Consider the following 288358-nt stretch of genomic DNA (forward strand, 5'->3'; position numbering starts at 1 on the left):
CGTTTCGAGTTGTGACCCATTCAACCATCACCCCCCCTTACCCCCCCTCCTACCCCCCCACCCCCCCGCCCGCCACAAATCTTTCTCGCCCTGACTCGGGATGAACGCCCGAGGGCGTTTGGGGGGTTGGAGGGGGCAGTGATGGGGCAGTGAACAGGGCAGTGACGCACTTTGCCTGGCCGCACCGGCACGTGATGCGGTCACTTACAGGGAGACGCTGCACCCCCCCCCCCCCCGGGGGGGAAGGGGGACGAAGAGGAGGAGGAGGGGGACGAGGAGGAGGAGGAGGGGGACGAGGAGGACGAGGAGGATTTAGAAGTTCCGCTGGCTGAGTGGGCCGCTCGCACTCTCATTCTCGGCGGCTCGCCACTCCCTCCCGAATGCGTAGCGGCCGTTAAAGTTTGTTGTTGTTTGTCGAGTGAAGATTGTGCATGCGTGTGTGTGTGTTGAACTTCTTTCGCACCGTACGTAGCCAACCGTGCGAATCGGAGGTGCAGTGTTGAGTCTATGGGCAGTGGTTAGTATATGGGCAGTGTTGAGTCTATGGAGCAGTGTTGAGTCTATGGGCAGTGTTGAGTCTATGGGCAGTGTTGAGTCTATGGTGCAGTGTTGAGTCTATGGGCAGTGCTGAGTCTATGGGCAGTGTTAAGTCTATGGTGCAGTGTTGAGTCTATGGGCAGTGTTGAGTCTATGGTCAGTGTTGAGTCTATGGGCAGTGTTGAGTCTATGGGCAGTGTTGAGTCTATGGGCAGTGTTGAGTCTATGGGCAGTGTTCAGTCTATGGGCAGTGTTGAGTCTATGGAGCAGTGTTGAGTCTATGGGCAGTGTTGAGTCTATGGTGCAGTGTTGAGTCTATGGGCAGTGCTGAGTCTATGGGCAGTGTTGAGTCTATGGGCAGTGTTGAGTCTATGGGCAGTGCTGAGTCTATGGGCAGTGTTAAGTCTATGGTGCAGTGTTGAGTCTATGGGCAGTGTTGAGTCTATGGTGCAGTGTTGAGTCAATGGAGCAGTGTTGAGTCTATGGTGCAGTGTTGAGTCTATGGGCAGTGCTGAGTCTATGGGCAGTGTAGAGTCTATGGGGCAGTGTTGAGACTATGGGTAGGGTTGAGTGGGGGGGGGAGACTTTGGTGGGGGGGGACTTTGGTGGGGTGGGACTTTGGTGGGGGGGGGGACTTGAGTGGGGGGGGGGACTTTGGTGGGGGGGGGGACTTTGGTGGGGGGGGGGGACTTGAGTGGGGGGGGAGACTTTGGTGGGGGGGGGGACTTGGGTGGGGGACTTGGGTGGGGTGGGGGTGGTGGTGGTCGATTCTTCTCTGGCCGGGTGAGGCCGCGGGTTCGCGGTCCTCCCACCTCCTGGCTCGTGGAGTCGCTAGGCAGGAACGACACCGGTTGTCCCCCCAGCACGGACTCGCACGTGGGAGTCTCTGTGCGGCTCCGCAAGGCGGCTGCGGTTAAAATCGCGTCGCTCCCCTCCTTGGGGGCGGTTCTGCCCCAGGGGAGTCGTGGGCTCCTCCTTCCCCTCCCCGCTTACCCGAGCCTCCTCGTGGGGGATCCTGGCAGCTCGTCCCACGGCTCTCAGCGGTGGCTCATTAAGCGCTAATCTGCTCAAATCCGTCACGCTGATGGCCGCAGCAGCGTCCGCCACTGCTGCTGCTCCTAAGCTCAATGATGAATCCCAGGCTGTTGGAGCTTCGTTTTATCAGCCTGATGATGATGGTGGTGATGGTGGTGGTCGTGGTGATGGTGGTGGTCGTGGTGATGGTGGTGATAGTGATCGTGGTGATATCAGTCGTCGTGATGGTGGTGATGGTGGTGGTCGTGGTGATGGTGGTGATGGTGGTGGTCGTGGTGATGGTGGTCGTGGGGAGCGGTGCTGTAGCGGTGATGCGCTGCGCAACGAACCATGGCGACCCGAGTTCGACGTTTATCCGAACCGGTGCTGCTCGCAGACAGCACTTGCCCCAAGAGTCTGTGCAGGCTACACGGGGGATCTCTGTCTTTGTTTTTTTTTAGTCCTCCCCCCCACACATCCGCACCCCTCCTCAACCCCGTTAGCTGCCCAGGGGGGTCCGAGGGGGGGGGGTGCGAGGGAGGGGTACGGGGGGGTGCGAGGGGGGGGGTACGGAGGGGTGGGTGAACGGGGGGGGGGGTGGTGGGGGGTTATTTCCATCAGGAAAGTGTCCGCACCTTGGGGGGAGTGCGGAGTCACCAATTCGTCTTGGACCTCCATCGCTGAATGAGCCCCATGCGATGCGGTGGGTTTAGTCGGGGTTCAAGCGCAGCCGAGAGGGGGCCGAGAGGGGTCAAGGAAGGGGACCGGGGAGGCGTTGGCTGGGGGGGGGGGTTAGGGGCGGGGTGCGATGCGTCCCAAGGGGAAGGCCCCGACACGGACCCCGCAACTCGCGAGCGAAACCGGTCGGGGGACATTTCTAGCTGTGGCCCGTCCCTTTGGTGTCGCGTGGAGGCGAGGGTCGACCGCGTGTCGCGACACGCGGTCGCGACACGCACGTGGGTCGCGATGCGCGTGGAACGAAGGTGCTGGGGCCCGTGCTTGGTGCGTGCGTGTGAGGTGCGAGTGAGGTGCGTGTGTCTCTGGTGTGTGTGGGTGTGTGAGGTGCGTGTGTGTCTGTGGTGTGTGTGTGTGAGGTGCGTGTGTGTCTCTGGTGCGTGTGAGGTGCGTGTGTGTGTGGTGCGTGTGTGTCTCTGGTGTGTGTGTGCGTGTATGGTGCGTGTGAGGTGCGTGTGTGTCTCTGGTGTATGTGTGAGGTGCGGGTGTGGTGCGTGTGAGGTGCGTGTGTGTCTCTGGTGGGTGTGTGAGGTGCGTGTGTGGTTCGTGTGTGATATGGGGAGCGGTAGTGTAACGGTCAGCGCCCTGCACTACGATTATCTTAACCGGTCACGCCCCCCCCCCTGAGTCGACTCAGCCTGAAATGAGCACCTGGTGCGATGTGTAAACATCGCCACTGGGGAGACAAAGGCGGCCGGGCGCGGTGCTGGCCACCCACCCCCTCGTGTGCCGTGCCGGCCTTCATAGGTGTTGCTCGCTAATAGCACTTGCCCCCACAGTCTGTTACAGGCTACACGGGGGATCTTTGTCTTTGTGGTGGTGGTGGCACTGATGGTGGTGGTGGCGGCACTGGTGGTGATGGTGGTGGTGATGGTGGTGGAGGCCCTGGTGGTGGTGGCACTGGTCGTGGTGGTGGTGTTGATGATGGTGGCCTTGGTGGTGATGGTGGTGGTGATAGTGGCCCTGGTGGTGATGGTGGTGGTGTTGATGGTGTTGATGGTGGTGGTGGTGGCACTGGTCGTGGTGGTGATGGTGGTGATGATGGTGGCACTGGTCGTGGTGGTGGTGATGGTGGTGGTGGCCCTGGTGTTGATGGTGTTGATGGTGGTGGTGGCACTGGTCGTGGTGGTCATGGTGGCGGTGGTGGCCCCGCTCGCCACTCGCCACCTCGCGCTGCTCTCGACGGCGCTGGAGGAATTCCCTCTACCCTCAGCTGTCCTTCACCTCCCCTCGCGTCACGCTCCACTCACCCAGATGCTCCCTGCTTGGCACCGTGCCCCCCCCGCCCCCCTTGCTCCCTGCTCCCCTACCACCTTCTCTCTGCTCCCAACTGTCCAGTGTGCTCCGTGTCACTCGATCTCTGCTGCCTGCCACTTACTTCACCCTCCGCTCCCCTACCACTTGCTCCGATCTCCTTGCCACCTCCTCCGAGCTCCTCACCACCTCCTCCGCTCCCTGCCACCTGCTCCGATCTCCTTGCCACCTCCTCCGAGCTCCTCACCACCTCCTCCGCTCCCTGCCACCTGCTCCGATCTCCTTGCCACCTCCTCCGAGCTCCTCACCACCTCCTCCGCTCCCTACCACTTGCTCCGATCTCCTTGCCACCTCCTCTGAGCTCCTTGCCACCTCCTCTGGTGGTGGGGGGGTGTAGGTGGGGGTGTAGGTGGGGGTGGGGGTAGGTGGGGGTGTAGGTGGGGGAGGGGGGTGTAGGTGGGGGGGGTGTAGGGGGGTGTAGGTGGGGTGTAGGTGGGGGGGGGTGTAGGGGGGGTGTAGGTGGGAGGGGGTGTAGGTGGGGGTGTAGGTGGGGAAGGGGGTGTAGGTGGGGGGTGTAAGGGGGGTGTAGGTGGGGTGGTGTAGGGGGGTGTAGGTGGGGGGGTGTAAGGGGGGGGTGTAGGGGGGGTGTAGGTGGGGGGGTGTAGGGGGGGTGTAGGTGGGGGGTGTAAGGGGGGGTGTGGGGGGGTGTAGGTGGGAGGGGGTGTAGGTGGGGGGGGAGGTGTAGGGGGGTGTAGGTGGAGGGGGTGTAGGTTGGGGGGGGTAGGTGGGGGTGTAGGTGGGGGGGGGGGTGTAGGTGGGGGGGGTGTAGGTGGGGGGGGAGGTGTAGGGGGGGTGTAGGTGGGAGGGGGTGTAGGTGGGGGGGGTAGGTGGGGGTGTAGGTGGGGGGGGGGGGGGTGTAGGTGGTGGAGGGGGTGTAGGTGGTGGGGGTGCGGGTAGGTGGGCACCCTCCCAGAGGTGCCTGCGCCAGCTGCCCCGTCCGTCGTGGGTCCCCACTGCCGCTGCCCGCCGCCCGTCGCCCCGGCAACGGGAACGCGAAGTCGCGTGGCGCCTTTCATCTGTCGCAGGAAACGAAAAAGGTGGGGGGGGGGGGCGCCGAGCGTGGAAATAAAAAAAAACCGCGCGTCCCATTGATAGCAGCGGCAGTCCCCCCCCTCCCCCCCACACTCGACCAACCATCCCCGCCCTCCCTTTTCCAAAGACAAAGGGGTCCCCCCGGCTAGGAAACATTTGACGAACTCTTAGGGGCAGGTGCTGCTTGCGAGCAGCACTTGCCCTATGAAGAAGGCACGGCACGGCACAACTGTGGGTGGGTGGGTGGGCCAACACCGCGCCCGACCGGCCTTGTTATCCCCGAGTGGGAATCGAACTCGGGTCGTTGGGTTCCATGAAATGCGCAACGGGGTCGACACGAAAGACAAAGCTCCCCCGTGTAGCCTGTGACGGACTGTCGGGGCAAGCGCGGTTCGCGAGGGGCAGCAGCAGCTATCAAGGGTTTGGTGGCCAGCGCCACAACCCGGCCGCCTTTGTCTCCCGCGGAGTGCCGATGTTATTTTTTTTTAGATTTGAAGCTTTCGTGACTGCAAGGATCCATACTCTTTGGTTCTATTCGGTAAGTCACGTAAAAGTATAAAACAACAAAAAATATTTTATTTTATTTTTTGTTGTTTTATACTTTTACGTGACTTAACCGAATAAAACCAAAGAGATGTTATTTTTGTTCGCGCTCGCTTGAGGCCGAATTGACCCCTTCGGATGACTGCCCTAACCGCCGCGCCACCGCTCCCCACGAAACTCGACCACGCCACCGCCGACACAGAGACACGGACGAGCAGGCAGGCAAACAATAAGACGAGGCACTCGGGAGAGCCGCTTTCATCCCTGGCTTGACCCCGCTCGCCGCGAGCCAGGCCCTCTCGCCGTCCCTCTCGCCGGCCTTCTCGCCGGCCCTCTCGCCGGCCTTCTCGCCGGCCCTCTCGCCGGCCCTCTCGCCGGCCTTCTCGCCGGCCCTCTCGCTGGCCTTCTCGCCGGCTCTCTCTCCGCCCCTCTCGCCGGCCCTCTCGCCGGCCCTCTCCTCTGCGTTGTGCGCGCCGAGCGCGCGGCGAGTGTTTCTGTAATTATTGGAGCCGAGAGGCGCTTTGCACTTCAAAGGTGGAGCGACAATGGGGAGGAGAGGGGCGAGAGGAGACATCGAGGAACCCGCTCTTAAACACGCATAACATTAGCGGGGAAGGGGGTGGGGGGCAATGATGGGGGGGGGCATGGGGGTAATGAAGGGGGGGCAATAATGGGGGGGTAATGAAGGGGGGGCAATGATGGGGGGGTGATGAAGGGGGGGGTAATGAAGGTGGGGGGGGGGCAATGATTCCGAGTGCTCAGAGTCATTGCACTCCCCCCCCCCCACCGCGAGGGGCTTGTGGTGGGGTGCAGTTGTCGAGGTGTAAGGGGGTAGAGGTGAATAGGTGACTATGTGGTGTGTGTGGTGTGTGTGTGTAGTGTCTGGTGTGTGTGTGTGGTGAGTATGCATAGAGGAATGTCTGGTGTGTGTGGTGTGTGTGTGTGGTGTGTGTTTAGAGATGTGTGTGGTGTGTGTGGTGTGTGTGTTTAGAGGTGTGTGTGGTGTGTATGGTGTGTATGGTGTGTGTGGTGTGTGTGTGTGGTGTGTGTGGTGTGTGTGTGGTGTGAGTGGTGTGTGTGGTGTATGTGTGTGGTGTGTGTGGTGTGTGTGTGTTTAGAGGTGTGTGTGGTGTGTATGGTGTGTATGGTGTGTGTGGTGTGTGTGTTTAGAGGTGTATGTGGTGTGTGTGTGTGGTGTGTGTGTGGTGTGTGTGGCGTGTGTGGTATGTGTTTAGAGGTGTATGTGGTGTGTGTGTGGTGTGTGTGTGTGGTGTGTGTGGCGTGTGTGGTGTGTGTTTAGAGGTGTGTGTGGTGTGTGTGGTGTGTGTGTTTAGAGGTGTGTGTGGTGTGTGGAGTGTGTGGTGTGTGTGGTGTGTGTGGTGTGTGGTATGTGTGTGGTGTGTGTGGTGTGTGTGGCGTGTGTGGTGTGTGTGGCGTGTGTGTGGTGGTGTGTATGATGTGTGTGGTGTGTGTGTTTAGAGGTCTCACTCCGAATCAGTCGAGCGGCAATATCTTTTCATCGGTTGCGTAACGCTGTGTGGAAGCTACCTGGTCTGTCGCTCCGCACTAAGCTTCAGGTCTTCTCGGCCACGGTCATTCCCTCCCTTCTCTACGCTTGCGAAACGTGGACCCCCCTAATGGAACATCTTCGCCGGTTAGAAACATTTAGGCTGGCCTGCCTACAATCCATCCTGGGTTTAACCAGACTGGATTGTGTGAGGAGCTCACAAATCCTTGAAAGATCTGGGCAGGGTCCCATCGGTGAGCTCCTCCGGCAGGCAAGGCTGCGATGGCTGGGTCATGTAGCCCGCATGCCCAGCCACCGCATGCCGAAACAGCTTTTGTTTGGCCGGATTGAGGGGGCTAAGCGGGCGCGGCACGGGCTAGAGAAGAGATGGAGTGATGTGGTACAGGAGGACGTGGAGCTGAGTGGACTTGCCGATGACTGGTACCAGCGGTGTCAAGATCGGCCTCTGTGGAGGAGGCTCGTGAAGGATGCTACTGGGCAGTTGGAGGCAGTCGCCCTCCAACAACAACGGAGGGCGGAGGAGCGACGCTCACAACAGCGAGCGGAGCGCCGGGTGGCTAAAGCACAGCAGGTTGGCACAGTAGGGGGCACAGGTGGTGCATCAGCCAGTCATCTCAGTCAGTCGACCCGTGGCACCTGGGTCTGCCCCGTGACCACCTGCCAGCGGGCGTTCGACACTTCACGTGGCCTCAGGGTGCACATAGCCTGGCACAAGCGTCGTGGTGACGTCACCGCCACTTAGTGGCGAATGGCGGTTGTTGTTGTTGTTGTGGTGTGTGTGGTGTGTGTGGTGTGTGTGTGGTGTGTGTGTGTTTAGAGGTGTGTGTGGCGTGTGGTGTGTATGGTGTGTGTGGTGTGTGTGGTGTGTGTGTGTGTGTGATGTGTGGGTGTTTAGAGGCGTGTTTGGTGTGTGTGTGGGGAGCGGTGGTGTAGCAGTTACCACGCTGCGCTACAAACCCGGTGACGATTAATCTGAACCGGTGCTGGGCCTCCCCTAGGTCGACTCAGCCTCGAATGAGTACCTTGGTGCAGTGTGTAAACATCGCCACTGGGGAGACAAAGGCGGTCGGGCGTGGTGCTGGCCACCCACCCCCTCGTGTGCCGTTCCAGCCGTCATAGGTGCTCGCTAACAGCACTTGCCCCAACAGTCTGTTACAGGCTACACGGGGAACCTTTTAAAAACACACACAATTTGAGGCGTGCGTGGTGTTGTTGTTGCCGGGAACGGTAGTGCAGCGTTCAGCGCCCTGCGCCACGAAACCGGCGACCCGGGTTCGATTCCCGCTCACGGCCAACATCAGTTGACGATGAACTGAACCCTTGGTCGACTGAGCCTCAAACGAGTAACCCTGCACGTCAACACTGTGGGTGAGTGAGTGGGTGGATGAGTAAGTGAGTGTATGGGTGAGTGAGTGGGTGGATGAATGAGTGAGTGTATGGGTGAATGAGTGGGTGAGTGAGTGTGTGGATGAGTGGGTGAGTGAGTGGGTGAGTGGGTGGATGAGTGAGTGTGTGTATGGGTGAGTCAGTGGGTGAGTGTGTGGATGAGTGGGTGAGTGTATGGGTGAGTGTATGGGTGAGTGCATGGGTGAGTGAGTGGATGAGTGGGTGAGTGGGTGGATGAGTGGGTGAGTGTGTGGGTGAGTGTGTGGGTGAGTGAGTGGGTGAGTGAGTGGGTGAGTCGGTGGATGAGTGAGTGTATGAGTGAGTGTATGGGTGAGTGAGTGGGTGGATAAGTGAGTGAATGTATGGGTGAGTGAGTGGGTGAGTGAGTGGGTGAGTGTGTGGGTGAGTGAGAGGGTGGCTGTTGTCCACCCCAACCAAACCCGTGATGGAGCTCGCTCACGGCACTCCCCCCCCCCCAAAAAAAAAAAAACGTTGTGCGAGGCCTACACGGGGATCTTTGTTGTCTTCGTATTCATAGGTCTGTGTGATTTTGCCCCTCTCCCCCCCCAAAAAAAACTCATCCCCTTGACCCCCACCTCCCTCCCCGTGTTCTGATAATCCCACGCGGAGGGACCGACAATCCGGACACGCGAGCGTCCGCGGGGAGCGGCAGCTCTTTTGTAAAAATACAATCGGGGGGGGGGGGGGGCTGTGGGGGGTCGGCTGGAGTCGATGGCTCACGCCCGTGGCTCTGCGTCCGGCCCCGGTTGGGTTACCGCAGGGCTCCTCCTGGCTGCCCCCATCACTGTGTCTCCCTCGCCCCCAGTGACTCACTCCACCCAGTCATTCATCCACCCACTCACTCACTCATCCACCCACTCATTCATCCACCCACTCACTCACCCACTCATTCATCCACCCACTCACTCAACCACCCACTCATTCATCCACCCACTCACTCACTCACCCACTCATTCATCCACCCACTCACTCACCCACCCACTCATTCATCCACCCACTCACTCACTCACTCACCCACTCACTCACTCACTCACCCACCCACACACTCACCCACACACTCACTCACTCACCCACTCACTAACTCACACACTCACTCACCCACACACTCACCCACTCATTTACTCACTCACTCACCCATACACTCACTCACCCACACACTCACCAACACACTCACCTACTCACTCACCCACTCACTCACACACTCACTCATCCACTCACTCACTCATCCATACACTCACTTACTCACCCACTCACTCACTCACCCACTCACTCACCCATACACTCACTCATCCACTCACTCACTTACCCACTCACTCACCCATATACTCACCCACCCACATACTCATCCATTCACACACTCACTTACCCACACACTCACCCACGCACTTACCCACACACTCACTCACCCACTCACTCACACACTCACTTACCCATCTACCCACTTACACACTCACGCACTCACGCACTCACTCACTGACTCACCCACACACTCACCCACACACTCACTCACCCACTCACTAACTCACACACTCATTCACTCACCCACACACTCACCAACACACTCACCTACTCACTCACGCACTCACCCACACACTCACTCATCCACTCACTCACTCACACACTCACCCATACACTCACTCACCCACTCACTCACTCACCCACTCACTCACCCACGCACTCACTCACCCACTCATCCACTTACCCACTCACTCACCCATATACTCACCCACCCACTCACTCATCCATTCACACACTCACTTACCCACACACTCACTCACACACTCACTTACCCATCTACCCACTCACTCACTCACCCACGCACTCACTCACTCATTTACCCACACACTCACTCACGCACTCACTCACTCACCCACTCACACACTCACTTACCCATCTACCCACACACTCACTCACACACTCACTTACCCATGTACCCACTCACTCACCCACGCACTCACTCACTCACTTACCCACACACTCACCCACTCACTCACTCACTCACCCACTCACTCACTCACTTACCCACCCACTCACTCACTCACCCACGCACTCACTCACTCACTTACCCACACACTCACCCACTCACTCACACACACACTTACCCATCTACCCACTCACCCACTCACTCACTCACTTACCCACTCACTCACTCACCCACTCACTCACTCACCAACTCACTCACTCACTTACCCACCCACTCACTCACTCACCCACGCACTCACTCACTCACTTACCCACACACTCACCCACTCACTCACACACACACTTACCCATCTACCCACTCACCCACTCACTCACTCACTTACCCACACACTCACTCACTCACCCACTCACTCACTCACCCACTCACTCACTCACTCACCCACACACTCACTTACCCACACACTCACTCACCCACTCACTCACTCACCCACTCACTCACTTACCCACACACTCACTCACACACTCACTCACCCACACACACTCATCCACCCACGCATTCACCCACTTACCCACTCACTTACTCCCTTCCCGTGGGTGCCGTACCCTGGCTCTGCCAGGAGAAGGCAGTGTACTAATCGCCATGTGTTTCCATCTGTACGGGGATAGAGTGTTGCCCTCTCGCACGAGTAGGTCATCTACAGGTGCTCCGATTTCCTCCTCCCGCACGTAAACACTCATCGTTAATTGAGCTGGTAACACCTTCATATATAGAGGCCCGCAGAACTTGGGCAGTTGTTGTTGGGGCCGGTTCCTCGTCGCGTGGCTACTGCTGCTGCCTCCCTTCTCGGCTGTCGGTGGGGGGGGGGGGGGGGAAGGAGGGTGGGGGGGGAGGAGGGTGGGGGGAAGGAGGGTGGTGGGGGGGACGGAGGGTGGGAGGGGGGGGAAGGTGGGGGGGAAGGAGGGTGGGGTGGGGGACTGACAAGATTCCCACGGGACCCACTGTCCCATCCCGTGACCTTTTGTTCATCAGACATTCCTATGAGACCTTTTGCGATGATGGAGATCATCTGATGATGATGATGATGACGTTCGTACGTGTACACTTCTTTCGCGCCGTACGTAGCCAACCGTGCTATTTGTTGGTGCGCGGGATGGGGGGTAGGACAAGGAACTAAATACAGAAATAAAACTCTGTGGAGGTGGGGATTGTGCAGACGACGGTGATGATGATGTGATGGTGATGTGATGGTGTGATGATGATGTGATGATGATGTGATGATGTGATGATGATGTGATGATGATGTGATGATGATGTGATGATGATGTGATGATGTGATGATGATGTGATGGTGCTGTGATGATGATGATGTGATGATGATGATGGTGATGTGATGATGATGTGATGATGATTATGTGATGGTGCTGTGATGATGATGTGATGATGATGTGATGATGATGTGATGATGATGATGTGATGATGATGTGATTGCGGTTGGCTCTGTTGTGCACGGCCACATTCCCTCAACCCCCTCGAGTCGCCGGGTCAAGAAAATAAGTTCCTTTTGTTGTTGTTGCTGTTGTTGTTGAGGTGGTGGTGCTGGTGGTGATGCTGGTGGTGGTGCTGCTGGTAATGAAGCTGGTGGTGCTGGTGGTGATGCTGGTGGTGCTGGTGGTGATGCTGGTGGTGGTGGTGCTGGTGGTGGTTCTGCTGGTGGTGCTGGTGGTGTTGGTGCTGGGCAGCTGTGGAGAGATTGGAGAGTTTCCCATACCTGGGCAGTGTGCTCATGACCGGCTCCGGTTTAACAGCAGAGGTCTCACTCCGAATCAGTCGGACGGCAATATCTTTTCATCGGCTGCGTAACGCTGTGTGGAAGCTACCTGGTCTGTCGCTCCGCACGAAGCTTCGGGTCTTCTCGGCCACAGTCATTCCCTCCCTTCTCTACGCTTGCGAAACGTGGACACCCCTAATGGAAAATCTTCGCCGGTTAGAAACATTTAGGCTGGCCTGCCTACGATCCATCCTGGGGTTAACCAGGCTGGATTGTGTGAGGAGCTCACAAATCCTTGAAAGATGTGGACAAAGTCCCATCGGTGAGCTCCGCCGGCAGGCAAGGCTGCGTTGGCTGGGTCATGTAGCCCGCATGCCCAGCCAACGCATGTCGAAACAGCGTTTGTTCGGCCGGATCGAGGGGGCTAGACGGGCGCGGCACGGGCTAGAGAAGAGATGGAGTGATGTGGTACAGGAGGACGTGGAGGTGAGTGGACTTGCCGATGACTGGTACCAGCGGTGTCAAGATCGGTCTCTGTGGAGGAGGCTCGTGAAGGACGCTACTGGGCAGTTGGAGGCAGTCGCCCTCCAACAACAACGGAGGGCGGAGGAGCGACGCTCACAACAACGAGCGGAGCGCCGGGTGGCTAAAGCACAGCAGGTTGGCACAGTAGGGGGCACAGGTGGTGCATCAGCAAGTCGTCTCAGTCAGTCGACCCGTGGCACCTGGGTCTGCCCCGTGACCTCCTGCCAGCAGGCGTTCAACACTTCACGTGGCCTCAAGGTGCACATAGCCTGGCACAAGCGTCGTGGTGACGTCACCGTCACTTAGTGGCGAATAACGGTTGTTGTTGTTGTTGGTGGAAGTGCTGGTGGTGCTGCTGGTGGTGCTGGTTGTGGTGTTTGTGCTGGTGGTGCTGGTAGTGCTGGTGGTGCTATTGGTGGTGCTGGTGGTGGTGCTGCTGGTGGTGGTGCTGCTACTGGTGGTGCAGGTAGTGCTGGTGGTGGTGCTGCTGGTGGTGGTGCTGGTGGTGGTGGTGCTGCTACTGGTGGTGGTGCTGCTACTGGTGTTGGTGCTGGTAGTGGTGGTGCTGGTGGTGGTGCTGGTAGTGCTGGTGGTGGTGCTGGTAGTGCTGGTGGTGCTGGTGTTGTTGGTGCTGGTGGTGCTGGTGGTGGTGCTTGTAGTGCTGGTGGTGCTGGTGGTGGTGCTGGTGGTGCTGGTGGTGCTGGTGGTGGTGCTGGTGCTGGTAGTGGTGGTGCTGGTAGTGCTACTGGTGGTGCTGGTGGTGGTGCTGGTAGTGCTGGTGGTGGTGCTGGTGGTGCTGGTGGTGGTGCTGGTAGTGATTGTAGTGGTGGTAGTGGTGGTAGTGGTGGTGCTGGTAGTGCTGGTGGCGGTGCTACTGGCGGTGCTGGTAGTGGTGGTGTTGGTGCTGGTGGTGCTGGTAGTGCTGGTGGTGCTGGTAGTGCTGTTGGTGCTGGTAGTGCTCGTGTGCTACTGGTGGTGCTGGTAGTGCTGGTGGTGGTGCTGGTAGTGCTGGTGGTGGTGGTGCTGGTGGTGGTGCTATTGGTGGTGCTGGTAGTGCTGGTGGTGGTGCTGGTGGTGCTGGTGCTACTGGTGGTGCTGGTGGTGTTGGTGATGGGGCAGTTGTGGAGAGAGTGGAGAGTTTCCCATACCTGGGCAGTGTGCTTATGACCGGCTCCAGTTTAACAGCAGAGGTCTCACTCCGAATCAGTCGAGCGGCAATATCTTTTTATCGGTTGCGTAACGCTGTGTGGAAGCTATCTGGTCTGTCGCTCCGCACTAAGCTTCAGGTCTTCTCGGCCACGGTCATTCCCTCCCTTCTCTACGCTTGCGAAACGTGGACTCCCTTAATGGAGCATCTTCGCCGGTTGGAAACATTTAGGCTGGCCTGCCTACGATCCATCCTGGGGTTAACCAGGCTGGATTGTGTGAGGAGCTCACAAATCCTTGAAAGATGTGGACAAAGTCCCATTGGTGAGCTCCGCCGGCGGGCAAGGCTGCGTTGGCTGGGTCATGTAGCCCGCATGCCCAGCCAACGCATGTCGAAACACCGTTTGTTCGGCCGGATCGAGGGGGCTAGACGGGCGCGGCACGGGCTAGAGAAGAGATGGAGTGATGTGGTACAGGAGGACGTGGAGCTGAGTGGACTTGCCGATGACTGGTACCAGCGGTGTCAAGATCGGCCTCTGTGGAGGAGGCTCGTGAAGGACGCTACTGGGCAGTTGGAGGCAGTCGCCCTCCAACAACAACGGAGGGCGGAGGAGCGACGCTCACAACAACGAGCGGAGCGCCGGGTGGCTAAAGCACAGCAGGTTGGCACAGTAGGGGGCACAGGTGGTGCATCAGCAAGTCGTCTCAGTCAGTCGACCCGTGGCACTTGGGTCTGCCCCGTGACCTCCTGCCAGCAGGCGTTCAACACTTCACGTGGCCTCAAGGTGCACATAGCCTGGCACAAGCGTCGTGGTGACGTCACCGTCACTTAGTGGCGAATAACGGTTGTTGTTGTTGTTGGTGGAAGTGCTGGTGGTGGTGCTGGTGGTGCTGGTTGTGGTGTTTGTGCTGGTGGTGCTGGTAGTGCTGGTGGTGCTATTGGTGGTGCTGGTGGTGGTGCTGCTGGTGGTGGTGCTGCTACTGGTGGTGCAGGTAGTGCTGGTGGTGGTGCTGCTGGTGGTGGTGCTGGTGGTGGTGGTGCTGCTACTGGTGGTGGTGCTGCTACTGGTGTTGGTGCTGGTAGTGGTGGTGCTGGTAGTGCTGGTGGTGCTGGTAGTGCTGGTGGTGCTGGTGTTGTTGGTGCTGGTGGTGCTGGTGGTGGTGCTTGTAGTGCTGGTGGTGCTGGTGGTGGTGCTGGTGGTGCTGGTGGTGCTGGTGGTGGTGCTGGTAGTGGTGGTGCTGGTGGTGCTACTGGTGGTGCTGGTGGTGGTGCTGGTAGTGCTGGTGGTGGTGCTGGTGGTGCTGGTGGTGGTGCTGGTAGTGATTGTAGTGGTGGTAGTGGTGGTAGTGGTGGTGCTGGTAGTGCTGGTGGCGGTGCTACTGGCGGTGCTGGTAGTGGTGGTGTTGGTGCTGGTGGTGCTGGTAGTGCTGGTGGTGCTGGTAGTGCTGTTGGTGCTGGTAGTGCTCGTGTGCTACTGGTGGTGCTGGTAGTGCTGGTGGTGGTGCTGGTAGTGCTGGTGGTGGTGGTGCTGGTGGTGGTGCTATTGGTGGTGCTGGTAGTGCTGGTGGTGGTGGTAGTGCTGGTGGTGCTGGTGCTACTGGTGGTGCTGGTGGTGTTGGTGATGGGGCAGTTGTGGAGAGAGTGGAGAGTTTCCCATACCTGGGCAGTGTGCTTATGACCGGCTCCAGTTTAACAGCAGAGGTCTCACTCCGAATCAGTCGAGCGGCAATATCTTTTTATCGGTTGCGTAACGCTGTGTGGAAGCTATCTGGTCTGTCGCTCCGCACTAAGCTTCAGGTCTTCTCGGCCACGGTCATTCCCTCCCTTCTCTACGCTTGCGAAACGTGGACTCCCTTAATGGAGCATCTTCGCCGGTTGGAAACATTTAGGCTGGCCTGCCTACGATCCATCCTGGGGTTAACCAGGCTGGATTGTGTGAGGAGCTCACAAATCCTTGAAAGATGTGGACAAAGTCCCATCGGTGAGCTCCGCCGGCGGGCAAGGCTGCGTTGGCTGGGTCATGTAGCCCGCATGCCCAGCCAACGCATGTCGAAACACCGTTTGTTCGGCCGGATCGAGGGGGCTAGACGGGCGCGGCACGGGCTAGAGAAGAGATAGAGTGATGTGGTACAGGAGGACGTGGAGCTGAGTGGACTTGCCGATGACTGGTACCAGCGGTGTCAAGATCGGCCTCTGTGGAGGAGGCTCGTGAAGGACGCTACTGGGCAGTTGGAAGCAGTCGCCCTCCAACAACATCGGAGGGCGGAGGAGCGACGCTCACAACAACGAGCGGAGCGCCGGGTGGCTACAGCACAGCAGGTTGGCACAGTAGGGGGCACAGGTGGTGCATCAGCCAGTCATCTCAGTCATCTCAGTCAGTCGACCCGTGGCACCTGAGTCTGCCCCGTGACCTCCTGCCAGCGGGCGTTCGACACTTCACGTGGCCTCAGGGTGCACATAGCCTGGCACAAGCGTCGTGGTGACGTCACCGCCACTTAGTGGCGAATGGCGGTTGTTGGTGGTGCTGGTGGTGGTGGTGCTGGTGGTGCTGGTGTTGGTGGTGGTGCTGGTGGTGCTGCTGCAGCGGGCGAAGGCCCTCGTCGACTCTGCTTCGGCCCGGGACTGTGCTGAGCGCGTGACGCCGTGCGGCCCTTGAGCTCGTCAGCTCGCGAGCGATGTTCATATTTATAGTTGCCTTATCGTGGCCCGTGCCACGGGGGGCGAGAGGGGCACAGTCGTCACGGGGGCCCAGCGGTGGTGGTGCTGACAGCGCGTCCCTGACACCTCGCGCCGTCACCGCCACGGCGACTTCGTTCCTCCGCCATCGCCAACGGCGACTTCGTTCCTCCGCCATCGCCATAGCAACCCGTCATTTCACCACCGCCATCGCCATAGCAACCCATCATTTCACCACCGCCGCCGCCATGGCAACCCCCTCATTCCCCAATGCGGGGGAGGGGGGGGGGTCCCACGTGCACTCCGAGCGTGGATTTTTGGTGGCCTACCGAGCGGGCAGAATCCACGGAGGGGCAGAGGAGGCTCCCTGCCGCTGCCACCCCTCCCCTGCCCCTCGCCACGCCGATCCCCTGAGCGGCGTCACCACGAGCGCCGCTTGACACCTGTCGGAGGAACCCTCCGACACCGTCGGAACGGTGCCGTCGAGGTTCCTATGGGGTGTCCGCGTGACCTCGAGCCACGCCGGCCCCCGGCACACACCGAGGAGGAGGTGTGTGACCGCGAGTTCGCGACGCGGACGACGACCGGGGCCGAGGGACTCGGCAGGTGGTGATGTTGGAGGTGGGGGTGGTGGTGGTGGAGCAAGTGGTGGGGGGCCACGGTGGCTAAGAGATGTTGACTACCTCGCCTGGTATACGGGGGTCGTGGATTCTTTTCCCAACCCTGACGATGCCTGCTGCTGCTGTATATTTGGAGTCTGCGTCTCTCTCTCTCTCTCTCCGTGGTCGCGTGGATTTTTCTCCACATTTAGAAACGTGCGTTTAGAGTATTTGGCTGCTTTTAATTTCCACATGATAAGCCACTTCGTTGGGCTATCATTTGTTGCCATGTGGCTTCTGAAAACGATCTACACAGCTCAGTGGGGCTTACCTGGTTGAAAAAAAAAAGTTTAGTTTTGGTGATGACGGAGGGAGTGTTGCTGGTGACGGAGGCGGTGTTTTTGGGAGCGCGGTTGAGGTGTCAGAAGTGACGATGGTAGAAATGCGTTGGGAGGCAGCGGTGGAGGCGGTGGTGAAAGATGGTGGTGGAGTTGGTGGTGGTGAAGGTGGTGGAGTTGGTGGTGGTGGAGTTGGTGGTGGTGGAGTTTGAAGTGGAGTTGGTGGTGGTGGATTTGGTGGTGGTGGAGTTGATGGTGGTGGAGTTGGAGGTGGAATTGGTGGTGGTGGAGTTGATGGTGGTGGAGTTGGAATTGGTGGTGGTGGAGTTGGAGTTGGTGGTGGTGGATTTGCTAATGGAGGTTGAGTTAGTGGTGGTGGTGGAGACTGAGGATTTGGCAGATATGACGATGATGGTGGTATACGTGGTGGAAGAGTTGGCGGTGGTGCAGGCAGTGGCTGAGAGAGTGGTATTCGTGGTGGTAGAAGAGGAGGTCGTGGTCGAGTTGGTGGAGGTTGGGGTATCGGGGGAGGTGGTGGAATTGGAGATAGAGGAAGTGGTGGTGGTGGCTGTTTTGGTGGCGCTGTCCGTGAGCCGAGATGTCACCCCGCTATCGCCACTGCGGGCGCCACTCTCCCTCCCCCTCGCCCCATCTCCCCCCTCTCCCCCTCTCTCTCCCCCTCTCCGTGTCCACAACAACGCAAGGGGTCATCGTCGACCTCACGTCCACTCCGGCGCCGGCGATTACGCGACGCGTTCACGCGCGGCGGGGGGGGGAGTCGATCAAGCGCTTCTGTAAGGCGGCAGCACCAGCAGCAGCAGAAGCAGCAGAAGCACCAGGAGTAGCAGCAGCAGCAGAAGCAGCAGGAGCAGCAGGAGCAACAGCAGCAGCACCACCAGGAGCAGCAGCAGCACCAGCGGCAGGACGAGCAGCAGCGGCAGCATGCGCCCGGATGGCATGGGTCCGCGCGTGGGGGTTGCGGTGGCGCTGGCGAGCGTCGTGCTCGTCTTCGGCTTCTTCTTCGCCATGGCCGGCGTGCGCGGCGAGCAGCTGCACGGGGTCCCGCTGCTCCTCGTCGGGGTGCTCGTCATGCTGCCCGGCGCCGTCGTCATCGCCGCGATCCGCCGGACGCGCGGCTGCCGGCATCCGCCCGCGTGGCTGGCGGCGCTGGCGCTGCGCGGTCGAAGGGGGGGCACCGGTGGCACCGCCGCTGCCGGCACCGCCGGCACCGCCGACACCGCCGCCGCCGGATGCCGAGGGCCCAGCGAGAGCGCGGCGGGCGCGGTCGCCGCGACCGGCGGAGCCGCCCCGACTCGCGAGCGGCTCCAGGGGCAGCTGGCACCGCCGAGCGGACTCTGCCCTCCGGATCCCTGCCCTCTGGATCCCTGCCCTCCGGATCCCTGCCCTCTGGATCCCTGCCCTCCGGATCCCTGCCCTCTGGATCCCTGCCCTCCGGATCCCTGCCCTCTGGATCCCTGCCCTCCCAATCGGTGCGAGCTGCGCGAGACGGACGTTTGATGGGCCCACGATACGCTCACACGCGCACCGCGCCAGAACCGCACCGCAACAGCTACAACAGCCAGGCCTGGTGCACTCCGAGGTCACCCCCCCCCCCCCACACACAAACACCACGCCTGGCTGCCTTTGTCTCCCCAATGGCGATGTTTTTACGCACCGCACCAGGTACTCATTTTTGAGACTGAGTCGACCTAGGGGAGGCCCAAGACCGGATTAGATAATCGTCACTGGTGTCAACCGTGAGCGGGAGTCGAACTCGGGTTGCCGGGTTGGTAGCGCAGCGCGCTAACCGCTACACTGCACATAGACACACAGCACCACACACACAGACAGCACCGCACTACACACACAGCACCACACTACACACACACAGCACCACACACACACAGCAACACACACACACACACAGCACCGCACTCACACAGAGCACCGCACACAGACAGAGCACCGAACACACACACACAGCACCGCACACACACACATAGCACCACACAAACAACACCACACAGACAGCGTGCTTACTGGGGTCATGAACTTTACTTCACACAAACGAGGCCATACAGGGAGCTGCGGTGACTCGGGAGCCCGGCGGATTTGTCCACCCCGTGTCGCTGCGCAGGCGAAGGAAAGGGATGATGCGGAGATCGCTGCTGCTGATGCGGCTGATTCTGATGATGATGATGATCACGATCGTGAGAGACAGAGAGAGAGGAACGGAGCGAGCGAGCGAGCGAGCTTGCGGTAACGTCGAGACCCGCGGTGTTGAGCGGCGGTGGCCTGTGAAGTCACCGCCTCCGCACTCGGCTGTCCCACCCCTGCGGGTGCTGGCCGTGTGGGTGGCGGGGTTGTCGCGGCGGGGAGCGATTCTGCTCCGGGTCCACCCCACCGGGGAAACGCCGCTCGCCCCAACGCGCAAGCCGAGGCGCCGTCGACGACCGGCGGGCGATGGAAGCGACAAAACTAACGAACAGACGCGCGCGTTGTTTACGTCCACACACACACATATATATTTGTATATATAGAAATGCGTGCGCATTTCTCGCGTGGGCACGCGGAGGAATGGTCCGGTTGGGTGGTGTCCTCTCTCCCTGCGGCCGCGTCACGCCGTGGGTGTTGGCGTCTCCCTCCCCTCCAGCCACCACGTCACCATATCGCCTTTGCCCTGCGTGGACACGGACGGCCTCAGAGACTCACCCCGGGGGCCACGGCGCTCTCAGCGAGCGCAGCACGCGCCCGCGGAGGCCGCAACGAGCTCACGAGCGGGCCCGGGCGCCTTTGTCTCTCTTCCACTCCCCCCCTCCTCCATCCCCCCCCCACCCTCCGCGCGCCTCGTCGATCCACGGTCGTTCCTCCGAGGCGCACGCGCGGCTCACCTTGATGGTGATGGTGCCACGGCAGGTCAGGAAGTAGCCCCCAATCGTCTCCAGGATGGACCGGGTGTTCAAAGTCACCTGGATCTTCAAGGCTGCAGAAAGGCAAAGGCAAAGACACCCCCCCCCCGCCCACACCGTGTAGCCTGTAACACATTGTAGGGGCAAGTGCTGTTAGCGAGCAACACCTGTGAAGGCCGGAACGGCACACGGGGGGGTGGGTGGCCAGCACCGCGCCCGGCCGCCTTTGTCTCCCCAGCGACGATGTTTACTACGCACCGCTCCGAGTACTCATTTTGAGACTGAGTCGACCTAGGGGAGGCCCAGGACCGGTTCAGATTAATCGCCACCGGTCTCATTCTTTGGAGGAGCGTGGTCTGCCTGTTGGGGCGTTGGCTGTTCTGTTGTCCGGCTCTCTGCGTTGTGTTGCATTGTGTTTCTAAGTTGACCATGTTTTCTCATTCATTCTTACCTGATGACGATTGCTTGTGTTGCAATCGAAACGTCGTATTCTATTATTATTTTATTTTCTACGTGACTTTACCGAAATAACCAAAGAGTTGCGCCACCGGTGGTGTTGGCCGTGAGCGGGAATCGAACCTCGGATCGCCCGGGTTCGTTGCGTAGCGCGATCACCGGTAGGCTATCACTCCCCCACCCCCCACATGCACACACACACACACGCTCACACACACCACACACACACACAACACACACGCTCACACACACCACACACGCTCACACACACCACACACACACCACACACACACGCTCACACACACCACACACACCACACACGCTCACACACACCACACACACCACACACACACCACACACACACGCACACACCACACACACGCTCACACACACCACACACACGCACACACACCACACACACGCACACACACCACACACACCACACACACGCACACACTCCACACACACACACCACACACACCACACGCACACACGCACACCACACACACCACACACACCACACACACCACACACACCACACACACACACGCACACACACCACACACACACCACACACACCCCACACACACCACACACGCTCACACACATCACACACACCACACACACACACACCACACACACACAACACACACGCTCACACACACCACACACACACCACACACACACCACACACACACCACACACACCACACACACCACACACACACCACACACACACGCACACACCACACACACGCTCACACACACCACACACACGCACACACACGCACACACACCACACACACACACACACACCACACACACCACACACACGCACACACACCACACACACACACCACACGCACACACAACACACACGCACACCACACACACCGCACACACCACACACACACCACACACACCACACACACCACACACACACCACACACACCACACACACACACACCACACACGCTCACACGCACCACACACACCACACACACACACCACACACACACGCACACACCACACACACGCACACCACACACACCACACACACCACACACACCACACACACACACACCACACACACCACACACACACGCTCACACACACCACACACACCACACACACACACCACACCACACACACCACACACACCACACACACCACACACACACCACACACACCACACACACGCTCACACACACCACACACACCACACACACACACCACACCACACACACCACACACACCACACACACACACCACACACACCACACACACACCACACACACCACACACACACCACACACACCACACACACACACCACACCACACACACCACACACACCACACACACACCACACACACCACACACACACCACACACACCACACACACACCACACACACCACACACACACACCACACCACACACACCACACACACCACACACACACACCACACACACCACACACACACCACACACACCACACACACACACACGCTCACACACACGCGCACGCCACGCAGAGCCAGTGGTGTGGCCGGCTGCCTCCGCCGAACCTTCGCTGGTGGACTCCATGCGCGACGCGGTGTTCACCGTGTCACCAAACAGGCAGTAGCGCGGCATCTTGGTCCCCACCACGCCCGCCACCACCGAGCCTTGGGGGGGGGGGCACGGAAGGTAAAGGGGGGGCCCCAGAGAGGGAGGTAGTTAACGGTCAGGTTCGCGATTCCGGTTGTCGCTCTGGTGGCGGCGGTTGCGGTTGTTCCGTGGCGAGCGCGTGGCCGTGTCACAGACTCAGGAGGAATCCGATGAGTCTGTGAGGTTCCGGCAAGGGGTTAGGGGTCAGCAAAAGCTGCACCAACGATAAACAATACGGACATCGATATGAGAGCAGCGAGACGGGAGAAAAGCTCAGCGGGTTCCGAAGACGACAATAGGTTTTTGTCCCCTTTGATCTGGCAACAAAACAGCTGTGTTGAGATGTTAAGGAATCATGTGTGCGTTAACCACAATACTTGTGGTCAAAATGCAAACAAAAAACATACTCTGATACGATATGCATTGTCTTTGAAACTGATTGGTCCACACCAGAGACAGCTTTCTTTTGAGCCTCGTCTCAGACGGTGTCAGACCAGAGGTCTAACACCATTCAGCTTCAAAGACAATGCATACATTATAGTTGTTCGTTTGCATTCTGACCACAGGTATTGTGGTCAATGCAGTAACATGATTCCTTGTAAAATGTTTCAGTTTGGTGTTTTCACATCTTAACACAGCTGTTTTGTTGCCAGAAAAAAGGGGGAAAACCTCTTCTCATATTTTGGTACTGGTTAAGGAGGTCCCGTGATAACGGGTTTTCTAATACGCCAATAAATTCTGGCGGTTGTGGATTTGTGCTCGTGGCGACGTTTGTGGCGATTGTGGTGGCGGCCCTGGCCGCGGTTGCGGCCGTGGGGCTTTTGCGGCACCGTCGCGTTCGCGTTTTTGTTCGTTGGCGAGCGGCGGTGACGCTGCGTGTGACGGCGGTGACGCTGCGGCGAGAGAGCCGCCGGCCCCACCGGAGTGAATGCCGGCGCGGATCCGGAGCCGCGTGTGCGGCTGGTGGGGAATGACAAAGGAGCGGCACACGGCCACCAGGTCCAGCGCCAAGTTGGCGATCTCGCTCGCGTGGCGGTTCCCGTTCTCGTGCGGCACCCCCGACACCACCATGTCTGTGGGGGGGGGGGGAGGGTGGCAGGGGGGCGGCGGGCACCGACCGTACCGGCGGCAGGGGAGGGATCGTGAGCACAAAGCCATCGGCAGAAAGATGGTGGTCGCATGCATCGCCCGGCGCTTTGTAGCGTTGGGAAGCCGCCGGGAGCTTGCGAACTGTCGAATCGTCGTCAAGATTGACAAGCGCACTTCTTTGGGACTGCTTTTCGTGTTTAGTTTGTCGACCTTTCCACCCTGGCAACGTGCGGTGCAATAGAAGTTCAAAGCACACGCAGCTAAGATCTCCTGTATGGTCTTCACAGACTTTGGGGGGCAAGTGCTTGTTCGCGAGCAGCACCGACGTATGAAGCCTGGCACGGCACACGAGGGGGTGGGTGGCCAACACCACGCCCGGAATACGCGCTCACACACACACACACCCACACACCCACACACACCCACATACACACACCCCCACACACACCCACACACACACATCCACACACACACACACCCCCACACACACACCCACACACCCACACATCCACACGGATCCATACGCCCCACTGTCCACTCTCCTGAGCCAGGGGTCACGCCTAGCCACGGGTCACGCCTGGCCAGGGGTCACGCCTGGCCAGGGTTCACGCCTAGCCACGGGTCACGCCTAGCTAGGGGTCACGCCTGGCCAGGGGCCACGCCTGGCCAGGGGTCACACCTGGCCAGGGGTCACGCCTAGCCACGGGTCACGCCTAGCTAGGGGTCACACCTGGCCAGGGGTCACACCTGGCCAGGGGTCACGCCTGGCCAGGGGTCACGCCTGGCCATGGGTCACGCCTATCCAGGGGTCACACCTGGCCAGGGGTCACGCCGAGTACTCAGCACCCACGAACGCGACATGGCCACTGCGCTGTGAGAGGGGGGTGGGGGTGGTGTCCTGTGTCGCGTCGCGAGCGCTGGGATGGGAGAGAGTCAGGGTGTGAGTGCGAGTGAGGCCGGGGAGCGTCTCGGGGGGGGGCGGGGGCTCTCGCGTGACACTCACAGGCGTCGCCGATGGTCTCCACCTTGTAGACGTCGTAGCTGTCGATGATGTCGTCGAAGGTGGTGTACAGCTTGTTGAGGAAGTCCACCACCTGGTAGGGCGTGCTGGCACCCGACAGCTGCGTGAAGCCCACGATGTCGCTGGGGCAGAGGAAACGTAGCGCCCGGGGGGGGGGGGGCGGGGGAGGGGGGGGGGCGGCGGGGGAGGGCAGGGGAGGGGGGCCGTGGGGGGGGGGGTCAGAGACGCGTCGGTCCGCTAGCTCACCCCGGGCCCGAGTGATCACCCCGGGCCGGAGTCATCACCCCCAGCCTCACCTGGGCTCACCCAGCCTGCTCCTGGGTGAGCGTGGCCCCACGTGTGCCATGTGTCTGGTGACGCTGCTGCTCTGCGTCGCTGCTCGCTGCGCCGTTGCTCTGTGTTGTTGTTGCTCTGTGTTGTTGTTGCTCTGTGTTGTTGTTGCTCTGTGTTGTTGCTGCTCTGTGTTGTTGTTGCTCTGTGTTGTTGTTGCTCTGTGTTGTTGTTGCTCTGCTTTGTTGCTGCTCTGTGTTGTTGTTGTTGCTCTGTGTTGTTGTTGCTCTGTGTTGTTGTTGCTCTGTGTTGTTGTTGCTCTGTGTTGTTGTTGCTCTGTGTTGTTGTTGCTCTGTGTTGTTGTTGCTCTGCTTTGTTGCTGCTCTGTGTTGTTGTTGTTGCTCTGTGTTGTTGTTGCTCTGTGTTGTTGTTGCTCTGTGTTGTTGTTGCTCTGTGTTGTTGCTGCTCTGTGTTGTTGTTGCTCTGTGTTGTTGTTGCTCTGTGTTGTTGTTGCTCTGCTTTGTTGCTGCTCTGTGTTGTTGTTGTTGTTGCTCTGTGTTGTTGTTGCTCTGTGTTGTTGCTGCTGTGTGTTGTTGTTGCTCTGTGTTGTTGCTGCTCTGTGTTGTTGTTGCTCTGTGTTGTTGTTGCTCTGTGTTGTTGTTGCTCTGTGTTGTTGCTGCTCTGTGTTGTTGTTGCTCTGTGTTGTTGTTGCTCTGTGTTGTTGCTCTGTGTTGTCGCTGCTCTGTGTTGTTGCTCTGTGTTGTTGCTGTGTGTTGTTGCTGCTCTGTGTTGTTGTTGCTCTGTGTTGTTGTTGCTCTGTGTTGTTGCTGCTCTGTGTTGTTGTTGCTCTGTATTGTTGTTGCTCTGTGTTGTTGTTGCTGTGTGTTGTTGCTGCTCTGTGTTGTTGTTGCTCTGTGTTGTTGCTGCTCTGTGTTGTTGTTGCTCTGCTTTGTTGCTGCTCTGTGTTGTTGTTGCTCTGTGTTGTTGTTGCTCTGTGTTGTTGTTGCTCTGTGTTGTTGCTGCTTTGTGTTGTTGCTGCTCTGTGTTGTTGCTGCTCTGTGTTGTTGCTCTGTGTTGCTGCTCTGTGTTGTTGCTGCTCTGTGTTGTTGTTGCTCTGTGTTGTTGCTGCTCTGTGTTGTTGTTGCTCTGCTTTGTTGCTGCTCTGTGTTGTTGTTGCTCTGTGTTGTTGTTGCTCTGTGTTGTTGTTGCTCTGTGTTGTTGCTGCTCTGTGTTGTTGTTGCTCTGTGTTGTTGCTGCTCTGTGTTGTTGTTGCTCTGTGTTGTTGCTGCTCTGTGTTGTTGTTGCTCTGCTTTGTTGTTGCTCTGTGTTGGTGCTCTGTGTTGTTGTTGCTCTGTGTTGTTGTTGCTCTGTGTTGTTGTTGTTCTGTGTTGGTGCTCTGTGTTGTTGTTGCTCTGTGTTGTTGTTGCTCTGTGTTGTTGTTGCTCTGTGTTGTTGCTGCTCTGTGTTGTTGTTGCTCTGTGTTGTTGTTGCTCTGTGTTGTTGCTCTGTGTTGTCGCTGCTTTGTGTTGTTGCTCTGTGTTGTTGCTGTGTGTTGTTGCTGCTCTGTGTTGTTGTTGCTCTGTGTTGTTGTTGCTCTGTGTTGTTGCTGCTCTGTGTTGTTGTTGTTGTTGCTCTGTGTTGTTGTTGCTCTGTGTTGTTGTTGCTGTGTGTTGTTGCTGCTCTGTGTTGTTGTTGCTCTGTGTTGTTGCTGCTCTGTGTTGTTGTTGCTCTGCTTTGTTGCTGCTCTGTGTTGTTGTTGCTCTGTGTTGTTGTTGCTCTGTGTTGTTGTTGCTCTGTGTTGTTGCTGCTCTGTGTTGTTGCTGCTCTGTGTTGTTGCTGCTCTGTGTTGTTGCTCTGTGTTGCTGCTCTGTGTTGTTGCTGCTCTGTGTTGTTGTTGCTCTGTGTTGTTGCTGCTCTGTGTTGTTGTTGCTCTGCTTTGTTGCTGCTCTGTGTTGTTGTTGCTCTGTGTTGTTGTTGCTCTGTGTTGTTGCTGCTCTGTGTTGTTGTTGCTCTGTGTTGTTGCTGCTCTGTGTTGTTGTTGCTCTGTGTTGTTGCTGCTCTGTGTTGTTGTTGCTCTGCTTTGTTGTTGCTCTGTGTTGGTGCTCTGTGTTGTTGTTGCTCTGTGTTGTTGTTGCTCTGTGTTGTTGTTGCTCTGTGTTGGTGCTCTGTGTTGTTGTTGCGCTGTGTTGTTGTTGCTCTGTGTTGGTGCTCTGTGTTGTTGTTGCTCTGTGTTGTTGCTCTGTTGCTCTGTGTTGTTGTTGCTCTGTGTTGTTGCTCTGTTGCTCTGTGTTGTTGTTGCTCTGTGTTGTTGTTGCTCTGTGTTGGTGCTCTGCTGCTCTGTGTTGCTGCTCTGTGTCGCTGCTCCGTGAATCTCGCCACCTGAAGAAGATGGTGGCGCTGGCGTAGCTCTGAGCCTCGGCGACCTTGCCCTGCCGCAGGTCATCGGCAATCTTCCGGGGCAGCATGCCTGGGGGGGGGGGGGGGGGGTGGTGGTGAGGAGGGGTGGTGAGGAGGGGTGGTGAGGAGGGGCGGTGAGGAGGGGCGGTGAGGAGGGGCGGTGAAGAAGGGCGGTGAGAAGGGGCGGTGAGGAGGGGCGGTGAGGAGGTTCGCGCCGTGCGAGGCGAATGAGTTAGAGGTGAGCGGTGAGGGTTGAACGGTGGTCGTTGCGCGGTGAGTGGTGAGCGGTGAGCAGTGGGCGGTGAGCAGTGAGTGAGAGGTGAGCGGTGAGCAGTGGGCGGTGAGCAGTGAGTGGTGAGAGGTGAGCAGTGGGCGGTGAGCGGTGGTCATTGAGAGGTGAGCAGTGGTCGTTGCGCGGTGAGCAGTGGGCGGTGAGCAGCGAGAGGTGAGCGGTGAGAGGTGAGCGGTAGGGGAGGAGTTCACTGTAGAGCAGCCGATCGGTCTTCTGCTTCTCCAGCACCAGGTCCTGAGTCCGCTCGGCCACCACCGACTCCAGGTGCTTGCTGTACCTCTCCATCTACACGCGGAGAGGCGAAGGTCCACCCCCCGCACAGCCTTTCACGGACTGTTGGGTGCAAGTGCCGCGGCTACTGTGGGGGGATTGAGCGGTCGCTCAATAGCCACTAAGTTGAGCAGAAGATCCCCCCTTGCGGTTTGATCTTCCACGACGCTGCCCACGGTCCACCCCCTATACCCGCATCGCCCACTGCGCAAACCATGGCAGCAGCAGCAGCGGCGGATGCGGATGATAGCTGATGATGCACAAATGTAGCGCAGTAGTGCAACGTACAACGAGGCAATGCACCGATCCGCAAGTACGAAGGGGAAATCACGGCGGTGGTCAGTGCCGGATTATCCTCGTAGCACAAGGAGCTACATGTGTAGTAGCTACTACATATGTAGTAGCAGCTACTACTACACATGTAGTAGTAGCTACTACTACATGTGTAGTAGTAGCTACTACCTATGTAGCTACTACTGCACATGTAGTAGTAGCTACTGCACATGTAGTAGTAGCTACTACTACATGTGTAGTAGCTACTACCTATGTAGCTACTACTACATATGTAGCTACTACTACATATACAAATGCTACGGGCCTCGCACTTTTAAGGGCCCCCGCGCTAAACGCTTTCAAGCTATCAATTCCGGTTCGGTGATTCTGCACTTGCTCTATGACTATAGTACTATACCGCCTTCAACTTTTACGAACCACCAGGTGTCTAAGGTTAGCGATTCGTCGTATTATCTGGCTGTATCGTGAATGAAAAAATAAAATTACTTTACTGTGCAAGTAAAAAAATGCGTGTTTTAATATTGATGCTACAGGCCCCGCACTAGCTTAATCCGGCACTGGGCGGCAGCGATGATGGTTATGATGCTGAGACACTATTCCGCTACTCACCAGCATCATCATCATGTCCACGGGGCTCACTTTGTTGGGATTCATCTTGTGTAGCTGCTTCTTGACCTGCTCGAAAGACGGCCTCTGGAGTGGGATCTGTGCCCAGCACTTCTGGATCAGCTGCACGCACACAAGGAGGAGCTCGCCGCCCCGCTTATCCACACGCCACCCCACTCACCCACACAACAACAACCGCCATTCGCCACGAAGTGGCGGTGACGTCACCACGACGCTTGCGCCAGGCCATGTGCACCTTGAGGCCACGTGAAGTGTCGAACGCCCGCCGGCAGGAGGTCACGGGGCAGACCCAGGTGCCACGAGTCGACTGACTGAGATGACCGAGATGACTGGCTGATGCACCACCTGTGCCCCCTACTGTGCCAACTTGCTGTGCTTTAGCCACCCGGCGCTCCGCTCGTTGTTGTGAGCGTCGCTCCTCGGCCCTCTGTTGTTGTTGGAGGGCGACTGCCTCCAACTGCCCAGTAGCATCCTTCACGAGCCTCCTCCACTGAGGCCGATCTTGACACCGCTGGTACCAGTCATCGGCAAGTCCACTCAGCTCCACGTCCTCCTGTACCACGTCACTCCATCTCTTCTCTAGCCCGTGCAGCGCCCGTTTAGCCCCCTCGATCCGGCCGAACAAAAGCTGTTTAGGCATGCGGTAGCTGGGCATTCGGGCTACATGACCCAGCCAACGCAGCCTTGCCTGCCGGAGGAGCTCACCGATGGGACTTTGCCCAGATCTTTCAAGGATTTGTGAGCTCCTCACACAATCCAGCCTGGTTAAACCCAGGATGGATCGTAGGCAGGCCAGCCTAAATGTTTCTAACCGGCGAAGATGTTCCATTAGGGGGGGGTCCACGTTTCGCAAGCATAATGACTGTGGCCGAGAAGACCTGAAGCTTCGTGTGGAGCGACAGACCAGGTACCTTCCACACAGCGTTACGGAACCGATGAAAAGATAATGCCGCTCGACTGATTCGGAGTGAGACCTCTGCTGTTAAACCAGAGCCGGTCATGAGCACACTGCCCAGGTATGGGAAACTCCACTCTCTTCACAACTGCCCTTTCACCGATTGGGAGTTGTGGGGGTGGAGTGTCCGATGATACAATATACCCAGGCAGGTGCTTCGTTTTGGTGGGGCTGATGGTAAGGCCACACCTCTTAGTGGCACATTCCAGTTTCAGCAGCAGCGCCTCCAACTCCTCCTCTGAGTGAGCCGCAATTACCAGGTCGTCGGAATAGATAACGTGGTTGACCAATAGGGAGCCATGCCTTGACCGCACCCGGTTATCGATCAGCGCCCCATTGTATCTGTACAACCCCACTCACCCACGCACCACCCCACTCACCCACACACCACCCCGCTCACCCACACGCCACTCACCCACGCACCACCCCACTCACCCACGCACCACCCCACTCACCCACACACCATTCCACTCACCCACACGCCACCCCACTCACCCACGCACCACCCCACTCACCCACGCACCACCCCACTCACCCACGCACCACCCCACTCACCCACACACCACCCCACTCACCCACACACCACCACACTCACCCACACACCACCCCGCTCACCCACACGCCACCCCACTCACCCACACACCACCCCACTCACCCACACAACAACAACAACCGCCATTCGCCACGAAGTGGCGGTGACGTCACTACGACGTTTGTGCCAGGCCATGTTCACCTTGAGGCCATGTGAAGTGTCGAACGCCCGCCGGCAGGAGGTCACGGGGCAGACCCAGGTGCCACGAGTCGACTGACTGAGATGACCGAGATGACTGGCTGATGCACCACCTGTGCCCCCTACTGTGCCAACTTGCTGTGCTTTATCCACCCGGCGCTCCGCTCGTTGTTGTGAGCGTCGCTCCTCGGCCCTCTGTTGTTGGAGGGCGACTGCCTCCAACTGCCCAGTAGCGTCCATCACGAGCCTCCTCCACTGAGGCCGATCTTGACACCGCTGGTACCAGTCATCGGCAAGTCCACTCAGCTCCACGTCCTCCTGTACCACGTCACTCCATCTCTTCTCTAGCCCGTGCCGCGCCCGTTTAGCCCCCTAGATCCGGCAGAACAAAAGCTGTTTAGGCATGCGGTAGCTGGGCATTCGGGCTACATGACCCAGCCAACGCAGCCTTGCCTGCCGGAGGAGCTCACCGATGGGACTTTGCCCAGATCTTTCAAGGAATTGTGAGCTCCTCACACAATCCAGCCTGGTTAAACCCAGGATGGATCGTAGGCAGGCCAGCCTAAATGTTTCTAACCGGCGAAGATGTTCCATTAGGGGGGGGGGGGGGTCCACGTTTCGCAAGCATAATGACTGTGGCCGAGAAGACCTGAAGCTTCGTGTGGAGCGACAGACCAGGTACCTTCCACACAGCGTTACGCAACCGATGAAAAGATAATGCCGCTCGACTGATTCGGAGTGAGACCTCTGCTGTTAAACCAGAGCCGGTCATGAGCACACTGCCCAGGTATGGGAAACTCCACTCTCTTCACAACTGCCCCTTCACCGATTGGGAGTTGTGGGGGTGGAGTGTCCGATGATACAATATACCCAGGCAGGTGCTTCGTTTTGGTGGGGCTGATGGTAAGGCCACACCTCTTAGTGGCACATTCCAGTTTCAGCAGCAGCGCCTCCAACTCCTCCTCTGAGTGAGCCGCAATTACCAGGTCGTCGGAATAGATAACGTGGTTGACCAATAGGGAGCCATGCCTTGACCGCACTCGGTTATCGATCAGCGCCCCATTGTATCTGTACAACCCCACTCACCCACACACCACCCCACTCACCCACACACCATTCCACTCACCCACACGCCACCCCACTCACCCACGCACCACCCCACTCACCCACACACCACCCCGCTCACCCACACACCACCTCACTCACCCACACACCACCCCGCTCACCCACACACCACCTCACTCACCCACACACCACCCCGCTCACCCACACACCACTCCACTCACCCACACACCACCCCACTCACCCACACACCACCCCGCTCACCCACACACCACCTCACTCACCCACACACCACCCCGCTCACCCACACACCACCCCGCTCACCCACACACCACCCCGCTCACCCACACACCACCTCACTCACCCACACGCCGCCCCGCTCACCCAAACGCCACCCCACTCACCCACACAACACCCCGCTCACCCACACACCACCCCGCTCACCCACACACCACCCCGCTCACCCACACACCACGTCACTCACCCACACGCCGCCCCGCTCACCCAAACGCCACCCCACTCACCCACACACCACCCCGCTCACCCGCTCACCCACACACCACCTCACTCACCCACACACCACCCCGCTCACCCACACACCACCCCGCTCACCCACACACCACCCCGCTCACCCACACACCACCTCACTCACCCACACGCCGCCCCGCTCACCCAAACGCCACCCCACTCACCCACACGCCACTCACCCACACACCACCCCGCTCACCCACACACCACCTCACTCACCCACACACCACCCCGCTCACCCACACCACCTCACTCACCCACACACCACCCTGCTCACCCACACACCACCTCACTCACCCACACACCACCCCGCTCACCCACACCACCTCACTCACCCACACACCACCTCACTCACCCACACACCACCTCACTCACCCACACACCACCTCACTCACTCACCCACACACCAACTCACTCACCCACACACCACCCCGCTCACCCACACACCACCTCACTCACCCACACACCACCCCACTCACCCACGCACCACCCCACTCACCCACGCACCACCCCACTCACCCACACACCACCCCACTCACCCACACACCACCCTGCTCACCCACACACCACCTCACTCACCCACACACCACCCCGCTCACCCACACCACCTCACTCACCCACACACCACCTCACTCACCCACACGCCACCCCGCTCACCCACACACCACCTCACTCACACGCCACCCTGCTCACCCACACACCACCCCTACCTCGCAGTACTCGGTAGGACTAGGACAGTTGGTGTCGGTTTTGCCCGAGAACTGCGGCAGGCTGGGACGCCACGCCGAGTCCACGTTATTCACGTCCATGTCTGGCTGCGCTCACACAGAAGCACGAAGACAAAGATCCCCCGTGTAGCCTGTAACAGACTGTTGGGGCAAGTGCTGTTAGCGAGCAACTATGAAGGCCGGAACGGCACATGAGGGGGTGGGTGACCGACACCGCGCCCGGCCGCCTTTGTCTCCCCGGTGGCGATGTTTACACACCGCACCAGGTACTAATTTGAGGCTGAGTCGACCTCGGGGAGGCCCAGGACCGGTTCAGATAATCGTCACTGTGGTGTTGGTCGTGAGCGGGAATCAAACTCGGGTCGCCGGGTTCGTAGCGCTAACCGCTGCACCACCGCTCCCTACACAGAAGAACGCACACACACACGGACACATACACAGCCAAAGATAAAGGTCCCCCCTGTAGCCAAGTGCTGTGAGCGAGCGCCTATCAAGGTCGGCATGGTGGCGTGGCTTGCACTATGCCCAGCCGCCTTTGTCTCCCCAGTGGCGCTGTTTAATCACAGCACCAGATTCTCGTTTGAGGCTGAATCGACCTAGGGGAGGCCTAAGTCTGGAGGGGTGGTGGGGTGATGGAAGGTTGGGGGGGGTGAAGGGGGAAGTGTAAAGGGGGGATCGGGGGGGTCGGGGGGGGTCGGGGGAGGGGGGGATCGGGGGGGAAGGGGGGATCGGGAGGGGAGGGGGGATCGGGGGAGGGGGGGGATCGGGGGAGGGGGGGGATCGGGGGAGGGGGGGGGATCGGGGGAGGGGGGGATCGGGGGAGGGGGGGGGAATCGGGGGAGGGGGGATGGGGGGATCGGGGGGGGATCGTGGGGGGGGATCGGGGGGGGAATCGTGGGGGGGGAATCGTGGGGGGGGGGATCGGGGGGGGTCGGGGGGGGATCGGGGGAGGATCGGGGGGGGATCGGGGGGGGGGATCGGGGGAGGGGGATCGGGGGGGGGATCGGGGGAGGGGGGATCGGGGGGGGCGATCGGGGGGGGGATCGGGGGGGGATCGGGGGGGGATCGGGGGGGAGATCGGGGGGGGGGATCGGGGGGGGGTCGGGGGAGGGGGGGATCGGGGGGGGATCGGGGGGGGGTCGGGGGAGGGGGGGATCGGGGGGGGATCGGGGGGGGATCGGGGGAGGGGGGGATCGAGGGGGGGGGGTCTCACCGCCGTGGGTTCGCTCCGTGTGGCGATCTCCACCAGGATCACTCCGAAACTGCGAGACACGGGGTGAGCAGCGCGGTGAGCAACTCGGTGAGTGTGCGAGCAACGTGGCCATGGGGGGCGGTGAGCGCACGTCACCTGTAGACGTCCACGGCCGGCGTGAGTTCGCCGTGTCGCAGGAGGCGTCTCTCGGGAGCCATGTAGATGCTTGCCAGGCCCTGCTGGTGCTGCTGCCGCTGCTTCACGGCCTCCTCCTCTGGCCTGTCCTGTGTGCGGAACACCTCCAGCCCATAATCTACAAAGACAAAGGTCCACCCGTGGAGCAGCCTGTAACAGACTGTAGGGGCAAGCGCTGTTAGCGAGCAGCACCTATGAAGGCCGGCACGGCACACGAGGGGGTGGGGTGGCCAGCACCACGCCCGGCCGCCTTTGTCTCCCCAGTGGTCGATGTTTTACACATCGCACCGGGTACTCATTTGAGGCTGGGTCGACCTAGGCGAGCCGCAGGACCGGTTCGGATATTCGTCACCGATGGTTGGCCGTGAGTGGGAATCGAACTCGGGTTGCTGGGTTCCATGAGACACACAACAGGTAGACACGAAAGACAAAGATCCCCCGCGTAGGCTTAGCAGACAGTTGGGGCAAGTGCTCTTGGCGAGCAGCACCTATGAAGGCTGGAGCAGCACACGAGGGGGTGGGAGGACACCACTACTTCCGACCGCCTTTGTATCCCCTGTGGCGATGTCTACACACCGCACCAGGTACTCATTTGAGGCTGAGTCGACCTAGGGGAGGCTCAGGGCCGGTTAGAATATTCGCCACTGTTATTGGTCACAAAGGCAAAGTTTCCCCGTAGAGCCTTCACAGACTATTTGGGCAAGTGCTCTTAGCGAGCACACACACCGACCCTCACCCCCCTCACCAGGGACCCTCACCCCCCTCACCCGGGACGCTCACCCCCCTCACCCGGGACGCTCACCCCCTCACCCGGGACGCTCACCCCCCTCACCCGGGACGCTCACCCCCCTCACCAGGGACCCTCACCCCCCTCACCCGGGACGCTCACCCCCCTCACCCCCCTCACCCGGGACGCTCACCCCCCTCACCGGCGATCTTACAGACCCAGCGGTCGTCGACGAGGCAATTTGTGGGCTTGAGGCGGCCGTGGACGAGGCGGTGCTGATGCAGATAGGACATCCCTCGCACGATGTCCACCGCAAACGACAGCCTTCACCAGTAGCAATATCACAACCACCGTCACCACCATTACCACGGTCACCACCATTACCAACATCAGTACCATCACCACCACCACCACCATCGCCACCATTACCAACATCACCACCACCATGGCCACCATCACCATTATCAACATCACCATCATCACCACCATTACCATCGTCTACATCGCCATTACCAACATCACCATCGCCACCATCACCATACCAACATCACCATTACCAACATCACCACCACCATTGCCACCATGATGTTAAGGACCCATGTGATGTTGAGGGACCTTGTGATGTTGAGGAACCCTGTGATGTTGAAGAACCCTGTGATGTTGAAGAACCCTGTGATGTTGAGAAACCCTGTGATGTTGAAGAACCCTGTGATGTTGAAGAACCCTGTGATGTTGAGAAACCCTGTGATGTTGAGAAACCCTGTGATGTTGAGGAACCCTGTGATGTTGAAGAACCCTGTGATGTTGAGAAACCCTGTGATGTTGAGAAACCCTGTGATGTTGAGGAACCCTGTGATGTTGAGGAACCATGTGATGTTGAGAAACCCTGTGATGTTGAGAAACCCTGTGATGTTGAGGAACCCTGTGATGTTGAAGAACCCTGTGATGTTGAGAAACCCTGTGATGTTGAGAAACCCTGTGATGTTGAGGAACCCTGTGATGTTGAGGAACCATGTGATGTTGAGAAACCCTGTGATGTTGAGAAACCCTGTGATGTTGGGGAACCCTGTGATGTTGAGAAACCCTGTGATGTTGAGAAACCCTGTGATGTTGAGAAACCCTGTGATGTTGAGGAACCCTGTGATGTTGAGGAACCATGTGATGTTGAGAAACCCTGTGATGTTGAGAAACCCTGTGATGTTGGGGAACCCTGTGATGTTGAGAAACCCTGTGATGTTGGGGAACCCTGTGATGTTGAGGAACCTTGTGATGTTGAAGAACCCTGTGATGTTGAGGAACCCTGTGATGTTGAGGAACCCTGTGATATTGAGGACCTGTTGATGTTGAGCAACCCTGTGAGGTTCAGGACCCCACGACGATATCGAGAAGCTCGTGGGCACCTGAATCCCCAGTTGAGCGGGATCTCGTCGTTGAGAAGGACGTCGCGCAGGCTTCCCTTGGGGCAGAACTCGGTGAGCAGGGCCACGCTGCCCTCCTCCACGACGGCACCCACGAAGCGGCACAGGTTCGGGTGCTCCAGCTCCCTGGGGCGACGGTTCGGGGGTCGGGGATCGAGCGGGAGTCACGGCGCTCGGTGAGGGTCGCGTAGACTCCCTCCGCCACCAACTGACACAGCCAACTGGTAACGGTTGTCACGTGAACGAAACGTGACAATTCGTCACTAGTACAGCACACCGGCATGAGAGCCAAGCCCCTCGTGGCCGCCGGGGCCCACCGAAAACCGTACGGCCACGGCGGTGCCGGAGCGTTTAGCCAGGAGGCGGCGGAGCATGCCGAGCCGTTTGACACCGCGGGGAACGTCCGCTTGACACAGGGAGGGCCTGGGCCACTCGCCGACCGCACCACGAGACCGCCCGGGGCAACCGCGGGGAGCTGGCGCGGCCGCACGACCGCACGACAAGCACACAGAGGGCCGACGCAGCCACACAGACTCGCGCAAAGACAAAGATCTTCCGCCCCACCCCCCCCGTGTAACCTTAACAGACTGTTGGGGCAAGTGATGTGAGCCAGGCCGGGACGGTAACACAGGGGGGGGGGGGGTGGTGGGTGGTGGGTGACCAGCACCACCACCCGAACGTCTTTGTCTTCCCCCAGTGGCGACGTTTACTGCACACCGCACTCAAGGGCTCATAGCCGCACACAATCACGGTGAGCTGGGCAGGTCCCCACCTGATTTCCTTGACCTCGCTGCGGATGGTCTTGGTGAGGCTTAGCGTCTTCTTGTTGATTCTCTTCATGGCCACGGTGTTGCCCTGGCTGCGAGGAGAGACACGCGCTGAGGTGGTGAGCACACCGCTCCGTGGGGTGTGTGCGTGTGTGTAGTGTGCGGTGTGTAGCGCAGTGTGTCGTGCGGTGTGTAGTGTGCGGTACGTGCGTAGTGCGGTCTGTCGTGTGTGGCAAGTGTGCGGTGTGTAGTGTGGTGTGCGGTGTGTAGTGCGGTGTTTAGTGCGGTGTGCGGCGTGTAGTGCGGTGTGTAGTGCGGTGTGCGGTGTGTGTAGTGCGGTGTGTAGTGCGGTGTGCGGTGTGTAGTGCGGTGTGCGGTGTGTGTAGTGCAGTGTGCGGTGCGGCGTGCGGTGCTGTACTAGATGACGCCGAGAGTGATGCCGTGGCTCGGCACCACCGCGGATTGGTTGTAGCCGGACCCGGTGCTCTGCACGTCGGTCATGTGACTGGCAGTGGTGTCGCTCGGCGGCGGTGGCTGCCGCATGCTGGCGAGGCTGCCCTCGGGACCGCGCTGCCTGTAGTCTGTGCACACACAAAAAGATCCCCCCCCCCCCCGTGTAGCCTTAACAGACGGTTGGGGCAAGCGCTGTTAGCGAGCAGCATCTATGAAGGCCGGCACGGCGCATGGGGGGAGTGGGTGGCCAGCGACACGCCCGGCCGCCTTTGTCTCCCCCCAATGGAGATGTTTACTACACACCGCACCGGGTACTCATTTGAGGCTGAGTCGACCTAAGGGAGGCCCAGGACCGGTTCAGATAATCGTCACTGGGCGTTGGCCGTGAGCGCGGATCGAACTCGGGTGGCCGGGTTCGTAGCGCAGCGTAGCGCTAACCGCTACACCACCGCTCCCCGCATTGACGTGTACACACGCACGCACGTGTGTACACAACAACGACAGCCGCCATTAAGTGGCGGTGACGTCACAACAGCGTCTGCGCCAGGCTATGTGCACCCCGAGGCCACGTGAGGTGCCGAAGGCTCGCTCCGAGCAGTTACCGGGGGTCAGACCCAGGTGCTGTGGGTTGACCGAGATGGCTGTGCCCCCGCTGGGACAAGGCACAGCGGGGGGGGGGGGGGGGGGGGGGTGTGTGGACGCACCCATCTTGATGTCTTTGGGGCTGACGATCCAGCTCTCGTCCCAGAAGAGCTTGTGCTTCTGATACTCAAACCACTGGGAACACACGGGGTGGGGGGGTCGTCCGGACGTTAACCGTGGCAGCGAGCGGGAGGACGAGCGTGGGCGGTGAGCATAGTGGTGAGCGTGGGCGGTGAGCGTGGGCGGTGAGCGTGGGCGGTGAGCGTGGGCGGTGAGCGTGGGCGGTGAGCGTGGGCGGTGAGCGTGGGCGGTGAGCGTGGGCGGTGAGCGTGGGCGGTGAGCGTGGGCGGTGAGCGTGGGCGGTGAGCGTGGGCGGTGAGCGTGGGCGGTGAGCGTGGGCGGTGAGCGTGGGCGGTGAGCGTGGGCGGTGAGCGTGGGCGGTGAGCGTGGGCGGTGAGCGTGGGCGGTGAGCGTGGGCGGTGAGCGTGGGCGGTGAGCGTGGGCGGTGAGCGTGGGCGGTGAGCGTGGGCGGTGAGCGTGGGCGGTGAGCGTGGGCGGTGAGCGTGGGCGGTGAGCGTGGGCGGTGAGCGTGGGCGGTGAGCGTGGGCGGTGAGCGTGGGCGGTGAGCGTGGGCGGTGAGCGTGGGCGGTGAGCGTGGGCGGTGAGCGTGGGCGGTGAGCGTGGGCGGTGAGCGTGGGCGGTGAGCGTGGGCGGTGAGCGTGGGCGGTGAGCGTGGGCGGTGAGCGTGGGCGGTGAGCGTGGGCGGTGAGCGTGGGCGGTGAGCGTGGGCGGTGAGCGTGGGCGGTGAGCGTGGGCGGTGAGCGTGGGCGGTGAGCGTGGGCGGTGAGCGTGGGCGGTGAGCGTGGGCGGTGAGCGTGGGCGGTGAGCGTGGGCGGTGAGCGTGGGCGGTGAGCGTGGGCGGTGAGCGTGGGCGGTGAGCGTGGGCGGTGAGCGTGGGCGGTGAGCGTGGGCGGTGAGCGTGGGCGGTGAGCGTGGGCGGTGAGCGTGGGCGGTGAGCGTGGGCGGTGAGCGTGGGCGGTGAGCGTGGGCGGTGAGCGTGGGCGGTGAGCGTGGGCGGTGAGCGTGGGCGGTGAGCGTGGGCGGTGAGCGTGGGCGGTGAGCGTGGGCGGTGAGCGTGGGCGGTGAGCGTGGGCGGTGAGCGTGGGCGGTGAGCGTGGGCGGTGAGCGTGGGCGGTGAGCGTGGGCGGTGAGCGTGGGCGGTGAGCGTGGGCGGTGAGCGTGGGCGGTGAGCGTGGGCGGTGAGCGTGGGCGGTGAGCGTGGGCGGTGAGCGTGGGCGGTGAGCGTGGGCGGTGAGCGTGGGCGGTGAGCGTGGGCGGTGAGCGTGGGCGGTGAGCGTGGGCGGTGAGCGTGGGCGGTGAGCGTGGGCGGTGAGCGTGGGCGGTGAGCGTGGGCGGTGAGCGTGGGCGGTGAGCGTGGGCGGTGAGCGTGGGCGGTGAGCGTGGGCGGTGAGCGTGGGCGGTGAGCGTGGGCGGTGAGCGTGGGCGGTGAGCGTGGGCGGTGAGCGTGGGCGGTGAGCGTGGGCGGTGAGCGTGGGCGGTGAGCGTGGGCGGTGAGCGTGGGCGGTGAGCGTGGGCGGTGAGCGTGGGCGGTGAGCGTGGGCGGTGAGCGTGGGCGGTGAGCGTGGGCGGTGAGCGTGGGCGGTGAGCGTGGGCGGTGAGCGTGGGCGGTGAGCGTGGGCGGTGAGCGTGGGCGGTGAGCGTGGGCGGTGAGCGTGGGCGGTGAGCGTGGGCGGTGAGCGTGGGCGGTGAGCGTGGGCGGTGAGCGTGGGCGGTGAGCGTGGGCGGTGAGCGTGGGCGGTGAGCGTGGGCGGTGAGCGTGGGCGGTGAGCGTGGGCGGTGAGCGTGGGCGGTGAGCGTGGGCGGTGAGCGTGGGCGGTGAGCGTGGGCGGTGAGCGTGGGCGGTGAGCGTGGGCGGTGAGCGTGGGCGGTGAGCGTGGGCGGTGAGCGTGGGCGGTGAGCGTGGGCGGTGAGCGTGGGCGGTGAGCGTGGGCGGTGAGCGTGGGCGGTGAGCGTGGGCGGTGAGCGTGGGCGGTGAGCGTGGGCGGTGAGCGTGGGCGGTGAGCGTGGGCGGTGAGCGTGGGCGGTGAGCGTGGGCGGTGAGCGTGGGCGGTGAGCGTGGGCGGTGAGCGTGGGCGGTGAGCGTGGGCGGTGAGCGTGGGCGGTGAGCGTGGGCGGTGAGCGTGGGCGGTGAGCGTGGGCGGTGAGCGTGGGCGGTGAGCGTGGGCGGTGAGCGTGGGCGGTGAGCGTGGGCGGTGAGCGTGGGCGGTGAGCGTGGGCGGTGAGCGTGGGCGGTGAGCGTGGGCGGTGAGCGTGGGCGGTGAGCGTGGGCGGTGAGCGTGGGCGGTGAGCGTGGGCGGTGAGCGTGGGCGGTGAGCGTGGGCGGTGAGCGTGGGCGGTGAGCGTGGGCGGTGAGCGTGGGCGGTGAGCGTGGGCGGTGAGCGTGGGCGGTGAGCGTGGGCGGTGAGCGTGGGCGGTGAGCGTGGGCGGTGAGCGTGGGCGGTGAGCGTGGGCGGTGAGCGTGGGCGGTGAGCGTGGGCGGTGAGCGTGGGCGGTGAGCGTGGGCGGTGAGCGTGGGCGGTGAGCGTGGGCGGTGAGCGTGGGCGGTGAGCGTGGGCGGTGAGCGTGGGCGGTGAGCGTGGGCGGTGAGCGTGGGCGGTGAGCGTGGGCGGTGAGCGTGGGCGGTGAGCGTGGGCGGTGAGCGTGGGCGGTGAGCGTGGGCGGTGAGCGTGGGCGGTGAGCGTGGGCGGTGAGCGTGGGCGGTGAGCGTGGGCGGTGAGCGTGGGCGGTGAGCGTGGGCGGTGAGCGTGGGCGGTGAGCGTGGGCGGTGAGCGTGGGCGGTGAGCGTGGGCGGTGAGCGTGGGCGGTGAGCGTGGGCGGTGAGCGTGGGCGGTGAGCGTGGGCGGTGAGCGTGGGCGGTGAGCGTGGGCGGTGAGCGTGGGCGGTGAGCGTGGGCGGTGAGCGTGGGCGGTGAGCGTGGGCGGTGAGCGTGGGCGGTGAGCGTGGGCGGTGAGCGTGGGCGGTGAGCGTGGGCGGTGAGCGTGGGCGGTGAGCGTGGGCGGTGAGCGTGGGCGGTGAGCGTGGGCGGTGAGCGTGGGCGGTGAGCGTGGGCGGTGAGCGTGGGCGGTGAGCGTGGGCGGTGAGCGTGGGCGGTGAGCGTGGGCGGTGAGCGTGGGCGGTGAGCGTGGGCGGTGAGCGTGGGCGGTGAGCGTGGGCGGTGAGCGTGGGCGGTGAGCGTGGGCGGTGAGCGTGGGCGGTGAGCGTGGGCGGTGAGCGTGGGCGGTGAGCGTGGGCGGTGAGCGTGGGCGGTGAGCGTGGGCGGTGAGCGTGGGCGGTGAGCGTGGGCGGTGAGCGTGGGCGGTGAGCGTGGGCGGTGAGCGTGGGCGGTGAGCGTGGGCGGTGAGCGTGGGCGGTGAGCGTGGGCGGTGAGCGTGGGCGGTGAGCGTGGGCGGTGAGCGTGGGCGGTGAGCGTGGGCGGTGAGCGTGGGCGGTGAGCGTGGGCGGTGAGCGACGCTACCAGCAGGGTGAAGACGAGCATGCTGAAGAAGAGGGAGATGGGCAGGCCGATGGCCACCTTGATGGGGGTGGACATGGGGCAGTCCCCGCAGTCGGCGGGGCAGGTGGAGCACGTCTCGTCCTGCCCGCAGACGCCGTCACCGCACACTGCCAGGGACACATCACGCGGTGACGGGCACCGGCTTAGCCCCGGCACCGGTTCTACCTTGGCACTGGCAGAGTCTACGCTCACCCCAGGGCAGATTCCCTCACGGGAGAGAGATGCAAGCAGCGGAGAGGAGATGCCTCGCCCAAGGCCCCAATGCCTACGGTCCCCAGGGGCTTCTCAGGGCAGGGCCTGAGGCTGAGAAGCTTTGGGCTAAATTCGTGGGGCTGTGATATTTGATGGCGGTAACAATCACATCTCGGGGGGGGGGGGGGGGGGAGGCGCTATCGGGGGTCAGGTCGGGGTCACGTTGGGGTCACGTCGGAGTCGCGTCGGGGTCACATCGGGGTCACGTCGGTGTCGCATCGGGGTCGCGTCGGGGTCACATCGGGGTCACGTCGGAGTCGCGTCGGGGTCGCGTCGGAGTCGCGTCAGGGTCGCGGCGGTGTCACATCGGGGTCGCGTAGGGGTCACCTGTGGCGGGCAGCACGGTGGTCGTGGCCTCGAGTGCCGCCTGCATGTGCCCTACGCGGATGTGCGCGATGAGCGACGTCACACCGACGTGCACCAGCGTCACCTGCGGGGCCGAGCGGCACGGTGTCAGTAACGAGCAGCAGCGGTTCAGAGCACTGTGCAGCCACACCGGAGGCCCGAGTTTGATTCCCGCTCAAGGTCAACATCGGCGACGAAGACCTGAGCCGGCTTTGAGCCTTCCACTTTATTTTAATTAAAGAAACGGAATTCAGGGTGTTTTCTCTGGTAGATATCGACAAAAAAATAAATGCCAAAGATTTAGAGTCTGAAGGGGGGGGGGCAGGTGGAGATGGTGGGGGGGGGGGGCGATCGCCTCCATCATCCCTCCTGCCCCTTGCAACTGCCATTGTTCTGGGTCCCTCAGATCACTCTTACAAATTTGACTATTTTAACCCCTCGAGTTTTCCCGTGGTCGAACGAAATGAACTAAAACTCACCGAGGTCAACTCAGCCTCGAACGAGTGCCTGGTGCGGTGTGTAAAAACATTGCCACTGGGGCGGTTGTGGGTGCAGGCCACACCACCCCCTCGTGTCCCATGCTCGCCTTAATAGATCAACCGCTAACAGCACGTGCCCCAACAGGCAGTGTAGGCTATATGAGAGAATTTTGTCTGTGTGTGTGGGAGTGGAGGGAGCCACTATGGGGAGCGGTGGTGTAGCGGTTTTCACGCTGCGCTACGAACCCGGCGACCCGAGTTCGATTCCCGCTCACGGTCAACACCATGGACGATGATCTGAACCGGTCTTGGGCCTCCACCCAAGGTCGCCTAAAATAAGTAGCTGGTGCGGTGTGTAACCATCGCTACTTAGGTAGACAAAGGCGGCACGGTGTGGTGCTGGCGATCCACCCCCTCGTGTGCCACAGTGCCGGTCTTCATAGGTGCTGTTACTCGCGAACAGCACTTGCTCCAACAGTCTGTTACAGGCTACACGGGTAAAGCCACTCCTTGCCTTGCCGGTCCAGTTCCTCTGGCTCATGGTGCCGGACGAGGAGAGGGTGTGCGTGAAGATCTGCCCATCATCAGGGATCCACGGGCCGCAGATGCCTCCTTTATTCTGCACAAGCCCACAGCGGCACGTGTCCCGCACACAGGGTCACCATCATCATAATCACCACCATCACCAACATCAAATAAGAATAGGCTTTACCCTTCCCGGAAATTAAACGGGAGTTGTTAAGATGTTGCAAGGAATCAAGTTACTGCATTAACCAACCACGGTACTTGTGGTGAACATGCAAACAAAACACACGCTCTGATGATTTTATATGATGCATTGTCTTTGAAACTGATTGGCCTACACCAGAGCCTTCTTTATGGCCCAGTCTCACCAGTGTCAGACCAGAGAACGCCAAAAGGCGAACAGTACACAGACCATGCACGTATCAGAGCATTTGCAGCTCGGGGTTAGCAAGAAGGTTCCATGATTAGCACAGTCAACACAACCGCCACCACCAACATCAACAACCACTCATATTCTTGGTTCTTTCGGTAAAGTCACGTGACTTTACCGAACGTGACTTTACCGAAAGAACCAAGAATATTAATCCCTGCAGTCACGAAAGCTTTAAATCAAAATCAACAACCACTGTCAACACAACCACCACCATCACTAACTCCTTCAACGCCACCAAATCATGGCCTCAACGCAGGGTGGGGGGGAGGGTGGGGGGGTGTGGCTGCTACCTTTGCCACCGCAGACCCAAAACCGGGGCCGTAAATTCTCAGTCAAGCACGAGGTCTCTCGTCGGGGTCCGTGCACTTTACCCCCACAGAGTTCAACAATTACCGGTAGCTGATGTCGGGTACGAAGCAATTCATTACACCCCGAAAACAGATGCCAATTTTCCGGTCAGGTGGCAAACCCTGGCTGGGGCACAGCTAGACTAGCTTAGGCTAGGCTGCAGCAGGCCAGGTGAGGCTTGGCCTGGGCTAGTCAAGGTCAGGCTTGGTTCATTTGAGCTGGGCTGGGGTCAGGGTGAGCCCCGTGGCGAGTCTGTTGCTGCGTGTGGGTTGAGCCCAAGTGAGTCTGGGCTGGGTGAGTCTGGGTTGAGTCGGTGACAACCAAAACTCACCCTTCCTGAGGCCCCTTCCCTTGCCTCCCCCCCCCCGTGACCCCTTCGCACCCCCATGATGTGCACCCCCCCCCACCACCCCCCGAGGAGGCCCCCTGTCTGACCATGAAGGACAAGGGGCACGAGTGGATGTTGGCGTGGTGGATGCAGCAGTTGTCCTCGTTGGCGTCGTTCCAGTTGGAGGGGCACTCCTGGTCGCAGAACTTCATCGCCTCGCTCACGTTGTTGCTGCGAGACACGCGACGACGTGGCGGCGGTGACGGTGCTGCAGGTGGTGGCGGTGGAGACGGTGACGGTCGTGTCGATACTGGTGGTGTAGGTGACGGTGGTGGAGGTGACGGTGGTTGGAGGTTGACGGTGGTGGAGGTGTTGATGGTGGAGATGACGGTGGTGGAGGTGATGATGGTGGAGGTGACGGTGGTGGAGGTGACGGTGGTTGGAAGTTGACGGTGGTGGAGGTGTTGATGGTGGAGGTGACGGTGGTGGAGGTGATGATGGTGGAGGTGACGGTGGTGGAGGTGACGGTGGTTGGAGGTGACGGTGGTGGAGGTGATGATGGTGGAGGTGACGGTGGTGTTCGTGATGATGGTGGAGGTGACGGTGGTGGAGGTGACGGTGGTTGGAGGTGACGGTGGTGGAGGTGATGATGGTGGAGGTGACGGTGTGGAGGTGATGATGGTGGAGGTGACGGTGGTGGAGGTGACGGTGGTTGGAGGTGACGGTGGTGGAGGTGACGATGGTGGAGGTGACGGTGGTGGAGGTGACGGTGGTTGGAGGTGACGGTGGTGGAGGTGATGATGGTGGAGGTGATGGTGGTGGAGGTGATGATGGTGGAGGTGAAGGTGGTGGAGGTGACGGTGGAGATGGTGATGGTTGTGTCAATTCTGGTGGTGTAGGTGACGGTGGTGGAGGTGATGATGGTGGAGGTGATGGTGGTGGAGGTGGCGGTGGTCGAAGTGTATAGGCGCTGGTGGTGTAGGTGTAGATGCTGCTGGTGCACATTCTGGTGGCGTAGGTGACAATGGAGGAGGTGATGATGGTGTAGGTGATGGTTTTGGTGATGGAGGTGTAGGTGATTGTTTAGGTGATGGAGGTGTAGGTGATGGTTACACTTTTTTCGCACTAAAGAGTAGCCAACCGTGCTGTAATGGTGTAAGTGATGTTGGTGTAAGTGATGGTGGCGTAGGTGATGATGTGGGGAGCGGTAGTGTAGCGGGTTAGCGACGCTGCGCTACGAACCCAGCGACCCAAGTTAGATTTCTGCTCACGGCCACCAACACCAGTGACGATGATCTGAACCAGCCCTGGGCCTCCCCTAGGTCGACCCAGCCTCGAATGAGTAACCCTGGTGCGCTGTGTGAACATCATCGCCACTGGGGGAGACAAAGGCGGCTGGGCGTGGTGCTGGCCACCCACCCCCTTGTGTACCGTTCAGGCCTTTATAGGTGCAATGGTAACAGCACTTGCCCCTACAGTCTGTTCAGGCTACACGGGGGATCTTTGACTTTTTTTGGTGGTGGTGGTGGGTTGCTCAGGTGACCTCCTCCTCCTCCTCACCTAATGCGCAGGATGTGGTTCCGCACCGCGTAGTCGTAGAAGTCCGGCGAGGCTGTGACGAGGTAGGTCACCTCGAACTCGTGTCCACTCGCCACGCGCAGCGGTGGCCTCTTCAGCCACGCCATCTCCAGGCCTGACGACGCCACCGCCACCAACAACAACAACAATGACGACGGCAGCCATTCGCCACTCAAGTGGCGGTGAGGTCACCGGGGCGCTTGTGCCGGGCCACGTGGTACTTCCAGCGCCACGTGGAAGCGCCGAACGCGTCGAACGCTTCCACGTGGTAAAGAACCCCCCCCGTGTAGCCTCTAACAGACTGTTGGGGCTAAGTGCTGCTAGCAAGCAGCAGCGCCTATGAAGGCCGGCACTGTGGCACACGACGGGGTGAGGTGGCCAGCACCGCGCCACGCCCGCCTTTGTCTCTCCCCAGTAGCGATGTTTACTACACACCGCACCAGGTACTAATTTTGAGGCTGAGTCGACTTAGGGGAGGCTCAGGACCGATTGAGATCATCATCACCACTGTTGGCCGTGAGCGGAAATCGACGCACTGCGCCCAAAGCTCTCCCCACACACTCTTCACCATCCTCTCCACACGCACAATCGTATCCACACAAAGTACTCTCTCTCTCTCTCAGACACAGCCATGCACACGCAGCCTGTAGAGGTGAGTGTAGAGGTGACATGTTGTATCTCTAGGTGAGTGTAGAGGTGAGTGCAGAGGCGTCGAGGTGGGCGCAGAGGGGACTGGTGTACTATTTGTAGGGCGTGTAAGGGGTTTAGGGCGAGCGAGTCGCGGGCGCCCTCGCCTCCGCAGTCGATCATGTTGAACTCATTGGGCTGTGCCAGCGGCCAGCAGTCGTACTCGAGGTTGTCGAGGTCGTGCCACGCGGCCGCTACTCGGGCCCACAGCAGCAGCAGCAGCGGCAGCGCCTGCAAGGGGTCAAGGGCGGGGCAGGGGTCAAACCCCAGGCCTCGGTGCAGTGCAAGGCCGTAATCTCCATATATATAAAAGGCAAAGTTGTGAATATGTTAGTTTAGTTCCATAGTTTATTTATTTTGTATAGCCCTGTGAGCCATTCGGCTCTTGAATCGGGTGCAACCGCAACAAACAAAAACATGAACAAGAAAACATCTTAAAGTGACTATGTGTGACTGTGCAAACAGAAAATCCAGGAAAAAAACATAAAAATATTCCTCAAATAGCACCGTACACCAACGCTGTGTGCAAAAATCTCAGTGGGATGCAAGTCAAATAACAACAACAACCACAAGACAATTAAGATTAAGGCCATCAGTCTAACTGCGTACTACAATAAACAAAAATATGGCTAAAACAAAAAAACACATTTTCGAAATCACCAAAATAAAAGCCATAAATGCAATGTAACAGTGATCATAGGGACTGTGACCGAATTTTTAACAATAAACTACGTAAATAAATTATAACACCAAAATCTAGAGCCATATTTTAGGCCACTGAATAGCAGTGGCAGCTAGGGGTGTACAACTCCTCTAGAGCAGTTTTGGGTGAAGATCTCATAGGTAGTGATTCAAGTTGCAGTTTATTGGCAATAGCATTCCAGACCCTGGGGGCATCAATAGCAAAGGCCCTTCCTCCGGTATTTGTACGGCAATAGGGAATGTGAAGCTGATAAATGAGCGAAGACCTGAGGTCAAATTTGTTCTTTGAAACAGAGAGGAGATCCAGTAGGTAGTCTGCGGATTTTTTTGTAAGTGCATCGTGAATAAATAAGATCTGGTGCACAAGCCGTCGAACATTAAGAGATGTTAAGTTTGACCCAATGTAGAGATCACAGTGGTGAGTCCTATATGGGCAATTCAATGCAAATCTTAAGGCCGAGTGATAGATGGAATGAAGCTTCTTCAGTATAGTACTTGGGGCTGATTTATACACGATGTCACAGTAGTCAAGTAGAGGCAGTATGGTAGCTTTTATCAATTCCAAACGGAACATTGGGGGGAAGCAGTGCTGGTGTCGATACAGAAAACCAATTTTTATTTTTGTCTTTTTACCAATATAATCAATGTGATCTTCAAAATTAAGTTTTGAATCCAGGATGACCCCAAGATATTTATAGATCTTGACTTGCTCTATTTGATAATTATTCAAGGAATGTAATTGGGGAAAAATAACTTCCTGCTTTAGTCTCGGTGAGAAGCATAGCACCTTGGTTTTCGAGGTATTAAGGACTAGTTTAAGAGAAACTAGCTGATGTTATAGTTTGTTGAAATCACCCTGGACCTTAGCAATCACGTCATCCGGAGAGCAGCCAGCAGTAATCAGTATCGTGTCATCTGCAAAAAGATTTACCCTGGAATGATCCAGGTCAGTGTCTGCTCAAAATGTTTAGCGTACTTCCCGACATGCAACAAACTGGAAATTTGTCATGTGGGTACTTTCCAGACTGTACACCATGCAAAAATGATTAAAATACACTTTTTTTGGGGGGGGGGGAGCTCAATAATGCATATTTTTTTTGCACGGCAAGTGAGCTGTGACGTCACATCTGTCACGTGACCCGCGCACGTGGAAGCGTAACGCGTTGTGGTGTAGTGGTTAGCGCTACGCCGCGCTACGAACCCGGCAACCCGAGTTTGATTCCCGCTCACGGCCACCACCGGTGACGATTATTTCAACCGCTCCTGGGCCTGCCCTAGGTCGACTCAGCCTCAAACGAGTAACTGCTGTGGTGTGTGAACATCGCCACTGGGGAGACAAAGGCGGCCGGGCGTGCTGCTGTCACCCACTCCCTCGTTATAATATGTATTGGTGGGGACGCACCCCCCCCAATATTCAAATATGCTCAAAATGTCTCCCCCAATCTATAAAATAGATTTCTGTTCATATGATTGTGGTTATGGTTGTACTTTATTAATCCATAATCTCTGCCATTACATACAATGAAACAAGAAAAGGTAAAAAATAAAAAACAGAGCAATGTAATACAATAACACTCTTAGACATTATTGTTAAAAAATAATAAAAAGTCCAAACTATGTGTTAGTGAATTTTTTTTTTAATTTTAGGCAGGAAATTTGTTTTCAAATCTAAATTTGAAGTTTTCGTGACTGCAGGGATCCATACCGAAAGAACCAAAGAGTATGTTCGTTTTGATTTAAAGGTTTCGTGACTGCAGTGATTCATATTCTTGGTTCTTTTGGTAAAGTCACGTTGAAGGGAAACAATTAAATAATAAAATATATAAAACAATAAAATTCATCATCAGGTGATAACTGCTTGTGTTGCAGTCGAAACGTCGTGAGAATTGTATTGTTTTATGTATTTTATTATTTTATTGTTTCCCTTCAACGTGACTTTACCGAAAGAACCAAGTATATATATAGTATGTTTGTTTTTAAATTCAGATTATTTTTTCTGGGGGGGCACCCCCAGACGCCCTGGAAGATTTGATCCTCCCCCCCAATGTTGACTCCATGGCTACGGACTTGGTGCAGTGGCACAACAGAGGGTCACGCGTGGACACTTGAAGATGAGCATCTCTGACATTCTGGAGGCGAAGATATTCATCGCAGCAGCAGTAACAACAACAAACAGTCAACAACAAGACATAAATGGTCGACGCTGAAGCCGGCTTGGTTGCAAGCGAGACACCGAGACCTTTAGCTAAAAAGTCTTTGGAGGAAGATTCACCCACCTCAGTGCCTCTGGAGTTGTCAACGATGGGGCTTTTGAGGTGCTGCATAAGAGGTAAGCGAACAGAAGAAGGAGGAGTAGGCCTCTTCTCCAAGATTCCCTTGAGAAAGGTGTTTTAGTTTTTTGTTCAGGAAGGTTGAAAGGGAAGCAGAGACGATTCCAATAATTTTGAAAGTCAAAATCGCCAAATTTGCGGAGCTCCGTTGCAAATACAGGGAGAGACGAGAGATGAGGCAGCGACGAGCTCAGCCTCCCCTCTGATTGCGCAACCCCTCAGTAACTGGATGGAGCGCGGGCAATAAGCGCGTGCCTGTTACTATCTCAGTATGTCACCAATGTGATGTTTGCAGACCCCTTCATTTAATGTCCTCGCCTTCCATACTCCAGGTAACTTATTTCACGTATGTGTATAAAGATATTTAGGCTCGCTGGTCTCGTCATGAAACTGCAATGAAAAAGCACCAGGGGAGGCAGCTATCACATCTGCCTCATTGAGGGGGGACGTGTCTAACACGCCCCCCCCCTCGGTGAGGCCACGCCCCCTCAATGAGGCCACGCCCCCTCAGTGAGGCCACGCCCACCTCAGTGTGTGAATCTGGCTCTGGCACTAGCCAGTGCCTCCCCAGCCATTGACCTCACCGCACGTCACTGCCCTCTGATCTTCCTGAGGGGAGCCCTTTCATGTCCCTCAGGGGACCCGTCTCAAGGTGACTCGGGCAGCTGGCCTGCAAACGGGCTTTGGTGTGCTGCCAGTTGTTGGGACCCGGTGGCTGCCGCTGTGTGGTCTAGCCCAGGGGCACCCCCAGTGGCAGCTGTCTCTCGTGTGGCACAAGGCGACCCGGGGCACCTCTGGTCCACCAACGAGCATCAGTCTGTGTGTAAGGGCGCGCCACGGTGGCTAGGAGATGTTAACCACCTCGCATGGCACGCAGGAGGTCGTGGGTTCGATCCCTACCCTGACGCCAGCCGTATATTTGGACTCTGCGTCTCTCTCTCTCATCATCATCACGGTGGTTAGGAGATGTTAACTACCTCGCCTGGTACGCTCCTGATGACGATTGCTTGTGTTGCGATCGAAATGTCGTGATATTTGTATTCTTTTTTATTCACTTTATTTGCATTTTTATTATTTTATTGTTATTATTTTTTCTTCTATCTACGTGACTTTACCGAAAGAACCATAGAACATAGAGTATCATCACGGTGGCTAGGAGATGTTAACTACCTCGCCTAGTACGCAGGAGGCCTTGGGTTCGATCCCTACCCTGACGCCTGCTGCTGCTGTATATTTTGAGTCTCTCTCCCCGTGGTCGCGTGGATTTTTCTCCGGGTCCTCCGAATTTTCCCCTCCGCGTTTCAGATTCAACATCGCCACGCGTTCAGAGTTATTTGGCTGCCGCTTTAAATGGTCCGCGTGACGATGAGCTCATGATCATTTGTGATCGGCAGGTAGACTTGTGAAGAATAAATATGAAAAAAGTTTTTTTTATATTAATCAGTTTACCGTGGACAGTTAGACCCAAGCCGAAATATAACATATAAAACAGATTGTTTACCAATATTTTTTTCAATTTTTTTATGATAGCATATAGTATTGTCATCAGTATGACATAAGTATACCAAGTTGGCAGTCGATACCACATTGGGAGGTGGATTAAAATTAAGCTGCAAGATTTGAGGATACAACGACAACAGACAGAGTGAATTAATAAAAAGCGTGTAATAAAATAAAAGCTGCAGCAGCTCATTGGGGCCCCTTACCTGGTGTGAAATAAAAAAAACATCGTTTAATTTTTAGTTTAACCCTATTGGGAATTGTGATACAGTGAACGACACGACGCAGACACGCTTGGAGGGCAGTGCCGGATTATCCTCGTAGCACAAGTAGCCACATGTGTAGTAGCTACATGTGTAGTGGCTAAATGTGTTAGAGCTACATGTGTTAGAGCTACAAATGTAGTAGCTACATAGGTAGTAGCTACATGTGTAGTAGCTACATATGTAGTAGCTACATATGTAGTAGCTACATGTGTAGTAGCTACATGTGTAGTAGCTACATGTGTAGTAGCTACGGGCCCCGAACTTTCAAGGACCCCCCCCCGCGCTAAATGCTTTCAAGCTATCAATTCCGGTTCGGTGATTCTGCACTTGCTCTATTACTATAGTACTATACCGCCTTCAACTTTTACGAACGATCGGGTGTTTAAGGTTAGCGCAACGTCGTATTATTTGGCTGTATAGCGAATGAAAAAAAACAATTACTTTCACTATGCAAGTTAAAAATGTGTGTTTTAATGTTTACGTGTTTTAAAAAAAATATGCAGGGCCCCTTGATAACATAATGCTACAGTCCCCGCACGAGCTTCATCTAGCACTGTCACGTTGTATAGGCGTTTAGGGGCCGTCCATAAATGACGTCACGCGATTTTGGACGAGTTTTGACCCCCCCCTTCGTCACACGGCGTCACAAAAAGTCAGACCCCCCCTCAAATATGACGTCACAAAGCTCTGCCCCCCCCCCCCCAAAAAATATATAAAACATGCTTCAAATCGCTTTAAACTATTGTCATTGTAGTGCGTATTTAATGTGGCGCTGCACTCTGATGTTGTAGGAGAAAACATTTATTAAAAAGTATATTTAATTAAGTAGAACGTGTTGTCTATATTTATTTAAAGTTGCGCATTTTGATGTGACGTCACATTTCTCAACCCCCCCCCCACCTCGTCACACATCGTCACAAATGTCTGACCCCCTCCCCCCAGGCGCGTGACGTCATGTATGGACGGCCCCTTATGGAACGCGTGTGTCTGCACGAGGGGAGTTCCGTTCCCGCACACGGCCACCAACACCGGTGACGATTATATCCGGACCGGTTCTGGGCCTCCTCCCCTTGGTCGACTCAGCCTCAAATGTAGTACCCGGTGCGGTGTGCAGTAAAAAGTCGCCACCCCGGGGAGACAAAGGCGGCCGGTGCGTTGCGCTGGTCGCCCACCCCATTCGTGTGCCGTGCCGGCCTTCGTAGGTGTTCGCTCACAGCACTTGCTCCAACAGTCTGTTAAGGCTACACGGGGGATCTTTGTCTTTGGAACAGTAGTGCACCCCGAGTTCAATTCCCGCTCGGCCACCAACACCGATGACGATTCTGTGAACCTGTTCTGGGCCTCCCCCCCCCTAGGTCGACTCAGCCTCAATTGAGTACCTGGTGCGGTGTGTAATAAACATCGCCACTGGGGAGACAAAGGCGGCCGGGGCATGGCGCTAGTCCCCCACCCCGTCCTGTGCCGTGCCGGCCTTTAATAGGAGCTCGCTCACAGCGCTTGCCCCTACAGTCTGTTACAGGCTACACGGGGGGATCTTTGTCTTTGCCCGTGAGATGCAGCGAGAGACGCAGTGAAGAGGCAGAGATGGAGCGAGACGGCAAATGAACACGCAGAGTGTAAGGCGTAGCTCTGGTAGTGGTAGTAGTCGTAGTAGTGGTAGTAGTGGTAATAGTGGTAGTAGTGGTAGTAGTCGTAGTAGTCGTAGTAGTGGTAGTAGTCGTAGTAGTAGTGGTAGTAGTCATAGTGGTAGTAGTCGTAGTAGTAGTAGTGGTAGTAGTCGTAGTATTGGTAGTAGTGGTAGTATTGGTAGTAGTGGTAGTAGTCGTAGTAGTCGTAGGGCTTTTGCGACCAATATTAAACCATAACAGAACTTTGTTGTGGTTAGATCGCGTAAATATAAACATGTGTGTCCTTAAACCCTCCACCACCACCCCCACGACACAGCCAATGAGTAAGGGGTTTGTCACGTAACCAGAACCTGGCCAATTCGTCACTAGTACAGCACTAGTGTATAGTGTTGTGTATAGTGTAGTATGCTAGTACAGCACTAGTATGTAGTGTAGTGTATAGTGTAATATACTAGTACAGCACTAGTGTATAGTGTAGTGTATAGTGTAGTGTATAGTGTAGTGTACTAGTACAGCACTAGTATGTAGTGTATAGTGTAGTGTATAGTGTAGTGTATTGCGTAGTGTATAGTGTAGTGTATAGTGTAGTGTACTAGTACAGCACTAGTATGTAGTGTATATTGTAGTGTATAGTGTAGTATACAGTGTAGTATACTAGTACAGCACTAGTATGTAGTGTATAGTGTAGTGTATAGTGAAGTGTATAGTGTAGTATACTAGTACAGCACTAGTATGTAGTATAGTATATAGTGTAGTGTATAGTGTAGTGTATAGTGTAGTATATACTGTAGTATATAGTGTAGTGTATAGTGTAGTGTATAGTATAGTATACTAGTACAGCACTAGTGTGTAGTGTATAGTGTAGTGTATAGTGTAGTGTATTTTGTAGTGTATAGTGTAGTGTATAGTGTAGTGTACTAGTACAGCACTAGTATGTAGTGTAGTGTATATTGTAGTGTATAGTGTAGTATACAGTGTAGTATACTAGTACAGCACTAATATGTAGTGTATAGTGTAGTGTATAGTGTAGTGTATAGTGTAGTATACTAATACAGCACTAGTATGTAGTATAGTATATAGTGTAGTGTATAGTGTAGTGTATAGTGTAGTATACTAGTACAGCACTAATATGTAGTGTATAGTGTAGTGTATCGTGTAGTGTATAGTGTAGTATACTAGTACACCACTACACCGGTGTGTTGGAGAGCCAAGCCACGACATTCACAATCTGTGTACGACGTTTCGCCAGTAATCACAACTAGCTTTGTCAGGCGACAGCGAAACGTATTCAAGATTGTAAATGTTGTTGTGGCTTGGCTCTCCAACACACCGGTGTAGTGCTGTACTAGTATACTACACTATACACTACACTAGACACTACACTATACACTACACACTAGTGCTGTACTAGTGACGAATTGGCCACGTTTTGTTTACGTGACAACCCTTACTAGTTGGCTGTGTCGGGGTGGTGGCGGCGGGTTTAATCGACACGTCTATATATGTACGCGAACTAACACAACAAACAACCCCTCTGTATTACGGATGACATTGGTCGCGCAAGCCCACCGCGTGTTAATTCGTTACCGCTTCGGTAACTAACCGGTTGTGGTGCCGGAGAGGATAAACCACTCCAGCATTCACAATCGGAGCGCCCGTCACGTTTCGCCCATAATTAACGAACACGTAGATGCGGTTGACGGAAGAAGAGACACCGACACAGGGAGACGTGTGAGATATTATATTTGGCTGCTGCAGAAGGGTCATGGCTCGAAACGTCGCCCATTGTGCACTTTTAAGTTTGTGTTCGTTTAAGGCCGCGGCGTCATTGACGAATGTGTTGCTCCTTGAGCTCCTTCTGCTCGGCTCGTATCGGCTAACGGTGAAGGCGACAAACACGAAGGCCCCCCGCATAGCCTTCAACGTAAATTGTCAGGGCAAAGTGCTGTGAGCGAGCACCTTAGGCCACGCAACACGAGGCGGTGGGTGGCCAATACCACGCCCGACCGCCTTTGTCTCCCCCAGTGGCGATGTTTTTACACATCCAACCGAGTACTCATTTGACGGCTGAGTCGACCTAGTGGGGGGGGGGGGGGGGTGGGGGGCAGGAACCGGTTCAGATAATCGTTATCGGTGTTGGCCGTGAGCGGGAGTCGAACTCGGGTCGCCAGGTTCCTAGCGTAGCGCGCTCACCGCTGCACCGCCCCTCCAAAGACAAAGATCCCCCGTATAGCCTGTACCAGACTGTTGGGGCAAGTGCTGTTAGCGAGCACCTATGACGTCCGGCACGGCACACGATGGGGTGGGTGGGTGGCCAGCACCACGCCCGGCCGCCTTTGTCTCCCGAGTGGTCGATGTTTACGCAGAGGCGAGGTAAACGCAATCCCTACCAATCGTGTTACCCAACAACGGCTTACAAAGACGAACACCCTCCCCCACCACCACCGTGTAGCCATATAGAGGGCTGGGGCTTGGCTCGATCTGAATCGGTCAAACGCAGTGATGGAGTTGCTGCTGCTGCTCTATCTGCCTGCAGAATGAGCCCTGTTGTGTTGAGGTGACCTATTTAAAGACATTAATAGGCGCTCGCTAACAGCGCGTCGTCCCCGCGGTCTGTAACGCCGAAAGCGCTGGGCTGGAGCTGTCACGCGCGCGAGGAGCGGTGGCGGAGTGGTTAGCGCACCGCCACACGAACTCGGCCACGATGATTTCCCGGCCACGGCTGGCAGCCGTGGCGACCGATGTGAGAATGTGTGGGGCCTAAACCTAAAGCGGGCCACCAATCGTAGATATGTGCACGAGCACTTGGTTCGGTGTGCAAGCCGTGAGCACTGGGGTGACAAGGGCGGCTGCTCGTGGTGCTCGCTGCCTCGAGCGCTATGCCGGCCTTAACAGGTGCCTGCAGGGTGGGCTGGTAGGACAAGTCTCTGCGCTGTCTATTGCTGATTTTGCACCCAACAGCACGAGATTTCACTTCGTTAAAGTATTGAAAGGGGACAGACGAACGGACGGACGGACACATTAATCTATTGCAGGCTGGTACGCTCAGTTTACAACTTCGTTCCTACCAGTATAATAGGTGCTCGCTAATAGCACTCCAACAATCTCCACACCTTCATAATCAGCATCGCCTGATGGCGATGGCGGCGATGATGATAATTGGAACGATGGCAGTGATGGTGGTGCCGGTGATTGTAATGTGATGATGGTGGAAATGATTATGATGATGGTATCAACGATGGTGATGGTGCTGTTGGTGACGGTGGTGACGCCACTCACCCACATCACGCCGGGATGTCGCTGCACGTGAAGGGGCCAAGCGGAGTTGCTCAGTGAAGGAGCAGGTGGAGGAGGAGGGTGGAGGAGCCGAGTGAAATAGCCAAGTGGAGGAGCAGGGTGGAGGATTTGAGATCTGAGGCGCAGGGTGGAGGATCTGAGATCTGAGTGGGAGGAGCAGGGTGGAGGAGCAGGATCAAGGATCTGAGATCTGAGTCGGAGGAGCAGGGTGGAGTATCTGAGATCTGAGGAGCAGGGTGGAGGATCTGAGATCTGAGTCGGAGAAGCAGCGTGGAGGAGCAGGGTGGAGTATCTGAGATCTGAGGAGCAGGGTGGAGGATCTGAGATCTGAGTGGGAGGAGCAGGGTGGAGGAGCAGGATCAAGGATCTGAGATCTGAGTCGGAGGAGCAGGGTGGAGGATCTGAGATCTGAGTCGCAGGAGCAGCGTGGAGGAGCCAGGTGGAGGATCTGAGATCTGAGTCGCAGGAGCCGGAGCGCGGCGTGGCGCGCGTGGCTTTATACGCGGGGGTCCCGCGGGGATCGCATCCGGCGGGCGTCCCCAGAGTCACGGGAACGAGGGGGGGGGGGGCAAGCGAGCGGAGAGCGCGAGAGAGAGAGGGAGCGAGCGAGTGGTGCCGTGCTCAAAGCATCTACATCACCGAGAGACACGGGCGCTCAAGAGAGACACACGCGGAGACGGAGAGACAGCATGGTACACACACACACAGAGAGACGGAGATCTAGAGAGCGGTGGAGACACAGCCAAATACGCAGGTAGACGACAGGACAAGAGACACACGGAGTACACTCGGGGGAGCCTTCATTTCTCGCTCGATATTTTCACGGAAACGGCGCTGGCTTGGCTGTGCTTGGGAGTGTGTATTTGCCAGCGTAAGGCACTACCACTAGAACACAAGGTGCGCCTATAAATCATCAATAATCCTCTATGATTGTACCCCGATAGGCGAATAAATTAATGCTACGGGAAGGTTTCTACGCATCTTGGAGAGAAATCGAGGCGAGGTGGAGGCGGGCGTGGTGCTGAAATAACGCCCGGAACTCTGCCCCGGACTATTTCAGCGAAATAAAATGAATCCGTGGGTGTTCAGTGAGCGTGTATATCTCGAGAGATGAGAAGGACGGAGACATGGAGATACGCAGAGAGACGTGGAGACAGCGGCATTGAGTGGTGCAGAGAGACACGAGGGAGGACCCCCAGTGTCCCCCAGGGGGTCCTCCCTCCAGTGGCCCGTGATAGCGGGGTCAGCAGAGAGACACAGAGACACACAGAGACACAGAGAGACACAGAGACACAGAGAGACACAGCGAGACACAGATACACAGAGAGACACAGAGTTACACAGAGAGACAGATAGACACAGAGAGACACAGAGCGACACAGAGCGACACAGAGAGACACAGAGAAACACAGACACAGAGAGACACAGAGAGACACAGAGTTACACAGAGAGACAGATAGACACAGAGAGACACAGAGCGACACAGAGCGACACAGAGAGACACAGAGAAACACAGACACAGAGAGACACAGAGACACAGAGAGACACAGACACAGAAACACAGAGAGACACAGAGACACAGAGAGACAGAGAGACAGAGAGACAGAGAGACACACAGAGAGACAGAGATACACAGAAAGACACAGAGAGACACAGAGACACAGAGAGAGAGACACAGAGAGACACAGAGATACAGAGAGACAGAGAGTCACAGAGAGACAGAGAGACACAGAGAGAGACACACAGAGAGACAGAGATACACAGAAAGACACAGAGAGACAGAGAGACACAGAGAGAGAGACACACAGAGAGACACAGAGAGACACGGGGACACAGAGACACAGAGAGACACAGACAGAAATACAGAGAGACACAGAGACACAGAGAGACACAGAGAGACAGAGAGACACAGAGAGAGACAGAGAGACAGAGATACACAGAAAGACACAGAGAGACAGAGAGACACAGAGAGACAGAGAGAGAGACACAGAGACACAGAGAGACACGGGGGACACAGAGATACAGAGAGACACAGAAACACAGAGACACAGAGACACAGAGAGACAGAGAGACAGAGAGACAGAGAGAGAGGGAGACACAGAGAGACAGAGATACACAGAAAGACACAGAGAGACACAGAGACACAGAGAGACACAGACACGGAAACACAGAGAGACACAGAGACACAGAGAGACAGAGAGAGAGACACACACAGAGAGAGACACACAGAGAGACAGAGATACACAGAGAGACACAGAGAGACACAGAGACACAGAGAGACAGAGAGACAGAGAGAGACACAGAGAGAGAGACACAGAGAGACAGAGATACACAGAAAGACACAGAGAGACACAGAGACACAGAGAGACACAGACACGGAAACACAGAGAGACAGAGACACAGAGATACAGAGAGAGAGAGAGAGACACACAGAGAGAGAGACACAGAGAGACAGAAATACACAGAGAGACAGAGATACACAGAGAGACACAGAGAGACAGAGAGACACAGAGAGACACAGAGAGACACAAAGAGATACGGGGACAGAGGGGGTCCCCGTGTCTCGCGCACTGTTCCCCAGGGGAGCTCCCTAACAGTGGTCCGTGATAACGGGCCAGCAGAGAGACACAGAGAGGAGGAGGTGGAGGAAGTAGTGGAGGAGGAGGTGGTGGAGGAGGTGGAGGAGGTAGTGAAAGTAGAGGAGGTGGAGGAGGAGGAAGTGGAGGAGGTGGAAGAGGAGAAAGAGTAGATGGAGGAGGTGGAGGAGGAGTTGGAGGTGGAGGAGGTGGAGTAGGAGGTGGAAGAGGAGGTGGGGGAGGTGGAGAAGGAGGTGGAGGAGAAGGTGGAGAAGGTGGAGGAGGTGGTGGAAGAGGTGGAGGAGGAGGTGGAGGAGGGAGCAGCAATTTAAGGAACAGATCGAGGAGGGAGCAGGAAGAGGAGGGCACGTGAGGAAGAGGGTGCGGACAAAGAGGAGGGTTAAGGACGATGAGAGAGAGGGAGGAGAGTTGGAGGCAACAGGGGGAGCAGGAAGCAGCAGCGGCGGCGGCAGCAGAAGCAGCAGGGAGCAGGAGAGGGAGGCAGCAGTTGAATGAACAGTCTGACGAGGTAGCGGGAGGTGGGTGGTGCAGGGTGAAGGTGGAGGGAAGGGCAGGAGGGGGAAGAGGGGAGGAGCAGCGATGGGGAAATCTACGGAGAACGAGGCAGGGAGATAAGTGGAGGCGGCCAAGGGTAGGGGGATCGGGTGGAGGGAGCAGTAAGGGGGGGTCAGGGGGGCGAGTGATGAGAAGGGGGGGACGGGGGTAGGTGAGCGGGGTGGGGAGTAGCGGGAGGGAGCGCCTCAGGCTCGGGGCGGTACCTGGACTCTCGCTCCCCCCCCCCCAACACCGCGCGCGCGCTCGGGATGACCGCCCACTCGCGCCGAGACTCCGACACACGCGGAGTGCCGAGTGCCCTGCCCTTCAGCACTCTGAGCCTTGCCCTTCGGTGTTGAGCCCTGCCCTTCACTCTTGAACTCTGCCCTTCGGTATTGAGCCTTGCGCTGCCCTCCAATTAACTTGCCCGTCACCGTTCAGTCTTGCCCTGCATTTCAGTGTGCTGCCCCGTCTTCGAGTGCCCTGCCCTTCGGCGTTGAGCCTTGCCCTGCCCCGTGGCCGAGGCCAGGGTGGCGCTATGGCGTGGGGTTCCCTCCTCGTACTGCTCACGGCGCTCACGGCCACGGGGGCAGGTGAGTGCACACACGGGACACTCACTCGTACATTCCCCAACTCGTACACTTACTCGCTCATACACTCACTCACTCATACACACAGTCACTCGTACACTCACTCACTCATACACACAGTCACTCGTACACTCACTCACTCGTACACTCACTCACACACACACTCACTCATACACTCACTCACTCATACACACACTCATACACTCACTCAAACACTCACTCACTCATATACACACTCATACACTCACTCACTCAAAACTCACTCACTCATACACCCACTCACTCACTCAAACACTCACTCATACACTCACTCATTCACTCACTCATAGACTCACTCACTCATACACTCACTCACTCATACACTCACCAACTTATGCACTCACTCGTACACTCATGCACTCATACACTCACTGACTCAAAAACACACTCATACACTCACTCATACACGCACTCACACACTCACTCATACACTCACTCATACACTCACTCACTCACTCATACACTCACTCACTCATACACTCACCAACTTATGCACTCACTCGTACACTCATGCACTCATACACTCACTGACTCAAAAACACACTCATACACTCACTCATACACGCACTCACACACTCACTCATACACTCACTCATACACTCACTCGTACACTCACTCACTCATACACTCACTCGTACACTCACGCACTCATACACTCACCGACTCAAAAACACACTCATACACTCACTCACACACTCACTCACACACTCACTCACACACTCACTCACACACTCACTCATACACTCACTCACACACATACTCATACACATACTCATACACATACTCATACACTCATCACAAACTCACTCATACACACACTCATACACTCACTCAAACACTCACTCAAACGCTCATACACAAAGATTCTCCTATCGCCTGTAACAGACTGTTGGGGCAAGTGTTGTTAGCGAGCACCTATTAAAGCCAGCACGGCACACGATGGGGTGGGTGACCAGTACACATAGCACCGGGTACTGATTCGAGGCTGCGTCGACCTAGGGGAGGCCCATAACCGGTTCAGACAGTCGTCATCGGTGTTGGTGGCCGTGAGCGGGAATCGAACCCGGGTGGCCGGGTTCGTATCTCAGCGCCCTAACCGCTACACTACCGATCCCCACGCCACCCTTTACACGCACGCGCGTGAACACACTCGCGTGAACACACTCGCACGCACGCACGCGCGTGAACACACACACACGCGCACGCGCGCTGCTGCACAACGAACGCGCCAAAGCGCATGAAGGTACACGCAGAGGCAGGTGCTTGAGGGGTAGCGAGGGGAGGAGGAGGAGGTGGTGAGGGAGAGAGGGAGGGAGAGAAGAAGAGTTGGGGGGTCGTGTTGTCAGCACCACTTGGCGGTCGTCTCTGCCCCCCCCCCCCGTGCTGATGTTTACACAGCGAAGCTGGTACTCCTCATTCAAGGCTGGGTTGACCTAGGAGTGGGGGGAGAGGGTGCCCATGACAGATTGTGATCATGGGATCTCTGTTTTGGTGCGGACCAATCAGTTTCAAAGACAATGCATCGTATCCTACCAGAGCATGTTTTTGTTTGTTTACATGCTCACCACGAGTTCGTGTGATTAATGCAATGACATGATTCCTTTCACAAGGTTGCAGTTCGGCGTGTTAACATCTTAACACAAACTGTTTTATTTTTCGACTTAAAGCTTTCGTGACTGCAGGGATTCATCTTCTTGGTTCTTTCGGCGAAGTCACCACGTAGAAGGGAAATGATAAAATAATAAAAAAATAAAACGTAATAAAATAAAATTCTCACGACGTTTCGGCCACAACACAAGCAGCCGTCATCAGGTGAAGCTCTGTAGCTTTCGGAAAGACAGCGCTCTGCTCCTCCCACCCAGCTTCAAAGACGCTGCCAAGCTTAGCAGTGTTCATTGGAGCGCTGTCGTTCCGACCAGCTCTGTCTCTTCACCTGAGGACGGCTGCTTGTGTTGTGGCCGAAACGTCGTGAGAATGTGTATTTTATTATTGTTTTTTTTTCATTTCCCTTCTACGTGACTTTACCGAAAGAACCAAGAAGACAAACTGTTTTATTGCCAGAAAGGGTAAAACTCTCTTCTTGTATTTGGATGCTGGCAAGGGAGGCCCCGTGATGTGTCTGCTCACCCCTAGCTGACAGTGGCGTTGTCTTTGTGCTGTTCGCCTTTTTTGCGATGTCCTCCGGTCTAACACCGTTTGAGACGAGGCTCTAAAGCAAGCCGTCTCTGGTGTGGACCAATACGTTCCAAAGACAATGCCATCATCATATACTACCAGAGCATTGTAGCTTGTTTGCATGCTCAACACGAGTCTGTGTGGTCGATGCATCGAAAGGATTCCTTGCGGAACGTTTCAGTTCGGAGTGTTAACATCTTAACACAAACTGTTTTATAGCCAGGACGGGTAAAAACCTTTTCTTACACAGATAATGATACTAGTTGGTTCTTTTGCAAAGTCACGTAGGTAGTAGAAAAATAATAGTAGATCACGTGACGTTTCGATCGCAACACAAGCAACCGTCATCAGGTGGGACAACCACAGCAAGAACAAAAAAAACTTCAGCAGTTTTTTCCTTGCTGTGGTTGTCCCACCTGATGACGGTTGTTTGTGTTGCGATCGAAACGTCACGTGATTTGTTTTATTTTTCTACTACCTACGTGTTGACTTTACCGAAAGAACCAAAGAGCATGGATTCCTGCAGTCACGAAAGCTTCGAATCAAGACAGATATTGATCTTGCCGCTTGGTGAGTGATGTTGGCCGTGGCCTGGGAATAGAACTCAGGATGGCCGGGTACGTAGAGCAGCGCGCGGTGCCCATGAACACAGACAAAGATCCCCCGTGTAGCCGTTATCAGGCTGTTAGGGCAAGTGCTGTTAGCGAGCACCTGCGAAGGCCGGCACGGCACACGAGGGGGTGGGTGGGCCAGCACCACGCCCGTCCGCCTTTGTCTCCCCAGTGGCGATGTTTACACACCGTACCGGCTACTCGTTTGAGGCTGAGTCGACCTAGGGGAGACCGCCGCACCGGTTCAGATAATCGTCACTGGTTGTTGGTGGCCGTGAGCGGAAATTGAACTCGGCTCGCCGGGTTCGTACGCCCGCAGATTCACATAAAACACCGACACTGAAAAACAAACACACCTTGCAAACATGTACACACACGCGCGCACTCACGCATACACAATTAAGAATGCACACACACACACAGAAAAAGACAAAGATCCCCCGTCTAGCCTTAAAAAACTGTTAGGGCAAGTGCTGTTAGCGTGCAGCACTTACAGTGACGGAAAAACGTATTTGATCCCCTGCTGATTTTGTACGTTTGCCCACTGACAAAGAAATGATCAGTCTATAATTTTAATAGTAGGTTTATTTTAACAGTGAGAGACAAAATAACAACAAAAAAATCCAGAAAAACGCATGTCAAAAATGTTATAAATTGATTTGCATTTTAATGAGGGTAATAAGTAAGAGCTCTTTGGTCTTGGCCATGGTGGAAAGTTTGGAAACTGATTGATTGATTGCTTCTGTGGACAGGTGTCTTTCATACAGGTAACACGCTGAGATTAGGAGCACTCCCTTTAAGAGTGTGCTCCTAATCGCAGCTCGTTACCTGTATAAAAGACACCTGGGAGCCAGAAATCTTTCTGATTGAGAGGGGGTCAAATACTTATTACCCTCATTAAAATGCAAATCAATTTATAACATTTTTGACATGCGTTTTTCTGGATTTTGTTGTTGTTATTCTGTCTCTCACTGTTCAAATAAACCGACCATTAAAAGATAGACTGATCATTTCTTTGTCAGTGGGCAAACGTCCAATATCAGCAGGGGATCAAATACTTTTTTTCCCTCACTGTATGAAGGCACACAAGGGTGTGGGTGGCCAGCACCACGCCCGACCGCCTTTGTCTCCCCAGTGGCGATGTTTACACACCGCACCAGGTACTCGTTTGAAGCTGAGTCGATCTATGGGGGGGGGGGGGGGGCAGGACCGGTTCAGATAATCGTCACTGTTGTTGGCCGTGAGCGGGAATCGACCTCGGGCGGCCGGGTTCGTAGCGCAGCGTAGCGCTAACCGTGACACCACCACTCCCCACCACAAACACACACACGCACGCACTCACAAACACACACGCACGCACAAATACACACACGCACACACACGTACTCACAAATACACACACGCACGCACAAACACACACACTCACGCACTCACAAACACGCACACGCACGCACATACAAACACACGCACGCACGCATTCACAAACACACACACGTACGCACTCACAAGCACACACTCACAAACAAACACACACGCACGCACAAACACATACACGCACACACGCATTCACAAACCCACACAAACACGCACGCACTCACAAACACACGCACGCACAAACACACACACGCACTCACAAACACACAACACGCACTCACAAGCACACACACGCACTCACAAACACACACGCATTCACAAACACACACACGCACGCATTCACAAACACACACACACACACACGCACTCACAAAAACACATGCGCACACAAACACACAACACGCACCCACAAACACACACTCACAAACACACACGCATTCACAAACACACACACGCACGCATTCATAAACACACACACGCACTCACAAACACACACGCATTCACACACACACGCATTCACAAACACACACACATAAACAACACACACACGCGCATTGCACTCGGCATGCACGCATCCCAGTGTGATGCACGGTGATGGTTATGATCATGATGATGTTGATGATGAGATGGAGATTATTATGGTGATGATGAAGTGATGATTGTTATTATGGAGGGATGATAATCGTGCTGGTTACGGTGACGAGGAAATGTAACAGTTAACAATAATTATTATAACGATGGAGGTGATGATGCCGAGAAAGAGATGATGATGACGATTGTTATGATAATGGAGATGATGATACTGAACAAGAGACAATGACGATAATCCTCGTCGCGATGATGGAGATGATGATGGTTATGATACTGAAAGAGAGAGTGATGATGATGGTGGCGGTGGTGGTTGATGGCCGTGACGGCTCCCCGCAGCCTCCCCCCCTGCAGGCTCCCCGGGCACCCCGGCAGGCCCAGGCCTCCCCGCCGCGGAGCTGCACGGTCCCCTCAGCCTGCCCGCCTGTCTCCCCGCCTGCACGGGTGAGCGACCCCTACGAACCCCCTGCGAACCCCCTACGAACCCCCTGCGAACCCCCTACGAACCCCCTGCGAACCCCCTACCAAGCCCCTGCGAACCCCCTACGAAGCCCCTACGAACCCCCTACGACCCCCCTGCGAACCCCCTACGAACCCCCTGCGAACCCCCTATGAAGCCCCTGCCAACTCCCTGCGAACCCCCTACGAAGCCCCTACAAACCCCCTGCGAACCCCCTACGAAGCCCCTGCGAACCCCCTGCAAAGCCCCTACGAACCCCCTACGAAGCCCTGCGCCTCCACGGGGCCTCGCCCGCTGCTGTCCAGCGCAGGGCGTGGGGGGGGGGGTTGCAGGCGGCGCGCTACGGATATCGAGTGTTGGCACCACCACGACTACCACCACTGAATAAGGGCCATTGCCCGAGACGTCGCCTATTATGTATCTCCTCCTCCCCCCCTCCTCCTCCTTCTTCTCCTTTTAAAGGCCATTGCGTTGTTGACGAACGTGTTGAGTTGTGTTAACTGTCCGTGTGCATCACCGACAACGCAGCAGCAGCAGCACCCAGCGTCACGGGACCGTGGGTTTTAATTTACTGGCACCAAAGCTCTTTAACAGTGGCACCGGCACGCGTGCTACGAGCACCGCTGACACCACCACCACTACCAGCAGCAGCAGCAGCAGCAAGGGCCCCAGAGGGGAACAATTTGCCCCTGACTTCACACATAATAAGTAATATTTAAACAAACTTTTTTTTTAAACACGCTTTAATGAAATGTACTAGTAATGGAAGAACTCCACGACTCCAGGAAGTGGCCCCGAAGCTTGCCACAACGTAAAGGACCGTGAACAATTACACCCAACGTCAGTTGACCGTGGACAATTACACCCAAGCCGAAACATAACGTATAAAAAATAATGTTAAAAATATATATATTTTTATATTTATATGATAGAATATAGTATTGTCATCAGTATGACATAAGCATACCAAGTTTGCAGTCGATACCACATTGGGAAGTGGGTTAAAATTGAGTTACAAGATTTGAGGATACAAAACAACGACGACAACAACGAAAACGACGACAACAACAACAGACAGAGTGAGTTAAATAAAAGCGTGTAACAAAAAATATCCCAACGACGACCGCCCTGTGGATGGTGGAAGGAAGAGGTTGCCCCACGTGGTACCCGCCCCTACTGGGCATCTGTAAAAAAAAGAGCTTTACAGCTCATCGGATTCCTCCAGTATTAATAAACAATTGATTCTGCATTCTGTGCCGCCGGGCCTACGAGGAACCTCTCTGTAGCTAGGCCAACAGCAGCATGGACACAGCCACTAGCAGCAGCCACAGCAAGGAGACAATCACCACCGAAAGGCCATCAACTCTACCACCAGCACCACCAGCACCATGGACAGCAACACCATCGTGGGCAAGCGCCACCACCTCCACCACCACCACCACGAGGAGTGGCACGGCAAAAGCAATGGGCCAATGGCCTTGTCCCTCTAAGGCCACCTGGCCGTGGGCCGCGTTAGTCCGTGGGCGGGCCAAGAGCAGAATTCGCAAGTCCGGAGCACCGCGAAAAGGTGGCGAATATTTAGCGACGCTGGAAGTGTCCTGCTTAGCATTCGGATAGTAAACGCGCGCACTGCGTGATGGTAGTAGCACGTTAAATACGGCCGTCGCCGTGATTATAAATTTGTATTACTATTTAATTTAATCGGCAATTGAAAGACGTTGGTACGACTAAAAATGAGTACCACCATATCAGGCGAGTCCAAGCAAGTCAGGGGGTGTTTCGCTCTGGTCCCATGCACCGCGTCGGGAGTCCTTGCGCAGAGGACGCAAAGGGGTGGGGGGTGCCCTTTTGTGGTGGCTACACCGCACGTGGCTGCCCGACATCCGGTGCTGTGGAGGCGGCAGCGAGGGTCAGTGGATCGTGCGGGGTCGGTGGATCGCAGACGGAAGGCGGGCGGACCGATCCGCCACCTGTTTCCGTCTGTAAAGTAGGGGGGGGGGGGGGGATAGAGCGTTGCTCCCTCGCGCACGGCGTGTGTTTCCTGCGGGCGCTCCGGTCTCCTCCCGCGCGTGTGACAAACACCCGCGTCGTCCACCTTGGCCTCACAGCGTCTTACAAGCACAAACAAAAGAATAGAGCGGCAAGGACCCTCCTGGAAACGGGGCTTGTGGTGATGATGGGGGGGGGAGGGTTGTGTGTGTGTGGGGGGGTCCTTGTGAAGGGGACGCGAAGGGAACCACTAAGAGCCCGGGGTGGTGATGATGATGATGATGATAGTGGTGGTGGTGATGGTGGTGGTTCCCCCCTGCAGGTCCCTCCACGCAGACCCTCCGCGCCGGGACCTCCTTCTCGTACGCCTTCCGCTCCGAGGGGGAGACGCTGCTGGCGGCGGGGGCAGCGGCGCGCGGCGAGGGCAGCGGCGGCTTCCGCCTTGAGGGCAGCGCGCGCGTGCACGTGCTCAGCCGGTGCCACCTGGTGTTGCAGGTACGCACGCGCCTCCGTTGTCCGGTGTGGTAGCGGTCACGGGGTGTGGTGGAGGGAGCGGGGTGTGGTGGAGTGAGCGGGGTGTGGTGGAGGGACCGGGGTATGGTGGAGGGAGCGGGGTGTGGTGGAGGGAGCGGGGTGTGGTGGAGTGAGCGGGGTGTGGTAGAGGGAGCGGGGTGTGGTGGATGTCACGGGGTGTGGTGGAGTGAGCGGGGTGTGGTGGAGGGAGCGGGGTGTGGTGGATGTCACGGGGTGTGGTGGAGGGAGCGGGGTGTGGTGGATGTCACGGGGTGTGGTGGAGGGAGCGGGGTATGGTGGAGGGAGCGGGGTGTGGTGGATGTCACGGGGTGTGGTGGAGTGAGCGGGGTGTGGTGGAGTGAGCGGGGTGTGGTGGAGTGAGCGGGGTGTGGTGGAGTGAGCGTGGTGTGGTGGATGTCACGGGGTGTGGTGGAGGGAGCGGGGTGTGGTGGAGGGAGCGGGGTGTGGTGGATGTCACGGGGTGTGGTGGAGTGAGCGGGGTGTGGTAGAGTGAGCGGGGTGTGGTGGAGTGAGCGGGGTGTGGTGGAGGGAGCGGGGTGTGGTGGAGTGAGCGGGGTGTGGTGGAGTGAGCGGGGTGTGGTGGAGTGAGCGGGGTGTGGTGGAGTGAGCGGGGTGTGGTCGAGTGAGCGGGGTGTGGTGGAGGGAGCGGGGCACCACACCGCAGAGTTGCAAAGATCCCCCGTGTAGCCTGTAATAGACTGTTGGGGCAAGTGCTGTTAGCGCGCAACTGTGAAGGCCCGCACGGCACACACGAGGGGGGTGGGTGGCCAACACCACGCCCGGCCGCCTTTGTCTCCCCCAGTGGCGATGTTTACTGCACACCGCACCCAGGTACTGGTTTTGAGGCTGAGTCGACCTAGGGGAGACCCAGGACCGGTTCAGATTAATCGTCACTGGTGGTGTTGGCCGTGAGCGGGAATCGAACTCGGGTCGCCGGGTTCGTAGCGCAGCGTAGCGCTAACCGCTACACCACCGCTCCCACCCACACAGAAGATAAAGATCTCCCGTATCGCCTCAACAGACTGTTGGTGCAAGTGCTGTAAGAAAGTAGCATCACCTATGAAAGCCGGCACGGCACACACGAGGGGGTGGGTGGCCAACACCACGCCCGGACGCCTTTGTCTCCCCCAGTGGTGATGTTTACACACCGCATTTAGTCCCACGCGTACACACACACGCACGCACACGTGCGCGTGTCGTTACAGCCCTATGGGTCAGGTGTCACTTGTTCACGAGTCGCGACCGTGACCCCGGGGTGTGTGTTCACGTGTCGCGTCTTGGTGTGTCTCCCTTGACCCCACCACCCCTCCCCCCCCCTCGGCGTCTTGCAGTTGCGCGACACGAGGATCTCGTCCCTCGAGGGTCGCCGGGCGGAGCCTCTGCCCGCCTCGGATGAGCTCAGGTAGCCCGCGATGTCCCCGGCAGGGCCGCCAACACCCCCACACCGCAGTCGAAACCCATCGAACCCGTGCCCTCCGCGCGGACCCCCGGGATGGGAGAGCCCTGCCGCTACCCGGCTCCGAGGCTTCCCAGGGAACACAAAAACAAAGACAAAGCTCTCCACCGTGTAGCCTGTAACAGACTGTTGGGGCAAGCGCTGTTAGCGAGCACCCATAAAGGCCGGCACGGCACGCGAGGGGGTGGGTGGCCAGCACCACGCCCGGCCGCCTTTGTCTCTCCAGGGGCGATGTTTACACGTCGCACCGGGTACTAATTTGAGGCTGAGTCGACCTACGAGAGGCCCAGGACCGGTTCAGATTAATCGTCACTGGTGGTGTTGACCGTGAGCGGGACTCGAACCCGGGTCGCCAGGTTCGTAGCGCAGCGTAGCGCTAACCGCTACACCACCGCAACCCAGGGCACGCACGCACACACGCACGCTAGCCCCGCGGGGTCCTTGGAGGGGGTCCTAAGGGGATGTCCGAGGAGCCGCTCCCCGCCAATTGCTCGCCGCTGCGGTGGGAGAGTCGATTCCCACCCCTCACCCCCACTCCCTCCTCACCCTCCTCAACCTCCTCAACCACAACCGCCCAGCCCGGGGCCACGACTGCAGCTGCGGAGAAAATTCCTCCGCTTTACGGGGGGGGGGGGCGAGCTCGGACGCGTTCGGCGCAAGGGGTTCGGGGGGGAGAGTCCACCCCCTCCCCCCACCCTTCGCCTAGCCCCCACCCTCCGCCTAGCCCCCACCCTCCCCCTAGCCCCCACCCTCCGCCTAGCCCCCACCATCCCCCTAGCCCCCACCCTCCGCCTAGCCCCCACCCTCCGCCTAGCCCACACCCTCCCCCTAGCCCCCACCCTCCGCCTAGCCCCCACCATCCCCCTAGCCCCTACCCTCCCCCTTGCCCCCACCCTCCCGCTCCCTCTGCTGCTGCTATCTCTAGGGGACGAACTGCTGCCCTGCCACCGGATTCCACGAGCAACGCTGCACCCTTTCATTATGGCCACTCCACCACCCTCCACCACACCACCACACCACCACTCCACCACACCACCACTCCACCACACCACCACACCACCACAGCCCCCCTCTACTACACCACCACAGCCCCCCCCCTCTACTACACCACCACAGCCCCCCTTTACTACACCACTCCACCACCCTCCACCACTCCACCACCACACCACCACACCACACCACCACAGCCCCCCTCTACTACACCACCACAGCCCCCCCTCTACTACACCACCACAGCCCCCCCCCTCTACTACACCACCACAGCCCCCCCTCTACTACACCACCACAGCCCCCCCCCTCTACTACACCACCACAGCCTCCCCCTCTACTACACCATCACAGCCCCCCCCCTCTACTACACCACCACAGCCCCCCCTCTACTACACCACCACAGCCCCCCCCCCCTACTACACCACCACAGCCCCCCCTCTCTACTACACCACCACAGCCCCCCCTCTACTACACCACCACAGCCCCCCCCCTCTACTACACCACCACAGCCCCCCCCTAATACACCACCACAGCCCCCCCCTCTACTACACCACCACAGCCCCCCCTAATACACCACCACAGCCCCCCCCCCTTTACTACACAACCACAGCCCCCCCCTCTACTACACCACCACAGCCCCCCCCTCTACTACACCACCACAGCCCCCCCCCCTACTATACCACCACAGCCCCCCCTCTCTACTACACCACCACAGCCCCCCCCTCTACTACACCACCACAGCCCCCCCCCCCTACTACACCACCACAGCCCCCCCTAATACACCACCACAGCCCCCCCCTCTACTACACCACCACAGCCCCCCCCCCTCTACTACACCACCACAGCCCCCACTAATACACCACCACAGCCCCCCCCCTTTACTACACCACCACAGCCCCCCCCTCTACCACACCACCACAGCCCCCCCATCTACCACACCACCACAGCCCCCCCCCTCTACTACACCACCACAGCCCCCCTCTACTACAACACCACAGCCCCCCTCTCTAGCACACCACCACAGCCCCCCCCCTACTACACCACCACAGCCCCCCCCTACTACACCACCACAGCCCCCACCTCCCCACACCCCCCGGCTCCACGCGTCCCCAGTGGCCGAGTGTGTGCCGGAGTGAAGTTGACAACCGCGATTCTGCGGCACGGGGATCAGTGAGGAATGGGCGTGAGAGTTGAGTGATGGCTGCTAGGGTGAGTGGGGAGAGGAGGAGGGGGGTGGGGGGCGGGTGAGCGGTGGCGCTCCCCGCTCTCCCCTTGCGGTGGAAGAATGCGCGGCGCTTTCGCTAATTGCCTTGCACCTACGGCACGCGGGGGCTAGCGGGCGGGCGTGAGGGGGGGGGGGGGGCGATCATCCTGGCGGGCGGTGGTGGGGTCGGGTGAGTTGGTGGTGGGGTCGGGTGAGTTGGTGGTGGGGTGGTGGGGGGGGGGAACTTCCGCGGATTTCTGTCGTGAGAGCCAGGCGACCGGGCAGCCTGCGGGTGCCGAGGCCCGGTCCTACATCCCTGTCCCTGCGATCGCGTGGAACCCTCAAGACCCCCGTGGAACCCTCAAGACCCCCCGTGGAACCCTCAAGACCCCCCGTGGAACCCTCAACACCCCCCGTGGAACCCTCAAGACCCCCGTGGAACCCTCAAGACCCCCGTGGAACCCTCAAGACCCCCGTGGAACCCTCAACACCCCCCGTGGAACCCTCAAGACCCCCCGTGGAACCCTCAACACCCCCCGTGGAACTCTCAAGACCCCCCGTGAAACCCTCAAGACCCCCCGTGGAACCCTCAAGACCCCCCGTGGAACTCTCAACACCCAATCGCACCTCCAGGAGTCTGTTGAACTCCCAAACGCTGTGGATTCCTCTCAAGATCCCATGGAACCCCCAATACCCCGTGGGAACATAGACCCGTGTGGAACCTCTAAATCAAGTCACATGGAACTCGGCGGTCACGGCGAGACTGTGTTTGTGTCCGGGATGAAGTCGAGGATGATGATGGGATGATGATGATGAGGTTGGGGATGATGATGATGATTGGGGATGATGATGCTGGGGATCATGATGATGAGGTTGGGGATAATGATGATGATATTGGGGATGATGATGATGTTGCAGATGATATTGTTGGGGATGATTATGTTGGGGATGATGATGTTGAGGATGATGTTGTTGGAGATGATGATGATGATGATGTTAGAGATAATGATGATGTTGGAGATTATGTGAGAGATGATGATGATGATGATGTTGGGGATGATGTTGCGGATGATGATGATGCTGTTGGAGATGATGATGATGTTAGAGATAATGTGGGAGATTATAATGTTGGAGATGATGATGTTGAAGACGATGATGTTGGAGATGATGATGTTGGGGATGATGATGTTAGAGATAATGATGATGTTGAGGATAATGTGAGATATGATGATGTTGGAGATGATGATGTTGAAGACGATGATGATGTTGGAGATAATGTGAGAGATGATGTTGGAGATGATGATGTTGGAGATGATGATGTTGAAGACGGTGAAGACGATGATGGCGTTGGAGATGACGATGATGATGTTGAAGTTTGCGGAGGCCGGATCTCCGCTCGGTGCTGAGACCGCCAGCGACAGAAATCCGTGGAAGTTCGCACCTTGGCTCTGAGCCCAGGAATGCGCCGCTGTCCGCACGGCACCTCGCGCTCCTCCACTGGTCCCGACGCATTCCTGGGCGCAGCTTAACAATAACAACAACCACCACAACGATCATCATCATCATCAGCAACAACAACAAGGATCATCAGCAACAACAACAACAACCACAACGATCATCATCATCGGCAACAAGGATAATCATCAACAACCACAACGATCAGCAACAACAACAAGGATTATCATCAGCAGCAACAACGACAACCACAACAAACATCATCATCAGCAACAAGGATCATCATCAACAACAACAACCACAACGATCGGCAACAACAAGGATCATCATCAGCAGCAACAACAACCACAACAATCATCATCATCATCAACAACAAGGATAATAATCAACAACAACCACAACGATCAGCAACAACAAGGATCATCACCAGCAGCAACAACAACAACAACGATCATCATCAGCAACAAGGATAATCATCAACAACAACAACCACAACGATCAGCAACAACAAGGATCATCACCAGCAGCAACAACAACAACAATCATCATCATTAACAACAAGGATAATCAACAACAACAACCACAACGATCAGCAACAACAACAAGGATCATCACCAGCAGCAACAACAACAACGATCATCAGCAACAAGGATAATCATCAACAACAATAACCACAACGATCAGCAACAACAAGGATCATTACCAGCAGCAACAACAACCACAACGGTCATCATCATCATCAGCAACAAGGATAATCACAACGATCAGCAACAACATCAAGGATCATCACCAGCAGCAACAACAACGATCATCATCATCAACAACAAGGATAATCATCAACAACAACAACCACAACGATCAGTAACAACAACAGGGATCATCACCAGCAGCAACAACAACAATCATCATCAACAACAAGGATAATCAACAACAACCACAACGATCAGCAACAACAACAAGGATCATCACCAGCAGCAACAACAACAACGATCATCATCATCAGCAACAAGGATAATCATCAACAACAACATCCACAACGATCAGCAACAACAAGGATCATTACCAGCAGCAACAACAACAACGGTCATCATCATCATCAGCAATAAGGATAATCATCAACAACAACAACGATCAGCAACAACAAGGATCGTCACCAGCAGCAACAACAACAACGGTCATCACCAGCAGCAGCAACCGCGAGACACGCAACTCCAAGTCGCAACCAGCGACACGGCCAAGACGAGCAGGGTTATGCCGGTTGCGCAACTGCTCGCAACCGGTTGCGCAGACGCCCGCAATCGGATCGCTCGGTCGCGCAACCGATCGCTCGTGCGAGTTGCAGGCGCTATGCCCCGTGCCAGACCTTAACCCCTGACCCCCAGTCACCCACCGCCCCGACCCCTCCCCCGACCCCCCCCTCCGTGACCTCAGGCTCCCGCCCCCCCCCGGGAAGGATCCGCGAGACCCCTGCTCCCCCCCCCCCCTCCAGTGGGAGTTGGAAGAGGGGGGAGCCGCATTCCTCCCATCGCTGGGTCGAGCCCCCGGGCGAGGGGAGAGGGAGGAGAGGGGAGAGAGGGTCAGGAGAGAGGGGGGGGGACAGGAGAGAGAGGGGGGGGACAGGAGAGAGAGAGGGGGGGGGGACAGGAGAGAGAGGGGGGGGGGACAGGAGAGAGAGGGGGGTAGGAGAGATAGGGGGGGCAGGAGAGAGAGTTTTGTTTTTCTCGTTTAGGTCAGGGGTGGGGAACGTCCAGCCCGCGGGCTGTATAAGGCCCCGAAATCATTTGGTCTCTGGCCCTGCAAAGGCAACCGCAGGCGGGACTCGAAATTCAATAAATCTAGGAGCAAACCTGGAAAAGCAGTTGCGAGTAGCAGCAACATCATCAACACCGGCTAACATCCTCACCACGCCTCGCCAAAGAGAAAGCATTTCCAGCCATCGCATTAGGGGTTGAGTTAATGAATTGTTTGACCAAATATAACGGGCTAATGTTTAAGTTGATAATTTTGTTTGGCCCGCGAATGATGTTAAAAATATTCAAATGGCCCTTGGCAGAAAAAATGTTCCCCCCCACCCCCCCCGGATTTAAGTGCACTCGGCCTTCAATGAGCGCCTGGGTGCGGCGTGCGTGTACCGGACGTCGCCACCGGTATTGGCCACACCGCACCACCAATGGGCCTCGCTGGACGAGCACCTGCCCCAGCCAGGCTCCAAGGCTACACGGGGGGGGGGGGACATTTGTTTGCGCCGTCCGTTGTGGTCGGTGCCTTACCCCTTCCTATCAGATGTTTTACACAATCTTCTTTTCACTGATATCTTAGTGGCTATTTATTTAAATATTTGAGCATCTCCCTTTCTCTGGTATTTGTATCTGATAAAGAAAAAAAAGGAGAGTGGATATGAGAGAGAGTGGATAGGAGAAAGAGAGGGGATAGGGGAGAGAGAGAAAGGGGGGGGGGGGAGGAGGGGACAGGACAAAGAGAGGGGGGCAGGAGAGAGAGAGAGTTGATAGGAGAGAGAGTGGACAGGAGAGATTTTTGACTTTCAAACCACTTTCATTGCCGCCAGCAGCAACAAGCACTGGAGGCGATTTTGATACGAAATTCACAATAAACACACGCGTTGTGGCGCTGGATGCGCCGAGACATAACAGAGAGAGAGAGAGTTTGAGGTAGGTGGAGGAGACGGGAGTTAGGAAAGAGGTTGATAGAGCGGAAGGGAGAGAAGCTTGGGGGGAGAGGGGAAAGAGGAGAGAGGTTTGAGAAGAGGGGAGAGCGGAGAGAGAGGGGACAGCTACCTGCCCGGACTCGCCTGACCGCGTGCCCTGAAGGCAGCTGCTCTGGTTCCAGGGTGCGGCGCCGTTACCTCGTTACATCATCGCCTCCTTAGCCCTATAACCTTCATCACCTCGTCACCGTCTTCATCATCATCGTGAACACCACCAACACCATCAGCAGCCATGATCTGTCAACTGCTGAACGAAGGGCACGCGATGGATGTGCATCAGTCCATCTGGCAGCCCTCCGCACACGAGCTGCGTTCCCTTCCGTTGGCTGTCACTCCGTTGTTAGTCTCGGCCATCATCATCATCATCCTTCCGATCAGCACGGTTGGCTACGTACGGTGCGAAAGAGGTTCAACATACAGACATTTTGCAAAGAGCGGATAACGATACCTCTGCTGATCTCGTGAAGGAGTTTAAACCACCAGCACCACCGTCGTCATCGCCGTCGGACAAAGACGCCGGTCACCGCATCGCGCGGTGCTTTCGGATGCGCTTCTGCGGCCGTCTGGAACGCTCTTCCATTCCGATATTAGGAAGCCACTGAGGCTGCGCCGGTTTACATCACCGTCGAGATTGACAAACGAATTTCTTTAGAACTTGCTTCTTGCTATATTCTTGGTTATTTCGGTAAAGTCACGAAGATATGAAATTGAATAACATTATTATTTTTATTTTATACAAATAAAATAATAAATTTGTTTATTTTATAAAAAAAAAATATTATAAATTTTAGTTTATAAAAATAAAATAATAATTATTTCTATTTTATAAAAAAATAATAATATCGTTTTAATTTTATAAACAATAAAATAATTATTACTATTTTTATTTTATAAAAAAATAATATCATTTTTATTTTATAAAAATAAAATCATGTTGTAATTTTTTTATTTAGTTCTCTATCTACGTGACTTTTACCGAAAGGACCATGAATATGAATTCCTGCAGTCACGACAGTTTTAAGTCAAAATGTGCTTCTTGCTGTCGTCGTGTTGAGTGGTGTCGTCCTTGCCCCGCACCTCCGGTTAGCCTCGGTCGTCTACGCACGGTGCGAAAGAAGTTCAAACATGCGCGTGCATTCACTTGAAGGCCGCACACGCACAGTGTTATAATTGACAAAGTTGTTGAGTTTGCTGGACTGAGTTCTCCTCCACAATAGATTTTTTGTTTGTGGGTTAGATCGCGTAAATGTATAAATGTGTCGTTAAAACCCGCCACCACCCGACACAGCCAACTAGTAAGGGATTTGTCACGTAAACAGAACGTGGCCAATTCGTCACTTTTACAGCACTAGTGTGTAGTGTAGTGTGTAGTGTAGTGTATTATAGTGTAGTATACTAGTACAGCACTAGTATGCAGTGTAGTGTATAGTGTAGTATATAGTGTAGTGTAGTATAGTGTAGTATACTAGTACAGCACTAGTATGTAGTGTGTATAGTGTAGTGTACAGTGTAGTGAATAGTGTAGTGTATAGTGTAGTATAGTGTATTATACTAGTACAGCACTACACCGGTGTGTTGTTAATTACGAATTGGCCACGTTCTGTTTACGTGACAACCCCTTACTAGTTGGCTGTGTCGGGTGGTGGCGGGTTTTAGCGACGCATTTATATATTTACGCGATCTAACAAAAAAACCCCTCTATTATGGATATTGGTCGCGAAAGCCAACGTGTTAAATTGAGTTCTCCTCGACTGTATCTCCCCCCACCCCGCCCCCCAGGGCCGAGCTGGAGGCGAACCCCCTTCACTTCTCCCTGCAAGGGGGGCTCATCCCGCGGCTGTGCCCAGCCGTGGGAGAGGAGATTTGGGCCCTGAACGTGAAGCGGGGACTCCTGAGCGCCGTGCAGAACTCCCTCCCTGTGGCCCACGGCTTCCTACAGGACGCCCAAGGCTCCCTCCAGGAGGCCCACGGCTCCCTCCCTGGGGCCCACGGCTTCCTGCCGGAGACAGAGAACTCCCTCCCTGGGGCCCACGGCTCCCTCCAGGGGGCCCACGGCTCCCTCCCTGTGGCCCACGGCTTCCTGCCGGAGACCGATGATTCCCTCCCTGGGCCCCATGGGAACGTGGACGTAGTCGAGGTGAGAATTCGCGGTGCAGCACTGACCCAACAACGCTGCTAACCCAGTGACACCTTCGCTACCCCTAACAAAGACAAAGATCCCCCCCCCACCCCCCGTATAGCCTCAGCAAAATGTTGGGGCAAGTGCCGTTAGCAGCACCTATGAAGGCCGGCACGGCGCACGAGGGGGTGGGTGGCCAGCAACGCGCCCCGGCCGCCTTTATCTCCCGAGTGGCGATGTTTACAAACACCCCCCCCCAACACCAATTAGAAACTTCCCCAACCCCTTCGCCGGGACCCCCCCTGCAGCAGAGGCTCCAGGATGGTGCCACGCTGCCCCCTGCAGGCGACACGCGGTGCGGGTGATGACAGCAACGCGCGCAGCACTCGGAGCAGGAACACACTCCATGACCCGTGTCCCCTCGTGTCTCCCGTGTCCCCTCGTGTCTCCCGTGTCCCCTCGTGTCTCCCGAATCTCCCGTGTCCCCCGAATCTCCCGTGTTCCCCACGTCTCCCCCCGTGTTCCCATGTGTTCCCCTTGTCCCTCGTGTCCCTACGTGTTACCCGTGTCTCACGTGCTCCCCCGTGTCTCCCGTGTCTCACGTGTTCCCCCATGTCTGATGTGTCTCCCCATGTCTTCCGTGTTCTCCGTGTTCCCCACGTGTCCCCACGTGTTCCACGTGTCTCATGTGTCCCACGTATCCCCACGTGTCCCCCCGTGTCCCCCGTGTCCCACGTGTTCCCCCGTGTCTCCCGTGTCTCACGTGTCCCCCCGTGTCCCCCCATGTCCCCCGTGTCCCCCCGTGTCCCCCCGTGTCCCACGTGTTCCCCCGTGTCTCCCGTGGCTCACGTGTCCCCCGTGTCTCACGTGTCCCCCCGTGTCCCCCCATGTCCCCCGTGTCCCCCCGTGTCCCCCCGTGTCCCACGTGTTCCCACGTATCCCCCCGTGTCCCATGTGTTCCCCCGTGTCTCCCGTGTCTCACGTGTCCCCCGTGTCTCACGTGTCCCCACGTGTCCCCCGTGTTCCCCACGTGTCCCCACGTGTTCCCCGTGTCCTCCGGGTTCCCCACGTGTCCCCCGTGTCCCCCCACGTGTTCCAGGAGGACGTGCTGGGCCGATGCAGCACCCAGTACCGCCGCGATGCAGGAGGCGGGCTGCTCAAGAGCAAGGATCTGCGCTCGTGCAAGCATCGAGGCTTCTCCAGCTCCTCGCTGCTCCTCACGGCCCTGCCACACGTGAGCGAGACTGGGACTCCCCTAGGTCGGCTCAGCCGGAAAAATAGCGCGGGTGTGCGTGCGTGTGTGCCTGTGCAAGTGCGTGTGTGTGTGTGGGGGGAGCGGTGGTGTAGCGTTTAGCGCTACGCTGCGCTACGAACCTGGCAACCCGGGTTCGATTCCTGCTCACGGCCAACACCTGGTGACGATTATCTAAACCGGTCTTGGGCCTCCCCTAGGTCGACTCAGCCTCAAATGAGTACCCAGTGCGGTGTGCAAAATATCGCCACTGTGGAGACAAATGCGGTCGGGCGTGGTTGCTGGTCTTCCCACCCCTTCGTGTGCCGTGCCGGCCTTCATCGGTGCTACTCACTGACAGCACTTGCCCCAACAGTCTGTTAAGGCTACACGGGGGGACCTTTGTCTTTGTGGGTGAGATGTGGCAAAAGATGCAGACAAGAGGTGGAGATGGAGCGCGATGGAAAATAATGACGCAGAGTGCATAACGGTGGGCGGGGGGGATCTTTGTCTGTGTGTGGGGATCCCCGTGACAGGACTCGAGCGGCGGGCCTCAGGAGGTCCTGCGGGGCCACGCGCGCTGCTCGCTCTCCTACCCGCCCGGGGCCCCGCTGCCGAACGCCACGTGTGAAGAGGAGCTGCTCTTCACGCCCTTTCATCAGCATCAGCAGCGCGCCCAGGGCGTGCGCACTCGCTCCCGCGTGGCCTTCTCGTTCGACCAGCACGGGCCCACGGAGGAGAGGCCCACCGCAGGTGAGGGTCCCGAACAGGAGAGGGGCCCACGGGTGAGGGTCCCGAACAGGAGAGGGGCCCACAGGTGAGGGTCCCAAACAGGAGAGGCCCACAGGTGAGGGCCCCAAACAGGAGGGGCCCACAGGTGAGGGTCCCAAACAGGAGAGGCCCACCGCAGGTGAAGGCCCCAAACAGGAGAGGCCCACAGGTGAGGGTCCCAAACAGGAGAGGCCCACGGGTGAGGGCCCCAAACAGGAGAGGCCCACAGGTGAGGGCCCCAAACAGGAGAGGCCCACAGGTGAAGGCCCCAAACAGGAGAGGCCCACGGGTGAGGGCCCCAAACAGGAGAGGCCCACAGGTGAAGGCCCCAAACAGGAGAGGCCCACGGGTGAGGGCCCCAAACAGGAGAGGCCCACGGGTGAGGGTCCCAAACAGGAGAGGACCACAGGTGAAGGCCCCAAACAGGAGAGGCCCACAGGTGAGGGCCTCAAACAGGAGAGGCCCACGGGTGAGGGCCCCAAACAGGAGAGGCCCACGGGTGAAGGCCCCAAACAGGAGAGGTCCACAGGTGAAGGCCCGAAACAGGAGAGGCCCACAGGTGAAGGCCCCAAACAGGAGAGGCCCACGGGTGAGGGCCCCAAACAGGAGAGGCCCACGGGTGAAGGCCCCAAACAGGAGAGGCCCACAGGTGAAGGCCCCAAACAGGAGAGGCCCACGGGTGAGGGCCCCAAACAGGAGAGGCCCACGGGTGAAGGCCCCAAACAGGAGAGGCCCACGGGTGAAGGCCCCAAACAGGAGCTGCGCTGACTGAACAGCATGACGGCACCGTGCGGTCAACAGAATGGTCACAACCTCGTTCAGTCGTCACATCGACATCTCATAAGCGCTCATCGGAGGTGTAAAGAGAGACGGTGCGAGAGAGAGAGAGAGAGCTGTGTGAAGAGAGACGGTGAGAGAGAGAGAGAGAGATGTGAGAGAGAGGGAGATGTGTGAAGAGAGAGAGAGCTGTCTGAATAGAGATACGATGTAAGAGAGAGATGTGAGAGAGATGTGTAGAGAGAGAGAGAGCTGTGTGAAGAGAGAAACGATGTAAGAGAGAGAGATGTGTGAAGAGAGAGAGAGATGCGTGAGAGAGAGTGATGTGAGCGCGCTCTGTGCCCCCGCGCGTGCTCGTGCCAGGCGAGGAGCGGGTGCCGCTCGTGCGTGCGACGACGCTGCTCATGGAGAGGAGCCCCGGCGACGACGCCGCCGAGCGGGGATCCAAGTCGGGGGCGCACGGCGCCCTGCGGGTGCTGTGCGCGCCCGACACGGACCCCCTGCAGGTCGGGAGCGAGCGCACGCCAAAGACCCACCCCCTCCCCCACTGCCCCCCCCCCACCTCGTGTAGCAGCCTCAACAGACTGTTGGGGCAAGTGCTGTTGGCGACCACAAACAGCGGCAGCAGCAGCCACCGTTTGCCACTAAGTGGCGGCAATGTCACCGCGGCGCTTGTGTGCCAGGCTAGGGGCGAACGCGAAGGGTGGCGGGTGGTTCGCTGTTGCCACGAGGTCACGGGACAGAGACCCAGGGCGTCATTCAAGAGCCTCCCTCCCATTGGCTCCATACGCGTGAACCCACGTGCACGCACGCGCACAGCCTCACGCGCGTGCAGCCGAAAGATGAATCTGGCAGCATTGGTCCCACGCGCCGCTGTCCGCGGTGCTGATTCTACAGGGGCAGGATGATACTGCCCGGGGTGCACTGATCCCAGGGCAGGATGAAACTGCCCGGGGTGCACTGATCCCAGGGCAGGATGATACTGCCCGGGGTGCACTGATCCCAGGGCAGGATGATACTGCCCGGCGTGTACTGATCCCAGAAAATCCCTGTCCATTAATTTTTTGGGCAGGTTCAAGCGAGCCTGAACTCTGCTGAACTTTGAACGTCGCTGCAGAGGTCGCCTGTAATCAATGCTGCTGATATTGTGCACTCCTAGAAGGCCGTGCGGCGAGCCTGACATTCGGCCGGAGAATATCTGAACCGGTTCCGGGCCTCCCCTAGGTCGACTCAGCCTTGAGATGGGCACCTTGGTACGCAAACATCAGGGCTGGGGAGACAAAGGCGGCCTGTTAAGGCCATACGGGTGTTCTTTGTCTTTTTTACGTGCAACAACAGAGAGGGGGCAGCTGCCCGTGGTGCATGACATCACACCACTGTGATGACATCACACTGCTGTGATGTCATCTATCTCTCCTGCCCAAGCTGCGTGTGCTGCCGCTGTGCACGCGTTCGCTCTTTGTGTGTCGTGCTTTCGCTGCCCAATCACCTTGTTCCCTCTCACCACCACCTGTCCAATCACCTCCTTCGGCTCATTCCCTCTCACCACCACCTGTCCAATTACCTCCTTCATGAAGGCCGGCACACCACGCCTGACCACCTTTGTCCCTCTGCCCAATCCACATCATCATCATCATCCTCATCCTCGTCCTCATAATCGACTGACGCATTTGACCCCAGGCGGCTGCGATCTTCCCGGAGCTGGCGTTCTCCCTGCGCGGCCTGAGTGGCGAGGAGCTGCGGGCCCTGTGGGCATTGGCGCGTCTCTCCTGCCGCGCGTAAGGGTCGCACACTCGCTCGCAGCGAGCGGCACCCATGCAGAGCGGCACGGCGTGCCACCGGGGTTGTGGGTGGCCAACACCACGCCCGCCAAGGCCACCTTTGCATCCCCAGCGCTGATTATTGTTAACACACCGCGCCAGGTACTCATTTTACGGCCGAGTCGATCGAGGGGAGGGATCGAGGACCGGGTTCAATTATTTGTCACGGTCATTGGTCGCGAGCGGGAATCGAACTCGTGTCGCCGGGCTCGTAGCTCGGTGCACTAACCGTTACGCTGAACACGCCCCACCACACACTTATCCACACACTCATTACTACAATTACACGCGGGGACAAAGATCCCCGCGTGTAGCCTACGCGGCCATATTGATGCACGTGCTGTTTGCGAGCAGCGCCTAGGAAGGCCGGCACGGCGCGCGAGCGGCTGTTGTGGCCATCGTCGCGCGACCGGACGCCTTTGTCTCCACAGTGGTAGAGAGCCCGTGCGGGTATTGAGTGTCGTGGCGGTAGTGAGTGGGCGTACGAGTCCGTGAGAGAATCTACGTGCGAGTCCGTGAGAGAGTCTACGAGCGAGTCCGTGAGAGAGTCTACGAGTAAGTCCGTGAGAGAGTCTCCAACGGAGTCCGTGAGAGAGTCTAGGAGTGAGTCCGTGAGAGAGTCTCCAACGGAGTCCGTGAGAGAGTCTCCAACGGAGTCCGTGAGAGAGTCTCCAACGGAGTCCGTGAGAGAGTCTCCAACGGAGTCCGTGAGAGAGTCTATGAGCGAGTCCGTGAGAGGGTCTCCGAGCGAGTCCGTGAGAGTGTCTATGAGCGAGTCCGTGAGAGAGTCTCTGAGTGAGTCCGTGAGAGAGTCTCCAACGGAGTCCGTGAGAGAGTCTCTGAGTGAGTCCGTGAGAGAGTCTCTGAGCGAGTCCGTGAGAGAGTCTCCAATGGAGTCCGTGAGAGAGTCTCCAACGGAGTCCGTGAGAGAGTCTAGGAGTGAGTCCGTGAGAGAGTCTCCAACGGAGTCCGTGAGAGAGTCTCCAACGGAGTCCGTGAGAGAGTCTAGGAGTGAGTCCGCGAGAGAGTCTCCAACGGAGTCCGTGAGAGAGTCTCCGAGCGAGTCCGCGAGCGAGTCTAGGAGTGAGCGAGTCCGTGAGAGAGTCTCCCAGCGAGTCCATGAGAGAGTCTCCAACGGAGTCCGTGAGAGAGTCTCCCAGCGAGTCCGTGAGAGAGTCTCCAACGGAGTCCGTGAGAGAGTCTCTGTGCGAGTCCGCGAGAGAGTCTACGAGTGAGTCCGTGAGAGAGACTCCAACGGAGTCCGTGAGAGAGTCTCCAACGGAGTCCGTAAGAGCGTCTCCAACGGAGTCCGTGAGAGAGTCTCCAACGGAGTCCGTGAGAGAGTCTCCAACGGAGTCCGTGAGAGCGTCTATGAGCGAGTCCGTGAGAGAGTCTCCGAGCGAGTCCGTGAGAGTGTCTATGAGCGAGTCCGTGAGAGAGTCTCCGAGCGAGTCCGTGAGAGAGTCTCCAACGGAGTCCGTGAGAGAGTCTCTGAGTGAGTCCGTGAGAGGGTCTCTGAGCGAGTCCGTGAGAGAGTCTCCAACGGAGTCCGTGAGAGAGTCTCCAACGGAGTCCGTGAGAGAGTCTAGGAGTGAGTCCGTGAGAGAGTCTCCGAGCGAGTCCGTGAGAGTGTCTATGAGCGAGTCCGTGAGAGAGTCTCCGAGCGAGTCCGTGAGAGTGTCTCCAACGGAGTCCGTGAGAGAGTCTCTGAGTGAGTCCGTGAGAGAGTATCTGAGCGAGTCCGTGAGAGGGTCTCCAACGGAGTCCGTGAGAGCGTCTCCAACGGAGTCCGTGAGAGAGTCTAGGAGTGAGTCCGTGAGAGCGTCTCCAACGGAGTCCGTGAGAGGGTCTCCAACGGAGTCCGTGAGAGCGTCTCCCAGCGAGTCCGCGAGAGAGTCTCCAACGAAGTCCGTGAGAGAGTCTCCGAGCGAGTCCGCGAGAGAGTCTACGAGCGAGTCCGTGAGAGAGTCTCCAACGGAGTCCGTGAGAGAGTCTCCAACGGAGTCCGTGAGAGAGTCTCCAACGGAGTCCGTGAGAGAGTCTCCAACGGAGTCCGTGAGAGAGTCTCCAACGGAGTCCGTGAGAGAGTCTAGGAGTGAGTCCGTGAGAGAGTCTCCAACGGAGTCCGTGAGAGAGTCTCTGAGCGAGTCCGTGAGAGTGTCTAAGAGTGAGCGAGTCCATGAGAGAGTCTCCCAGCGAGTCCATGAGAGAGTCTCCAACGGAGTCCGTGAGAGAGTCTCCCAGCGAGTCCGTGAGAGAGTCTCCAACGGAGTCCGTGAGAGAGTCTCTGTGCGAGTCCGTGAGAGAGTCTACGAGTGAGTCCGTGAGAGCGTCTCCAACGGAGTCCGTGAGAGAGTCTACGAGTGAGACCGCGAGAGAGTCTCCGAGTGAGTCCGTGAGAGAGTCTCCGAGTGAGTCCGTGAGAGAGTCTCCAACGGAGTCCGTGAGAGAGTCTCTGAGTGAGTCCGTGAGAGGGTCTCTGAGCGAGTCCGTGAGAGAGTCTCCAACGGAGTCCGTGAGAGAGTCTCCAACGGAGTCCGTGAGAGAGTCTAGGAGTGAGTCCGTGAGAGAGTCTCCGAGCGAGTCCGTGAGAGTGTCTATGAGCGAGTCCGTGAGAGAGTCTCCGAGCGAGTCCGTGAGAGTGTCTCCAACGGAGTCCGTGAGAGAGTCTCTGAGTGAGTCCGTGAGAGAGTCTCTGAGCGAGTCCGTGAGAGGGTCTCCAACGGAGTCCGTGAGAGCGTCTCCAACGGAGTCCGTGAGAGAGTCTAGGAGTGAGTCCGTGAGAGCGTCTCCAACGGAGTCCGTGAGAGGGTCTCCAACGGAGTCCGTGAGAGCGTCTCCCAGCGAGTCCGCGAGAGAGTCTCCAACGGAGTCCGTGAGAGAGTCTCCGAGCGAGTCCGCGAGAGAGTCTACGAGCGAGTCCGTGAGAGAATCTCCAACGGAGTCCGTGAGAGAGTCTCCAACGGAGTCCGTGAGAGAGTCTCCAACGGAGTCCGTGAGAGAGTCTCCAACGGAGTCCGTGAGAGAGTCTCCAACGGAGTCCGTGAGAGAGTCTAGGAGTGAGTCCGTGAGAGGGTCTCCAACGGAGTCCGTGAGAGAGTCTCTGAGCGAGTCCGTGAGAGTGTCTAAGAGTGAGCGAGTCCATGAGAGAGTCTCCCAGCGAGTCCATGAGAGAGTCTCCAACGGAGTCCGTGAGAGAGTCTCCCAGCGAGTCCGTGAGAGAGTCTCCAACGGAGTCCGTGAGAGAGTCTCTGTGCGAGTCCGTGAGAGAGTCTACGAGTGAGTCCGTGAGAGCGTCTCCAACGGAGTCCGTGAGAGAGTCTACGAGTGAGACCGCGAGAGAGTCTCCGAGTGAGTCCGTGAGAGAGTCTCCGAGTGAGTCCGTGAGAGAGTCTCTGAGTGAGTTCGTGAGAGTGTCTCCGAGTGAGTCCGTGAGAGAGTCTCCAAAGGAGTCCGTGAGAGAGTCTCTGAGCGAGTCCGCGAGGGAGTCTCTGAGCGAGTCCTCGAGGGAGTCTAGGAGCGAGCGCATGCGCCGTGCGCGGTGCAGGAACCCGCTGAAGGAGGCTCTGCCCGCGTGCGGCTCTGAGGCGTGCGTGGCGCTCATGGCGTCGGAGCTGGGCTCGGTGAGCGCGGGCGTCGCCCATGGCTGGCTGCGCTCCCTCGCGTTTGTGCCCGAGCCCACGGCCGCGATGATCGTCGCCGTCACGGTAGGAGACGCGGCGCGGGACGCACGAGAAAACACAATACAAGGGGAGACACCACGGGGCACACGCACACATGCACGCGCGCGCACACACGACAGGGCACGCAATACGGGACGTTCGCGGGATGCCCCCCACCACCACCACTACCGATATTCATAATGAAGGTTTTTTGGGTTCGATCGCCGAAGTATAAATGCGTCGAAACCCAACCACCGCCCGACAGCCAACCGGCAAGGGGATTTTGTCACGTTAAACGAAACGCCAAATAGTTCTCTCCTTCGGCCCACCGGTGTGTGTTTGAAGAGTGAATCCACAACATTTACGATCTGAGTAGCACGACGTCTCGTTTTGTAATTGCATCCAGCATCGTCGGGCGATTTTGCCACAACGGTGAAGCCACCCACCTGCTCCTGGTCTTAAGCAGAGCAGCAAGACGACCGATATGAAGCGTCGCGCCGCGTGACGGCGCGGCGCTTCCTCCCGGTGTCCCGGGCCCCCCGCGCCTTACCCCCCACTCCATGCGTGGCGTCGCTCGTGCCCCCCCCTCCCACCGGCAGCCGCTGCTGAAGTCCGAGGCGGGGACAGCGACGTCTGCCGCCGGCTCCCGGGCCGCACTGCTCTCCGTGTCCGCGCTGCTGCACAACTTCTGCACGAAGGCGGCCGTGGGGTGCGGCGGGGAGAGCGCTGTGCGGGCCGCGGTTCACGCCATCGCCCGCCGCCTGGAGCCCGACTGCTCGCCCCGGGGACGCGAGGCCCGGGAACAGGTACAAGGAGGGGCGGGGGGTGGGGGGTAGCCAGCGGGCAGCCAGCGGGCAGCCAAGGGCAGGTACAGAGCCAGGGGCAGCTAGGAGCAGGTCGAGGCGGTCGCCAGGGGCAGCGAGGGGCAGGGTGCTGAGGGTCGCCAGGGATAGCGAGGGGCACGGGAACCGGGGTGTGGGTAGGGCAGGGGTGGGCAGGGAGGGTACAGAAGGGCAGTAAGGCAGGGGTATTGAGGGCAGCGAGGGCAGGGAGGGCAAGACTCGGCTCCAGTTTAGGTTTGGGGGCAAGTTTCACGTGGAGCTGAGCAAGGAGCGGGCGCTGGGAGACGCGGTCACGGCCACGGAGCCCGAAGGGAATTGAGAGTGGCCCGAGGAAGTGAGACCTCTCGTCTCTATTGTCCCCGCGACTCCGTGTCTCTGTATCCCCATGTCCCCCGTGTGCCTCTGCCTGTCCCCGCGTGTCCCCGCGTGTCCCCCACGTGTCCCCCGTGTGTCCCCCGCGTCCGCAGGCGCTGCTGGCCCTCAAGGCGCTGGGCAATGCGGGGCTAGCGGGGGGAGCGACGCTGGCGCCCGTGCTCGCTCGCTGTGCCCGGGCCCGCGGGCCCGGCTCCAGCCTGGAGCTGAGGCTCGCGGCTGTCGACGCGTTCCGGCGGATCCCCTGCGAGGCCGACGTGAGACTCACCACGCTCTCACCCTCACCGCACTCACCACTCCCCACTCACCAGTCACTCACCACACGCGCCACTCCCCACTCACTCACCACACTCACCACTCACTAGCCACACGCGCCACTCCCCACTCACTCACCACACTCACCAGTCACTCACCACCACTCACCAGTCACTCACCACTCACTCACCACCCGCACCACTCACCACACTCACCACACTCACCACACGCCCGCCGCGCTCACCAAGTTCACCGCGCTGACCGCGAGCGGTGGCACCGCCGGTGCGGTCGCGGTGCGTGCAGCGTGGGGCTCTGGTGGAGCTGTACCGAGACGAGCGCGACGAGGCGGAGGTGAGGATCGCCGCGTACCTCCTCGCCATGCACTGCCCCTCGCCCGACGTGCTGCTCACCGTGCGCCTCACCCAGCGCAATGAGAGCTCCCAGCAGGGTACGGTAACTCGCTCGCTCACCGCACTCTCGCTCACCGCACGCTCGCTCACCGCACTCGTTTACCACACGCGCTCACTCGCTCACCCCACTCGTTTACCGCACTCGCTCACCGCACACACTCACAGCACTCGCTCACCACACGCGCTCACCACACGCGCTCACCGCACGCGCTCACCGCACGCGCTCACCACACGCGCTCACCGCACTCGCTCACCGCACGCGCTCACCGCACTCGCTCACCGCACGCGCTCACCGCACGCGCTCACCGCACGCGCTCACCGCACTCGCTCACCGCACGCGCTCACCGCACGCGTTCACCGCACGCGCTCACCGCACACGCTCACCGCACTCGCTCACCGCACGCGCTCACCGCACGCGCTCACCGCAAGCGCTCCACCACGCACACCCACCCGCTCGCCGCACGCACCCACTCACCACATCCCCTCGATCGCTCCTCCATACACTCACCCACTCGCTCTATACACACCACACTCACTCCCCAGGCGTGTGTGTGTGTGTCTGCATGTTCCCCTGTGTGTCCACGCGTGTTCCTCGTCCACGCGTGCACGGGGAACACAAGCGGCCAACGCCGGCGACGATTATCTGAACCGCTCGTCGGCCTCCCCTAGGTCGAGTCGGCCTCAAATGAGCACCTGGTGCGGTGTGTAGTAAACATCGCCGCTAAGAGAGACAAAGGCGGCCGGGCGTGGCGCTGGCCACCCACCCCCCTCGTGTGCCGCGGGGGGTGGGTGGCAGACAGCACTTGCCCCGACGGTCTGTGAAGGCTACACGGCGATGTGTGTGTGTGTGGGGGGGGGGGGTCTTTGCCTTTGTGTTCGCGCGCAGTCGCCTCGTTTGTGTGGAGCCACCTGACGCAGCTGCTGGACTCGACCGACCCGGCGCAGACCGCGCTGCGTCGGCTCCTGGCGGACGCCGGCCTCCCCCCCCCGGGCCCGGACGCCGACCTCAGCCGCTGGCGCTACTCGCGCTACGCGGAGACGACGCTGCGCTCGGGTGCGCCGACACGCGCGCCGTCGCTGCACGCGGGGAGGCACGCGCGCGCGGGCGGGCGGATGCGCACGGGGTGACGCATGGACACTCACACATGCACACAGAGGAACACGTGGAGACGCACCGACGGACACGCTCAGATACGCGCACGTGCACGGGGCGACGCACGGACACACACGCGCACACACACACGGGCACACACACGCACGCACACACACACACACACGCACGCACACACGCACACACACACGGACACACACACGCACGCACACACACACACACGCGCACACACGCACGCACACACACACGCACACACACACGGACACACACACGCACGCACACACACACGGACACACACACGGGGACACGCAGTGCGATACGCGCCACTGTCAGCCGCGCCTTCACGCCCCAACGCATCGTCACGCGGCGCACTCAGACGCGCTGCTGGACCGCTGCTCCTCCTTCCCATGTTAGGAATTCCCCCCCCCCCGGCACCGGAGCCACGAAGCTTTGAAATTATCATCTCGATTGACAAACTCGTTTCTGTCGACCGTGGCACCTTTTTCTAGAGCGTGTTGTTTTTTTTGTTTGCGTGGTTCACCACAAGTTCGTGCGGTTAAAGCAGGCATGTTCCCTTGCGAAAGGTTTGAACACCTTAACACAACAACTGTTTCATTGCCAGAAAGGCTAGAACCTATTCTTATACTGTTCATTTCTTTAGAACTGCGTTTTGTGTTCAGTTTGTTGACCTTCCCCTCGCACCTCCGATTAGCATGGTTGGCTACGTACGGTGCGAAAGAAGTTCAATACACACACACATAGCACGGTTGGCTACGTACGGTGCGAAGGAAGTTCAACATGCACGCTACAATGCGTGTCCCTGCGCCCCTGTGACCTCGGTGCTGTGCGTGCCGTGGTGTGGCGTGGCATGCCGTGGTCTTGCCACACCACATTATGGTGTGGCGTGATGTGGTGTGGGCTGGCGTGGCGTGTTATGGTGTGATGTGGCGTGATGTGGTGTGTTGTTGTCTGGTGTGGCCAAGCGTGGTGTGGTGTGGCGTGATGTGGTGTGGCGTAGCCTGGTGTGGTGTGGCGTAGCCTGGTGTGGTGTGGCGTGGCCTGGTGTGGTCTGGTGTGGCCTAAGTGGTGTGTCGTGATGTGGTGTGGCGTGGTGTGGCCTGGTGTGGCGTGGTGTGGCGTGGTGTGGCGTGATGTTGCGTGGTGTGGCCAAGCGTGGTGTGGTGTGGTGTGGCGTGGTGTGGCGTGGTGTGGCCAAGCGTGGTGTGGCGTGGTGGGGCCAAGCGTGGTGTGGCGTGGCGTGATGTGGTGTGGTGTGGCCTGATTGGTGTGGTGTGTCGTGATGTGGTGTGGCGTGGTGTGGCCTGGTGTGGCCTGGTGTGGCGTGGTGGTCTGTGCAGGCCCCGCTGCCCGGCCGCAGGCGGCGGCCATCCTGCAGCGCTCGCTCGTCTTCTCCCCGGACTCATTCGTGCCGCGGTCGCTGTCGCTGAACCTCACCGTGAACGCCATGGGGCAGTCGCTCAACCTGCTGGAGGTGAGGCCTGGCCCGTGCCTCACCGTTCACGCGGCCCGTGCCTCACCGTTCACGCGGCCCGTGTCTCACCGTTCACGCAACCCGTGCCTCACTGTTCACGCGGCCTGTGTCTCACCATTCAGGCAGCCCGTGCCTCACCGTTCACGCAGCCCGTGCCTCACCGTTCACGCAGCCCGTGCCTCACCGTTCACGCGGCCCGTGCCTCACCGTTCACGCGGCCCGTGTCTCACCGTTCACGCAGCCCGTGCCTCACCGTTCACGCGGCCCGTGCCTCACCGTTCACGCAGCCCGTGCCTCACCACCCACACACAGCCCGTGCCTCACCGCACACCACCCCCTCGTGCGCATTGCCGGCCCTCATCGGTGCTCGTCCACAGCACTTGCCCCCCAAGCGGCTGCGTAGGCCACACGGGGGACCTCTATCTTTGTGTGCGTGCATGCGGAGCAGCTGTCTGGGCGCGTGGAGAACGTGGAGCCCCTGCTGGAGCGTCTCCTCGGGGTGACGAAGCCTCGGGGGGCCGGGCGGCGTGGGCAGCCCCCCACCACCCCGTGGGGGTACTCGCCGAGGGGGTTCCTGCCCGGCCCCGGCCACGGCGCGACGCAGAGGCGAGCGCGGGCGGCGGCGGCGGGGGGGGCGACGGGGGGGGCGCAGTGCGACGCCGCAGTCGACGCGGAGCGCACGCGACGCCTGCACCGCCAGGTAAAGGGGGGGAGGGGGAAGAGGGGGAGGGGTTGGGGGGGCGGCGACCCCTGCGCTGTGACCCCCGCGCTGTGACCCCCGCACTGTGACCCCCGCACTGTGACCCCGCACTGTGACCCCCGCGCTGTGACCCTCGCGCTGTGACCCACGCGCTGTGACCCCCGCACTGTGACCCCCGCGCTGTGACCCCCGCGCAGTGACCCCCGTGCTGTGACCCTGCACTGTGACCCCCGCGCTGTGACCCCCGCACTGTGACCCCCGCGCTGTGACCCCCGCGCTGTGACCCCCGCACTGTGACCCCCGCGCTGTGACCCCCGCGCTGTGACCCTGCACTGTGACCCCTGCGCTGTGACCCCCGCGCTGTGACTCTGCACTGTGACCTCCGCGCTGTGACCCTGCACTGTGACCCCTGCGCTGTGACCCCCGTAATGTGACCCCCGCGCTGTGACCCCCGCACTGTGACCCTGCACTGTGACCCCCGCGCTGTGACCCTGCACTGTGACCCCCGCGCTGTGACCCCTGCGCTGTGACCCCCTAGGGCAGCTCCGTGGCTGCCCTCTATGATGGATATCTGGTTGTTGAGTCACCCCTGTCTGAGTCGCCCCTGGCTAAATCACCCCTGGATCAGTCGTCCCTGGCTGAGTCGCCCCATGGCTGAGTCGCCCCTGGCTGAACCGGCCGTGGCTGAGTCGCCCCTGGTCAAATCACCCCTGGCTGAGTCACCCCTGGTCGAGTCACCCCTGGTCGACCCGTACGCTGCAGGTGTCGGGGCGACGCTCCCAGGAGCTGGCCTGCTCGCTGGCGCTGCGGCTGCTGGGCAGCGAAGTGGCCTTCACCGACTGCGCCGAGTGGTTGCGCAACCCCTCCTTGTCCACCTCCTCCTCGTCCACCTCCTCCTCCTCCTCGTTCGACGTGGTCGGCGCCGCGGTGCGGCTGCTCAAGGTGAGACGCGACGCCGCCCCCCCACCCCCCACCCCCCCCGCCGCCGAGCCAAGGTGCGAGCTCGCCCCCGTTATCCGGACTCAAAGGAACGACGGAAGGAGACGCGGCCGCCTTGAGATCGGCTGAGAAGGCCCGCGACGTCGCCCTTCTTCGGTGCGATGACGCGCGAGCGCACGCGCCCCGTGCCGCTGAAGTCGCCGCGCTCACGCGAAAACCGTCGGCCGTGTGCCGTCCGTGCAGGGGGAGCGCGTGGGCTGGAGCCACCACGCGCTGCTGGCGTCGGAGCGACTTTGGTTGCCCACGTCCATCGGGCTGCCCCTAGGCCTGTCGCTCAACGCCACCTCTGCCGTGGACGTGTCGCTGCAGGGGGCCGTGGGGCCGCGCCACGGGCCCGGCCTCGACTTCAACGCCAAGATCAATCCCGTGTACGACGCGCAACACCACGGCGTGCAACGCGGGGCTTAGGAGATGTTGCCTAACTCGTCTCGTGTGCAGGAGGTCATGGGTTCGATCTCGGCCCTGACGCCTGCTGCTGCTGCATATTTGGAGTATGCGCGTCTCTCTCTCATCATCATCACGGTGGCTAGGAGATGTTAACTACCTCGCCTGGTATACAGGAGGTCGTGGGTTCGAACCTGACACTGACTACGCCTGCTGTGTATTAGGAGCTTGCGTCTCTCTCTCTCTCTCTCCGTGGTCGTGTGGATTTTTCTCCAAGTCCTCCGGCTTTTCCCTCCACATTTAATGTCGACGTCGTAAATTTTCACACGGCGATGATGATAATAAGCCCATTTGGGTGGCGCTTATTATCACAATTTGCGGCCAGGTTCGCTTGCGAAAAGAAGAGCGGCATAGCTTGGCGCTATGGCATGTTCGACTAAGCATGAAACATTACACACCACCACACCACCCGCGCTGCGAGCTATCGCCACGCAATCCATTTCCGAATCACTTTACGCGCGAGCTTCACCCTCTTGAGAGATCCCGCCCAGATGGAACGCATTCCTCGCTAGCGAGGCTGTCCGCGGGCTAGTCGCGTGGTGACCTGCGCCTTGTGCCAACCCCTCCGCTGGCGCTGCGCGGCAAGCAGCGCGCTTGTGCAGGTGAGCGCCCGCGTCGGGCTGGTGGGGCGGCTGGGCTCGGCCGGTCTCGAGTGGGAGGGCGCCGCTCGCTCCGCGCTGCTGGCTCACGTCGGCGTGCGGATCCGGGACGGGCGCAGCGTGCGGCTTCACCTGGACACGCCGGAGCACTCCGTGGACGTCTTCACGCTCAGGTAGGGCACCGCGTGGGCACGGGTGGGGGGGGGGCCGGGAGACAGGGGGCATGGGGGTGTGACATGGGGAGACAAGGGGCATTTGGACACGGGGACACAGGGGCATGGGGACACGGGGACACGGGGGTATGGGGACACGGGGGTATGGGGACACGGGGACACGGGGGTATGGGGACACAGGGGCATGGGGACACGGGGACACAGGGGCATGGGGACACGGGGGCATGGAGACACGGGGACACGGGGGCATGGGGACACGGGGACACGGGGGCATGGAGACACGGGGGCATGGGGACACGGGGGCATGGGGACACGGGGGCATGGGGACACGGGGGCATGGGGACACTGGGCCACAGGGGTATGGGGACACGGGGGCATGGGGACACGGGGGCATGGGGACACGGGGGCATGGGGACACGGGGACACGGGGACACGGGGACACAGAGACACAGGGGCATGGGGACACGGGGGCATGGGGACACGGGGGCATGGGGACACGGGGCCACAGGGGTATGGGGACACGGGGCATGGGGACACGGGGACACGGGGGCATGGGGACACGGGGACACGGGGACACGGGGACACAGGGGCATTTGGACAAGGGGACACAGGGGCATGGGGACACGGGGGCATGGGGACACGGGGCCACAGGGGTATGGGGACACAGGGGCATGGGGGCATGGGGACACGGGAGCATGGGGACACGCGGGCATGGGGACACGGGGGCATGGGGACACGGGGGCATGGGGACACGGGGGTATGGGGACACTGGGCCACAGGGGTATGGGGACACGGGGGCATGGGGACACGGGGGCATGGGGACACGGGGGCATGGGGACACGGGGACACGGGGACACGGGGACACAGAGACACAGGGGCATGGGGACACGGGGGCATGGGGACACGGGGGCATGGGGACACGGGGCCACAGGGGTATGGGGACACGGGGCATGGGGACACGGGGACACGGGGGCATGGGGACACGGGGACACGGGGACACGGGGACACAGGGGCATTTGGACAAGGGGACACAGGGGCATGGGGACACGGGGGCATGGGGACACGGGGCCACAGGGGTATGGGGACACAGGGGCATGGGGGCATGGGGACACGGGAGCATGGGGACACGCGGGCATGGGGACACGGGGGCATGGGGACACGGGGGCATGGGGACACGGGGGTATGGGGACACGGGGGCATGGGGACACGGGGACACGGGGGCATGGGGACACAGGGGCATGGGGACACGGGGGCATGGGGACACAGGGGCATGGAGACACGGGGACGCGGGGACATGAGGACACATGGGCATCGACACACGGAGACACGGGGAGAGAGACATCGTGGGGCATACGAATATGAGGAGACACGGGAGCACATAGGTTGGCGGGGGGTGGTACAGAGACTGTCGGTATCTCGGCTGCGCTGTAAATGTGTCGTGGTTCACGGTTGTGGTTGTGGTGGTTGTGCCGCGTCAGCTCGAAGCTGTACGCGGTGCGTGGGGCGGAGCGGTTACCCATGAAGAGGCTGGCGCGGCGCTCGGCCCCAACGACACCTCACTGCTCCAGCAACGCGCGTGGGTCACAACCACACCTCAACCACACCGCAACCACAACCACACACCACACCGAAACAACACCACAACCACAACCACACCGCACTGCTCCAGCAACGCGCGTGGGTCACAACCACACCTCAACCACACCGCAACCACAACCACACACCACAACCACACCGTAACAACACCACAACCACACCTCAACCAGACCGCAACCACATCGTAACAACACCGCAACAACACCGCAACCAAGCTGCAACAACACCGCGCCCCAACCACACACCACAACCAAACCGCACTGCTCCAGAAACGCACGTGAGTCACACACACACCACAACTACCACAACCACAGCCGCACCATCCAGAAAACATCCACACCACGGCCAAAAAGCGGGCTTACTTCCTTCTCAACGTCCGAGACGTCGTCCCCCCTCCCCCCCCTCTCCCACCCCCCTCTCCCACCCCCCTCTCCCACCCCCCTCTCCCACCGCCTTCTCCCACCCCCCCTCTCCCACCCCCCTCTCCAACCCCCTTCTCCCACCCCCCCGTCTCCCACCTCTCTCTCCCACTCCGCCCTCCCAACCCTCTCCCACCCCCCTCTCCCACCCCCCTCTCCCACCGCCTTCTCCCACCCCCCCTCTCCCACCCCCCTCTCCCACCCCCTTCTCCCACCCCCCCTCTCCCACCCCCCCTCTCCCACCCCCCTCTCCCACCCCCCTCTCCCACCCCCCTCTCCCACTCCCCTCTCCCAACCCCCCTCTCCCACCCCCCTCTCCCCCCCGTCTCCCACCTCTCTCTCCCACTGCCCCCTCCCACCCCGCCCCTCTCTCACCCCCTCCCAATCACAACATCATTTATCCCCCCCCCACGCCACTTTGTCAAACCTTGCCACTGCCTCCCGTCTCACCGTGGCCCCCAAACTCCCCCATCAGTGTCACAGCAGCTGGGCTGGCAGCTCTGCTCGGAGCTCTCCCTGCCGCTCCCGGGCCTGGGCTCCGCCGCGTTCCCGCTGCCCGGCCCGGCCCTCGCCTCCCTGTCGCTGCAGAAGACCGACCCGGGCCTCCGGCAGTACGTGCTGGAGGCCACGTACGACGTCGAGAGGCAGGTGCGTGCCCGCGCGTCCGCGCGTCCCGGTGAGGTCTGCGCTGACGGAGCGGCCGTCGGGCCCCCGGGGGTCGGTGCGGTGCCCTGCGTGCGTGGAGGCCACACGCCGCGTGGCGATTCCGACGACGGTCGTCGTGCTTTCGGCTGTGTCGCCGTGGTTACCGACGACTTCCGTCATCGTTGTAGCCGTGTTCGCCGTGGTTACCGAGGAGCATCGTCGTGGTTTCGGCTGTGTCGCCGTGGTTACCGACGACTTCCGTCATCGTTGTAGCCGTGTCGCCGTGGTTACCGAGGAGCATCGTCGTGCTTTCGGCTGTGTCGCCGTGGTTACCGAGGAGTGGTCGCCGCGGCTGCGGCCGCGTCGCCTGTCGCGATCGCCGCAGGGCGACCTGCCGTGCCCCAAGAAGGCCCTGCTGCACGTCGGCGTGGCGACGCCGGGCTCCCGGGTGAACCGCGACCTCGCTGCCACCGTGGAACTCCGCTGCCAGGAGATGAGCGCCCGCGCCGAGATCGTGCACCCTCACGGCTCCCTGCGAGTGCGCGGTACGGAAGGGGCGGGGGTGGGAGCGGGGGATGGAGGGGATCGGGGGAGGGGGCGGGGAAGGGGGTGCGGGGGGGGAGGGGGGGGTGGTGCTCGTGTAGCGGCAGCGTCGTTGTCACCGTAAGTTCCGTGGTCAATGACGTCAGAGGCCGAACTGCTGCCCCCCCCCACCACACCGCACCCACCCCACCCCACCAGGTGACGTGGACGACTTTGAGAAGAAGAAGCGCGCGGTGCTGCAGCTGACGGTGGACGACAAGGACGAGTACTTCGTCAAGGTGGGGCCGGCGTCCGTGCCGCGGAGGGCTCCCGCCACAACCCCCGCTCCGTCGCGGCGCTCAATCGCGGTTCAATCGCTCGCCACCCATTCGCCTCGATGTCCTGGTCACAGAGCGGTGCAGGCTCACCAGGGATGATGCCCGGGATGACGATGACGATGATCGTCGTCGTCGTCGTCATCCCGCACCGTCGATGAGCAACCGTTGGCTACGTACGGTGCGAAAGAAGTTCCAACATACGTACATAGACTCAGCACTGCACCATAGACTCAGCACTGCACCATAGACTCAGCACTGCCCATAGACTCACCACTACCCATAGACTCAACACTGCCCATAGACTCAACATTGCCCATAGACTCAACACTGCCCATAGACTGAACACTGCCCATAGACTCAACACTGACCCATAGACTCAACACTGCCCATAGACTCAACACTACCCCATACACTCAACACTGCCCATAGACTCAACACTGCCCATAGACTCAACACTGCCCCATAGACTCAACATTGCCCATAGACTCAACACTACCCCAAACACTCAACACTGCCCATAGACTCAACACTGCCCATAGACTCAACACTGCCCCATAGACTCAACACTGTCCATACACCCAACACTGCCCATAGACTCAACACTACCCCAAAGACTCAACACTGCCCATAGACTCAACACTACCCCAAAGACTCAACACTGCCCATAGACTCAACACTGCCCACAGACTCAACATTGCCCATAGACTCAACACGACCCCATACACTCAACACTGCCCCGTAGACTCAACACTACCCATAGACTCAACACTGCCCCGTAGACTCAACACTACCCATAGACTCAACACTACCCATACATTCAACACTACCCATAGACTCAACATTGCCCATAGACTCAACACTGCCCATACACTCAACACTGCCCACAGACTCAACACTGCCCATACACTCAACACTACCCATAGACTCAACACTGCCCATACACTCATCACTGCCCATAGACTCAGCACTGCACCTCTGATGAGCACGGTTGGCTACGTGCGGTGTGAAAGAAGTTCAATGCACACACGTGCACACATAATGGTGGCGATGAAAATGACTGCTCCACGGTGGTGCCGTCATGGCGCTGCGACGGCTCCGCGATAGTTACCGTGACGACGCTGTGATCACTCCCTCCACGGTGGCTCCCTGATGACTCCTCGACGGTCCCCGTGCCGGTGCCGCGCGCAGGGCCTGTGGGAGGAGCGTCCGTCCGGCGCGGAGCGTCGTTTCCGCGCTCTCGTCGAGGCGAAGGTGTCTCCGTCGGGGCCGCCGGTCCTCGCCTCGGCCAACGGCACCTTCGAGCCGGGGCGCGCCGTCACGCTGCACAGCGCCGTCCAGAACCTGCTGAGCGACACGGCCACGCTGGCGGGTGAGAGACGGCGCTCCCCACCGCCCGCTCCCCCCCTCCCGCCACTTGTAAATCCCGTCGTGTTCCGACCCCCGTGACCTCCGCGCCCCTCCGCAGTGAGCCTGCAGAAGGCCGCCGGGGGGCGGCCGGGCCGGCAGGCCGAAGGGGCCGGCCGCTACGCGGGGGAGATCCAGCTGCTGGTGCCGCGAGTGGTCGGCGCGAAGGCCTCGGGCTCCGTGCAGGTGCGCGACCGCAACTGGGCGACGGCGCTGAGCCTGAAGTACGGCGTGCGCGGTGAGTCCCACTCGCTCGCTCGCCGCTCCTCGTCGCTTGCTTACCGCATCCTCCTCCTCCTTCCCCTCCTCCTGCCACCGGCGGGCCCTCCGTGCCACCGCCTTCCTTGCGCCAGCGCTCCGCTTCCAGCACCACCGCACACTTCTCACCAGGGTGCCTGTCCGCGATGCGGTGCCGTATGGCGCGCCGTGGCACTAACGCGCCGCGTGTCCCCCCCCGCCCTGGCGACCGCGTGCAGGGGAGGCGGCGGCGCTGCCGCACGAGTGCGGCACGAGCCAGGCGCTCCGCCTGGGAGCGCAACCCGCGCTGGAGGCGACGCACCAGCTCGCCTGCTCCCAGTTCCCGGCGCTCGCTCACAAGGTACCCACGCTCGCACCCACCCTCCCGGTGCGCCCACCCGCCTACCCCTACCGGCTCAGCCGCTGGCACACCCCAGGGAGGGTTGGGGCAGTGGACGTGGGCCACGTGGGCTGGTGCTGGACGTGGTGGAGTTGGTGGTGGACTCTCGATGTGGAGCCGTGGAGGTGCCGTCCCCATGCCACACACCACGATGCCCCTGTCTCCTCTATTCGTCTGGCCGCCATCTTCGCTCTCCCGGTGACCGCCCCCTCTCCCCGTGGCTCCCCTCTCTGCCCCTCTCCCCGTGACCGCCCCCCCCCCTCTCCCCGCACGGTGCAGCTGAGCGTGGACCACGGCCCCCAGGGAGCGAGCGCGCGCTCGCGCCTGCAGGTCAGCTACGGCACCGAGTGGCAGCTGAAGTCCAACAAGAAGCGGCTGCTGCTGGAGCAGGACTTCAGCGACAAGTCCGACGGCGGCAGCATCAAGTACTTGGTGAAGGTGCTCGCGCCGCACGCGCCGCACCGCGGCACGGCACGGTTCGCCACGGCGCAGCGTGGCACGCCAGAGCATAGCGTAACACACCACCCCACGCCACACCACTCCACGCCGCACCACTCCACACCGCTCCACGCCACACCGCAGCACGCCACGGCACACCGCAATATGCGAGTCTCATTGACCCGCACTGCCTGCTAAAGGCCGGCGTCAGCGATTCGGATAGTTCGTTCCCCCCCAAGCCTCTTGGTGGCACGAAGCCGTCAACGCGACCCCTTTCTCCAGGGGCAAAGGGTCAAACCGACCGACCGACCGCACGAGCGTCGCCGGCGGGGAATCGGCGCCAGTTTCTCGCCACGGTTAACCGCGGTTGGGGGCGGGGGTGGGGTCTGTCGCTGCAGTGGAAGGCCGAGCTGCCGGCGCACAAGGTGGACGCGGAGGCGGCGCTGAGCCACGTGCACTCGCTGCGCGGGAGCTACTCACGCAACACCTCCGTTCGCGCCTCCAACAACGCGCGCCAGCTGCTTGCCGCGCAGCTGCTCTGGAAGGACGCGTCCAGCCCACAACTCTGGGCCTGGGACGGTGAGCACCGGCGCGGCTGTCATGGCGCGTCGCACGCACGCACACACTCTCGTGTGTGGCTCGGTGACACCGCGCATGTCGTAGTGACACCGCAACCGTGTTGAGCCGCCTGGTGCCACCGTGGGCCTCACCAGTGACACACTGACAGGGCGTGCCTTGTGGGCATCACCATGACTCCGGGTCTCGTGTCGCCGATAACGTTGAGAGCGGGGAGCGGTGGCGCAGTGGTTAGCGCGCCACGCCATGAAACCGGCCACCCCGCGGTGTGATTCGCGCCCACGGCCAACATCAGCGACGATCATCTGCACCGGCCCTGGACCACTCCTGGGTCGACCTGGCCTCGAATGAGTACCTGGCGCGGTGCGTAAACGCCAGCTCCGGTGGGAGACAAAAGGCGGCCGGCCGTAGCGAGCGTTGGCCGCAACCGCCCCCCGCGTGCGCTGTGCCGCTCTTCCCCGCGGGCGCCACTCGCCCTGCGACAGGCGACACACGGGAGGGGCGCCCGCAGCCGTCTCTCTGCTGCGTGCTGAGCGTGCAGGCTCCGTGGCGGTCGACTCGCCGTGGCTGCGCGCACGCGTCGAGCACGAGCTGCGTCAGCCCGAGCGCCGCTCGTTCGTTACGCGATCCACGCTGGCGACGGACGGCGCCGGGCGCTCGGCCCGCTCGGCCCGTGCTCCGCCGGGCCCGCAGCACGTCCTGGAGGCCACGCTCAAGAACGCTGAGCAGCTCAAGGAGCTGCTCGTGCAGCTGTCGGGGCCCGAGGGCACTGTGCTGAAGGTGCGGCGCTAACGATCCTCTGCTAACGAGCCTCTGCTAACGAGACTCCACTAGCGAGCCTCTGCTAACGATCCTTTGCTAGCGAGCCTCTGCTAACGAGACTCCACTAGCGAGCCTCTGCTAACGATCCTCTGCTAGCGAGACTCCATTAGCGAGCCTCTGCTAACGAGCCTCTGCTAACGAGACTCCACTAGCGAGCCTCTGCTAACGAGACTCCACTAGCGAGCCTCTGCTAATGAGCTTACCCTAACGATCCTCTGCTAGCGAGCCTCTGCTAGCGAGACTCCGCTAGCGAGCCTCTGCTAACGAGACTCCACTATCGAGCCTCTGCTTACGAGCCTCCACTAGTGAATCTCCGCTAACGAGCCTCTGCTAACGAGCCTCCACTAGTGAATCTCCGCTAACGAGCTTACCCTAACGATTATCTGCTAGTGAGCCTACCTTAACGAGCCTCTGCTTGCAAGCCTTAGCTCGCGAGCCTCCGCTGACGAGCCTACCCTAGCAAGGTTACCCTAATGAGCTTAAGCTAACGAGCCTCAGCTAGTGAGCCTCCACTAACGGGCATCCATTGGTGATGCTCTGCCAACTGAAACGCCAACGGGAATGAATCTCCTCCCCTTTCTTAATCACTGGGTGCTCCCGTGGCTGCAAGCTGGGAGAACTGACGGACACTTTGGGCACCAGCGGATTCGCTAGCGACCTCTGAGAGCATTGGTAGGCACGGTGAGCATCAGCTGGTGGCACTTGGAGCGCCTGCGGGTCCAGAGGGCACCAGCAGGCACTGAGATCACCAGCGGGCACCGAGGGCGCGCCAGCGAGGTGCTGACGGTGCCGCGATGTCCCCGCCGCCGGCAGGTGCTGTCGAGCTCGCGGGTGAGGCCGCAGCGCTCCTTCACGAGCCACAACGAGCTGCAGTGGCCGTACACGGGGCCACTGGCGGCTGACCTCCTGCTGGAGGAGAAGAAAGGGGGCAAGCGCGGCCGCCTGCACCTGCAGTACCCGGGCGGCGACGCCAACGTCACCGGCAGCTGGGACGAGGAGGTCTCATCCACGCGCACACACACACACGGGTACACACACGGGGGGGGGGGGGTATAGATACACAGGTACACACAGGGATATACAGGTGTAGTGGGTTCAACTGAGTTACGACACGTGGGGTAACTCCCCCTTAACAGAATAACAACCTCGGGTGGTGACCACCTGGCTAACTACACTAGTTACTACACTAGCTACTACACTAGCTACTACACTAGTTACTACACTAGTTACTACACTGCTACTACACTAGCTACTACACTAGTTACTGCACTAGTTACTACACTAGTTACTGCGCTAGTTACTACACTAGCTACTACACTAGCTACTACACTAGCTACTACACTAGTTACTACACTAGTCACTACATTAGTTACTACACTAGCTACTACACTAGCTACACCACTAGCTACTACACTAGTCACTACACTAGGTACCACGTAACTGTTACTACGGACCCGGGACCAACAGCATCTGCCCGGGTCCACGTGCTGGAAGAATCGTAGATGAAAGATCGTAGACGAAGGGGTTCTTCCCGAGATGAATAACCCCGGTCCCTATATTCTCTGCGGGGTGGCCGGCTCCACCCTTGGCCACGTCCCCCTTCCAGAACCATCGGGAAGTGCCTGGGTCTCAATCACGTGACCCCCCTAGCCCCCTCTTGGGGGCCCCTCTGTCATCTTAACCGGTTACGTGTCCTCCCGGGTCAACCAGAGTGCCATGGCCTCACACGAACTTCCCCTTAGGTCGGCACCCACACACCGTGCCCTGTAGGGCCGGCACTGCACTTACAGCATGGTGACATCCAGCGATGTCACTCCATCGGGATACACAGGGACACAGACACACGTGGGAATACAAGGACACACACGGGCACTCATGGACACACAAACACGCGGATACGCATAAGGAGACACACGGGTGCACATGGGCACACACGGACACACACACACACGGCTACACACGGACGCACATTGATCACGGACGGGCGCACACGGACACGCACAGACAACACACGGACACACCAACTCGGGACAGGCAAGATGCGCAGGGATACGCGGACACGCAGAGCGCACGTAACGGGCACGCGCGTGTACGGACGCGCTCGCAGGCGCGAGACGGTGCCACGTGTCTCTTCCCGACCCCCCCGCCCCCCGCCGCCAACTCCGCTCAAGCAGAAGCCGGTGCAGAACGTGACGCTGGGCTGCGCGTGGCGCGACAGGGGGGGCGCCGCCCGCGCCGTGCAGCTCGCGGCGTCGCTGGAGCGCGGGGAGGAGCGCGGGCGAGTGTCACTGCACGTGCGGTGAGCGCCGAGGGGGCGCCGTGGTGAGGCGCGCTGAGTTGTGGGGCGCCGTGTGAGTGTGCGTGGTGAGCCGTGCGGTGAGGCGCGGCGAGGGGTGAGGCACCGTGTGGTGAGTTACGGGGCGTTGCGCGCGCACGTGGCCCCGGCCGCCCACCGCCGCTCGTCACAGGCGCTGCTCGCTCGCAGCGCTCGCCCCCCACGACTGTCTGTCAGTGGCTACACTGTGGGGAAGGGGGGTAGGGGTAGGGTGGGTGATCATTGTCGTCTTCGTGCCAGGCACCCGTTCCGCGCCCCGCGAGACCTGCTGCTGCAGGCGTCGCTGTCGGCCGAGCGGCGAGCCCGGCGCTCCGCGGGGGGGCGAGCGCGGCGCTACGCTGCCGAGGTGGCGGCCACGCTGGACAAGCGCGACACGGTGCTGGCGCGCGCCTCCGTCGGCACGGAGCTCGACAGCCCCGAGGTGCCGTTACCCCACCACCACGCCGTCACCCCGCCGGCGGCGCCCTGCGCCGCCCGCTAACCACCACGTAACACCCTGCACCGCCCTGCAACACTCTGTCACCACCACGCCAAGCCATGAACCACCCTGCCAAAGTGAGACTCGCAGGTGCAATGTGCAATGGCTTGTGTTGTTTGTCTTTGTGTCTCCGTGTCTCCTCCGGCCTCCATGTCCCTATCTCCCGTGTTGCTATGTACGTGTCGACCCATATTCCTGTGTGCTTGTGTCCCTGTGTCTCCGTGTCCCCGTGTACATGTCTATCCATGTCCCCTTGTCCCCGTGTGCAGGCCTGCGTGAGTCTCAAGCAGCCGTACGACCTCCGTCTGTTGCCAAAGGCGGCCGAGCTCTGCCTCAAGGGCCAACGCGACGGCCCGGTCAGCCCCTGCTGTGGCCGCCGGCCTCACTCACGGCCACACGCCGGGGTCACCGACCGTATCGCCGCCCGTGTCACCGCCCGTGTCACCGCCCGTGTCACCACCCATGTCACCGCCCGTGTCACCGACCGTATCACCATCTGTGTCACCACCCGTGTCACCACCCGTGTCACCACCCGTGTCACCATCCGTGTCACCGCCCGTATCACCACCCGTGTCACCGCCCGTGTAACCACCCGTGTCACCGCCCGTGTCGCCGCCCGTGTCACCGCCCGTGTCGCCGCCCGTGTCACCGCCCGTGTAACCACCCGTGTCACCGCCCGTGTTACTGCCCGTGTCACCGCCTGCGTCACCACCCATGTCACCGCCCATGTCACCACCCGTGTCACCGCCCGTGTCACCGGCCGTGTCACCACCCATGTCACCGGGCGTGTCACCGCCCGTGTCACCGCCCGTGTCACCGCCTGCGTCACCGCCCCTGTCACCGCCCGTGTCACCACCCATGTCACCGCCCGTGTCACCGCCCATGTCACCGCCCGTGTCACCGGATGTGCCACCACCGCCTGTGTCACGGTCTCACTGTGCGTGCGGTGCGTGTACGCGGGAGGGCAGCGGTTAGCACACTGCGTTGTGAATCCGTTGACCTTAGTTCGATTACCGCTCACGTCCAGCATCGGTGATGCATATCTGAACTGGTCTTGGCTTTCCCCTGGGTCGACTCAGCCTTAAATTATTACCTAGACATCAGCGCTGCGGGCGTGGTGCTGGCCACCCACCCCTTGGCGTGCTGTGCCGGCCTCCATCGGTGCCAATTGCTCACAGCACTTGTAGATTTGAAGTTTTCGTGACTGCAGGGATCCATACTCTTTGGTTCTTTCGGTAACGTCACGTAGGTAGAAAATAAAATAAATTACGACGTTTCGGGCGCAACACAAGTGCCCGTCATCAGGTGGAACAACCACAGCACACGTCGTGATTTAATTCAATTTATTTTATACCTACGTGACTTTACCGAAAGAACCAAAGAGTATACAGCACTTGTCCCAACAGTCTAAGGCGATATATATTCTTGGTTCTTTCGGTAAAGTCACGTTGAAGGGAAACAAATAAAAAAAGTCTAAGGCGATATCATCACGGGACCTCCCTTGCCAGCATCAACATTTAAGAATAGGTTTTACCCTTTCTGGCAATGAAAGTTTGTGTTAAGATGTTAAAACACCAAACAGAAACCTTTTGCAAGAGATCATGTCTGCGTTAGCCACACAGACTCGTGGTGAACATGATAGTATATGATGATGGCATTGTCTTTGAAACTCTAGAGAAAGCTGTCCAGTGTGGACCAATCAGTTTCAAAGACAATGCATATATTACCAGTGTATTCCTTGCACAAGGTTTCAGTTTGGTGTGTTAAAATCTTAACACAAACTGTTTTATTGCCAGAAAGGGTAAAAACCTATTCTTATATTTGGATGCTGGCAAGGGAAGGGAGGCCCCGTGATGTGTCTGCTCACCCCTAGCTGACAGTAGCGTTGTCTTTGTGCTGTTCACCTTTTTTGCGTTGTCCTCTGGTCTAACACCGTTTGAGACGAGGCTCTAAAGAAAGCCGTCTCTGGTGTGGACCAATACGTTTCAAAGACAGTGCCATCATCATATACTACTAGAGCATTGTAGCTTGTTTGCATGTTCACCACAGGTACGGTCTGCTAATAGGATTTTTCCCCTTTTTACTGGCAACAAAACTGACACCTTTTGCAAGGGATCATGTTAACATTAACCACAATACTTGCAGTCAAATGCAAAAAAAAAAACCTGTTCGCCTTTTGGCGTCATCTGGTCGAACACCATATGAGACTAGGCTCTAAGAAAAGCTGTCTCCGGTGTGGACCAATCAGTTGCAAGGACAATGCATACATTATCAGAGTACTGTTTTTTGTTTGCATTTGACTGCAAGTATTGTGGTTAATGTTAACATGATTCCTTGCAAAAGGTGTCAGTTTTGTTGCCAGAAAAAAGGGGAAAAACCCTCTTCTTTGGTTCTTTTGGTAAAGTCACGTAGAATGAGAATAAAATAATAAAATCAAATGAGACAATAAAATTCTCACGACGTTTCGGCCACAACACAAGTAGCCTTCTTCAGGTGAAGGAACAAAACTGTCAGGACGACAGCGCTTCATTGAAACTGTCGTCCCGACAGTTTTGTTCCTTCACCTGAAGAAGGCTACTTGTGTTGTGGCCGAAACGTCGTGATAATTTCGTCTTATTTTATTCTCATTCTACGTGACTTTACCGAAAGAACCAAAGAAGAGGGGAAAAATCCCTATTAGTATATTTTGGTACTGGCAAGGGACGCCTCATGAAGTACCGCCTGGTTCATGCAGTGACAGCTTTCCTTCCTGTTTGCTGTTATAACATCTTTACACAAACCGTTGTATTGCCTTAAAGGGCAGACAACCTATTGTTATAGTCCAAAAGGGCTCTATGGCGAGATCTCGGTGTAGCGCGTGTACGTGCAATGCATGAGTGCGCGTGCTGTGCCCGTGCCGTGCAGTATAAGTACTCGGGCAGCGGGAAGCTGAACCTGGGGGACACGGGGCAGGCCAAGCTGAGCGGGCGCTACCAGGGAACTTTCGCCAGCTGGAGGCACGAGCTGGAGCTCAGCGCCAGCCACTCCTTCAAGGTGCCGCCGCTCACCACCGCTCGCCGATGGACCATCACTCCACCGTCGCTCGCCACTTACCAACTCTACTCGCTGCACACCGGCACTCACCGCTTCATGTGGATATACACCCTGCACACTTCACTCAGCCCTCCCCCACCCCTTCACCCCCACCCCCTTGACCCTGCCCCCCGCCCCCTTGACCCTGCCCCCCACCCCCTTCACCCTGCCCCCCACCCCCTTCACCCTCACCCCTTCACCCTGCCCCCCGCCCCCTTCACCCTCACCCCTTCACCCTGCCCCCCGCCCCCTTCATCCTGCCCCCCGCCCCCTTCACCCTGCCCCCCGTGTGCCGGTGCAGGTGAAGGTCCCTGGCGCTGCCGAGCTCAAGGCGGAGGTTTTCTCCGTGGACGGCAAGGGCCTGGACTTCAACTACGGCGCCGCGGGGAAGCTCACGCTGGACAAGAAGGACGTGAGCAAGGTGAGCGGCCGCAGCAACCGCAGCAACCACCGCAACCACCGCAACCACAGCAACCACCGCAACTGCCGCATCCACCACAACCACCGCAACCTCCACAACCGCCACAACCACCGCAACCGCCACAACCGCCGCAACCGCTGCAACCGCTGCAAGCACCACAACCGTCACTGTTGTGGTGGTTGTGACATTCTGGCGGTCGGGTCACGGTGCCGCCCCCCCATCAGCCTCACCACCTCTGACCGGCCTCACCACCACTCCCCGGCCTGACCACCACTCCCCGGCCTCACCACCACTCACCGGCCTCACCAGCACTTGTGCGACACATCATGTGTTGCTTATCGTATTGTGGGGAGCGGCAATGTCGTGGCTAGAGCTGGCGACCGACCCCCTCGTGTGCTACAGCGCCGGCCTTCACCGGCGCTGCTACTCGCTCCTAACAGCACTTGCCCCAACAGCGAGTTAAGGCTTCACGGGGGATTTTTGCCTTTGCCGTGTGCTCCGTGCCAGGTGGAGGTGCACGCGAACGGCTCGTGGACCCAGCTGGCCGCCTGCGTGCAGCTCAGCCACCCCTACGGCTCGCTCCCCGCCCGCTCCTTGCAGGCACGCTCCTCGCAAACGCTCCCCCACTAGGTCGACTCAGCCTCAAATGAGTACTCGGTGCGGTGTGTAGTAAACATCGCCACTGGGGAGACGAAGGCCGCCGGGCGTGGTGCTGGCCACCCACCCCCTCGTGTGCCGTGCCAGCCTTCATAGGTGCTCGCTAACAGCACTTGTCCCTACAGTCTGTTACAGGCTATACGGGGGACCTTTGTCTTTTTTGCGTGTGTTAAACATCTTCATAGATGCTACTCGCTAACAGCACTTGCCCCTACGGTCTGTTACAGGCTATACGGGGGATCTTTGTCTTTTTTTGCATATGCGTTAAACATCTTCATAGATTTTGATTTAAAGCTTTCGTGACTGCAGGGATTCATATTCTTGGTTCTTTCGGTAAAGTCACGTAGAAGGGAAACAATAAAATAATACAAATATAAAACAATAAAATTCTACGTGACTTTACCGAAAGAACCAAGAATATCTTCATTGATGCTACTCGCTAACAGCACTTGCCCCAACTGTTCAGGCTATTCGGGGGGTCTTTGTCTTTGGTGTCCACCAGGTGATTCAGTGTCGGATTATCCTCGTAGCACAAGTAGCTACACGTGTAGTAGCTACTACATGCGTAATAGCTACTACACATGTAGCTACATGTGTAGTAGCTACATGTGTAGTAGCTACTACATGTGTAGTAGCTACTACATGTGTAGTAGCTACTGCACATGTCGTAGTAGCTACATATGCTACGGGCCCCGCACTTTCAGGGGCCCCGCGCTAAACGCTTTCAAGCTATCAATTCCAGTTCAGTGATTCTGCACTTGCTCTATTACTATAGTACTATACCGCCTTCCACTTTTATGATCGACTGGGTGTTTAAGGTTAGCGATTTTTCATATTATCTGGCCGTATAGCAAATTAAAAAATACAATTACTTTCCTATGCAAGTAAACATTTTGTGTTTTAATGTTTACGTTTTTTTTTACTTAGTGCCCCTTCATAACATAATGCTACAGGCTCCGCACGAGCTTAATCCGGCATTGATGTGGTTCCATCCGCATGGTGCGCTCTGCATCTTATTTAACTTTTATAGAGTGACCCACAGCTCAACGTGCGCTTCACACGGTTTGTAAAGCGCGAACAACAATCGAGTGATTCGGATGGCAGGGGCGTGCAAGGACCGAGGAATGGGTGACCGTGACGGAGGGTACACGGGGGTCACGGAAGGGCCATAGGGGAGGGAGGGGATGGAGTGGAGGGGCCGAGGGGAGGGAAGGGAATGGGCGATGGAGAGAGCAACGAAAGGAGGTTAAGGAGGGGGACTGGTTGTGTGGTGTCTTGAGTGCGGTGCGTGCTCGTGAACGTGGTGGGTGAGTGCGGTGCTTGAGTGCGGTGCGTGCTCGTGTATGCGGTGCATGAGCGTGGTGCGTGAGCGTGGTGCGTGAGTGCGGTGTGTGAGTGTGGTGTGTGAGCGTGGTGCGTGAATGCGGTGCGTGAGCGTGGTGCGTGAGCGCGGTGCGTGAGTGCGGTGTGTGAGCGTGGTGCGTGAGTGCGGTACGTGAGTGCGGTGTGTGAGCGTGGTGCGTGAGTGCGGTGTGTGAGCGTGGTGCGTGAGCACGGTGTGTGAGCGTGGTGCGTGAGTGCGGTGTGTGAGCGCGGTGCGTGGTGCGTACTCGTGAGTGCGTGCCCGTGAGCGCGGTTCGTGCCTTTCGCCCTCCCCGCAGGCCTGCGTGCAGGCGAAGCGTCAGGGCGATGGGGTGAACGCCTTGGCGCTCGTGCGCTCCGACGGCAAGGAGCGCGGCTGGCTGGCGCTGGACGCGACCGGCCGGCGCAAGCAGGGCTGCGGGGATGGGAGCGTCCGGGCCGAGATGCGGCAGGCCTTCTTCGACGCGCTGCCCCGCGCCACCCACGCCCACCTCTCCGCGTCGTGCGAGCCCAACAAGTACGTGTGCCCTCGCGAGCGCTCCCGTGTGTGTGTGGCGGTGTGCCGGTGTGCGAATATGTAAGTGTGCTGGCCACCCACCCCCTCGTGTGCCGTGCGGCCTTCGTTGGTGCTCGCTAGCAGCACTATATATACCCCAATAGTCTGTCAAGGCTATACGGGGGATCTTTGTCTTAGCGTGTGGGTGTGTAGGTCGACTCACCTGGTGCAATGCGTAAATGTCACCGCTTGGGAGACAAAGGCGGCCGGGCGCGGTGCTGGCCACCCACCCCCTCGTGTGCCGTGCCGGCCTTTCATAGGCGCTCGCTAACGACACTTGCCCCAACGGTCCGTTAAGGCTACACGGGGGGATTTTTGTCTTTGTCCGTGCGTGCGCGCAGGATGAAGGCGAGCGGGGGCGCCGGCGCGGACGGATCGGACGCCGCCGTCGACCTGGCACTGTTGCTCGTCTCGGGGAACCCCTCGTCCACGCTGGCGCTGTCCGCCGAGCTGCGGCACGCCGTGCGGCGCTGGCGCTCGCTGCCGTCGCCCGCGAAGCTCCAGGCGTCGCTCACCAAGCGCAACGAGGATCACGAGGGTGAGGGGATGGGGGGGGGGAGGCCTGGGCAACCACACCGCAACTGCCATCACTATCATCACCACCACCACCACCATCGCCATCATCACTATCATCATCAGCATCATCATCACCACTATCATCACCTCCATGATCATTTCCATCACTATCATCACCACTATCACCACCACCAACAATAATTCGCCACTGAGTGGCGCTTGTGCCAGGCTATGTGCACTTGAAGGCCACGTTAAGGCCACTAATTGACCACTAAAACACGTGTTAAAAACCACCACCGTCACCCCGCGTCAAACTCACCACCACCATCATCCCGCGTCAAACTCGCCGCCGCCGCCGCCGCCCACCACCACCACCACCTCACAGCAATACCACAACAGACAGTCTGCCTCACCGCTGGGTCCGGCCACACCAACACTCACCGGCCTCGCCACCACCTGTGCCTCACACCGCGTGTGGTGCTTCGCCGCCGCGTTGCGTTGCGCCGCTACGCCCCCCGCAGGCAGCGCCAAGCTGGTGCTGGACAAGTCGTGGCTCGAGGTGGACTTCAAGAACGACAACACTTTCGGCAGAGCGGCCACGCTGCTGCAGCTGGAGGGTCGCCTGCGCCACGACGCCGGCCTGGCGCTGCCGCGCGCCGCTCAGCTGCGCGCGAAGCTGCAGGCCCAGGGCGCCGAGGTGGCGGCGCAGGCCTGCCTCAAGACGGACGACAAGTCCGCCTGCCTCGACCTCGCCCTCGACAACAAGCCCCAGCGCAAGGAGCTGAGCGGCAAGCTGCGGCACAGCGTCCCGTCGCTCGGCAGGGCCGGTGAGTGCCACGCGGTGGTGCGGTGGTGTTGGTGTGGTGGTTGCGGTGAGGCGGTGGTGGTGATGGTTGTGCGGAGTGGAGGTTGCGATGATGGTGGAGATGGCAGTGTTGAGCTGATAAGAGTTGCGGTGAGCTTGTGGCGGTGGTGGTGAGATGGAGGAGGTGGTGGTGGTGGCGGTGGTGGTGAGATGGAGGAGGTGGTGGTGGCGGTGGTTGAGATGGAAGAGGTGGTGGTGACAGTGGTGGTGAGATGGCGGAGGTGGTGGTGGTGAGATGGATGAGGTGGTGGTGGCGGTGGTTGTGAGATGGAAGAGGTGGTGGTGGCGGTGAGATGGATGAGGTGGTGGTGAGATGGAGGAGTTGGTGGTGGCGGTGAGATGGCGGAGGTGGTGGTGGCGGTGAGATGGATGAGGTGGTGGTGAGATGGAGGAGGTGGTGGCAGTGGTGGTGAGATGGAGGATGTGGTGGTGAGATGGAGGAGGTGGTGGTGAAAAGGAGGTAGTTGTGGCAGTTTCGGTGAGATGGAGGAGGTGGTGGTGGCAGTGGTGGTGAGATGGAGGAGGTGGTGTTGGCAGTGGTGGTGAGATGGAGGTTGTGGTGTGGTGGTGAGATGGAGGAGGTGGCGATGGCATTGGTGGTGAGCGACCCCCCCCCCCCCCCCCCCGTCGCACACCCACCAGGCGTCCCGGCAGACGGCCGCCTCCTCGTCACGCTAGACCACCCGGAGCGTGACCGCGTGCTCAGTGTGGACGTCCGCTACGACGGGAAGCGCGCCAACGCCAGCACGGGGCTGCGCGTGCTGCACGGCAGCGTGGAGTACCGGCTGCTGGCCTCGGCGCAGCACCAGGAGAAGAGGCTGGCGCAGCTCGGCATGCCAGCCAGCGCGCAGGCCGTCGCCTTCCTCAAGGTGTTTTATTTTATTATTATTATCCTTTATACTTTAACTTTTGCTAGGTAAGTCCCATTGAGCTACGTGGCCCTTTTTTTGATAAGCGACCTGGCTATAACAAATTGAAGCTCAACAGAAGTGTCTCATCATCGTGGGGAAATTTATAGCAGCAGCCAACTACTCTAAACGCGTGGTGATGTTGATTCTAAATGTGGAGGGAAATACCTGAGGACCCGAAGAAAAATGCACGCGACCACGGCGAGAGAGATCCCACAAACTCCAAATATACAGCAGCAGGGTCGGGATCAAACGCACGACCTCATGCATACCAGTCGAGGTGGACCGCGGCCGGCGGAATGCGTTGGTCACTGAGCTGCCGCTGCTGCTACTACTGCCGTTGTTGTCACCGCCACCGCTGCTGATGTCGTGGTTCCCTGCCGTGCAGATGGACACGGGCCTGTACCGGCTGGGCCTGTCGGGCAACTGGGACAAGTCGAGCGTTTCCGCGCGGTTGAACGCCACGGGCGAGCGGCGCGGGCCCTTGCGCTCGGGCCAGCTGAGCGCCGACGTCCAGCACAACGTGGAGCTGCTGGCGCGTGCCATGCCTCGCGCCGCCAAGGTGGGGGAGGTCCCGGGGGCGGGGGGAGGGGAAGGGGGCCGGTCGCGCCCGCAGATCAGACCGTACTATGCTTTGCCAGTAATTACAACTCGCTTCATGAGGCGAAAGCCAGATTTGTGGCAACAGCCGCAAACGATGCTCCTAATGCTGTTGTTATTGTTGCTCCACGCAGGTGAGCTGCAAGGGGGAGCTGCAGGCCGGCGCAGCGTCGGGGCAGTGCGTGGGGCGCGTGGGCAACGCGCCCGTGCAGCTCAAGTGCAGTGAGAAGCACGGCGGGGGGCGGCTGAGCATGCTGTGCAGCGGCGAGCAGCAGCTGCCGCTCCTGCGCGACCTGGGGGCGCCCGCCAAGGCTGCGGCGGAGTTGTTGGCGCGGAAGGTCGACGGTGGCGCGAGCGCTAGCGTCCTGGTGTCGTTCGACGGCCGCTCGCTCAATGCCAGCATCGATGCGGCCGCGGGGGTGGCCGCGGCGGTGGCGCGGAAGGGCTCCCGCAGGAATGCGCGCGCCGCCAAGGAGCCCGGCTACTCGCTCAGACTCAAGCTGAAGCACGACCTCAAGGTACCAGCGAGCTTCCCCCGTTCCGCTGACGTCACCGGCACCGCGCGGCTAGCGGGCGGCAAGCTCGACGCCAAGGTCGTCTCCAAGGTGGACTCCAAGCGCTTCTTCCTGCAGGCCAAGGGCGGCGGGGATGCACGGGCGGCGGCTACGACGGGGAGCCTACGCGTCCGCAGCAAGCACAACTATGAGGCGCTACAGAGACGCGGCGTGCCCCGTAACGGCGTGCTGACGCTCGCCGGCACAGTCGGGAAGGGCCGTTACGAGGGACGCGGCTTTGCCTCTCTGGACGGCCGCAAGGGCGCAGCATCGCTCGCCGTCACCCTCGAGCCCGACAGGAAAGAAGCGAGGTTCAAAAGCGACCACGGCCTGCAGCTGCCGTGGCCCAAGAAGGCGGAGGTGCTGGCGCAGCTGGGAGCCGGCAGGCCGGAGCGAGGCGGCGGGGGGGGTTCACGAGGCCGGCGGCAGGCCGGGGGCCGGCGGTGCGGCCTGCTGAGCGTGCTGTACGACGACGACCGCGCACGGCTCGAGGGCTGCTACGACCGCCCGGAGGAGCACTCAGTGACAGCCAAGCTGGCGCACAACGTCGCCGCGCTCTCCGGTGCCGGCGTTCCCTCCGCGGCATCGCTCATGGCTGAGTACGCGGCTCCGGGCGGGGGACGGCACCGGGCCTCCATCGACCTGACGGCTGACGACTGCGTGGCCTCGGGGAAGGGGGAGCTGCGCCTGGGAGAGAAGATCCAATGGGACTGGGCATCGACGCAGCCGTGCCTGAAGGCCCGGGGGCTGCCCGGGAAGCTGCAGATCAAGGGCTCGGTGCAGCCCACCAGCTGCAACAGCAAGGGCGACGCCCACCTCACGCTGGACGGGAAGGCGCTGGCACTGGAGGCCTCCGGCAAGTGTGCCGACGGCAGCTACGAGGTCCGAGGTCGGCTGAGCAACGGCATCGAAGGCCTCGTGCGAGCGGGCGTGCCGCGCGACGCCGTCATGGAAGCCTCGGGCAGCCGCAAGGGCGGGGAGCTGGCGGGCAAGGTGTCCATGCGGAGTGGGACCGACGCGCTCACGGCCGATGGGAAGCTCCGAGCACGCGCCGGGACGCTCGCTGCCGACGCCACCGCCACGCACGCATGGAGGGCACTGAGCGACGCGGGTGCCCCGCGCCGCCTCGACATCAAGCTCCAATCCAAGCACGAGGGCTGCAATGTGGACGCCGAAGCGCACGTGACGGCCGACGGGCAGAGAGCGGATGGCGCCCTGAAGGCGGCGTGCGGGGGCAACCCCCGCTACTCGCTGGATGCGCTGCTCTCCCACTCGATGGCGGCGCTCGCCAAGCAGGGCGTGCCCGAGCGCAGCCGCGTCAAGGCCGAGCTGGCGACCTCGGGGCCTCAGGGCGCCGGCTCGGTGGAGGTGGCGGTGGGCGCTTGTCACCTCGGGGCCAAGGGTACAGTGAAGATCGGCAAATCTTCCACCTGGGACCTCAGCCTCAACAACAGCTGTAAGGCAGCCAAGGTGAGTCCAATAGGCCTCCATACGCAGCCTCCTTCAATAGGCCTCCATACCCAGCCTCCTTCAATAGGCCTTCATACACAGCCTCCTTCAATAGGCCTCTATATACAGCCTCCTTCAATAGGCCTTCATACACAGCCTCCTTCAATAAGCGTCCATACCCAGCATCCTTCAATAGGCCTCCATACGCAGCCTCCTTAAATAGGCCTCCATATGCAGCGACCACGAGGAGAGAGAGACACTCCAAATATACAGCAGGCATCACGACCTCCTGTATACCAGGTGAGGTAGTTAACATCTCCTAGCCACCGCGGCACCCCAGGTGGCAGTGACAGGGCGAGGTCACGTAACGGATCCTTAGTCGGATCAGGAACACGTTAAAAAAGGACCAACTCCACCCCGAGTGATCCCTGCGACAGAGCTCCAAAGTGGTTGCCTTGTCGGGGGGATTGTGGGGGCTCCGTGAGGTGATATCAGCGATGCGGCCCCTTTCTGTTTGGCGCGGGCGTGCGTTGGTGCGTGCGGCGTGGGTATGAGTGGCTTCCGGAATGAGCGCTCAAGCTCAACGGCGTGCCGTGTGTTTGCGATGTGGCCAGGATGTTGGAGTCCCTGGGAAGGTGGAGCTCAAGGGCTCGGCCGACCGTGCCGGCTGCCCCATCAACCTCAAGTCCCTGCTGCGCTATGACGACCGGCGCGCCGAGCTGGACCTCGACACGGCCTGTGGCTCCTACAGCCTGCTCGGCAAACTCAAGCACAACGTCCCACAGCTGAAGAGTGCCGGGCTGCCCGACGACAACAAGCTCAGCCTACGGGCTGACTGGAAGGACAGCTACCGCGGCTCGGCCGAGCTGAAAAGTGGGAAGTGCAACGTGAAGGTGGACGGGGAGCTCAAGCTGGAGAAGAAAAGCACGTGGACGCTGATGGCAGACAACAAGTGCCCCCGGCTCTCGGTGACGTGGGTGCAGGGCACCCGGGCGTGAGGGCGACGATCCCTGTTTTGTTCGCGAACGCAAAACCATGTCGGTCCTAACATCGATCGCTCCGCTTCTGTCATCCGTGTGGCGCAGGACTGGGGCGTTCCGGCCGCCATGCAGACCAAGGGCTCGGCTGAGGTGCAGGGCTGCCCCGTGGACATCAAGTCGAACGTGACGTGGGACGGCAAAGGGGCCGACTGGGCCCTCAAGACACAGTGCAACTCCTTCAGCCTGGAGTCGACGCTGCGCCACACGGTGCCACGGCTGAAGAGCGCCGGACTGCCCGACGACAGCAAACTCACTGTGCAGGCCGACTGGAAGGACGGCTACCGCGGCTCGGCACAGCTGACGTCTGGGAAGTGCAATGTGAAGGTGGACGGGGAGCTCAAGACGAAGGCGAAGAAGGAAGCGGAGTGGAGGCTCTTTTCGGAGAACAACTGCCCCCTATTGAAGGTGAGACGAGGCAAGGTCACAGCGCACGAGGGGCCCACGCGCGGGGGGCCACGCGTGGGGGGCCATGCGTGGGGGGGCACGCTCATGGGGGCATGCGCGGGCACAGACGTGAAGAGGTGGAGGAGCTTGAGGGGTGTCGTGACATCGCGTGCTGAATCCGGAAAACCGTCTCGAGGAGGTGCCGCTCTCGCTGCCGGAAGCGAATCGCTCACAGCCGTGGAGCCAAGCTCACGCGCTGCCTGGCGAGTGGCCACGCCATGTTGCTGCTCTCCCCTTTTAAACCCTTCTCCACCACCGCCTCCCGATCTCCATTCGTGCTCCCTCCCCCCTTCCCCTCTGTCTAAAACCCGACCCGCCGCAGAACGCGGGCTTCCCAGCCCAGGCGATCACCACAGGCTCGGTGCGGCGCGAGGACGGCTGCGCGGGGGCCCTGACTGCCTCGGCGTTCGCTGACGGTCAGCGGGCGGCGCTGGAGGCTCGGGCCACGTGCAGGCCTAAGCTGTCGCTGCAGGCGCGGCTGCAGCATCAAGCAGCGGCGCTGCGTGAGCGCGGGCTGCCCCCCGACTCCCGCGTCGCGCTTCTCGCAGGCGGCGGAGACGGCGGGAAGTACCGCGCCGAGGTGGAGCTGAGCAGCGGCCGCTGCCACTTGAACGCGACGGCCGACATCAAGGCCAAGGATCGGCTTGAGTGGGCCTTCTCCGGGAACAACCAGTGCCCCACTGTCAAGGTGAGCACGCCGGCGGAAGCGACACAGCGTTTCCTGCAAGAGAGACATGCAAACCCCAAATATACAGTAGGCATCAGGGTCGGGATTAAACCCACGTCCTCCTGCATACCAGGACAGGTAGTTAACATCTCCTAGCCACCGTGTTGCATGCTTTCATGTGGTGTGAGTTGCGGCATGGGAGTTACGGCTCGGAGCGTGTGGCTGGAGTGTGGTGTGTGTTGGTGCAAGCACCATGGGTACGAGTGACGACGCACTGTGTGTTTGCGACATGGCCAGGACTTGGGAGTCCCCGGGAAGATGGAGCTCAAGGGCTCAGCCGACCGCGCCGGATGCCCCATCAACCTCAAGTCGTTGCTGCGCTACGACGAGCGGCGCGTCGAGCTGGGCCTCGACACGGCCTGTGGCTCCTACAGCCTCCTCGGCAAACTCAAGCACAACGTCCCGCAACTGAAGAGCGTCGGCGTGCCCGATGACAACAAGCTGAGCCTGCGGGCCGACTGGAAGGACGGCTACCGTGGCTCGGTCGAGCTGAAGAGTGGGAAGTGCAACGTGAAGGTGGATGGGGCGCTCAAGCCGGAGAAAAAGAGCACATGGATGCTGACGGCAGACAACAAGTGCCCCCGGCTCTCGGTGACGTGGGCACGGGGCACCAGGGCGTGAGGGCAGTGATCTATGTTTTGTCCGCGAATGTACCGTGTCGGTCCTAACATCGATTGCGATGCTTCTCTTATTGGTGTGGCGCAGGACTGGGGCGTGCCAGCCGCAATGCAGACCAAGGGCTCGGCTGAGGTGCAGGGCTGCCCCGTGGACATCAAGTCGAGCGTGACGTGGGATGGCAAAGGTGCTGACTGGGCCCTCAAGACGCAGTGCACCTCCTTCAGCCTGGAATCGACACTGCACCACACTGTGCCACAGTTGAAGAGCGCCGGGCTGCCCGACGACAACCGCCTCTCTCTCAAGCTGGACTGGGCCAAGCAGTACGAGGCATCTGCCAAGCTGCTCACGGGCAAGTGCGAGGTGCAGCTCAATGGCACGGCGCGGCCCGGGAAGAAGGCCCAGTGGGACGTGGCCGCCACCAACAGGTGTCCCAAGTTGCAGGTGCGTCCCGCACAGGCAGCGCCGGTCTTGTTTCCACGCGTCCAGCGGCATGATTCTCCCCAGGACATGAACGATGTTAGCTCAGATTAGCACGGTTGGCTACGTACGGTGCAAAAGAAGTTAATCATATTTGCATACGTACATGAGGCTTGCGGCATTTTTAGGCAGGCAAGGTGGCTCGGCGGCAGATCCAGCGGTAGAGGCAGTGGTATAGAGCCAGCTGCTCGCGGTCTGAAGGTCGCATGTTCGGATCCTGGCTTGGGGGGGTCAACTCGGCCAAATCGTCTGTCTGGGGTCGATAGAACGAGAGTCATTCTGTGGGGAAGTTAACAGCGGCTGTCTTCAGGAGAGACTAGCCAGGGTGCCATAGGAATGTGGAACATCCACCGCTGGCTCAGGGTTTTAAATAGGAGATGAGCACCGATGCCTCACCAATCCTGTGAACAGGAAATCACTGCGACTCTGTGAGTGGTAGCGGTGGTGGGGGGGGGGGGGGTAGTTGTGTATGCGATGGTAATCATGGCAGTGGCTGTGTTGGTGCCGTCTCAACGTAGAGGGAACGTTCATACCCGCCCGTTTTCCGTGACCGTGTGGCGCAGGACTGGGGTGTGCCGGCCTCCATGCAGGCCAAGGGCTCGGCCGAGGTGCAGGGTTGCCCCGTGGACATCAAGTCGAGTGTGACGTGGGACGGCAAAGGCGCCGACTGGGCCCTCAAGACGCAGTGCAACTCCTTCAGCCTGGAGTCGACACTGCGCCACACGGTGCCACGGCTGAAGAGTGCCGGGCTGCCCGACGACAACAAGCTGAGCCTGCGGGCTGACTGGAAGAACGTCTACCGCGGCTCAGCCGAACTGAAGAGCGGGAAGTGCAATGTGAAAGTGGACGGGGAGCTCAAGCCGGAGAAGAAGAGCACGTGGACGCTGACGGCAGACAACAAGTGCCCCCGGCTCTCGGTAACGTGGGCGCGGGGCACCCGGGCGTGAGGGCAATGGCCCGTGTGATGTCTGTGAACGAAAAAAAACCGCGAACTATCCCGCAGGACGCGTCTACACCTGGGTGACCTGTTTGCGTGGCTTAGTTGCATGCAACCGTTTGGATGTCTCTGTTGCCGCTTGCGAGCAGTTGTGCTTCAGGCTGCTTAAAGTAGAGATTCTAGAATCTCGCCGCAGATTCTAGAATCTTGCCGCGCAAGTAGAGATTCCACTTTCAAGCGATCCGCTCGGTGATTTGCAGCGAAGTGGTTCGTCATGTGGAACATTTGCCGACATGTGATTGGTTGTTACAGTCCTGACATGAGTGGGGGGGGGGGGCTGCAGTGAAGTGGAAAGTGGCCAGGGCTTCGCGGTGAGGAGCGTGGTCCACAGCCCTCTCGTTGCAAACATCTCAGTGAGCAGTTTTTGCAAATGATTAACCTTTCCCCGTTCCGATGATGTTACCTTTACATCATCAGTTTTTCTTCTGAGTTCGTTCCGATGACGTACGTGTACGTCATCAAACTGAAATCGGAAAAATAACATTTTTTAACAAAACAATTGTATCGGTACCGAGGCTCCCACAAGCCCATGTGGCATGGTTTGGTGCCAGCTGTCGTAGAGTGTGGCAGTAGTTTCCCTACGGTTCTCGGTGTTGAGTAACAATGTCTTTAAAATCAACAGCGCTACTCCGCCTCCCTATATTAAATTAATGCTGAACCGCTCATGCGTTCCGAGATTCAGTGGTGGTTGGGGACACCCACGACCCTGCAACATGCAGTACGCCTCGGAACTAGAAAGGCTTTAAGTTGCGCGGTTTCAAGAACGATGTTGTTGTGCGCGAGATGGCTCACGTGTGAAGGCACTGCAACATCTCTCTCTTTCTCTGTGTGGAGCAGGACTGGGGTGTGCCGGCCTCCATGCAGGCCAAGGGCTCGGCCGAGGTGCAGGGCTGCCCCATGGACATCAAGTCGAGCGTGACGTGGGATGGCAAAGGCGCCGACTGGGCCCTCAAGACGCAGTGCAATTCCTTCAGTCTGGAGTCGACGCTGCGCCACACGGTGCCGCAGCTGAAGAGCGCCGGGCTGCCTGACGACAACAAGCTGAGCCTACGGGCTGACTGGAAGGACGTCTACCGCGGCTCAGCCGAACTGAAGAGCGGGAAGTGCAATGTGAAAGTGGACGGGGAGCTCAAGCCGGAGAAGAAGAGCACGTGGACGCTGACGGCAGACAACAAGTGCCCCCGGCTCTCGGTAACGTGGGCGCGGGGCACCCGGGCGTGAGGGCAATGGCCCGTGTGACATCTGTTAACGAAAAAAAAACGCATCGGTCCCATAGGACGCGTCTACACCTGGGTGACCTGTTTGTGCGGTTTAGTTGCATGCAACCATTTGGATGTCTCTGTTGCCGGTTGCGGGCAGTTGTGCTTCAGGCTGCTTAAAGTAGAGATTCTAGAATTTCGCCGCAGATTTTAGATTCTTGCCGCAGAAGTAGAGATTCCACTTTCAAGCGATCCACTCGGTGATTTGCAGCGACGTGGTTCGTCATGTGGAACAATTGCCGACACGTGATTGGTTGTTACAGTCCTGAAATTAGTTGGGGGGGGGGGGAGGCTGTAGCGAAGTGGAAAGTGGCCAGAGCTTCGCGTTGAGGAACGTGGTCCAAAGCCCTCTCGTTGCAAACATCTGAGTGAGCAGTTTTTGCAGATGATGAATCCTTCCCCGTTCCGATGTTACCTTTACATCATCAGTTTTTCTTCCGATTTCGTTCTGATGACGTACGTGTACGTCATCAAACTGAAATCGGAATTTTTTTTTTTAAATAAAATATTTGTGTCGGTTCCGAGGCTCCCACAAGGACATGTGGCATGGTTTGGTGCCAGCTGTCGTAGAGTGTGGCGGTAGTTTCCCTACAGTTCTCGGTGTTGAGTAACAATGTCTTTAAAATCAACAGCGCTACTCCGCCTCCGTATATTAAATTAACGCTGAACCGCTCACGCGTTCCGAGATTCAGCGGTGGTTGGGGACACCCGCGACCCTGCAACTTGCAGTACGCCTCGGAACTAGAAAGGCTTTAAGTTGCGCGGTTTCAAGAACGATGTTGTTGTGCGCGAGATGGCTCACGTGTGAAGGCACCGCAACATCTCTCTCTTTCTCTGTGTGGCGCAGGACTGGGGTGTGCCGGCCGCCATGCAGGCCAAGGGCTCGGCCGAGGTGCAGGGCTGCCCCGTGGACATCAAGTCGAGCGTGACATGGGATGGCAAAGGCGCCGACTGGGCCCTCAAGACCCAGTGCAATTCCTTCAGCCTGGAGTCGACGCTGCGTCACACGGTGCCGCAGCTGAAGAGTGCCAACCTGCCCTACGACAACAAGCTGAGCCTGCGGGCCGACTGGAAGAATGTCTACCGGGGCTTGGCCGAGCTGAAGAGTGGGAAGTGCAACGTGAAGGTGGAGGGGGAGCTCAAGCCGGAGAAGAAGAGCATGTGGACGCTGACGGCAGACAACAAGTGCCCCTGGCTCTCGGTGACGTGGGCACAGGGCACACGGGCGTGAGGGCGATGGCCTGTGCATTGTTCGTGATTGCAAAACTGTGTCAGTCCTAACATCAATCCGAATGCTTCTTTCTCTGTGTGGCGCAGGACTGGGGAGTGCCGGCCGCCATGGAGACCAAGGGCTCGGCCGAGGTGCAGGGCTGCCCCGTGGACATCAAGTCGAGTGTGACGTGGGACGGTAAAGGCGCCGACTGGGCCCTCAAGACGCAGTGCAACTCCTTCAGCCTGGAGTCGACACTGCGCCACACGGTGCCGCAGCTGAAGAGTGCCGGGCTGCCCGACGACAACCGCCTCTCCCTCAAGCTGGACTGGGCCAAGCAGTACGAGGCATCCGCCAAGCTGCTCACGGGCAAGTGCGACGTGCAGCTCAACGGCACGGCGCGGACCGGGAAGAAGGCCCAGTGGGATCTGGCCGCCACCAACAGGTGTCCCAAGCTGCAGGTACGTCCATCTTTCATCGTTCGACTTCGCCGCGGCTCTGTGAACGGCAGTCTCCAACTGTCCCTTTAGGTTTACGGAATGGACGTCAAACAAAGTTCGCGAAAAAAACACCAACGTGGACCTCAGCTCGAGACTCTTTGACGAATCTCCTGCCTTTACGCGAGCCTCGTCGTGGAAGCTCTTAGGAATTCAGCTTAAGCGTTGGTGTGAAAGGTCGGGCGAGCTACTGGATGGGGAGAAAGAGGAGGTAGCCCTTGTTGAGGAGGGTGCGGCCGAGGGGAATATGCCCAAACGTAGGGGTGACGCGAAATGGGTCCAAGGTTATACTTCCCAGAGATGGGGGAAAGTAGGGGCTGTCCCTGTCTCCGTGTCTGCCTGTGAGAAAATATGCCCGGCCACTGGTGGCACCAGTACTGACCTACGTGTACAACCCGGTGCGGCGCAGGACTGGGGCGTGCCGGCCTCCATGCAGGCCAAGGGCTCGGCCGAGGTGCAGGGCTGCCCCGTGGACATCAAGTCGAGCGTGACGTGGGACGGCAAAGGGGCCGACTGGGCCCTCAAGACGCAGTGCAACTCCTTCAGCCTGGAGTCGACGCTGCGCCACACGGTACCACGGCTGAAGAGCGCCGGGCTGCCCGATGACAACAAGCTGAGCCTGCGGGCTGATTGGAAGGACGGCTACCGCGGCTCGGCCGAGCTCAAGAGCGGGAAGTGCAACGTGAAGGTGGACGGGGAGCTCAAGCCGGAGAAGAAGAGCACGTGGACGCTGACGGCAGACAACAAGTGCCCCCGGCTCTCGGTGACGTGGGCGCAGGGCACCCGGGCGTGAGAGTGACGGCCTGTGCATTGTCCACAGAGGCAAAATCCCGTTGAACCAAACGAAATTAATAAAGCATCCTTCCAATATTTGTCTCTCCACGTAAACAAAATCAAATCTTTTTGTATGCGATTTGTCGGCCACTTGTCCTTCTCTGAGTGCAGCTTATCAGCAGCGTTGGTTCAATATACCCCACCCCCACTCAACCTCCCCACCCCACTCAGCCCCCCCACCCCTACCCCACTCAGTCCCCCACCCCACTCAGTCCCCCCCACTTCACTCAGTCCCCCCCACCCCACTAATTCTCCCCCCCCACCCCACTCAGTCCCCTCCCACCCCACTCAGTGCCCCCCACCCACCCCCCCCCCCCCCGTCGATGGAATCGAGAAAGACGAGTGTTGTATTCCTCTAAACCCCCGCCCAAATGGCCATAGCTGTTCTACGTGCATGTGTGGCTTGGCCTCCAATCCCTGAGTCGACGTTGTATCACAGGCACGCTCGCTGTACCCGTAGCAACTGTCCGGGCCCACGAGAGGCTCCTCTCACTTCCACGTGCCAACGGGTGGCACGCAGGGGCAAGATGCGGTACCAAACTCCTGGTAGAACCCATAGGTCATGGGATGGGATGGTCCTCTCGAGCCAGATCAGGCCATAGGATGCCCACACCAGCGACGTTTATTATTTACTTACAAATAAATAACGCCATCTCCTCCAACGTGTCTCTCCGCATAATCCGTCCGTGTTTGGCGCAGGACTGGGGCGTGCCGGCCGCCATGCAGACCAAGGGCTCGGCCGAAGTGCAGGGCTGCCCCGTGGACATCAAGTCGAGCGTGACGTGGGATGGCAAAGGTGCCGACTGGGCCCTTAAGACGCAGTGCAACTCCTTCAGCCTGGAGTCGACGCTGCGCCACACGGTGCCACAGCTGAAGAGCGCCGGGCTGCCCGATGACAACAAGCTGAGCCTGCGGGCCGACTGGAAGGACGACTACCGCGGCTCGGCCGAGCTCAAGAGCGGGAAGTGCAACGTGAAGGTGGACGGGGAGCTCAAGCCGGAGAAGAAGAGCACGTGGACGCTGACGGCAGACAACAAGTGCTCACGGCTCTCGGTGACGTGGGCGTGGGGCACCTGAGCTTGAGAGTGATGATCTCTGATTTGTACGTGAATGCAAAACCGTGTCAGTCCTAACATCATTCGCGACACTTCTGTCATCCGTGTGGCGCAGGACTGGGGTGTCCCGGCCTCCATGCAGACCAAGGGCTCAGCTGAAGTGCACGGCTGCCCCGTGGACATCAAGTCGAGCGTGACGTGGGATGGTAAAGGCGCCGACTGGGCCCTCAAGACGCAGTGCAACTCCTTCAGCCTGGAGTCGACGCTGCGCCACACGGTGCCGCGGCTGAAGAGCGCCGGCCTGCCCGACGCGAGCCGCCTGAAGGTGCTGGCGCAGGGCGGGGAGATGCCCTCCCTGTCGGCTTCGCTGGACAGCGGGGAGTGCCGCATCACGCTGAAGGCTGCGGGCAAAGTTGCCTCCAAGTGGGACGCCACCGCCTCCCTGGACAACCGGTGTAAGGCGCTGCAGGTGGGCGTGCGAACCGCGAGCGATTCTGCCCTCTGCTCAACCTCGAGGCATTCGATCCATTTATTCGTAACGTGAATGTAAAATACCAACAGAGCATGTGGCGTGCAAGTGAACGGGTTTTCTGAATTCTATAAAACAGATAGGTACAGTACGGTGTACCCGGATTTAGAATTTTTTAGTGCAAATACGCACACCATTCCCTCCCGGAGCGCACCTTAATCGGCGTGCGACGAGGATTAAAATACCAAGCAGCCGTCCGGCACACCGCAGGTTCTTACTTACTCGAGTCCGCCCCACGAGAGGCGTTACGAGAACATCTGCGCCGACGTAGGTCGCGTGCCGCAGCTTTGGTGTCTTTACTCCCCGTGTGCCGACGTCCTCAGAACTTGAAGGTGCCCAAGACGGCTTCCCTGAGAGGCCAAGGCCAGGCGAGCGGCTGCGCCACGGACTCGCAACTCGACGGCACCGCTGACGACCTGGGGCTGAACCTCAAGGTGAAGACGGCATGCAGGCCCCGGCTGCGGCTGGAGGCCACGCTGCGGCAGGGCTCGGTCCGCTCCGCCCGCTCCGCCCGCTCCCCCGGGCCCCGCTCGGAGGCCGATAGCCCCCGGGGCGGCCGCCCGGGGCGCTCGACGAGGAGGTTGTGGCCGCCCGCCCCGGCGCTGCGTCGCGCAGCGCGCTCCCCGCTGCCCTCGCTGCCGGCGCAGAGCCGGCTGGCGGTGTCGGCCGGTTGGAGTGACGGCTACGACGGGACGCTGCACCTGCAGCTGGACGCCTGCGACGTGAAGGCTGGGGCCGCATTCAGGCCCGCGGCGGCAAGCACCTCCTGGAACGCCTCCGTCCTCAATGGCTGCGGCCGCCTCCAGGTGCCGGGGACGCGTCGCGGCGCTGACCGTTACAGCCCCCTCTCGGCCCTACGTGGGGGACTGAACCCAGCGGCTCAGAGCTCGCTGGCTCTGCGCACGAGCTGGGCCGTCTCTCCTGAGCCTCTATTCGGTTAGCTGGTGTCCTTCTGTGGCCTGATCTGGCTCGGTAGTGCTCTCTGCGTCGTGATCTAATGATTCAACCGGGAATCTCAACAATCAACAGCAGGGCAGCGGCAGCTCGGCGCGAGTGTGAGGAGTGCGGCATTGCGACAAGTCTCTAGCCTGGCAAGCCCATGTGTGTGAGGGACCCCCGTGCGGTTTGGGGGGGCGCGCGGGGGGGGTGGGGTGTGGGGTGGACTTGTGATGGAAGCGACTCGTGCTGTCCCGCGGTGCGCTGCTCAGGGTTGGGGCATCCCCAAGCGGATGGAGGTCATCGGCCACGGAGAGAAGAAGCCGTCGGAGCTGAGTGGCCTCCTCCGGACAGCCGTGGATGACGCACGCACCGAAACGACACTCAGCTACAAAAACCCTCAGGTGCGAGGTCGCTGCTCCACGCACCCTCCGGCACCGCGCCGGACGCTCCCCGCCCACTACACCACGTGCCACGACGGGCGTGGACACCTAATGACTCGCTTTCCCTCCCACTACCCCAACCCGCCCCCCTCCCCGCGGCCCCCCCCACGGTGTGGAGCAGAAGGTTGAGCTGCACCTCACCCAGAACGTGGCAGCCACCCTCCCCGACCGCACGCTGCTCAGGGCCACGCTCGACCGCAAGCCGGACGGTGCGGATCTCTCGTGGCCTCGGTGACCCCGGTGACCCCGGTGGTTCTCCTGTGACCCGTGTGTTGTGCGTGCGTGCGAGTATGTTTATGTGTGAGTACCTGGGTGCGGTGTATAGAAAACACACACTGCACCCAGGAGACAAAGGCGAACGGGCGTGGTGCGGGTCGACCCACCCCCTTGTGTGCCGTGCTGGCCTTCATAGGTGCTGCTCGCTAGCAGCACCTTCCCTAGATCGACTCAGCCTTAAATGAGTTGCCTTGTGTGGTGCGTCAACATCGGCACTGAGGACGCATAAAAGGTGGCCGGCTGCGGTGGCGCTGGCCACTACTACTCGCTAACAGCACTTGCCCCAGCGGCTTGTTGAGGCTACACTGTGAGGAACTCTGTGTGCGCATGTCCACCGTGCGTGTGTGCGACGCGCAGAGGCGAAGGTGTCCCTGGAGGTGACGTTGGACGAGCGCTCGGCCCGGGCTCAACTCTCGGGCTCCGGCCGCTTCGAGTCGGTGTCGGCAAAGGCGGCGCTCGCCGCGGAGCATAACTTCCCCGCGCTGGCGCAAGCCGGGGTCCCCAGCGCCGTCAAGGTGCCCCGCACTGCTCCCGGCCACGCCGGCCACTCCGGCTATCCTGGCCATGCTGGCCACTCTGGCCACTCGGGCCTGCCGCCACCCTTCTCCCTGTGCGGCGTCACATGGGCCCACATGCTGATCCCCCTTGCTAACCGGGCGCCACGGTGGCTAGGAGATGTTAACTACCTCGCCTGGTATGCAGAAGGTCGTGGGTTCGATCCCGACCCTGAAGCCTGCTGTATATTTGGAGTTTGCGTGTCTCTCTCTCCTTGTGGTCGCGTGGATTTAGAATCAACGTCACGAGTATATGGCTGCCACTATGAATTCCCACGCGATGATAAGCCACTTCGTTGATCTATCAATTGCGGCCAGGTCGCTTCTAAAAAAAAAGAGCTAAATAGCTCAATGAGCCTTTCCTGGTAAAATAAAAAATAGTGAGATAGCAGTTAACCTACTGGACATTTATAGCTTGTCGGATTCCTCCATTACAATAATAAATGTTTCCGATTCTGAACCTGCCTTGGCCCGCCCGCACCTGCAGGTGGACACGGCGCTCTACCAGAAGGGGTGGCTCCTGAACGGCTCTGTCAAGGTGGAGTACGAGCCCGCGAAGAAGCTTCAGCTGTCGCTCAGCAGCACCCCCGCTCCGGAGAGGTGAATATACGCGCAAGGGCAAAAGATCCCCCGCAGTAGCCTCCGACAGACCCCTTTGGGGGCAAGCTCTGTTGGCGAGTGGCGCCTACGCAGGCCGGCACGGCACGGCACCGCGAGGGAGTGGGTGGACAACACTACGCCCGGACGCCTTTGTCTCCCCAGTGGTGATGTTTTACATACCGCACCAGCTACTCGTGTAAGGCTGAGAAGACGTAGGGGAGGCCCAGGACCGGTTTAGATATTCGCCACTATTATCGTTCGTGAGCGGTAATTACCGACCTCGGTTATAATCGAACCGGGGTCGCTGGGTTCATAGCACAGTGCGCTGACCATTACTCTACCGCCCCCCACTGCACATGCACTACACATACACAGAACACATAACCACAACACATACACACAACGTGCACATGGGTTGACTGACTGAAGTAACTGGTAGAGGCAGCACCTGTGCCCCCTATTGTGCCAACTCGCTGAGTATTATCCGCCCGGCACTTCCCTCGTTGTTGTGAGCGTCGCTCCTTCACCCGTCGTGGTTGCTGGAGGGCGACTCACCTCTAACTGCCCAGTAGCATCGTTCACGAGCCTCCTCCATAGAGGTCGATCTTGACACCGATGAAGCCAGTTATCGGCAGTCCACTCAGCTCCATGTCCTCTTGTGCCGCATCAGCTCCATCTCCTCTCCAGCCCGTACCGTGCCCGTTAAGCCCTCGCTATGCGGCCAAACAGAAGCTGCTTGGGCAAGCGGTGGCTGGGTAAGCGGGCAACATGACCCAGCCAATGCACGCACACAATAGACACGTGCAGATACACACAGACACACACACACACACGTACACACGAACACGCTCTACCGCGCTGAGCCATGCCGCTCTCTCACCGTGCAGCTACCGTCTGGTGCTGAGTTCGCGGCAGAATGCGGTGCGGTCGCTGCCGGGAGCCGTGGAGCTTATCGTCCGGGTACGAGTGCCACACCCACTGATACAACTACTAACACAACCACAAATACAACCACTAACACAACCACCAACACAACCACAAATACCACCACTAACACAACCACCAACACAACCACTAACACAACCACCAACACAACCACTAACACAACCACTAACACAACCACAAATACAACCACTAACACAACCACAAATACAACCACTAACACAACCACCAACACAACCACTAACACAACCACCAACACAACCACTAACACAACCACTAACACAACCACCAACACAACCACTAACACAACCACCAACACAACTACTAACACAACCACAAATACAACCACTAACACAACCACCAACACAACCACTAACACAACCGCCAACACAACCACTAATACAACCGCCAACACAACCACTAACACAACCGCCAACACAACCACTAACACAACCGCCAACACAACCACTAATACAACCACCTATACAACCACCGACACAACCGCCGACACAACCGCAAACACGACCGCGGGTTGCGACCTCAACTGCCGCCACCAATGTTCGAGTTGTCTTGTGCGGGTTCAGGCCGTCAAGAGCCCCGGGCAGTTGCTGGGCAACGCGACGGCCACTGTGGACAAGGAGCGCGTGGAGGCCGCCGTGAAGCTCGAGGGAGAGAAGGGGCGCTACTCCAAGACGCTGGAGCTCACCCACTCGATCGCCAAGGTGCGGTCATGTCGCACGGCCTCGCCGGCGCTGCCCCCTGACCCACGCCGCCCGCCTGAACCGAACCGCCGAGAGCCAGCCCGACGCTAACCAGGACTCCGAACCCAGCCGGCTCGTCATGACCCTGACTCTCGTGCTGAACCCACAACCTGAGCCAGAACCCAATCCTCATGCTCACCCTCTTCCTTGCCTTGTCTCTGATCCCAACCCTTGCCTTGACCTTGACCCCAACCATAGATTTGACCTTGACCCCGACCATAGCCATGACCCCAAAATTCACCTTGACCCGACCCCTAGCCCTGACCCCAAAACTTATCTTGACCCTGACCCCAACCCTAGCTCTTACCGTAGCCCTGACCCCAACCCTAGCCCTGACCCCAACCCTAGCTCTCGCATTTATACATGTTAAACTTCTTCTGCACCGTACGTGGTCAATCGCGATAATAGAACCCCCGCGCTCAACATGCAATCTGAGCCAGAACCCAATCCTCACGCTCACCCTCGTCCTTGCCTTGGTTCTGACCCTGACCCCAGCCGCAACCTCAACCCTGCGTGCCGTCCCCGGCCTTCGGAAGTGCTCGGTAACAGCACTTGTCCCAACAGCCCGTTGAGGCTACACACGGGTGACCATTGTCTTTGGTGGTGTGCGTCCGTTTTGTTGCTGCCCCCCCCCCCCTCCGTGTGCCCCGCAGTTCAAGGCGGTGCCCAAGCGTGTGCTGTGCGTGACGCGCGTGGCGAGAGCGGGGCCGCTCCTATCACTGAGCCACAAGCTCACGTGGGGAGCCCAGCGGCTCCTCCTCAACGGCTCCTACACGGGGCCACTGCCCAGCCTGTGGGGCACCCACAGCCTCACCGGTGCCCTCCCCCACCCTGACCCCCGACCCCCCCCCCGACAACCTTGCCCCCGACCCCATGACCCCGCCTTGACCCCCTCGCCTCCCCTCCCCTCCCCTCCCCAGTGCGCTCCCCCACCCTGACCCCCGACCCCTCCGCCGACAACTGCGACCTTGCCCCTGACCCCGCCTTGACCCCCTCCCCCCCCCCCTCCCCGGTGCGCTCCCCCATCCTGACCCCCAAACGCCACCTCGCCCCCGACCCCATCGTGACCCCCTCGCCCCCCCCTCCCCGTGCGAACCCCAATACCCCATCCTAACCCGCAAGCCCGTGACCCCTCTTTGACCTCGTCACGCTACTCCATAACCCCCGACCCTCGCCTTGACCCTTGGATTCCCCAACGGCCTCTCGCCTCTCTCCTGGACCTCCCCTGAGCTCGCCTTGCGTGCGTAAGACGCTTGTGCAGGTGTGGCAGTAGGGTGAGTGATGCTGGTGTCACGACAGGGTGAGTGATGCAGGTGTAGTTTGTTGGGCGAGTGATGGGGTCGGGGGTGTTGGAGCGTTGGTGTACGGTGCTTTTTTCAGGAATATTTTGCTGTTCTTTCATGGATTTTCTGTTTGCACAGTCACATAATCACTTTAAGATGTTTTTCTTTTTCGTGTTTTTTTTTGTTGTGGTTGCACCCGATTCAAGAGCCGAATGGCTCACAGGGATATACCAAGAATAAACTGAAAAAAACTGAAACTGAGCGACGCAGGTGCACGTGCCGCGTGAGTGATCCCCACGTGCCCCCCGTGTGCCCCCCGTGTGGCCCCCGCGTGGCCCCCGTGTGCGCAGGGAGCCTGGAGCAGCCGTTTGTGGCGGCCTTTCCCGAGAAGAGCAAAGTGTTCGCCTACCTGAACCACGCGCCGCACGACTACCAGGACGAGCTGCGCGTGTCATGGGCCGGCAAGGACCAGGTGCACGTCGCATGCCGCACCACGGCACCGGGGCCCACGGCACGCAGGGGCCCGCATCACCGGGGCCGATACCACTCGGGCCCACAGCCAGGCGCATCATAGCACCGTCGCCCACAGCACCGGGGCCCACAGGCCCCTTCAGCGACACTTCACCACTCCCCGTGCGTGTCGGCGTGCGTGCTTGCGAGTGCGATGGGAGCGGCGGCGGCGCCAGCGGTCAGCGCTGCTGCGCCGCGAACTCCGCATCCCGAGTTCGATTCCCGCCCACGGCCACCAGCACCAAGTGACGAATATCTGAACCGGTCCCGGGCTTCCCCTAGGTCGACTCAGCCTCAAATGAGTAACTTGCTGCGATGTGTAAACATCGCCACCGGAAGGCGGCCGGGCGCCCATAGCCAACCGCAACGCCCCGTCGTGCCCTGCCCCGGCCTCACCGTGCGCCCGCTCAACAAGTACGTGCCCCACCAGTCAAAAGTCTACTCGTCCCTGTGCAGATCATGCTGAGCGTTTACACGACCAACAAGGACGGCCGGCACGAGGGGATGCTGTTCCTGCAGCAGCCGTACGAGCGCCTCCCCGTCAAGACCCTGGACTTGTCCACGCTGCTGCAGCGCGCGGCGCGCAAGCTCACCGGCAAGGTGATGGCGGCGTGGCGCGTCTCGTGCGCCCTCGTTTCGCCCGGCACGTCGGGGCGCACACGTGCTCGGCCACAGTGCACCGCACCCACCGCGTGCGCGTGCGCAAGGCTTCGTGCGCGCGCGTGCTTACCGCGCGCGTGTGTGTGTGCGTGCCGCGCGTGTGTGTGTGCGTGCAGTGTGTGTTTGCGTGCTTGCCGCCTGTGTGTGTGCGTGCCACGTGCGCGTGTATTACCGCATTTGTGTGTGCGTACCACCTGTGTGTGTGTGTGCCGCGTGTGTGTGCGTGCCGCCTATGCGCGCCGCGTGTGTGTGTGTGTGCGCGCCGCGTGTGTGCGTGCGTGCGTGCATGCGCGTCAACAGGTCCAGGTCTCCTGGAACGGGAAGCAGCCCGTGCACCTGAACCTGACGATGGAGAAGAAGGCACAGACGCGGAGGGAGCTTGGCGCCGGCTCCTACGAGGGCTGCGTGCAGCTGGGCACGGGCGAGGTGAGCAGGGGCCCGCGGGCCAACGTCACGGGGGGGGGGGGCCGCAGGGTGGCGCAGGGCGACATGGAGGGCAGACGAGGCGGGGCGACACGTGGCCCACCCCCGCCTCGTTGCGTGAATGCGCGCGCGCGTGTGTGTGTCTGTGTGTGTGTGCGTTTGGGAGTCCCCCCGTGTCTCTGCGTGCGTGCGTGTCCGTGTCTCTGCTAATATGCATCTGTGAGTGTGCGTGCGCGTGCTTGCATCTCTGCGTGCGTATCCCTCTGTGTACATACGTGTGCTCGACTACGTCTCTCCGATCGTGCGCGTGTGTCGGTGTGTGCGTGTGTGTGCAGGGAGCGGTAGTGTAGCGGTTAGCACGCTGCGCTACGAACCTGGCGACCTGGGTTCGATTCCCGCTCACGGCCAAGACTCAGCCTGAAATGAGTACCCGGTGCGGTGTGTAAACATTGCCACTAGGGAGACAAAGGCGGTCGAGCGTGGTGCTGGCCACCCACCCCCTTCGTGTACCGTTCCGGCCTTCAGTCTGTTAAGGCTATACGGGGGATCTTTATCTTTGTGTGTGTGCGTGACTGCGTCCCTGCATGTGCGTGCGTGCGTGCGCACACGCAGATGAAGCGCGCGCTGGGGCTGGAGCGAGGCCGCGTGTGCGCGTCGCTCCGCCGTGGCGAGCGCCTGCTCAGCGAGAGCCTGGACGTGTCGTGGGACGGCCGCGCCGTCAAGCAGAGGCTGGCGTACGAGGTGACGCCCCCCCTCCTCCTCCGGACTCCCCGGCCCCCTTGGCCCCCCGGCCCCCCACACCCCCACACCCCCCGCCCCCCCCAGCTGGCCTGGACGCTACTACGGAGATAACAGACAAAGCAGGTGGCTCAGCGGTAGAGCGAGTGGCTCAAGACTCAATTTCAGGAGGGTCTTGCCAGGTCTTTAGAGCAGGAAGCGATGACCACTACTACCGCTGCGTGTTCCCAAATGAGTGATTTACAGTGTAACTTTCTCAAAATTTGAACGCCGGAACACAATGGCCAATTACTCTTGCGAATATATGCGTTGTTACGTATGTGTGTTGTGTGTGTTGAACATCTTTTGCACCGTACGTAGGACAACAAGCTAAACACGAAAAGTAGTTGTAGAGAAATGGGTCTCTGTTGTGAGCCTATGGGTCTCTGTTTTGAGTTTATGGATCTCTGCGCGAGTCTACGTATGTATGCGTGATGGACTTCTTTCGCACCGTACGCAGGACAACAAACTAAAACACAAAAAGCAGTTCTAAAGAAATGTGTTCGTCGATCTCGATGCTTTAAAAGTTGCGTAGCCTCCGGTGGCTCCCTAATAACGCCGTCACGGGATATCTTAACGTCGGACGGCGCGTTGTTAGTCGTGTTACTATTACTACGGTCACGACGCACCACCGCAGCGTTAACCAGGGGGCGCCCGCTGGATTCGAACCCAGCGGCCGCCCCGCGCCGACCGCCCAACTGAGCGTGACCCCCCCCCCCCCCCCCCCCGTGTGCCCAGTTGAGCCGTGCGGCGGGCGGGGACCAGCTGGACGTGTCGGCCTCGCTGGAGCACCCGTTCGGAGCTCGATGCAGGAAGGGTGAGCTCACGGCCAAAGTCAACCTCAACTACAAGGACTCCCTGAATCACACGGTGACGCTGCGCGGGTGCGACCTCCAGGACGTGAGTGGCACCGCGACCGCCGCCCCCGCCGCTGACGGACACGGACACACGCGGCCACTAAGCGCTCGCACCCACACAGCGCCTACAGCCGGACACCCGGACACACAGACACACAGACACCCGGACACGGACACACGCGGCCACTAAGCGCTCGCACCCACACAGCGCCTACAACCGGACACCCGGACACACAGACACACAGACACCCGGACACGGAGACACGCGGCCACTAAGCGCTCGCACCCACACAGCGCCTACAGCCGGACACCCGGACACACAGACACACAGACACCCAGACACGGAGACACGCGGCCACTAAGCGCTCGCACCCACACAGCGCCTACAGCCGGACACCCGGACACACAGACACCCGGACACGGAGACACGCGGCCACTAAGCGTTCGCACCCACACAGCGCCTACAGCCGGACACCTGGACACACAGACACACAGACACCCGGACACGGAGACACGCGGCCACTAAGCGCTCGCACCCACACAGCGCCTACAGCCGGACACCCGGACATACAGACACACAGACACCCGGACACGGAGACACGCGGCCACTAAGCGCTCGCACCCACACAGCGCCTACAGCCGGACACCCGGACACACAGACACGCGGACACACAGACACACAGACAACCGAGGCCACAGTGCCCACACACAGACACACAGACACCCGGACACACAGACACCCGGACATACAGACACCCGGACACACAGACACACAGACAGCCGAGGCCACAGTGCCCATACCAAGACACCCGGACACACAGACAACCGGACACACAGACACACAGACACCCGGACACACAGACACACAGACAACCGGACACACAGACACACAGACACCCGGACACACAGACACACAGACACCCGGACACACAGACAACCGGACACACAGACACACAGACACCCGGACACACAGACAACCGGACACACAGACACACAGACACCCGGACACACAGACACACAGACAACTTAGACCACAGTGCCCACACCCAGACACCCGGACACCCGGACACCCGGACACACAGACACACAGACACCCGAGACCACAGTGCCCACACCCAGACACCCGGACACCCGGACACCCTGACACCCGGACACCCAGACACACAGACACACACAGACAACCGAGGCCACAGTGCCCACACCCAGACACCCGGACACCCGGACACCCTGACACCCGGACACCCAGACACACAGACACACACAGACACCCGAGACCACAGTGCCCACACCCAGACACCCGGACACCCGGACACCCTGACACCCGGACACCCAGACACACAGACACACACAGACAACCGACGCCACAGTGCCCACACCCAGACACCAGCCTGATATAGATAGTAAGCAGTCAGAGGAGTGATGGTGGTAGGATGTACTACAAGTGTTGGTGAGTGGTAGCGAGTGAGCGAGCGGTAGCGAGTGAGTGGTCGCGAGTTAGCGAGTGGTAGTGAGTGAGTGGTAATGAGTTAGCGAGTGGTTATGAACGTTGGGCGCTCGCGAGCGGCGTGCGTCGGTGGGCCCCGCGTGCCCGTGTCATCCCGCGTGCCCGTGTCATCCCGTGTGCCTGTGTCCCCCCGCGCAGCCCGTGCGGGTGAGCGGGCAGCACCAGCTGCTACGCGGGCGCCACTTGCTGGGCAGCCGCGTGAGGCTGCAGCTGACGCGGCGCGAGGCCGACGACGTCCACCTGTCGCTCGCGCTTAGGAACGCGGAGACGCGCGACGGGGGCGGCCGCAACTACACGCTCGACATCACGGTGAGACGCAGCGCGACGGGGACGGCCGCCTCCTCTGCCTCCTCCCTCAACCGCCGCCGCGTCCCCATCCCGAGCCTCCCGTCTCCTGTCCTCAGGCCTCCTCTTGTCCCCACCTCCTGTTGTATCGTGCACCCCGTGTCCTCCCCTCTCCTGCCTCATTTCCACGTCTTTTGTCTCCTGCCTTCGCGCTCTTCAAGTTGCCGATTCGGGTCCCGTACGACAGATTCCGCTTCACTTGTCCCACATTCCTCCACGTCCAACGTACTGTGTCTGGTGACCTGTGTCCCATCGCTCGTGTCCCCGTGTACCGTGTCTGGTGATCTGCGTTCATGTGTCCCTCTGTCTCTGCTGTCCCAATCTTGTGTGTCCGATGTCCTCGTGCCCCCCTGTGTCCCCGTGTCTCATGTCCCGTGGTCTATGCGCCGCATCTCCACGTCCGTCTATCTCTGATCCATCTATCTCTCTCTCTCCATCTCTCTCTTTCTCCATCTCTCTCTCTCTCTCCCTCCATCTCTCTCCCTCTCTCCATCTCTCTCCATCTCTCTCTTTCTCCATCTCTCTCTCCCTCCATCTCTCTCCATCTCTCTCCATCTCTCTCCATCTCTCTCTTTCTCCATCTCTCTCTCTCCCTCCATCTCTCTCCCTCTCTCCATCTCTCTCCCTCTCTCCATCTCTCTCTCTCCATCTCTTTCTCTCCATCTCTCTTCATCTCTCTCTCCATCTCTTTCTCTCCCTCCCTCCCTCCATCTCTCTCTCTCCATCTCTCTCTATCTCTCTCTCTCCACATCTCTCGCGTCCCGTGTCCCCCGAGCAGGGCTCGCAGGTGTCGAGCAACACGGTGCTGGGCTGGCGCTCCATGCTGGCGCTGAGCCCGTGCGCCCACAGCGCCAGCTCGGCGCTCAGCTACCTCGCCCGCCATGACCAGCAGGTGGACTGGACGCTGATTGGCGCCCTGGATCGCTGCAACGGCGTCCTCAACGCCGAGGTGCACGCTCACACACACAGACACAGACGAAGATCCCCCGTGTAGCCTCAACAGACTGTTGGAGCTACTGCTGCAAGCGAGCATGCACACGCGCGCAAAAAGCAATTGTAACCACACTACGACGAGTTTTCCTGTAATCCAGTGTCTCCATGTGTCACCCCACGTGTCCCCGCGTCTCCGCGTCCCCGCATTTCCCCGTGTCTCCGCGCGTCCCTGCGTCTTCGCGTGCCCCCGCATCTCTGCGCATTCCCACGTCTCCGTGCGTCTCCGCGCGTCTCCACATTTCCCCGTGTGCCCCCGCGTCTCCATCTGCCCCCGTGTCAAACCCGAATGTGGGACCTGTCCTATTCTCTTCTCCGTCCCCCTCCGTCTTCTGACCGTGACCTTCCAACTCGCCCTGTGCCCTCTCTCCACCGCCCACGTACCCCCCCCCCCCCCCCCCACGTGGAGCAGGCGCACTCCCCGCCGACGGGGCCGCTGGCGCTGCGGGCAACGTACGCGGGCGCGCGCGGCGACGACCGCGTGTCGCTGGAGGCCACGGCGGGGCCCTCGGAGCGGCTCAACCTGCAGCTGCAGAGAACCAACAAGTGCCTGCGTCTGTTCTCCGCGCTCGCCTCAGGTGCCCACCCCCCCCACCTCGTCCCTCCCCCCCCCCACTGCCCCCCCACCCCCATCGCAACACGGCCGCATGTGCGTACGTTGAAATTCTTTCACACCGTACGTAGCCAACCGTGCTAATCGGAGGTGCGGTTTTGAGCCTGTCGGCAGTGTTGAGTCTGTGGGCAGTGTTGAGTTTATGAGCAGTGTTCAGTATACGGGCAGTGTTGAGTCTATGGGCAGTGCTGAGTCTATTGGCAGTGTTAAGTCGATGGGCAGTGCTGAGTCTGGGTAGTATTGTGTCTATGGGCAGTGTTGAGTCTGTGGGCAGTGTTGAGTCTATGGTGCAATGTTGAGTCTATGGCCAGTGTTGAGTCTATGGGTAGTGTTGAGTCTATGGTGCAGTGTTGAGTCTATGGGCAGTGTTGAGTCTATGGGTAGTGTTGAGTCTATGGTGCAGTGTTGAGTCTATGGGCAGTATTGAGTCTATGGGCAGTGTTGAGTCTATGGGCAGTGTTGAGTCTATGGGTAGTGGTGAGTCTATGGGCAGTGTTTAGTCTATGGGCAGTGTTGAGTCTATGGGCAGTGTTGAGTCTATGACATGTAAGTGGTCTGAGTGATCGGGCCTCGCCGGGTTAATTTACGCCTGGTTTGATTGCGTGACCGGTGGCCGCTGGAGGTGACTACCGGTGTGCGCGGAGCCGCGGGTAGTGCCCGGGGTGACGCCACCACCACCACCGCCGCCGCCGTCGCCGCCGTCTAACCGAGAGTGCTGTCGTGACGACACCGGCGACGCAGGCACCAGCTCCGAGGAGGCGCACGCCTCCGCCTGCCTGGAGACGAGCACGCGGGTGCGCGTCAAGGCCTTCACGAGGCCCGGCCGGGGGCCGCCTGCGCGGAGGGGGGCGATGGCCGCATCGCCGGCGGGCCGCCTGGTCAAGCGCTCCGCCGCGTCGCCGGCGGGCCCGGATGGGTCGGGGGTCGCCGGCCGGGAGCGGCGGAGGAGCGACGGGGAACGCGTGCTGCTCGAGGCCACCGTGGAGCTGCTGAACAAGACGACGGTGCGCGTCGTGGGCCGCGCCGACGCCGACAACTTGCGCGACGCACAGGTAGGCGTTCCGCGGCCCCGCCGTGGCCCAGCGGCCCCCGGCGTCGCGACTTTTGCCGAGCGGAGGGGGAGGGACGCCCGCGGCTCACGGACGTGGCGTGCCGCCTTTCCGTCTCGTTTCGTCCAGAAAAAGCTGGAGCAGCTGGGCGCGCGGCTACGCAAGGGAGTGAAGGAGGCCGTCAAGAGGACGGAGCAGATGCTGCAGGACCTCAAGGGCAAGGTAGCGGCCCCGTCCTCACCCACCGTGACCCACGTGACCCGAGCTACGGCGCTCCACCCCTCTGCATCTCTGTGTCTCACCCTCCCCCCCCCATGTCTCGCCCGTGCCTCCCCATGTGTCCATGTGTCTCACCGCTCATCCTCATGCCTCACCGTGCCTCTGGCGCCGCACAATCTCGTCTCTTCTCGGAGGTCTCCGTGTATCTCCCCCTGTCTCTCCACTATATCCCGTGTCTCTCTCCCCACGCGTCCCCGTGTCTCCGCTCCATCCCGTGTCTCTCTCCCCGCGCGTCCTCCCGTGACTCCCCGTGACTCCCCGTGCCTCTCCGCTCATTCCCGTGTCTCTCCCCGTGTCACTCCCCCTATCTCTCCGCTCCATCCCGTGTCTCTCTCCCCGCGCGTCCCCGTGTCTCTCCCCGTGTCTCCGCTTTATCCCTGTCTCTCCCCGTGTCTCTCCCCCTGTCTCTCCCCCTGTCTCTCCACTCCATCCCGTGTCTCTCCCCGTGTCTCTCCCCCTGTCTCTCCGCTCCATCCCGTGTCTCTCCCCGTGTCTCCGCTTTATCCCTGTCTCTCCCCGTGTCTCCCCCCCTGTCTCTCCCCCTGTCTCTCCCCCTGTCTCTCCACTCCATCCCGTGTCTCTCCCCGTGTCTCTCCCCCTGTCTCTCCGCTCCATCCCGTGTCTCTCCCCGTGTCTCTCCCCGCGTGTGTGTCCGCTCGCGAGGTGTGGCCCCAGCGCGTGCTGGCGCGAGCGACGCGCCTGGTGCTGGAGCGGCTGCTGCTGCTCGAAGCGGCGGCGGTGGGGGGGGCGGCGTGGGGGGAGGGGCGCGCGCGGCGCTCCGCCCACGCCGCGTGGGAACCGGCGCGGCGCGGCTTGGAGCTCGCCCGCGGTGAAAACCACGACCACGACAACCACGACAACTACAACCACTACAACAACTACAACAACCACGACAACAACTACAACCACTACAACCACTACTACAACTACTACTACAACCACTACAACAACCACTACAACTACTACAACAACTACAACCACGATAACCACGATAACCACTACAACTACAACCACAACAACCACGACAACCACAACAACCACTACAACTACAACCACGACAACCACTACAACCACGACAACTACAACAACTACAACCACAACAACCACGATAACCACGACAACCACGATAACCATGACAACCACTACAACCACTACAACCACTACTACTACAACCACTACAACCACAACAACCACGATAACCACAACAACTACAACCACTACAACTACAATAACCACAATAACCACGATAACCACGACAACCACTACTACTACCACTACAACTACGACCACTACAACCACAATCACGACAACCACTACAACCACTACTACTACGACCACAATAACCACGATAACCACGACAAGCACTACTACCACTACCACTACAACCACAATAACCACGACAACCACAACAACTACAACCACAATAACCACAATAACCACTACAACCACTACTACCACTACAACCACGATAACCACGATAACTACAACCACGATAACCACGATAAACACAACAACTACAACCACTACAACCACGATAACCATGATAACCACAATAACCACGATAACCACGACAACCACTACAACCACGATAACCATGATAACCACTACTACCACTACAACTACAACCACGATAACCACGACAACCACTACAACCACGACAACCACTACAACCACGATAACCACAACAACTACAACAACCACTACAACCACGACAACCACTACAACCACGATAACCACGACAACTACAACAACCACTACAACCACGATAACCACTACAACTACAAACACGACAACCACTACAACAACCACTACAACAACTACAACCACAACAACCACTACAACTACGATAACCACTACAACTACAACCACGATAACCACTACAACTACAACCACGACAACCACTACAACTACAACCACGATAACTACGACAACCACGACAACCACAACAACCATGACAACTACGACAACCACGACCACTACAACCACGATAACCACAATAACCACTACAACCACGACCACTACAACCACTACTACCACTACAACCATGATAACTACAACCACGACAACCACTACAACCACGATAACCACGATAACCACGACAACCACTACAACCACAACCACGATAACCACGACAACCACGATAACCACGACAACCACGACAACTACAACCACTACAACCACTACAACCACGATAACCACGATAACCACTACAACCACAATCACGACAACCACTACAACCACAACCACGATAACCACGACAACCACAACAACTACAACAACCACTACAACTACAACCACGACAACCACTACAACTACTACAACTACAACCACGACAACCACAACAACCACGGCAACCACTACAACTACAACCACGACAACCACTACAACTACAACCACGATAACGACGACAACCACTACAACCACTACAACTACAACCACGATAACCATGACAACTACAACCACGATAACCACTACAACCACTACAACTACAACCACTACAACCACGACAACCACTACAACCACTACAACTACAACCACTACAACTACAACCACTACAACTACAACCACTACAACCATGATAACCACTGTAACTACAACTTCGACAACCACTACAACTACAACCACGACAACCACTACAACCACTACAACTACAACCACTACAACCACTACAACTACAACCACGATAACCACGACAACCACTACAACCACAACAACCACTACAACTACAACCACGATAACTACGATAACCACGATAACCACTACAACTACAACCACGACAACCACTACAACCACGATAACCACGATAACCACGACAACCACTACTACCACCACAACCACGATAACCACAACAACCACGACCGTAACACCTGCCACTGCAAGCACCACAATCGCCACTGCAACCACTGCCACCACCGCAACCGCAGTAACCACGGCAACCACGACCACCGCAACAACTGCCACCCCGACAACCGCCACGAACTCCGCCTGGCCTCCCATGATGGCCGACAACAATGGCGCCATAGATTATAATGATACTGCAGTTTGATCACATTTATACAAAAAACAACTTCGTTCGACTTAAAGCGTATGTCAGTGTGTGTGTACGTTGTTGGCGGCGCTATGAACCCGGCGACCCGAGTTCGATTCCCGCTCACGACCGACACTAATGACGATTATCTGAACCGGTCCTGGGCCTCCCCTAGGTCGACTCAGCCTCAAATGAGTACCCGGTGCGGTGTGTAAAACATCGCAACTGGGGAGACAAAGGCGGCCGGGCGTGGTGCTGGCCACCCACCCCCTCGTGTGCCGTGCCGGCCTTCATAGGTGCTGCTCGCTAACAGCACTTGCCCCAACAGTCTGTTACAGGCTACACGGGGGATATTTGCCTTTGTGTGTGTGCAGAGAGGCTGCGCAGTGCATGGGACCACTGGGCCGAGGCGGCTCACCTGGCCGCGGAGGACGCGCGCCGCCAGGCCATGGAGAGCCTGCCCACGGCCCTGGTCGCCGCGGTGACCGCTAACGAGACGCAGGACGCGCTGCAAGCGCTCGGCGGATGGGGCCAGGAGGTTCGTGGACGCACGTGTGCGCGCACGCACGCACACGAAGACAAAGAGTCCTCGTGAAGCCCTAACAGACCATTGGGGCAAGTGCTGTTAGCGAGCGGCGGCTGTTAAGACCGTCACGGTACACGAAGGGGTGGGTGGCCAACACCACGCCCGGCCACCTCTGCCTCACCACTACTGATGGTCGTGAGCGGGAATGAACCCGGGGGGCATCTGGTTCACAGCGCAGCACGTTAACCGCTGCGCTACAACGCATGTGTAGTGGTCGGTGTGTGTGTGTCACACACAGTCGGAGAGGAGGTCGTTGCAAGGAGGCACCTTCTCTTTGATTCCGTTACACCACTCCGGCCGTTGACACTCACACGGATCGCCTCCTCTCTCTCGACCACGTTGCCGTACAGCCCGGCCTAGACACAACCCTGACCGCGTTGCACCGACGGCGTCGACCGAGACGGCCAACAACTGTCCGGCCGCGCAATGATTGGGCGAAGGCGGCAGCGACGATGAGACGAGTCCACTCCCAGTACCGGCAGCCCGGAGCTCTCGCTCTCCACTGCTTTTATTCTACTCGGCGCGGCCTGGCCCCGTCCTGGCCGCGCCTCCCTTCTCGAACCCGCTAGAGGGTTCCAGGGGCTTCCCGATGAGGTCTTCCATGACCCTTGCCCCAGTTCCTCCGCCCTACCGGCACACACACCCGCGTATTTGCTCGACGGCGTGTGCGCTAACTGTCCACCGCAGTTGCCGCTGCTGGACAGCAGTCGGCGCTGTGTCACTACACACGCACACGGACGCATACCTGCTGTGTACTGTGTTGGACTGCTATGCATGCTGTGAATACTTTGTGTACTGTGTGTGCTGTATGAACTGTGTGTGTGTGTGGTCTGTGAAGTGTGTGCTATGTGTACCGCGTAATGTGTGCGATATGCAGTGTGTGTACTGTGTTTTGTATGCACTGTGTGCTGTGTGTACTGTGCGTGTGCATAGGCCGTGACACACCTGACGACTTGGGCTCAGCGCCGCCTCATGCAGGCGGTGCGCAGCATCAGCCATCCCCTACAGGGCGTCTATGAGCTGCAGCCACAGTGAGGTCATGGGGTCATGGGGTTATGGGGTAATCACCCCCCCATCAGCCAAACACTAACCTTCATCCCCCTCCCCCGGCTCTCATCACCTGGCCGCGGTGGCGAGATGTTAACTACCTCGCCTCGTATACGGGAGGTCGTGGGGTTCGATCCCGACCCTGACGCCTGCTGTATATTTGGAGTTTGCGGTGTCTCTCTCCCCGTGGTAGCGTGGATTTTTCTCCGTGTCCTCCCGGTTTTCTCACTCCACGTTTAGAATCAACGTCACGCGCTTAACATAATTTGGCTGCTACGCGTTCCCACGTGATGAGCCCACTTCGTTGAGCTATCATTTGTGATGGCCAGGTCGCCCCTGAAAGAGAGCTCCGTAGCTCCGTGGGCTTTACCTGGTAACATTAAAAAAAAATACTTTAACACTAAATACCCTCCCATCGCATGCCACACCCCCTGTGTCTACTATATCCACTGCATATTCCCTAACCCCTCTCCTCCATCTCTCCTGACCCCTGTGCCTCCCCCTGACCCCTACGACCCCAAACATCTTCCCCTGTGCGCCCCCCCCCCCCAGCGAGCACCGGCTGTCGGCGTGGGTGCCGCTGGACGTGTCGACGGGCGCGCTGGCGCTGCGCGATGCCGCGCTGAGCAGCGACACGGCGCGGTGGCTGCGCTCGCTGAGCCCCAGCGCCGAGCTCTACCGCCTCAAGCATGAGCTGCTGGGGCAGCCGGCGCACGGTCCGTCGCCACCGCGGGCCCTCCCGCCAACACCACCACAGCCGCCCCCCACCCCCCACGCTGCGTGTGCAACCGTGTGTGTGTGTGTGGGGAGCGATAGTGTAGCGGTTAGCGCGCTGCGCTATGAATCTGGCGACCCGGGTTCGATTCCCGCTCACGGCCAACACCAGTGACGATTATCTGAACCGGTCCCGGGCCTCCCCTAGGTCGACTCAGCCTCAAATGAGTACCTGGTGCGGTGTGTAAACATTGCCACTAGGGAGACAAAGGCGGTCGGGCGTGGTGCTGTCCACCCACCCCCTCGTGTACCGTTCCGGCCTTCATAGGTGCTCGCTAACAGCACTTGCCCCTACAGTCTGTTAAGGCTACACGGGGGGGATCTTTGATCGTCGTGCCGAGCGCCACGCTGGGGAGCGGTGGCGCGGCGGTCAGCGCGGCGGCCTCAACATGGCCGCGTCTGCCCCCCCTTCGCTCCGCCCCCCCAACCCCCCAACCCCGCCGTGCCCCCCACAGCCCAGGCAATGCTGCTGAGCGGCGGGCGCCGCGTGCTGCAGTTCGACGGCCGCTGGCTGGCGCTGCCCGCGGGCTGCGCCGTCCTTCTGGCGCAGGACGTGCGCCCCGACGCCACGTTTCGCGTGGCGCTCGCGCCCAGACCCCCCCTCCCCGGGGACCCCTCGGAGGACCCCTCCCTGCTGGTGACCATGGGCCCCGTCACCCTGCTCATCCACGCCAACGGCACGGTGAGACCTCTCCCCCCCCCCAACCTCACCGGGTGACGGTGGATCCCACAGAGATCCGGTGAGGGTGAGTAGGTGTGTGGCGGGGTGCGGGGGAGTAGTGTGCGTGACGGTGGTGTGGTGCTAACGAGGGTTATGGGTATGCGGTGTATGGTGTGATGTGTGTGTCTGATGGTCTGTTTGGTGTGTACGGTGTATATATATATGGTGTTCGTGATGTGCGTGGGCTGTGTGTGTTGTACATGTGGTGCACTGTGTGCGTGAGGTGTGTGTTGTATTAATGGTGTGTGTCAGTGACGTGCGGTGACGTCAATGGCTGGGGAGGCACTGGCCTAGTGTCAGAGCCACACTGAAGGGGGCGTGGCCTCACGGAGGGGGCGTGGCCTCACGGAGGGGGCAGATGTGATAGCTGCCTCCCCTGGTGCTTTCTCATTGCAGTTTCATGACGAGACCAGCGAGCCTAAATATCTTTATACACATACGTGAAATAAGTTACCTAGAGTATGGAAGGCGAGGACATGAAATGAAGGGGTCTACAAACATCACATTGGCGACATACTGAGATAGTAACAGACACGCGCTTATTGCCCGCGCTCCATCCAGTTACTGAGGGGTTACGCAATCACAGGGGAGGCTGAGCTCGTCGCTGCCTCACCTCTCGTCTCTTCCCGTATTTGCAGCGGAGCTCCGCAAATTTGGCGATTTTGACTTTAAAAATGATTGTAATCGTACAGAAATGACATTTATAACACAGATCCGTTTGAAAAATCTTATTATTTCGTTTTTTTTACTTTTCGTAACAGCGATTTTCATTGGAGTATGACAGGTGAGGCTCTGCCTCCCCTGCCTCCCCTGACCGCATGTCCCTGGTGTGTGTGTGGGGGGGGGGGGGGTGTATGGTGTGTACATGGTGTGTACATGGCACGATTCGCGTGTGCAGGTGCTGGAGGGTTGCCGCGTGCTGGATCTGCCGGCGCGCCGAGCCGGTGGCGCGGTGCTGGTGCGGCGCTCGGCGGGGGCGGTGGAGGTGTCGGGGCCGCGGGGAGCCACGTTGCGCTGCGACACGGAGAGCCGCGTGTGTAGCCTCACGCTCGCCTACTGGGACCACGGTGAGCTGCCCTCCCCACGCTCACCACGCGCCCCTCCCCACGCTCACCACGCGTCTCTCCCCACGCTCACCACGCGTCCCCCGCCACGCTCACCACACGTCCCCTGCCACGCTCACCATCTCCGTGGTTGATGTTGATGTCTCGGTGCTGGTGTTTGATGGCTCTCTGTGTGTGGTTGATTGTGGATTGTGGTGGATTATGGTTGATGGCTCTCTCGCTCTCTCTGTGTGGGTGATTGTGGGTGAACACGATTGATCGTGGGTGATCATGGTTGATTGTGAATGATCGTGGCTGATCGTGGTTGATAGTGGTTGATCGTGGGTGATCGTGGGTGATCGTGGGTGATTGTGGTTGATTGTGGGTGATTGCGGTTTATCGTGATTGATGGTGCGTGATCGTGATTGATGGTGGTTGATCGTGATTGATAGTGATTGCTAGTGGTTGGTAGTGGTTGATCGTGGGTGATTGTGGGTGATTGTGGTTGATCGTGGGTGATCGTGATTGATGGTGGTTGATCGTGATTGATGGTGGTTGATGGTGGTTGATAGTGGTTGATCGTGGGTGATGGTGATTGATAGTGGTTGGTAGTGGTTGATGGTGGGTGATCGTGGGTGATCGTGGGTGATTGAGGGTGATTGTGGGTGATCGTGGTTGATCGTAGTTTATCGTGGGTGATCGTGGTTGTCTCCATGCCGCTCCCAGCGCGTTCGGTTGGGTTGTTCGGCACCAATAACCTGGAGCCGGCGGACGAGTGGACGACGCCGCAGGGCGAGCCGGCGGCCAGCTCCGATGCGCTGGCGCTCAGCTGGCAGGCACGGCCAAACCAGCCATCAGCACCGCACCAATACACCCCACCACGCCTTTCATCCTCACCACACTGTTCAGCCGCACCACACACCCACGTGTGTGTGTTTGTACGTGTGTGTGTGTGTGTACATGTGCCTAAGTCCCCGTGTGTGTAAGTCCCCGTGTGTGTGTCCGCGCGTGCGCGTGCAGGTGGGAGGGCGGTGTGAGCCAGTGGAGGAGCGGCCTCTCTGCCCGAGTCGCCTCTGCCAGGAGCTCTTCCTCGACTCCTCCTCCTCCCTGGGCAGCTGCTTCCGCGTGGTGAGCGCTTTCCCGCCTCTGTGCTGCCCCCGTGCTACCCCCGTGCTCCCCCCGTGCTCCCCCCGTGCTCCTCCCGTGCTGCCCCCGTGCTGCCCCCGTGCTGCCCCCGTGCTGCCCCGTGCTCCTCCCGTGCTCCCCCCGTGCTCCCCCCGTGCTCCTCCCGTGCTGCCCCCGTGCTGCCCCCGTGCTGCCCCGTGCTCCTCCCGTGCTCCCCCCGTGCTCCTCCCGTGCTCCCCCCGTGCTCCCCCCGTGCTGCCCTCGTGTTCACCCCGTGCTCCCCCCGTGCTCCCCCCGTGCTGCCCCCGTGCTGCCCCCGTGCTGCCCCCGTGCTGCCCCCGTGCTCCTCCCGTGCTGCCCCGTGCTGCCCCGTGCTGCCCCTGTCTACTTGGCACTGCCGTCTGTGACACTGGCGGGCCCCCTCCCTCCCCTCCCCCCTCCCCCCTCCCCTCCCCCCTCCCCTCCCCCCTCCCCTCCCTCCCCAGGTGGACCCGGCGCCGTTCCTGTCGGCGTGCGAGGAGGACGCGTGCCGCGAGCCGGGGCCACGCGCCGCATGCAGCCTGGCGGCCGCCTACGTCGCGCGGTGCAGCCATCAGCACGTGCCGCTCGTCACGCCCGCCACGTGCGGTGGGGACCCCCCACCTGTCCTGGTTTGCCCCAGGATCTCCCTATTGTTGTTGAGGTAGTGATCGATAGCTGTCCCGGGATATCCGTAAGTCCTGTGAGTCCTCCTGGGATATTGGGTGGGTAAGGTGGTTGGGTGGGTGGGTTAGTGGTAGGTGGTGGGTTCGTGTTTGGGTGAGTGAGTTAGTGGGTAGTTGGGTGGGTTGGTGTTTACGTGAGTGGGTAGGTGGGTGGGTTGGTGTTTGGGTTAGTGGGTGGGTAGGTGGGTGGGTTGGTGTTTCGGTGAGTGGGTAGATGGGTGGGTTGGTGTTTGGGTGAGTGGGTTAGTGGGTGGGTAGGTTGGTGGGTTGGTGTTTGGGTGAGTGGATTAGTGGGTGGGTAGGTGGGTGGGTTGGTGTTTGGGTGAGTGGGTTAGTGGATAGGTGCGTGGGTTAGTGGTTGAGTGAGTGGGTTAGTGGTTGGGTAGGTGGTTTGGTTGGTGTTTCGGTGAGTGGGTAGGTGGGTGGGTTCGTGTTTGTGTGAGTGGGTTAGTGGGTATGTGGGTGGGTTAGTGTTTGGGTGAGTGGATTAGTGGGTGGGTAGGTGGGTGGGTTGGTGTTTAGGCGAGTGGGTTAGTGGATAGGTGCGTGGGTTAGTGTTTGAGTGAGTGGGTTAGTGGTTTGGTAGGTGGTTTGGTTGGTGTTTCGGTGAGTGGGTATGTGGGTGGGTTGTTGTTTGTGTGAGTGGGTTAGTGGGTAGGTGGTTGAGTTGGTGTTTAGGTGAGTTGGGTTAGTGGGTGGGTAGGTGGGTGGGTTGGTGTTTGGGTGAGTGGGTATCTATTATAGAGTTGCCATCGAGTTTTCCTAGGATTTCCCAGGATTTGCCTTCCTCTCCTGGTAGCCATCCTGGGACATCTGTAAATCTTCCCAAGGCATTCAATGTCCCAGTTTTTGTCAGTCGCATTCTCATACCCCGCCCCTGTGTCCCCCTTTGTCCCCCGTTGTCCCCCGTTGTCCCCCCCGTGTCCCCCCGTGTCCCCACTTTGTCCCCCGCATGCCCCTGCCAGCGACCCCAGCGAACGATGCGAGGCTGCGGCGGGCGCCGTCGGGCCAGGAAGAGGCGGCGGCAGCGGCGCCGTGCGAGGGCGACCATGCCGCCACCGTGGTGCTCGTGCCGGATGAGCGGCCGTGCCAGCAGCTCGGCGGCTCCCCCTGCGGCATCCGCGCCGCCTGATGGCTCTCCTCGCCACCGTTTACACGGAGCACGGGGGGCCCACCACTGCCTTGTGCCCCCCTGCCCCAGCAGCCATGCCCTCGCTTGGCTCGAGGATTGCTGTGTTCGTGGAACGTGGCCTCGCTCATCCCCGAGCGCCGAGAGCCCTGCCGCCTGGCTTCCCTGCCCCCGATTTTCATCCCTCTTAATCCCTGCCCCTAATTGCTATGCCCCAGAATTCCCTGCCTCTGGGTTTTCTGCCCCTGATTTTTAGGGGTGCCGCAGTGGCGAGATTTTAACTACCTCGCCTGGTATGCACGAAGGGCGTGGGATCGACCACGACCCTGACGCCTGCTGTATATTTAGGAGTCTGCGTCTCTCTCTCTCTCTCTCCCTTTGGTCACTTGGATTTTTCTCCGGGGTTCTCCGGTTTTTCCCTCCACATTTAGAAACAACATCACGCGTTTAGAGTATTTGGCTGCTATACATTTCCACGTGGTGCGCCACTTCGTTGAGCTATTCTTTGTGGCCAGGTCGCTTCTGAAAAAGAGCTACATGGCTCAGTGGGCCTTACCCGGTAAAATAAAAAAATAGATCATATTTTAGTTTTATGTCCTAAAATTCCCTACCGCTTAGTTTCCTGCCCGCGAATTCCCTGCACTTGATTTATATGCCCCAGAATTCCCTGCCGCTTAGTTTCCTGCCCGCGAGTTCCCTGCACCTGATTTTTACACCCCAGAATTCCCTGCCGCTTAGTTTCCTGCCCGCGAGTTCCCTGCACCTGATTTTTACGCCCCAGAATTCCCTGCCGCTTAGTTTCCTGCCCGCGAGTTCCCTGCACCTGATTTATACACCCCAGAATTCCCTGCCACTTAGTTTCCTGCCCGCGAGTTCCCTGCACCTGATTTATACGCCCCAGAATTCCCTGCCCTGAAGGTTCCCCGCCCCTTTATTTTCCCGCGCCAGAGTCCCTGCCGTCGGGCAGATTTTGGCGATAGTGCGCGGCGTGGCATGACTTTGCGTTAATTTAAACGTTGCGTTTTCCGCATCCGCTCGGTTGTTTACGTCGAGTGTGGTTTTTGGTTAAAGTGGCATTTTGTGAACCCGGTCGAAACGGGCGGCGCGTGGGTGGGGGGGGAGGTACGGTGGCGGGCGGTATGGGGGGGGGGGTATATAACGTTCTAGAACCGGTGGCGCACCTCGGCTCGTAGTCTCGAGCGCACGAGTTCGACACCCGGCTGGGGACTTCTTCGGCCAATCATTCATTCCTCCAGAGACCGCAGAATGTGTCGCTGCTCCAGTGAGAAGTCGATCGCCGTTGTCGTTTAAAGAGAGATAGACTGGCCCCTGCCATAGGAACATGGAATGTCTACCGCTGGCTCAATTCATCGCCTCTCTTTTCTTTACACGTTTTTTTGTGGTGCATGGCACGGGGGGGGGGGTGGGGGGGGGTGCCGGTGGAGGGGAGCTGAGGGCCCCCTTCCCCCCGCGTGGGGTTGTGGATTTATCTCGGATTAAACTCGGATCCATCTCCTCCCCCCGCTCGCCGTCCATGGCTCGTGCACTCACGCGCACACAGTACACGCACAGTACGCACACACACAGTACACGCGCACGCAGTACGCACGCAGTACGCACACACAGTACACGCGTGCACAGTACGCACACAGTACGCACACAGTACACGCGTGCACAGTACGCACGCAGTATGCACACAGTACGCACACACAGTACACGCGTGCACAATACGCACGCAGTACGCACACAGTACACGCGCGCACAGTATGCACACAGTACGCACACACAGTACACGCGCGCACAGTATGCACGCAGTACGCACACAGTACACGCGTGCACAGTACGCACGCAGTATGCACACAGTACGCACACACAGTACACGCGCGCACAGTATGCACGCAGTACGCACACAGTACACGCGTGCACAGTACGCACGCAGTACGCACGCAGTACGCACACACAGTACACGCGTGCACAATACGCACACAGTACGCACGCGCGCAGTGTGCGCACAGTACGCACGCGCGCAGTGTGCGCACACAGCATGCACGCACGCACAGTCCGTACGCAGTAAGCACGCACGCACGGTACATGCACACACGGTACATGCACACACGGTACACGCACACACGGTACACGCACACACGGTACACGCACACACGGTACGCGCCGCGTGCGAGTAGGGTGCGAGTGGGGTGGGTGCGCGGTGCGATTTGTTGTTACCAGCGGCACAGCAAACTTGGTATTCCCACCTGTTCCATCCGTATGAGATGGGAGCGTTGCTCCCGCGGAATCGGATTTTCCCTGGTTCGACCGGTGTCTTCCCACGCGCAAACAACAACAACAACAACTCATGAGTCGACCAACAGGCACCTCCGCGCGTTGAGAACCGGGCAAGGCTAGGATGATAAGACTGGCGCGGGCTTCACGTCTGGAATCCTTTGCCGCCTGGATTCCTTTACCCGCCCGTCTGTGGTTCCTCCTCACGCCTCTTCGCTCCTCCAGAGTGAACACTCGCGCCTCCGATTAGCACGGCTGGCTACGTACAGCGCGAAAGAAGTTCAGCATATGCGTACGCACGGTGCAGCACATTACAAGTTCGTGCATTGGGATATGACCCCCCCCCCCCCACAGGCAACTCTAGTTGGCAGTGATATCAGAGCTTGTCGGTCGACTCGGCCTTGAATTAGTAACCTGGTGTCCACGTGTAAACATCATCCACTGGGGAGATAAAGGCGGCGTTTGCTGTGCATCGGCAGAGGAGGCGAAACGGGCATCGGCACGGGCTTGGAGAGGAGATGAGGCTGCTGTGGTGCGCTAGGAAATCGGCCACTAGCAAGGGAGGATCGAGGAATGGACGATGCTGGGCAGTGCCAGGTTAGGTGCACCGCGAGGCTTATTGGGCAGCTTGAGGCAATCGCCATCCGACAACGGCGGAGGAGCGACGCTCGTTGGAGCGCCGGGCGGATAAAACGCAGTGGGGAAGCATGGGTGGTGCATCTTGTCAAGGAATCCCTGTTGAGTCAACCCATAGGCACCTGGGCGTCACGTGTGTAGGTGTGTATGTACGAGCGTATGCTTGCGTGCGCGCTGTGCTCCGAACAACGGTGCACCCGAGTTCGATTCCTGCTCAGGGGCCAAGACCAGGTGACGATTATCTCTGAAGCGGTCCTGGGCCTCCCCTAGGTCGACTCAGCCTCAAATGAGTACCTGGCGCGGTGCGTAAAAACATCGCCACTGGGGCAGACGAAGGTGGCCGGGCGTGGTGCTGCTGGCCACCCAACCCCATCGTGTCCCGTCGCCGGCGGGCCTCTGTAGGTGCTCGCGAATGGAGTGCGCGCGGAGTGTACATCGAGTTCATGTTGGCCGCTTATCGCAGCCAGCTGCTCTTTTCCCACCAGCGGAAACCGCGGACCCAGAGCTACCCAAGTACGTGCCCAGACCCAGGCGCACACACACACACGCATAAGATATCGATCCGTACACACACACAGAGAGTCCCGTTAACACGTATAACTGACTACGCACACGCATATACGCTTAGACACACACACGGGTACACACAGACACGGACACACACACAGGCGCGGATAGTCGGGTACACTTACAGAGACACACTCCGCACCTACATAGGTCGACACACACACAGACGCGCATCGACGCAGCATCAGAATACTGGAGAAATACGATGAGCTATAAAGCTCTTTTCCACAGATGTCCGGGAGGGGTGTGTACGTATTGACACGGACACACTTGAATACATAGACAAAGACACAGACACGCGGGGCTGCTGAGCGATGCAGCTCGCGGTGACAGCGGCAGGAGCCGCCACTCGCCTGCTACAGCTGCTGTTGCAGCTGCTGCAGCTGATGGTGCTGGTGGTGGTGCTAGTGGTGGTGGAAGCGCCAGCGGTATCCACCAGGGAGCTGGCGAACTCCGCGTCCCACGGTACGGGAGGTGAGTCGGGGGGAGCAGGGGTCGGAGGATCGGGAGCCCGATGCGTGTGTTTGTGTGAGCCTGGAGTATGTGTGTGCGTGTGAGCCTGGTGTGTGTGTGTGTGCCTGGTGTGTGTGTGTGAGCCTGGTGTATGTGTGTGTGTGAGCCTGGTGTGTGTGTGAGTCTGGTGTGTGTGTGTGAGAGTCTGGTGTGTGTGTGAGAGCCTGGTGTATGTGTGTGTGTGCCTGGTGTGTGTGTGAGCCTGGTGTGTGTGTGAGTCTGGTGTGTGTGTGAGCCTAGTGTGTGTGTGTGTGAGTCTGGTGTGTGTGTGTGTGTGAGTCTGGTGTGTGTGTGTGAGAGCCTGGTGTGTGTGAGAGCCTGGTGTGTGTGTGAGCCTGGTGTGTGTGTGTGTGTGAGCCTGGTGTGTGTGTGTGAGCCTGGTGTGTGTGTGTGAGTCTGGTGTGTGTTTATGTGAGCTTAGTGTGTGTGAGCCTGGTGTGTGTGTGAGCCTGGTGTGTGTGAGAGCCTGGTGTGTGTGTGAGCCTGGTGTGTGTGTGTGTGAGCCTGGTGTGTGTGTGTGTGAGCCTGGTGTGTGTGTGAGTCTGGTGTGTGTGTATGTGAGCCTAGTGTGTGTGTGTGAGCCTGGTGTGTGTGTGAGCCTGGTGTGTGTGTGAGTCTGGTGTGTGTGTGTGTGAGCCTAGTGTGTGTGAGCCTGGTGTGTGTGTGTGAGCCTGGTGTGTGTGTGTGTGAGCCTGGTGTGTGTGTGTGAGAGCCTGGTGTGTGTGTGTGTCTGGTGTGTGTGTGAGAGTCTGGTGTGTGTGTGTGAGTCCCTGGTGTGTGTGTGTGAGGGCTGGTGTGTGTGTGAAAGCCTGGTGAGTGTGTGTAGGTGAGGGACTGGTGTGTGTGTGTAGGTGAGGAATTGGTGAGTGTGTGTAGGTGAGGGACTGGGGAGTGTGTGTAGGTGAGGAACTGGTGAGTAGGTGAGGAACTGGTGAGTGTGTGTGTGTGTAGGTGAGGAATTGGTGAGTGTGTGTAGGTGAGGGACTGGTGAGTGTGTGTAGGAGAAGGACTGGTGAGTGTGTGTAGGTGAGGAACTGGGGAGTGTGTGTGTGTAGGTGAGGAATTGGTGAGTGTGTGTGTGTAGGTGAGGAATTGGTGAGTGGGTGTAGGTGAGGGACTGGTGAGTGTGTGTAGGTGGGGAGGAACTGGTGAGTGTGTGTGTGTGTGTGTAGGTGAGGAATTGGTGAGTGTGTGTAGGTGAGAGACTGGTGAGTGTGTGTAGGTGAGAGACTGGTGAGTGTGTGTGTGTAGGTGAGGAATTGGTGAGTGTGTGTGTGTAGGTGAGGAACTGGTGAGTGTGTGTAGGTGAGAGACTGGTGAGTGTGTGTAGGTGAAGGACTGGTGAGTGTGTGTGTGTAGGTGAGGAATTGGTGAGTGTGTGTGTGTAGGTGAGGAACTGGTGAGTGTGTGTAGGTGAAGGACTGGTGAGTGTGTGTAGGTGAGGACTGGTGAGTGTGTGTAAGTGAGAGACTGGTGAGTGTGTGTAGGTGAAGGACTGGTGAGTGTGTGTGTGTAGGTGAGGGACTGGTGAGTGTGTGTGTGTGTGGGTGAGGGGCTAGTGAGTGAGTGTGTGTGTAGGTGAGAGACTGGTGAGTGTGAGTGTGTGTAGGTGAGGGACTGGTGAGTGTGTGTAGGTGAGGGACTTGTGAGTGTGTGTGTAGGTGAGTGACTGGTGAGTGTGAGTGTGTGTGTAGGTGAGTGACTGGTGAGTCTGCGTAAGTGAGGGACTGGTGAGTCTGCGTAGGTGAGGGACTGGTGAGTGTGAGTGTGTGTTTAGGTGAGGGACTGGTGAGTGTGTGTGTGTAGGTGAGGGACTGGTGAGTGTGTGTATGTGTAGGTAAGGGACTGGTGAGTGTGTAGGTGAGGGACTGGTGAGGGACTGGTGAGTGTGTGTAGGTGAGGGACTGGTGAGTGTGTGTAGGTGAAGGACTGGTGAGTGTGTGTAGGTGAGGACTGGTGAGTGTGTGTAAGTGAGAGACTGGTGAGTGTGTGTAGGTGAAGGACTGGTGAGTGTGTGTGTGTAGGTGAGGGACTGGTGAGTGTGTGTGTGTGTGGGTGAGGGACTAGTGAGTGAGTGTGTGTGTAGGTGAGAGACTGGTGAGTGTGAGTGTGTGTAGGTGAGGGACTGGTGAGTGTGTGTAGGTGAGGGACTTGTGAGTGTGTGTGTAGGTGAGTGACTGGTGAGTGTGAGTGTGTGTGTAGGTGAGTGACTGGTGAGTCTGCGTAAGTGAGGGACTGGTGAGTCTGCGTAGGTGAGGGACTGGTGAGTGTGAGTGTGTGTTTAGGTGAGGGACTGGTGAGTGTGTGTGTGTAGGTGAGGGACTGGTGAGTGTGTGTATGTGTAGGTAAGGGACTGGTGAGTGTGTAGGTGAGGGACTGGTGAGGGACTGGTGAGTGTGTGTAGGTGAGGGACTGGTGAGTGTGTGTAGGTGAAGGACTGGTGAGTGTGTGTAGGTGAGAGACTGGTGAGTGTGTGTGTGTGTAGGTGAGGAACTGGTGTGTGTGTGTGTGTGTAGGTGAGGGACTGGTGAGTGTGTGTGTAGGTGAGGAACTGGTGAGTGTGTGTGTGTGTGTAGGTGAGGGACTGCTGAGTGTGTGTAGGTGAGAGACTGGTGAGTGTGTGTGTGTGTAGGTGAGGGACTGGTGAGTGTGTGTGTGTGTAGGTGAGGGACTGGTCTGCTTCTTGTGCATGGAGAATCCTGTTGTGCTCAGCTGCTCCTGGGATCCGTCACGGAGACGCGAGTGGCCACACCTCACCACTCACCAGCTGGGTGTGTACACTGACGGGTGAGCGTACCACACACCACTCACCTCACCACTCACCTCACCACTCACCAGCTGGGTGTGTACACTGACGGGTGAGCGTACCACACACCACTCACCTCACCACTCACCTCACCACTCACCAGCTGGGTGTGTACACTGACGGGTGAGCGTACCACACACCACTCACCTCACCACTCACCTCACAACTCACCAGCTGGGTGTGTACACTGACGGGTGAGCGTACCACACACCACTCACCTCACCACTCACCTCACCACTCACCAGCTGGGTGTGTACACTGACGGGTGAGCGTACCACACACCACTCACCTCACCACTCACCTCACCACTCACCAGCTGGGTGTGTACACCGTCGGGTGAGCGTACCACACACCACTCACCTCACCACTCACCTCACCACTCACCTCACCACTCACCAGCTGGGTGTGTACACTGACGGGTGAGCGTACCACACACCACTCACCTCACCACTCACCTGACCACTCACCAGCTGGGTGTGTACACCGACGGGTGAGCGTACAACACACCACTCACCTCACCACTCACCTCACCACTCACCTCACCACTCACCAGCTGGGTGTGTACACTGACGGGTGAGCGTACCACACACCACTCACCTCACCACTCACCTCACCACTCACCAGCTGGGTGTGTACACTGACGGGTGAGCGTACCACACACCACTCACCTCACCACTCACCTGACCACTCACCAGCTGGGTGTGTACACCGACGGGTGAGCGTACAACACACCACTCACCTCACCACTCACCTCACCACTCACCTCACCACTCACCAGCTGGGTGTGTACACCGACGGGTGAGCGTACAACACACCACTCACCACACTACTCACCACACACTACTCGCCTCACCACTCACCAGCTGGGTGTGTACACCGACGGGTGAGCGTACCACACACAACTCACCACACCACTAACCTGACCACACACTACTCACCACCGTGTACAGCTACGGGTGTGGAATTAATATATGGTTGTGGTGATCCTTGTGATGATAGTGGTGGTAGTTGTGGTGGTTGTGATGATGATGGTGGTGGTGGTTGCTGTGGCTGTGATTATCGTTGTTGATGATGATGGTGGCGGTAGTAGTTGTTGTGGCTGTGATGATCGTTGATGATGATGGTCGTGGTGGTAGTTGCTGTGACTGTGATGATCGTTGATGATGATGATGGTAGTTGATGTGGCTGTGATGATCGTTGATGATGATCATGGTGGTGGTAGTTGATGTGGCTGTGAAGATCGTTGTTGTTGATGATGGTGGTGGTTGTTGATGTGGCTGTGATGATCGTTGTTGATGATGATGATGGTAGTTGATGTTGCTGTGATGATCGTTGTTGATGATGATGGTGGTTGTTGATGTGGCTGTGAAGATCGTTGTTGTTGATGATGGTGGTGGTAGTTGATGTGTCTGTGATGATCGTTGTTGATGATGGTGGTAGTTGATGTGGCTGTGATGATCGTTGTTGATGATGATGGTGGTAGTTGATGTGGCTGTGATGATCGTTGTTGATGATGATGGTGGTGGTGGTAGTTGTTGTGGCTGTGATGATCGTTGTTGATGATAATGGTGGTGGTAGTCGCTGTGGCTCTAATAATCGATGTTGATGATGAAGGTGGTGGTGGTAGTTGTTGTGGCTGTGATGATCGTTGTTGATGATGATGGTCGTGGTGGTAGTTGCTGTGGCTGTGATGATCGTTGATGATGATGATGATGGTAGTCGCTGTGGTTGTGATGATCGTTGATGATGATCATGGTGGTGGTAGTTGATGTGGCTGTGAAGATCGTTGTTGTTGTTGATGATGGTGGTGGTAGTTGCTGTGGCTGTGATGATCGTTGTTCATGATGATGGTGGTGGTGGTAGTTGTTGTGGCTGTGATGATCGTTGTTGTTGATGATGATGGTGGTAGTTGCTGTGGCTGTGATGATCGTTGTTGATGATGATGATGGTAGTAGTTGATGTTGCTGTGATGATCGTTGTTGATGATGATGGTGGTAGTTGATGTGGCTGTGAAGATCGTTGTTGTTGATGATGGTGGTGGTAGTTGATGTGGCTGTGATGATCGTTGTTGATAATGATGGTGGTAGTTGATGTGGCTGTGATGATCGTTGTTGATGATAATGGTGGTGGTAGTTGATGTGGCTGTGATGATCGTTGTTGATGATGATGGTGGTGGTAGTCGCTGTGGTTGTGATGATCGTTGTTATGATGATGGTGGTGGTAGTTGATGTGGCTGTGATGATCGTTGATGATGATCATGGTGGTGGTAGTTGATGTGGCTGTGAAGATCGTTGTTGTTGATGATGGTGGTGGTAGTTGATGTGGCTGTGATGATCGTTGTTGATGATGATGGTGGTGGTGGTAGTTGTTGTGGCTGTGATGATCGTTGTTGTTGATGATGATGGTGGTAGTTGTTGTGGCTGTGATGATCGTTGTTGTTGATGATGATGGTGGTATTTGTTGTGGCTGTGATGATCGTTGTTGATGATGATGATGATGGTGGTAGTTGATGTGGCTGTGAAGATCGTTGTTGATGATGGTGGTGGTAGTCGCTGTGGTTGTGATGATCGGCTCTGGACGGGTGCGAGGGGCTGGTAACCCCTCCACCTTCAATTAATTACCACGAAACCACGAATTAAACTGAAATATGTAACAACTAAGCTTGTGCCGGAGGCCCCGGGGGGCCAGGCGTCTATGACGTCTCCTGGCCAAACCCCAATTGGCGGAGCCAGGAGATTGAATACCTACCCTCGGGGCTACTCCAGAAACAACGAAAAGCCACTACGGGTGGCCACGTGGAATGTTCGAACGCTCACTGCAGAGGAGAGGCTGCCACTCCTCTGTCGGGAGCTGGACCGGTACCGCCTGGATCTATGCGGCATTCAGGAGGTCCGGTGGACCGGCTCTGGCTCCTGCCACCATGAGGGGTGAACAGTCCTCTACTCGGGGCAGCAGACTGCCAAACAACAGGGTGTGGGTCTTCTTTTGAACAAAATAATGAAGGGGGCGTGGGAGCGTGGCGGTGAGGTGTGGGAAGCTGTAAGCCCCAGGCTACTTTGGGCTCGCCTTCCCATCAACCGGAGGCGAGGAATGGTGGTCGTGGTTACTTATGCCCCCACCGAAGATGAACATCCGTGGAGGGATGCAGGCAAAGCCGATGAGTCAGATGCCTTCTATGACCTCCTGTCACAGGTGCTGGCTAAAGTGGCCCCTCGGGATAGAGTCATCATGTTGGGTGACTTCAATGCCCGAGTTGGTCATGATACTGGCACCTGGTCTGGAGTGATTGGAGGGCATGGGCCAGATCAGCTCAATAACAACGGTAGGAGGCTGCTAGATTTTTGTGCAGCCCATGGGCTTGTAATTACCAACACGCTGTTCCGGCATCGGCGCATCCACACAACCTCATGGATGCATGCCGGGTCTAAGCAAGAACATCTGCTGGACTACATAGTGACGGACCAGCGAATGCGAGCCCATGTCCTTGACACCAGGACCTACCGTGGAGCTGATCTGCCCTCTGACCATCGACTAGTCATCTGTAAGATGCGCCTGCCATTCTTCCACTCCGGTGGTGGGTGTACACCCAGGACCCCATTCCAACCTAAAGTGGCCTGGTCTCAGTTATCTGATGAAAGTTGCAAGCGAGAATTTCATCATCGCTTGCGGCTGGGATTGGCATCGTCCCCGACTCCTCCTGATGTCGAGGGTAAATGGGCGAGGTTTAGGACTGTGACTCATGCAGCTGCAATGGCTGCTTTGGGTACGCGGTCCAGACCTCCCCAGACACCCTGGATGACAGAGGAGTTGTTCAGGATGGTTGAGAAAAAGCGACAGGCCCACTGTCATCGGCTACAGAATCCCACGTCAGAGAATGAGGAGGCTTACCGCAGCCTTCGCTCGGAGGTTCGGAGAGCCGTGAGGCGCTGCAAGGATGGGTGGTGGTCGCGGGTTGCTGAGGAGATGGAGTCTGCCTCAGTGGCCCGTGATCACAAATCTCTATTTAACTCCATCAAAAAAGTAACCTGCAGCGCCACACCTATTACCATCATTAGGGGAAAAAACGGTGATCCAATTTCCGACCCCCAGGAACAGGTTCGCAGATTTGCTGAGCATTTCTGTGAGGTCCTGGGGGAGGGAAAATCCCTCAGCCAGGAAAACATCGTGGCACAAAGTGAGGATGACCCTGCTGAGGCTGCGGTGCCTCAAATATTGGATGAAGTCACCCCCTGTGAGTGGCTGGCTGAGGTGCCATCTGCTGAGGAAGTATTGAAGGCGATCCGGAGTCTGAGACCAGGAAAGGCAGCGGGCAGAGATGATCTCCCAAGCGAAATGCTGAGGGAGGGTGGCGTTTGTGCACAGACTGCCCTATATGACATCATAACAACAGTCTGGACCACTGGACGGGTTCCGCAGGATTGGAAGGATGCCCTGGTGGTCCCCCTTTTTAAGAAGGGGGACCGCACAGACTGTAACAACTACAGGGGCATCTCACTCCTCAGTGTGCCGGGAAAGGTCCTGGCAAGGATTATTCAGCATCGCCTTGCCAGGCACGCTGAGGAGAGGCTTGCGGAGCCCCAATGCGGTTTCAGGAAAGGGCGGTCCTGCACAGATGCCATATTTTCTGTTCGTCTGCTACAGCAGAGGTGTAGGGAATTCCAACAAGACCTACATCTCTGCTTTATTGACCTGGTCAAGGCCTATGATACCATCAGTAGGCCTGGGCTCTGGGTCGTTCTTCGTGCTTTTGGAGTACCTGACCCTCTGCTCACGATCATTAAGGACCTTCATGATGGTGAGCGGGCCCGGGTAAAACTACGTGGCCGGGAGTCAGAGCCATTCCCTGTACACCTTGGGGTGCGACAGGGATGTCCTCTGGCTCCCACATTATTTAACATCTATTTTGACCACGTAGTTTGTGAAGCCTTCAATAGCTGTACCGGGGGAATCTCCATATGGTACAGATATAATGGGAGGCTAATTGATGCCCGGGTGCGGTCAAGGGATGGCTCCCTATTGCTCAACCACGTTATGTATGCTGATGATTTGGTAATAGCTGCTCAGTCAGAGGAGGAGTTGGAGACGCTGCTGCTGAGACTGGAGCGTGCCACTAAGAGGTGGGGCCTTACCATCAGCCCCACCAAAACTAAGCACCTGCCTGGGTATTTTGTACCATCGGACACTCCACCCCCACAACTCCCAATCGGTGATGGGGCAGTTGTGGAGAGAGTGGAGAGTTTCCCATACCTGGGCAGTGTGCTTATGACTGGCTCCAGTTTAACAGCAGAGGTCTCACTCCGAATCAGTCGAGCGGCAATATCTTTTCATCGGTTGCGTAACGCTGTGTGGAAGCTACCTGGTCTGTCGCTCCGCACTAAGCTTCAGGTCTTCTCGGCCACGGTCATTCCCTCCCTTCTCTACGCTTGCGAAACGTGGACCCCCCTAATGGAACATCTTCGCCGGTTAGAAACATTTAGGCTGGCCTGCCTACGATCCATCCTGGGTTTCACCAGACTGGATTGTGTGAGGAGCTCACAAATCCTTGAAAGATCTGGGCAGGGTCCCATCGGTGAGCTCCTCCGGCAGGCAAGGCTGCGATGGCTGGGTCATGTAGCCCGCATGCCCAGCCACCGCATGCCGAAACAGCTTTTGCTTGGCCGGATTGAGGGGGCTAAGCGGGCGCGGCACGGGCTAGAGAAGAGATGGAGTGATGTGGTACAGGAGGACGTGGAGCTGAGTGGACTTGCCGATGACTGGTACCAGCGGTGTCAAGATCGGCCTCTGTGGAGGAGGCTCGTGAAGGATGCTACTGGGCAGTTGGAGGCAGTGGCCCTCCAACAACAACGGAGGGCGGAGGAGCGACGCTCACAACAGCGAGCGGAGCGCCGGGTGGCTAAAGCACAGCAGGTTGGCACAGTAGGGGGCACAGGTGGTGCATCAGCCAGTCATCTCAGTCAGTCGACCCGTGGCACCTGGGTCTGCCCCGTGACCTCCTGCCAGCGGGCGTTCGACACTTCACGTGGCCTCAGGGTGCACATAGCCTGGCACAAGCGTCGTGGTGACGTCACCGCCACTTAGTGGCGAATGGCGGTTGTTGTTGTTGATGATCGTTGTTATGATGATGGTGGTGGTAGTTGTTGTGGCTGTGATGATCGTTGTGATGATGATGGTGGTTGTAGTTGCTGTGACTGTGATGATTGTTGTTGATAATGGTGGTGGTAGTTGCTGTGGCTGTGATGATCGTTGTTGATGATGATGGTGTTGGTAGTAGTTGCTGTGACTGTGATGATTGTTGTTGATGATGATGGTGGTTGCTGTGGTGATCGTTGTTGATGATGTTGGTGGTAGTTGCTGTGGCTGTGATGATCGTTGATGATGATGGTGGTAGTTGATGTGACTGTGATGATCGTTTTTGATGATGATGGTGGTTGTTGATGTGACTGTGCTGATCGTTGTTGATGATGATGATGATGGTGGTGGTGGTGATAGTTGATGTGACTGTGATGATCGTTGTGATGACGATGGTTGTGGTCGTAGTTGTGACGATCGTTGTGGTTGGGTGGCGGCGGTTAGTGGTGGTTGCTGTGTTCACCTCTTGTGGTGACTTCCCGGGTGCCCGCGTCTCCAGGTTCCTCATCGGCTCGTGTCACTGCGCCCCTGGGCAGTGCGCGGGGCCCCCGGAGGATGGTAACCAGCCACCGGGAGGTCCTAGCGGGGGCTTCGGGGACCCAGCGTCACCGAGGTTCGGAGAGAAGGAGCGGGCAGCGGAGGCTCATGGGACCCCCCCGCTGCTGAGCTGCCAAGTTCCTCTACCCAGCGCCCTCAGCAACCCGCTCGCCACCGTCTCTGTGTGGCTACAGCAGGAGGCGATGGCGCCTCGTCCCGCCTCTACGAACCTCGCCACCACTACGAACCTCACCAACAACCTCACCAGCAGCCCCACCAGCAGCCCCTACACCAACCTCACCACCCGCGTCTTTCACCTCAGTAACATAGGTGAGGTGCGGTGAGGTTCCCCTGCTCACCCCGGCTCCTGTCATCACCGGATCGCGCGCATTTAGATGCGCTTCTGCGGCCCTCTGGAACGCTCTACCTTCCAATATTACGAAGCCACTGGAGCGATGCACTTTTAAATCATCGTCAGCTAGATTGACAAACGAATTTCTTTTGAGACCGCGTTTTGTGCGTTTGTTTTGGTGTCCTTCCATTGCACCTCCGATTAGCGCACTTAGCTACGTACAGTGCAAAAGAAGTTCTACATACATCTTACACTATACTCTTTGGGTCTTTTGGTAAAGTTTTTTTTCGTTATTTTGTATTCTATCTACGTGACTTTACCGAAAGACCCAAAGAGTATGAATTCCTGCAGTCACAAAAGCTTTAATTCAAGATTTATGCTACACTATACATTACTATACACTACACGAAACACTACACCACTATAATAAAATGAACATTAATTTATTTATAACTGCTTTTAGTGTTTAGTTTGTTGTCCTTCCCCCACACCTACGATTAGCAGGGTTTGCTACATACGGTACAAAAAAAGTTCAACATACATACTACATTATACATTACTATACACTACACTATACACTACACCACTATTCTTTAGAACTGTCTTTTGTGTCTAGTTTGTTGTACTTCCATCGCACTTCTGTTGAGCGCGCTTGGCTATGTATGGTGCGAAAGAAGTTCTACACACACATCATGGTAAAACCTCTTTGAAGGTCTCATCCACAGTGACTTTCAGCCATGGGGAATCGCTGTTTTTCGAGGCCGGCGACAACGATGGAATAACGACGGAGTGGCGACCGAGGAGGCATTGGAGAGTTGTTGTTATAGTGGTGAAATCTGTGCGCGTGCTGGCGCTACGTGGACCACGAACGCCGCAGGGTCGTGGTCGGTGGCGTGGCCTCATTCAGCAGTGGACTGACCATGGCTGATGACGACAACGATGATGAACTCCACAGGAATTTCACTGTGTAACAAAAAAGTTTTGTTCCTGGGTAGTAAGTGTTATTTCATAATTTTTTATGCCTCAAAAGTACAGAAAATGGCTATTATTCCCCACAAACTTTGCTTTTGTGACCAAGACATTGAAATTTTGAAATTTACCTATTTCCCAGAACATTTCAGATAGATTCAGTGCTGAGTAGATTTGGAGTAACTTCTAGAACATTCTAGAACTTTCCAGAAATATAAATAGTAGTATAAATACAAGGGCCTTAAGCCCAACAGTTAAGTTTAGTTCCAGCTGCCTAAGTGGATACATATCTGCATTTTTCTGAGATGGTATCAAGAGGCTGCAAGCATCCGGCAGACGCAATTTGCTATGTCTGCAGCCAATTTATCAAGACAATAGCGAAAACGTACTCTGTGGAAGCATCTGTTAAGATGTGTGAGGCCTACAAGGCATATTTCGGCATGCCTGTCGGTGATCAAGACAAACCCTGGGCACCTCATTTCACCTGCGAGCAATGCAAAAAAAACTCCATAAGGTAAAATGGACAATTGTTGCTCGGAATTTTCCGTTATAAAATTTGTAAAAAATAAATAAATTGTAAAACTTTTTTTCCTTTAAAATGTTTTACAATTTTCAATGTTATTGAAAAGAAATATCATATATGAAAAATGCTGCGAGAATCTCTTACACATTAGTAATGGGTGAACTTAATGTACTTTTATAGGATGGTACAGAGGGGAAAAGATATCCATGAAGTTCACTATCCAAAGAATTTGGTGGCAATCCACTTACTACTCAAGCAACTACTACTTCTGCATGGTGGACCCTTCAAAACGTCGGACTGGCAAGAATGCACCTGCAATCACGTATCCGGACCTTCCTTCATCCATTGGCCCAGTGCCACACTGCCATGAGCTCCCCGTACCCACTCCTCTGGAGAGAGAGCAGCCGTCTTTAGAAGAAAGCAGTAAGTCAGAGAGCGAGGAAGACGTAGATCCAGATGACAATTTCTGAGGTGGAGCTGAAGGGAGAGAAATCCATACTACCCCAACGACTTGATCAGCGATCTTGGTCTCATCAAATCCAATGCCGAGCTTTTGACGTCTCGGTTCAAGCAGTGGAACTTGTTGGATGAAAGTGTGCAAGTCGGAGATCACAGGAAGTGTCACCAACCTTTTTGCAGCTTCTTCACCCGTCAAGGTGGGCTCTGCTTCGGCCAAAATGTGACCAGTCTGTTCGAGGCAATCGGAATCGCCTGTAACCAGAATGAGTGGCGCCTCTTCATTGGCAGCTCATCCAGGAGCTTCAAAGCCGTGCTGCTCCATAATGGTAACAAGTACCCGTCTCTTCCCCTGGCTCATTCGGTGCACCTCAAAGAGGATTACAACAGCATCAAGACCTTGCTGGACGCCTTAAAGTATGATGAGTACAGCTGGGAGGTCATCAGAGACTTCAAAATGGTGGCATTCTTAATAGGTCTCCAAGACGCTAATGTTAAAATCTCCCATAGACGCTAATGTTAAATTCTACCATAGACAATAAACAATAAAACATATATATATTTTTTATTAATTCCCTTCGACGTGACCTTACCGAAGGATCAAAAAATAGACTGCAATGTTAAATTCTCCCATAGACGCCAATGTCAAATTATCCCATAGACTACAATGTTAAATTCTCAAAGAGACGCCAATGTTAAATTCGCCCATAGACTCCAATGTTAAATTCTCCCTTACACGCCAATGTTAAATTCTCCCATAGACTCCAAAGTAAATTTCACCCATTGACGCCAATGTAAAATTCTCCCATAGACATACTCTTTTGTTCTATTGGGTAAAGTCACGTAGGTAAAAAAAAAAAAATCACGACGTTTCGGCCACAACACAAACGGCCTTCATCAGGTGAAGGGACGAGACTGTCTGGAGGACAGCGCTGGAGTGAAAAAGCCACGCTCAGATCATGACCTTTAAGCTGTGTGAGAAGAAACAAAGCGCCTTGACAAAGGAATTAGCATATAATTTAGCATTGCAATGGCTCATTGAAATAGCTAAGTTAATGTATACACATCCGCAGAGGCACCCCTTGACAAAGGAATTAGCATAGAATTTAGCATTGAAATAGCTGAGTGATTAGCTTGTAACTGGTCACAGAAATAGCTATGTTAAAGTCAGAGCATATACATTCACCGAGGCACCTAGTACAAATCAAACAGGAGAATTTAGCAAAACACAACCACGCTCAGACCGCGGACCTTTAAACTGTGTGCAAGCAAACAAGGTGTCCTGTCCTCCAGACAGTCTCGTCCCTTCACCTGATGAAGGCCGCTTGTGTTGTGGCCGAAACGTCGTGATTTTTGTTATTTTATTTTTTACCTACGTGACTTTACCCAATAGAACCAAAGAGTATGGATCCTAGCAGTCACGAAAGCTTTAAATCTAGAATTGTCTCCCATAGACGCCGGTGTTAAATTCTCCCATAGACGCCAATGTTAAATTCTCCCATAGCCACCAATGTTAAATTCTCCCTTAGACTCCAATGTTAAATTCACCCATTGACGCCAATGTTAAATTATCCTATAGACGCCAGTGTTAAATTCTCCCATAGACTACAATGTTAAATTCTCCCATAGACGCCAAATTTAAATTCTCCCATAGACTCCAATCTTAAATTCACCCATAGACTCCAATGTTAAATTCTCCCATAGACGCGAATGTTAAACTCTCCCAAAGACGCCAATGTTAAATTCTCCCATAGACTCAAATGTTAAATTCTACCATAGAAAATAAACAATTAAAAAAAATGTTTTGTTACTTCCCATCGACGTGACCTTACCGAAGGAACAAAAAATAGACTACAATGTTAAATTCTCCCATAGCCGCCAATGATACATTCTCCCATAGACGCCAATCTTAAAATCTCCCATAGACGCTAATGTTAAAATCTCCCATAGACGCTAATGTTAAATTCTACCATAGATAATAAACAATAAAAAAATATTTTATTACTTCCCTTCGACGTGACCTAACCGAAGGATCAAAAAATAGACTGCAATGTTAAATTCTCCCATAGAAGCCAATGTCAAATTATCCCATAGACTACAATGTTGAGTTCTCCCATAGACGCCAATGTTAAATTCTCCCTTAGACGCCAATGTTAAATTATCCCATAGACCACAATGTAAAATTCTCCCATAGACGCCAATGTTACATTCTCCCATAGACTCCAATATTAAATTCACCCATAGACTCCAATGTTAAATTCTCCCATAGACGCCAATGATACATTCTCCCATAGACGCTGCAGCGGACCCAGTTCTCTGTGGGGAGGAACAACGTCAAGTGGGAGCCACTGGTAGACCCCTGGAAGGTGCTGATGCCACCACTGCACATCAAATTGGGCCTTATGAAACTATTTGTCAGAGCTGTAGATAAGGAGTCGGCAGCCTTCAAGTACCTTCAAGACTTCGCTAAGCTGTCTGAGGCAAAGGTCAAAGCCGGTGTCTTCATCGGACCACAGATAAAAAAGATCCTGGAGTGCAATGAATTCCCCAAGAAGCTCACTAGTAAGGAGAAAGCGGCTTGGAACAGCTTTGTCGCAGTGGTTCGTGGCTTCCTGGGCAATCACAAGGTCTAAAACTATGTGGAGCTGGTTGAGACTCTGGTGAAGAACTACGGCACAATAGGCTGTTGGATGTCCCTCAAAGTTCATATCCTTGATGCTCATCTTGATAAATTCAAGGACATGGGAGCGTACTCGGAGGAGCAAGTCGAGCACTTCCACCAGGATATAGTGGAATTGAACGCCGCTACCAAGGACAGTATAACGAGAACATGATGGGAGATTACATTTGGGGGCTGATTTGTTAAAGCGATTTACAGTATAAACGTAAATCTCGAAAAACTACCCACTTTTAAGTATTTTGTACTAATTCTTGTATTACTTTAGTATAAATACATGTTCATTTTGATTAATATGTTTTTTTTACTTTATGTGAACGAAAATACACAAATTCGCCCGTTTTCTCATTGAAAATAGGTACATTTCTAAATAATAGCCATTTTCTATACTTTTTAGGCATAATAAATTAGGGAATAACACTTACTACCCAGGAACTAAAATTGTGTTTCATAGTGTTATCGTAGTATCGTGCAGTCACAGTAATTCCAGTGTTGTAGTCGTAACCAGGACTTAATTTTTAGCCGGAGCTGTCCAAGGCTCAGCTCTGGAATATATTATTTCCCCCATTCCCCCCTCCACTCGTTATGGGGGTAGGTTTTAGGGGTTGGTCAATCCACTGTTGGATGAACGCCACCCCAAACCGCGAACTTTCACGATCTTGCGATGTAAACTTAAGGGCGCCGCGGTGGCGAGATGCGAACCACCTCGCCTATTAACTACCTCTAGATGTTAATTACCTCGCCTTTTAACTACCTCGATATGTTAACTACCTTGCCTGGTATACAGGACGTCGTGGGTTCCATCCAGATGCTGATGCCTGCTGTATATTTTGAGTTTGTGTATATCTCTCACCATTATCATCATCACGGTGGCTAGGAGATGTTAACTATCTCGCCTGGTATACAGGAGGTCGTGGGTTAGATCCAGATCCTGATGCCTGCTGTTTATTTTGACTTTGCATGTTCTCCCCGTGGTTGCGTGGATTCTTCTCCGGGTCTTCCGGTTTATCCCTCCACATTTAAAATCAACATCAGGCGTTTTGATTATTTGCTGCTAAACATTTCCAAATGATGCTAAGCTACTTTCGTTGAGCTATAATTTGTGGCCAGGTCGATTCTGAAAATGAGGTGCGGGGGGGGGGAAGGACAACAAACTAACACACATGAAGCAATTATAAAGAAATTAGTTTAACAATCTAGCTGATTTAAAAGTGCACAGCTCCCAGTGGCTTCCTCGTGTACCTCGACTTGCTTACCTTGTATCTATTTCGTATTTGGTGTAATTCGCTGGCCCCATGGGCCCCTAACTGGGACACCTGGTGAAAAAGAGCTTCAGAGCTCATCGGATTCCTCCCCCAGTCTTAAATACAGATTCCGATTCCGAAACAACCCAGTGTGGGTTCGCAGCTCCTGCACACAAATCCGAACGCGCTGTTATTTATCACTAATTATGGGGGGGCTCTCCCCCCCGCCACACTCCGCCCTGCCTTACTCCCCGCCCCTCCCTCACCCCCCCTCAACTTTCCCAGTCCGCCCCCGCGCGCCTGTGGGACTGAGCGCAACGTGGAGGGGCGAGATGCTGGGGCTGCTCGTGCGGTGGAGCAGCGGCTACAACCGCCAAAGCCCGCTCTGGGAGCAGCTGCACTACCAGGTGCAGCAGCAACGGAAGGCGACAGGTGGCACCGTAACCTGGCAGGTGGGTGTATCACGTGTACCGCGTGCCCGTGTGACGCGTGTGACCCGTGTGACGCGTGTGACTTGTGATCCGTGTCACACGGGCACGCGTGTGACGCGTGCCCGTGTGACGCGTACTTTGATACTGGCAACTCAAAACTATTTAAAAACCCATGGGATCTTTTGTTGTTGTTGTTGTTGCCAGTATCAAAGTATGAAAAATAAGAATGGGTATTTACCCTTCATGGCAATTAAACTGAGTTGTGTTAAGATGTTCAAACACCAATTAGATACCCTTTGGAAGGAATCAAGCACTGTATTAACCACTTGTGGTGAACATGCAAACAAACATGCTCTGATAATTATAATATATGGCATTGTCTTTGAAATTGGCCTTTCAAATGAGTGTGATGTGTGTAAACATCGCCACTGGGGGAGACAAAGGCGGCCTGGCGTGGTGCTGGCCACCCTCCCCCTTTGTGTGCCACAGTGACGGCCTTTAGCAATTACCCCAACAGTCTGTTAGAGGCTACACGGGGGATCTTTGTCTGTCTCCTTCGTAGGTGCTGGTACTTGTTACTAACAGCACTTGCCCCGATAGTATGTTAGAGACTACACGGGGGATCTTTGTCTTTGTCTCCTTCATAGATGCTGTCAATCGCTACTAACAGAACTTGCCCCAACAGTCTGTTAAGGTTACACGGGGTGGGGGGGGGATCTGTGTCTTTGTCTTGCATCCCTCAGCTGCTTCCGGGCCTCCTGCGCTCTCCGGAACTCCGTCTGGGACCTCGCCCCCCGCGGGGGGCCCCCTCCCTCGCTGTGCGCGCGCGCTCGGCCCCCGCCCCCGACTCCTTCTTCAGTGGCACGTGGAGCCCCTGGTCACGTGCCCTCGTCATGCCGGGGGTCGGGCCGGCCCGGCGCCCCGCCACGGCCCTCCCCCACCGCGAGCGTCCTGCTCCCGTGAAAACCGTGGAGCACGGTGAGAGTTTCAGTTTCAGTTTTCAGTTGATTTATTTTGGTATAGCCCTGTGAGCCATTCAGCTCTTGAATCGGGTGCAACCACAACAAACAGAAAAAACAAAAACACAAACAAGAAAACATCTTAAAGTGACTATGTGACTGTGCAAACAGAAAATCCATGAATAAACACAGCAAAAATTCCTGAAAAAAGCACCGTACACCAACGCTGTGTGTAAAAAAATCCCAGTGGGATGGAAGTCAAACAACAACAACCACGAGAAAACTTAGATTAAGGCCATCAGTCTAACTCCGTACTACAACAAAACAAACATGTCCAAACCAAAAAACTTTTAGAAGTCACCAAAAAATAAAGCCATAATTGCAACGTAACAGTGATCATAGGGACTGTGACCGAATTTTTACAATAAACTACATAAACAACATGTAACACCAAATCTTAGAGCCATAGCTGGCTGCATGAGTTACTCCACAACAACAGAAGCATCAGTCGGAGTAACAAATTTTTCAATGCACCTTTAAGATCAGCACGCTAAATGAAAATACAGATAATACTTTGCAGCATCATCTGGAGTGAAACATTTTATTTTACGCCAATGAATAGCAGTGGCAGCTAGGGGTGTACAACTCCTCTAGAGCAGTTTTGAGAGAAGATCTCATTGGTAGCGATTCAAGTTGCAGTTTATTGGCAATAGCATTCCAGACCCTGAGGGCATAAATAGCAAAGGCCCTTCCTCCAGTTTCTGTACGGCAATAGGGAATGTGAAGCTGGTAAATGAGCGAAGACCTGAGGTCAAATTTGTTCTTTGAAACAGAGAGGAGATCCAGCAGGTAGTGTGCGAATTTTTTTGTAAGTACATCGTGAATAAATAAGATCTTGTGCACAAGCCGTTGAACATTAAAATATGTTAAGTTTGACCCAATGTAGAGATCCCAGTGGTGAGTCCTATATAGGCAGTTCAATGTAAATCTTAAGGCCGAGTGATAGATGGAATCAAGCTTCTTCAGTACAGTACTTGGGGCTGATTTATACACGATGTCACAGTAGTCAAGTCGAGGCATTATGGTAGCTTTTATCAATTCCAAACGGAACATTGGGGGGAAGCAGTGCTCGTGTCGATACAGAAAACCAATTTTTTTTATTTTTGTCTTTTTACCAATATAATCAATGTGATCTTCAAAATTCAGTTTTGAATCCAGGATGACCCCAAGATACTTATAGATCTTGACTTGCTCTATTTGATAATAATTTAAGGAATGTAATTGGGGAAAAGTAACTTCCTGCTTTAGTCCTGGTGAGAAGCATAGTACCTTGGTTTTGGAGGTATTCAGGATTAGTTTAAAAGCAACTAGCTGATGTTGTAGTTTGTTGAAATCACCCTGTAGCTTAGCAATTACGTCATCCGGAGAGCGGCCAGCAGTAATCAATATCGTGTCATCTGCAATAAGATTTACCCTGGAATGATCCAGGTAAGTGCCCAAGTCATTGACATGAAGAGAGAACAAAAGGGAGCCGAGGATGGAACCCTGTGGAACTCCTTTTGTTATCTTAACATTGTTTGACCTCCAACCATCTGTGAATACAGTTTAGGTGTGAGAAAAGAGGTAATTTTGTAACCATTTTACTGCGTTTTCGGAAAAACCGAGGCAACTTAGTTTACTAAGCAGAGTGTTGTTGTCTACTGTATCAAAAGCTTTGGACAGGTCTAGAAAAAGACAGGCACAGTACTGCTTATTATCAAGGCTACTGTAAATATGATTCAGAGAGTCTAATGCAGCAGATGTGGTGCTGTATTTTTTTCGGAACCCAGATTGTTTTAGATGTAGTAGATTGTTGGTGAACAGGAAACTGCTAATTTGGTAGGTCAATCATTTTTCCAAAAAATTTCATCAACGGGGCCAAAATTGAGATAGGTCGGTAGTTACTTGGATCATCTTTAGGGCCCCCTTTGTGAAGTGGATGGACATAGGAATGTTTCCATTCTAGAGGAACTGATGCTTCTTTGATGGACAGGTTGAAAATATGGGCTATAGGTTTGTATATTAGGTGACCAACAGTTAGTAGAGCAAAGACGGGAATACCATCTGCTCCAGTAGAGGAGGACCCTTTGAGGTAGGATAGTTGTTTCAGAACATTACTTTCGTGGATTGGCTGGAAACTAAATTCGTTTAATGTTTGGACAGGGGTGTAGGAATTTGCATGAGCAGGGGTGACTCCCAATACATTATCAAAAGATTACCAGCTTCAGAAAAATGAAGGTTAAAATTGTCAACTATTTTTTGGGATCTGAAAAATATTCCCCATTTCAGTTAAGCTCAACTGGCAGATTGTCTGTTTTGGATGCCTTTTCGATACAATGGATTGTTTTCCAGAAAATCCTGGCATTTCCATGTGATTCCAGGAGAGTGGAGGAAAAGTAGGCATTTTTTGCATGCCATATTTTTTTGACGCATCTATTCCTTAAAATCTTGTATTTTAGCCAGTTATTGACCAAATTGCTTTTCTGAGCACATGCCCAAGCTTTGTCCCTAGTTTTCATGAACTTTGTATTCAAAGGATCAAGCCATGGTGAGCGGTTGCCTTTAGTTTCAAATCTAACCAACGGAGCATGTTTGTTAAGAATTTGGAGAAACGTGTACCTGAAGGTCTCCCAAGCCGTAGTCAGGTTGGGGATATCACCGACCTTGTCAATATCCGAGTGAAGCACATCATTAGTAAATGCCTGAGTGCTGAAGTGTCTCATAGAATGCTTCTCAACCAATTTAGGGGGGGCTTTGGGTCTGGCTGATGATAGTAATAGGTTTTTACCCTTTTATCTGGCACAAAAACTGACACCTTTATACAAGGGATCATGTTTGCAATAACCACAACACAAGCAGTCAAAATGCAAACAAAAAGAGACAACTCTGATAATGCACTGTCCTTGAAATTGATTGGTCCACACCCGAGACAGATTTTCTTAGAGCCTAGTCTCCACTGGTGTTGGACCAGAAGATGCCAAAAGGCGTACAATTCAAAAAACAGTGCATTATCAGAATATTGAGAGCTCGGGGTAAGCATGTATACTATGAGATCTCCTTTGCCAGTAGCAAGATATAGTAATAGGTTTTTACCCTTTTATCTGGCACAAAAAATGACACCTTTATACAAGGGATCATGTTTGCAATAACCACAACACAAGCATTGATCACTAACGTTATTACCCAGAACACCAGTCAGTGTGAAATTGTGAGGGGAATTTGTCAATAGCACGTCAAGCAGAGATGACTGTCCCGGATTTTTTAGGTTGGGTCTTGTGGGGACATTTATTAATTGAAACAGATTAAATTCATCTGCAAAATGTGGCCACGGCTGGCGGTTTAGCAAATTCCAATTTAGATCACCCACAAACTATTTCACCTTTAGGGAGGCCCCCAAAAAGCTCTCTCAGTGCAGATGCAGCTTCAACATCCTTCTCACTAGGCCGTCGATAGCAGCACACTACCAATATCTGTTGATTATTTGGGAGAGTTATTCTGAGAGCCAGACCTGCAAAGCAACATTTTTTAAACAAGGAGTGAGCTAGTGAACATGCAATAGTATTACGAACATAGATGGCAATTCCACCTTTAGATCCTCGGTCAAGCCGAAGAAGGTTGTAGTTGTCAATCGCAATCTGCAAGTCATTGACGGCAGGAGTGAGAAATGTTTCTGTTAGGCAAAAAATGTCCGGGTCAAGATTTGCCAATTCTAGTTTTAGTTCACTTAATTTAATCACAAGCCCTCTGATGTTGACATGTAGAACACCAACACCTTTTCTGCCAGAAAAATCTACAGAATTATACGAGTTCTTTTCATTTGGGCCAGGATGAAGCTCAATACCACCCAGAAATAAGAAAAGTAGAATTAATAATTTGCACAAGTATTTTCTGTGAAAAGATGAAGAGCGGCGAACCTTGGACGAATAGCAGTAGCTCACAGATGGTTTTATTTTTAAGAGCAGAATTAAGTTCGGAAGGAGTGCTGGTGAAGTAATGGGACAAAGATAGGGGTTTAAAAGGATACAATGATGGAGTGTAGAAGTGTCTATGAGCTGTTTCATTAGCAGGTGTAGTGGCAAATCGAGCAACAAGTATGGACACAAAGTAACGAGGGTAGCTGTTTGTAGAGTTGAGTGTGGCACTAGATATGGCCGGGAGGGACAGCAGTAGGATACACAGCAGGAGAATTGCCATCTCTAAAATATCCGTGGTAAACACAGATTAACACACAAGTGGAAAAGAAAAAATATATATACTTGTAGGCCGAGCGCGAGAAAACGTCTTGCCGCACTCGTCACACATGCACGGCTTCTCGCCCATGTGCTAGGGTTGAACAGCCCCCCCCCCCCCCAGACAGGGACAGCAGATTTTTGGCTGTTGTGGGCTCGGCTGAACCGCTTGCACCGCCTCCCTTCCCCGCCGTAGGATGGTGCTCGAGCTAGCCCTCCTTGAGCTCAGCCCACGACTGGAATGTCATTTCTTAGCCTCTCGTGTCTCTGCTGCCCGACCAGACGGCCCCACTGAAGCCCACACAAGGGACTCTTCATTCATGACCCTTGGCCGTCTTGACGATCTCCATGAAGTTTTCCAGGAACATAGCTTGGGGTCCATCGCAATGTTGCCTTGGCAGGAACACAGCTTGGGGTCCGTGGCAATGTTGCCTTGGCAGGAACACAGCTTGGGGTCCGTGCAATGTTGCTTTGGCAGGAACACAGCTTGGGGTCCGTAGCAATGTTGCCTTTGCATTTACACAGCTTGGGGTCCATGGCAATGTTGCATTGGCAGGAACACAGCTTGGGGTCCGTCGCAATGTTGCCTTGGCAGGAACACAGCTTGGGGTCCATGGCAATGTTGCCTTGGCAGGAACACAGCTTGGAGTCCGTGGCAATGTTGCCTTCGTAGGAACACAGCTTGTGGTCCGTTGCACTATTAACTAGGCCTCACTCAGGCAGTGTCATGTGCACAACCAGGCCTCACTCAGGCCGCGCCACGTGTATGACCAACCAAGCCTCACTCAGGCTGCGCCTTGTGCATGATTAACCAAGTCTCACTCAGGCTGCGCCAGGTGCACGATTTACTCGGCCTCACTCAGGCTGTCATGTGCAGTATTACCTAGGCCTCACTCAGGCTGTGCCAGGTGCACGATTAACTAGGCCTCACACAGGCTGCGCCAGGTGCACGATTAACTAGGCCTTACTCAGGCTGTGTAATGTGCAGTATTACCTAGGCCTCACTCACGCTGCGCCAGGTACACTATTAGCTAAGTTTCACTCAGGCTGCGCCAGGTACACACACGAGCGCACATCACCACACTATCACACACACTCGAACACACATCACCACACCACCACACCATCACACACACAGAGTGCACATCACCACCATCACACACACATGAACGCAGAAGTCCCTCTCGTCACGGCCACTCACACACGGCTCACTCACACACACGGCTCACTCACACACACGGCTCACTCACACACACTCACACGCAGACTCACACGCAGCTCATTCTCACTCACATTTTCACACATTCTCACACACAGTTTACACTCACGCAAAACAACTCGCACACTGCTAGACACGCCGCCACCGGGGCACCTGAGTCACCGGAGGCGTCGTGTCTCCCAGGGACGTACCGTGGGGGGTGGGGGTTGGAATGGGTGGGAGGGGAGGCATAGTGGTGGGAGGCCAGGGGGTAATTGGGGGGCATGGGTGGGGGGAAGGGGGTAATTTGGGGGGGGTTTGGGGGGAGGGGACATGAGGGAGGGGGTCACTGGGGGGAGAGGGTCACTGGGGGGGTCATTGGGGAGCATGGGGGTAGGGGGGTAATTGGAGGCCGGTCATTGGGGGGAGGGGGTAATTGGGGGTCATGGGTGGGTGGTAATTGGGGGGGTCATTGGGGGGCATGCGGGGAACGGGGTCATTGGGGGGGGGGGTGGTAATGAGTATGGGGAGGAGGTGCTGATGCTGGTGTGTGTGGTTACGGGGTGGTGAGAGGCGCTGATGACTGGAAGGTTGTGGGGGGCGGTGAGTGGTGTGGGTGGTAAGTGTTGAGAGCGGTGAGTTGAGGGTGGTGATTGGTGAGGTCAGCGTGTGGATCAGTATGGCGTGCCACGAGGGTTGGGGTTGGTGGATCACCGCGCAAATACTGTGAGACTCCCTTCAATGAGGAGCCATGCCCTTGCTCGCCGAAAGAAGGTGGTACAGAAAAAATAGAAATCTGTATGGGATAGAGTTTCTCCCTCGATCGTGTGGGGGATTTCTCCCACGTGGAATCACTCATTGGTTGGCTGATAACACCTTCATATATAGAGGACCCGCAGAGTTTGGGCACTTGTTCCTGCTCGTCTGTGGTTCCTCCTCGCTCGCCTCCGAGTCGTTTGCTCGCTTCTCAAGCGAGCGAATACTGTCCGGAGGGCGGAGGCGGCACAATACAAGTTGAAATTACAGAGGGCTTAAAATTTTTTTTTACACTTTTGAGAATTTGCGACAACACCACAAGAAATGTGCTGCCTCCAGGCTCTGGAGACCACCTGGAGAAGATTCCAGGGCATGCGTTGACAACGATGGTGAATAAGTGGGAGACTCTTGGACTTTGTGAAGCTGTTAACATACATTTGTTATCACGCTACAGTGTTATTGTCCGTTATTTTTCCATTAAAAACAGTGCCGGATTATCCTAGTAGCAAAAGTAGCATATGCTATGGGCCCCGCACTTTCAAGGGCCCCGCGCTAAATGCTTTCAAGCTATCAATTTCGGTTCAGTGATTCTGCACTTGCTCTATTACTATAGTACTATACTGCCTTCAACTTTTATGAACGACTGGGTGTTTAAGGTTAGCGATTTTTCGTATTATTTGGCTGTTTAGCAAATTAATAAATACAATTACTTTACTATGCAAGTAAAAAATTAGTGTTTTAATATTTGTGTTTTTGTTTGAATTTAGGGCCCCTTTATTACATAATGCTACAGGCCCCGCACTAGCTTATTCCGGCACTCATTAAAAACGATCGTCACATATAAGTGTTAAAACATTTTTGAAGCACCCTGTATTACGAATGTTGGGTGGTGAGCGTGGATGATATTTGACGTTTCCTTGCTCTGCAGTCAGGCAAGGGGTCAGATACTCCAGAGACCCCTCGGTTCCGATTGCCCTGGGGGTCATGTTTTTCTTCTTGATGCTGGGAGCCGCGCTCATCGTGATCTTTTGGAGCAGGTGAGTGACACTGCTCACCGCACTCACCAGCCACCACTCACACAACTCTCAACATGCATCGCACTCACAGCGTAAAATAAAGACAAAGATCACCCTCTATGGCCTTCAACAAACTGTTTGGGGCAAGTGCTGTTTGTGAGCACCTATGAAGGCCGGCATGGCACACGAAAGGGTCGCTGGCCAGCACCACGCCCGGCCGCCTTTGTCTCCCCAGTGGCGATGTTTTCCACACTGCACCAGGTACTCATTTGAGGCCCAGTCGACCTAGGGGAGGCCCAGGACCGGTTCAGAAAATCGTCACTGGTGTTGGTCGTGAGTGGGAATCAAACTCGGGTCACTGGGTTCGCAGCACGCCGTGCTAACTGCTCCACTGCTCACCATACACCACACTTATCACTCACCACACACTTACCATGCGCAACGCACCACAATTACCATACGAACCGCTCGCACCACACACACTGTCTCACTACTCGTAACCACACACGCACGTCACTACGCACCACTGTACCGTTTAAATGCATGTGCGATGTGCTCCCTATGCTCTCTGCGTGTATCTCTTCACTTGTCTTCGTCACCGTGTGTCCCCGTGACCTCAGGTTGAGGGGGTCTGTGTGGCCCCCCGTTCCGGACCCGGGAGAGGTTGTCCGGAGGCTGTTGAAGGAGGTGGGGACGGTGATCGACTCCCCCACACAGGGAACGACGCACGACAAGGTGGAGTGAGTGGTGGAGTGGCTGAGCGAGTGGTGGAGCAAGTGATTGAGTGACTGGTGGAGGTGGTGGTAAAGTGGTTAAGTGAGTGATGGAGTGAGTGGTTGAGCGAGTGGTTGAGTGACCAGTGGAGTGTCTGAGCGAGCTGCTTTGTGTGATCTCTAATCTTCCATGCACTGCAAGCCAACTCCCACATCCCTCACTATAACAGCTGACACGGCCGCACCCTGAACTGAAGTCTAACCCAGACCCTGACTGCGACCTTAATCCCCCGCAGGGCGGGAGCATGGGCACTGTGACGGGCAAGGCGGCCGTCCCGGAGGCCCAGCCGCTCGTGGTGGTGGTGACCAGCCCAGACCCGGAGCAGACCCAACTCGACCCGGACCCGGCCCAATGCGACCCTGCTCCCAGGACCCCTGCCGAGGTGAGGGGGTCGAGGGGGATTCAGATGACACGGCTTCGGGAGTGTGGTGGCCATTATGTTGCTGTGTGAGGGTTGACCCCAGCCGATAGAAAAATCAACGTCAGGCGTTTTAATTATTTGATGCCATACATTTCCACATGACTATAATCTACTTTCGTTGATCTATAATTTGTGGCCAGGTCGATTCTAAAAAAATGGCTATTTAGCTCAGTGGGGCCTTATCTAGTCAAATAAAATAAATAGTTTATCTGGACATATATTTTTTGTTATATCCATAATATCGTTTTTTTGGGTTACATTGCGTAAATATATAAATGTGTCGTTAAACCCGCCACCACCTGACACAGCCAATTGGTAAGGTTTGTCACGTAAACAGAACGTGCCAAATCGTTACTAGTACAGCACACTGGTGTGTTGGAGAGCCAAGCCACAACATTTACAATCTGAGTACGACGTTATATTCTTTAAATGTACATTCAACTTCTTTTGTACTGCCCATCACCAACCGTGCTATTCGGAGGTGCGGGACCAGGTCTCCCAAGGTGATGAACCTCCTATCGGTTGATCGTTCTCTGGCTGCCCCAGCTCTCCTTTACAAGAGACCATGAATCCCAAGGGGCTCTCCCTGGTTAAATAAACGGCTCGCTCGCTGTATTATTACAATTGTCACTGGTGTACCCAGGAAATCTTCACTGAGTCCTGTTCGATGGGGTCTTGCCAAGTTTGGACGATTTCCGTGTTTCCCAAAATCAAGTAATTTGGGAGTTACATTTTGACGTTTGTTTAACTAAATGACCTTTGTGGTTATAACAGGCCCTCGTGGTTAAACAGACTCGCGGTGAAATAAAGGACCACCTGTTCAAGAGCTACACGGAAAAATAAAGAGCCGATTGTTGAACGAGGAGTCCCCATGCTTTAGCAATGGTCTCCTCCGGTTGATTCAATGGGGGCCTTGGTTGTTCCCACAGGCGCCGCCGGAGCCACCGGGGCCCCAGTGCCTGCTCCCCTCAGCCCCCTCCTCCGCCCCGAGCACGTGGACCCCAGGGCCCCTGCTCACACCCGGGATCGACTACATCAGCCTGGAGTAACGACAGCCAGGCCCCTACCTGCACTGACACCACCTACTCTGACCCCACCTGCACTAACCCCACCTGCACTAACCCCACCGACTCTGACCCCATCTGCACTGACTCCACCTACTCTGACTCCACCTATTCTGACCCTACCAACTCTGACCCCACCTACTCTGACCCCACTATCGGGACCCCACCCATGTATCCTAACCTTTCTTCCTGCCCCCCCCCCCCTTCCTTTTGCTTGGACCCCTTTTGGATTGGACCGCTTTTTGGATCGGACTTTAAGGCTACCCGCACATCCTGGTTTGGCCTGGGCGGTTCCCCTGGGTGGCTTCAGAAAGCCCGTCCCAGTGTCTCCTCATCCACTCACCCCCACCTCTTGATCTATTTATTTATCCCACTCCCCCCAAGTTTTACATTTTCTGGCATCCTACTTGACTCATCATGCAGCCAGAGTGTGGGTGAGCTGCTGGGGGCAGTGGGCGGGGCCCACCTGGGGCACACCTGGGGCCCACTCGTGGCCCACCCGTGGGCGGGGCTCACCCGAATAGTCAAGGCGGAGCAACCCCACGTGGTGGGCGGGACTATTAGAGAAGTAGGTGGGGGGTCCAGAGTCAGAGAGAGAGAGAGCCAATCCCAATCCACTTCACCGCCGTGTGGGCGGGGATAGTGGCGGATAGTGGGCGTGGTTATGTTAATTAGGGCGTGGAGGGGCTGTCACGGGTTTCCCCCTGGCGAACATAGAGCGATGCATAGCAACAGGGTCGTAAGAATATAAAAGATAAAAATAAGTCTTCTGTCGCCTCCCTATGTGTCACGGTTGAGCCTCCCAGATATTTTGAACGTTATTAGAATCTGCAGGAGAAATCCGATGAGCTATAAAGCTCTTTTTTTCAGATGTCCAGTCGGGACACTGGGTAAGAACGTTACAACAACAAACAGTACACAAACACGATAGTAGTGCAAAGTACAAGAAAGGTAAACAAATCACCCAGATACAAACAAAACTAAACCATCCCCATCCTATGAGGCAAAGCCCATCACTCCATCTCTTCTCTAGCCTATGCCGCGCCTGTTTAGCCTCCATGATCCGGCCGAACAAAAGCTGTTTAGGCATGCGGTACATGGAGATGCAGGCTACATGGCCCAGCCAACGCAGCCTTGCCTGCTGGAGGAGCTCACCGATGGGACTTTGTCCACATCTTTCAAGGATTTGTGAGCTCCTCACACAATGCAGCCTGGTTAAATCCAGGATGGATCATAGGCAGGCCAGCCTAAATGTTTGTAACCGGCGAAGATGTTCCATTAGGGTGGTCCACGTTTCGCAAGCGTAGAGAAGGGAGGGAATGACTGTGGCCGAGAAGACCTGAAGCTTCGTGCGGAGCGACAGACCAGGTAGCTTCCACACAGCGTTACGCAACCGATGAAAAGATAATGCTGCTCGACTGATTCGGAGTGAGACCTCTGCTGTTAAACCGGAGCCGGTCATGAGCACACTGCCCAGGTATGGGAAACTCTCCACTCTCTCCACAACCGCCCCATTACCAATTGGGAGTTGTGGGAGTGGAGTGTCTGATGTTACAAAATGCCAAGCAGGTGCTTAGTTTTGGTGGGGCTGATGGTAAGGTCCCACCTCTTCGTGGCAAGCTCCAGGTTCAGCAGCAGCGCCTCCAACTCCTCTGAGTGAGCAGCAATTACCAGATCATCGGCATACATAACATGGTTGAGCAATAGGGAACCATCCCTTGACCGTACCCGGGCATCGATCAGCCTCCCGTTGTATCTGTACCAGATGGAAATCCCTCCGGTACAGCTATTGAAGGCTTCACGAACTACGTGGTCAAAATAGATGTGAAATAATGTGTTAGCCAGAGGACATCCCTGTCGCACCCGAAGGTGTACAGGGAATGGCTCCGACTCCCGGCCACGTAGTTTTACCTGGGCCCGCTCACCATCATGAAGGTCCTCAATGATCATGAGCAGAGGGTCAGGGACTCCGAAAGCACGCAGAACGACCCAGAGCCCAGGCCTACTGATAGTATCATAGGCCTTGACCAGGTCAATAAAGCAGAGATGTAGGTCTTGTTGGAATTTCCTACATCTCTGCTGCAGCAGACAGACAGAAAATTTGGCATCTGTGCAGGACTGCCCTTTCCTAAAACCGCATTAAAACCGCACAATACCATACACACCATGCTATACACACGAGACTTTAGACACATTACCATACACACCATGCTATACACACAATACCATAGACACAATAGCATATACAGCATGATAACCACATTAACATACACAAAATAACAGAAACACCCTACTATACCCATCATGGTATACACATAATACCATACACACCATGGTATACACACTACCATACCATGCTATCCACACCATGCTATACACACAATACCATACACGCACTACCACACACGCACTACCATACACACAATAGCATACACACCATGATAACCACACGAACGTACACACAATACCAGAAACACACATGGTGTGTATAGTATTGTGCGTATGGTATTGTGTGTATAGCATGGTGTGTATGGTATTGTGTGTATAGCATGGTGTTTCGGGTATTGTGTGTATGGTGTTGTATTAATCATGTTGTGTATAGTATTGTGTGTATAGCATGGTGTATATAAGATGGTGTGTATGGTATTGTGTATATGGTATTGTGTGTATAGCATGGTGTGCATGGCGTTGTGTGTATGGTATTGTATCTAGCATAGTGGGTATGGTATTGTGTGTATGGTATTGTGTGTATAGCATGGTGTCTATAAAATGGTGTGTATGGTTTTGTGTGTATGGTATTGTTTGAATAGCATTGGGTGTATGGTATGGTGTGTATACCATGGTGTGTATGGTAGTGTGTATTGTATTGTGTGATTTGTATGGTGTGTATGGCATTGCGCGATATATGTAATATTTTTAAAAATGTTTCTAGCTACGTGGCGTAACAGAAAGAGCAAAAGAATATGAATTCCTGCAGTCACGAAAGTTGTAAGTGAAGATTAATCATGTAATATTAGCAAGGTGATATTTTATAAAATAGGTGTATTTGAACATGAGTTGACACAATAATGAAGATGAAAGTAATGGCCAAGTTACAAAGTAAATATTTGTTGTGAACACACAAACAAAAATATTAGATTTTTTCCAACGTGATTAATAAAATAACAGTTTTATACGTACATGATTTTAGCATAAGAAGCAACGATATTGTACTTACCATAGCCGTGGTGAGGCCTAGTCCCGTGCGGAGCCCCCGTCCTGGCCTAGATTGCCGAGCCGGCTGAGGTGGCACCTTGCCAGCTGGGGGCTGGGCCGCTACCCCCGCACCCGCCCCTGCCCCCCCCCCCCCCCACCATCCTCCTGCCCGTGCAACAATAATGCTATCTAAGCACTATAATATAAGTATCTACGGACTCCAATCACCATCCGGCACAGAAAAATTCCCTCATCAAAACACTATAACATAGGGCCCACTGCATTTCCGACCAACACCACCTAGCCAGTGAACTGAAACACGTACACCAGGCCCTCAAGATGAATGGGTACTCGGACCGCATTATTCGCAAAGCTGTTTCTCCAACCATGGAGAAACCCCCTGAGAAGCCGATCAAAACCATCACGTTACCATACATAGCAGGTGTTACCAAAAATATTTCCAAAATCTTAAACACAAGATCCAGGTCCGATTCAATACAGGACACAAAATCCCTGATGTAATCCCATTAGTGAAGGATGTAATTCCTGACATGCAATATCCTGGAGTCTACAAACTGAGTTATATCTGCGGTAGTAGTTACATTGGGGAAACGAAACGACATGTCTCGGATCGTGTTCGCGAACACAAGGCAGATCTGAAACGCGGCAGAGCCAATAACTGTGCCATGGTTGACCATTGTTATAACGCTGTGGGCTCGCATTATATTGCTTTTTTCCCGAGACCAAGGTGCTCTGCAAACCTTCTGGCTACTATCAAAGGTTTGTTCATGAAGCCATCCAGATATATAAACAGACATAACTTCAACTTTACCGAAAGAACCAAAGAGTATGGTTTCCTTTATTTTTATTGCATTGTCAACGCGTAAAGGAAAATGTCCCCCTCACCCCCACCGAACCCGTGTCACTTGACAGGATCCGTCCCCCCCCACCAAATGCCCGTGAGTTGATACGGTCGTAGCCGCGTAAAAAATAATTAAATATAGCAAAATCTCACTAAATCGCTAATTTAACTAATTTGAAGGTGACGGACGTGAAAAAGGAATAGCGCTTGCCAACGACGGGTCTTACGGCGTGGTACCTGGCTCATCTTTTTTTTACGTAAAACCCACTGTTTGAGAGTCAAATCCCTGCAAGCGCGTGAACACACAGACAGACAAAAAATAACATTTTTACATAAGATGTAGTAACAGCATTACTACATTATGATTAAGGATTACATTGTCGGAATCAGTCTGTTGTGGGATTACTCAGTCGAATGAGGGAATGCGTCAAAGATGGAGGGGCTGCCGAGGAGCTGGAGCATGAAATTCGTTCACGTTGAAGGTGATGGCTTGATCCAGCAGTGTATAGAGTATGAAAGTTTGCGTGTACGTTGGACTTCTTTGGCACTGTACGTCGCCAACCGCGCTAATCAGAGGTGCGGGGAAAGACGACAAAACTAAACACGGTTGATCGACAACTCATCATCCCTCCACATCGTCTCGCTCGCTCTTCATGCCTCACGACGGCGGTGGTGCTGATGATGAAGATGATGTTGATAATGCTAATTTATACTGCACAGGGTGGCTTAAAAAAATATTAAAACTTGTGAGAATTTGCAACAATACCACGAGAAATGTGCTGCCTCCGGGCTCTGGAGACAACCTGGAGAAGATTCCAGGCAACGTGTTGACAACGCTGGTGAACAAGTGGGAGACTCTTTGACTTTGTGAAGCTATTGACGAACATTTGTTATCACGTTACATTGTATTTATCCGTTCTTTTCCCGTTAAAAACGATAGTCCCATATAAGTGTTGACATTTTTTGAAGCACCTTATTGTTGTATATATTATCTTGAAAAATATTAAAGATAATAAAAAATAAATTGAATGAAAATGGCAAATGTGTAATTGTATGAAGTTATGCAATTGTGCTAATTAGGCTAGGCTTCGTTGTCTCGGGGAGTTTTACCAATTGTGATTAAACAATTATTCTCGCTTTAACTTTTGCTGATTATGTTATAGTGTGTTTATGTCACTCTCAGAATTCAGATCTCACCGCAGGATACAGTTATAATTAAGATGAGGCATGAACTTGGGAAGGAACCACTCCTACTCTTCTGTGTTAAGCAACTTTAATATCTAAAAACACTCCAATATGCGAACACTTATGCTCGGAATTGTCAACACAGTACTCTGGAGATGTCCTACTCATTGATCCGTACAATTATCTCAATGGTTACGTTTGTTAAAACTGAGCAACAGAACAATTGGCTATTTCCTCAGTGGTGCGGCCATACACGGCGATATTAAAAGTCGTTCAAAAAATAATGACAATATTCATACGAACAGTGATAATGAAACATGTGCCCAAGGCGAAAAGCAGACATCAATAAATTAATTGGTAAGATTATGCAATTAAGAAATGTCCCGCAACAATAGTTATGTGTGAGTGTATGTTTAGCTAACAGATGCTTATCAATTGGCTAATGGGGCTTCAATGAGGCTACCCCTCAGAATATCGCGACCATACACGACGATAGGATGCTTATAAATGTCTAGTGTGTCATCAATGAGTTCATTGATAAGATTATGCAATTAACGAAATGTTCTGGAACATTATTGTGCGGCAGTGTGCCTGTTTGCCTACCAGAAAGATTCTGTGATAAAAAGGAAAATCTCAACACAGTATTACTGTGTGCAGATTCGTAACATAGATGCTTAGAAATGTTTAGTGCGTCATCAATTAATTCATTGGTAAGGTTATGAAATTAACGAAATAAATGACGAAAATACTTCCAAACGACCGTATTCATACAACTCAATGGACAGAACAATGCTTTTCACAATCAGCTAATCGTTAACGCACCACCTTGGGATGGCCACCCTTTTCGAGACACAAAGATGACTTTTGGAGCGATCTTATTAGTCCCGATATGCGCGTTATCTGTGTGTAGGTGTGTTGTCTTCTTGCTTCACTCTTTGAGTCAGCGGGCTCCGAGTTGAGGCGTCCTTTGTACCGAAAATACCTCGGTTTTCCAGCTGGGGCGATGGGTCGGTGTGTGGGTGTGTCATACACACGGTGCTCCCGCCTGCACCGACATTCCCTCTCTTGGCTGCGCCGACAGGCTCTTTCCACTGCTGGGGTGGTTGTTGAGTCAGCAGTATGCGTACGCCGTCGGCGGTGCTCGTGCTGGCAGGAGGGTGGCGATGGGTTCGGCTCCGTCTGCGTCGATGTGCGCAATGATCCCGTCTTCTCACAAATGACCGGTATTTCTTTTGATTTCGCTCTCAGCCTGTGGGAACAGCTGCTTAGTTGCCTCGCAGAGTGTTTGACTGGTTTTACAACTTTCCGCAATAATTCGTCTGGAAGCGGGGTGGTGTTCCTTTTGATCTTTTTGTCCGGCTGTGTTTCTCATCGCCATGTTTCCACACACGTTCTGAGCAGCGTTTTCCCCCGCTCCCATCACGGGTTGGAAGTAAAAAAAAAGTTTACACCTCTTATAGCTTGGTGCCGTACCACTTTCCACAGTTTTGACTCTGCAAGCGACTCAAGGTACGTTTTGAGCAATGTTCAAAGCACTCACGTCGTGGGTTGGAATCCTTGTGTGATATTTGATATATTAAAGGGAGGTGCCCCGCCGCATACATAATTTACTGCTACCATGTGTTAGCTACTGGAAGACAAAGGCGGTTGGTGAGGCTTTATCCCGTGGAATACATTATCTTGTTCGTGTGTGATTGACATTTAGCATTGTATCTCTTCTGAATGACCCTAGGTTTAATACTTCCATAATTATTATTTGGTTCATGCTTAACCAAGATTTGTGGTATACCATAGTTGTTACAAAGGGTATTCCGAGGGTTTTATTGACCTTTGTCCCCCGTCTGTATCGCCAGGGATCCGTTCTTCTTATTCTCAAATTGTATTTTGTTATCCTGAGGATGAGATATAGTTAAGCTTCGAATTTTACTGTTGTATTTTAAAACCCCAGCCCAATCGCAATGCCCTACCGCCCATGGCTGGTTCTCACTGTCCGGGGAGATCCGTGACCCCTGCTGTTTGTTTGGTGTTCGTGTTGTTCTTTTCTGGCATTTTCCTCTTAATGTCAGTTTTGGAATTTACCGCAGAATCTTATTAAACCCCCTGCACGTTTTTTTTCATTTTATAACCTCCCCAGGTGTCCCTTGTATGGCAAGGCAAGAGGCAGCGGGGTGTGAGAGGTGAGGGGTGAGGGTGTCACCCTCCTCCGCACCCCAGCACTATACCCCAATCAAAATTATAAGAAAATAGGCTGAATCATTCCTAATACATTTTTTTGGAAAAGGCATATATCCAACACTGTATTTTGGATTAAATTGAATGTGTAGTTCACAGCTCCCTTGGTCAGTCTACTTCTGGATGAAGGGCTCCCACACGCCGTTGTCGGGTGTGGGTTAGTGAAGCTGCGAACGAGGGAGCCCCTGATCCGGTGCAGATGTCACCTATGTCAGCCGTAGCCAGGTAGTGAATAGCGCAGAGTGCTTGCGAACCACTGCGCCAACGCTCCACGGCAAAGATGGTGATGACGATGGCGCTGTTGACGACGATCCGGCTGATGACAGTTGTTGATTAAAAGTTGCCAAAAGCTTGAAATGTCCATGTCGTCTCCTCTGTGGAACTCCTCCCACCCACCCCCATCATTTTCGGGTCCGTCAACCCTAATCGCGTGGGTGGCCTGCACGGGAACCCTCTGTGGCAGAACCCCCTCATTGCGGGGTCCCTCTGGACCCCTGTACTGGAGGGGTTGCGGCAGACCCAGCTTGGAGGGGGCGTATTTCCCCCTCGCCCCTGTCCCTCGGTCATCCCTGCGTGCCAAGTATTAGTGGGGGGATGAGACCCCCTTAATCCAATCAACGACTCCTATGGGAGAATTTAACATGGCAGTCTATGGGAAAATTTAACATTGGAGTCTGTGATAGAATTTAACATTGGAGTTTAAGCGAAAATGTAACATTTGAGTCGATGGGAGAATATAACATTGGAGTCTATGGGGGATAATTTAATATTGGAGTATGTGGGAGAATTTAACATTGGAGTCTATGAGAGAATTTAACATTGGAGTTCGTGGGAGAATTTAACATTGGAGTCTATGAGCGAATTTAACGTTGGAGTCTATGGGAGACTTTAACATCGGAGCCTATGGGATAATTTTAAACATAGGTGTCTGGGCAATTATATCATCCACTGCAATGTGTTTAGGGGTGACCGTGAAATTCAACCATTCAGCTAGTACCGATTTTAGGCTGTCGGAAATTGTTATGTTACCATTCTAGATTTGAAGCTTTCGTGACTACAAGGATCCATACTTTTGATTTAAAGCTTTCGTGACTGCAGTAATTCATATTCTTAGTTTTTTCGGTAAAGTCACGTTGAAGAGAAACAACAAAATAACAAAATATATATAAAACAATAAAAAATTCTCACGACGTTTCGACCATAACTCAAACGGTCATCATCAGGTGTGTCGGTTTGCATAAATTTATTTTGAAAACGGCATATTTATTTATATATATATAAAAAATAACGTTTGCGTCACGCGCAACGATTGGCAGTTTGCCCAGGACTAGTCCATCTATTTTTTGAAAAGAGGAGGGGGGAGACGAAATTTGTTTTTATGTATGCTGTCTGAAAGCCATTGTAAGCGTGAACAATCAATCAAGAACTGAAATGATTTATCAAATCTTTCCAATGATTGCTAAGATAGAATCCATCTTCTCGGTTGAAATTGTCTCTGTGCTTGTATATGTGGATAGCCTCATGAACGAATCTCTCATGGAAGCCAGATGGCTTACAAAGAACCTCCGTCTTGGAAAAGTCAATGGCATGTGAGCCTACTGAATTAGAACAATGATCTGCTACGGCCGAGGTGTTGGTCCTACCGTGTTTAAGGTCTGCTTTATGTTCACGAATGCGGTCCGAGATATGGCGTTTGGTTTCTCCAATGTAACTACTACCACAGAGGCAACTTAGTTTGTAGACACCAGGGTATTGTATGTCCGGAATCACATCTTTTACAGACGGAACCAGATCACGGATTTTATGTAATGTGTTGAAACGGACCTGGATCTTGTGTTTATTCAAGATTTTGGAGATCTTTTTTGTGATCCCAGCAATGTAGGGTAAAGTGATGGTTTTGAAAGGCTCCTCAAGAGGGTTCTTCTTCATGGTTTGAGTGATAGCTTTGCGGATTGTATAGTCGGAGTAACCATTAGCCCTAAGAGCTTGGTGTACGTGCTTGAGTTCACTGCTTATGTGTTCCTGGTCGGATATGCATTGGGCTCTATGATACAGAGTCTTGATGAGAGAATTCTTCTGTGATGGATGGTGGTGGGAATCCGGTTTCAGATAAGCATCCGTATGGGTAGCTTTCCTGTAGACAGAGTGGCTCATTGAACCATCAGGTCTCTTTTTAATTAGGACATCCAAAAAAGGTATCTTGCCATCTATTTCGACTTCCATGGTAAATCTGATGGCTGGGTGTATGGAATTGATGTGGTCGAAGAATTGGTCTAGAGCAGGCCGGCCATGTGGCCAGATGACAAAAGTGTCATCCACGTACCTCTTCCATAAGGTTGGGCGCAGAGTGGCAGTCTGGATGGCGTCAGTCTCAAATTTCTCCATGAAAATGTTAGCTATAACTGGAGAAAGGGGGGAGCCCATTGGGGTGCCCTCAGTTTGTTTGTAGAAAGTTCCATTCCAAGTGAAGTATGTATTGGTTAAACAGTGTCTCACCAGGGGGGGTACCTCAGTGTTTAGTCCTTGATGAACCAAGTCTTCAATGATTGCAATGGTGTCAGGTACAGGAACCTTGGTGAATAAGGAAACTACATCAAAACTGACAAGCAGGTCGTCTGGGGACAGGGAAATACCCTTGATTGTTGATACCAGGTGAGTAGAATTTTGTACCGCAGAGGTGGTCTTTCCAGTGAAAGGACGCAGGATTTCAGACAAAAACGAGCTAGTTTGTAGGTGGGGGAGCTGATAGTAGAGACTATGGGACGAAGAGGTGTATCAACTTTATGTATTTTTGGTAAGCCGTATAATCTTGGTGGCCTGGCAGCAGAAGGTTTCAACGAAAACTGTTTAGATTGATCAATTAATGCGGTTGAATCAGAAATTATTTTGTTGGTTTGTGTGACGAGGCTGTTGGTGGGATCTCTTTTTATTTTTGTATAACTACCATCGTCGAGTAATTCTTTAATTTTGTTGTTGTATTCTATTTTATCCATGATGACAGTAGCATTGCCTTTGTCAGCTGAGAGAACTACAATATCGTTCCTCTTTTTTAATTTATATAATTCAAAACGCTCATCTTTGCTGAGGTTGCTAGCTGGCATCTTAGCGTTTTTGAGGGTTGCAGCGATTTCAGATCTTGCTACGTCTGCAGCGATGTGACCCAGGCCCCTGAGAGCAACGTCTACTTGGGCAATTATATCATTAACTGGTATGTGTTTAGGTGTGACTGCAAAGTTTAGACCTTTAGCTAAAACGGATTTCAGACCATCGGAAATAGAACTGTTACTGCGATTAATTACGACTTTATAAACGTCTAACTTTTTGGTATGTGGGTCCGGTCTTTTGTTGAAGAGGAGGTTAAATTTGGAAATCAGGTTTTCCTTACATTTGGTCGACATAGTAGCAGCTGAAGAGGCAGTCATATTGTCTACATGTTCCCAATCCGATGTGGACATTATTGCTGTCAATGATAAGTGTGATTTGTAGAGTGTCTTGTCTAACTGATCTAGTTCTGTGCGTATAAGTCTGATTTTTTCTGAGATAAGAGCTAAGCTAGTTTTGAAAAGAATTCGTTTCGCATTAGAAGAAGTTACAGTAGCAGAGGTGAGTGTAAATGCGATTGGTATTACCCCAGAGTCGCGGCATCTCTTCAGGAAGGTGAGAGACTCGATCAGCTGAGCTTTCTTATCCCGGAGTTTGTTGAAGGATCTTAAAGTTATGTGAAAACCCTCCCCGTAGAGGCGATTAAATTTTGATTTAAAGCTTTCGTGACTGCAGTAATTCATATTCTTAGTTTTTTCGGTAAAGTCACGTTGAAGAGAAACAACAAAATAACAAAATATATATAAAACAATAAAAAATTCTCACGACGTTTCGACCATAACTCAAACGGTCATCATCAGGTGTGTCGGTTTGCATAAATTTATTTTGAAAACGTCATCTTTATTTATTTATATATATATATAAAAAAATAACGTTTGCGTCACGCGCAACGATTGGCAGTTTGCCCAGGACTAGTCCATCTATTTTTTGAAAAGAGGAGGGGGGAGACGAAATTTGTTTTTATGTATGCTGTCTGAAAGCCACTGTAAGCGTGAACAATCAATCAAGAACTGAAATGATTTATCAAATCTTTCCAATGATTGCTAAGATAGAATCCATCTTCTCGGTTGAAATTGTCTCTGTGCTTGTATATGTGGATAGCCTCATGAACGAATCTCTCATGGAAGCCAGATGGCTTACAAAGAACCTCCGTCTTGGAAAAGTCAATGGCATGTGAGCCTACTGAATTAGAACAATGATCTGCTACGGCCGAGGTGTTGGTCCTACCGTGTTTAAGGTCTGCTTTATGTTCACGAATGCGGTCCGAGATATGGCGTTTGGTTTCTCCAATGTAACTACTACCACAGAGGCAACTTAGTTTGTAGACACCAGGGTATTGTATGTCCGGAATCACATCTTTTACAGACGGAACCAGATCACGGATTTTATGTAATGTGTTGAAACGGACCTGGATCTTGTGTTTATTCAAGATTTTGGAGATCTTTTTTGTGATCCCAGCAATGTAGGGTAAAGTGATGGTTTTGAAAGGCTCCTCAAGAGGGTTCTTCTTCATGGTTTGAGTGATAGCTTTGCGGATTGTATAGTCGGAGTAACCATTAGCCCTAAGAGCTTGGTGTACGTGCTTGAGTTCACTGCTTATGTGTTCCTGGTCGGATATGCATTGGGCTCTATGATACAGAGTCTTGATGAGAGAATTCTTCTGTGATGGATGGTGGTGGGAATCCGGTTTCAGATAAGCATCCGTATGGGTAGCTTTCCTGTAGACAGAGTGGCTCATTGAACCATCAGGTCTCTTTTTAATTAGGACATCCAAAAAAGGTATCTTGCCATCTATTTCGACTTCCATGGTAAATCTGATGGCTGGGTGTATGGAATTGATGTGGTCGAAGAATTGGTCTAGAGCAGGCCGGCCATGTGGCCAGATGACAAAAGTGTCATCCACGTACCTCTTCCATAAGGTTGGGCGCAGAGTGGCAGTCTGGATGGCGTCAGTCTCAAATTTCTCCATGAAAATGTTAGCTATAACTGGAGAAAGGGGGGAGCCCATTGGGGTGCCCTCAGTTTGTTTGTAGAAAGTTCCATTCCAAGTGAAGTATGTATTGGTTAAACAGTGTCTCACCAGGGGGGGTACCTCAGTGTTTAGTCCTTGATGAACCAAGTCTTCAATGATTGCAATGGTGTCAGGTACAGGAACCTTGGTGAATAAGGAAACTACATCAAAACTGACAAGCAGGTCGTCTGGGGACAGGGAAATACCCTTGATTGTTGATACCAGGTGAGTAGAATTTTGTACCGCAGAGGTGGTCTTTCCAGTGAAAGGACGCAGGATTTCAGACAAAAACGAGCTAGTTTGTAGGTGGGGGAGCTGATAGTAGAGACTATTGTTTTAATTCAGTAAGCTCACATGCCATTGACTTTTCCAAGACGGAGGTTCTTTGTAAGCCATCTGGCTTCCATGAGAGATTCGTTCATGAGGCTATCCACATATACAAGCACAGAGACAATTTCAACCGAGAAGATGGATTCTATCTTAGCAATCATTGGAAAGATTTGATAAATCATTTCAGTTCTTGATTGATTGTTCACGCTTACAGTGGCTTTCAGACAGCATACATAAAAACAAATTTCGTCTCCCCCCTCCTCTTTTCAAAAAATAGATGGACTAGTCCTGGGCAAACTGCCAATCGTTGCGCGTGACGCAAACGTTATTTTTATATATATATATATAAATATATAAATATGCCGTTTTCAAAATAAATTTATGCAAACCGACACACCTGATGATGACCGTTTGAGTTATGGTCGAAACGTCGTGAGAATTTTTTATTGTTTTATATATATTTTGTTATTTTGTTGTTTCTCTTCAACGTGACTTTACCGAAAAAACTAAGAATATAGGATCCATACTCTTTGGTTCTATTCGGTAAAGTCACGTAGGTAAAAAATCAAACAAAAATCACGACGTTTCGGCCACAACACAAGTGGCCTTCTTCAGGTGAAGGAACAGAACTGTCGGGACGACAGCACTTCAATGACCGCTGCTAAGATTCGCAGCGTCTTTTAAGCTCGGTGGGAGGAGCAGGGCGCCTTGACAAAGGAGTTTACATATCAGAAATAGCTGTGTTAAAGTGTTGAAACAGCAGGGTGTTAAAGTCAGAAAATTCGCATGTAACTGGGGGATTAGCATGTTTTTGTTGTGTAGAGGGTGCAGAGGATGGGTCACTGTGTGTGTGCAATAGAAACGGAAAAATTTAAGATCGGCAAGAATGTGCTGTGAGGGGAGAGTAGAAAAAAGGGTTTAATAGAAAGTTCGGAAGGAATATGCTTGGTATACCATTACTTGAAATTGCTGTTAGAAATTAGTTGACGTTTGGTATGATTTAAAACGTCTTTCTAATAGTTGCTTAATTTGAAACCATCCTCTCGGTTGAAGTTATGTCTGTGTTTATATATATGAATGGCTTCGTGGACAAATCTCTGGTGATAACCTGTAGGTTTACAGAGAACCTTGGTATCGGAGAAGACAATCTCATGATCACCCATAGCGTTGTAACAATGATCAGCCACAGCAGATGAATTCGTTCTGCCGTGTTTCAGATCTGATTTGTGCTCGCGAATTCGGTCAGAGATATGTCGTTTCGTCTCCCCGATATAGCAATCACCGCAGGTATAACTCAATTTGTAAATTCCGGGGTACTGTAAGTCAGGGATGACATCCTTCACGGATGGGATCAGGTCACGGATTTTGTGTATTTTATTGAACCGGACCAGGCTCTTGTGTTTGTTTAGAATTTTGGAGATCTTTTTAGTAACGCCTGCTATATATGGTAGTGTGATGGTTTTGACGGGAGTATAAAGTGGTTGTTTCTGTATAGAGGGAGAAACAGCTTGGCGGATGGTACGGTCAGAGTATCCGTTTCTCTTGAGGGCCAGGTGTACATCTTTTAATTCACTAGTCAGGTAGTGTTGGTCCGAAATGCAATGAGCCCTGTGGTATAACGTTTTGATGAGATAATTATTTTGAGCTGGGTGGTGGTGGGAATCAGGCTTCAAGTAGGAATCTGTGTGGGTGGTTTTCCTGTAGACAGAATGCCCCAATGAGCCATCAGGTCTCCTCTCAAACAGAACATCCAAGAATGGTAGCTTCCCATCTTTCTCCACTTATTGTTAACATCTAACTTTTTAACGTGTGGTTCTGGCTTCTTTTTGACAGGAGGTTGAATTGCCCAGGTCAACGTAGCCCTCAAAGGCACATTTTAGAAGACGTTGCTGGATCTGAAATTGCTGCTATCCTCAAAAACGTTAAGAAACCCATTAGCAACATCAGCAAGGACGAGCGTTTTGAACTCTGTAAATAAAAAAAACAGAGATGACATTGTCATCCTCTCAGCCGACAAGGGCAATGCCACAGTCATCATGGATAAAACCACTTACAACAACAAAATTCAGGACCTTAACGATGGCAGCTATATCAAAATCAACAGAGATCCCACTAACCGCCTAGTGACAAAAACCAACGATATCATCACTAAATCGACTTCTCTATTCGATCAGACCAAGCAGAGCTCCCTAAAACCTTCGGCTGCTAGACCAACTAGATTTGATGGCCTTCCAAAAATCCATAAAGTAGGTACCCCACTCCGTCCTATCGTCTCTACAATTAACTCACCCACCTACAAACTGGCCCGATTTCTTTCTGAGACCCTGCTTTCTTTCATGGGCAAGTCCACCTCAGTTGTACTTAACTCAGCTCACTTGGTTTCTCTAATCAAGAACATCTCACTGTCTCCAGATTATTTGCTTATCAGTTTCGATGTCTCTCTGTTCACCAATGTACCTGTACCTCACATCATTGCTATCATTGAAGACTTGGTCCAACAAGGACTGAATCCAGATGTACCAACTTTGGTAAGGCACTGCCAATGGGTTCTCCCTTATCGCCAGTGGTAGCGAATGTTTTCATGGAGAAATTTGAGACCGATGCAATCCAGACATCCACCCAACATCCTTCCTTGTGGAAGAGATACGTAGATGCCAGATTCGTAATCTGACCACATGGCCTGCCAGCACTGAACCAATTTCTCAAGCACATCAATTCCATATACCCGTCTATCAAATTTACCATGGAAGTGGAAAAGGATGGCAAGCTACGATTCCTGGATATTTTGATCGAGAAGAGACCTGATGGCTCGTTGGGACACTCTGTTTACAAGAAAGCCACCCACACGGATGCCTATCTAAAGCCTGACTCCCACCACCATCCAGCCCAGAAAAATTCCCTCATCAAAACACTACACCATAGGGCCCGTTGCATCTCCGACCAGCACCACCTAGACAGTGAGTTGGAGCACGTACACCAAGCATACACCAAGCCCTCAGGATGAATGGATACTCTGACTGTACAATCTGCAAAGCTGTCTCCCCAGTCATGGGGAGACAACCTTCTGAGGATCCAACCAAAACCATCACTTTACCATACCAAAAACAATTCCAAATTCTTAAACAAACACAAGATTCAGGTTCGTTTCAACAAAGTAAACAAAATCCGTGAATTGATTCCATCTGTAAAGGATGTGATTCCTGACATGCAATACCCTGGTGTCTACCAACTGAGTTGTGGTTGCGGCAGCAGTTACATTGGGGAAATGAAACGACATGTTTCGGACCGCGTTCATCAACACAAGGCAGATCTGAAACATGGTAGGACCAATACCTCTGCCGTTGCTGATCATTGTGTAACACTGTGGGCTCACGTGAAATACATTTTTCCCAGACGGAGGTACTCTGCAAACCCACTGGCTACCTTCAGAGATTTGTTCATGAAGCCATCCAGATATATAAACACAGACAAAACGTCAACCGAGAAGATGGGTACAAACTAAGCAATCATTGGAAGGACGTTATTTACCAGGTAAAGTCTTAACTGACTGTGATGTTTCCATCTTACCTGCCTATGTCAGTTGTTACAGAGAGAGAGAGACTGTTTCTCTCTCTGTAACAGCTCTCGCTGGTTCACTGCTGGATAATTTTTTCCGCCTGAGGATGACCGCTTGTGTTGCGATCGAAACGTCGTGATTTATTATTATTTTTTCTACCTACGTTACTTTACCAAAAGAACTAAATAGTATGTCTATGAGAGATTTTAACATTGGAGTCTATGGGAGAATTTGACATTGGCGTCTATGGGAGAATTTAACATTGGCGTCAATGGGTGAGTTTAACATTGTAGTCTATGGGAGAATTTAACATTGGAGTCTATGGGTGAATTTAACATTGCAGTCTATGGGAGAATTTAACACCGGCGTCTATGGGAGAATTTAACATCTTAGTCTATGGGAGAGTTTAAAACTGGCGTCTATGGGAGAGTTTAACATCGGCGTCAATGGGTGAATTTATCATTGGCGTCTATGGGAGAATTTAACATTGGAGTCTATGAGAGAATTTAACATTGGTGTATATGAGAGAATTTAACATTGTAGTCGATGCGAGAATTTAACATTGTCGTCTATATGCGAATTTAACATTGGCGTCTATGGGAGAATTTAACATTGGAGTCTATGGGTGAATTTAAGATTGGAGTCTATGGGAGAATTTGACATTGGAGTCTATGGGAGAAATTGACATTGGCGTCTATGGGAGAATTTAACATTGGCGTCTATGGGAGAATTTAACATTGGCGTCTATGGGAGAATTTAACATTGGCGTCTATGGGAGAATTTAACATTGGAGTCTATGGGAGAAATTAACATTGGCGTCTATGGGATAATTTAACTCCGGCGTCTATGGGAGAATTTAACATTGGCGTCAATGGGTGAATTTAACATTGGAGTCTATGGGAGAAATTAACATTGGCGTCTAAGGGAGAATTTAACATTAGAGTCTATGGGAGAATTTAACATGGGCATCTAAGGGAGAATTTGACATTGGAGTCTATGGGTGAATTTAATATTGGAGTCTATAGGAGAATTTAACACCCGCGTCTATGGTAGAATTTAACATTGGCGTCAATGGGTGAATTTAACATTGGAGTCTATGGGAAAAATTAACATTAGAGTCTATGGGAGAATTTAACATTGGCGTCTATGGGTGAATTTTATCATTGGATTTTCGATTTAAAGCTTTCGTGACTGCAATGATTCATCTTCTTTGGTTCTTTCAGTAAAGTCACGTAGAATGAGAATAAAATAATAAATTGATAATTATTGTGTTATTTTATTTTATCAATTTATTATTTTATTCTCATTCTACGTGACTTTACCGAAAGAACCAAAGGCGATTTATCATTGGAGTCTATGGGAGAATTTAACATTGGCATCTGTGGGAGAATTTAGCATTGGAGTCTATGGGATAATTTCACATTGGCGTCTATGGGAGAATTTAACATTGTAGTCTATGGGAGAATTTAACACTGGCGTCTATGGGAGAATTTAACACCGACGTCTATGGGAGAATTTTACATTGGCATCAATGGGTGAATTTTACATTGGAGCATATGGGAGAATTTTACATTGGCGTCTATGGGAGAATTTAACATCGTAGTCTATGCGAGAATTTAACATTGGCGTCTATGGGAGAATTTAACATTGGCGTCTATGGGAGAATTTAACATTGCAGTCTATGGGAGAATTTAAAACTGGCGTCTGTAGGAGAATTTAACATTGGCGTAAATGAAAGAATTTAACATTGGAGTCTATGGGTGAATTTAACATTGGAGTCTATGGGAGAATTTGGCATTGGCGTCTATGGGAGAATTTAACATTGGCGTCTATGGGAGAATTTAACATTGGCGTCTATGGGAGGATTTAACATTGGCGTCTATGGAAGAATTTAACATTCGAGTCTATGGGGGAATTTGACATTGGCGTCTATGGGAGAATTTAACTCCGGCGTCTATGGGAGAATTTAACATTGGCGTCAATGGGTGAATTTAACATTGGAGTCTATGGGAGAAATTAACATTGGCGTCTAAGGGAGAATTTAGCATTGGCGTCTATGGGAGAATTTAACATTAGAGTCTATGGGTGAATTTAATATTGGCGTCTATGGGAGAATTTAACATGGTCGTCTAAGGGAGAATTTAACATTGGAGTCTATGGGTGAATTTAATATTGGAGTCTATAGGAGAATATTCTTAGCTCTTTCGGTAAAGTCACTTTGAAGGGAAACAATAAAATAATAAAATATATAAAGGGCAATGCTACTTGTTGTATATGTAGGTGTTATGAAAATTTATGAAAATAATGAAAATTAAATGAAATTTGAGCTTTGCATAATTTATCCGAATTTATGTTAATCAGTGTAATTATGCGCATAAATTATGCTGATTTGAGAGATAATCGTATTAATTTATGCGAGTGGGCGTGGTTATGATAATGCAGGTCGTGACGAGGATTGTGTTATGAATTGGAATAACGCAATTAATCGTATGCAGTGACGCAGGCGTTGTGAGCGTGAATGAGAGAGAGTCGATTCGACTCTGCTCTTTAATTCCGTATTATCGATAAGGATATGATTACTCTCGATTGAACATTATGAATTATGTGTGTTATGGATTATGTGTGGTGATAGTGTGCTTATGATAGGTCCCCAGGATTCAGATCTCATACGCAGAACAATATTATGCAGAATTTCAGGAAGAATCACACACAAACCTTCTGCTTTGATCAATTTTATTTTCTAGCTAACTTTAATTTTTGGATAATATGAAAACTCAATCTCGGGATGCTGGAATTTCAACACAGCGTTAACATGATACCATCACGATTGCGTTGTTTCACCTCGATAGCGGCACCTGTGGTTAATTCCCAACGCGTAACGCAATCGATCAGTTGTTGAGAGAGAGATTAAAAAAATGCGAACTATTCTATCAAAACCTTAACCTTATAATATGCAAACTCGTATTCTTGAATGATTACACAACACGGCACTCGGTCTTTGATTCGTATCCAATCCTTAACACATTCTGATATGCGAAATTATTATGCTTGAAAGCACAGTACCACGGCGATGTTCGTTCATTGATTCATCAACGATTATGCAATTAAAGCGTTCGACTGAAATAATTTTGATTGCCTCATCAACGTAACTCAATGGGTGGCGATGTTTTTCGTTATCAGCTAATAATTGACGCAGTTATCATGAGTCTTGTATGTTTAATGAGAGGGTTGTTGATTTCTTGCGTTGAGCAAACGCCTAGGTTGATTTCCTTGTCAAAAAAAATGTTTGTTCGTTGTGTAGCGGTGGGGGAGTGAGGAGGGAGTGTGGGGGAGGGGTTGCATACGAACGACTGCCAGTTTCTGTCCACCGCTGGCTGGATGAGTCAGCACGACGCTCGCCGTCGTCGCGCCGATGGGTGTTGAGTGCGGGGCCGCTTCCCTCTCAGCCCTGGTGACGCAAAGTTGCGCGCTGTAGCACGCTGGTAGCACGCTGTTGGCACGCGCTGGTGCTGGTGGCACGCTGATGGCGCGCTGTTGGCACGCGCTGGTGCTAATGCTGGTGCTGATGGCACGCTGGTGGCGCGCGCTCCCTCTCCTTGAAGATGCGCGAACGCGCCCGTGCTGGTTCGCTGATAGCAGTTTCCCTCCACTGCTGGCTGAGCTGTTGCACGCTCTTGCTTGGCGTTGCTGGCCGCGCTCTTTCTCCTTGAAGATGCGCGAACGCGTCCGTGCTGATTCGCTGACAGCAGTTTCCTCCACTGCTGGATGAGCTGCGCCGGTGCGCACTCTTTCCGCTGCTGTAGTATCTGACGCTGCGCTCGCGGGCGACAGGTCAAGTTTTTCTTCTGCTGAGTGAGCCGAGTCGCACGCGCTCTCTTTTTTGAGGTTGTTGGCGGCTCTCTGTCAGCAGGTTTCCTCGACTGCTGAATGACTCAAGTCGCACGCGCTTGGTCACTGGTTTGCTGAAGTTGTTGGCGGCTGCTCGTGCTTTTCCGCTGCTGGTTGAGCCACGTTGCACGTGCTTTCTTTGTGGAGATGCTCGAGCGCTCTCAGCGCTGATTCGCTGATACTTTGTTGGCGGCTGGCCAAGCTTTTTCTTCAGTTGAGTGAGTTGAGTCGCACGTGCTCTCTCTGTTGAAGTGCGCGAACGCGCCCGTGCTGGTTCGCTGACAGCAGATTTCCTCCACTGCTGTATGACTCACTTTTGTTGATACATCGCGACTCAGCGATCCTCGCTACTCAGCGAGGCTCGGAGCCAGCCGCTCCATGCGACTGCTCGTCCTGTGGACGTCTTGACTCGCTGATCTGTCTTGACTCTTGACTTAACTTCACTGACTTTTTGAAAATGCGACTGACCGTTATATTCAAAGACAATTCTCTCTGCGCAGTGGAAAAGGGGGGGGGGCGGGGTCTGTGTGTGTGAGTTCGTGTGTGTGTGTACAGATGGCTCCTGCGATAACGATCTGTTTGCCCTTGCGTGAAATTCCTCTCTCGCGCTCTTCGGGAGAGACAAAGGTGGTCGGGGTTGCTTGGGATATTGTTTAAACTCTTTCGTAAGTTTGCCCGTTCGCCTCATTCCTTCTCGATAACCTTTGATGTGACTCGGTATTCCTGCTCCAAGCTTTGTTTTAACAGTAAAAGTATTAAAGGTGAAAATCATTTGATAGCGAATTAATTATTGGATAATAATTCACTGATGTATCTGGTGGCCTGGTCTTGATTGGAGTGAGCACGAGGACCGCTAACTTTAGCTTATTCTTGTTATTGCATTTTAATTTTTGAACCGTTGTTTTAATGACAGAGGAAAAAATATATATATATGGTTTAACCCGTGGGCGTCCTCGTTTCTGGCTTACGGAGGGCTTCCCTCTGCGTGACCTCCCTTAGGGCACATCAAACTCTTGTTCATCTGGGGATCTTCGCAGATAGTTGCTAACATCCTCGCCTCGAGAGTTTTATTATTTCTTAAATTTTTAATGGTCTGTTTATGACCGACATCTGGTTTTTCGTGTTTCTGGCTTGCGGGGTTTATTCATTATAAAAAAATATATTGTTTGTCATGAAAGAAAGGATAAAGAAATCTATGTGTATGCATCCGTAAATATTCTTATGGATATTAATTGTGGAAAAAGGGCCGTATACAACACTGTCATCATGGATGAAATAGAATACAACAACAAAATTAAAGAATTACTCGACGATGGTAGTTATACAAAAATAAAAAGAGATCCCACCAACAGCCTCGTCACACAAACCAACAAAATAATTTCTGATTCAACCGCATTAATTGATCAATCTAAACAGTTTTCGTTGAAACCTTCTGCTGCCAGGCCACCAAGATTATACGGCTTACCGAAAATACATAAAATAGATACACCCCTTCGTCCCATCGTCTCTACTATCAACTCCCCCACCTACAAACTGGCTCGTTTTTTGTCTGAAATCCTGCGTCCTTTCACTGAAAAAAACACCTCTGCGGTACAAAATTCTACTCACCTGGTATCGACAATCAAGGGTATTTCCCTGTCCCCAGACGACCTGCTTGTCAGTTTTGATGTAGTTTCCTTATTCACCAAGGTTCCTGTACCTGACACCATTGCAATCATTGAAGACTTGGTTCATCAAGGACTAAACACTGAGGTACCCCCCCTGGTGAGACACTGTTTAACCAATACATACTTCACTTGGAATGGAACTTTCTACAAACAAACTGAGGGCACCCCAATGGGCTCCCCCCTCTTTCCGGTTATAGCTAACATTTTCATGGAGAAATTTGAGACTGACGCCATCCAGACTGCCACTCTGCGCCCAACCTTATGGAAGAGGTACGTGGATGACACTTTTGTCATCTGGCCACATGGCTGGCCTGCTCTAGACCAATTCTTCGACCACATCAATTCCATACACCCAGCCATCAGATTTACCATGGAAGTCGAAAAAGATGGCAAGCTACCTTTTTTGCATGTCCTGATTAAAAAGAGAGTTGATGGTTCAATGAGCCACTCTGTCTACAGGAAAGCTACCCATACGGATGCTTATCTGAAACCGGATTCCCACCACCATCCATCACAGAAGAATTATCTCATCAAGACTGTATCATAGAGCCCAATGCATATCCGACCAGGAACACATAGGCAGTGAACTCAAGCACGTACACCAAGCTCTTAAGGCTAGTGGTTACTCCGACTATACAATCCGCAAAGCTATCACTCAAACCATGAAGAAGGACCCTCTTGAGGAGCCTTTAAAAACCATCACTTTACCCTACATTGCGGGGATCACAAAAAAGATCTCCAAAATCTTGAATAAACACAAGATCCAGGTCCGTTTCAACACATTGCATAAAATCCGTGATCTGGTTCCATCTGTAAAAAGATGTGATTCCGGACATACAGTACCCTGGTGTCTACAAACTAAGTTGCCTCTGTGGTAGTCGTTACATTGGAGAAACCAAACGCCATGTCTCGGACCGCATTCGTGAACACAAAGCAGACCTTAAACACGGTAGGACCAACACCTCGGCCGTGGCAGATCATTGTTATAATTCAGTAGGCTCACATGACATTGACTTTTCTAAGACAGAGGTTCTTTGTAAGCCATCTGGCTACCATGAGAGATTCGTTCATGAGGCTATCCACATATACAAGCACAGAGACAATTTCAACCGAGAAGATGGATTCTGGCTTAGCAATCATTGGAAAGATTTGATAAACCATATCAGGTCTTAATTGATTGTTCACGCTTACAGTGGCTTTCAGAGAGCATACATTAATTTTTCGACTCCCCCCTCCTCTTTTCAGAACATAGATGGACTAGTCCTTCAAAATAAACTGCCAAATCGCTGCGCATGGCGCTGACGGTTTTTTTATAAATAAAAAAATACACCGCCGAGAAATAAATAAATTATTTTATGCAACCGACACACCTGATGACGACCGTTTGTGTTATGGTCGTAACGTCGTGAGAATTTTTTTATTGTTTTATATATTTTATTATTTTGTTGTTTCCCTTCAACGTGACTTTACCGAAAGAGCTACGAATACTTCGTCTTGCTTCAGCTCCGCTAACGCTACGCTCACTCCACTGCTAACTACTTCGTCTTGCTTCAGCTTCGCTAACGCTACGCTCACTCCACTGCTAACTACTTCGTCTTGCTTCAGCTCTGCTAACGCTATGCTCACTCAACTGCTAACTACTTCGTCTTGCTTCAGCTCCGCTAACGCTATTCCAACTCCGTTTCTCACTGTCTCTCCAACTCTGTTCCGAACTCTGGTTCTACTGTGATGCCAAACTCTGTTTCTAGACTCTGCTTCTACTCCGTTCCTAACTCTGCGTCTTCATCGTCCAGCTCCCAACTCCAACCAACCTCTGTCTCTCTGTGTCTCCCCCAATTTATCCCCATTATCATTATCGCTAATTAATTGGCCCATGTGCCTCCGCATGCTTCGCGTCCTCAAACACCTGCCCGAAAGAACAAAAAAAAGACTACAATGTTAAATTCTCCTATAGACGCCAAATGTTAAATTCTCCCATAGACGCCAATGTTAATTTCTCCCATACGCCCAATGTTAAATTCACCCAATGACGTCAATGTTAAATTCTCCAATAGACGCCGGAGTTAAATTCTCCCAAAGACGCCAATGTTAAATTATCCCATAGACGCCAATGTTAAATTCTCCCGTAGACTCCAATGTTAAATTCACCCATAGATGCCAGTGTTAAATTCTCCCAAAGACTCCAATGTTAAATTCTCCCATAGACGCCAATGTAAAATTATCCTATAGACGCCAGTGTTAAATTATCCCATAGACTACGATGTCCAATTCTCCCATAGAAGCCAATGTTAAATTCTCCCATAGACTCCAATGTTAAATTCACCCATAAACTCCAATGTTAAATTCTCCCATAGACGCCAATGATACATTTTCCCATAGAGGCCAATGTTAAAATCTCCCATAGACGCCAATGTTAAAATCTCCCGTAGACGCTAATGTTAAAATCTCCCATAGACGCTAATGTTAAATTCTACCATAGATAATAACAATAAAAAATATAAAAAAATATTTTATTACTTCCCTTCGACGTGACCTTACGGAAGGATAAAAAAATAGACTGCAATGTTAAATTCTCCCATAGACGCCAATGTTAAATTTTCCATAGACGCCAATGTAAAATTATCCCATAGACCCAATGTTAAATTCACCCATTGACGCCAATGGTAAATTCTCCCATAGACGCCGGTGTTACATTCACCCATAGACTCCAATGTTAAATTCTCCCATAGCCGCTAATGTTAATTTCTGCCATTGACTCCAATGGTAAATTCATCCATAGACTCCAATGTTAAATTCTCCCATAGACTCCAATGTTAAATTCTCCCATAGACGCCAATGTTAAATTCTCCCATAGACGCCAATGTTAATTTATCCCATACGCCCAATGTTAAATTCACCCAATGACGTCAATGTTAAATTCTCCAATAGACGCCGGAGTTAAATTCTCCCAAAAACGCCAATGTTAAATTATCCCATAGACGCCAATGTTAAATTCTCCCGTAGACTCCAATGTTAAATTCACCCATAGATGCCAGTGTTAAATTCTCCCAAAGAATCCAATGTTAAATTCTCCCATAGACGCCAATGTAAAATTATCCTATAGACGCCAGTGTTAAATTATCCCATAGACTACGATGTCCAATTCTCCCATAGAAGCCAATCTTAAATTCTCCCATAGACTCCAATGTTAAATTCACCCATAAACTCCAATGTTAAATTCTCCCATAGACGCCAATGATACATTTTCCCATAGACGCCAATGTTAAAATCTCCCATAGACGCCAATGTTAAAATCTCCCATAGACGCTAATGTTAAAATCTCCCATAGACGCTAATGTTGAATTCTACCATAGATAATAACAATAAAAAATATAAAAAATATTTTATTACTTCCCTTCGACGTGACCTTACGGAAGGATAAAAAAATAGACTGCAATGTTAAATTCTCCCATAGACGCCAATGTTAAATTTTCCATAGACGCCAATGTAAAATTCTCCCATAGACCCAATGTTAAATTCACCCATTGACGCCAATGGTAAATTCTCCCATAGACGCCGGTGTTACATTCACCCATAGACTCCAATGTTAAATTCTCCCATAGCCGCTAATGTTAATTTCTCCCATAGACTCCAATGGTAAATTCATCCATAGACTCCAATGTTAAATTCTCCTATAGACGCCAGGGTTAAATTCTCCCATAGACTACAATGTTAAATTCTCCCATAGACGCCAATGTTATATTCTCCCATAGATTCCAATGTTATATTCTCCCATAGACACCAATGTTAAATTCACCCATAGACTCAAATATTAAATTCTCACATAGACGCCAACGTTAAAATCTCCCATAGACTCCAATGTTAAATTCTCCCATTGACGCCGATGTCAAATTCCTGTATAGACGCCAATGTTAAATTCTCCCATAGACTCCAATGTTAAATTCTACCATAGAAAATAAACAATAAAAATGAAAAAAATATTTCACTTCCTTTCTTAGTGACTTTGCCGAATGAACCAAAAAAAGACAACATTTTTGATTTAAAGCTTTCGTGACTGCAGTAATTCATATTCTTAGTTTTTTCGGTAAAGTCACGTTGAAGAGAAACAACAAAATAATAAAATATATAATAATAAAATTATATATTTGTTGAGAAACAACAAAATAATAAAATATATAATAATGAAATTATGTATATTTTATTATTTTGTTGTTTCTCTTCAACGTGACTTTACCGAAAAAACTAAGAATATAAAGACAACAATGTTAAATTCTCCCATAGACGACGATGTTAAATTCTCCCACAGACGCCAATGTTAAATTCTCCCATAGACGCCAATGTTACATTCTCCTATAGACGCCAGTGTTAAATTCTCCCATAGACTACAATGTTAAATTCACCCAAAGACTCCAATGTTAAATTCTCCTATATACGCCAGTGTTAAATTCTCCCATAGACTACAATGTTAAATTCTTCCATAGGCGCCAATGTTAAATTCTCCCGTAGCCGCCAATGTTAATTTCTCCCTTAGACGCCAATGTTAATTTCAACCATAGACTCCAATGTCAAATTCTACTATAGAAAATAAACAAGAAAAATAAAAATAGATTTTATTATTTCCTTTCTACGTGCCTTTACTGAAAGAACCAAAAATAGACTACAATGTTAAATTCTCCCATTGACGCCAATGGTAAATTCTCCCATAGACGCAGGTGTTACATTCACCCATAGACTCCAATGTTAAATTCTCCCATAGCCGCTAATGTTATTTTCTCCCATAGACTCCAATGTTAAATTCTCCCATAGCCGCTAATGTTAATTTCTCCCATAGACTCCAATGGTAAATTCATCCATAGACTCCAATGTTAAATTCTCCTATAGACGCCAGTGTTAAATTCTCCCATAGACTACAATGTTAAATTCTCCCATAGACGCCAATGTTATATTCTCCCATAGACTCCAATGGTAAATTCACCCATAGACACCAATGTTAAATTCACCCATAGACTCAAATATTAAATTCTCCCATAGACGCCAATGTTAAAATCTCCCATAGACTCCAATGTTAAATTCTCCCATTGAGGCCAATGTTAAATTCCTCTATAGACGCCAATGTTAAATTCTCCCATAGGTGCCAATGTTAATTTCTCCCAAAGACTCCAATGTTAAATTCTACCATATAAATTAAACAATAAAAATGAAAAAAATATTTCACTTCCTTTCTTCGTGACTTTGCCGAATGAACCAAAAATAGACAACAATGTTAAATCTCCCATAGACGACGATGTTAAATTCTCCTATAGATGCCAATGTTAAATTCTCCCATAGACGCCAATGTTAAATTCTCCTATAGACGCCAGTGTTAAATTCTCCCATAGACTACAATGTTAAATTCACCCAAAGATTCCAATGTTAAATTCTCCTATAGACGCCAGTGTTAAATTCTCCCATAGACTACAATGTTAAATTCTTCCATAGACGCCAATGTTAAATTCTCCCGTAGCCGCTAATGTTAATTTCTCCCTTAGACTCCAATGTTAAATTTATCTATAGACTCCAATGTTAAATTCTCCCGTAGCCGCTAATGTTAATTTCTCCCTTAGACTCCAATGTTAAATTCATCTATAGACTCCAATGTTAAATTCTCCTATAGACGCCAGTGTTAAATTCTCCCATAGACTACAATGTTAAATTCTCCCATATACGCCAATGTTAAATTCTCCCATAGACTCCAATGTTAAATTCACCCATAGACATCAATGTTAAATTCTCTTATAGACGCCAGTGTTAAATTCTCCCATAGACTACAATGTTACATTCTTCCATAGACGCCAATGTTAAATTCTCCCGTAGCCGCTAATGTTAAATTCTCCCATAGACTCCAGTGTTACATTCACCCATAGACTCCAATGTTAAATTCTCTAATTCTCCCATAGACTACAACGTTAAATTATCCCATAGACGCCAATGTCAAATTCTCACATAGACTCCACTGTTAAATTCACCCATTGACGCCAATGTTAAATTCTCCCATAGACGCCAGTGTTAAATTCACCTATAGACTCCAATGTTCAATTCTCCCTTTGACGCCAATGTTAAATTCTCCCATAGACGCCAGTGATAAATTCACCCATAGACTCCAATGTTAAATTCTCCCATAATAAAGGTTTTTGGGTTAGATCGCGTTTATTTATAAATGTGTCGTAACCCTCCACCACCCGAAAAGGCCAATCAGCAAAGAAAAGTGTCACGTTGACAAAAGACAAATAATTCACTACTTCAGCCCACCGGTGTGTTGAAGAGTTAATCCACATTTACAGTTTGAGTACGACGTTTCGCTGGTAAATACTTCCAGCATCATCGGGCACTTCGCCAGAATGGTAAAGCCCTCGCTTGCTCCCGGTTTTATATAGAGCAGAAGAGTGACGTCATCACTTAACTCATCAGGTGCAGTGATTAGAGGCGGAGGGGGGGGGGTAATGTAATTATATAATCGATTAGGAATTCAGTCATTGGTTATGATTAGTAATGAGTTGTAGATTAGTAATTCTTTAAATCAAAATGTAATGTGTATTATTTAATAATACGCTTCCAGGCCGCACTGAGCCGGTAGCTGTCAGAGCGATTAAAGTTATTCTTGTTCCTCTCAATTTCAATGGATTCTCTAATTAGTCTTTGCCAGTAATAATTAGTTTTACACACCACTGCAACATTGTCAAAATCAATTGAGTGTCCTTGTTGACAAGCATGTTCTGCCACTGCCGACAGTTGTGTTTGAGATAATTTAATATTTCTCTGATGTTCTTTTAGTCTTACGCTGATGTTACGTCCCGTCTGCCCAATGTAGCAGCTGCCACATGAACAATTAATCCGATATACACCTTCTGTTGATAGTTTAGGTAATGCGTCTTTAGTGCAAGATACTAGTTTTTGAATTTTGTGTACTGTACCAAATCTTACTGTAATGTTTTGCTTTTGCAAAACGCGGGCTAATTTGTCAGTTACTCCTGAGATATATGGAATTTTTATTGTTTTAACAATCTGGTCGCTTTCAGTAGTATTGCTTTGCGATCGTGATTTGGCATTCAGTGCTCTGTTAATTTGAGCATTATTGTAGCCATTCTGTCGTAGTGCGTCTTTAACGTGTTTAATCTCTCTCACTAGACTCTCACCATCTGACACTGTAATACACATTACATTTTGATTTAAAGAATTACTAATCTACAACTCATTACTAATCATAACCAATGACTGAATTCCTAATCGATTATATAATTACATTACCCCCCCCTCCGCCTCTAATCACTGCACCTGATGAGTTAAGTGATGACGTCACTCTTCTGCTCTATATAAAACCGGGAGCAAGCGAGGGCTTTACCATTCTGGCGAATTGCCCGATGATGCTGGAAGTATTTACCAGCGAAACGTCGTACTCAAACTGTAAATGTGGATTAACTCTTCAACACACCGGTGGGCTGAAGTAGTGAATTATTTGTCTTTTGTCAACGTGACACTTTTCTTTGCTGATTGGCCGTGTCGGGTGGTGGAGGGTTACGACACATTTATAAATAAACGCGATCTAACCCAAAAACCTTTATTATGAATAATATTGGTCGCAAAAGCCTACGTGTTAAATTCTCCCATTGACGCCTATGTTAAATTCTCCCATAGACGCCAATGTTAAATTCTCCCATAGACTCCAATGTTAAATTCACCCATAGACTAAAATGTTAAATTCTCCCATAGATGCCGATGTTAAAATCTCCCATAGACGCCAGTGTTAAATTCTCCCATAGACGCCAGTGTTAAATTCTCCCTTAGACGCCAGTGTTAAATCTACCGTAGACGCCAATGTTAAATTCTACCATAGATAATAAACAATAAAAATTAAAATATTTTATTATATCCCTTCGACGTGACCTTACCGAAAGAATAAAATATAGACTACAATCTAAAATTCTCCCATAGACGCCAATGTCAAATTCTCACATAGACTCCAATGTTAAATTAACCCATTGATGGCAATGTTAAATTCTCCTATAGATGCCAGTGATAAATTCTCCCATAGAGTACAATGTTAAATACTCGCATAGACGCCAATGTTAAATTATCCCATAGACTCCAATGTTAAATTCACCCATAGACTCCAATGTTAAATTCTCCCATAGACGCCAATGTTAAATTCTCCCTTAGACGCCAATGTTAATTTCTCCCATAGACTCCAATGTTAAATTCTACCATAGAATTTCGATGTAAAGCTTTCGTGACTGCAATGATTCATCTTCTTTGGTTCTTTCGGTAAAGTCACGTAGAATGAGAATAAAATAATAAATTGATAACATAAAATAACACAATAATATTCTCACGACGTTTCGGCTTGTGTTGTGGCCGAAACGTCGTGAGAATATTATTGTGTTATTTTATGTTATCAATTTATTATTTTATTCTCATTCTACGTGACTTTACCGAAAGAACCAAAGAAGATCTAACATAGAAAATAAACAAGAAAAATAAAAATAGATTTTATTCTTTCCTTTCTACGTGCCTTTACCAAAAGAAAACCAAAAATAGACTACAATGTTAAATTCTCCCATTGACGCCAATGGTAAATTCTCCCATAGACGCCGGTGTTACATTCACCCATAGACTCCAATGTTAAATTCTCCCATAGCCGCTAATGTTAATTTCTCCCTTAGACTCCAATGTTAAATTCTCCCATACCCGCTAATGTTAATTTCTCCCATAGACTCCAATGGTAAATTCATCCATAGACTCCAATGTTAAATTCTCCCATAGACGCCAGTGATAAATTCTACCATAGACTACAATGTTAAATTCTCCCATAAACGCCAATGTTAAATTATCCCATAGACTCCAATGTTAAATTCACCCATAGACACCAATGTTAAATTCACCCATAGACTCAAATGTTAAATTCTCCCATAGACGCCAATGTTAAAATCTCCCATAGAATCCAATGTTAAATTCACCCATTGACGCCAATGTTAAATTCTCCCATAGACTCCAGTGTTACATTCACCCATAGACTCCAATGTTAAATTCTCCCATAGACGGCAATGTTAATTTCTCCCATAGACTCCAATGATAAATTCTACCATAGAAAATAAAAAATAAAATTGAAAAAATAATATTTAACTTCCTTTCTTCGTGACTTTACCGAATGAACCAAAAATAGACAACAATCTTAAATTTTCCCATTGACACCAATGGTAAATTCTCCCATAGACGCCGGTGTTACATTCACCCATAGACTCCAATGTTAAATTCTCCCATAGCCGCTAATGTTAATTTCTCCCATAGACTCCAATGGTAAATTCATCCATAGACTCCAATGTTAAATTCTCCTATAGACGCCAGTGTTAAATTCTCCCATAGACTACAATGTTAAATTCTCCCATAGACGCCAATGTTATATTCTCCCATAGACTCTAATGTTAAATTCACCCATAGACACCAATGTTAAATTCACCCATAGACTCAAATATTAAATTCTCCTAATGACGCCATTGTTAAATTTCCCATACACTACGATGTTAAATTCTCCCATAGACGCCAAGGTTAAATTCTCCCATAGACGCCAATGTTAATTTCTCCCATAGACTCCAATGCCAAATTCACCCATAGACTCCAATGTTAAATTCTCCCATTGACGCCAATGTTAAATTCTCCCATAGACGCCAATGTTAATTTCTCCTATAGACTACAATGTTAAATTCACCCATAGACTACAATGTTAAATTCTCCCATAGAAGCCAATGTTAAATTCTCCTATAGACGCCAGTGTTAAATTCTCCCATAGACTACAATGTTAAATTATCCCATAGACACCAATGTTAAATTCTCCCATAGACTCCAATGTTATATTCACCCCTAGACTCCGATGTTAAATTCTCCCAGCGACTACAATGTTAAATTCTCCCATAGACGCCGATGATAAATTCTTCTGTAGACTCCAATGTTAAATTCACCCATAGACTCAATGTTAAATTCTCCCATAGACGCCAATGTTAAAATCTCCCATAGACGCCAATGTTAATTTCTCCCATAGACTCCAATGTTAAATTCACCCATACACTACTATGTTAAATTCTCCCATAGACGCCAATGTTAAATTATCCTATAGAAGCCGGTGTTAAATTCTCCCATAGACTACAATGTTAAATTATCCCATAGACTACGATGTTAAATTATCCCATAGACGCCAATGTCAAACTCTCCCAGAGACGCCAATGTTAAATTCTCCCATAGACTCCATTGTAAAATTTTCCCTTTGACGCCAATGTTAAATTCTCCCATAGACGCCAATGTTAAATTCTCGCATAGAATACAATGTTAAATTCTCGCATAGACTACAAAGTTTAATTCTTCCATAGACGCCAATGTTAAATTCTCCTATAGACGCCAGTGTTAAATTCTCCCATAGACTACAATGTTAAATTATCCCATAGACGCCAATGTTAAATTCTCCCATAGACTCCAATGTTATATTCACCCCTAGACTCCAATGTTAAATTCTCCCATAGACCACCATGTTAAATTCTCCCATAGACGCCAATGTTAAATTCACCCATAGACCACAATGTTAAATTCTCCCATAGACACCAATGTTAAATTCTGCTATAGACGCCAGTGTTAAATTCTCCCATAGACTACAATGTTAAATTCTCCCATAGACGCCAATGTTAAATTCTCCCATAGACGCCAATGTTAATTTCTCCCATAGACTCCAATGTTAAATTCACCCTTAGACTCCAATGTTAAATTCTCCCATTGCCGCCAATGTAAAATTCTCCCATAGACGCCAATGTTAAATTCTCCCATAGACGCAAATGTTAAATTATCCCATAGACTCCAATGTTACAATCTCCTATAGACACCAATGTTAATTTCTCCCATAGACTCCAATGTTAAATTGACCCATAGACTTCGATGTTAAATTCTCCCATAGACGCCAATGTTAAATTCTCCTATAGACGCCAGTGTTAAATTCTCCCAAAGACTACAATGTTAAATTATCGTATAGACGACAATGTTAAATTCTCCCATAGACTCCAATGTTATATTCACCCCTAGACTCCAATGTTAAATTCTCCCATAGACGCCGATGATAAATTCTTCTGTAGACTCCAATGTTAAATTCACCCATAGACTCAATGTTAAATTCTCCCATAGACGCCAATTATTAAAATCTCCCATAGACGCCAATGTTAATTTCTCCCATAGACTCCAATTTAAATTCACGCATAGACTACAATGTTAAATTTTCCCATAGACGCCAATGTAAAATTCTCCCATAGACGCCAATGTTAAATTCTCCCATAGACTTCAATGTTAAATTCACGCATAGACTCCAATATAAAATTTTTACATAGACGCCAATGTTAAATTCTCCCATAGACGCCAATGTTAATTTCTCCCATAGACTCCAATGTTAAATTCACCCATTGACGCCAATGTTAAATTTTCCAATAGACGCCGGTGTTAAATTCTCCCATAGAATCCAGTGTTACATTCACACTTAGACTCCAATGTTCAATTCTCCAATAGACGCAAATGTTAAATTATCCCATAGACTCCAATGTTAAATTCACCCATAGATGCCAGTGTTAAATTCTCCCATATACTCCAATGTTAAATTCTCCCATAGACGCCAATGTTAAAATCCCCTATAGACGCCAATGTTAATTTCTCCCATAGACTCCAATGTTAAATTCTCCCATAGACGCCAATGGTAAATTCTCCTATAGACGCCAGTGTTAAAGTCTCCCATAGACTACAATGTTAAATTATCGCATAGACGACAATGTTAAATTCTCCCATAGACTCCAATGTTATATTCACCCCTAGACTCCAATGTTAAATTCTCCCATTGACGCCGATGTCAAATTCCTGTATAGACGCCAATGTTAAATTCTCCCATAGACTCCAATGTTAAATTCACCCTTAGACTCCAATGATAAATTCTCCCATTGCCGCCAATGTAAAATTCTCCCATAGACGCCAATGTTAATTTCTCCCATAGACTTCAATGGCAAATTCACCCATAGACTCCAATGTTAAATTCTCCCATTGACGCCAATGTTAAATTCTCCCATAGATGCCAATGTTAATTTCTCCTATAGACTCCAATGTTAAATTTACCCATAGACGCCAATGTTAAATTCTCCTATAGACGCCAGTGTTGAATTCTCCCATAGACTAAAATGTTAAATTATCCCATAGACGCCAATGTTAAATTCTCCCATAGACTCCAATGTTATATTCACCCCTAGACTCCAATGTTAAATTCTAACATAGACTACATTGTAAAATTCTCCCATAGACGCCGATGATAAATTCTTCTGTAGACTCCAATGTTAAATTCACCCATAGACTCAATGTTAAATTCTCCCATAGACGCCAATGTTGAAATCTCCCATAGACGCCAATGTTAATTTCTCCCATAGACTCCAATTTAAATTGACCCATAGACTACAATGTTAAATTCTCCCATAGACGCCAATGTTAAATTCTCCTATAGACGCCAGTGTTAAATTCTCCCATAGACTACAATGTTAAATTATCCCATAGACGCCAATGTTAAATTCTCCCATAGACGCAAATGTTAAATTCTCCCATAGACGCCAATGTTAAAATCTCCCATAGACGCCAATGTTAATTTCTCCCATAGACTCCAATTTAAATTGACCCATAGACTACAATGTTAAATTCTCCCATAGACGCCAATGTTAAATTCTCCTATAGACGCCAGTGTTAAATTCTCCCATAGACTACAATGTTAAATTATCCCAAAGACGCCAATGTTAAATTCTCCCATAGACTCCAATGTTATATTCACCCCTAGACTCCAATGTTAAATTCTCCCAAAGACGCAAATGTTAAATTCTCCCATAGACGCCAATGTTAAAATCTCCCATAGACGCCAATGTTAATTTCTCCCATAGACTCAAATGTTAAATTCACCCATAGACTACAATGTTAAATTCTTCCATAGACGCCAATGTTAAATTCTGCTATAGACGCCAGTGTTAAATTCTCCCATAGACTACAATGTTAAATTCTCCCATAGACGCCAATGTTAATTTCACCCATAGACTCCAAATCTTAAATTCACCCTTAGACTCCAATGTTAAATTCTCCCTTTGCCGCCAATGTAAAATTCTCCCTTAGACACCAATGTTAAATTCTCCCTTAGACGCCAATGTTAAATTTTCCAATAGACGCCGGTGTTAAATTCACCCATAGACTCCAGTGTTACATTCACCCTTAGACTCCAATGTTCAATTCTACCACAGACGCAAATGTTAAATTATCCCATAGACTCCAATGTTAAAATCCCCTATAGACGCCAATGTTAATTTCTCCCATAGACTCCAATGTTAAATTCACCCATAGACTACAGTGTTAAATTCTCCCATAGACGCCAATGGTAAATTCTCCCATAGACGCCAATGTTAAAATCCCCTATAGACGCCAATGTTAATTTCTCCCATAGACTCCAATGTTAAATTCACCCATAGACTCCAATGTTAAATTCACCCATAGACTACAGTGTTAAATTCTCCCATAGACGCCAATGGTAAATTCTCCTATAGACGCCAGTGTTAAATTCTCCCATAGACTACAATGTTAAATTATCGCATAGACGACAATGTTAAATTCTCCCATAGACTCCAATGTTATATTCACCCCTAGACTCCAATGTTAAATTCTAACATAGACGCAAATGTTAAATTCTCCCATAGACGCCAATGTTAAAATCTCCCATAGACGCCAATGTTAATTTCTCCCATAGACTCCAATGTTAAATTCACCCATAGACTACAATGTTAAATTCTTCCATAGACGCCAATGTTAAATTCTCCTATAGACGCCAGTGTTAAATTCTCCCATAGACTACAATGTTAAATTCTCCCAGAGACGCCAATGTTAATTTCACCCATAGACTCCAAATCTTAAATTCACCCTTAGACTCCAATGTTAAATTCTCCCTTTGCCGCCAATGTAAAATTCTCCCTTAGACGCCAATGTTAAATTCTCCCTTAGACGCCAATGTTCATTTCTCCCATAGACTCCAATGTTAAATTCACCCATTGACGCCAATGTTAAATTTTCCAATAGACGCCGGTGTTAAATTCTCCCATAGAATCCAGTGTTACATTCACCCTTAGACTCCAATGTTCAATTCTCCAATAGACGCAAATGTTAAATTATCCCATAGACTCCAATGTTAAATTCACCCATAGATGCCAGTGTTAAATTCTCCCATATACTCCAATGTTAAATTCTCCCATAGACGCCAATGTTAAAATCCCCTATAGACGCCAATGTTAATTTCTCCCATAGACTCCAATGTTAAATTCACCCATAGACTACAATTTTAAATTCTCCTATAGACGCCAATGGTAAATTCTCCTATAGACGCCAGTGTTAAATTCTCCCATAGACTACAATGTTAAATTATCGCATAGACGACAATGTTAAATTCTCCCATAGACGCCAATGTTAAATTCTCCCATAGACTTCAATGTTAAATTCATGCATAGACTCCAATATAATTTTTTTACATAGACGCCAATGTTAAATTCTCCCATAGACGCCAATGTTAATTTCTCCCATAGACTCCAAAGTTAAATTCACCCATTGACGCCAATGTTAAATTTTCCAATAGACGCCGGTGTTAAATTCTCCCATAGAATCCAGTGTTACATTCACCCTTAGACTCCAATGTTCAATTCTCCAATAGACGCCAATGTTAATTTCTCCCATAGACTCCAATGTTAAATTCACCCTTAGACTCCAATGTTAAATTCTCCCATTGCCGCCAATGTAAAATTCTCCCATAGACGCCAATGTTAATTTTTCCTATAGACTTCAATGGCAAATTCACCCATAGACTCCAATGTTAAATTCTCCCATTGACGCCAATGTTAAATTCTCCCATAGACGCCAGTGTTAAATTCTCCCATAGATGCCAATGTTAAAATCTCCCATAGACGCCAGTGTTAATTTCTCCCATAGACTCCTATGTTAAATTCACCCATAGACTACAATGTTAAATTCTTCCATAAACGCCAATGTAAAATTCTCCCATAGACGCCAATGTTAAATTCTCCCATAGACTTCAATGTTAAATTCATGCATAGACTCCAATATAATTTTTTTACATAGACGCCAATGTTAAATTCTCCCATAGACGCCAATGTTAATTTCTCCCATAGACTCCAAAGTTAAATTCACCCATTGACGCCAATGTTAAATTTTCCAATAGACGCCGGTGTTAAATTCTCCCATAGAATCCAGTGTTACATTCACCCTTAGACTCCAATGTTCAATTCTCCAATAGACGCCAATGTTAATTTCTCCCAAAGACTCCAATGTTAAATTCACCCTTAGACTCCAATGTTAAATTCTCCCATTGCCGCCAATGTAAAATTCTCCCATAGACGCCAATGTTAATTTCTCCTATAGACTTCAATGGCAAATTCACCCATCGACTCCAATGTTAAATTCTCCCATAGACGCCAATGTTAATTTCTCCCATACGCCCAATGTTAAATTCACCCAATGACGTCAATGTTAAATTCTCCAATAGACGCCGGAGTTAAATTCTCCCAAAGACGCCAATGTTAAATTATCCCATAGACGCCAATGTTAAATTATCCCGTAGACTCCAATGTTAAATTCACCCATAGATGCCAGTGTTAAATTCTCCCAAAGAATCCAATGTTAAATTCTCCCATAGACGCCAATGTAAAATTATCCTATAGACGCCAGTGTTAAATTATCCCATAGACTACGATGTCCAATTCTCCCATAGAAGCCAATCTTAAATTCTCCCATAGACTCCAATGTTAAATTCACCCATAAACTCCAATGTTAAATTCTCCCATAGACGCCAATGATACATTTTCCCATAGACGCCAATGTTAAAATCTCTCATAGACGCCAATGTTAAAATCTCCCATATACGCTAATGTTAAAATCTCCCATAGACGCTAATGTTAAATTCTACCATAGATAATAACAATAAAAAATATAAAAAATATTTTATTACTTCCCTTCGACGTGACCTTATGGAAGGGTAAAAAAATAGACTGCAATGTTAAATTCTCCCATAGACGCCAATGTTAAATTTTCCATAGACGCCAATGTAAAATTATCCCATAGACCCAATGTTAAATTCACCCATTGACGCCAATGGTAAATTCTCCCATAGACGCCGGTGTTACATTCACCCATAGACTCCAATGTTAAATTCTCCCATAGCCGCTAATGTTAATTTCTCCCATAGACTCCAATGGTAAATTCATCCATAGACTCCAATGTTAAATTCTCCTATAGACGCCAGGGTTAAATTCTCCCATAGACTACAATGTTAAATTCTCCCATAGACGCCAATGTTATATTCTCCCATAGATTCCAATGTTATATTCTCCCATAGACACCAATGTTAAATTCACCCATAGACTCAAATATTAAATTCTCACATAGACGCCAACGTTAAAATCTCCCATAGACTCCAATGTTAAATTGTCCCATTGACGCCGATGTCAAATTCCTGTATAGACGCCAATGTTAAATTCTCCCATAGACTCCAATGTTAAATTCTACCATAGAAAATAAACAATAAAAATGAAAAAAATATTTCACTTCCTTTCTTAGTGACTTTGCCGAATGAACCAAAAAAAGACAACATTTTTGATTTAAAGTTTTCGTGACTGCAGTAATTCATATTCTTAGTTTTTTCGGTAAAGTCACGTTGAAGAGAAACAACAAAATAATAAAATAAATAATAAAATTATATATTTGTTGAGAAACAACAAAATAATAAAATATATAATAATAAAATTACGTATATTTTATTATTTTGTTGTTTCTCTTCAATGTGACTTTACCGAAAAAACTAAGAATATAAAGACAACAATGTTAAATTCTCCCATAGACGACGATGTTAAATTCTCCCACAGACGCCAATGTTAAATTCTCCCATAGACGCCAATGTTACATTCTCCTATAGACGCCAGTGTTAAATTCTCCCATAGACTACAATGTTAAATTCACCCAAAGACTCCAATGTTAAATTCTCCTATAGACGCCAGTGTTAAATTCTCCCATAGACTACAATGTTAAATTCTTCCATAGGCGCCAATGTTAAATTCTCCCGTAGCCGCCAATGTTAATTTCTCCCTTAGACTCCAATGTTAAATTCACCCATAGACATCAATGTTAAATTCTCCTATAGACGCCAGTGTTAAATTCACCCATAGACTCCAATGTTAAATTCTCCCATAGATGCCAATGTTAAATTCTCCCTTAGACGCCAATGTTAATTTCAACCATAGACTCCAATGTCAAATTCTACTATAGAAAATAAACAAGAAAAATAAAAATAGATTTTATTATTTCCTTTCTACGTGCCTTTACTGAAAGAACCAAAAATAGACTACAATGTTAAATTCTCCCATTGACGCCAATGGTAAATTCTCCCATAGACGCAGGTGTTACATTCACCCATAGACTCCAATGTTAAATTCTCCCATAGCCGCTAATGTTATTTTCTCCCATAGACTCCAATGTTAAATTCTCCCATAGCCGCTAATGTTAATTTCTCCCATAGACTCCAATGGTAAATTCATCCATAGACTCCAATGTTAAATTCTCCTATAGACGCCAGTGTTAAATTCTCCCATAGACTACAATGTTAAATTCTCCCATAGACGCCAATGTTATATTCTCCCATAGACTCCAATGGTAAATTCACCCATAGACACCAATGTTAAATTCACCCATAGACTCAAATATTAAATTCTCCCATAGAAGCCAATGTTAAAATCTCCCATAGACTCCAATGTTAAATTCTCCCATTGAGGCCAATGTTAAATTCCTCTATAGACGCCAATGTTAAATTCTCCCATAGGTGCCAATGTTAATTTCTCCCAAAGACTCCAATGTTAAATTCTACCATATAAATTAAACAATAAAAATGAAAAAAATATTTCACTTCCTTTCTTCGTGACTTTGCCGAATGAACCAAAAATAGACAACAATGTTAAATCTCCCATAGACGACGATGTTAAATTCTCCTATAGATGCCAATGTTAAATTCTCCCATAGACGCCAATGTTAAATTCTCCTATAGACGCCAGTGTTAAATTCTCCCATAGACTACAATGTTAAATTCACCCAAAGATTCCAATGTTAAATTCTCCTATAGACGCCAGTGTTAAATTCTCCCATAGACTACAATGTTAAATTCTTCCATAGACGCCAATGTTAAATTCTCCCGTAGCCGCTAATGTTAATTTCTCCCTTAGACTCCAATGTTAAATTTATCTATAGACTCCATTGTTAAATTCTCCCGTAGCCGCTAATGTTAATTTCTCCCTTAGACTCCAATGTTAAATTCATCTATAGACTCGAATGTTAAATTCTCCTATAGACGCCAGTGTTAAATTCTCCCATAGACTACAATGTTAAATTCTCCCATAGACGCCAATGTTAAATTCTCCCATAGACTCCAATGTTAAATTCACCCATAGACATCAATGTTAAATTCTCCTATAGACGCCAGTGTTAAATTCTCCCATAGACTATAATGTTACATTCTTCCATAGACGCCAATGTTAAATTCTCCCGTAGCCGCTAATGTTAAATTCTCCCATAGACTCCAGTGTTACATTCACCCATAGACTCCAATGTTAAATTCTCTAATTCTCCCATAGACTACAACGTTAAATTATCCCATAGACGCCAATGTCAAATTCTCACGTAGACTCCACTGTTAAATTCACCCATTGACGCCAATGTTAAATTCTCCCATAGACGCCAGTGTTAAATTCACCTATAGACTCCAATGTTCAATTCTCCCTTTGACGCCAATGTTAAATTCTCCCATAGACGCCAGTGATAAATTCACCCATAGACTCCAATGTTAAATTCTCCCATTGACGCCTATGTTAAATTCTCCCATAGACGCCAATGTTAAATTCTCCCATAGACTCCAATGTTAAATTCACCCATAGACTAAAATGTTAAATTCTCCCATAGATGCCGATGTTAAAATCTCCCATAGACGCCAGTGTTAAATTCTCCCATAGACGCCAGTGTTAAATTCTCCCATAGACGCCAGTGTTAAATCTACCGTAGACGCCAATGTTAAATTCTACCATAGATAATAAACAATAAAAATTAAAATATTTTATTATATCCCTTCGACGTGACCTTACCGAAAGAATAAAATATAGACTACAATCTAAAATTCTCCCATAGACGCCAATGTCAAATTCTCACATAGACTCCAATGTTAAATTAACCCATTGACGCCAATGTTAAATTCTCCTATAGATGCCAGTGATAAATTCTCCCATAGAGTACAATGTTAAATACTCGCATAGACGCCAATGTTAAATTATCCCATAGACTCCAATGTTAAATTCACCCATAGACTCCAATGTTAAATTCTCCCATAGACGCCAATGTTAAATTCTCCCTTAGACGCCAATGTTAATTTCTCCCATAGACTCCAATGTTAAATTCTACCATAGAATTTCGATGTAAAGCTTTCGTGACTGCAATGATTCATCTTCTTTGGTTCTTTCGGTAAAGTCACGTAGAATGAGAATAAAATAATAAATTGATAACATAAAATAACACAATAATATTCTCACGACGTTTCGGCTTGTGTTGTGGCCGAAACGTCGTGAGAATATTATTGTGTTATTTTATGTTATCAATTTATTATTTTATTCTCATTCTACGTGACTTTACCGAAAGAACCAAAGAAGATCTAACATAGAAAATAAACAAGAAAAATAAAAATAGATTTTATTCTTTCCTTTCTACGTGCCTTTACCAAAAGAACCAAAAATAGACTACAATGTTAAATTCTCCCATTGACGCCAATGGTAAATTCTCCCATAGACGCCGGTGTTACATTCACCCATGGACTCCAATGTTAAATTCTCCCATAGCCACTAATGTTAATTTCTCCCTTAGACTCCAATGTTAAATTCTCCCATACCCGCTAATGTTAATTTCTCCCATAGACTCCAATGGTAAATTCATCCATAGACTCCAATGTTAAATTCTCCCATAGACGCCAGTGATAAATTCTACCATAGACTACAATGTTAAATTCTCCCATAAACGCCAATGTTAAATTATCCCATAGACTCCAATGTTAAATTCACCCATAGACACCAATGTTAAATTCACCCATAGACTCAAATGTTAAATTCTCCCATAGACGCCAATGTTAAAATCTCCCATAGAATCCAATGTTAAATTCACCCATTGACGCCAATGTTAAATTCTCCCATAGACTCCAGTGTTACATTCACCCATAGACTCCAATGTTAAATTCTACCATAGACGGCAATGTTAATTTCTCCCATAGACTCCAATGATAAATTCTACCATAGAAAATAAAAAATAAAATTGAAAAAATAATATTTAACTTCCTTTCTTCGTGACTTTACCGAATGAACCAAAAATAGACAACAATCTTAAATTTTCCCATTGACACCAATGGTAAATTCTCCCATAGACGCCGGTGTTACATTCACCCATAGACTCCAATGTTAAATTCTCCCATAGCCGCTAATGTTAATTTCTCCCATAGACTCCAATGGTAAATTCATCCATAGACTCCAATGTTAAATTCTCCTATAGACGCCAGTGTTAAATTCTCCCATAGACTACAATGTTAAATTCTCCCATAGACGCCAATGTTATATTCTCCCATAGACTCCAATGTTAAATTCTCCCATAGACGCCAGTGTTAAATTCACCTATAGACTCCAATGTTCAATTCTCCCTTTGACGCCAATGTTAAATTCTCCCATAGACGCCAGTGATAAATTCACCCATAGACTCCAATGTTAAATTCTCCCATTGACGCCTATGTTAAATTCTCCCATTGACGCCAATGTTAAATTCTCCCATAGACTCCAATGTTAAATTCACCCATAGACTAAAATGTTAAATTCTCCCATAGATGCCGATGTTAAAATCTCCCATAGACGCCAGTGTTAAATTCTCCCATAGACGCCAGTGTTAAATTCTCCCATAGACGCCAGTGTTAAATCTACCGTAGACGCCAATGTTAAATTCTACCATAGATAATAAACAATAAAAATTAAAATATTTATTATATCCCTTCGACGTGACCTTACCGAAAGAATAAAATATAGACTACAATCTAAAATTCTCCCATAGACGCCAATGTCAAATTCTCACAGACTCCAATGTTAAATTAACCCATTGACGCCAATGTTAAATTCTCCTATAGATGCCAGTGATAAATTCTCCCATAGAGTACAATGTTAAATACTCGCATAGACGCCAATGTTAAATTATCCCATAGACTCCAATGTTAAATTCACCCATAGACTCCAATGTTAAATTCTCCCATAGATGCCAATGTTAAATTCTCCCTTAGACGCCAATGTTAATTTCTCCCATAGACTCCAATGTTAAATTCTACCATAGAATTTCGATGTAAAGCTTTCGTGACTGCAATGATTCATCTTCTTTGGTTCTTTCGGTAAAGTCACGTAGAATGAGAATAAAATAATAAATTGATAACATAAAATAACACAATAATATTCTCACGACGTTTCGGCTTGTGTTGTGGCCGAAACGTCGTGAGAATATTATTGTGTTATTTTATGTTATCAATTTATTATTTTATTCTCATTCTACGTGACTTTACCGAAAGAACCAAAGAAGATCTAACATAGAAAATAAACAAGAAAAATAAAAATAGATTTTATTCTTTCCTTTCTACGTGCCTTTACCAAAAGAACCAAAAATAGACTACAATGTTAAATTCTCCCATTGACGCCAATGGTAAATTCTCCCATAGACGCCGGTGTTACATTCACCCATAGACTCCAATGTTAAATTCTCCCATAGCCGCTAATGTTAATTTCTTCCTTAGACTCCAATGTTAAATTCTCCCATACCCGCTAATGTTAATTTCTCCCATAGACTCCAATGGTAAATTCATCCATAGACTCCAATGTTAAATTCTCCCATAGACGCCAGTGATAAATTCTACCATAGACTACAATGTTAAATTCTCCCATAAACGCCAATGTTAAATTATCCCATATACTCCAATGTTAAATTCACCCATAGACACCAATGTTAAATTCACCCATAGACTCAAATGTTAAATTCTCCCATAGACGCCAATGTTAAAATCTCCCATAGAATCCAATGTTAAATTCACCCATTGACGCCAATGTTAAATTCTCCCATAGACTCCAGTGTTACATTCACCCATAGACTCCAATGTTAAATTCTCCCATAGACGGCAATGTTAATTTCTCCCATAGACTCCAATGATAAATTCTACCATAGAAAATAAAAAATAAAATTGAAAAAATAATATTTAACTTCCTTTCTTCGTGACTTTACCGAATGAACCAAAAATAGACAACAATCTTAAATTTTCCCATTGACACCAATGGTAAATTCTCCCATAGACGCCGGTGTTACATTCACCCATAGACTCCAATGTTAAATTCTCCCATAGCCGCTAATGTTAATTTCTCCCATAGACTCCAATGGTAAATTCATCCATAGACTCCAATGTTAAATTCTCCTATAGACGCCAGTGTTAAATTCTCCCATAGACTACAATGTTAAATTCTCCCATAGACGCCAATGTTATATTCTCCCATAGACTCCAATGTTAAATTCACCCATAGACACCAATGTTAAATTCACCCATAGACTCAAATATTAAATTCTCCTATAGATGCCATTGTTAAATTTCCCATACACTACGATGTTAAATTCTCCCATAGACGCCAAGGTTAAATTCTCCCATAGACGCCAATGTTAATTTCTCCCATAGACCCAATGCCAAATTCACCCATAGACTCCAATGTTAAATTCTCCCATTGATGCCAATGTTAAATTCTCCCATAGACGCCAATGTTAATTTCTCCTATGGACTCCAATGTTAAATTCACCCATAGACTACAATGTTAAATTCTCCCATAGAAGCCAATGTTAAATTCTCCTATAGACGCCAGTGTTAAATTCTCCCATAGACTACAATGTTAAATTATCCCATAGACACCAATGTTAAATTCTCCCATAGACTCCAATGTTATATTCACCCCTAGACTCCAATGTTAAATTCTCCCAGCAACTACAATGTTAAATTCTCCCATAGACGCCGATGATAAATTATTCTGTAGACTCCAATGTTAAATTCACCCATAGACTCAATGTTAAATTCTCCCATAGACGCCAATGTTAAAATCTCCCATAGACGCCAATGTTAATTTCTCCCATAGACTCCAATGTTAAATTCACCCATACACTACTATGTTAAATTCTCCCATAGACGCCAATGTTAAATTATCCTATAGAAGCCGGTGTTAAATTCTCCTATAGACTACAATGTTAAATTATCCCATAGACTACGATGTTAAATTATCCCATAGACGCCAATGTCAAACTCTCCCATAGACGCCAATGTTAAATTCTCCCATAGACTCCATTGTAAAATTTTCCCTTTGACGCCAATGTTAAATTCTCCCATAGACGCCAATGTTAAATTCTCGCATAGAATACAATGTTAAATTCTCGCATAGACTACAAAGTTTAATTCTTCCATAGACGCCAATGTTAAATTCTCCTATAGACGCCAGTGTTAAATTCTCCCATAGACTACAATGTTAAATTATCCCATAGACGCCAATGTTAAATTCTCCCATTGACTCCAATGTTATATTCACCCCTAGACTCCAATGTTAAATTCTCCCATAGACCACCATGTTAAATTCTCCCATAGACGCCAATGTTAAATTCACCCATAGACCACAATGTTAAATTCTCCCATAGACGCCAATGTTAAATTCTGCTATAGACGCCAATGTTAAATTCACCCTTAGACTCCAATGTTAAATTCTCCCATTGCCGCCAATGTAAAATTCTCCCAAAGACGCCAATGTTAAATTCTCCCATAGACGCAAATGTTAAATTATCCCATAGACTCCAATGTTACAATCTCCTATAGACACCAATGTTAATTTCTCCCATAGACTCCAATGTTAAATTGACCCATAGACTTCGATGTTAAATTCTCCCATAGACGCCAATGTTAAATTCTCCTATAGACGCCAGTGTTAAATTCTCCCAAAGACTACAATGTTAAATTATCGTATAGACGACAATGTTAAATTCTCCCATAGACTCCAATGTTATATTCACCCCTAGACTCCAATGTTAAATTCTCCCATAGACGCCAATGTTAAATTCTCCCATAGACGCCGATGATAAATTCTTCTGTAGACTCCAATGTTAAATTCACCCATAGACTCAATGTTAAATTCTCCCATAGACGCCAATGTTAAAATCTCCGATAGACGCCAATGTTAATTTCTCCCATAGACTCCAATTTAAATTCACGCATAGACTACAATGTTAAATTCTCCCATAGACGCCAATGTAAAATTCTCCCATAGACGCCAATGTTAAATTCTCCCATAGACTTCAATGTTAAATTCACGCATAGACTCCAATATAAAATTTTTACATAGACGCCAATGTTAAATTCTCCAATAGACGCAAATGTTAAATTATCCCATAGACTCCAATGTTAAATTCACCCATAGATGCCAGTGTTAAATTCTCCCATATACTGCAATGTTAAATTCTCCCATAGACGCCAATGGTAAATTCTCCTATAGACGCCAGTGTTAAAGTCTCCCATAGACTACAATGTTAAATTATCGCATAGACGACAATGTTAAATTCTCCCATAGACTCCAATGTTATATTCACCCCTAGACTCCAATGTTAAATTCTCCCATAGACACTAGTGTTAAATTCTCCCATAGACGCCAATGTTAATTTCTCCCATAGACTCCAATGTTAAATTCACCCTTAGACTCCAATGATAAATTCTCCCATTGCCGCCAATGTAAAATTCTCCCATAGACGCCAATGTTAATTTCTCCCATAGACTTCAATGGCAAATTCACCCATAGACTCCAATGTTAAATTCTCCCATTGACGCCAATGTTAAATTCTCCCATAGATGCCAATGTTAATTTCTCCTATAGACTTCAATGTTAAATTCACCCATAGATGCCAATGTTAAATTCTCCCATAGACTCCAATGTTATATTCACCCCTAGACTGCAATGTTAAATTCTAACATAGACTACATTGTAAAATTCTCCCATAGACGCCGATGATAAATTATTCTGTAGACTCCAATGTTAAATTCACCCATAGACTCAATGTTAAATTCTCCCATAGACGCCAATGTTAAAATCTCCCATAGACGCCAATGTTAATTTCTCCCATAGACTCCAATTTAAATTGACCCATAGACTACAATGTTAAATTCTCCCATAGACGCCAATGTTAAATTCTCCTATAGACGCCAGTGTTAAATTCTCCCATAGACTACAATGTTAAATTATCCCATAGGCGCCAATGTTAAATTCTCCCATAGACTCCAATGTTATATTCACCCCTAGACTCCAATGTTAAATTCTCCCATAGACGCAAATGTTAAATTCTCCCATAGACGCCAATGTTAAAATCTCCCATAGACGCCAATGTTAATTTCTCCCATAGACTCAAATGTTAAATTCACCCATAGACTACAATGTTAAATTCTTCCATAGACGCCAATGTTAAATTCTGCTATAGACGCCAGTGTTAAATTCTCCCATAGACTACAATGTTAAATTCTCCCATAGACGCCCATGTTAATTTCACCCATAGACTCCAAATCTTAAATTCACCCTTAGACTCCAATGTTAAATTCTCCCTTTGCCGCCAATGTAAAATTCTCCCTTAGACACCAATGTTAAATTCTCCCTTAGACGCCAATGTTAAATTTTCCAATAGACGCCGGTGTTAAATTCGCCCATAGACTCCAGTGTTACATTCACCCTTAGACTCCAATGTTCAATTCTACCACAGACGCAAATGTTAAATTATCCCATAGACTCCAATGTTAAAATCCCCTATAGACGCCAATGTTAATTTCTCCCATAGACTCCAATGTTAAATTCACCCATAGACTACAGTGTTAAATTCTCCCATAGACGCCAATGGTAAATTCTCCCATAGACGCCGATGTTAAAATCCCCTATAGACGCCAATGTTAATTTCTCCCATAGACTCCAATGTTAAATTCACCCATAGACTCCAATGTTAAATTCACCCATAGACTACGGTGTTAAATTCTCCCATAGACGCCAATGGTAAATTCTCCTATAGACGCCAGTGTTAAATTCTCCCATAGACTACAATGTTAAATTATCGCATAGACGACAATGTTAAATTCTCCCATAGACTCCAATGTTATATTCACCCCTAGACTCCAATGTTAAATTCTCCCATAGACGCCAATGTTAAATTCTCCCATAGACGCCAATGTTAATTTCTCCCATAGACTCCAATGTTAAATTCACGCTTAGACTCCAATGTTAAATTGTCCCATTGCCGCCAATGTAAAATTCTCCCATAGACGCCAATGTTAATTTCTCCCATAGACTTCAATGCCAAATTCACCCATAGACACCAATGTTAAATTCTCCCATTGACGCCAATGTTAAATTCTCCCATTGACGCCAATGTTAATTTCTCCCATAGACTTCAATGCCAAATTTACCCATAGACTACAATGTTAAATTCTCCCATAGACGCCAATGGTAAATTCTCCTATAGACGCCAGTGTTAAATTCTGCCATAGACTACAATGTTAAATTATCGCATAGACGACAATGTTAAATTCTCCCATAGACTCCAATGTTATATTCACCCCTAGACTCCAATGTTAAATTCTCCCATAGACGCCAATGTTAAATTCTCCCATAGACGCCAATGTTAATTTCTCCCATAGACACCAATGTTAAATTCACCCTTAGACTCCAATGTTAAATTCTCCCATTGCCGCCAATATAAAATTCTCCCATAGACGCCAATGTTAATTTCTCCCATAGACTTCAATGGCAAATTCACACATAGACTCCAATGTTAAATTCTCCCATTGACGCCAATGTTAAATTCTCCCATAGACGCCAATGTTAATTTCTCCTATAGACTCCAATGTTAAATTCTCCCATAGACGCCAATGTTAAATTCTCCCATAGACATCAATGTTAATTTCTCCCATAGACTCCAATGTTAAATTCACCCTTAGACTCCAATGTTAAATTCTCCCATTGCCGCCAATGTAAAATTCTCCCATAGACGCCGATGATAAAGTCTTCTGTAGACTCCAATGTTAAATTCACCCATAGACTCAATGTTAAATTCTCCCATAGACGCCAATGTTAAAATCTCCCATAGACGCCAATGTTAATTTCTCCCATAGACTCCAATTTAAATTGACCCATAGACTACAATGTTAAATTCTCCCATAGACGCCAATGTTAAATTCTTCTATAGACGCCAGTGTTAAATTCTCCCATAGACTACAATGTTAAATTATCCCATAGACGCCAATGTTAAATTCTCCCATAGACTCCAATGTTATATTCACCCCTAGACTCCAATGTTAAATTCTAACATAGACGCAAATGTTAAATTCTCCCATAGACGCCAATGTTAAAATCTCCCATAGACGCCAATGTTAATTTCTCCCATAGACTCCAATGTTAAATTCACCCATATACTACAATGTTAAATTCTTCCATAGACGCCAATGTTAAATTCTCCTATAGACGCCAGTGTTAAATTCTCCCATAGACTACAATGTTAAATTCTCCCATAGACGCCAATGTTAATTTCACCCATAGACTCCAAATCTTAAATTCACCCTTAGACTCCAATGTTAAATTCTCCCTTTGCCGCCAATGTAAAATTCTCCCTTAGACGCCAATGTTAAATTCTCCCTTAGACGCCAATGTTCATTTCTCCCATAGACTCCAATGTTAAATTCACCCATTGACGCCAATGTTAAATTTTCCAATAGACGCCGGTGTTAAATTCTCCCATAGAATCCAGTGTTACATTCACCCTTAGACTCCAATGTTCAATTCTCCAATAGACGCAAATGTTAAATTATCCCATAGACTCCAATGTTAAATTCACCCATAGATGCCAGTGTTAAATTCTCCCATATACTCCAATGTTAAATTCTCCCATAGACGCCAATGTTAAAATCCCCTATAGACGCCAATGTTAATTTCTCCCATAGACTCCAATGTTAAATTCACCCATAGACTACAATTTTAAATTCTCCTATAGACGCCAATGGTAAATTCTCCTATAGACGCCAGTGTTAAATTCTCCCATAGACTACAATGTTAAATTATCGCATAGACGACAATGTTAAATTCTCCCATAGACGCCAATGTTAAATTCTCCCATAGACGCCAATGTTAAATTCTCCCATAGACTTCAATGTTAAATTCATGCATAGACTCCAATATAATTTTTTTACATAGACGCCAATGTTAAATTCTCCCATAGACGCCAATGTTAATTTCTCCCATAGACTCCAAAGTTAAATTCACCCATTGACGCCAATGTTAAATTTTCCAATAGACGCCGGTGTTAAATTCTCCCATAGAATCCAGTGTTACATTCACCCTTAGACTCCAATGTTCAATTCTCCAATAGACGCCAATGTTAATTTCTCCCATAGACTCCAATGTTAAATTCACCCTTAGACTCCAATGTTAAATTCTCCCATTGCCGCCAATGTAAAATTCTCCCATAGACGCCAATGTTAATTTCTCCTATAGACTTCAATGGCAAATTCACCCATAGACTCCAATGTTAAATTCTCCCATAGACGCCAGTGTTAAATTCACCCATAGACGCCAATGTTAAAATCTCCCATAGACGCCAGTGTTAATTTCTCCCATAGACTCCTATGTTAAATTCACCCATAGACTACAATGTTAAATTCTTCCATAGACGCCAATGTAAGATTCTCCCATAGACGCCAATGTTAAATTCTCCCATAGACTTCAATGTTAAATTCATGCATAGACTCCAATATAATTTTTTTACATAGACGCCAATGTTAAATTCTCCCATAGACGCCAATGTTAATTTATCCCATAGACTCCAAAGTTAAATTCACCCATTGACGCCAATGTTAAATTTTCCAATAGACGCCGGTGTTAAATTCTCCCATAGAATCCAGTGTTACATTCACCCTTAGACTCCAATGTTCAATTCTCCAATAGACGCAAATGTTAAATTATCCCATAGACTCCAATGTTAAATTCACCCATAGATGCCAGTGTTAAATTCTCCCATATACTCCAATGTTAAATTCTCCCATAGACGCCAATGTTAAAATCCCCTATAGACGCCAATGTTAATTTCTCCCATAGACTCCAATGTTAAAGTCACCCATAGACTACAATGTTAAATTCTCCTATAGACGCCAATGGTAAATTCTCCTATAGACGCCAGTGTTAAATTCTCCCATAGACTACAATGTTAAATTATCGCAAAGACGACAATGTTAAATTCTCCCATAGACTCCAATGTTATATTCACCCCTAGACTCCAATGTTAAATTCTCCCATAGACGCCAATGTTAAATTCTCCCATAGACGCCAATGTTAATTTCTCCCATAGACTCCAATGTTAAATTCACCCTTAGACTCCAATGTTATATTCTCCCATTGCCGCCAATGTAAAATTCTCCCATAGACACCAATGTTAATTTCTCCTATAGACTTCAATGGCAAATTCACCCATAGACTCCAATGTTAAATTCTCCCATTGACGCCAATGTTAAATTCTCCCATAGACGCCAATGTTAATTTCTCCTATAGACTCCAATGTTAAATTCACCCATAGACGCCAATGTTAAATTCTCCTATAGACACCAGTGTTGAATTCTCCCATAGACTACAATGTTAAATTATCCCATAGACACCAATGTTAAATTCTCCCATAGACTTCAATGTTATATTCACCCCTAGCATCCAATGTTAAATTCTCACATAGACTACAATGTAAAATTCTCCCATAGACGCCGATGATAAATTCTTCTGTAGACTCCAATGTTAAATTCACCCATAGACTCAATGTTAAATTCTCCCATAGACGCTAATGTTAAAATCTCCCATAGACGCCAATGTTAATTTCTCCCATAGACTCCAATTTAAATTCACCCATAGACTACAATGTTAAATTCTCCCATAGACGCCAATGTTAAATTATCCTATAGACGCCAGTGTTAAATTCTCCCATAGACTACAATGTTAAATTATCCCATAGACTTCGATGTTAAATTATCCCATAGACGCCAATGTTAAGTTCTCCCATAGACGCCAGTGCTAAATTCTCCCATAGACGCCAATGTTAAGTTCTCCCATAGACGCCAGTGTTAAATTCTCCCATAGACGCCAATGTTAAAATCTCCCATAGACGCCAATTTTAATTTCTCCCATAGATTTTAATGTTAAATTCACCCATAGACTACAAAGTTAAATTCTTCCATAAACGCCAATGTTAAATTCTCCTATCGATGCCAGTGTTAAATTCTCCCATAGACTACAATGTTAAATTATCCCATAGACGCCAATGTTAAATTCTCCCATAGACTCCAATGTTATATTCACCCCTCGACTCCAATGTTAAATTCTCACATAGACTACAATGTAAAATTCTCCCATAGACGCCGATGATAAATTATTCTGTAGACTCCAATGTTAAATTCACCCATAGACTCAATGTTAAATTCTCCCATAGACGCCAATGTTAAAATCTCCCATAGACGCCAATGTTAATTTCTCCCATAGACTCCAATTTAAATTCACCCATAGACTACAATGTTAAATTCTCCCATAGACACCAATGTTAAATTCTCCTATAGACGCCAGTGTTAAATTCTCCCATAGACTACAATGTTAAATTATCCCATAGACTACGATGTTAAATTATCCCATAGACGCCAATGTTAAGTTCTCCCAAAAACGCCAGTGTTAAATTCTCCCATAGACGCCAATGTTAAGTTCTCCCATAGACGCCAGTGTTAAATTCTCCGATAGACGCCAATGTTAAAATCTCCCATAGACGCCAATGTTAATTTCTCCCATAGACTCCAATGTTAAATTCACCCATAGACTACGAAGTTAAATTCTTCCATAAACGCCAATGTTAAATTCTCCTATCGACGCCAGTGTTAAATTCTCCCATAGACTACAATGTTAAATTATCCCATAGACGCCAATGTTAACTTCTCCCATAGACTCCAATGTTATATTCACCCCTAGACTCCAATGTTAAATTCTCCCATATACGCAAATGTTAAATTCCCCCATAGACGCCAATGTTAAAATCTCCCATAGACGCCAATGTTCATTTCTCCCATAGACTCCAATGTTAAATTCACCAATAGACTACAATGTTAAATTCTTCCATAGACGCCAATGTTAAATTCTCCTATAAACGCCAGTGTTAAATTCTCCCATAGACTACAATGTTAAATTCTCCCATAGACGCCAATGTTAAATTCTCCCATAGACTCCAATGTTAAATTCACGCATAGACTCCAATGTAAAATTTTTACATAGACGCCAATGTTAAATTCTCCCTTAGACGCCAATGTTCATTTCTCCCATAGACTCCAATGTTAAATTCACCCCTTCACGCCAATGTTAAATTTTCCAATAGACGCCGGTGTTAAATTCACCCATAGACTCCAGTGTTACATTCAGCCTTAGACTCCAATGTTCAATTCTCCCACAGATGCAAATGTTAAATTATCCCATAGACTACAATGTTAAATTCACCCATAGATGCCAGTGTTAAATTCTCCCATATACTCCAATGTTAAATTCTCCCATAGACGCCAATGTTAAAATCCCCTATAGAGGCCAATGTTAATTTCTCCCATAGACTCCAATGTTAAATTCACCCATAGGCTACAGTGTTAAATTCTCCCATAGACGCCAATGGTCTCCCATAGACTACAATGTTAAATCATCGCATAGACTACAATGTTAAATTCCCCCATAGACTCCAATGTTATATTCACCTCTAGACTCCAATGTTAAATTCTCCCATAGACGCCAATGTTAAATTCTCCCATAGACGCCAATGTTAATTTCTCCCATAGACTCCAATGTTAAATTCACCCTTAGACTCCAATGTTAAATTCTCCCATTGCCGCCAATGTAAAATTCTCCCATAGACGCCAATGTTAATTTCTCCCATAGACTTCAATGCCAAATTCACCCATAGACTACAATGTTAAATTTTCCCATAGACGCCAATGGTAAATTCTCCTATAGACGCCAGTGTTAAATTCTCCCATAGACTACAATGTTAAATTATCGCATAGACGACAATGTTAAATTCTCCCATAGACTCCAATGTTATATTCACCCCTAGACTCCAATGTTAAATTCTCCCATAGACGCCAATGGTAAATTCTCCTATAGACGCCAGTGTTAAATTCTCCCATAGACTACAATGTTAAATTATCGCATAGACGACAATGTTAAATTCACCCATAGACTCAATGTTAAATTCTCCCATAGACGCCAATGTTAAAATCTCCCATAGACGCCAATGTTAATTTCTCCCATAGACTCCAATTTAAATTGACCCATAGACTACAATGTTAAATTCTCCCATAGACGCCAATGTTAAATTCTTCTATAGACGCCAGTGTTAAATTCTCCCATAGACTACAATGTTAAATTATCCCATAGACGCCAATGTTAAATTCTCCCATAGACTCCAATGTTATATTCACCCCTAGACTCCAATGTTAAATTCTAACATAGACGCAAATGTTAAATTGTCCCATAGACGCCAATGTTAAAATCTCCCATAGACTCCAATGTTAATTTCTCCCATAGACTCCAATGTTAAATTCACCCATAGACTACAATGTTAAATTCTTCCATAGATGCCAATGTTAAATTCTCCTATAGACGCCAGTGTTAAATTCTCCCATAGACTACAATGTTAAATTCTCCCAGAGACGCCAATGTTAATTTCACCCATAGACTCCAAATCTTAAATTCACCCTTAGACTCCAATGTTAAATTCTCCCTTTGCCGCCAATGTAAAATTCTCCCTTAGACGCCAATGTTAAATTCTCCCTTAGACGCCAATGTTCATTTCTCCCATAGACTCCAATGTTAAATTCACCCATTGACGCCAATGTTAAATTTTCCAATAGACGTCGGTGTTAAATTCTCCCATAGAATCCAGTGTTACATTCACCCTTAGACTCCAATGTTCAATTCTCCAATAGACGCAAATGTTAAATTATCCCATAGACTCCAATGTTAAATTCACCCATAGATGCCAGTGTTAAATTCTCCCATATACTCCAATGTTAAATTCTCCCATAGACGCCAACGTTAAAATCCCCTATAGACGCCAATGTTAATTTCTCCCATAGACTCCAATGTTAAATTCACCCATAGACTACAATTTTAAATTCTCCTATAGACGCCAATGGTAAATTCTCCTATAGACGCCAGTGTTAAATTCTCCCATAGACTACAATGTTAAATTATCGCATAGACGACAATGTTAAATTCTCCCATAGACGCCAATGTTAAATTCTCCCATAGACGCCAATGTTAAATTCTCCCATAGACTTCAATGTTAAATTCATGCATAGACTCCAATATAATTTTTTTACATAGACGCCAATGTTAAATTCTCCCATAGACGCCAATGTTAATTTCTCCCATAGACTCCAAAGTTAAATTCACCCATTGACGCCAATGTTAAATTTTCCAATAGACGCCGGTGTTAAATTCTCCCATAGAATCCAGTGTTACATTCACCCTTAGACTCCAATGTTCAATTCTCCAATAGACGCCAATGTTAATTTCTCCCATAGACTCCAATGTTAAATTCACTCTTAGACTCCAATGTTAAATTCTCCCATTGCCGCCAATGTAAAATTCTCCCATAGACGCCAATGTTAATTTCTCCTATAGACTTCAATGGCAAATTCACCCATAGACTCCAATGTTAAATTCTCCCATAGACGCCAGTGTTAAATTCTCCCATAGACGCCAATGTTAAAATCTCCCATAGACGCCAGTGTTAATTTCTCCCATAGACTCCTATGTTAAATTCACCCATAGACTACAATGTTAAATTCTTCCATAGACGCCAATGTAAGATTCTCCCATAGACGCCAATGTTAAATTCTCCCATAGACTTCAATGTTAAATTCATGCATAGACTCCAATATAATTTTTTTACATAGACGCCAATGTTAAATTCTCCCATAGACGCCAATGTTAATTTCTCCCATAGACTCCAAAGTTAAATTCACCCATTGACGCCAATGTTAAATTTTCCAATAGACGCCGGTGTTAAATTCTCCCATAGAATCCAGTGTTACATTCACCCTTAGACTCCAATGTTCAATTCTCCAATAGACGCAAATGTTAAATTATCCCATAGACTCCAATGTTAAATTCACCCATAGATGCCAGTGTTAAATTCTCCCATATACTCCAATGTTAAATTCTCCCATAGACGCCAATGTTAAAATCCCCTATAGACGCCAATGTTAATTTCTCCCATAGACTCCAATGTTAAAGTCACCCATAGACTACAATGTTAAATTCTCCTATAGACGCCAATGGTAAATTCTCCTATAGACGCCAGTGTTAAATTCTCCCATAGACTACAATGTTAAATTATCGCAAAGACGACAATGTTAAATTCTCCCATAGACTCCAATGTTATATTCACCCCTAGACTCCAATGTTAAATTCTCCCATAGACGCCAATGTTAAATTCTCCCATAGACGCCAATGTTAATTTCTCCCATAGACTCCAATGTTAAATTCACCCTTAGACTCCAATGTTATATTCTCCCATTGCCGCCAATGTAAAATTCTCCCATAGACACCAATGTTAATTTCTCCTATAGACTTCAATGGCAAATTCACCCATAGACTCCAATGTTAAATTCTCCCATTGACGCCAATGTTAAATTCTCCCATAGACGCCAATGTTAATTTCTCCTATAGACTCCAATGTTAAATTCACCCATAGACGCCAATGTTAAATTCTCCTATAGACACCAGTGTTGAATTCTCCCATAGACTACAATGTTAAATTATCCCATAGACACCAATGTTAAATTCTCCCATAGACTCCAATGTTATATTCACCCCTAGCATCCAATGTTAAATTCTCACATAGACTACAATGTAAAATTCTCCCATAGACGCCGATGATAAATTCTTCTGTAGACTCCAATGTTAAATTCACCCATAGACTCAATGTTAAATTCTCCCATAGACGCTAAAGTTAAAATCTCCCATAGACGCCAATGTTAATTTCTCCCATAGACTCCAATTTAAATTCACCCATAGACTACAATGTTAAATTCTCCCATAGACGCCAATGTTAAATTATCCTATAGACGCCAGTGTTAAATTCTCCCATAGACTACAATGTTAAATTATCCCATAGACTTCGATGTTAAATTATCCCATAGACGCCAATGTTAAGTTCTCCCATAGACGCCAGTGCTAAATTCTCCCATAGACGCCAATGTTAAGTTCTCCCATAGACGCCAGTGTTAAATTCTCCCATAGACGCCAATGTTAAAATCTCCCATAGACGCCAATTTTAATTTCTCCCATAGATTTTAATGTTAAATTCACCCATAGACTACAAAGTTAAATTCTTCCATAAACGCCAATGTTAAATTCTCCTATCGATGCCAGTGTTAAATTCTCCCATAGACTACAATGTTAAATTATCCCATAGACGCCAATGTTAAATTCTCCCATAGACTCCAATGTTATATTCACCCCTCGACTCCAATGTTAAATTCTCACATAGACTACAATGTAAAATTCTCCCATAGACGCCGATGATAAATTATTCTGTAGACTCCAATGTTAAATTCACCCATAGACTCAATGTTAAATTCTCCCATAGACGCCAATGTTAAAATCTCCCATAGACGCCAATGTTAATTTCTCCCATAGACTCCAATTTAAATTCACCCATAGACTACAATGTTAAATTCTCCCATAGACACCAATGTTAAATTCTCCTATAGACGCCAGTGTTAAATTCTCCCATAGACTACAATGTTAAATTATCCCATAGACTACGATGTTAAATTATCCCATAGACGCCAATGTTAAGTTCTCCCAAAAACGCCAGTGTTAAATTCTCCCATAGACGCCAATGTTAAGTTCTCCCATAGACGCCAGTGTTAAATTCTCCGATAGACGCCAATGTTAAAATCTCCCATAGACGCCAATGTTAATTTCTCCCATAGACTCCAATGTTAAATTCACCCATAGACTACGAAGTTAAATTCTTCCATAAACGCCAATGTTAAATTCTCCTATCGACGCCAGTGTTAAATTCTCCCATAGACTACAATGTTAAATTATCCCATAGACGCCAATGTTAACTTCTCCCATAGACTCCAATGTTATATTCACCCCTAGACTCCAATGTTAAATTCTCCCATATACGCAAATGTTAAATTCCCCCATAGACGCCAATGTTAAAATCTCCCATAGACGCCAATGTTCATTTCTCCCATAGACTCCAATGTTAAATTCACCAATAGACTACAATGTTAAATTCTTCCATAGACGCCAATGTTAAATTCTCCTATAAACGCCAGTGTTAAATTCTCCCATAGACTACAATGTTAAATTCTCCCATAGACGCCAATGTTAAATTCTCCCATAGACTCCAATGTTAAATTCACGCATAGACTCCAATGTAAAATTTTTACATAGACGCCAATGTTAAATTCTCCCTTAGACGCCAATGTTCATTTCTCCCATAGACTCCAATGTTAAATTCACCCCTTCACGCCAATGTTAAATTTTCCAATAGACGCCGGTGTTAAATTCACCCATAGACTCCAGTGTTACATTCAGCCTTAGACTCCAATGTTCAATTCTCTCACAGATGCAAATGTTAAATTATCCCATAGACTACAATGTTAAATTCACCCATAGATGCCAGTGTTAAATTCTCCCATATACTCCAATGTTAAATTCTCCCATAGACGCCAATGTTAAAATCCCCTATAGAGGCCAATGTTAATTTCTCCCATAGACTCCAATGTTAAATTCACCCATAGGCTACAGTGTTAAATTCTCCCATAGACGCCAATGGTCTCCCATAGACTACAATGTTAAATCATCGCATAGACTACAATGTTAAATTCCCCCATAGACTCCAATGTTATATTCACCCCTAGACTCCAATGTTAAATTCTCCCATAGACGCCAATGTTAAATTCTCCCATAGACGCCAATGTTAATTTCTCCCATAGACTCCAATGTTAAATTCACCCTTAGACTCCAATGTTAAATTCTCCCATTGCCGCCAATGTAAAATTCTCCCATAGACGCCAATGTTAATTTCTCCCATAGACTTCAATGCCAAATTCACCCATAGACTACAATGTTAAATTTTCCCATAGACGCCAATGGTAAATTCTCCTATAGACGCCAGTGTTAAATTCTCCCATAGACTACAATGTTAAATTATCGCATAGACGACAATGTTAAATTCTCCCATAGACTCCAATGTTATATTCACCCCTAGACTCCAATGTTAAATTCTCCCATAGACGCCAATGGTAAATTCTCCTATAGACGCCAGTGTTAAATTCTCCCATAGACTACAATGTTAAATTATCGCATAGACGACAATGTTAAATTCACCCATAGACTCAATGTTAAATTCTCCCATAGACGCCAATGTTAAAATCTCCCATAGACGCCAATGTTAATTTCTCCCATAGACTCCAATTTAAATTGACCCATAGACTACAATGTTAAATTCTCCCATAGACGCCAATGTTAAATTCTTCTATAGACGCCAGTGTTAAATTCTCCCATAGACTACAATGTTAAATTATCCCATAGACGCCAATGTTAAATTCTCCCATAGACTCCAATGTTATATTCACCCCTAGACTCCAATGTTAAATTCTAACATAGACGCAAATGTTAAATTGTCCCATAGACGCCAATGTTAAAATCTCCCATAGACTCCAATGTTAATTTCTCCCATAGACTCCAATGTTAAATTCACCCATAGACTACAATGTTAAATTCTTCCATAGATGCCAATGTTAAATTCTCCTATAGACGCCAGTGTTAAATTCTCCCATAGACTACAATGTTAAATTCTCCCAGAGACGCCAATGTTAATTTCACCCATAGACTCCAAATCTTAAATTCACCCTTAGACTCCAATGTTAAATTCTCCCTTTGCCGCCAATGTAAAATTCTCCCTTAGACGCCAATGTTAAATTCTCCCTTAGACGCCAATGTTCATTTCTCCCATAGACTCCAATGTTAAATTCACCCATTGACGCCAATGTTAAATTTTCCAATAGACGCCGGTGTTAAATTCTCCCATAGAATCCAGTGTTACATTCACCCTTAGACTCCAATGTTCAATTCTCCAATAGACGCAAATGTTAAATTATCCCATAGACTCCAATGTTAAATTCACCCATAGATGCCAGTGTTAAATTCTCCCATATACTCCAATGTTAAATTCTCCCATAGACGCCAACGTTAAAATCCCCTATAGACGCCAATGTTAATTTCTCCCATAGACTCCAATGTTAAATTCACCCATAGACTACAATTTTAAATTCTCCTATAGACGCCAATGGTAAATTCTCCTATAGACGCCAGTGTTAAATTCTCCCATAGACTACAATGTTAAATTATCGCATAGACGACAATGTTAAATTCTCCCATAGACGCCAATGTTAAATTCTCCCATAGACGCCAATGTTAAATTCTCCCATAGACTTCAATGTTAAATTCATGCATAGACTCCAATATAATTTTTTTACATAGACGCCAATGTTAAATTCTCCCATAGACGCCAATGTTAATTTCTCCCATAGACTCCAAAGTTAAATTCACCCATTGACGCCAATGTTAAATTTTCCAATAGACGCCGGTGTTAAATTCTCCCATAGAATCCAGTGTTACATTCACCCTTAGACTCCAATGTTCAATTCTCCAATAGACGCCAATGTTAATTTCTCCCATAGACTCCAATGTTAAATTCACCCTTAGACTCCAATGTTAAATTCTCCCATTGCCGCCAATGTAAAATTCTCCCATAGACGCCAATGTTAATTTCTCCTATAGACTTCAATGGCAAATTCACCCATAGACTCCAATGTTAAATTCTCCCATAGACGCCAGTGTTAAATTCTCCCATAGACGCCAATGTTAAAATCTCCCATAGACGCCAGTGTTAATTTCTCCCATAGACTCCTATGTTAAATTCACCCATAGACTACAATGTTAAATTCTTCCATAGACGCCAATGTAAGATTCTCCCATAGACGCCAATGTTAAATTCTCCCATAGACTTCAATGTTAAATTCATGCATAGACTCCAATATAATTTTTTTACATAGACGCCAATGTTAAATTCTCCCATAGACGCCAATGTTAATTTCTCCCATAGACTCCAAAGTTAAATTCACCCATTGACGCCAATGTTACATTTTCCAATAGACGCCGGTGTTAAATTCTCCCATAGAATCCAGTGTTACATTCACCCTTAGACTCCAATGTTCAATTCTCCAATAGACGCAAATGTTAAATTATCCCATAGACTCCAATGTTAAATTCACCCATAGATGCCAGTGTTAAATTCTCCCATATACTCCAATGTTAAATTCTCCCATAGACGCCAATGTTAAAATCCCCTATAGACGCCAATGTTAATTTCTCCCATAGACTCCAATGTTAAAGTCACCCATAGACTACAATGTTAAATTCTCCTATAGACGCCAATGGTAAATTCTCCTATAGACGCCAGTGTTAAATTCTCCCATAGACTACAATGTTAAATTATCGCAAAGACGACAATGTTAAATTCTCCCATAGACTCCAATGTTATATTCACCCCTAGACTCAAATGTTAAATTCTCCCATAGACGCCAATGTTAAATTCTCCCATAGACGCCAATGTTAATTTCTCCCATAGACTCCAATGTTAAATTCACCCTTAGACTCCAATGTTAAATTCTCCCATTGCCGCCAATGTAAAATTCTCCCATAGACACCAATGTTAATTTCTCCTATAGACTTCAATGGCAAATTCACCCATAGACTCCAATGTTAAATTCTCCTATAGACACCAGTGTTGAATTCTCCCATAGACTACAATGTTAAATTATCCCATAGACACCAATGTTAAATTCTCCCATAGACTCCAATGTTATATTCACCCCTAGACTCCAATGTTAAATTCTCACATAGACTACAATGTAAAATTCTCCCATAGACGCCGATGATAAATTATTCTGTAGACTCCAATGTTAAATTCACCCATAGACTCAATGTTAAATTCTCCCATAGACGCCAATGTTAAAATCTCCCATAGACGCCAATGTTAATTTCTCCCATAGACTCCAATTTAAATTCACCCATAGACTACAATGTTAAATTCTCCCATAGACACCAATGTTAAATTTTCCTATAGACGCCAGTGTTAAATTCTCCCATAGACTACAATGTTAAATTATCCCATAGACTACGATGTTAAATTATCCCATAGACGCCAATGTTAAGTTCTCCCAAAAACGCCAGTGTTAAATTCTCCCATAGACGCCAATGTTAAGTTCTCCCATAGACGCCAGTGTTAAATTCTCCGATAGACGCCAATGTTAAAATCTCCCATAGACGCCAATGTTAATTTCTCCCATAGACTCCAATGTTAAATTCACCCATAGACTACGAAGTTAAATTCTTCCATAAACGCCAATGTTAAATTCTCCTATCGACGCCAGTGTTAAATTCTCCCATAGACTACAATGTTAAATTATCCCATAGACGCCAATGTTAACTTCTCCCATAGACTCCAATGTTATATTCACCCCTAGACTCCAATGTTAAATTCTCCCATATACGCAAATGTTAAATTCCCCCATAGACGCCAATGTTAAAATCTCCCATAGACGCCAATGTTCATTTCTCCCATAGACTCCAATGTTAAATTCACCAATAGACTACAGTGTTAAATTCTTCCATAGACGCCAATGTTAAATTCTCCTATAGACGCCAGTGTTAAATTCTCCCATAGACTACAATGTTAAATTCTCCCATAGACGCCAATGTTAAATTCTCCCATAGACTCCAATGTTAAATTCACGCATAGACTCCAATGTAAAATTTTTACATAGACGCCAATGTTAAATTCTCCCTTAGATGCCAATGTTCATTTCTCCCATAGACTCCAATGTTAAATTCACCCCTTCACGCCAATGTTAAATTTTCCAATAGACGCCGGTGTTAAATTCACCCATAGACTCCAGTGTTACATTCACCCTTAGACTCCAATGTTCAATTCTCCCACAGATGCAAATGTTAAATTATCCCATAGACTACAATGTTAAATTCACCCATAGATGCCAGTGTTAAATTCTCCCATATACTCCAATGTTAAATTCTCCCATAGACGCCAATGTTAAAATCCCCTATAGAGGCCAATGTTAATTTCTCCCATAGACTCCAATGTTAAATTCACCCATAGGCTACAGTGTTAAATTCTCCCATAGACGCCAATGGTCTCCCATAGACTACAATGTTAAATCATCGCATAGACTACAATGTTAAATTCCCCCATAGACTCCAATGTTATATTCACCCCTAGACTCCAATGTTAAATTCTCCCATAGACGCCAATGTTAAATTCTCCCATAGACGCCAATGTTAATTTCTCCCATAGACTCCAATGTTAAATTCACCCTTAGACTCCAATGTTAAATTCTCCCATTGCCGCCAATGTAAAATTCTCCCATAGACGCCAATGTTAATTTCTCCCATAGACTTCAATGCCAAATTCACCCATAGACTACAATGTTAAATTTTCCCATAGACGCCAATGGTAAATTCTCCTATAGACGCCAGTGTTAAATTCTCCCATAGACTACAATGTTAAATTATCGCATAGACGACAATGTTAAATTCTCCCATAGACTCCAATGTTATATTCACCCCTAGACTCCAATGTTAAATTCTCCCATAGACGCCAATGTTAAAATCTCCCATTGATGCCAATGTTAATTTTTCCCATAGACTCCAATTTAAATTCACCCATAGACTACAATGTTAAATTCTCCCATAGACGCCAATGTTAAATTCTCCTATAGACGCCAGTGTTAAATTCTCCCATAGACTACAATGTTAAATTATCCCATAGACTACGATGTTAAATTATCCCATAGACGCCAATGTTAAGTTCTCCCATAGACGCCAGTATTAAATTCTCCCATAGACGCCAATGTTAAAATCTCCCATAGACGCCAATGTTAATTTCTCCCATAGACTCCAATGTTAAATTCACCCATAGACTACGAAGTTAAATTCTTCCATAAACGCCAATGTTAAATTCACCTATCGACGCCAGTGTTAAATTCTCCCATAGACTACAATGTTAAATTATCCCATAGACGCCAATGTTAAATTCTCCCATAGACTCCAATGTTATATTCACCCCTAGACTCCAATGTTAAATTCTCCCATATACCACAATGTCAAATTCTCCCATAGACGCCAATGTTAAATTCTCCTATAGACGCAAATGTTAAATTCTCCCATAGACTCCAATGTTAAATTCACCCATAGACTACAATGTTAAATTCTTCCATAGACGCCAATGTTAAATTCTGCTATAGACGCCAGTGTTAAATTCTCCCATAGACTACAATGTTAAATTCTCCCATAGACGCCAATGTTAATTTCACCCATAGACTCCAATGTTAAATTCACCCTTAGACTCCAATGTTAAATTCTCCCTTTGCCGCCAATGTAAAATTCTCCCATAGACGCCAATGTTAAATTCTCCCATAGACTCCAATGTTAAATTCACGCATAGACTCCAATGTAAAATTTTTACATAGACGCCAATGTTAAATTCTCCCTTAGACGCCAATTTCAATTTCTCCCATAGACTCCAATGTTAAATTCACCCATAGACTCCAGTGTTACATTCACCCTTAGACTCCAATGTTCAATTCTCCCACAGACGCAAATGTTAAATTTTCCCATAGACTACAATGTTAAATTCACCCATAGATGCCAGTGTTAAATTCTCCCATATACTCCAATGTTAAATTCTCCCATAGACGCCAATGTTAAAATCCCCTATAGACGCCAATGTTAATTTCTCCAATAGACTCCAATGTTAAATTCACCCATAGACTACATTGCTAAATTCTCCCATAGATGCCAATGGTAAATTCTCCTATAGACGCCAGTGTTAAATTCTCCCATAGACTACAATGTTAAATTATCGCATAGACGACAATGTTAAATTCTCCCATAGACTCCAATGTTATATACACCCCTAGACTCCAATGTAAAATTATCCCATAGACTCCAATGTTAAATTCTCCCATAGACGCCAATGTTAAATTCTCCCATAGACGCCAATGTTAATTTCTCCCATAGACTCCAATGTTAAATTCACCCTTAGACTCCAATGTTAAATTCTCCCATTGCCGCCAATGCAAAATTCTCCCATAGACGCCAATGTTAATTTCTCCCATAGACTTCAATGGCAAATTCACCCATAGACTCCAATGTTAAATTCTCCCATTGACGCCAATGTTAAATTCTCCCATAGACGCCAATTTTAATTTCTCCTATAGACTCCAATGTTAAATTCACCCATAGACACCAATGTTAAATTCTCCTATAGATGCCAGTGTTAAATTCTCCCATAGACTACAATGTTAAATTATCCCATAGACGCCAATGTTAAATTCTCCCATAGACTACAATGTTATATTCACCCCTAGACTCCAATGTTAAATTCTCACATAGACTACAATGTAAAATTATCCCATAGACGCCAATGTTAAGTTCTCCCATAGACACCAGTGTTAAATTCTCCCATAGACGCCAATGTTAAAATCTCCCATAGACGCCAATGTTAATTTCTCCCATAGACTCCAATCTTAAATTCACCCATAGACTACAAAGTTAAATTCTTCCATAAACGCCAATGTTAAATTCGCCTATCGACGCCAGTGTTAAATTCTCCCATAGACTACGATGTTAAATTCTCCCATAGACGCCAATGTTAAATTCTCCCATAGACTCCAATGTTATATTCACCCCTAGACTCCAATGTTAAATTCTCCCATATACCACAATGTTAAATTCTCCCATAGACGCCAATGTTAAATTCTCCCATAGACGCAAATGTTAAATTCTCCCATAGACTCCAATGATAAATTCACCCATAGACTACAATGTTAAATTCTTTCATAGACACCAATGTTAAATTCTGCTATAGACGCCAGTGTTAAATTCTCCCATAGACTACAATGTTAAATTCTCCCATAGACGCCAATGTTAATTTCACCCATAGACTCCAATGTTAAATTCACCCTTAGACTCCAATGTTAAATTCTCCCTTTGCCGCCAATGTAAAATTCTCCCATAGACGCCAATGTTAAATTCTCCCATAGACTCCAATGTTAAATTCACGCATAGACTCCAATGTAAAATTTTTACATAGACGCCAATGTTAAATTCTCCCTTAGACGCCAATTTTAATTTCTCCCATAGACTCCAATGTTAAATTCACCCATAGACTCCAGTGTTACATTCACCCTTAGACTCCAATGTTCAATTCTCCCACAGACGCAAATGTTAAATTATCCCATAGACTACAATGTTAAATTCACCCATAGATGCCAGTGTTAAATTCTCCCATATACTCCAATGTTAAATTCTCCCATAGACGCCAATGTTAAAATCCCCTATAGACGCCAATGTTAATTTCTCCGATAGACTCCAATGTTAAATTCACCCATAGACTACAGTGTTAAATTCTCCCATAGACGCCAATGGTAAATTCTCCTATAGACGCCAGTGTTAAATTCTCCCATAGACTACAATGTTAAATTATCGCATAGACGACAATGTTAAATTCTCCCATAGACTCCAATGTTATATACACCCCTAGACTCCAATGTAAAATTATCCCATAGACTCCAATGTTAAATTCTCCCATAGACGCCAATGTTAAATTCTCCCATAGACGCCAATGTTAATTTCTCCCATAGACTCCAATGTTAAATTCACCCTTAGACTCCAATGTTAAATTCTCCCATTGCCGCCAATGCAAAATTCTCCCATAGACGCCAATGTTAATTTCTCCCATAGACTTCAATGGCAAATTCACCCATAGACTCCAATGTTAAATTCTCCCATTGACGCCAATGTTAAATTCTCCCATAGACGCCAATGTTAATTTCTCCTATAGACTCCAATGTTAAATTCACCCATAGACGCCAATGTTAAATTCTCCTATAGACGCTAGTGTTAAATTCTCCCATAGACTACAATGTTAAATTATCCCATAGACGCCAATGTTAAATTCTCCCATAGATTCCAATGTTATATTCACCCCTAGACTCCAATGTTAAATTCTCACATAGACTACAATGTAAAATTATCCCATAGACGCCAATGTTAAGTTCTCCCATAGACGCCAGTGTTAAATTCTCCCATAGACGCCAATGTTAAAATCTCCCATAGACGCCAATGTTAATTTCTCCCATAGACTCCAATCTTAAATTCACCCATAGACTACAAAGTTAAATTCTTCCATAAACGCCAATGTTAAATTCGCCTATCGACGCCAGTGTTAAATTCTCCCATAGACTACAATGTTAAATTCTCCCATAGACGCCAATGTTTAATTCTCCCATAGACTCCAATGTTATATTCACCCCTAGACTCCAATGTTAAATTCTCCCATATACCACGATGTTAAATTCTCCCATAGACGCCAATGTTAAATTCTCCCATAGACGCAAATGTTAAATTCTCCCATAGACTCCAATGTTAAATTCACCCATAGACTACAATGTTAAATTCTTCCATAGACGCCAATGTTAAATTCTGCTATAGACGCCAGTGTTAAATTCTCCCATAGACTACAATGTTAAATTCTCCCATAGACGCCAATGTTAATTTCACCCATAGACTCCAATGTTAAATTCACCCTTAGACTCCAATGTTAAATTCTCCCTTTGCCGCCAATGTAAAATTCTCCCATAGACGCCAATGTTAAATTCTCCCATAGACTCCAATGTTAAATTCACGCATAGACTCCAATGTAAAATTTTTACATAGACGCCAATGTTAAATTCTCCCTTAGACGCCAATTTTAATTTCTCCCATAGACTCCAATGTTAAATTCACCCATAGACTCCAGTGTTACATTCACCCTTAGACTCCAATGTTCAATTCTCCCACAGACGCAAATGTTAAATTATCCCATAGACTACAATGTTAAATTCACCCATAGATGCCAGTGTTAAATTCTCCCATATACTCCAATGTTAAATTCTCCCATAGACGCCAATGTTAAAATCCCCTATAGACGCCAATGTTAATTTCTCCCATAGACCCCAATGTTAAATTCACCCATAGACTACAGTGTTAAATTCTCCCATAGACGCCAATGGTAAATTCTCCTATAGACGCCAGTGTTAAATTCTCCCATAGACTACAATGTTAAATTATCGCATAGACGACAATGTTAAATTCTCCCATAGACTCCAATGTTATATACACCCCTAGACTCCAATGTAAAATTCTCCCATAGACGCCAATGTTAAATTCTCCCATAGACGCCAATGTTAATTTCTCCCATAGACTCCAATGTTAAATTCACCCTTAGACTCCAATGTTAAATTCTCCCATTGCCGCCACTGTACAATTCTCCCATAGACGCCAATGTTAATTTCTCCCATAGACTTCAATGCCAAATTCACCCATAGACACCAATGTTAAATTCTCCCATTGACGCCAATGTTAAATTCTCCCATAGACGCTAATGTTAAATTCTCCCATAGACGCCAATGTTAATTTCTCCCATAGACTCCAATGTTAAATTCACCCTTAGACTCCAATGTTAAATTCTCCCATTGCCGCCAATGTAAAATTCTCCCATAGACGCCAATGTTAATTTCTCCCATAGACTTCAATGCCAAATTCACCCATAGACACCAATGTTAAATTCTCCCATTGACGCCAATGTTAAATTCTCCCATTGACGCCAATGTTAATTTCTCCCATAGACTTCAATGCCAAATTCACCCATAGACTACAATGTTAAATTCTCCCATAGACGCCAATGGTAAATTCTCCTATAGACGCCAGTGTTAAATTCTCCCATAGACTACAATGTTAAATTATCGCATGGACGACAATGTTAAATTCTCCCATTGACTCCAATGTTATATTCACCCCTAGACTCCAATGTTAAATTCTCCCATAGACGCCAATGTTAAATTCTCCCATAGACGCCAATGTTAATTTCTCCCATAGACTCCAATGTTAAATTCACCCTTAGACTCCAATGTTAAATTCTCCCATTGCCGCCAATGCAAAATTCTCCCATAGACGCCAATGTTAATTTCTCCCATAGACTTCAATGGCAAATTCACCCATAGACTCCAATGTTAAATTCTCCCATTGACGCCAATGTTAAATTCTCCCATAGGCGCCAATGTTAATTTCTCCTATAGACTCCAATGTTAAATTCACCCATAGACGCCAATGTTAAATTCTCCTATAGACACCAGTGTTAAATTCTCCCATAGACTCCAATGTTAAATTCACCCATAGACTACAGTGTTAAATTCTCCCATAGACGCCAATGGTAAATTCTCCTATAGACGCCAGTGTTAAATTCTCCCATAGACTACAATGTTAAATTATCGCATAGACGACAATGTTAAATTCTCCCATAGACTCCAATGTTATATACACCCCTAGACTCCAATGTAAAATTATCCCATAGACTCCAATGTTAAATTCTCCCATAGACGCCAATGTTAAATTCTCCCATAGACGCCAATGTTAATTTCTCCCATAGACTTCAATGCCAAATTCACCCATAGACTACAATGTTAAATTCTCCCATAGACGCCAATGGTAAATTCTCCCATAGACGCCAATGTTAATTTCTCCCATAGACTCCAATGTTAAATTCACCCTTAGACTCCAATGTTAAATTCTCCCATTGCCGCCAATGCAAAATTCTCCCATAGACGCCAATGTTAATTTCTCCCATAGACTTCAATGGCAAATTCACCCATAGACGCCAATGTTAAATTCTCCCATAGACTCCAATGTTATATTCACCCCTAGACTCCAATGTTAAATTCTCCCATATACCACAATGTTAAATTCTCCCATAGACGCCAATGTTAAATTCTCCCATAGACGCAAATGTTAAATTCTCCCATAGACTCCAATGATAAATTCACCCATAGACTACAATGTTAAATTCTTTCATAGACACCAATGTTAAATTCTGCTATAGACGCCAGTGTTAAATTCTCCCATAGACTACAATGTTAAATTCTCCCATAGACGCCAATGTTAATTTCACCCATAGACTCCAATGTTAAATTCACCCTTAGACTCCAATGTTAAATTCTCCCTTTGCCGCCAATGTAAAATTCTCCCATAGACGCCAATGTTAAATTCTCCCATAGACTCCAATGTTAAATTCACGCATAGACTCCAATGTAAAATTTTTACATAGACGCCAATGTTAAATTCTCCCTTAGACGCCAATTTTAATTTCTCCCATAGACTCCAATGTTAAATTTACCCATAGACTCCAGTGTTACATTCACCCTTAGACTCCAATGTTCAATTCTCCCACAGACGCAAATGTTAAATTATCCCATAGACTACAATGTTAAATTCACCCATAGATGCCAGTGTTAAATTCTCCCATATACTCCAATGTTAAATTCTCCCATAGACGCCAATGTTAAAATCCCCTATAGACGCCAATGTTAATTTCTCCGATAGACTCCAATGTTAAATTCACCCATAGACTACAGTGTTAAATTCTCCCATAGACGCCAATGGTAAATTCTCCTATAGACGCCAGTGTTAAATTCTCCCATAGACTACAATGTTAAATTATCGCATAGACGACAATGTTAAATTCTCCCATAGACTCCAATGTTATATACACCCCTAGACTCCAATGTAAAATTATCCCATAGACTCCAATGTTAAATTCTCCCATAGACGCCAATGTTAAATTCTCCCATAGACGCCAATGTTAATTTCTCCCATAGACTCCAATGTTAAATTCACCCTTAGACTCCAATGTTAAATTCTCCCATTGCCGCCAATGCAAAATTCTCCCATAGACGCCAATGTTAATTTCTCCCATAGACTTCAATGGCAAATTCACCCATAGACTCCAATGTTAAATTCTCCCATTGACGCCAATGTTAAATTCTCCCATAGACGCCAATGTTAATTTCTCCTATAGACTCCAATGTTAAATTCACCCATAGACGCCAATGTTAAATTCTCCTATAGACGCTAGTGTTAAATTCTCCCATAGACTACAATGTTAAATTATCCCATAGACGCCAATGTTAAATTCTCCCATAGATTCCAATGTTATATTCACCCCTAGACTCCAATGTTAAATTCTCACATAGACTACAATGTAAAATTATCCCATAGACGCCAATGTTAAGTTCTCCCATAGACGCCAGTGTTAAATTCTCCCATAGACGCCAATGTTAAAATCTCCCATAGACGCCAATGTTAATTTCTCCCATAGACTCCAATCTTAAATTCACCCATAGACTACAAAGTTAAATTCTTCCATAAACGCCAATGTTAAATTCGCCTATCGACGCCAGTGTTAAATTCTCCCATAGACTACAATGTTAAATTCTCCCATAGACGCCAATGTTTAATTCTCCCATAGACTCCAATGTTATATTCACCCCTAGACTCCAATGTTAAATTCTCCCATATACCACAATGTTAAATTCTCCCATAGACGCCAATGTTAAATTCTCCCAGAGACGCAAATGTTAAATTCTCCCATAGACTCCAATGTTAAATTCACCCATAGACTACAATGTTAAATTCTTCCATAGACGCCAATGTTAAATTCTGCTATAGACGCCAGTGTTAAATTCTCCCATAGACTACAATGTTAAATTCTCCCATAGACGCCAATGTTAATTTCACCCATAGACTCCAATGTTAAATTCACCCTTAGACTCCAATGTTAAATTCTCCCTTTGCCGCCAATGTAAAATTCTCCCATAGACGCCAATGTTAAATTCTCCCATAGACTCCAATGTTAAATTCACGCATAGACTCCAATGTAAAATTTTTACATAGACGCCAATGTTAAATTCTCCCTTAGACGCCAATTTTAATTTCTCCCATAGACTCCAATGTTAAATTCACCCATAGACTCCAGTGTTACATTCACCCTTAGACTCCAATGTTCAATTCTCCCACAGACGCAAATGTTAAATTATCCCATAGACTACAATGTTAAATTCACCCATAGATGCCAGTGTTAAATTCTCCCATATACTCCAATGTTAAATTCTCCCATAGACGCCAATGTTAAAATCCCCTATAGACGTCAATGTTAATTTCTCCCATAGACCCCAATGTTAAATTCACCCATAGACTACAGTGTTAAATTCTCCCATAGACGCCAATGGTAAATTCTCCTATAGACGCCAGTGTTAAATTCTCCCATAGACTACGATGTTAAATTCACCCATAGACGCCAATGTTAAATTCTCCTATAGACGCTAGTGTTAAATTCTCCCATAGACTACAATGTTAAATTATCCCATAGACGCCAATGTTAAATTCTCCCATAGATTCCAATGTTATATTCACCCCTAGACTCCAATGTTAAATTCTCACATAGACTACAATGTAAAATTATCCCATAGACGCCAATGTTAAGTTCTCCCATAGACGCCAGTGTTAAATTCTCCCATAGACGCCAATGTTAAAATCTCCCATAGACGCCAATGTTAATTTCTCCCATAGACTCCAATCTTAAATTCACCCATAGACTACAAAGTTAAATTCTTCCATAAACGCCAATGTTAAATTCGCCTATCGACGCCAGTGTTAAATTCTCCCATAGACTACAATGTTAAATTCTCCCATAGACGCCAATGTTTAATTCTCCCATAGACTCCAATGTTATATTCACCCCTAGACTCCAATGTTAAATTCTCCCATATACCACAATGTTAAATTCTCCCATAGACGCCAATGTTAAATTCTCCCAGAGACGCAAATGTTAAATTCTCCCATAGACTCCAATGTTAAATTCACCCATAGACTACAATGTTAAATTCTTCCATAGACGCCAATGTTAAATTCTGCTATAGACGCCAGTGTTAAATTCTCCCATAGACTACAATGTTAAATTCTCCCATAGACGCCAATGTTAATTTCACCCATAGACTCCAATGTTAAATTCACCCTTAGACTCCAATGTTAAATTCTCCCTTTGCCGCCAATGTAAAATTCTCCCATAGACGCCAATGTTAAATTCTCCCATAGACTCCAATGTTAAATTCACGCATAGACTCCAATGTAAAATTTTTACATAGACGCCAATGTTAAATTCTCCCTTAGACGCCAATTTTAATTTCTCCCATAGACTCCAATGTTAAATTCACCCATAGACTCCAGTGTTACATTCACCCTTAGACTCCAATGTTCAATTCTCCCACAGACGCAAATGTTAAATTATCCCATAGACTACAATGTTAAATTCACCCATAGATGCCAGTGTTAAATTCTCCCATATACTCCAATGTTAAATTCTCCCATAGACGCCAATGTTAAAATCCCCTATAGACGCCAATGTTAATTTCTCCCATAGACCCCAATGTTAAATTCACCCATAGACTACAGTGTTAAATTCTCCCATAGACGCCAATGGTAAATTCTCCTATAGACGCCAGTGTTAAATTCTCCCATAGACTACAATGTTAAATTATCGCATAGACGACAATGTTAAATTCTCCCATAGACTCCAATGTTATATACACCCCTAGACTCCAATGTAAAATTCTCCCATAGACGCCAATGTTAAATTCTCCCATAGACGCCAATGTTAATTTCTCCCATAGACTCCAATGTTAAATTCACCCTTAGACTCCAATGTTAAATTCTCCCATTGCCGCCACTGTACAATTCTCCCATAGACGCCAATGTTAATTTCTCCCATAGACTTCAATGCCAAATTCACCCATAGACACCAATGTTAAATTCTCCCATTGACGCCAATGTTAAATTCTCCCATAGACGCTAATGTTAAATTCTCCCATAGACGCCAATGTTAATTTCTCCCAAAGACTCCAATGTTAAATTCACCCTTAGACTCCAATGTTAAATTCTCCCATTGCCGCCAATGTAAAATTCTCCCATAGACGCCAATGTTAATTTCTCCCTTAGACTTCAATGCCAAATTCACCCATAGACACCAATGTTAAATTCTCCCATTGACGCCAATGTTAAATTCTCCCATTGACGCCAATGTTAATTTCTCCCATAGACTTCAATGCCAAATTCACCCATAGACTACAATGTTAAATTCTCCCATAGACGCCAATGGTAAATTCTCCTATAGACGCCAGTGTTAAATTCTCCCATAGACTACAATGTTAAATTATCGCATGGACGACAATGTTAAATTCTCCCATTGACTCCAATGTTATATTCACCCCTAGACTCCAATGTTAAATTCTCCCATAGACGCCAATGTTAAATTCTCCCATAGACGCCAATGTTAATTTCTCCCATAGACTCCAATGTTAAATTCACCCTTAGACTCCAATGTTAAATTCTCCCATTGCCGCCAATGCAAAATTCTCCCATAGACGCCAATGTTAATTTCTCCCATAGACTTCAATGGCAAATTATCCCATAGACTCCAATGTTAAATTCTCCCATTGACGCCAATGTTAAATTCTCCCATAGGCGCCAATGTTAATTTCTCCTATAGACTCCAATGTTAAATTCACCCATAGACGCCAATGTTAAATTCTCCTATAGACACCAGTGTTAAATTCTCCCATAGACTCCAATGTTAAATTCACCCATAGACTACAGTGTTAAATTCTCCCATAGACGCCAATGGTAAATTCTCCTATAGACGCCAGTGTTAAATTCTCCCATAGACTACAATGTTAAATTATCGCATAGACGACAATGTTAAATTCTCCCATAGACTCCAATGTTATATACACCCCTAGACTCCAATGTAAAATTATCCCATAGACTCCAATGTTAAATTCTCCCATAGACGCCAATGTTAAATTCTCCCATAGACGCCAATGTTAATTTCTCCCATAGACTTCAATGCCAAATTCACCCATAGACTACAATGTTAAATTCTCCCATAGACGCCAATGGTAAATTCTCCCATAGACGCCAATGTTAATTTCTCCCATAGACTTCAATGGCAAATTCACCCATAGACTCCAATGTTAAATTCTCCCATTGACGCCAATGTTAAATTCTCCCATAGACGCCAATGTTAATTTCTCCTATAGACTCCAATGTTAAATTCACCCATAGACGCCAATGTTAAATTCTCCTATAGACGCTAGTGTTAAATTCTCCCATAGACTACAATGTTAAATTATCCCATAGACGCCAATGTTAAATTCTCCCATAGATTCCAATGTTATATTCACCCCTAGACTCCAATGTTAAATTCTCACATAGACTACAATGTAAAATTATCCCATAGACGCCAATGTTAAGTTCTCCCATAGACGCCAGTGTTAAATTCTCCCATAGACGCCAATGTTAAAATCTCCCATAGACGCCAATGTTAATTTCTCCCATAGACTCCAATCTTAAATTCACCCATAGACTACAAAGTTAAATTCTTCCATAAACGCCAATGTTAAATTCGCCTATCGACGCCAGTGTTAAATTCTCCCATAGACTACAATGTTAAATTCTCCCATAGATGCCAATGTTTAATTCTCCCATAGACTCCAATGTTATATTCACCCCTAGACTCCAATGTTAAATTCTCCCATATACCACAATGTTAAATTCTCCCATAGACGCCAATGTTAAATTCTCCCATAGACGCAAATGTTAAATTCTCCCATAGACTCCAATGTTAAATTCACCCATAGACTACAATGTTAAATTCTTCCATAGACGCCAATGTTAAATTCTGCTATAGACGCCAGTGTTAAATTCTCCCATAGACTACAATGTTAAATTCTCCCATAGACGCCAATGTTAATTTCACCCATAGACTCCAATGTTAAATTCACCCTTAGACTCCAATGTTAAATTCTCCCTTTGCCGCCAATGTAAAATTCTCCCATAGACGCCAATGTTAAATTCTCCCATAGACTCCAATGTTAAATTCACGCATAGACTCCAATGTAAAATTTTTACATAGACGCCAATGTTAAATTCTCCCTTAGACGCCAATTTTAATTTCTCCCATAGACTCCAATGTTAAATTCACCCATAGACTCCAGTGTTACATTCACCCTTAGACTCCAATGTTCAATTCTCCCACAGACGCAAATGTTAAATTATCCCATAGACTACAATGTTAAATTCACCCATAGATGCCAGTGTTAAATTCTCCCATATACTCCAATGTTAAATTCTCCCATAGACGCCAATGTTAAAATCCCCTATAGACGCCAATGTTAATTTCTCCCATAGACCCCAATGTTAAATTCACCCATAGACTACAGTGTTAAATTCTCCCATAGACGCCAATGGTAAATTCTCCTATAGACGCCAGTGTTAAATTCTCCCATAGACTACAATGTTAAATTATCGCATAGACGACAATGTTAAATTCTCCCATAGACTCCAATGTTATATACACCCCTAGACTCCAATGTAAAATTCTCCCATAGACGCCAATGTTAAATTCTCCCATAGACGCCAATGTTAATTTCTCCCATAGACTCCAATGTTAAATTCACCCTTAGACTCCAATGTTAAATTCTCCCATTGCCGCCACTGTACAATTCTCCCATAGACGCCAATGTTAATTTCTCCCATAGACTTCAATGCCAAATTCACCCATAGACACCAATGTTAAATTCTCCCATTGACGCCAATGTTAAATTCTCCCATAGACGCCAATGTTAAATTCTCCCATAGACGCCAATGTTAATTTCTCCCATAGACTCCAATGTTAAATTCACCCTTAGACTCCAATGTTAAATTCTCCCATTGCCGCCAATGTAAAATTCTCCCATAGACGCCAATGTTAATTTCTCCCATAGACTTCAATGCCAAATTCACCCATAGACACCAATGTTAAATTCTCCCATTGACGCCAATTTTAAATTCTCCCATTGACGCCAATGTTAATTTCTCCCATAGACTTCAATGCCAAATTCACCCATAGACTACAATGTTAAATTCTCCCATAGACGCCAATGGTAAATTCTCCTATAGACGCCAGTGTTAAATTCTCCCATAGACTACAATGTTAAATTATCGCATGGACGACAATGTTAAATTCTCCCATTGACTCCAATGTTATATTCACCCCTAGACTCCAATGTTAAATTCTCCCATAGACGCCAATGTTAAATTCTCCCATAGACGCCAATGTTAATTTCTCCCATAGACTCCAATGTTAAATTCACCCTTAGACTCCAATGTTAAATTCTCCCATTGCCGCCAATGCAAAATTCTCCCATAGACGCCAATGTTAATTTCTCCCATAGACTTCAATGGCAAATTCACCCATAGACTCCAATGTTAAATTCTCCCATTGACGCCAATGTTAAATTCTCCCATAGGCGCCAATGTTAATTTCTCCTATAGACTCCAATGTTAAATTCACCCATAGACGCCAATGTTAAATTCTCCTATAGACGCCAGTGTTAAATTCTCCCATAGACTACAATGTTAAATTATCCCATAGACGCCAATGTTAAATTCTCCCATAGACTCCAATGTTATATTCACCCCTAGACTCCAATGTTAAATTCTCACATAGACTACAATGTAAAATTCTCCCATAGACGCCGATGATAAATTCTTCTGTAGACTCCAATGTTAAATTCACCCATAGACTCAATGTTAAATTCTCCCGTAGACGCCAATGTTAAAATCTCCCATAGACGCCAATGTTAATTTTTCCCATAGACTCCAATTTAAATTCACCCATAGACTACAATGTTAAATTCTCCCATAGACGCCAATGTTAAATTCTCCTATAGACGCCAGTGTTAAATTCTCCCATAGACTACAATGTTAAATTATCCCATAGACTACGATGTTAAATTATCCCATAGACGCCAATGTTAAGTTCTCCCATAGACTTCAATGGCAAATTCACCCATAGACTCCAATGTTAAATTCTCCCATTGACGCCAATGTTAAATTCTCCCATAGACGCCAATGTTAATTTCTCCTATAGACTCCAATGTTAAATTCACCCATAGACGCCAATGTTAAATTCTCCTATAGACGCTAGTGTTAAATTCTCCCATAGACTACAATGTTAAATTATCCCATAGACGCCAATGTTAAATTCTCCCATAGATTCCAATGTTATATTCACCCCTAGACTCCAATGTTAAATTCTCACATAGACTACAATGTAAAATTATCCCATAGACGCCAATGTTAAGTTCTCCCATAGACGCCAGTGTTAAATTCTCCCATAGACGCCAATGTTAAAATCTCCCATAGACGCCAATGTTAATTTCTCCCATAGACTCCAATCTTAAATTCACCCATAGACTACAAAGTTAAATTCTTCCATAAACGCCAATGTTAAATTCGCCTATCGACGCCAGTGTTAAATTCTCCCATAGACTACAATGTTAAATTCTCCCATAGACGCCAATGTTTAATTCTCCCATAGACTCCAATGTTATATTCACCCCTAGACTCCAATGTTAAATTCTCCCATATACCACAATGTTAAATTCTCCCATAGACGCCAATGTTAAATTCTCCCATAGACGCAAATGTTAAATTCTCCCATAGACTCCAATGTTAAATTCACCCATAGACTACAATGTTAAATTCTTCCATAGACGCCAATGTTAAATTCTGCTATAGACGCCAGTGTTAAATTCTCCCATAGACTACAATGTTAAATTCTCCCATAGACGCCAATGTTAATTTCACCCATAGACTCCAATGTTAAATTCACCCTTAGACTCCAATGTTAAATTCTCCCTTTGCCGCCAATGTAAAATTCTCCCATAGACGCCAATGTTAAATTCTCCCATAGACTCCAATGTTAAATTCACGCATAGACTCCAATGTAAAATTTTTACATAGACGCCAATGTTAAATTCTCCCTTAGACGCCAATGTTAAATTCTCCCATAGACGCCAATGTTAAATTCTCCCATAGACGCCAATGTTAAATTCTCCCATAGACGCCAATGTTAATTTCTCCCATAGACTCCAATGTTAAATTCACCCTTAGACTCCAATGTTAAATTCTCCCATTGCCGCCAATGTAAAATTCTCCCATAGACGCCAATGTTAATTTCTCCCATAGACTTCAATGCCAAATTCACCCATAGACACCAATGTTAAATTCTCCCATTGACGCCAATTTTAAATTCTCCCATTGACGCCAATGTTAATTTCTCCCATAGACTTCAATGCCAAATTCACCCATAGACTACAATGTTAAATTCTCCCATAGACGCCAATGGTAAATTCTCCTATAGACGCCAGTGTTAAATTCTCCCATAGACTACAATGTTAAATTATCGCATGGACGACAATGTTAAATTCTCCCATTGACTCCAATGTTATATTCACCCCTAGACTCCAATGTTAAATTCTCCCATAGACGCCAATGTTAAATTCTCCCATAGACGCCAATGTTAATTTCTCCCATAGACTCCAATGTTAAATTCACCCTTAGACTCCAATGTTAAATTCTCCCATTGCCGCCAATGCAAAATTCTCCCATAGACGCCAATGTTAATTTCTCCCATAGACTTCAATGGCAAATTCACCCATAGACTCCAATGTTAAATTCTCCCATTGACGCCAATGTTAAATTCTCCCATAGGCGCCAATGTTAATTTCTCCTATAGACTCCAATGTTAAATTCACCCATAGACGCCAATGTTAAATTCTCCTATAGACGCCAGTGTTAAATTCTCCCATAGACTACAATGTTAAATTATCCCATAGACGCCAATGTTAAATTCTCCCATAGACTCCAATGTTATATTCACCCCTAGACTCCAATGTTAAATTCTCACATAGACTACAATGTAAAATTCTCCCATAGACGCCGATGATAAATTCTTCTGTAGACTCCAATGTTAAATTCACCCATAGACTCAATGTTAAATTCTCCCGTAGACGCCAATGTTAAAATCTCCCATAGACGCCAATGTTAATTTTTCCCATAGACTCCAATTTAAATTCACCCATAGACTACAATGTTAAATTCTCCCATAGACGCCAATGTTAAATTCTCCTATAGACGCCAGTGTTAAATTCTCCCATAGACTACAATGTTAAATTATCCCATAGACTACGATGTTAAATTATCCCATAGACGCCAATGTTAAGTTCTCCCATAGACTTCAATGGCAAATTCACCCATAGACTCCAATGTTAAATTCTCCCATTGACGCCAATGTTAAATTCTCCCATAGACGCCAATGTTAATTTCTCCTATAGACTCCAATGTTAAATTCACCCATAGACGCCAATGTTAAATTCTCCTATAGACGCTAGTGTTAAATTCTCCCATAGACTACAATGTTAAATTATCCCATAGACGCCAATGTTAAATTCTCCCATAGATTCCAATGTTATATTCACCCCTAGACTCCAATGTTAAATTCTCACATAGACTACAATGTAAAATTATCCCATAGACGCCAATGTTAAGTTCTCCCATAGACGCCAGTGTTAAATTCTCCCATAGACGCCAATGTTAAAATCTCCCATAGACGCCAATGTTAATTTCTCCCATAGACTCCAATCTTAAATTCACCCATAGACTACAAAGTTAAATTCTTCCATAAACGCCAATGTTAAATTCGCCTATCGACGCCAGTGTTAAATTCTCCCATAGACTACAATGTTAAATTCTCCCATAGACGCCAATGTTTAATTCTCCCATAGACTCCAATGTTATATTCACCCCTAGACTCCAATGTTAAATTCTCCCATATACCACAATGTTAAATTCTCCCATAGACGCCAATGTTAAATTCTCCCATAGACGCAAATGTTAAATTCTCCCATAGACTCCAATGTTAAATTCACCCATAGACTACAATGTTAAATTCTTCCATAGACGCCAATGTTAAATTCTGCTATAGACGCCAGTGTTAAATTCTCCCATAGACTACAATGTTAAATTCTCCCATAGACGCCAATGTTAATTTCACCCATAGACTCCAATGTTAAATTCACCCTTAGACTCCAATGTTAAATTCTCCCTTTGCCGCCAATGTAAAATTCTCCCATAGACGCCAATGTTAAATTCTCCCATAGACTCCAATGTTAAATTCACGCATAGACTCCAATGTAAAATTTTTACATAGACGCCAATGTTAAATTCTCCCTTAGACACCAATTTTAATTTCTCCCATAGACTCCAATGTTAAATTCACCCATAGACTCCAGTGTTACATTCACCCTTAGACTCCAATGTTCAATTCTCCCACAGACGCAAATGTTAAATTATCCCATAGACTACAATGTTAAATTCACCCATAGATGCCAGTGTTAAATTCTCCCATATACTCCAATGTTAAATTCTCCCATAGACGCCAATGTTAAAATCCCCTATAGACGCCAATGTTAATTTCTCCCATAGACCCCAATGTTAAATTCACCCATAGACTACAGTGTTAAATTCTCCCATAGACGCCAATGGTAAATTCTCCTATAGACGCCAGTGTTAAATTCTCCCATAGACTACAATGTTAAATTATCGCATAGACGACAATGTTAAATTCTCCCATAGACTCCAATGTTATATACACCCCTAGACTCCAATGTAAAATTCTCCCATAGACGCCAATGTTAAATTCTCCCATAGACGCCAATGTTAATTTCTCCCATAGACTCCAATGTTAAATTCACCCTTAGACTCCAATGTTAAATTCTCCCATTGCCGCCACTGTACAATTCTCCCATAGACGCCAATGTTAATTTCTCCCATAGACTTCAATGCCAAATTCACCCATAGACACCAATGTTAAATTCTCCCATTGACGCCAATTTTAAATTCTCCCATAGACGCTAATGTTAAATTCTCCCATAGACGCCAATGTTAATTTCTCCCATAGACTCCAATGTTAAATTCACCCTTAGACTCCAATGTTAAATTCTCCCATTGCCGCCAATGTAAAATTCTCCCATAGACGCCAATGTTAATTTCTCCCATAGACTTCAATGCCAAATTCACCCATAGACACCAATGTTAAATTCTCCCATTGACGCCAATGTTAAATTCTCCCATTGACGCCAATGTTAATTTCTCCCATAGACTTCAATGCCAAATTCACCCATAGACTACAATGTTAAATTCTCCCATAGACGCCAATGGTAAATTCTCCTATAGACGCCAGTGTTAAATTCTCCCATAGACTACAATGTTAAATTATCGCATGGACGACAATGTTAAATTCTCCCATTGACTCCAATGTTATATTCACCCCTAGACTCCAATGTTAAATTCTCCCATAGACGCCAATGTTAAATTCTCCCATAGACGCCAATGTTAATTTCTCCCATAGACTCCAATGTTAAATTCACCCTTAGACTCCAATGTTAAATTCTCCCATTGCCGCCAATGCAAAATTCTCCCATAGACGCCAATGTTAATTTCTCCCATAGACTTCAATGGCAAATTCACCCATAGACTCCAATGTTAAATTCTCCCATTGACGCCAATGTTAAATTTTCCCATAGGCGCCAATGTTAATTTCTCCTATAGACTCCAATGTTAAATTCACCCATAGACGCCAATGTTAAATTCTCCTATAGACGCCAGTGTTAAATTCTCCCATAGACTCCAATGTTAAATTCACCCATAGACTACAGTGTTAAATTCTCCCATAGACGCCAATGGTAAATTCTCCTATAGACGCCAGTGTTAAATTCTCCCATAGACTACAATGTTAAATTATCGCATAGACGACAATGTTAAATTCTCCCATAGACTCCAATGTTATATACACCCCTAGACTCCAATGTAAAATTATCCCATAGACTCCAATGTTAAATTATCCCATAGACGCCAATGTTAAATTCTCCCATAGACGCCAATGTTAATTTCTCCCATAGACTTCAATGCCAAATTCACCCAGAGACTACAATGTTAAATTCTCCCATAGACGCCAATGGTAAATTCTCCCATAGACGCCAATGTTAATTTCTCCCATAGACTCCAATGTTAAATTCACCCTTAGACTCCAATGTTAAATTCTCCCATTGCCGCCAATGCAAAATTCTCCCATAGACGCCAATGTTAATTTCTCCCATAGACTTCAATGGCAAATTCACCCATAGACTCCAATGTTAAATTCTCCCATTGACGCCAATGTTAAATTCTCCCATAGACGCCAATGTTAATTTCTCCTATAGACTCCAATGTTAAATTCACCCATAGACGCCAATGTTAAATTCTCCTATAGACGCTAGTGTTAAATTCTCCCATAGACTACAATGTTAAATTATCCCATAGACGCCAATGTTAAATTCTCCCATAGATTCCAATGTTATATTCACCCCTAGACTCCAATGTTAAATTCTCACATAGACTACAATGTAAAATTATCCCATAGACGCCAATGTTAAGTTCTCCCATAGACGCCAGTGTTAAATTCTCCCATAGACGCCAATGTTAAAATCTCCCATAGACGCCAATGTTAATTTCTCCCATAGACTCCAATCTTAAATTCACCCATAGACTACAAAGTTAAATTCTTCCATAAACGCCAATGTTAAATTCGCCTATCGACGCCAGTGTTAAATTCTCCCATAGACTACAATGTTAAATTCTCCCATAGACGCCAATGTTTAATTCTCCCATAGACTCCAATGTTATATTCACCCCTAGACTCCAATGTTAAATTCTCCCATATACCACAATGTTAAATTCTCCCATAGACGCCAATGTTAAATTCTCCCATAGACGCAAATGTTAAATTCTCCCATAGACTCCAATGTTAAATTCACCCATAGACTACAATGTTAAATTCTTCCATAGACGCCAATGTTAAATTCTGCTATAGACGCCAGTGTTAAATTCTCCCATAGACTACAATGTTAAATTCTCCCATAGACGCCAATGTTAATTTCACCCATAGACTCCAATGTTAAATTCACCCTTAGACTCCAATGTTAAATTCTCCCTTTGCCGCCAATGTAAAATTCTCCCATAGACGCCAATGTTAAATTCTCCCATAGACTCCAATGTTAAATTCACGCATAGACTCCAATGTAAAATTTTTACATAGACGCCAATGTTAAATTCTCCCTTAGACGCCAATTTTAATTTCTCCCATAGACTCCAATGTTAAATTCACCCATAGACTCCAGTGTTACATTCACCCTTAGACTCCAATGTTCAATTCTCCCACAGACGCAAATGTTAAATTATCCCATAGACTACAATGTTAAATTCACCCATAGATGCCAGTGTTAAATTCTCCCATATACTCCAATGTTAAATTCTCCCATAGACGCCAATGTTAAAATCCCCTATAGACGCCAATGTTAATTTCTCCCATAGACCCCAATGTTAAATTCACCCATAGACTACAGTGTTAAAGTCTCCCATAGACGCCAATGGTAAATTCTCCTATAGACGCCAGTGTTAAATTCTCCCATAGACTACAATGTTAAATTATCGCATAGACGACAATGTTAAATTCTCCCATAGACTCCAATGTTATATACACCCCTAGACTCCAATGTAAAATTCTCCCATAGACGCCAATGTTAAATTCTCCCATAGACGCCAATGTTAATTTCTCCCATAGACTCCAATGTTAAATTCACCCTTAGACTCCAATGTTAAATTCACCCTTAGACTCCAATGTTAAATTCTCCCATTGCCGCCAATGCAAAATTCTCCCATAGACGCCAATGTTAATTTCTCCCATAGACTTCAATGGCAAATTCACCCTTAGACTCCAATGTTAAATTCTCCCATTGACGCCAATGTTAAATTCTCCCATAGGCGCCAATGTTAATTTCTCCTATAGACTCCAATGTTAAATTCACCCATAGACGCCAATGTTAAATTCTCCTATAGACGCCAGTGTTAAATTCTCCCATAGACTACAATGTTAAATTATCCCATAGACGCCAATGTTAAATTCTCCCATAGACTCCAATGTTATATTCACCCCTAGACTCCAATGTTAAATTCTCACATAGACTACAATGTAAAATTCTCCCATAGACGCCGATGATAAATTCTTCTGTAGACTCCAATGTTAAATTCACCCATAGACTCAATGTTAAATTCTCCCGTAGACGCCAATGTTAAAATCTCCCATAGACGCCAATGTTAATTTTTCCCATAGACTCCAATTTAAATTCACCCATAGACTACAATGTTAAATTCTCCCATAGACGCCAATGTTAAATTCTCCTATAGACGCCAGTGTTAAATTCTCCCATAGACTACAATGTTAAATTATCCCATAGACTACGATGTTAAATTATCCCATAGACGCCAATGTTAAGTTCTCCCATAGACTTCAATGGCAAATTCACCCATAGACTCCAATGTTAAATTCTCCCATTGACGCCAATGTTAAATTCTCCCATAGACGCCAATGTTAATTTCTCCTATAGACTCCAATGTTAAATTCACCCATAGACGCCAATGTTAAATTCTCCTATAGACGCTAGTGTTAAATTCTCCCATAGACTACAATGTTAAATTATCCCATAGACGCCAATGTTAAATTCTCCCATAGATTCCAATGTTATATTCACCCCTAGACTCCAATGTTAAATTCTCACATAGACTACAATGTAAAATTATCCCATAGACGCCAATGTTAAGTTCTCCCATAGACGCCAGTGTTAAATTCTCCCATAGACGCCAATGTTAAAATCTCCCATAGACGCCAATGTTAATTTCTCCCATAGACTCCAATCTTAAATTCACCCATAGACTACAAAGTTAAATTCTTCCATAAACGCCAATGTTAAATTCGCCTATCGACGCCAGTGTTAAATTCTCCCATAGACTACAATGTTAAATTCTCCCATAGACGCCAATGTTTAATTCTCCCATAGACTCCAATGTTATATTCACCCCTAGACTCCAATGTTAAATTCTCCCATATACCACAATGTTAAATTCTCCCATAGACGCCAATGTTAAATTCTCCCATAGACGCAAATGTTAAATTCTCCCATAGACTCCAATGTTAAATTCACCCATAGACTACAATGTTAAATTCTTCCATAGACGCCAATGTTAAATTCTGCTATAGACGCCAGTGTTAAATTCTCCCATAGACTACAATGTTAAATTCTCCCATAGACGCCAATGTTAATTTCACCCATAGACTCCAATGTTAAATTCACCCTTAGACTCCAATGTTAAATTCTCCCTTTGCCGCCAATGTAAAATTCTCCCATAGACGCCAATGTTAAATTCTCCCATAGACTCCAATGTTAAATTCACGCATAGACTCCAATGTAAAATTTTTACATAGACGCCAATGTTAAATTCTCCCTTAGACGCCAATTTTAATTTCTCCCATAGACTCCAATGTTAAATTCACCCATAGACTCCAGTGTTACATTCACCCTTAGACTCCAATGTTCAATTCTCCCACAGACGCAAATGTTAAATTATCCCATAGACTACAATGTTAAATTAACCCATAGATGCCAGTGTTAAATTCTCCCATATACTCCAATGTTAAATTCTCCCATAGACGCCAATGTTAAAATCCCCTATAGACGCCAATGTTAATTTCTCCCATAGACCCCAATGTTAAATTCACCCATAGACTACAGTGTTAAATTCTCCCATAGACGCCAATGGTAAATTCTCCTATAGACGCCAGTGTTAAATTCTCCCATAGACTACAATGTTAAATTATCGCATAGACGACAATGTTAAATTCTCCCATAGACTCCAATGTTATATACACCCCTAGACTCCAATGTAAAATTCTCCCATAGACGCCAATGTTAAATTCTCCCATAGACGCCAATGTTAATTTCTCCCATAGACTCCAATGTTAAATTCACCCTTAGACTCCAATGTTAAATTCTCCCATTGCCGCCACTGTACAATTCTCCCATAGACGCCAATGTTAATTTCTCCCATAGACTTCAATGCCAAATTCACCCATAGACACCAATGTTAAATTCTCCCATTGACGCCAATGTTAAATTCTCCCATAGACGCTAATGTTAAATTCTCCCATAGACGCCAATGTTAATTTCTCCCATAGACTCCAATGTTAAATTCACCCTTAGACTCCAATGTTAAATTCTCCCATTGCCGCCAATGTAAAATTCTCCCATAGACGCCAATGTTAATTTCTCCCATAGACTTCAATGCCAAATTCACCCATAGACACCAATGTTAAATTCTCCCATTGACGCCAATGTTAAATTCTCCCATTGACGCCAATGTTAATTTCTCCCATAGACTTCAATGCCAAATTCACCCATAGACTACAATGTTAAATTCTCCCATAGACGCCAATGGTAAATTCTCCTATAGACGCCAGTGTTAAATTCTCCCATAGACTACAATGTTAAATTATCGCATGGACGACAATGTTAAATTCTCCCATTGACTCCAATGTTATATTCACCCCTAGACTCCAATGTTAAATTCTCCCATAGACGCCAATGTTAAATTCTCCCATAGACGCCAATGTTAATTTCTCCCATAGACTCCAATGTTAAATTCACCCTTAGACTCCAATGTTAAATTCTCCCATTGCCGCCAATGCAAAATTCTCCCATAGACGCCAATGTTAATTTCTCCCATAGACTTCAATGGCAAATTCACCCATAGACTCCAATGTTAAATTCTCCCATTGACGCCAATGTTAAATTCTCCCATAGGCGCCAATGTTAATTTCTCCTATAGACTCCAATGTTAAATTCACCCATAGACGCCAATGTTAAATTCTCCTATAGACGCCAGTGTTAAATTCTCCCATAGACTCCAATGTTAAATTCACCCATAGACTACAGTGTTAAATTCTCCCATAGACGCCAATGGTAAATTCTCCTATAGACGCCAGTGTTAAATTCTCCCATAGACTACAATGTTAAATTATCGCATAGACGACAATGTTAAATTCTCCCATAGACTCCAATGTTATATACACCCCTAGACTCCAATGTAAAATTATCCCATAGACTCCAATGTTAAATTATCCCATAGACGCCAATGTTAAATTCTCCCATAGACGCCAATGTTAATTTCTCCCATAGACTTCAATGCCAAATTCACCCATAGACTACAATGTTAAATTCTCCCATAGACGCCAATGGTAAATTCTCCCATAGACGCCAATGTTAATTTCTCCCATAGACTCCAATGTTAAATTCACCCTTAGACTCCAATGTTAAATTCTCCCATTGCCGCCAATGCAAAATTCTCCCATAGACGCCAATGTTAATTTCTCCCATAGACTTCAATGGCAAATTCACCCATAGACTCCAATGTTAAATTCTCCCATTGACGCCAATGTTAAATTCTCCCATAGACGCCAATGTTAATTTCTCCTATAGACTCCAATGTTAAATTCACCCATAGACGCCAATGTTAAATTCTCCTATAGACGCTAGTGTTAAATTCTCCCATAGACTACAATGTTAAATTATCCCATAGACGCCAATGTTAAATTCTCCCATAGATTCCAATGTTATATTCACCCCTAGACTCCAATGTTAAATTCTCACATAGACTACAATGTAAAATTATCCCATAGACGCCAATGTTAAGTTCTCCCATAGACGCCAGTGTTAAATTCTCCCATAGACGCCAATGTTAAAATCTCCCATAGACGCCAATGTTAATTTCTCCCATAGACTCCAATCTTAAATTCACCCATAGACTACAAAGTTAAATTCTTCCATAAACGCCAATGTTAAATTCGCCTATCGACGCCAGTGTTAAATTCTCCCATAGACTACAATGTTAAATTCTCCCATAGACGCCAATGTTTAATTCTCCCATAGACTCCAATGTTATATTCACCCCTAGACTCCAATGTTAAATTCTCCCATATACCACAATGTTAAATTCTCCCATAGACGCCAATGTTAAATTCTCCCATAGACGCAAATGTTAAATTCTCCCATAGACTCCAATGTTAAATTCACCCATAGACTACAATGTTAAATTCTTCCATAGACGCCAATGTTAAATTCTGCTATAGACGCCAGTGTTAATTTCTCCCATAGACTTCAATGCCAAATTCACCCATAGACTACAATGTTAAATTCTCCCATAGACGCCAATGGTAAATTCTCCTATAGACGCCAGTGTTAAATTCTCCCATAGACTACAATGTTAAATTATCGCATGGACGACAATGTTAAATTCTCCCATTGACTCCAATGTTATATTCACCCCTAGACTCCAATGTTAAATTCTCCCATAGACGCCAATGTTAAATTCTCCCATAGACGCCAATGTTAATTTCTCCCATAGACTCCAATGTTAAATTCACCCTTAGACTCCAATGTTAAATTCTCCCATTGCCGCCAATGCAAAATTCTCCCATAGACGCCAATGTTAATTTCTCCCATAGACTTCAATGGCAAATTCACCCATAGACTCCAATGTTAAATTCTCCCATTGACGCCAATGTTAAATTCTCCCATAGGCGCCAATGTTAATTTCTCCTATAGACTCCAATGTTAAATTCACCCATAGACGCCAATGTTAAATTCTCCTATAGACGCCAGTGTTAAATTCTCCCATAGACTCCAATGTTAAATTCACCCATAGACTACAGTGTTAAATTCTCCCATAGACGCCAATGGTAAATTCTCCTATAGACGCCAGTGTTAAATTCTCCCATAGACTACAATGTTAAATTATCGCATAGACGACAATGTTAAATTCTCCCATAGACTCCAATGTTATATACACCCCTAGACTCCAATGTAAAATTATCCCATAGACTCCAATGTTAAATTATCCCATAGACGCCAATGTTAAATTCTCCCATAGACGCCAATGTTAATTTCTCCCATAGACTTCAATGCCAAATTCACCCATAGACTACAATGTTAAATTCTCCCATAGACGCCAATGGTAAATTCTCCCATAGACGCCAATGTTAATTTCTCCCATAGACTCCAATGTTAAATTCACCCTTAGACTCCAATGTTAAATTCTCCCATTGCCGCCAATGCAAAATTCTCCCATAGACGCCAATGTTAATTTCTCCCATAGACTTCAATGGCAAATTCACCCATAGACTCCAATGTTAAATTCTCCCATTGACGCCAATGTTAAATTCTCCCATAGACGCCAATGTTAATTTCTCCTATAGACTCCAATGTTAAATTCACCCATAGACGCCAATGTTAAATTCTCCTATAGACGCTAGTGTTAAATTCTCCCATAGACTACAATGTTAAATTATCCCATAGACGCCAATGTTAAATTCTCCCATAGATTCCAATGTTATATTCACCCCTAGACTCCAATGTTAAATTCTCACATAGACTACAATGTAAAATTATCCCATAGACGCCAATGTTAAGTTCTCCCATAGACGCCAGTGTTAAATTCTCCCATAGACGCCAATGTTAAAATCTCCCATAGACGCCAATGTTAATTTCTCCCATAGACTCCAATCTTAAATTCACCCATAGACTACAAAGTTAAATTCTTCCATAAACGCCAATGTTAAATTCGCCTATCGACGCCAGTGTTAAATTCTCCCATAGACTACCATGTTAAATTCTCCCATAGACGCCAATGTTTAATTCTCCCATAGACTCCAATGTTATATTCACCCCTAGACTCCAATGTTAAATTCTCCCATATACCACAATGTTAAATTCTCCCATAGACGCCAATGTTAAATTCTCCCATAGACGCAAATGTTAAATTCTCCCATAGACTCCAATGTTAAATTCACCCATAGACTACAATGTTAAATTCTTCCATAGACGCCAATGTTAAATTCTGCTATAGACGCCAGTGTTAAATTCTCCCATAGACTACAATGTTAAATTCTCCCATAGACGCCAATGTTAATTTCACCCATAGACTCCAATGTTAAATTCACCCTTAGACTCCAATGTTAAATTCTCCCTTTGCCGCCAATGTAAAATTCTCCCATAGACGCCAATGTTAAATTCTCCCATAGACTCCAATGTTAAATTCACGCATAGACTCCAATGTAAAATTTTTACATAGACGCCAATGTTAAATTCTCCCTTAGACGCCAATTTTAATTTCTCCCATAGACTCCAATGTTAAATTCACCCATAGACTCCAGTGTTACATTCACCCTTAGACTCCAATGTTCAATTCTCCCACAGACGCAAATGTTAAATTATCCCATAGACTACAATGTTAAATTCACCCATAGATGCCAGTGTTAAATTCTCCCATATACTCCAATGTTAAATTCTCCCATAGACGCCAATGTTAAAATCCCCTATAGACGCCAATGTTAATTTCTCCCATAGACCCCAATGTTAAATTCACCCATAGACTACAGTGTTAAATTCTCCCATAGACGCCAATGGTAAATTCTCCTATAGACGCCAGTGTTAAATTCTCCCATAGACTACAATGTTAAATTATCGCATAGACGACAATGTTAAATTCTCCCATAGACTCCAATGTTATATACACCCCTAGACTCCAATGTAAAATTCTCCCATAGACGCCAATGTTAAATTCTCCCATAGACGCCAATGTTAATTTCTCCCATAGACTCCAATGTTAAATTCACCCTTAGACTCCAATGTTAAATTCTCCCATTGCCGCCACTGTACAATTCTCCCATAGACGCCAATGTTAATTTCTCCCATAGACTTCAATGCCAAATTCACCCATAGACACCAATGTTAAATTCTCCCATTGACGCCAATGTTAAATTCTCCCATAGACGCCAATGTTAAATTCTCCCATAGACGCCAATGTTAATTTCTCCCATAGACTCCAATGTTAAATTCACCCTTAGACTCCAATGTTAAATTCTCCCATTGCCGCCAATGTAAAATTCTCCCATAGACGCCAATGTTAATTTCTCCCATAGACTTCAATGCCAAATTCACCCATAGACACCAATGTTAAATTCTCCCATTGACGCCAATGTTAAATTCTCCCATTGACGCCAATGTTAATTTCTCCCATAGACTTCAATGCCAAATTCACCCATAGACTACAATGTTAAATTCTCCCATAGACGCCAATGGTAAATTCTCCTATAGACGCCAGTGTTAAATTCTCCCATAGACTACAATGTTAAATTATCGCATGGACGACAATGTTAAATTCTCCCATTGACTCCAATGTTATATTCACCCCTAGACTCCAATGTTAAATTCTCCCATAGACGCCAATGTTAAATTCTCCCATAGACGCCAATGTTAATTTCTCCCATAGACTCCAATGTTAAATTCACCCTTAGACTCCAATGTTAAATTCTCCCATTGCCGCCAATGCAAAATTCTCCCATAGACGCCAATGTTAATTTCTCCCATAGACTTCAATGGCAAATTCACCCATAGACTCCAATGTTAAATTCTCCCATTGACGCCAATGTTAAATTCTCCCATAGGCGCCAATGTTAATTTCTCCTATAGACTCCAATGTTAAATTCACCCATAGACGCCAATGTTAAATTCTCCTATAGACGCCAGTGTTAAATTCTCCCATAGACTACAATGTTAAATTATCCCATAGACGCCAATGTTAAATTCTCCCATAGACTCCAATGTTATATTCACCCCTAGACTCCAATGTTAAATTCTCACATAGACTACAATGTAAAATTCTCCCATAGACGCCGATGATAAATTCTTCTGTAGACTCCAATCTTAAATTCACCCATAGACTCAATGTTAAATTCTCCCATAGACGCCAATGTTAAAATCTCCCATAGACGCCAATGTTAATTTTTCCCATAGACTCCAATTTAAATTCACCCATAGACTACAATGTTAAATTCTCCCATAGACGCCAATGTTAAATTCTCCTATAGACGCCAGTGTTAAATTCTCCCATAGACTACAATGTTAAATTATCCCATAGACTACGATGTTAAATTATCCCATAGACGCCAATGTTAAGTTCTCCCATAGACTTCAATGGCAAATTCACCCATAGACTCCAATGTTAAATTCTCCCATTGACGCCAATGTTAAATTCTCCCATAGACGCCAATGTTAATTTCTCCTATAGACTCCAATGTTAAATTCACCCATAGACGCCAATGTTAAATTCTCCTATAGACGCTAGTGTTAAATTCTCCCATAGACTACAATGTTAAATTATCCCATAGACGCCAATGTTAAATTCTCCCATAGATTCCAATGTTATATTCACCCCTAGACTCCAATGTTAAATTCTCACATAGACTACAATGTAAAATTATCCCATAGACGCCAATGTTAAGTTCTCCCATAGACGCCAGTGTTAAATTCTCCCATAGACGCCAATGTTAAAATCTCCCATAGACGCCAATGTTAATTTCTCCCATAGACTCCAATCTTAAATTCACCCATAGACTACAAAGTTAAATTCTTCCATAAACGCCAATGTTAAATTCGCCTATCGACGCTAGTGTTAAATTCTCCCATAGACTACAATGTTAAATTCTCCCATAGACGCCAATGTTTAATTCTCCCATAGACTCCAATGTTATATTCACCCCTAGACTCCAATGTTAAATTCTCCCATATACCACAATGTTAAATTCTCCCATAGACGCCAATGTTAAATTCTCCCATAGACGCAAATGTTAAATTCTCCCATAGACTCCAATGTTAAATTCACCCATAGACTACAATGTTAAATTCTCCATAGACGCCAATGTTAAATTCTGCTATAGACGCCAGTGTTAAATTCTCCCATAGACTACAATGTTAAATTCTCCCATAGACGCCAATGTTAATTTCACCCATAGACTCCAATGTTAAATTCACCCTTAGACTCCAATGTTAAATTCTCCCTTTGCCGCCAATGTAAAATTCTCCCATAGACGCCAATGTTAAATTCTCCCATAGACTCCAATGTTAAATTCACGCATAGACTCCAATGTAACATTTTTACATAGACGCCAATGTTAAATTCTCCCTTAGACGCCAATTTTAATTTCTCCCATAGACTCCAATGTTAAATTCACCCATAGACTCCAGTGTTACATTCACCCTTAGACTCCAATGTTCAATTCTCCCACAGACGCAAATGTTAAATTATCCCATAGACTACAATGTTAAATTCACCCATAGATGCCAGTGTTAAATTCTCCCATATACTCCAATGTTAAATTCTCCCATAGACGCCAATGTTAAAATCCCCTATAGACGCCAATGTTAATTTCTCCCATAGACCCCAATGTTAAATTCACCCATAGACTACAGTGTTAAATTCTCCCATAGACGCCAATGGTAAATTCTCCTATAGACGCCAGTGTTAAATTCTCCCATAGACTACAATGTTAAATTATCGCATAGACGACAATGTTAAATTCTCCCATAGACTCCAATGTTATATACACCCCTAGACTCCAATGTAAAATTCTCCCATAGACGCCAATGTTAAATTCTCCCATAGACGCCAATGTTAATTTCTCCCATAGACTCCAATGTTAAATTCACCCTTAGACTCCAATGTTAAATTCTCCCATTGCCGCCACTGTACAATTCTCCCATAGACGCCAATGTTAATTTCTCCCATAGACTTCAATGCCAAATTCACCCATAGACACCAATGTTAAATTCTCCCATTGACGCCAATGTTAAATTCTCCCATAGACGCCAATGTTAAATTCTCCCATAGACGCCAATGTTAATTTCTCCCATAGACTCCAATGTTAAATTCACCCTTAGACTCCAATGTTAAATTCTCCCATTGCCGCCAATGTAAAAATCTCCCATAGACGCCAATGTTAATTTCTCCCATAGACTTCAATGCCAAATTCACCCATAGACACCAATGTTAAATTCTCCCATTGACGCCAATGTTAAATTCTCCCATTGACGCCAATGTTAATTTCTCCCATAGACTTCAATGCCAAATTCACCCATAGACTACAATGTTAAATTCTCCCATAGACGCCAATGGTAAATTCTCCTATAGACGCCAGTGTTAAATTCTCCCATAGACTACAATGTTAAATTATCGCATGGACGACAATGTTAAATTCTCCCATTGACTCCAATGTTATATTCACCCCTAGACTCCAATGTTAAATTCTCCCATAGACGCCAATGTTAAATTCTCCCATAGACGCCAATGTTAATTTCTCCCATAGACTCCAATGTTAAATTCACCCTTAGACTCCAATGTTAAATTCTCCCATTGCCGCCAATGCAAAATTCTCCCATAGACGCCAATGTTAATTTCTCCCATAGACTTCAATGGCAAATTCACCCATAGACTCCAATGTTAAATTCTCCCATTGACGCCAATGTTAAATTCTCCCATAGGCGCCAATGTTAATTTCTCCTATAGACTCCAATGTTAAATTCACCCATAGACGCCAATGTTAAATTCTCCTATAGATGCCAGTGTTAAATTCTCCCATAGACTACAATGTTAAATTATCCCATAGACGCCAATGTTAAATTCTCCCATAGACTCCAATGTTATATTCACCCCTAGACTCCAATGTTAAATTCTCACATAGACTACAATGTAAAATTCTCCCATAGACGCCGATGATAAATTCTTCTGTAGACTCCAATGTTAAATTCACCCATAGACTCAATGTTAAATTCTCCCATAGACGCCAATGTTAAAATCTCCCATAGACGCCAATGTTAATTTTTCCCATAGACTCCAATTTAAATTCACCCATAGACTACAATGTTAAATTCTCCCATAGACGCCAATGTTAAATTCTCCTATAGACGCCAGTGTTAAATTCTCCCATAGACTACAATGTTAAATTATCCCATAGACTACGATGTTAAATTATCCCATAGACGCCAATGTTAAGTTCTCCCATAGACGCCAGTGTTAAATTCTCCCATAGACGCCAATGTTAAAATCTCCCATAGACGCCAATGTTAATTTCTCCCATAGACTCCAATGTTAAATTCACCCATAGACTACAAAGTTAAATTCTTCCATAAACGCCAATGTTAAATTCACCTATCGACGCCAGTGTTAAATTCTCCCATAGACTACAATGTTAAATTATCCCATAGACGCCAATGTTAAATTCTCCCATAGACTCCAATGTTATATTCACCCCTAGACTCCAATGTTAAATTCTCCCATATACCACAATGTCAAATTCTCCCATAGACGCCAATGTTAAATTCTCCCATAGACGCAAATGTTAAATTCTCCCATAGACTCCAATGTTAAATTCACCCATAGACTACAATGTTAAATTCTTCCATAGACGCCAATGTTAAATTCTGCTATAGACGCCAGTGTTAAATTCTCCCATAGACTACAATGTTAAATTCTCCCATAGACGCCAATGTTAATTTCACCCATAGACTCCAATGTTAAATTCACCCTTAGACTCCAATGTTAAATTCTCCCTTTGCTGCCAATGTAAAATTCTCCCATAGACGCCAATGTTAAATTCTCCCATAGACTCCAATGTTAAATTCACGCATAGACTCCAATGTAAAATTTTTACATAGACGCCAATGTTAAATTCTCCCTTAGACGCCAATTTTAATTTCTCCCATAGACTCCAATGTTAAATTCACCCATAGACTCCAGTGTTACGTTCACCCTTAGACTCCAATGTTCAATTCTCCCACAGACGCAAATGTTAAATTATCCCATAGACTACAATGTTAAATTCACCCATAGATGCCAGTGTTAAATTCTCCCATATACTCCAATGTTAAATTCTCCCATAGACGCCAATGTTAAAATCCCCTATATACGCCAATGTTAATTTCTCCCATAGACCCCAATGTTAAATTCACCCATAGACTACAGTGTTAAATTCTCCCATAGACGCCAATGGTAAATTCTCCTATAGACGCCAGTGTTTAATTCTCCCATAGACTACAATGTTAAATTATCGCATAGACGACAATGTTAAATTCTCCCATAGACTCCAATGTTATATACACCCCTAGACTCCAATGTAAAATTCTCCCATAGACGCAAATGTTAAATTCTCCCATAGACGCCAATGTTAATTTCTCCCATAGACTCCAATGTTAAATTCACCCTTAGACTCCAATGTTAAATTCTCCCATTGCCGCCACTGTACAATTCTCCCATAGACGACAATGTTAATTTCTCCCATAGACTTCAATGCCAAATTCACCCATAGACACCAATGTTAAATTCTCCCATTGACGCCAATGTTAAATTCTCCCATAGACGCCAATGTTAAATTCTCCCATAGACGCCAATGTTAATTTCTCCCATAGACTCCAATGTTAAATTCACCCTTAGACTCCAATGTTAAATTCTCCCATTGCCGCCAATGTAAAATTCTCCCATAGACGCCAATGTTAATTTCTCCCATAGACTTCAATGCCAAATTCACCCATAGACACCAATGTTAAATTCTCCCATTGACGCCAATGTTAAATTCTCCCATTGACGCCAATGTTAATTTCTCCCATAGACTTCAATGCCAAATTCACCCATAGACTACAATGTTAAATTCTCCCATAGACGCCAATGGTAAATTCTCCTATAGACGCCAGTGTTAAATTCTCCCATAGACTACAATGTTAAATTATCGCATGGACGACAATGTTAAATTCTCCCATTGACTCCAATGTTATATTCACCCCTAGACTCCAATGTTAAATTCTCCCATAGACGCCAATGTTAAATTCTCCCATAGACGCCAATGTTAATTTCTCCCATAGACTCCAATGTTAAATTCACCCTTAGACTCCAATGTTAAATTCTCCCATTGCCGCCAATGCAAAATTCTCCCATAGACGCCAATGTTAATTTCTCCCATAGACTTCAATGGCAAATTCACCCATAGACTCCAATGTTAAATTCTCCCATTGACGCCAATGTTAAATTCTCCCATAGGCGCCAATGTTAATTTCTCCTATAGACTCCAATGTTAAATTCACCCATAGACGCCAATGTTAAATTCTCCTATAGACGCCAGTGTTAAATTCTCCCATAGACTACAATGTTAAATTATCCCATAGACGCCAATGTTAAATTCTCCCATAGACTCCAATGTTATATTCACCCCTAGACTCCAATGTTAAATTCTCACATAGACTACAATGTAAAATTCTCCCATAGACGCCGATGATAAATTCTTCTGTAGACTCCAATGTTAAATTCACCCATAGACTCAATGTTAAATTCTCCCGTAGACGCCAATGTTAAAATCTCCCATAGACGCCAATGTTAATTTTTCCCATAGACTCCAATTTAAATTCACCCATAGACTACAATGTTAAATTCTCCCATAGACGCCAATGTTAAATTCTCCTATAGACGCCAGTGTTAAATTCTCCCATAGACTACAATGTTAAATTATCCCATAGACTACGATGTTAAATTATCCCATAGACGCCAATGTTAAATTCTCCCATAGACTCCAATGTTATATTCACCCCTAGACTCCAATGTTAAATTCTCACATAGACTACAATGTAAAATTCTCCCATAGACGCCGATGATAAATTCTTCTGTAGACTCCAATCTTAAATTCACCCATAGACTCAATGTTAAATTCTCCCATAGACGCCAATGTTAAAATCTCCCATAGACGCCAATGTTAATTTTTCCCATAGACTCCAATTTAAATTCACCCATAGACTACAATGTTAAATTCTCCCATAGACGCCAATGTTAAATTCTCCTATAGACGCCAGTGTTAAATTCTCCCATAGACTACAATGTTAAATTATCCCATAGACTACGAAGTTAAATTCTTCCATAAACGCCAATGTTAAATTCACCTATCGACGCCAGTGTTAAATTCTCCCATAGACTACAATGTTAAATTATCCCATAGACGCCAATGTTAAATTCTCCCATAGACTCCAATGTTATATTCACCCCTAGACTCCAATGTTAAATTCTCCCATATACCACAATGTCAAATTCTCCCATAGATGCCAATGTTAAATTCTCCTATAGACGCAAATGTTAAATTCTCCCATAGACGCCAATGTTAAATTCTCCCATAGACGCCAATGTTAAATTCTCCTATAGACGCCAGTGTTAAATTCTCCCATAGACTACAATGTTAAATTATCCCATAGACGCCAATGTTAAATTCTCCCATAGACTCCAATGTTATATTCACCCCTAGACTCCAATGTTAAATTCTAACATAGACGCCAATGTTAAATTCTCCCATAGACGCCAATGTTAAAATCTCCCATAGACGCCAATGTTAATTTCTCCCATAGACTCCAATGCTAAATTCACCCATAGACTACAATGTTAAATTCTTCCATAGACGCCAATGTTAAATTCTCCTATAGATGCCAGTGTTAAATTCTCCCATAGACTACAATGTTAAATTCTCCCAGAGACGCCAATGTTAATTTCACCCATAGACTCCAAATCTTAAATTCACCCTTAGACTCCAATGTTAAATTCTCCCTTTGCCGCCAATGTAAAATTCTCCCTTAGACGCCAATGTTAAATTCTCCCTTAGACGCCAATGTTCATTTCTCCCATAGACTCCAATGTTAAATTCACCCATTGACGCCAATGTTAAATTTTCCAATAGACGCCGGTGTTAAATTCTCCCATAGAATCCAGTGTTACATTCACCCTTAGACTCCAATGTTCAATTCTCCAATAGACGCAAATGTTAAATTATCCCATAGACTCCAATGTTAAATTCACCCATAGATGCCAGTGTTAAATTCTCCCATATACTCCAATGTTAAATTCTCCCATAGACGCCAATGTTAAAATCCCCTATAGACGCCAATGTTAATTTCTCCCATAGACTCCAATGTTAAATTCACCCATAGACTACAATTTTAAATTCTCCTATAGACGCCAATGGTAAATTCTCCTATAGACGCCAGTGTTAAATTCTCCCATAGACTACAATGTTAAATTATCGCATAGACGACAATGTTAAATTCTCCCATAGACGCCAATGTTAAATTCTCCCATAGACTTCAATGTTAAATTCATGCATAGACTCCAATATATTTTTTTTACATAGACGCCAATGTTAATTTCTCCCATAGACTCCAAAGTTAAATTCACCCATTGACGCCAATGTTAAATTTTCCAATAGACGCCGGTGTTAAATTCTCCCATAGAATCCAGTGTTACATTCACCCTTAGACTCCAATGTTCAATTCTCCAATAGACGCCAATGTTAATTTCTCCCATAGACTCCAATGTTAAATTCACCCTTAGACTCCAATGTTAAATTCTCCCATTGCCGCCAATGTAAAATTCTCCCATAGACGCCAATGTTAATTTCTCCTATAGACTTCAATGGCAAATTCACCCATAGACTACAATGTTAAATTCTCCCATTGACGCCAATGTTAAATTCTCCCATAGACGCCAGTGTTAAATTCTCCCATAGACGCCAATGTTAAAATCTCCCATAGACGCCAGTGTTAATTTCTCCCATAGACTCCTATGTTAAATTCACCCATAGACTACAATGTTAAATTCTTCCATAGACGCCAATGTAAAATTCTCCCATAGACGCCAATGTTAAATTCTCCCATAGACTTCAATGTTAAATTCATGCATAGACTCCAATATAATTTTTTTACATAGACGCCAATGTTAAATTCTCCCATAGACGCCAATGTTAATTTCTCCCATAGACTCCAAAGTTAAATTCACCCATAGACTCCAGTGTTACGATCACCCTTAGACTCCAATGTTCAATTCTCCCACAGACGCAAATGTTAAATTATCCCATAGACTACAATGTTAAATTCACCCATAGATGCCAGTGTTAAATTCTCCCATATACTCCAATGTTAAATTCTCCCATAGACGCCAATGTTAAAATCCCCTATAGACGCCAATGTTAATTTCTCCCATTGACCCCAATGTTAAATTCACCCATAGACGCCAATGTTAAATTCTCCTATAGACGCCAGTGTTAAATTCTCCCATAGACTACAATGTTAAATTATCCCATAGACGCCAATGTTAAATTCTCCCATAGACTCCAATGTTATATTCACCCCTAGACTCCAATGTTAAATTCTCACATAGACTACAATGTAAAATTCTCCCATAGACGCCGATGATAAATTCTTCTGTAGACTCCAATCTTAAATTCACCCATAGACTCAATGTTAAATTCTCCCATAGACGCCAATGTTAAAATCTCCCATAGACGCCAATGTTAATTTTTCCCATAGACTCCAATTTAAATTCACCCATAGACTACAATGTTAAATTCTCCCATAGACGCCAATGTTAAATTCTCCTATAGACGCCAGTGTTAAATTCTCCCATAGACTACAATGTTAAATTATCCCATAGACTACGATGTTAAATTATCCCATAGACGCCAATGTTAAGTTCTCCCATAGACTTCAATGGCAAATTCACCCATAGACTCCAATGTTAAATTCTCCCATTGACGCCAATGTTAAATTCTCCCATAGACGCCAATGTTAATTTCTCCTATAGACTCCAATGTTAAATTCACCCATAGACGCCAATGTTAAATTCTCCTATAGACGCTAGTGTTAAATTCTCCCATAGACTACAATGTTAAATTATCCCATAGACGCCAATGTTAAATTCTCCCATAGATTCCAATGTTATATTCACCCCTAGACTCCAATGTTAAATTCTCACATAGACTACAATGTAAAATTATCCCATAGACGCCAATGTTAAGTTCTCCCATAGACGCCAGTGTTAAATTCTCCCATAGACGCCAATGTTAAAATCTCCCATAGACGCCAATGTTAATTTCTCCCATAGACTCCAATCTTAAATTCACCCATAGACTACAAAGTTAAATTCTTCCATAAACGCCAATGTTAAATTCGCCTATCGACGCTAGTGTTAAATTCTCCCATAGACTACAATGTTAAATTCTCCCATAGACGCCAATGTTTAATTCTCCCATAGACTCCAATGTTATATTCACCCCTAGACTCCAATGTTAAATTCTCCCATATACCACAATGTTAAATTCTCCCATAGACGCCAATGTTAAATTCTCCCATAGACGCAAATGTTAAATTCTCCCATAGACTCCAATGTTAAATTCACCCATAGACTACAATGTTAAATTCTCCATAGACGCCAATGTTAAATTCTGCTATAGACGCCAGTGTTAAATTCTCCCATAGACTACAATGTTAAATTCTCCCATAGACGCCAATGTTAATTTCACCCATAGACTCCAATGTTAAATTCACCCTTAGACTCCAATGTTAAATTCTCCCTTTGCCGCCAATGTAAAATTCTCCCATAGACGCCAATGTTAAATTCTCCCATAGACTCCAATGTTAAATTCACGCATAGACTCCAATGTAACATTTTTACATAGACGCCAATGTTAAATTCTCCCTTAGACGCCAATTTTAATTTCTCCCATAGACTCCAATGTTAAATTCACCCATAGACTCCAGTGTTACATTCACCCTTAGACTCCAATGTTCAATTCTCCCACAGACGCAAATGTTAAATTATCCCATAGACTACAATGTTAAATTCACCCATAGATGCCAGTGTTAAATTCTCCCATATACTCCAATGTTAAATTCTCCCATAGACGCCAATGTTAAAATCCCCTATAGACGCCAATGTTAATTTCTCCCATAGACCCCAATGTTAAATTCACCCATAGACTACAGTGTTAAATTCTCCCATAGACGCCAATGGTAAATTCTCCTATAGACGCCAGTGTTAAATTCTCCCATAGACTACAATGTTAAATTATCGCATAGACGACAATGTTAAATTCTCCCATAGACTCCAATGTTATATACACCCCTAGACTCCAATGTAAAATTCTCCCATAGACGCCAATGTTAAATTCTCCCATAGACGCCAATGTTAATTTCTCCCATAGACTCCAATGTTAAATTCACCCTTAGACTCCAATGTTAAATTCTCCCATTGCCGCCACTGTACAATTCTCCCATAGACGCCAATGTTAATTTCTCCCATAGACTTCAATGCCAAATTCACCCATAGACACCAATGTTAAATTCTCCCATTGACGCCAATGTTAAATTCTCCCATAGACGCCAATGTTAAATTCTCCCATAGACGCCAATGTTAATTTCTCCCATAGACTCCAATGTTAAATTCACCCTTAGACTCCAATGTTAAATTCTCCCATTGCCGCCAATGTAAAAATCTCCCATAGACGCCAATGTTAATTTCTCCCATAGACTTCAATGCCAAATTCACCCATAGACACCAATGTTAAATTCTCCCATTGACGCCAATGTTAAATTCTCCCATTGACGCCAATGTTAATTTCTCCCATAGACTTCAATGCCAAATTCACCCATAGACTACAATGTTAAATTCTCCCATAGACGCCAATGGTAAATTCTCCTATAGACGCCAGTGTTAAATTCTCCCATAGACTACAATGTTAAATTATCGCATGGACGACAATGTTAAATTCTCCCATTGACTCCAATGTTATATTCACCCCTAGACTCCAATGTTAAATTCTCCCATAGACGCCAATGTTAAATTCTCCCATAGACGCCAATGTTAATTTCTCCCATAGACTCCAATGTTAAATTCACCCTTAGACTCCAATGTTAAATTCTCCCATTGCCGCCAATGCAAAATTCTCCCATAGACGCCAATGTTAATTTCTCCCATAGACTTCAATGGCAAATTCACCCATAGACTCCAATGTTAAATTCTCCCATTGACGCCAATGTTAAATTCTCCCATAGGCGCCAATGTTAATTTCTCCTATAGACTCCAATGTTAAATTCACCCATAGACGCCAATGTTAAATTCTCCTATAGATGCCAGTGTTAAATTCTCCCATAGACTACAATGTTAAATTATCCCATAGACGCCAATGTTAAATTCTCCCATAGACTCCAATGTTATATTCACCCCTAGACTCCAATGTTAAATTCTCACATAGACTACAATGTAAAATTCTCCCATAGACGCCGATGATAAATTCTTCTGTAGACTCCAATGTTAAATTCACCCATAGACTCAATGTTAAATTCTCCCATAGACGCCAATGTTAAAATCTCCCATAGACGCCAATGTTAATTTTTCCCATAGACTCCAATTTAAATTCACCCATAGACTACAATGTTAAATTCTCCCATAGACGCCAATGTTAAATTCTCCTATAGACGCCAGTGTTAAATTCTCCCATAGACTACAATGTTAAATTATCCCATAGACTACGATGTTAAATTATCCCATAGACGCCAATGTTAAGTTCTCCCATAGACGCCAGTGTTAAATTCTCCCATAGACGCCAATGTTAAAATCTCCCATAGACGCCAATGTTAATTTCTCCCATAGACTCCAATGTTAAATTCACCCATAGACTACAAAGTTAAATTCTTCCATAAACGCCAATGTTAAATTCACCTATCGACGCCAGTGTTAAATTCTCCCATAGACTACAATGTTAAATTATCCCATAGACGCCAATGTTAAATTCTCCCATAGACTCCAATGTTATATTCACCCCTAGACTCCAATGTTAAATTCTCCCATATACCACAATGTCAAATTCTCCCATAGACGCCAATGTTAAATTCTCCCATAGACGCAAATGTTAAATTCTCCCATAGACTCCAATGTTAAATTCACCCATAGACTACAATGTTAAATTCTTCCATAGACGCCAATGTTAAATTCTGCTATAGACGCCAGTGTTAAATTCTCCCATAGACTACAATGTTAAATTCTCCCATAGACGCCAATGTTAATTTCACCCATAGACTCCAATGTTAAATTCACCCTTAGACTCCAATGTTAAATTCTCCCTTTGCTGCCAATGTAAAATTCTCCCATAGACGCCAATGTTAAATTCTCCCATAGACTCCAATGTTAAATTCACGCATAGACTCCAATGTAAAATTTTTACATAGACGCCAATGTTAAATTCTCCCTTAGACGCCAATTTTAATTTCTCCCATAGACTCCAATGTTAAATTCACCCATAGACTCCAGTGTTACGTTCACCCTTAGACTCCAATGTTCAATTCTCCCACAGACGCAAATGTTAAATTATCCCATAGACTACAATGTTAAATTCACCCATAGATGCCAGTGTTAAATTCTCCCATATACTCCAATGTTAAATTCTCCCATAGACGCCAATGTTAAAATCCCCTATAGACGCCAATGTTAATTTCTCCCATAGACCCCAATGTTAAATTCACCCATAGACTACAGTGTTAAATTCTCCCATAGACGCCAATGGTAAATTCTCCTATAGACGCCAGTGTTTAATTCTCCCATAGACTACAATGTTAAATTATCGCATAGACGACAATGTTAAATTCTCCCATAGACTCCAATGTTATATACACCCCTAGACTCCAATGTAAAATTCTCCCATAGACGCAAATGTTAAATTCTCCCATAGACGCCAATGTTAATTTCTCCCATAGACTCCAATGTTAAATTCACCCTTAGACTCCAATGTTAAATTCTCCCATTGCCGCCACTGTACAATTCTCCCATAGACGCCAATGTTAATTTCTCCCATAGACTTCAATGCCAAATTCACCCATAGACACCAATGTTAAATTCTCCCATTGACGCCAATGTTAAATTCTCCCATAGACGCCAATGTTAAATTCTCCCATAGACGCCAATGTTAATTTCTCCCATAGACTCCAATGTTAAATTCACCCTTAGACTCCAATGTTAAATTCTCCCATTGCCGCCAATGTAAAATTCTCCCATAGACGCCAATGTTAATTTCTCCCATAGACTTCAATGCCAAATTCACCCATAGACACCAATGTTAAATTCTCCCATTGACGCCAATGTTAAATTCTCCCATTGACGCCAATGTTAATTTCTCCCATAGACTTCAATGCCAAATTCACCCATAGACTACAATGTTAAATTCTCCCATAGACGCCAATGGTAAATTCTCCTATAGACGCCAGTGTTAAATTCTCCCATAGACTACAATGTTAAATTATCGCATGGACGACAATGTTAAATTCTCCCATTGACTCCAATGTTATATTCACCCCTAGACTCCAATGTTAAATTCTCCCATAGACGCCAATGTTAAATTCTCCCATAGACGCCAATGTTAATTTCTCCCATAGACTCCAATGTTAAATTCACCCTTAGACTCCAATGTTAAATTCTCCCATTGCCGCCAATGCAAAATTCTCCCATAGACGCCAATGTTAATTTCTCCCATAGACTTCAATGGCAAATTCACCCATAGACTCCAATGTTAAATTCTCCCATTGACGCCAATGTTAAATTCTCCCATAGGCGCCAATGTTAATTTCTCCTATAGACTCCAATGTTAAATTCACCCATAGACGCCAATGTTAAATTCTCCTATAGACGCCAGTGTTAAATTCTCCCATAGACTACAATGTTAAATTATCCCATAGACGCCAATGTTAAATTCTCCCATAGACTCCAATGTTATATTCACCCCTAGACTCCAATGTTAAATTCTCACATAGACTACAATGTAAAATTCTCCCATAGACGCCGATGATAAATTCTTCTGTAGACTCCAATGTTAAATTCACCCATAGACTCAATGTTAAATTCTCCCGTAGACGCCAATGTTAAAATCTCCCATAGACGCCAATGTTAATTTTTCCCATAGACTCCAATTTAAATTCACCCATAGACTACAATGTTAAATTCTCCCATAGACGCCAATGTTAAATTCTCCTATAGACGCCAGTGTTAAATTCTCCCATAGACTACAATGTTAAATTATCCCATAGACTACGATGTTAAATTATCCCATAGACGCCAATGTTAAATTCTCCCATAGACTCCAATGTTATATTCACCCCTAGACTCCAATGTTAAATTCTCACATAGACTACAATGTAAAATTCTCCCATAGACGCCGATGATAAATTCTTCTGTAGACTCCAATGTTAAATTCACCCATAGACTCAATGTTAAATTCTCCCATAGACGCCAATGTTAAAATCTCCCATAGACGCCAATGTTAATTTTTCCCATAGACTCCAATTTAAATTCACCCATAGACTACAATGTTAAATTATCCCATAGACGCCAATGTTAAATTCTCCCATAGACTCCAATGTTATATTCACCCCTAGACTCCAATGTTAAATTCTCCCATATACCACAATGTCAAATTCTCCCATAGATGCCAATGTTAAATTCTCCTATAGACGCAAATGTTAAATTCTCCCATAGACGCCAATGTTAAATTCTCCCATAGACGCCAATGTTAAATTCTCCTATAGACGCCAGTGTTAAATTCTCCCATAGACTACAATGTTAAATTATCCCATAGACGCCAATGTTAAATTCTCCCATAGACTCCAATGTTATATTCACCCCTAGACTCCAATGTTAAATTCTAACATAGACGCAAATGTTAAATTCTCCCATAGACGCCAATGTTAAAATCTCCCATAGACGCCAATGTTAATTTCTCCCATAGACTCCAATGTTAAATTCACCCATAGACTACAATGTTAAATTCTTCCATAGACGCCAATGTTAAATTCTCCTATAGATGCCAGTGTTAAATTCTCCCATAGACTACAATGTTAAATTCTCCCAGAGACGCCAATGTTAATTTCACCCATAGACTCCAAATCTTAAATTCACCCTTAGACTCCAATGTTAAATTCTCCCTTTGCCGCCAATGTAAAATTCTCCCTTAGACGCCAATGTTAAATTCTCCCTTAGACGCCAATGTTCATTTCTCCCATAGACTCCAATGTTAAATTCACCCATTGACGCCAATGTTAAATTTTCCAATAGACGCCGGTGTTAAATTCTCCCATAGAATCCAGTGTTACATTCACCCTTAGACTCCAATGTTCAATTCTCCAATAGACGCAAATGTTAAATTATCCCATAGACTCCAATGTTAAATTCACCCATAGATGCCAGTGTTAAATTCTCCCATATACTCCAATGTTAAATTCTCCCATAGACGCCAATGTTAAAATCCCCTATAGACGCCAATGTTAATTTCTCCCATAGACTCCAATGTTAAATTCACCCATAGACTACAATTTTAAATTCTCCTATAGACGCCAATGGTAAATTCTCCTATAGACGCCAGTGTTAAATTCTCCCATAGACTACAATGTTAAATTATCGCATAGACGACAATGTTAAATTCTCCCATAGACGCCAATGTTAAATTCTCCCATAGACTTCAATGTTAAATTCATGCATAGACTCCAATATAATTTTTTTACATAGACGCCAATGTTAAATTCTCCCATAGACGCCAATGTTAATTTCTCCCATAGACTCCAAAGTTAAATTCACCCATTGACGCCAATGTTAAATTTTCCAATAGACGCCGGTGTTAAATTCTCCCATAGAATCCAGTGTTACATTCACCCTTAGACTCCAATGTTCAATTCTCCAATAGACGCCAATGTTAATTTCTCCCATAGACTCCAATGTTAAATTCACCCTTAGACTCCAATGTTAAATTCTCCCATTGCCGCCAATGTAAAATTCTCCCATAGACGCCAATGTTAATTTCTCCTATAGACTTCAATGGCAAATTCACCCATAGACTACAATGTTAAATTCTCCCATTGACGCCAATGTTAAATTCTCCCATAGACGCCAGTGTTAAATTCTCCCATAGACGCCAATGTTAAAATCTCCCATAGACGCCAGTGTTAATTTCTCCCATAGACTCCTATGTTAAATTCACCCATAGACTACAATGTTAAATTCTTCCATAGACGCCAATGTAAAATTCTCCCATAGACGCCAATGTTAAATTCTCCCATAGACTTCAATGTTAAATTCATGCATAGACTCCAATATAATTTTTTTACATAGACGCCAATGTTAAATTCTCCCATAGACGCCAATGTTAATTTCTCCCATAGACTCCAAAGTTAAATTCACCCATAGACTCCAGTGTTACGATCACCCTTAGACTCCAATGTTCAATTCTCCCACAGACGCAAATGTTAAATTATCCCATAGACTACAATGTTAAATTCACCCATAGATGCCAGTGTTAAATTCTCCCATATACTCCAATGTTAAATTCTCCCATAGACGCCAATGTTAAAATCCCCTATAGACGCCAATGTTAATTTCTCCCATAGACCCCAATGTTAAATTCACCCATAGACTACAGTGTTAAATTCTCCCATAGACGCCAATGGTAAATTCTCCTATAGACGCCAGTGTTAAATTCTCCCATAGACTACAATGTTAAATTATCGCATAGACGACAATGTTAAATTCTCCCATAGACTCCAATGTTATATACACCCCTAGACTCCAATGTAAAATTCTCCCATAGACGCCAATGTTAAATTCTCCCATAGACGCCAATGTTAATTTCTCCCATAGACTCCAATGTTAAATTCACCCTTAGACTCCAATGTTAAATTCTCCCATTGCCGCCACTGTACAATTCTCCCATAGACGCCAATGTTAATTTCTCCCATAGACTTCAATGCCAAATTCACCCATAGACACCAATGTTAAATTCTCCCATTGACGCCAATGTTAAATTCTCCCATAGACGCCAATGTTAAATTCTCCCAGAGACGCCAATGTTAATTTCTCCCATAGACTCCAATGTTAAATTCACCCTTAGACTCCAATGTTAAATTCTCCCATTGCCGCCAATGTAAAATTCTCCCATAGACGCCAATGTTAATTTCTCCCATAGACTT

At 50.4% G+C, this 288358-nt stretch overlaps 4 protein-coding genes across 4 annotated transcripts; 3 read left to right on the forward strand and 1 right to left on the reverse strand.

Moving 5' to 3' along the window:
- Positions 1-19123: 19123 nt before the first annotated feature.
- Positions 19124-45806, reverse strand: LOC116952098 (atrial natriuretic peptide receptor 2-like). Its single transcript, XM_032971561.2, has 21 exons — positions 45602-45806; positions 44149-44272; positions 42808-43026; positions 41911-42013; positions 41293-41438; positions 37820-37892; positions 37081-37243; positions 36668-36754; positions 35878-36021; positions 34680-34801; positions 33712-33868; positions 33577-33625; positions 32346-32450; positions 28343-28462; positions 27361-27454; positions 26860-26947; positions 24193-24332; positions 23021-23173; positions 22019-22117; positions 19979-20070; positions 19124-19767 (listed from the first exon to the last, which is right to left on the reverse strand). The coding sequence occupies exons 1-21, from the start codon at positions 45724-45726 to the stop codon at positions 19705-19707; spliced, it is 2466 nt and encodes an 821-aa protein (XP_032827452.2). The 5' UTR covers positions 45727-45806; the 3' UTR covers positions 19124-19704.
- Positions 45807-64863: 19057 nt separating this feature from the next.
- Positions 64864-107950, forward strand: LOC116941407 (uncharacterized). Its single transcript, XM_076075046.1, has 35 exons — positions 64864-64981; positions 67309-67481; positions 68852-68922; positions 77130-77487; positions 78569-78703; positions 79237-79453; positions 80612-80754; positions 81929-82026; positions 85616-85775; positions 86330-86536; positions 87040-87201; positions 87503-87647; positions 88496-88663; positions 90079-90212; positions 90661-90912; positions 91675-91854; positions 92095-92279; positions 92945-93127; positions 94606-94703; positions 95618-95790; positions 96173-96332; positions 96529-96608; positions 97836-98016; positions 98113-98289; positions 98528-98649; positions 98968-99126; positions 99525-99705; positions 100244-100482; positions 101338-101523; positions 102699-102823; positions 103100-103280; positions 103607-103693; positions 106242-106370; positions 106711-106830; positions 107338-107950. The coding sequence occupies exons 7-35, from the start codon at positions 80653-80655 to the stop codon at positions 107458-107460; spliced, it is 4497 nt and encodes a 1498-aa protein (XP_075931161.1). The 5' UTR covers positions 64864-64981; positions 67309-67481; positions 68852-68922; positions 77130-77487; positions 78569-78703; positions 79237-79453; positions 80612-80652; the 3' UTR covers positions 107461-107950.
- A 760-nt stretch (positions 107951-108710) lies between these two features.
- Positions 108711-149067, forward strand: LOC116952753 (uncharacterized). The gene is made up of 47 exons (XM_032972771.2): positions 108711-108732; positions 109105-109366; positions 109747-109943; positions 110443-110748; positions 111429-111655; positions 112083-112256; positions 112429-114318; positions 114912-115265; positions 115383-115742; positions 116104-116469; positions 116746-117099; positions 117214-117567; positions 118167-118520; positions 119438-119791; positions 120707-121060; positions 121177-121530; positions 121976-122329; positions 123100-123453; positions 123571-123924; positions 124308-124790; positions 125193-125324; positions 125485-125572; positions 125997-126154; positions 126681-126793; positions 127681-127753; positions 128320-128457; positions 129150-129312; positions 130130-130251; positions 130746-130889; positions 131250-131375; positions 131985-132113; positions 132888-133049; positions 134649-134819; positions 135634-135804; positions 136258-136423; positions 137200-137510; positions 137637-137729; positions 138450-138615; positions 141189-141352; positions 142334-142431; positions 143000-143163; positions 143677-143903; positions 144841-145009; positions 145712-145821; positions 146006-146113; positions 146596-146737; positions 147780-149067. The coding sequence occupies exons 1-47, from the start codon at positions 108711-108713 to the stop codon at positions 147944-147946; spliced, it is 11802 nt and encodes a 3933-aa protein (XP_032828662.2). The 3' UTR covers positions 147947-149067.
- A 2106-nt stretch (positions 149068-151173) lies between these two features.
- LOC116943857 (uncharacterized) lies at positions 151174-183611 on the forward strand. The gene is made up of 9 exons (XM_032957133.2): positions 151174-151900; positions 154603-154726; positions 161374-161741; positions 167918-168084; positions 168807-169041; positions 176173-176281; positions 176881-176995; positions 177270-177416; positions 178385-183611. The coding sequence occupies exons 1-9, from the start codon at positions 151741-151743 to the stop codon at positions 178502-178504; spliced, it is 1545 nt and encodes a 514-aa protein (XP_032813024.2). The 5' UTR covers positions 151174-151740; the 3' UTR covers positions 178505-183611.
- The last annotated feature ends 104747 nt before the right edge of the window (positions 183612-288358 follow it).

This window comes from Petromyzon marinus, chromosome 1, assembly GCF_048934315.1.
Source record: "Petromyzon marinus isolate PM22_M1 ecotype Great Lakes invasive population chromosome 1, UKy_Petmar_22M1.pri1.0, whole genome shotgun sequence".
In the NCBI taxonomy this organism is placed as follows: Eukaryota; Metazoa; Chordata; class Hyperoartia; order Petromyzontiformes; family Petromyzontidae; genus Petromyzon; species Petromyzon marinus.

Coding starts and splice junctions, on each gene's coding strand:
- LOC116952098 (XM_032971561.2), bottom strand. CDS start 45,726: ATGGCGTGGCTGAAGAGGCCACCGCTGCGCGTGGCGAGTGGACACGAG. Junction 42,014..42,807: donor CACGAGGGGGTGGATCGCCA/GCACCACACCGT, acceptor TCGGCCCCGCAG/GTGACGCTGGTGCACGTCGG. Junction 41,439..41,910: donor CACCGTGCTGCCCGCCACAG/GTGACCCCTACG, acceptor TGTCCCTGGCAG/TGTGCGGTGACGGCGTCTGC.
- LOC116941407 (XM_076075046.1), top strand. CDS start 80,653: ATGGAGAGGAGCCCCGGCGACGACGCCGCCGAGCGGGGATCCAAGTCG. Junction 91,855..92,094: donor CCGCGGTGCGGCTGCTCAAG/GTGAGACGCGAC, acceptor CCGTCCGTGCAG/GGGGAGCGCGTGGGCTGGAG. Junction 93,128..94,605: donor GTGGACGTCTTCACGCTCAG/GTAGGGCACCGC, acceptor GTGCCGCGTCAG/CTCGAAGCTGTACGCGGTGC.
- LOC116952753 (XM_032972771.2), top strand. CDS start 108,711: ATGGAGAGAGCAACGAAAGGAG. Junction 117,100..117,213: donor ACAAGTGCCCCCGGCTCTCG/GTGACGTGGGCA, acceptor GGTGTGGCGCAG/GACTGGGGCGTGCCAGCCGC. Junction 137,511..137,636: donor ACAACTTGCGCGACGCACAG/GTAGGCGTTCCG, acceptor CGTTTCGTCCAG/AAAAAGCTGGAGCAGCTGGG.
- LOC116943857 (XM_032957133.2), top strand. CDS start 151,741: ATGCAGCTCGCGGTGACAGCGGCAGGAGCCGCCACTCGCCTGCTACAG. Junction 169,042..176,172: donor CGTGAAAACCGTGGAGCACG/GTGAGAGTTTCA, acceptor CTTGCTCTGCAG/TCAGGCAAGGGGTCAGATAC. Junction 176,996..177,269: donor AGGGAACGACGCACGACAAG/GTGGAGTGAGTG, acceptor AATCCCCCGCAG/GGCGGGAGCATGGGCACTGT.